General features: G+C 46.4%; 7 protein-coding genes and 2 long non-coding RNA genes across 12 annotated transcripts; 4 read left to right on the top strand and 5 right to left on the bottom strand.

Moving 5' to 3' along the window:
* Nucleotides 1–74,426: 74,426 nt before the first annotated feature.
* LOC129335564 (uncharacterized) lies at nt 74,427–83,162 on the bottom strand. The gene is made up of 2 exons (XM_054988214.1): nt 82,605–83,162; nt 74,427–74,756 (listed from the first exon to the last, which is right to left on the bottom strand). Exon 1 carries the CDS (start codon nt 83,079–83,081, stop codon nt 82,632–82,634), a length of 450 nt encoding a protein of 149 aa, XP_054844189.1. The 5' UTR covers nt 83,082–83,162; the 3' UTR covers nt 74,427–74,756; nt 82,605–82,631.
* Nucleotides 78,778–79,293, bottom strand: LOC129335565 (calmodulin, flagellar-like). Its single transcript, XM_054988216.1, has one exon. It carries the CDS (start codon nt 79,046–79,048, stop codon nt 78,797–78,799), a length of 252 nt encoding a protein of 83 aa, XP_054844191.1. The 5' UTR covers nt 79,049–79,293; the 3' UTR covers nt 78,778–78,796.
* A 21,563-nt stretch (nt 83,163–104,725) lies between the features above and the next one.
* NET1 (neuroepithelial cell transforming 1) lies at nt 104,726–182,317 on the bottom strand. Of its 2 annotated transcripts, XM_054988142.1 has the most exons (12): nt 182,113–182,317; nt 148,470–148,536; nt 142,857–142,916; nt 115,484–115,591; nt 113,886–114,053; nt 112,660–112,722; nt 111,733–111,829; nt 110,976–111,052; nt 110,157–110,414; nt 109,521–109,691; nt 108,137–108,323; nt 104,726–106,766 (listed from the first exon to the last, which is right to left on the bottom strand). In XM_054988142.1, exons 1-12 carry the CDS (start codon nt 182,277–182,279, stop codon nt 106,369–106,371), a joined length of 1,821 nt encoding a protein of 606 aa, XP_054844117.1. In that variant the 5' UTR covers nt 182,280–182,317; the 3' UTR covers nt 104,726–106,368. The 2 variants fall into 2 exon arrangements, with proteins under 2 accessions (XP_054844117.1, XP_054844116.1); XM_054988141.1 differs by lacking the exons at nt 142,857–142,916; nt 148,470–148,536; nt 182,113–182,317 and adding an exon at nt 121,851–122,098.
* LOC129335519 (uncharacterized) lies at nt 156,259–156,654 on the top strand. Its single transcript, XR_008597619.1, has 2 exons — nt 156,259–156,342; nt 156,427–156,654. It is a non-coding gene; the product is annotated as an uncharacterized LOC129335519 (long non-coding RNA).
* Nucleotides 166,006–169,525, top strand: LOC129335520 (uncharacterized). Of its 2 annotated transcripts, XR_008597621.1 has the most exons (3): nt 166,006–166,741; nt 167,409–167,603; nt 168,068–169,525. It is a non-coding gene; the product is annotated as an uncharacterized LOC129335520 (long non-coding RNA). The 2 variants fall into 2 exon arrangements; XR_008597620.1 differs by having other exon boundaries at nt 166,006–167,603.
* A 6,298-nt stretch (nt 182,318–188,615) lies between the features above and the next one.
* LOC129335454 (tubulin alpha-3 chain-like) lies at nt 188,616–195,028 on the bottom strand. Its single transcript, XM_054987990.1, has 3 exons — nt 194,815–195,028; nt 190,226–190,374; nt 188,616–189,614 (listed from the first exon to the last, which is right to left on the bottom strand). The coding sequence occupies exons 1-3, from the start codon at nt 194,990–194,992 to the stop codon at nt 188,637–188,639; spliced, it is 1,305 nt and encodes a 434-aa protein (XP_054843965.1). The 5' UTR covers nt 194,993–195,028; the 3' UTR covers nt 188,616–188,636.
* Nucleotides 195,029–212,611: 17,583 nt separating this feature from the next.
* LOC129335572 (tubulin alpha-3 chain) lies at nt 212,612–224,501 on the top strand. The gene is made up of 4 exons (XM_054988227.1): nt 212,612–212,681; nt 216,452–216,695; nt 218,114–218,262; nt 223,176–224,501. The coding sequence occupies exons 1-4, from the start codon at nt 212,679–212,681 to the stop codon at nt 224,154–224,156; spliced, it is 1,377 nt and encodes a 458-aa protein (XP_054844202.1). The 5' UTR covers nt 212,612–212,678; the 3' UTR covers nt 224,157–224,501.
* Nucleotides 224,502–230,321: 5,820 nt separating this feature from the next.
* On the top strand, nt 230,322–263,623 carry COPG2 (COPI coat complex subunit gamma 2). Its single transcript, XM_054988226.1, has 24 exons — nt 230,322–230,404; nt 235,285–235,337; nt 237,075–237,155; nt 239,271–239,342; nt 240,623–240,702; nt 243,055–243,130; nt 245,140–245,232; nt 246,359–246,445; nt 247,822–247,979; nt 249,179–249,312; nt 249,763–249,830; nt 250,894–251,082; nt 252,035–252,130; nt 254,308–254,551; nt 254,977–255,052; nt 255,850–255,953; nt 256,415–256,540; nt 258,045–258,107; nt 258,243–258,382; nt 259,000–259,171; nt 260,430–260,527; nt 261,296–261,434; nt 262,230–262,328; nt 263,154–263,623. The coding sequence occupies exons 1-24, from the start codon at nt 230,368–230,370 to the stop codon at nt 263,282–263,284; spliced, it is 2,616 nt and encodes an 871-aa protein (XP_054844201.1). The 5' UTR covers nt 230,322–230,367; the 3' UTR covers nt 263,285–263,623.
* Nucleotides 263,624–264,165: 542 nt separating this feature from the next.
* Nucleotides 264,166–283,174, bottom strand: MEST (mesoderm specific transcript). 2 transcript variants are annotated; one of them, XM_054988228.1, is made up of 12 exons: nt 283,117–283,174; nt 278,992–279,146; nt 276,916–276,995; nt 276,742–276,819; nt 276,448–276,584; nt 276,197–276,255; nt 274,675–274,715; nt 271,469–271,539; nt 271,226–271,327; nt 267,124–267,200; nt 266,882–266,945; nt 264,166–265,374 (listed from the first exon to the last, which is right to left on the bottom strand). In XM_054988228.1, the coding sequence occupies exons 2-12, from the start codon at nt 279,143–279,145 to the stop codon at nt 265,257–265,259; spliced, it is 981 nt and encodes a 326-aa protein (XP_054844203.1). In that variant the 5' UTR covers nt 279,146; nt 283,117–283,174; the 3' UTR covers nt 264,166–265,256. The 2 variants fall into 2 exon arrangements, with proteins under 2 accessions (XP_054844203.1, XP_054844204.1); XM_054988229.1 differs by lacking the exon at nt 276,742–276,819.
* Between the last annotated feature and the right edge of the window lie 2,911 nt (nt 283,175–286,085).

Below are 286,085 nucleotides of genomic sequence, written 5' to 3'. Positions count from 1 at the left end.
CTCCCCCTCCCTTACCCAGGGGCTACACAGGACAAGTCTGACTCACCTCTGAGTCTTGCCCAAAGCAGCTGGGCTCTCTTAGGCTTGCTGTCATGTATGCAAGCATCCATGCCATTGTTGTGTTCTGTATTTTATACTGAGAGGGATATAAACATCCATGCCATTATTGTGTTCTGCATCTTATACTGCATCTTGAACTCATACTGATATAATGCCAAAGTTAAATACCGTATCTTATGCATTTTATATAAGTCACCTGAGGGTGTCTAGACTGCTAGTACTAATTTCCAAAGGAGCCAGTGGCCCCTTTGTTATCTCTAAGAAATATGCACTTTCACTTCTGAGTGTCCTTGGACCGGAGCTGCAGCTGTGTACTGAAATGTATCTTTTTCACAGGAGGGAATGATTCCACTCTGTACTTTGTCTAGACTAAACTACTTTGTTCCCATGTAACTTTTTGGCTTTTCGCGCCTGAATGCAAATGGGGGCGGGAGAACGTCCCCTATATCAGTAGTCCTATTGTTTGAATAAACACTTCTGCCAACTTCTACCTATGAGTGCATACCTGAACTGAATAGATCTCTAAATAAAGTTTCTTCAACCAATGCACCTGCCTGCTTGCTGTGAGGGGCTTGAAGATCTAACTGCCAGGGACTGTCACCTTAGGACTGACACTTGCCAACTCCAGATTCCTGGAGAATTTGGGGGTGGATCCTGGAGGGAGGGGTGGAGTTTGGGAAGGGGAGGGACCTCGGCTGGGTATAATGCCATAGAGTCCACCCTCCAAAGCAGCCATTTTCTCCAGGGGAACTAATCTCTGTGTCCTGGAGATCAGTTGTAATTCCAGGAGATTCCTGGAATTCCAGCAACCCTAGCTCTCCTCCACCCCTCCAGACCAGGCTGTGTGCCTCTGTTGTGCAAAGCAGGCCAGCAAGAGGGTTCTGGGTTCTGCCCTTGACTCACCACTTCACCGCTCCTCTGGCTCTTCAGGCCATGCACAGACTTAAGAGTGGCAACAGGTGTGCACAGCTGTCAGGGTGGAGGTCAACAATGTGGGTGGCTGCTGTTGCCATATGTGAATACCTGTCTCCGTGCATCTCCCTGCCTGCTGAGCAGAGGTCAGGATCTCCACTGTAGGGTGGGCCAGAAGATGAATCTCTCATTGCACATGAGTGCCTGTTGGTTTCTAACTGCTGGACGGCCCACTGGAGAGAAACAGGTTGGCAGAACGTCGCCACTGAAGGAAGAAGGAAAGCCAGGCGGAAGACTCTCAAGTTCTGCACCCCAAAATAAGGTTTGGACTACCGCATATCATACACCTCCACCAAGGGCAGATCTACTGTGAAACTAATGAAGCTTACGCTTCAGGGTTCCTAAACTTGGAGGGGTTGTGAAGCAACTTTCTTTAAATGAGTGAATTTTTCAACAAAATTGAGGGAGTTTATGGAAGTGTTATTAAAATGAGGCTATTTTAGTGACAGAACCTTAAGCCAATGGGTTGAAGTACTTAATACTGACCTTAGAATATGCTCTAATACCTGTTTCATATGGCCTCAAAATGTCCCTGTAATTGGTCAAATTTCAAAATTTTCTTGGGGGCTTGCAACACCCAAATCCCCAGCTGTTGCCCTGTTGTTGCTGTTTGAGAAGCCCCCCCCCCCAACAGTTCGAGCTTCAGGGTCCCAAAAATGTAGGTCTGCCACTGCACTCCACATACAGGGGGGGCCTGCCCTCCAAGTAAACCTATGCTGTTTCCTGGTGCAAAGCCCGGTTCTTGTGCTAACTTCTCCAAAGTGGGGTGCCCCCAGGGTAAATGCACATACAGAAACTGGGGGTAGGGGTGGGGAGCTGCACCCAAAACAATCTTTGGACCAACCTAAATCACCTATCCCCAGACTGTGAAGTCTGTCCCCCACAAGATGACATACTTTTGTGCAGGGCTTTTTTTCAGCGGGAACGCGGTGGAACGGAGTTCCAGAATCTCTTGAAAATGGGCACATGGCTGGTGGCCCTGCCCCCTGATCTCCAGACAGAGGAGAGCTTAGATTGCCCTCCGCGCTGCCAAGCAGCGCGGAGGGCCATCTAAACTCCCCTCTGTCTGGAGATCAGGAGGCGGGGCCACCAGCCATGTGACCATTTTCTCTGAGGGCAACCCACTGAGTTCCACCACCTCTTTTCCCAGAAAAAAGCCCTGCTTTTGTGCCTGGTCTAAATATCGGTTCTGAAACCAAGAGCTTCTATTTGGGTTGCCTCCAAGAAACTTGTACAAGGAACAAAATTTGAATAAGGAACTGGAATTGCTCCTTGCCCTCTGCACCCCAAAATAAGATTTGGACTACAGCATATCATACACCCCCGCAATCGGGGAGGGAGGCTCTGCCCTCCAAGTGGAGACAAGGTTTTAACTTTATTTTAAAAGGAAAGGCAGTCAGCATAGTTTCTGATTAAACATTTATTCAATGCCTTCCTTTTAAAAGGCCTCCCAAAAAAGTTCCAGGGACGATAATTGTGTGTCCCCTATCTCCGTCTCTGGGCGTCTGACGGTAGGTTAATTGAAATCTTGAAAATGGCATCAGACTTGAAAATGGCATCAGAGAAAATATCAAATAACATCCCTTCCTGTTATCCCCGTTTGCAACAGCTATTCACACTTTTTAAAAAAGCGGGCGGTTCATTTGTCAAGCGTGGCTTGGCTAATATTTCTTACTTGCGAGGAGAGGGGGGAGCAGTATAAGGGTACAGCAGTGTGTGGAAAAATACAAATGAAAACAGGAGGCGTTGCGACAGAGCAGGCCCGGTGGAAAGAAGCCCCAGGTGTCCACCTTGGGAACAGCCACACAGTCTGGTCTGACTGCCCTTGGGTTCCTTGAGCAGCTCGTTCCTTCGGGGTCTTTCCCCTCTCAAATTCTCCAAAGGATTCCTTGCCGTCTAATCCTCTCGGGCGAGTTTGGCTGGCCGTCCTTGGCCTCCGCATGACCTGCTTTCTCCACATCTGTTGGTATCGGGCCTCTCACTTATCTCTCTTCCAGACCTGCACTTCCCCTCACCTTTTCCATGGGGATCTGGTTTCAGGCCCGGCAGAAAGCGGAGGGCTGCTGGCCTGTGGCCCACATTCCACCTGTGGTCCGTGAGTTTAACACACGTCGAAGCTGCAGGGGGGAAGGCCTGTTTTTCTCATAGTGGGGGACAGAGCAACCAGCCAGGCCGCTTGCTAACATAAGCAAATGTGCTCAGAGAAACAGGGATAGCACCCAGCAGATGGAGAGAAGAACTGAGCTGCTGGGTCAGGTCAAAATTCCACCATCTCTCAGTCTCTCTACACGAGACATTTGACACGTGACGAACACGTGTCGGGAGATACATTGTTAGCCGGGAAAGCTAGTTTACAAAGACAGAGCCAGCGGCAGGGTAAAGGCTTTGCTATACACTAGAGCTGTGTGAAGAGGGTGTGAAATGTCAGAAGAGAAACTTCAATCCATTATAACCTCTCCAGGTCCAAGCCCGGCTCTGGTAGGCAGCTGCAGCCCATTTCCATTCGTTACTGCCCTCTGCTTGTGATCCTACACAGTTTTAGACTGGAGAGGTGAAACTAACAGAGCCTTCAGGAAGCAAAAATGAAATTGACAACCCTCTGAGGAGTGAGCTCCGCTGGCTCTGTCTTTTTAAACTATGCTTCCCAGCTAACATTGCATCTCCTTACACTTGACAAACGCGCTGAAGAGTCTTCTGTAGAGGAGAAAACTTATCCACCACAGCCCTGGATGCATCTTAAAGAATGCATCTCATACACAAAATATTTTAAATACTTTTTTATTTTTAGAAAAGAGCAAGAGTCCAGTAGCACCTATAAAACTAACAAAATTGGTGGTAGGGTGTGAGCTTTTGTGAGTCACAGCTCACTTCTTCAGCTACAGCTAGAATGTGAGTCCATTTGCCCTTATATCTTGGAGAGTAGAGTGATTACAGAAGCTGAATGATAATAGCCAGTGAATGACAATATCAGGAGTAATTGGATAGGGTGGGATATGCAGAGGGGTGGTGGGTGTGGAGAAATCAGCATTGGTAATGAGACAGGAAGCCTTGGTCTTGATTCAGGTGAATGCATTATTTTGAGCTTCATTATCAGTTGCAATGTTAGGGAGGAGCTGTGGCTCAGTGCGAGATCCTCTGCTTTGCATACAGCAAGTCACAGGTTCAAGCCCCCTGACATCTTCAGCTAGAAGAATCAGGCGGCAGGTGATGTGAAACGCCCCTGTCTGAGAGTCTCTCTACACGAGACATCTGACAATGTGTCAGGAGATGCAATGTTAGCTGGGAAGCGTAGTTTAAAAAGACAGAGACAGAAAGGTGAACTTGACAGAGCCTTCGGGGAGGTGAAGATGAAATTAACAAACCCTCTGAGGAGCGATCTCCACCGGCTCTGTCTATTTAAACTGCACTTCCCAGCTAACATTGTGTCTCCCTGCACTTAATGAACATGTGCCGAGGTGTCACATGTAGAGAGACTCTGAGATCCCAGAGAGCCACTGCCAGTCTGAGTAAACAATACTGACCTTGATGGACTGACGGTCTGATGAAGGCAGCTTAATCTGCAAAATGCAAAAATTGGGCTAAAACAGCCAAGGGCCAGGAAACAAGAGACTCTCCTTGAAAAACAAGGACAGTTGAAGACGACTGCGGTAGCCAGAGGGTATACTAGATATGGGTGCTCCATTTTTTGCTACTACAGTGATAGCGGAGGCTGGATCCAGACTAAAATCCCCATTAACAAAGTGGAACTTTCCTGCCTACCCCTTCCCACTGCAGTGTACTGATCTCCAGGAACTCCAAGAACAACAAGAAAGGGGTTTGCAGGAGGAAGGGGGGTTGCTGGAAACGGCCAATTGAGTCTGCATCCACCCCTTGTGTTCTAACCTCATCCCCATGAGCTATGAGCACAAACGGCTTTTAACGTCATTCCATCTTTCCCAGCAATTTCAACTGAGCATTAGTGAGCATAGCCATACAATTGCCCTTTCTGTAGGGTTGCCAGGTGTGGGCTGGGAAATTCTTAGAGATTTAGGGGGTGGAGCCTGGAGAGGGTGGAGTTTGGGGAGGGGAGGGACCTCAGCTGGGTGTAACACCATAGACTCCACCCTCCAAAGCAGCCATGTTCTCCAGGGGAAACTGATCTCTGTAGCGTGGGGATCAGATGTAATTCCAGATCTCCAGGTCCCACCGGGAGGTTGGCAACCTTAGTTTGCAGAGTTGGAAGTACATCTAAGTTTCATTAAGCTGCCTCTGAGCCAAGCTACAAGTGATGCCTGACACTGGTTGGACACTTGTCAGCTTCCCTCAAGTTTTGATGGGAAATGTAGGCAGCTTGGCGGAATGTTGGACAAGCGACAGTTGAAAAGTCCATTGGACAGCAGTCGGGGAGCCAAGCTGCAAGACCAGGATGCCTACATTCCCCATCAAAACTTGAGGGAAGCTGACAGGCTATGGATGACAGGATATGGTAGACAGGTCTCTGGACCATTGCAACAAGAAATCCAAGCTCTTGGTTAAATGGTTTTATTCAGAAATCCAATCATTTCCATATATATGTCCATAGAATTACTCAGCGGCATGAAAGCATCTAAGCAGTACACATTTCCTTGATAGGAATAGAAACTTGAAGAAAGTACAGCTCTAAATACTCAATCTTTCCCACCCTTCCACTTAGACCACTGGTTTGCACGGGAAAGGGTCTGGGAATGCATAAGAGTAAACTGTAACATTTCAGACAGTACAAGGTCACTTCTGTGAGCTTCAAAGAAAAGAGATAAGACAGCTGTGTCCTCAGGTTGCTAGAGAAACGAAAGCGATGGGTAGAGCATTTGCAAAATGAAATCAAGGTACAGCATTAGTGTCACTTGTAGTTTGGCTCTCAGTGGCCTTCCTACTTCTATTCTGCTCCAAATGTGTGTGTGGTGGGGTGGGTGGGTGTGGAATCAAATGGATGTATAAAAGATTTGTTTATTACTTATTTATTTATTCCATTTATGGTTTGCTCTCCCCGCAAGCGGGCTCCGATCGGATAACAGCATATAATAAAACCACAATCAAATCACATTAAAAGACATACAATTCAGTAGACATAAAATTTCATTCTCAGGAAGTCTTAGCAGCAGAGTCTTTACATCTGGCCTATTTTCAACGGAGAGACCTTTTATATATTAGTAAAAGAAAAGATGCAGGAGATAAGAACTTTTGAATCTGATACGCAGCAGAAAAAAACAGTTTATCCTGCCGCCTGCCTCTTGTAGTTTGAGTTCATTACGAAGTCACTGAGTTTGTTCAGAGGTAAGTGAAATCAAGCTTGTAGCTTTAGTCGCTTGCTTCCGCCAACACAGTTTGATGTTTTCCTTCCCGCTCCTCCTAGCATGAAAATGGTGGGGGTTATTTGTTCGTTGTCTGAGGTTGCCAGGTTCAGACCCCGAGAAGGCGGGCGAGTTCCGCTACAAGTGCCAGCGCAAACTTCCGAAACAAGATGCTGGTTTTGTCGTTTAAACTTGTGTGTTTTTTGAAGGACGCTCATGTGACGTGTCCCCAGTTTTGTTTCAAAACAAAACAACAGAGGCTCCCCTACCAAACCAAACACCAATATTAACAGAATAGACTGTATGTAGTGGAGAGATAATAATGACGATAGAAGTATCAATCACCCCACTTAAATCACTGAACTAATGTATATTTAAAGACAATCAAAAGCATAATTAAAGCATACAATCAAAAACATTCAAAAGAACATATTGAAAGCATAACCAGGGCTTTTTTTCAGCTGGAACGTGGTGGAACGGAGTTCCGGAACCTCTTGAAAATGGTCACATGGCCGGTGGCCCCGCCCCCTGATCTCCAGACAGAGGGGAGTTTAGACTGCCCTCCGCACCGGAGCGGCGCGGAGGGCAGTCTAAACTCCCCTCTGTCTGGAGATCAGGGGGCGGGGCCACCGGCCATGTGACCATTTTCCCCAAGGGCGATTTAAACTTTTAAAAACTCCCCCCTTGTTCCAGCTGACCCAAAGTGATGTCATTGGCCCTGGGAGCATGTGTGCACTTTGCGCACGCACATGCGGTACCAGGGGCACCACCTCCCACCAAGAGTTGCCCCCTGTGCTGGCAACCCGCTGAGTTCCACCACCTCTTTTCCCAAAAAAAGCCCTGGGCATAACGAAAGCATGCATTCGCATAAGGCAAGCCACTTATGCCTTATGCGAATGTATGCTTTAGTTATGCTTTCACTATGTTCTTTTGAATGATTTTGATTGTATGCTTTAATTATGCTTTTGGTTGTCTTTAAATATACATTAGTTCGGTGATTTAAGTGGGGTGATTGATACTTCTATCATTATTATTATCTCTCCTCTACATACAGACTATTCTGTTAATATTGGTGCCGAGTTTTGTTTCAGCTCAAACTCTTTCTTTCTAGCCCGTTCAGAGCGTTCCACTGTAGCGCTCCCACTGGGAAATGAGGGCTTTAATTTGCAGAATGAAGCAGGGCCTGTCTTCCCACGCATCATTTTTCCTTTAAAACTTTACACAATTTGTTTTTCATGACTATTCAACACAATGAAATAACTTTTAAAAGAAACGAAATGTACTTTCAGGTTCTGTTCTGATTTCACCCCACTCCCGGTTTCTGGCTATGGGCCAGGCTTCATCAATTGAATTTCTGTTAATTATGTAGATTTTCAAAGAACAGGCATCTTGGTTGTTGTGGGTTTTCCGGGCTGTATTGCCGTGGTCTTGGCATTGTAGTTCCTGACATTTCACCAGCAGCTGTGGCTGGCATCTTCAGAGGTGTAGCACCAAAAGACAGAGATCTCTCAGTGTCACAGTGTGGAAAAGATGTTGGCAGGTAATTTATGTCTACTCAGGAGGGGTGGGGTTGAGCTGAGTCATCCTGTAAGAGTTTCCCAGGGTGTGGAATGCTAATGGCGGGAGGCTTCACTGTATCCTTCGGAGGTTCTTTTGCATATGGATTGGGGCTTGATGTGCTAATCTTCTCTGCAGGGCTATTGTCGGGTGTAGAGTGTTTTGTTAGCCTGGTGTTTTTCAGAACTGGAAACCATGCTCTGTTCATTCTTAAGGTTTCTTCTTTCCTGTTGAAACACATCAAGCACTAATCTATATGCAAAAGAACCTCCTCAGAATACAGTGAAGCCTCCCTCCATTAGCATTCCACACCCTGGGAAACTCTTACAGGGTGACTCAGCCCAAACCCACTTTCCTGAGTAGATATAAATTACCTGCCAACATCTTTTCCACACTGTGACACTGAGAGATCTCTGTCTTTTGGTGCTACACCTCTGAAGATGCCAGCCACAGCTGCTGGCAAAACGTCAGGAACTACAATGCCAAGACCACGGCTATACAGCCCGGAAAACCCACAACAACCATCGTTCTCCGGCCGTGAAAGCCTTTGACAATACAACAGGCATCTTGCAAGAAAAAAAAGAAACCCTGCCCCTTGTTCATATTACACAATCCGTTATGCCTAACCATGACGTTAGCTAAAACAAGACGTCAATATTAAATGGCCAGATTTATGCGTGTGAGTCTGTCCTCTCTGCTTTGGTCGATTTCAATTTGAGATTCATCGAAACCTTCCCTCTCTTCCATGTAGGATTGGCAACCTCAAAGTGGGGCTTGGAGTTCTCCGAAGTCCTCGCATGTTGGGAGAAGAAGGAAGCATGGAAAAGGAGTGTGTGTTGGTTAGAACCAGGGCTTTTTTTCTGGGAAAAGAGGTGGTGGAACTCAGTGGTGGAACTCAGGACCGCGCAATGATGTCACTTTGGATCAGCTGGAACAAGGGGGGAGTTTTTGAAAGTTTAAATCGCCCTCAGCGAAAATGGTCACATGGCCGGTGGCCCTACCTCCTGACCTCCAGATAGAGGGGAGTTTAGATGGAGCGGCGCTGCTGGAGCGGCGCAGAGGGCAATCTAAACTCCCCTCTGTCTGGAGGTCAGGGGGCGGGGCCACCGGCCATGCGACCATTTTCAAGAGGTGCCGGAACTCCGTTCCACCGCGTTCCCGCTGAAAAAAAGCCCTGGTTAGAACAGTTACCAATGGGAGGCCTCCTACCATAACAGAAAGCCCGGCCACCCTCTTTTGAGGGCTGCCATCTCACGGTTAACTAGTCCTGAAACCAAGACCTGTTACCTTCTTAATTAGAAAAGGTTGGCACTTTCTCTTCCCCCCCCCCCCCCGTGTGTTTTTTTTGCTGGGTGCAACTCTTCAGCAGCTGCCCATGCAAGCCGGCTCCAGTGTGTCTCCTTTTTTTTCCAGCTGGGACCTGCCAAGCTTGGGAAGGGCTCCGTGTTTTTTTCTGACCTCCTCACCTGCCCTTTACGCCACGCTGAAAGGTTTTATAGCGGTGGGCCCCACGCCTGCCTCTGAGATATTTTCATCCCATTTATTAGAATTCCCTGGCTTGTGCCTGGGGCATTGTTCTCGACTCCTGGCCAAGAAAAGCAAACCCCTGGCCTGCAGAATAAATCTGTTATCACAACAGCCAGACAGGCAGTGAACTTCTCTGCCAAAGCAGTTGCGGGGGGGGGGGGGGTGTCTGGCTTGGGTCCTGGCCAAAATGGGACACCTCCCCCCTCCATACTTTTATCATCCTATCGATTTAAATCCCAAATGTCCAACCAGTCTTTGACTTCAGAATTAGGGCAATATCAAATAAACTGGGTTGTGTGTTGCCATGGCTTGAATTAAAAATGATGGGTTGTGCTTGCACTATTAAAAAAAAAACCTTTTATTTAGCTGGATTAATGATGTCTCTCTTATGTTTTTATCCTGCCCTTCTTCCAAGGATCTCAGGGCAGAGAACCAGAAGTGTTAGCCATGTTAATCTGTAGTTGCAAAATAGTAAAGAGTCCAGTAGCACCTTTAAGACTAACCAACTTTATTATAGCATAAGGTTTCAAGAACCACAGCTCTCTTGGTCAGATGCATCTGACCAAGAGAGCTGTGGTTCTTGAAAGCTTATGCTACAATAAAGTTGGTTAGTCTTAAAGGTGCTACAAGGTAAAGAATGTCCTTCTTCTCTCAAACAGCCAAGTTACAAGTGATGCCTGACACAGGTTGGACACTTGTCAGCTTTGATGGGAAATGTAGGCATCCCGGTCTTGCAGCTGCAATGGAGAGCCAAGCTGCAAGACCAGGACGCCTACATTTCCCATCAAAACTTGAGGGAAGCTGACAAGTGTCCAACCTGTGTAAGGCGTCACTTGTAGTTTGGCTCTCAGTCTTATCCTTGCAATGAGTTAGCTTGGGCTGAGAGTGACCTTTTTATGGTCTTTCAATGAGTCTGCTACAGAGATGAAAAGCGAGATTTGGTCTTCCCTCAGCCTAGCCTGACACTAGCCACTCTGACTGATAATTCTCCATCTGAAGTGTGCAGAGACTGTATTGAATGTACAATGAAATTTATTTTCAGATTGGTGCATCTATGCCCTTGAAAAAGTTCCTGATGAAACGCGTGGTTTAAATTACCGGTCCACCGTTGGGCAGGGACCTGGGGATCAGCAATTGCACCCCCTAAGGATAAGGTCCTCTTTAGGAGAAAATTATTATATTCGCTCAAGTTTTTCTTCACCAGAGATCTTGTGTGTTTGCTAATTTGTACTAGTTAAAAGGACCTTTTGTGTTCCTCATCAATATAACTGGAAAGAAAATACCCGTGGAAAAAGAAATAACGTTATTCACATGTTTGGACATTTTATCTTTCTGCAGAACGGCTTTTGACTTTCTCTATGATATATTTATGGAATGTTCTATTATATTTATTGACATTGTGCAAGTTTGCATGAAAAGTTTTGATAATCTGTAATATGAATTATTTATTTATATGCACTGTGTCACTTTACGTTCAACTAGATTTATTTTGCAACTATTAGGAGTGAGAAATTGGTTCTTTTTTTATTGTAGTTGCCTTCAGACCAGGCTGTGGTTCATCCACTCTGTTTATTGGTCCTGTGGTGGGGGCAGGGGATCCCCTGCTCCCAGCCTCCACCTCGAGCTCTACTCACTTGGCCAGCAAGGGAGAAAGGCAGGGGAGCAAGCCTCCAGGGGCGCTCCTGGCATGGCACAGCAACATCATTCCCATGAGTGACATCGTCACACAGGCTCCGGGAGCACTTCCGCACTTCACACCGGGCCCATTTGGGCCCCAAATGGACCAATACTTTAAGAATAAGCTAGTGTGAAGCACAGGAGCGTTCCTGGAGCCTGTGCAATGACATCACTCAGGGCCAGCACATACATGAAGGTGGGTCCAGCAGTCGCCTCGAGTGTTGAGGCACCGGAGGGGGTGCCGGGGGCAGGGGCACACCCCAAGGAGCTGGTGGCGGTAGTGCTGGTGGCTGAACAGGAAGGCTGGGAAGCCACCTGTGCACCGCACCACCGCCTGCCACGCCTGGCCCACAGCTGCTGTGCCCGGCCGGGAGTGCGCGCTGGTGGTGGCAACGTGGGGCAGTCTGAGCGGGCAGCCTCCCAGCCTTCCCATTCAGTTGCCCCGTGCTGCCACCACTGCCACCGCCTGCACACAGCTGCGGGCCAGGCGCGGCAGGTGGCCGGGGCAGCGCAGGAGGGCTAGGAGGCCACCCACACGCCATTCCAGCCGCCTGCTGCGCCAATGGGGCTGGCTCACAGTGGTATTCTGCATGATGATGTCACACGTAGTGACATCATCACCTAGTCTGGGCGCGTGCAAATTATTTTTGTAGTCTGGAGAGCAGTTGTAATGGTGCGCGGGGGCGGCCACAGCCCTGAAGCTGCCCCCAGCCTCAGGCTCCAGAAACTCTGGCACCGGCCCTGCTCTCAGAAGTGATGTCATCACACCACACCAGGAGCTCAAGTGTGAGAAGACTCCAAAGGTGAGTGCTGCATCCCCCTCTTCCGACAGGAAGGTAAGGGAATCTGGCAAACGTACCTGACACTAACCACTATACAACCCTGCACCTCTAAAATAACATGTGTGGTGGCTGGACCAGCACTAGCATCAAACAGGGTCAGGAATCTGCCAAGGACTGACAGACATGAAAAGACATGAAAAGCCCAACTCAGCCCTGGATGTGACCTAACTACAGTTGTCAACTGTGAGCCGAAAAATTCCTGAAGATTTGGAGGCAGTGCCTGGGGAGGACAGACTTGGGGGCAGGAAGGGAGCTCAGCAAGGATATGATGTTACTCTAGGACTTTCAAGTCTCCCAGACTCTATGATTTACCATAGAGTTCACCCTCTGAAGCTGTCACTTCCTCCAGGGGAAATTATCCTTGTAGTCTGGAGATCAGTTGTAATGTTGGGAGAACTCCAGGCCCTGCTTCGAGGCTGGCAACGGTAGGTCTAATCCATAATCTGTCCCCCATCTGGGCCATTTCCAGACGGCTGACCTGCACATGGGATGTCGTGCCACGTTTCGGATCGTGCCGGGGAAAACGTGAAAGATCACGTTTTCTCGCGCGAGTTTTGCATGATGTCGCGCAAAACTCGTGCGAGAAAACGTGATATTTCGCGTTTTCCCCAGCACAATCCGAAACGTGGCGCGACGTCCCGGCTGCAGGTCAGCCGTCTGGAAACGGCCCAGTTTCCTGCAATTTAGAGCAGCCGCAAGCATGGTGATTTAAGAATGACGGGTGCTGTGCAATGCATTCCTTGCCCATGATGGGACAGAAACATTTTGCATGAAAACAAGGAGACGGTCTTCCTTGACCACCAAATCCGTGAAGTGCATCCTGGATGGATACATGTCTCTGGTTTCCTTTGTAGGGGTAGGAGGTGTGTTCTTTCCGGCCCTATCCCAATGGCCTGGGCTGAAGGCCAGTGCCGTCCTGTCTCACAGCAACAGGGAAGTTTGACGGATGGGGACTCCCCAAAGGGGATCCAGTGAGATTCGAGAGTAGCCCTGGCCTATATTTCACTTCAAAAAAAATGTCACCCTTGATCACCTGTAGAGCAGGAGCCAGCTTTCTGTTTTTCTTGTTAATTATGCTTAAGCACATCTTGGAAGACGCACGCAACGCCTTGCGTGGCTCAGTGTGGCTGTTTCATCAGAAAAGAGCTGGTAGCCACGCGTTTTATTGTTGTGAGTGCCTACGCTTTTCAAGCTGTGCGTTTTATGTTGCCATTACTAATATCCTTATTTCTACATTCAGGATTACAACATCTTCCTGAACTTGTGGTTTCTAAGAAATGCTGGGCTTTCTAGGAGATATACAAATGGTAATGTTTCAAATGTGCACACCACTGATTGTGTGTATGGGTGTGTTATGTATTGCTTGAGTAAAAAGAAGCCTCCTGAGGCCTACAGAACTATTGGTGTTTGGGTGCCGGCACGGCCAATCAGAACTGTTGCCTTCTAGCCAATCGCTGTGCTGAAAAGTAGATTCTTGTATATAGTCCATGCAAACGAAGGATTCTAGCTGCTTACATTGTATTGGTTGTTGTCCAAGTGGGTGTGGCTTCTACAAGTATAAATTGGTTACCGTTGAACTTGAAGCTTCAGTCTGTCTGCTTCCAGTTTTCAATAAAGATGTTTATCATAATAAAGAGCTGTTAATCTCAACATACAATAACGTGTGTGTGTGTGTGTGTGTTATGATCTCATAGATCTCACCTAAACAAGCATACTGCTTCCAGTACAGGAGCAGAGGGGCTCCTATATGAATGTAGTTCCAGCAATGTCCAGAACACTCAACCAAGAGAAAAGTCTCTGTCCCCAAGGAGTTTATAATTATATTTGACACGGGGAGGGGAGAGACCAAGGTTGAGCAAGGAGAGGGTCAAGCAGGGGAGAATGTGTTCGGTCGAGTTAGGCTTCGTTTCAGCAGGCGATGAGAACCAAGACGTGTGATGCAAGGGGTGAGATCAAAGTCTCTGCAGAAAGGGAATTCAGCACATGGAGCGCAAATAACATAAAATGTGTTCTGGGAAATGCCTGAAGATGGACGTAATAATAATTGTGTTCTTGGAGGTTCTGTGGCTCAGTGGAAACGCCTCTGCTTCTCATGCAGACGAGCCAAGGTTCTGTCTCCGGCATCTCCAGTTAGAGGACCAGGTGGTAGGTGATATGAAAGATCTCCACCTGAGACCCTGGAGAGCAGCTGGAAATACTGACCTTGATGGACCAATGGTCAGATTCAATATAAGGCAGCTTCATAAGTGCCTGGAAATAGGCATTGTCTCCAAGACAGATGCATGAGTTTGGTGATCATAAGTGTTGCCGAAACACACTGGTCTCTTCCCAATCAGTTTCTAATACAACCAAGGAGTTGTTACTACTCTTTGGTTTTGGCAATGGGGGCCGTAGCTGCTGCCTAAATCAAGTCCCGGCATCTCCAGTAAGAAACATCTCAAGAATCACAGCAAACAAAGATCTCTGCTTGTGACCCTTTGGAAAGCCACTGCCCATCAGTGTCAACAATACTGGGCCAGATGCCGCAATCTCCCTTCTTGGCATCTGTCACCAAATCCAGGAACCTCACTTAATAAATTCCATGTTCTCATTGTAGAAAGGGAAACAGGTTCCACATTGAAGTCTCTTGAAAGTCTTGTTGATTATCCCAGAACTCTGCCATCCCCACTGGAGGGCCCCTCAGTGTGCTCCACTATTCCCCATCTCAGCCACGATCCGCTGGGATGTTTTCCATACTCTTCCTTTTAAGCTCATGTCTACACTGGCCTCAGATCTCTCAGGAAAGGGGCTGGCCTTGCTGGAGTCTCTTTCTTAAAAGCCAGTTTGGTGTAGTAGTTAAGAGCAGCAGGACTCTAATCTGGAGAGCCAGGTCTGATTCTTCGCTCCTCCATTTGAAGCCAGCTGGAAGACCTTGTGTCAATCACTGCTTCTAGGAGCTCTCACAGCCCAACCCACCTCACAGAGTGTCTGTTGTGGGGAGAGGAAGGGAAGGTGTTTGTAAGTAGCTCCGAGACTCCTTCGGGTAGTGAAGGGCGGGGCATAAAACGAATTGTTGTTGTTGTTGTTGTTGTTTGTTTGTTTGTTTGTTTGTTTGTTTGTTTGTTTAATTCGATTTATACCCCGCCCTCTCCACAAATGGGCTCAGGGCGGCTACCAACATTAAAAAATACATTAAAATCACAAAAACATAAAATCAACGATAATTTTTTTTAAAAAAATCATTAAAATAGTCCAGGAGCAGGCTATTTAGACAAATATTGGGAGTCCGTATACGGGCAGAGCAGATGGCCGAGGGCAGCCCCAGAAGAAGTGGTGGTCTTAGATGGAAGAAGGGGGACACCTGCTGGCACTCAGCCAAAGGCCTGGCGGAACATCTCCGTTTTACGGGCCCTGCGAAACTGTAACGGGTCCCGCAGGGCCCGGATCTCCAGCAGGAGGCGTTCCACCAGGCCTGGGCCAGGGCAGAAAAAGCCCTGGCCCTGGCTGAGGCCAGACAGATGTCCTTTGGGCCAGGGACCACCAGGAGTTGCTTGTCTGCAGAGCGCAACACCCTGCAGGGGTGTTCTTCTTCTTCTTCTTCTTCTTCTTCTTCTTCGGTTCTAGAGACAAATAATATCAAATTTCAGGGCAGTTTCAAGAAGAGTTCATCACAGGGAAGCATTGATCCATAAAACTGCACCTGCCTGGGCCTGAGGCATATCTACAACACCCCCGATGCTCCTTGAAGTGGTAATTGGAAGCTGTATGAACCAGCCATACATAATAACAAAATGGGTATTATCAGGCTGTCATCAGAGTTTTAGAAAGAGCAAGAACCAGAGCTGGGCTGGGGCAGGAGAGGAAACAATGTTTTGGATATTTGAAATGTTCACATTTCAAAGAAGATGTAAGGAAAGGGTGTGTGAGAAAGACAGATAAGGATGGCTGAAGCCTACGTTCAAATACAAATTAGGGGTGCCAACTTTCTAACTGGCATATTCGCTTATGACTTTACCAGCTGCTCAGTCTGTAAACATCAGCAAATGATTGCTTATTCGCCAGGCCGTGCCAGGCTTTGCCAGCTTCTTTTGGCAAATATTTTGAAAGCACAAGAGCAGGAAACACCATTTTTTATGGTCAGTCTGCAATTCCCAAAAGCGAGTTCCTCTTTTAACAAGAAACTCATTTTCCATGCAATCAGACCAGGAAGTGAAGTACGAACTGGAGAATTTACGCAAGGTGTGATGTTACCTACATCATTTTTTTTTCAGAAGGTAGGCAGGCAGAGTAAGAGCTCTACATGTGAGATACACATCAGAAAAGATTAGAGGTACTGACTTGAGAATGGTTTGGGACGCAAGCAAAACTTTTATACGAGGACGTTTTATACGCTATAACTTTGAACTGAAGAAGAAAAGGCAAAAGAAAATATAAATTATCTTGGAGGAGATAACAAAAAGCGGATGAATTAAAACATTATTTGGGTAATGTTAAGATTTCTCAGCTATCTATGTTATTAATAAGGAAAATGGGGATAAAATTGAGTTATGTTAAACAAAGAAATGTTGAATTTGCAAATAAACCGGGAAGATGGCTAAAAAAGAAAAAGAAAGGGACCCTGTAGCCATTGTGCTCCTCAAATGCCTCTCTCGGCATTCCAAATAAACAGAAATTAGCTGGTGCAGAAAAACACTTAATAGGAAAAACACAACCAGCCCTACATCAGCACTGCGCTCTTGTCATCTTGGCAGAACTTGTAAAGCCAGGCGGAGAAGGCGTGGGAGGGCATTTCCTCCACGTGCCCGCCTGCATTCCTCCAGAACCTAGAAGGGTGATGGAGCATCCTGGAATGTTAAGAGTGTCATAAAACCATGAAAGGACACCTAGCAAACTAATCACCCGGAGCAATTAAAGGGAGAGGAGGCCACGGCAACAGGCCCAAGGTGGCAGACAACTTCCTTGAAGGATGATACCCCGTGATTGTTGTAGGCAGGGACTAGGCCTGTCAATTTTTTTTAATGTAGAAATTGTATTTTAAAAGAAAAGATATAGCAATAGAAAGTAGATGAAAACTTTTACAAGCACTACATTTAAAATTAGATTAAACTAATAGGAAGAAACAATCAGAATATATAATAATAAATCTTAATCGTGTAATAGCTCTCCTTCCCTCTCCTTGGTTACGTATTCATACATGCTTTAATACCAACTATTTCCCTGTGTTTTGTCTTCTTATCTTTGTATCAAGTTACTTGAATTAATCTTTATTTTTGCCTAAGTAGTCACAGAAATCCTTCCATTTCCCCCTATTGGTCTATTATGTACATAAGTAGTTAATTTAGCTATTGATGTATATTCATAGATCTTATTTATGAGAGCCAGTTTGGTGTAGTGGTTAAGAGCGCAGGACTCTAGTCTGAAGAAACGGGTTTGATTCCCGACTCCTCCACTTGAAGCCAGCGGGGTGACCTTGGGTTAGTCACAGCTCTCTCAGAGCTCTCTCAGCCCCACCCACCTCACAGGGTGTTCTGTTGCGAGGATAATAATAAAATACTTTGTAAACCGCTCTGAGTAGGCATTAAGTTGTCCTGAAGGGCAGTATATAAACTGGATGTTGTTGTTGTTGTTGTTGTTATCTATCCACTCTGACACATCAGGGCACATATCTGCTTTCCATTTTGCTGCGTATAGCACTCTTGCTGCTGTCACCATGTAGCGAAAAAGGTCTCCCTGTTTTTTTCTGACATTATTTGGTAAAATGTTTAATAGCATGTTTTTTGGATTTAGCTCAGATCTGAGCTTGAAAATTTTCTGCATCTCTTTATGTATCTTTATCCAATATTTTTGCACTTTTTACATGCCCACCACATATGATAAAATGTTGCATCTGTGCACTGACATTTCCAACGCTGTCCGGTATAATCCTTACTGATTCTCACAATGTCAGGTCTGTCAAATTAAAGGAGTTTGGATCTGTTCAGTTTAGACAACTAATGGGGGTGGATATGAAAGAGGTTTATAAAGTTATGCATAAGGTGGGAAAGTGGGCAGAATGGATTTTTTCCCTTCCTTTCCCATGAAACTCATGAGAATGAAGCTGAGGGGCAGTAAAATCGGGGCAGACAAAAGGAAGTACTTTGTCACACATAGAGCCATTAACCTGTGGAACTCACCACTACATGACATAGCCATCACCACCAGCATGGATGGCTTTAAAAGGGGATTAGGGAATATTACAGAGGACTGTCCCATTAATAGCCATACTGACTAAATGGAACCTCCATGTTCAGAGGCAAAATACCTCCAAGTACTAGTTACGGCAGATTCCATGTCCCGCTTGTAGGCTTTTCAGGGGCATCTATTTGGCCATCAAATGAAAGGGACGTTGGGACACAGTAGATGGGCTGCTCGTCTGCTCCACTAAGGACGTTCTTATGTTATGACCTCTTCCTGTGACCAATGTTTCATTTCCAAAAAGAGAAGTGGGTTGGGGAACGGGGCAGGGTGGGGGGCGAGAGGGCTGCAGTCATTCAGAAATCTTACTTCTTGCCTTGGGAATCTTCAAGAAGGAAAGGTCGCTGGATTTACTTAGCTGTTATCAGATCTCTGGACATCTTTAATTTTTCTTTAAAAGCAGCTACTTGGGGGGTTGTGAGGTTGGGAAGGCTTCTGCACTGTGATGATTTCCAGTAGCTGCTAGCCCTGACGGGGTGGGATGGATGGGTAGGGAAAATTTTTTATGCAGGAAACTGCGTTGGAAAGAAAGGTCTAACTCCCCTGGCCCCAACACCACAGCCCTGGGGGAAAAATTCCCTGCTTTTATTTTGCCCTGTATTTGTTTTTAAAGAAAATTAGAAATGTCGAAAGATCTAAATGTAAATTTCTTAGCTAAGTCCTTACTGGTATCCAGAAAGCCCTTTGCATGTGGGCAAAGGCACTCTCTCCCTGACTGCGATTCCTTCACACACTCTGGGCTTGACCCAAGTGCCAGGAGGTGAACCATGCATCAAATGTAGCCTAAGAGTCTCTCTACACGAGATATCTGACACGTGAAAAACACGTGCTGGAAGATACAATGGTAGCCAGGAAGGGTAGTTTAAAATGACAGAGCAGGCAGCAGGGCAAAGGCTTGCTACACACTGGAGCTGTGTGAAGGGGCTGTGAAATTCAAGAAGGGAAAATTCAGCCCTCTTCAGGTCTAACCTTTCCAGGTCCAAACCCGGCTCTGGAAGGCAGTTCCAGCCCATTTCCATTCCTCGCTACTCTCTGGTTGCGATCCCACACAGTTTTAGACTAGAGAGGTGAAATTGACAAGAGCCTTGGGGGAGGCGAAGATGAAATTGACAAACCCTCTGAAGAGCGATCTCCGCTGGCTCTGTCTTTTTAAACTATGCTTCCCAGCTAACATTGCGTTTCGCTACACTTGACGAACATGCCCCGAGGTGTCTCATGTAGAGAGACTCTCAGCTTCAGAGCCAATTGGTCAAGTGGTCGAACCCTGGATGACCACTCCATCTCTAATGCTTCTTGCATCAGGTTGGGCGCATGGACCAGGTACAAAAGATGGAAGGATTCCTCTACCATTCACAGGTGTGTAGAAGGATTGCCCAGCTTTTTCCACCCTTGTGTAACAAACAGCGAAACTCCTCTCTAATGTAACCATTAAAGGAAGGAGAGCCCTTCCCTTCATTGCAGCGAGTTGTTTTCGAGTCAAGTTCTTTTCAAAGTGGCAGGTGCACATGTGCCTCCACTAAGCACCACATCGCCTCCCTTCAGAAGATTTTCTTAAAAGCCAAGGCTCATCTCTCTAATTTTATTATGCAGTCAGTACGTGCTGTCAGCCACTTTATGGCAGGCATTAATTGCTTACAGACAATCGCAGCCCCCACTAATGGGTTTGGGATGGAGTGGGGGGGAAGCAGAGCTGATGCGGAACAGGCTCTGTTGGCTAGCATGAAGGAAAGAGGACAAGCCACGTGTCCTTAATTCCACCCAAGCAAGATGAAAGGCTCACTGCATCACACTTGTAGTAAGACCTAGTCAGGCAAGGAGAAAAATCCCGTCCTTTGGCGCTCAAGGTCACAAACTGAATCCCAGATACCTGATTGTGTGTGTGTGTGTGTGTGTTTACTTCCTTTATGCCTCTCCCGTGTCTCCAAGTTGCTTAGTGTTGCAAGAGGAGGACTCTTACCCCTTTCACGTTTCAAAGGGGGACAAACCAAAGAGTTAGAAAGATAGAGAGGTCAGGGCACTCTCGTTACTGTTTACTTCTCTGACTGTCCTTTGATATATAGATTGATATTCTTAAGATTTCCTCCTCCTGACTTCCTCCCTCTCCCTCTTCTCTTCCTGGTTTGTTCCAGGCACCATCTCTCTCCTTCTCCTCCCTCCATCTTGCAAGCAGGGATGCAGGGCTTGTCCTAGCATCCATGTCCATCCTTAGACTAGGTAGGTAGTTAAGATCTGTCTCTGCTCCTTTCCTATCAGAGTATGGAGTTCCTACGATAAAGAACTCTTATTTCTTTTCTAAATATAAACAAATGTAAGGTTTGTTATTTTTTCTCTTGCACACACACCAGTCAGCAGAACCAGCTCACAACCACCTATAATCACACTTCCTATGCCAAACGATAGACTCTGCTAATGGCCCAAACATGGAGTCCTTTAATTAGGTTTCTGGGACCAACATATGATTTATTTACCACTTAGATCATTCTCCTTTCCTACTTTTTATCCTCAACAATTCACTTCTTTGGGGAAAAAATTATGCTGGCTCTCTAAGGAATGATGGCTGACAACATTTTAAAAATTTAAAATATATTAATTAAAATCCAGCATTAAAAACCCAGCCCATAAAAACATAGACCACAAGAAGAGACTACGGACAGCTTAAAAATAACCATTTCCAGCTAAAATAGTATTAAAAAATCAACCCCTTAATTAAAAGCATGGGTGAATAGAAACATTTTGGCCTGTCGTCTAAAATAGAGTTTTACCATCGAGTTCCTGCGAGTTCCTAGAGCTACCCACTGTCACGTCCAGGATTTCCCTGGAAGTGACATCATCACACTGGCAACAGTGCCTTCCCCGCATGCTCCCAAGCCTCCCTATTCATCACACCCCTGGCAATAGCCTTTCCACTGCAGTTTGAACCAGTTGAAGTTTCCAAACCATTTTCAAAGGCAGCCCCGCAAAGACCCTGCGAGGTAGATTAGGCTGAGTGCTTGTAACTGGCCCACGGTCACCCTGCAAGCCATAGCAGAATCAGGATTCGAACCTGGGACTCCCAGATCCTAGTCCGACTCTCTACCCACTGGACAACATTGCCTCTTTACCCAATGAACAGAACTACTCTCCCTGTCCACGTGCCAGATGATCGTCTGGTAGCCCCTATCTAAAATTGGTCCAAAAGATGTGTCTCAGTATGGCGCTTCTCTGAGTTGTAGCTGACATTTCGTGGGTCTTTCGGTGCATCCTTAGTAACCAGCACCAGCCTGCAAATCATGCTCGCAGGCTTCCGGGCATCTAATCACATCAATCCAGGCACAGAAAAATAACAAACAAAAGCAGCTGGACTGGGGCTTGAGGGGGATGGGGACTCAGCTAGAAATAAAACTGGGAGGGGCACAAGAATTTAGGGCTCGCCCTTGAGGCTGGAAGCAACTCTAAATCTCTGCCTATGTGTGTGTGATAAATAAATCATTATGTAGGCCCCAGAAACCCAATTAAAAGATTCCATGTTTGAGCCATTAGAAGAGTCTATCGTGTGGCATAAGAAGCGTGATTATAGGTGGTTGGGAGCTGGTTCTGTTGGCTGGTGTGTGTGGAGGAATGAAAATAATAAAAGCATACATTTAGTTTATATTTAGAAAAGAAATAAGAGTTCTTTATTGCAGGAACGCCATACTCTGATAGGAAAGGAGGAGAGAGAGATCCTAACTACCTATCTAGTCTAAGGATGGGCATGGATGGCAGGGCAAGGCCTGCATCCATGCTTCCAAGATGGAGGGAGGAGAAGGAGAGAGGTGTTGCCTGGAACAAAGTCAGGAAGAGAAGAAGGGAGAGGGAGGAAGTCAGGAGAAGGAAATCCTGAGAATAGCAATCTACATATCAGCGAATAGTCAGAGCAGTAAATAGTAACCAGTGTGCCCTGACCTCTCTATCTTTCTAACTCTTTCATTTGTCCCCCTCTGAAACGTGAAGAGAGAGACAGCACTGGATCCTCCTCTTCCAACACTGTGCACGACTGTAAGGTTGCCAATCTCCAGGCAGACAAAAAGCAAAGCACCCTTAAGAATCAAACACGTAAGAGAGAGTGTGAACCACAGCTAAGGGTCAAACAACTATTACTCAATACTTAGCAAAGCATAGAAAATTCACTTATTAACAATCTTAAAGCAGCTTAGTACAAAAGACGATGAATAGATTCTCATATAGTGCATTCAAGAAAACAAGAGCAAACAGTAATGCACAAAGGCAAATGGCCAAATTGTAAGGTACAAACACTCAAAACTGTTTCCACAGTCGAAAGGACTAAGTTCTCAAGTCGGTGTAAGACAAGGAGAATAACGGTAGAATCCAAAGTAATGTCTCTCAAAAATAGCCAAAGAGCTTATGTTGTTTGTGTTGCTTTCATAATTCTAAGGATGGAATGAAGAAGATGGCAACCTTCCAAGGTCTGTAGACCCAACAAGGAACCGGTCATCTACGACGCTTGTTTCCAAAGAAGAGGCTTCATCGGGGTCAAACAGTCCATCAAGTCCGCCCTGATGCGTTGCAGTTCTCAAGCGGCAGCCGGACGCACCCGTTTCATGGCCGTGTTTGTACCTTACTGTTTGGCTGTTCGGCTTTATACATTACCGGTTGCTCTTGTTTTCTTGAATGTACTATATGAGAATCTATTCATTGTCTTTTGTACTAAGCTGCTTTAAGATTGTTAATAACAATTTTCTGTGCTTTGCTAAGTATTGAGTAATTGTTGTTTGACCCTTAGCTGTGGTTCAATCTCCAGGCAGAGCCCGGAGAGCTCCCAGGATTATGACGGCTCTAGAGAGTGGATTCTGTGGCATTATACCCCGCTGAGGTCCCTCCCCTCCCCAAACCCTGCCCTCCCCAGGCTCCACCCCCAAATCTCCAGGAATTTCCCAACCTGGAGGTGGCACCCTTAAGTAATTGAGCACACGGGAAACCTCAAGCTAAGCACCTGTAGCAAGTGAATACAACAGTTGCAGGGGAGCGGTCCTTACTTTTGCTTTTGAAATGCTGAAAGGTGAGGCTTCAGGCCTTCTGCAGCTATGGGAACAGCCAGCAAATCAACAGATGAAGCTCTTCTCATTCTAGTGATGGGGTCAGCGGCAGCAACAGAAGTCCGTAGGTGATCCACAGCAGCCCATGTCTCCATCCATAGAATGGAAAGGGGGTTGCAACCCTCCCTCTGAGCTTCTGCTTCCATTTCCTTCTCGGGAGGAATAGTTTGGTTTTAACCATCTCGGTCCTGTATTTAGTTATATTTTATTTATAGATCCAGAGGAGTTAGCTGTGTTAGTTTGCAGTAGCAAAATAGCAAAGAATCCAGTAGCACCTTTAAGACTAACCAACTTTATTGTAGCATAAGCTTTCGAGAGCCACAGCTCTCTTCGTCAGATGCATCGAATGTTATTCTCGTCAGTAAATCGAATGTTATCATCAATAAATTGAATGTTATTATCGTTAGAAGCATCTGACGAAGAGAAATGTGGTTCTTGAAATTTTATGCTACAATAAAATTGCATCTGATGAAGAGACCTGTGGTTCTCAAAAGCTTATGCTACAATAAAGTTGCAGCTGACAAAGAGAGCTATGGTTCTCAAAACCATATGCTTATGCTACAATAAAGTTGCATCTAATGAAGAGAGCTGTGGTTCTCAAAAGCTTATGCTGCAATAAAGTTGGTTAGTCTTAAAGGTGCTACTGGACTCTGCTATTTTATTTATATTTACTGTTTGTTTTATCTTTTCATTGCAATGCGGATTTGACGTTGTGACTCACCCTGAGCCCGCTTATGGGGAGGGCAGGTTAAAAGTCTAATAAATCAAATCAAATCAACTCTGTAGGTGACTAAACGCCTGCACCAGTTCACACTGGCATTTGTGACTCCTTTCCCCTTCCGCCGTGTGTGTATCTCCTCTTGCCAACTGCAAGCTTGTGGGCAGGGCTGTCTGTATTGGCATTTATATTCAGTGCCTAGTTACCATAGGCCGCCTAGAAAAATAAATGATAAACACTACAAGGCCATTCAGGTAAGGAATTGCAACAAGACACCTTTCTTAATCTCCTTGCATAACAGGCTTGGAAACCATAGTGCCCCGAATTCCTGGCAGTCTGAGTCAGAGGAAGGACCGCTGGGGACATCTCACACACCCCTTGTGACTCATGTCTGGCTGGCTTGTTGGCATCCCCATTTTACCACTGTGGCTAATAGCCATTGATGGATCTCTCCTACATGAATGTATCTAATTCTTAAGGTTGTGGGCCAGTTTGGTGTAATGGTTAAGAATCATAGAATCATAGAGTTGGAAGGGGCCATACAGACCATCTAGTCCAACCCCCTGCCCAGTGCAGGATCAGCCTAAAGCATCTCTGACAAGTATTCATCCAGCCTCTTCTTGAAAACTGCCAGTGAGGGGGAGCTCACTACCTCCCTAGGCAGCTGATTCTACCTTTGAACTACTCTGACCGTGAAAAAGTTTTTCCTAATATCCAGCCGGTACCTTTGCGCATGTAGTTTTAGCCCATTGCTTCACGTCCTACCCTCTGCTGCCAACTGGAACAGCTCTTTGCCTTCCTCCAAATGACAGCCATTCAAATATTTAAAGAGAGCAATCATGTCCCCCCTCAACCTCCTCTTCTCCAAACTAAACATTCCCAAGGCCCTCAGCCTTTCCTCGTAGGACTCAGTCTCCAGACCCCTGATCATCCTCGTCGCTCTCCTCTGCACCCTCTCGATTTTGTCCACATCCTTTTTGAAGTGAGGCCTCCAGAACTGCACACAGTACTCCAGGTGTGGCCTGACCAAGGCAGTATAGAGAGGGCTCTTATCTGGAGAGCCGGGTTTGATTCCCCACTCCTCCGCTTGAAGCCATCTGGGTGACCTTGGGCCAGTCACAGCTCTCTCAGACCTCTCTCAGCTCCACCCACCTCACAGGGTGATTGTTGTGAGGATAACAGCAACACACTTTGTAAACCGCTCTGAGTGGGTGTTTAGATTTGTAAACAATATGGTTTCCTTGGACTGTAATAATTAGTTTGAATGTCATTACTAGTTTGGTCTTTGACCGTATTAAATATATGGATTGATTGAGTGGGCGTTAAGTTGCCCTGAAGGGCAATATATAAATCAAATGTTGTTGTTGTTGTTATGGTCTCCCAAAATTACAACTGACCTCCAGACCTCAGAGATCAGAAATGGCAGCTTTAGAAGGGTTTAGAAAGGTACCGGCTGGATATTAGGAAGAACTTTTTCAGGGTCAGAGTAGTTCAAAGGTGGGATCAGCTGCCTAGTGAGGTGGTGAGCTCCCCTTCACTGGCAGTTTTCAAGAAGAGGCTGGATGAATATTTGTCAGAGATGCTTTAGGCTGATCCTGCACTGGGCAGGGGGTTGGACTAGATGGTCTTTATGGCCCCTTCCAACTCTATGAATCTATGATTCTGTGGCATTATACTCGGCTGAGGTCTCTCTCCTCTCCAAACTCCATGTTGCACAGGGATCAACCCTCCTAAATCTCCAGGAATTTCCCAGCCAGGAGATGGCAACCACACCCTGCAGAAGTGAGGCCCACAATTTAATTCTGTGTTGTAAGAAGGACTTGTTGTCTGATGTGAATATGCTGTCCATCAGTTTCACTGGATGCCCTCCTGAGCTACTATTATGGGACAGCAGTGTTGCTAGGGTGTGCCTGGCAACCGGCAGGAGGGTTGTCGCGGGGGGGGGGCAGCATTGTGGGAGAATTTTTTTTAATGCAGCCTTAAGTACTTACGGGAAGTTCTTACCAGCAATGACGAAGGGTCGCTCTAGGAATTGCCCAAAACTCTATTGCAAAACTAGCAGTTCCTAGAGCTACCCTTTGTCACTTCTGGTATGAATGTCCGGTAATTACGTAAGGCTGTATTTTAAAAAAATTATCCCGCCACTGCTCTGAGCCGTGGCAGGCGGTCGGACCTGTGGGAGATCCCTCACTCCACTGAGGCTTGACAGCCTCTGGGAGAGGGATAAAAAGTTCTCTCTATATACTTCCTCCAGATTTGTACAGACTTTCAATTCCCTCTTGAAAGCTCCAAACTCTTTAGCCCTTTTTCTTAGCAAAAATGCTCCAACCCCTTCCTCCCTTCCTCCCTCCCTTCCTTCTTGTTTGTTTGTTTGTTTGTTTGTTTGTTTGTTTGTTCGTTCGTTCGTTCGTTCGTTCGTTCGTTCGTTCGTTCGTTCGTTCGTTCGTTCGTTCCCTATGGTACCCTTTTGGAAATGCAGTCATCTGAGCAGGCTACAATATTCCTTCCACCTGATCATTTCTTAATTTCTTTTCTTTTTCCACCCGCTATTTCTTCTTCATTCTATGTTGCATCTATTTAAATTTAAACCGTCTTTGCAGGGAACTTTGAACTGCATCGAACAAAACCATTAAACAATCTATCAATAAAATTCCTGGGCAGCAAATGGATCATGAAGAATTGGGGTGCGCAGGTATGCATATGCGCACTGGCCACAGGCTCATAAAAAAGAGCCCTGCTGAACTGGGCAAGAGAACTCATCTCCTCGAGCCACAATGGCCAACCCGATGCTTTCCTCCCAAGCCCACAAACCAGCCAGGATTATGCCTGCATTGCTGGCCTTACCATACTCCTCCATGTGTTGATGGGATCTTTTGACTGGAGAGACTCCATGTACCAAAGCTCTACAGCAATATTCGCCGTTTTCACACGGCTTACTGGCCTCCGAAACATTGTGCAAAGCTCCCGGCAGACAGCGTCTTCTTGCACGATTTTACGCAAAACTCCCGGATAACAGCGTCTTCCTCGCGCGAGAAGACGCTGTCTGCCGGGAGTTTTGTGCAACGTTCTGGAGGCCATGTGAAAACGGCCATTGTCTGCACAGGGGTATGCGTGCAAGGTTTAACGTCCTTTGGCTAAGAGAGTCCTGGAGACTTCGGGAGCCTCTGTAAGAGCTGCTTTATTTATAAATATCTACGTAGAATAGACTTTTATGCAAACAGTCTCAGATAAGCAGACAGCACGAACCCATCTTTGCGGGATTCCCCAGCTGTTGGGATCGGCTCCAAAGCTCACCCCCCTCCACACACACAAACACACATGCTCAATTAACTCCATCGAGAAATCTCTCTCTCTCTCTCTCTCTCTCTCTCTCTCTCTCTCTCTCTCTCTCTCTTTCTCTCTCTCTCTCTCTCTCTCTCTCAGTTCTTTTAGGCAAACTATGCAATATGTACCATCATGTTAAATAGCAGACATAATGATCAGAGCCGTGATGCTAGAGTAGGAGAAGTTCCATCTACTGGCCAGAATCTTTAGCCACTGGCATTGTAACAATGGCTGAGATTGGAGCACTCAGCTTAATTCTGTCAGTGACCTGTCAGGATTTTTCCAGTAAAGGCCAGGCCACCCGCGTAGACCATCCATTCTGGGCCTGTCTTTTTCCCTCTGCTATGCTCTTGGGCATTGTCTGTGTGATTTCTCTTGAGAAAAAGCATGGTGTAAAGAGTTAAATTCCCCATGCCCTGGTACAATGGCCCTGATCCGTATCACACACACCTCATAGCTATCTTTTTTAGATTAAACAGTACAGCCAGTTATAATAATAATAACAGCAACAGCGACTACTGAACACCCACTCAGAGCTGTTTACAAAGTATGCTATTATTATCCCTGCAACAAACACATCCTGCGAGGTAGGTGGGGCTGAGAGAGCTCCTAGAAGCTGTGACTGACCCAAGTGGAGGAGTAGGGAATCAAACCGCATTCTCCAGATTAGAGTCCCGTGCTTTTAACCACTACATCAAACTGGCTCTCAGTTTGAATCCACAGTGATTCATGTATGATTATGAATCCACAGTGATGCGTGTATCTTGCAACTGAGTTATTTTATCCAACCCCCTGCAAAGACCTATTCCTAAACGGCACTTCTTTTGTCCACATAAAAGAACAGATCTCAGCCTTTAGCTCCTGCTGAGGCAGTTTCACTTTTATAAAGCATAATCGCTCAGGGCCAATTCGTGTGATACAAGCTCCATGTGTAGACATCTGGCTGCCATGAAGACTTGGAGTTCCATGCTGGGAACTCAGTTCTCAAGTATGTGAACAGTGGGCACCCAATGTTCTAAACCTGCTTTGAGAACCCAAGGGATAAAAAGCAGGGTATAAATATCTAAAAGTAAAATATACCGAGTTACTGAATGGCAGATATCAAAATGAATGGCTGACATCTATTCGCAAGATCTTGCGGTGGGAATTTTTGTACACGCATACGTGAACACAAAGGCTGCCCTTCACATCGGGTGGCTCCGTCCTCAATGTGCATAGGTGTGTGTGAATGTGTCTCCATTCACAGACCAGCACCACACTCAAACTCTGTCTCTGCAAAGGCCTATCCTATTATAAAAAAGGCAAGTCGTATTGGTGACAACTCACCTTTTATCCTGGTGCACCTCCAGAGGGCGCTGCTGTGGCAGAAAGGCCAGGCAAGGTGGCCCATCCCTCCAGAGGGCACTCCGTTTTCTAGAGCCCGTTTTTTAAAAAATGGGTATGGTTTCTAGTCTTGCCCTAGTGAAGGTTTTCATGATAGCAACCTAGGCTAAATCCACAGACCATCCCAAAGGTGCTCTGGCACAAAAAATTTATTAAATAAAAAAAAAAAAAAAAAAGGTGCTCTGGCACCAGGTTAGGGGCAGGGAGAAACTGCACTTTAAAAAATTCTCATGCTTTACAACCATTTCTCTGACCTGCAGCAGGCCTGAAAAACACAGAGAGCTTCTGTTGGAAAATGATGGTTAGAAGAGGGGAAACAGGGCTTTTGCTTGGCAGGTGCTACTTAGGAAAAGAGGGGCACAGGGCATTTATCACCAGTTGTCTAATCAGTAAGCCAGCACCCTGCAGTTGTCTGGTTGGCTCATAAGGTCACCTCTGGCTGTCACAGCACCTGCAAAGCAGGAGGAGAGGTATCTTCTTCTCCGTTTCCTCCCCAAATCTGTAATTTGCAGATTGACTCCTCAACCACATCAGTCAGACAGGGTGGAAGCCTTAAACTTTAATAAGAGCATAGCTTTTTCTAAAGCCGTAGATTATAGTCCCCCGCAGTTATTGGTGTAAACACTACTTATGTTTGGTGGGTTTTAACTAGGGGCAAAACAAATTTGGTTGGCTAACTTGGAGGGTGCCCTGACCTGGACGGCCCAGGCTAGCCCTGTCTCATCAGATTTTAGAAGCTGAGCAGGATTTCTACTTATCTGGGAGACCATCAAGAAAGTCAAGGGTTGCTAGACAGAGGAAGGCAATGGCAAACCACTACTAGATGTCTCTTGTCTTTAAACCCCCTGAGGAGTCGCTATAGGTCAGCTACAACTTAAAAGTACAAACACACACAACTTTGAGGGTGCAAAGGGGGAACGCAAGCCCCTGGATCTGTGGCTTGCCCTACACACCTGATGGGAATATTTTGCACGTAAGACACTCTCTACACGAGAAATCTGATGAACACGTGTTGGGAGATGCAATGGTAGCTGGGAAGGGTAGTTTAAAAAGACAGAGCCGGCAGCAGGGCAAAGGAGCTGAGTGAAGGGCCTGTGAAATAGCAGAAGGGAAACTTCAGCCCATTAGAACCTCTCCAGGTCCAAGTACGGCTCTGGAAGGCAGCTCCAGCCCATTTCCATTCCTCTCTGCCATCTGGTTGCGATCCCACACAGTTTTAGACTGGACAGGTGAAATTGACAGAGCCTTTGGGGAAGCGGAAATTAACAAACCTTCTGAGGAGTGATCTCTGCCAGCTCTGTCTTTTTAAACTATGATTCCCATTGATGAACATACGCTGAGGCATCTCATGTAGAGAGACTCTAATTCAGTCAATGTTAGGTGAGCTGTTAAAACAGTCTGGGCCAACTGTGCGAAGCAAACCCTAGAGCCTGGCCAGTGGTAAGACTGAGCCCCTGGCCTCTTCTTATTGCCTGTCACTAGCCCACTGCCTCTTCTTGTGGTACCAGGGGAAATGGGTGAACCAGCATCCATTGTCATCCTCTGTTCTGGCCAGGTCTGACCTTCAGATCTGACAAAATGAGGCCATGTCCCTCCAGGAACTCTGCCAGTAAGTTTGGTGTAGTGGTTAAGAACGGCAGGACTCTAATCTGGAGAACCAGGTTTGATTCCCCACTCCTCCACTTGGAGCCAGCTGGGTGACCTTGGGTCAGTCACTTAAGAGCGGCAGGACTCTAATCTGGAGAGCCAGGTTTGATTCCGCACTCCTCCACTTGAAGCCAGCTGGGTGACCTTGGGCTAGTCACAGCTCTCTCAGAGCTCTCTCAGCCCTACCCACCTCACAGGATGTTTGTTGTGGGGATAATAATGACATACTTTGTAAACCACTCTGAGTGGGCATTAAGTTGTCCTGAAGGGCAGTATATAAATCAAATGTTGTTGTTGTTGTTGTTAAGACCCAGTGCTCCCCAATCCAAACACGAATCAGACCACAATTAGTCAGTTATCAGGGGAGTGTGGGTCACATACCGAAGAAGCAAGAATGCTTAATTAGGAGTAGTTCAGATATATCTCTCCTCCTTTCCTATCTGAGATACTGTGAGTCTGCGATACTGTGACTAGCACATGGTTACCCGGCAAACTTCATGGCAGATTGGGGATTTGAACCTGGGACTCACAGATCTAAGTCTGGCGCTCCAATGCCTTCTACACTCTCTACTCCATCATCCGTCCATCTGTCCGTCCATCCATCTGTCTGTCTATCTGTCCGTCCACCCACCTACATGTCTCACAGCACTGATTACATAACTGGTTTCCTACTTTTCCTATCCAAATAGACATTTCCAAGCTTGCAACACTTAGTCACAAAAATTACAAAACAGTTTCAGGAGTTGGTCTGTAGTAGAAAAGCAAGATTCAGGTCCAGTAGCACCTTAAAGACCAAAGAGATTTCCAGGGTATGAGCTTTCGAGAGCCAAAACTCTCTTCATCAGTTGACCAAACGTTGCTCAGCTTCTAAATGTTTGCTCTTAATCTTCATGTCTCATTTCAGTGATTGTCAGGCCAACAATATTGGATATTGCTCAGCTGTGGAGTCAGGAAGTTGTTCTTTAGGTTGCTTAATCTCTGTCCGGACATGAACAAGTTCCATCAAAATCTGTGTTTGGATTGCTCTTGAAACTGGTGGGCGCTAGCAGGCGACCAACCTTCGCCTTGCCCCAAGGGTGTCTCCGGTTGTCTCACCATTCTGGCTAACCCATGACTCATCAGAAATTTCCGGTATCACGGTTCATATACAAGACAATGGTTGGTTCCCCTATTTTGCAGAAAAATGAGAGCGGCATATGGAAGGGGAGGGGGGTCAAACTCACAAGGCACCTGAGTCGTTTTTGGGGTTGCCACAATTCTTTGCAGCCCTGCTTCTGGGCCTTAAAAACAACGGCGCACAGCAATTAAGCAGGAGAATTTTCTCCCCCTTTGGCTGACCGTCCAATGTCAGGAAACAGCTGCTAGGTAAAGCACAAGAGAAAAGTAAAGAGAGAGTGGAACCACAAGTGACAAAAGGCACAGGTTGGACACTTGCCAGCTTCCCTCAAGTTTTGATGGGAAATGTAGGCAGCTTGGCGGAATGTAGGACAAGTGACAGTTGAAAAGTCCATTGGACAGCAGTCGGAGAGCCAAGCGGCAAGACCAGGACGCCTACATTTCCCATCAAAACTTGAGGGAAGCTGACAAGTGTCCAACCTGTGCCTTTTGTCACTTGTGGTTCCGCTCAGAGATGTAATGTTTAAGAAAAGGCACAGCGTCCAGCCCCCAAACCTGAGTTTTGGAATATCCAGAGAAATGCATTTTTTTAAAAAAGCAAGTTGCTTGTCCTTATGTTTGTGGGAATGTGTTCGAGTAAACCCCAGGGCTGGGTTTCATGCTTGCCTCTTGCACCAGGGGAATTATGGTGGGGGAAAGCACCGCTGTTAGCCGAACTGGTCTACAGGATCCAAATCTTTGGATTGCAAACATATCTATGAAATTGTGATTCAGCTAGTGAAGGTAGAAGGTAGAAGATCAAATTGTGATGACAAAATTCGATACAATTCAATTCAATTCTAGAATGAAAGAAAAGGATTCTAAAAATCTTTTTGGTGTAACCTTCTCTACAAATTTAGAGGAGGGTGTTATTTAAAAAAATAATATTAGAAGAAGCAATGTTTTGCTGATAAAATTTCTCAGATATTATCCACTCATTCTTCTTCCAGTATTTCACCCTCAGTTTTGAGTGAGCAGCAATGACCAATCTGAACTCAAAATCTGTGTCCTTATTAGGAACTGTTGCTTCCGGGATTTCTGAAAAACACCGAGTCTGAGGAAATTAGGTTAGCATCTTCCCACAGTGCTGTAAAGAATATTATTTGAGAATCTTTTCCCACAAAATTCTGAAGAAAGCATAGGAAATGTGTGTGTGTGTATTATGTGCCGTCAAGTCGCCTCTGACCTATGGTGACCCTATGAATGAGAGACCTCCAAAATGTCCTATCATCAACAGACTGGCTCAGATCCTGCAAACTGGAGGACGTGGCTTCTTTTATTGAGTCAAGCCGTCTCGTTTGAGGTCTTCCTCTTTTCCTGCTGCCTTCCACTTTTCCGGGCATTATTGACTTTTCCAGAGAATCTTGTCTTCTCATGATGTCACCAAAGTATGATAGCCTCAGTTTTGTCATTTTAGTTTCTGGGGAGAGTTCAGGCTTGATAAGTACCCATTTATTTGTCTTTTTGGCCATCCATGGTATCCACAAAACTCTCCTCCAGCACCACATTTCAAATGAATCAATTTTCTTCCTGTCATCTTTCTTCACTGTCCAGCTTTCACATCCAAACATAGCAATGGGGTCTACCATAGTTTGGGTTATCTTCATCTTGGTTCCCAGAAAGACATCTTTATCTTTAAGGATCTTCTCTAGCTCCCTATGAAATAGACCCCGTAAATTTACATTTTTTTCCTGGTAATTAGCCAAACCTGGCCATATTTTTTCTGGAACACCATCAGAATTAATCATTGGTCTTTGAGGAATTTTCTTTTGACTGTACAGAACAAAACACATCCCCGGTGCCACCTACAAGATTTCGAGGGAGAACCAAAAACCAAAATCTAGGTTCATTTTTGCACGTATGAACGTTCTATTTGCCTTGAATTAACTAAGGATTTGCCACGTTGGCTGTGACTTGATGGCACCTCTCTCTTTCTCTCTCTCTCTCTCTCTCTCTCTCTCTCTCTCTCTCACACACACACACACACACACGGTTTGGTAATGAGTGGCCTGGGTAAAAAGGGGGTTCCAGAAAGAGCTAGCTTAATTCTCTCATGTCCCTCCTGTTTCTTGGATTGTGATTCAGAAATACTCCCAGTTCAGGGGGCAAATTTCCCCCTCAGAACAGACTTTGATGTGGTGGTCAGCCGACCCATTTTCACTCACAGATCTTCAGCCGTGCAGTTGGATCAAACAGACCAAGACGGTCCCTGTGTTAGATTTCCAGATGTTTGCTAATCCTTTTCGACTGCCAGCAAATGCAGTTGGAAAATGCAAGGCTGCTCTGAGGCTGCCCTGGGTGCTTGTATAAATATTAACACTTACAGAACAGGGGAGAGCAGGCGTTGTTTCTTGCCCCTTTGGAAAGGTTTGGAGGTCCGGCATCCAAACCTCACACAGGACAGAGAACATCTGGCGGATCTATATCAAAATGCGGTCAGGGATTGAGTCGGGGTGGCCAGAATGGTAAAGAAAACTCCGGCAGGAAGCGGCGGACTTCAGGCAGGCAGGCAAATCTTTTGGCCTGAGAGACAGATCTGGGTCTCCACCCAATTTTGAGTGCTCTGACTTGGGTACCAGCATCCAGATTTGACCTTCTTTCCTACTCTGTGGCTTGTGACCAGCCTGATATTCCCAAAATGAATAAGGGCAGCAAGATGGCCGTCCTGGCTGCCATTGGCTGAGCTGCTCTGATCTCACAGAAGTCCTGTGCAAGAAGAACACCTTAGGAAAGGAAGAAGAAAAGGTACCTCTGGAAAGAGGGGATACGGGCCTGAGAAGAGGGTAGGCAAAGTGAAGAGGGTTGGCCTAGCATAAAAGGGCTGGAAGTAGTTCCAGGGGATGAAAGGAAGACTGGAAAAAGGAGTATGAGAAGACAATGGAAAGCTTGTCTTTGAGCAATGTCATACCTCAAGTTCTGCCTTCCAGCTGCCAGGACAGCCAGAAATACCATCTGCCTGAAGCTATGTCACAATGGAAATCCACACTCCCAAATAGGCTTGCCAGCCTCCAGGTGATAGCTGGAGATCTCCTGAATTTACAACTGATCTCCAGGCAGCGGAGATCAGTTCCCCTGGAGAAAATGGCTGCTTTGAAGGGTGAACTCTATGGAATTATACCCCACTGAGGCCCTTCCCCTCCCAAACCCCACCCTCTTCAGGCTCTGCCCCCAAAATCTCCAGGAATTTCCCAACCTGGACTTGGCAACCCTCCTCAGTATTGCCTGCGAGAGAGGAGAGCCTCCAGCGGCCTGAATCAGCTCACAGGATAATGAAGGAATAATGGAAAAGGCACAGTAGGTGACGCTTCTAAACTGAAAGCATTTATGGATGTTTTTAGTTGTCCAGCTTTTTGTAGAAAGGCAGCATTCAATATAGTTAATCAGTCTATCAGTCTTCTTCTATTTCCTTCAGTAGAAAAGAACAAGAGTCCAGTAGTATAATAACACTAACAACATTTGTGGTAGGTTGTGAGCTTTCGTGAGTCACAGCTCCCTTCTTCAGATAACTGCGTCTTTGTGAGCTGTGACTCAGGAAAGCTCCTACCACAAATTTTGTTAGTCTTCTAGGTGCTACTGGATTCTTGCTCTTTTCTACTGCTACAGACGGGGTAACACAGCTGCTCGTCTTGATCTATATTTCCTTCAGTTTCCTAACCCTGGCCGTTTTCAGATGGCTTACCTTCTGCCGCACCATACCGCAACGTCGCAGCTTGTGCCGGGGAAAACGTGAAATATCGCGTTTTCTCGCGAGAGTTTTGCACAACGTTGCACAAAACTCGCGCAATATTTCGCGTTCGTCCCAGGACGAGCCGTGACGTTGCGGCATGAAGCGGCAGAAGGTAAGCCATCTGGAAACGGCCCCTAACCTTTTGGAGGCACTTTTTCTACCCTTTTTCTCAGCCATTTTGGGACTCAGACGTCAGTAAAGCCAAGCGTTTCCCCTCATGCCAAGTGGTACAATCCAGAAACGAGACAGACATGGAAAATCTTTGTTTTTTAATTAGAGAAAGTGATGTGCGGAGAGGGCTGTGAGCAATTTGAATCCATTTTTTGAAAAAGCATGCAGACTTGGACAGATTCCTGATGACTTTTCCATGCCCTGCTGCGACTTGTTTTCAGTCTATGAGGAGCCAATCCTCGTTTTTGGCTCGCTCTGGCCTTTGTTCTCTGCTCACAAGAGCACGGCCTGGTTAGTGTTTGAGCTTTGCAAAGGTGTCGCTATAAAAGGTCCCAGACTGGGGAGGCTGAGCTTTCCAACTCTGCAGGGTATCTGCATTTCTGGGGGGGTATGTAATGTTTGTTCAACAGTCAGATATAAGCACGGAGTGGGGAATAAACCAACATGTGTGAAGCGTTCTCTCGTAAATGGTGCATCTGCTTTCACCAGAGGAGTTAGCCGTGTTAGCCTGTAGTCGCAAAATAGTAAAGAGTTCAGTAGCACCTTTAAGACTAACCAACTTTATTGTAGCATAAGCTTTCGAGAACCACAGCTCTCTTTGTCAGATGCATCGGCAGATGCATCTGACGAAGACAGCTGTGGTTCTCAAAAGCTTACACTATAATAAAGTTGCATCTGACGAAGAGATCTGTGGTTCTTGGAAGCTTATAAATAACTAAAGAGCTTACAAGCTTACAATAAATAAAGAGAGCTGTGGTTCTCAATCTCTATAATAAAGGTCCAGTAGCACCTTTAAGACTAACCAACTTTATTGTAGCATAAGCTTTCGAGAACCACAGCTCTCTTTGTCAGATGCATCAGACAAAGAGAGCTGTAGTTCTCAAAAGCTTATGCTATAATAAAGTTGCATTTGACGAAGAGAGCTGTGGTTCTCAAAAGCTTACACTATAATAAAGTTGCATCTGACGAAGAGAGCTGTGGTTCTTGGAAGCTTATGCTACAATAAAGTTGCATCTGATGAAGAGAGCTGTGGTTCTCAAAAGCTTATGCTACAATAAAGTTGCATCTGACGAAGAGAGCTGTGGTTCTTGGAAGCTTATGCTACAATAAAGTTGCATCTGACGAAGAGAGCTGTGGTTCTTGGAAGCTTATGCTACAATAAAGTTGCATCTGACGAAGAGAGCTGTGGTTCTTGGAAGCTTATGCTACAATAAAGTTGCATCTGACGAAGAGAGCTGTGGTTCTTGGAAGCTTATGCTACAATAAAGTTGGTTAGTCTTAAAGGTGCTACTGGACTCTTTACTATTTTGCTTTCACCAGCATCCCAGTGTCTCCGGGATCTTCCTTGGGAACCCGATTTGCTAGGGCAAGGGGTCAGGAGAGTATTTTGAGGAGGCAAGGGTCCAGCCTCTTTCCAGCTCTTCCTTTATCACTTGCAGAGACACGGCAATTTCCTCTTCTCATTGTCTGCATGTCTCGGGCACATTCAGGCAATCGTGGCGGAGATGGGAGGGAAATGAGGAGTCCCTATTAAAGTTACACATTTGATTTTTGTAAGTTGCTTGATGGTAAAGAGGGATTCTGCAAGGTCTGAGTGCAGATTTATAGGGTCGCCAGCTTCTAGGAAGAAGAGCAAGGTTCTGGTCTAGCAGCACCTTAAAGACTAACAAGGTTTCCTGGGTATAAGCTTTCGAGAGTCAAAGCTGATAAATAAATCATATGTTGGCCCCAGAAACCTGATTAAAGGATTCCTTGTTTGGGCCATTAGCAGAGTCTATCGTTTAGCAGAGAAAGCGTGATTATAGGTGATTGTGAGCGGGTTCTGCTGGCTGGGGGGTGTGCAGGAGAGAAAATAACAAAGCATACACTTGCTTATACTTAGAAAGGAAATAAGAGTTCCATGCAAAATGTAGCTGGTTCCATTTTGCAGTGTGCCTTTACATCCTGACTCCCTTCTTTGCCGTGCCCCTTGCACCTTCAGACGGGGATATAAAGCCTCAGGGTCTTCATTTCTCCTTGTATCTGACGAAGGGAGCTTGACTCTCAAACTCCTGGCAATCTGGTTGGTCTTTAAGGTCTTTAAGGTGCTACTAACCGGGATGGTTCCAGGTTTGGGAAGGCCAGGGCAGAGAGTGCTCAGGGACACCACTGCTAAGGCTCCCTTCTTGCCCTCCCACCCACGTACCTCCACCGGCCTGTGTGTCCCTTCTTTGCCCGTGTCTAAGCTGTCCCAACACCTGCGTTCACAGCTGCCCACACTGCCTGCATGCCCTTTCCCAGTGTTGCTTGGTGGTGGGTGCAGCTAGGAACGGCACTGCCATGGCCACCAGGAATGCTGATGCTTTGCGCACCACCCACATTCTCTTCTCCAGCAGTGCTTGGCAGCATATGCAGCTGGGAGCAGAGGTGACAAAGCAGTGGAAAGGTGTGAGTGCAAGCTGCATAGAATCATAGCGCTGGAAGGAACCTCCAGGGTCATCTAGTCCAACCCCCCGCACAATGCAGGAACCTCACAGCCACCCCCCCCACACACACACAACTGCCCCAGCGACCCCTGCTCCATGCCCAGACAGTACATAGTAGTCAAGTCTATAGTCCATATCCCTTTACTTAAGCATCTCTTTGAGACTTATCTCCCTACAGTACAGCCCTCCAATCTGCGTACAATATCATGCACCACTCCCTTTTCCAGAAGCCGTGTGTGCGCATGCATGCACACACAGTGGGTCAGCAAGGTTTGTTCCACAGGGACAATGACAGCAGGAATATAATCACTGTGGCCCGGTATAGGGTTATCAGGCTGAGCCTGGCAACCAGCAGAAGGGCTGGGAGGAATGGGGGTGGGGGAAATCCTGGAAGTGACATAGGGTAACTCTAGGAACCACTGGAAACAAGCCATAGAGTTTCAGGCAATTTCTAGAGCTACCCTATGTCAATTACATTGCACTGTAGCTAAGTCATTTTTTTTTTAAATTTCTCCTGCTGCCTCTTGGAGTGGCAGGAGGCAAGCAGACCCTGTGGCACTGCCAGGAAAGCAGGGGCAAGGGCCACTTAGCGAGGGTTGCCAGCAGTACTTTGGCAAATGCTGGGAGATTTTGACAGTGGAGCCTGGCTGAGAGTTTCTCTACACAAGACATCTAACACATGAAGAACACGTGTCGGGAGATGCAATGTTAGCTGGGAAGGGTAGTTTTAAAAGACAGAGTTGGCAGCAGAGCAAAGGCTTTGCTATACACTGGAGCTGTGTGAAGGGGCTGTGAAATGCCAGGAGGGAAACTTCAGCCCATTAGAACCTCTCCAGGTCCAAGCCCGGCTCTGGAAGGCACCTCCAGCTCATTTCCATTCCTCGCTGCCCTCTGGTTGCCATCCCACATAGTTTTAGACTGGAGAGGTGAAATTGACAGAGCCTTTGGGGAGGCAAAAATGAAATTAACAAGCCCTCTGAGGAGCAATCTCTACCGGCTCTGTCTTTTTAAACTACTCTTCCCAGCTAACATTGCATCTCCCTACACTTGATGAACACGTGCCAAGGCATTTCGTGTAGAGAGACTCCTGAGTCTGGGGAAGATGTGACTACACTTCCTGGCAATACTTTAATCTTAAAGACCATGGGGACATAGGAAATTCCCTGGAATGTTACTATGGAGGCCACATTTTCTCTCAAGGGAAGGTGATTGAGGCCAAGGGCAACGGTATACCCACCACGGGAGGTCCAAGATCCAGCCTACACTTGGCTAAGCTTTCTCGAGGGCCATTTTAACATCCCAATCCACACAGAGCCAAGCTACAAGTGACGAATGACGCTTGAACAGCAAGTGAACAGACTCACGTGTATTCCCCCCTGTTCACTTGCGCTCCACTTGCGATCGTGATCACATAGTGATCAAGTGGAGCGCAAGTGAACAGGGAGGAATACACGTGAGTCTGTTCACTTGCCGTTCAAGTGTCATTCGTCACTTGTAGCTTGGCCCCTAGTAGAAAGACCCACCGACAGGCTGTGATCTTGGCCTTTGTTTTCGGAGCCATTTCCTTGTGGCTTGAGAAGGCAGGAGCGACTGAGCTCAGGATGGAACTCACGGTGCCAAAATGCCTTCTTTGGCTGCGATTGTGGGGGGCGGGAGGCACGGTGATTATTTACTCCCAGCATGTTTTTACCTGTACAGCCTTTGAATGTCACAGCGGAGAGGCCTTTGTTGAGCCCAGCGCCAAAACACACACCCATAGAGGCCTTCCCGCCTCTCTCGTTCCGAGGGAAACTCTTCGGCTTGTTTGCTTTCCTCTCAGGACAAGTGAGAACTTGGTTCCCTGCAAAGACTGTAATTTATAACAGCATTTCACAAGAGGTAGGAGGCACCCCACAAGAAAGAAAGCCAACTGGGTATCGGGAGTCACAGCCTGACCGATACAATTTCTCAGATTTCTCTTTTCTTAGAAGACAGGCGCGCACACACCCTACCAGTTGTTGACTCCAGAGTAACAACCGGCTGGGCTGCTGGGTGCAAAAGTTCAGCCACAAAACCTGCACTGTGGTTGTGTTTTCATCCGGTAGGGTGAGAGGTCAGATGATATTAGGCAGGGGTGGAAGATCCTTTAACTTACCAGAGTGATTCCTGGTAGACTGCAGCTCTGAAGGATTGTTGGCGGCTAGAAAACTAGCCCCCATAGCGGAAACGGCAGATAAAAGCTTCCCCTTGCTTCCTTGTACATCGCTTCTTACAGGTGAAAATAAGCCGGTAGTCGCCACCACTATTTTTATTTATTTATTTATTTATTTATTTATTTATTTATTTATTTATTTATTTATTTATTTATTTATTTATTTGCGTCATTTATAGTCCGCCTTTCTCACCGAGACTCAAGGCGGATTACACAGTATGAGGTTAATACAATCAGTATCAAGTAAGTACATTTCAATACAATACCATAAGGTAAACAGATACAAGTTGAAAGACATAGCATTAGCAAGGATCCAAGACATAGTAGAAAATACTGGAGCAAAACATAATCAATTCTAGAACTAACATTAGACAACCTGGAGTGCTGGTGGTACATAGGAGTACATATTTAAAGCAGCAGATAATATGTAAGGCACTATAGCGATGAAGTCTATGGTCCCTAACTCATTAGCGAAGCATCTTCCCTACAATGCAGCCCTCCCATTTGAGTAAAAAGCCTTTTTGAATAGCTCGGTTTTGCATCGTTTATGAAAAGCCAGGAGAGTGGGGGCTCTCCTGACCTCCTCAGGCAGGTCATTCCACAGGATAGGGGCCACCACAGAGAAAGCCCTTGTACGGGCTGCTGATGACTTCACCTATGTGCAGCCTGGCCCCTGCAGGAGACCCTGTTCAGATGAGCAAAGCTGTCGTGGAGGGACATAGGGAGGGAGGCGGTCCCGTAGGTATGCCGGACTAAAGTCATGAAGAACTTCATATGTAATAACTAATACCTTGAACTGAGCACGGTAACTGATGGGTAGCCAATGGAGCGACTGTAGGATGGGAGTGATGTTCAAGCTCCTGCTCGCTCCTGAGAACAGTCGAGCCGCAGCATTTTGCACTAATTGGAGCCTCCTAGTTAACTTAGATGGGAGACCTATGCATAGAGCATTACAATAGTCAAGCCTTGATGTTACCATAGCACGGATCCAAGTGGCCAGGTCAGCTGTGTCAAGATAAGGAGCCATCTTCCAGGCTAGCATGAGGTTGTAGAAAGCATTTTTTGCCGCTACCTTAACTTGTTTTTCTAGTAATAACGCTGGATCCAGTATAACCCCTAGGCATTAACTGAGGTCAAATCCACATTCACCCATTACCCGCATGTTTATCGGATATCTTCCGTTTGCCTCCAATCCGCGATTTTTTCCTCTTCGTTCACATTCCTGCTTCCAATCCGTCTTTCTCGCGCGTCCCTCTGGTCACACGGCCGCTTGAAAACCGCTTTTTTGGGCGGGACCTTTTTTTCCCACCCATTTTTTAAAATTTCTTTGAGCGCACTTTTCCGTTATTTCGATCTTGCCTTATAAAGAAACATCACTGACAATAATGATGCCTCTCTTTCCCTCACTAACAGCACTGATGGCTCTCTCCCGTTTCTTTTTTGGAAATTTGGAAGCACGTGGGAAGCTTTCGTGGGCATTTCCTATGCAGGACAGTTCAGTGCCTGAATTTTACTGAAGTTTCACTTCCTTGGAGTGTCATTATTTCGATATTTCGTAATTTCAATATTACAGTAATATAAAAAAAAAATAAAAAGTTAAAAAGGAAGTTTCGCGAGTCCGTTCTGAGGATGGATTCACCCCAAAATGATTTTTCAAACTACCAGATTTGATTCAGGAACAGCATAATCAATAAATCCAATGCTATGAAGTCAAAAACAGTCTTTTGCAGACTACGGAGCACTTGCAAGTTGAATCAGCCAATAGGAACTCTCGGAACGGCCAGAGAGACAGGAAGGGGGGTGGTTTTTAAAAAAACCACGTAAATTGCGCATTGGCCCGTTCACGGCCACCGTGAAACTCCCGTTGAAAACCTGTGACCACATATTTGGGAGAAATGCGAATGAAATGCGTCTGTTTAATGAGGTAATGTGACCGGCACTCGGGATTGCATGGGGTATGCGGGGAACATGCGGCTTAGAATGAGTAATGTGGATTTGACCTGAGTCTGCAACGGTCAGACAAACTCCATCAAAACTGGAGAGTACGAAGTCCTTCAAGATCTCTGCCTTCCAAACAAGCATCACTCCATCTTGTCTGGGTTCAGTTTCAATTTGTTGTTTTTCAACCATTTCACCACGGCTGTCAGGCAGCGATCTAAGATTTCCACGACTTTAACTGGGAAGAGCTGCTGTACCATAGTGGTTAAGTGGTTGGGTTCGTGTCTGCCTCTGGTGTTAAGTATCAGACACTGTGGAGAAAACAATGACCATTTCCAAAGTAAGCTGTGCATGAGGGTAAATACGCAGCTGCTGCCAAAAATGGCACCCTTGCGTCTAGCTCACTTCTTTCCTTGTTTCGTAGAATTGACTTCATGTTTAAACACCACAACGTTCTGAATTTCCTCACCTCCCACTCCACATTGTTAACTGCTGATGGCAAGAAAACACAGAAGATCACCCCATTTAGGGTGGCAGCCATGCGTTTACCATCACATCTAGATAAGCCCCTTTTGTCTTGAGGGAGGGGCCTTAGCCGCCTGGCTAGTTTGGATGCCTTAGTAACTAGAGCGCTCGGCCATTCAGATTTTCCATTTGGCAGCTTTGTATCAGGACCTCGAAATTCAAAGTCTCACACATCTCATTTGAAAAATTTCTCCATTCATCTTGTATGGAGTAGCTCAATCCTCCAGGCAAGAATTCTCATATATCTTGCAACACTGGTGCCATTTTGTAGCTGGAGGTGCCTGGCATTGGACCTGAGGCTGTCTTTCTTAGGTGAGCTATGGCTCAAAACACACGCCTTCAATACAGCAGGTCCCAGGTTCTGCCTCTCACAAGCTTTGCCCTTATTGTTTCACCAGGAGATGTGGCCTTAGTGCCACTTTTCCTGACCCCACTCACACATCCTGGAAACGTGCTGCGTGCCACATTCCTTTTCTCTGCAACACCTGTCCCACACTGGCTTCTAAAGCAGGGGGTTCATAACCAGACTGCAGTCATTTCCATTACAGACTGTTTGACAGAACGTTTTTTCACACAATTGAGATGTTTTTCTTATAGACCTTTTGCAACCTAACGTCTGTATCTGGATAGGCAGCTGAGAACATGGACGAAAAAATATCTTTAAAAGCATCTCAAAATTATCCCACAAAGGCCAAAAAAAAAAGAGGATAGTGGTTTATCAGGGACCTAGAAAATAAGCCTTTTCTGGGGTCAGCAGCTCAGAGATAAAGACCACGGTTGTATATAGAAGGTCATAGGTTCACTCCCCTGTTATTGCCAATAAAAGGATTTCATAGCAGGTGATAAGAGTATTTGAGCTGGATCAGACTGTTGGAACATGTAGGACAGCAGGAATTGAGCCCTGTGGCACCTTAGAGGCCAACAACATTTCAGGATGTAAGCTTTTGAGAATCAGAGCTCTCTTCTTTAGATAGCCCGAAAATCATGTTGGTCTCAAAGGTGCCACTGGACTCAAATCCTGTTGTCCTACTGCCAGTAACACCTTTAAGACTAACCAACTTTATCATAGCATAAGCTTTCGAGAACCACAGCTCTCTTCGTCAGATGCATTGCCAGCTTTCGAGAACCACAGCTCTCTTTGTCAGATGCATCGACAGCTTTCGAGAACCACAGCTCTCTTTGTCAGATGCATCGACAGCTTTCGAGAACCATAGCTCTCTTTGTCAGATGCATCTGACAAAGAGAGCTGTGGTTCTTGAAAGCTGATGATGCATCTGATGAAGAGAGCTGTGGTTCTTGAACGCTTATGCTACAATGAAGTTGGCTAGTCTTAAAGGTGTTACTGGACTCTTTACCATTTTGCAACTACAGGCTAACACAGCTAATTCCTCTGGTTATGTTCTGTGGCAGCGCATGCCATAAGTTAATTAATCTTTGAGTGAAGAAATATGTCCTTCCGAATTCATCGTCCATCAACTGCAACTCCAAGTTCTACTCCCAAGTTCTACTGTTAGGGGAGAAGGAGAAAACCTACATTCCGTCCATTTTTTCCACCCCTGGAATAATTTTAGAAACCTCTATCGTGTCCCTCTTGGGTTTTTTTTCCTTCACTGAACCCCACCCCCTCCAGATTCTTTAACCTGTTTTTTCAGGGAAGGTGGCTCCAAACACTTTATCATCTCGGTTGCCTTCTTCTGTACTTTTATATCTTTTTTAAAGGTGCATCAACCAGAATGGCACACGGTTTTCAAAATACACCTGCATCGAAGATCTATACAAGAGCACTATGATACAGACCATTTTATTTTAATTCCGTTCCTAGCAATCACTAGCCTTCGAACTCTGGTATCAAAGACCACCATCTGAGACCACCCCGCCCCCAAACCACTGTCTGTCAGAGCATATGATAGAACAGTGATCTGATTACACAGAAGGCAACTTCATGTGTCTCTGGTATAACTGGACCCCAGGCGTGGCTGCTAGTCTTATCTTCTGCTTCTCTGCCCCATCTCTCTCATGCCCCTAGGGCCAACCTCTGATCGCAGCAATTTTGTCTCAGAAGCCAGCTCAGTGTCTCTTCTGCACTTTTGTATCCTCTTCTGTATTTGACCAGTTTGTACCATGCATCTGACGACGAGAACTTGATTCTCGAAAGCTTATGCTACAATACAATTGGTTAGTCTTAAAGGTGCTACTGGACTCTTTTTGATTTTGCTACTACAGACTAACACGGCTAACTCCTCTGGATCTTTGCCATGGAATAGAATTCATTTTGTACTCTAGCTAGAAAAAAAGGTGCAGAGATGTAAAAAAAAGGACATGGAGGGCTGAACCATTTTTACGTTACAGGCACAAACATCGAACGCTTTTTTAAAAATGAAAACTGCGGGCTGTTGTCTATTTGCTCTTTCTGGTTGCTAGCAGGTTGCTGCAGAGTGTTGCATCTCCTTCCCTTTCACACGTAGCTCCTTTCAGTGCGTAACAAAAATTAATTTGCACCATAACTATTCTAGGGGTCCTATTAATAACAAAGCAGTCCAATAGGTTGCCTACGCTGCGCATCAACCAGAGTTAGGTTGAGGAAAAGGAGAAATTGTATCCGTGCTTTTTTCTTCCATTAGGAGGAAGAGGAGGAGGAGGAGGAGAATAGCAGCAGCAACAACAACAACAACAACAACATTCAAGTTATATACTGCCCTTCAGGGCAACTTAATGCACACTCAGAATGGTTTACAAAGTATGCCATTATTATCCCCACAACAAAACACCCTGTGAGGTGGGTGGGGCTGAGAGCGCTCTGAGAGAGCTGTGACTGACCCAAGGTCACCCGGCTGGCTTCAAGTAGAGGAGCAGGGCATCAAACCCGGCTCTCCAGATTAGAGCCCTGCGCTCTTAACCACGACACCAAACTGATTGCCGTAGGTCAGAGGCAATTTGACAGCACATCACACAAACACACACGCATTCCCCGTTCACAGAATGTGCTATTCATTTTCCTAATTAATAAAAAGGGCATTTATTTACTCATTTACATACTTCATTTATAGTCACCTTTCTCACAGAGTCAGGCAGAGTACAAAAATTAAAAGCCAACACTAAATACAATTAAAGCCAATGACAAGCTCTGAGCACCTGCAATAGAAATACCCTCCTGAACAGTTCTATTCTGCCTATTCTCTGAAACGACATTAGCACAGGCGCCTTCCTGGTGTCCTCTGTCAGGCCATTCTACCAGGTGGGAACCAGGACAGAGAATGCTTGGAGATGGGCAACCACCGATCTTACCCATTTGCAAGAGGGCACCCTCAAAGGGTGTCTCCGGGGAGCATATCGGGAGATGCAGGCATACAGATCCATGGGTCCTAGGCCATGAAAGACTATCAGTTAGCAATACCCTATAGAGTTAACACAACGCTGGCCACATGCTATGGACCAGGGTACAGATTCCTCCTCGTCAGATGAAGAAGACAGAGGAAGAGGGAGTTAGGCACCAAATACCACCATAGAATGAGGCAGCTGGGAAACTGCCTTGACCCTCAAACCTTACCCTTGAGCTGGACACCACAGTTTAAAAGTTTAAATCGCCCTCGAAGAAAATGGTCACATGGCCGGTGGCCCCGCCCCCTGATCTCCAGACAGAGGGGAGTTTAGATTGCCCTCTGCACCGCTCAGCGGTGCGGAGGGCAATCTCAACTCCCCTCTGTCTGGAGATCAGGGGGCGGGGCCACCGGCCATGTGACTATTTTTAAGAGGTGCTGGAACTCCGTTCCACTGCATTCCTGCTGAAAAAAAGCCCTGGCTTTTTGTTCACGAAGCTGCCTTATAACCAGCCATTGGCCCATCGAGCTCAGTAGAGTCAACTTGGGCTGTCTCCAAAGTCCGGGAAGGCTTTCCCCTTCTCATCCACTGAAGATAGCGGGGACAGAACCAGGGACATTCTTGCTGTCACATTTGCTGTCACATTTGTCCCCTCTGCATCATGACCTCATTCCAGATAAGCTCTTTGTTACAGTGCTTGTGGATTGTCGAGTAATCGCTTGTGACAGGTACACCCCAAGACCGGCCACAGCACCCCTAGTTTGGTGCTCCAGGTGGTCGTCTGGGATACCTGCCTTTGCATTTTAGGATTGCCAACCTCCAGGTGGTGGCTGGAGATCTCCAAGAATTACAACTGACCTCCAGGCCACAGAGATCAGTCCCTCTGGAGAAAACGGCTGCTTTGAAGGGTGGACTCTGTAGCATTATGTCCCACTGAGGTCCCTCCCCTTCCCAAACCTTAACCCATCAAGCTCCACTCCCAAAATCTCCAGGAATTTCCCAATCCAGACCCGGCAACTCTAGTTTGAATCCTGCCCGGAATGAGAACATTGTACTGATGGTTGCTTCTTTTATCTTTATGGCCTTCATGTTCATGATGTGATCAAAGTCCTAATCCACCCACCCGCCCCCGCTTGTGAATTTGGGAGTGACTGAGGAAGGATTGTTTTGGCGTGGGGAATGGAAACGGCATGACTCAAAGAGGCTTCGTCTGAGGACTGTGTGTTCCCCACCAAAAACCACCTTCTGTGTCATGTAGATTCCAGTTCTTCCCATTCGAGATTCTGCTCGCAGGGCAGCATGTCTGAAAGGCACGTTTATTTGGGTGTTGCAATGAGGAAGGCCTTGCTGAGACAAGCCTGCTTAGCCCCTGCCGTTGTCTTCTGCACACTCCGATACTGCGGTGACTGGCCCAGGAGAACAGCCAGTGAAGCTCGCTTTGACGGGGATAGCGACAGTGAAAATCTGTTGATAGCTAGCTGGGAGATGGATCTCACTTGTGAAAAGATACCACTGGAAAAGATGCACCACACTACTGAAACGTCCCTCTACACAAGCCTTGTAGATAACCAGTTTGGTGTAGTGGTTAAGACTGGAAATGGTTTTCACTCCTGGTGGAACGCTCTGTCTACTGAGACCAGGGCCCGGCAGGATTTACTATCTTTCCGCTGGGCCTGTAAGACTGAGGGCCAAACTACAAGTGACGTCTTACACAGGTTGGACACTTGTCAGCTTCCCTCAAGTTTTGATGGGAAATGTAGGCGTCCTGGTCTTGCAGCTGTAATGGAGTATTGCTGCCGCCAGGCCAAAGAGTGCTGCTATTTTTATATGATGTTTTAATGTTTTAATATGGAACGTTTTAAAATGATTTTAAGGTTGTTATCCACCCTGAGCCCGCTTGCGGGGAGGGCGGAATACAAATATGATATAAATAAATAAATAAATAAATAAGAGCAGCGGGACTGTAATCTAGAGAGCTCACTTCGGTCGCTTGCTGAATTGGCTACTTTGGTGTAGTGGTTAAGAGTGCTGTGACTCTAATCTGGTGAGCCGGGTTTGATTCCCCATTCCTCTGCTTGAAGCCAGCTGGGTGACCTTGGGTCAGTCACAGCTCTCTCAGAGCTCTCTCAACCCCACCCACCACACAGGGTGATTGTCGTGAGGATAATAATAGCACACTTTGTAAACCGCTCTGAGTTGTCCTGAAGGGCAGCATATAAATCAAATGTTGTTATTGTTATTGTTGTCATTGTTGTTATTTATGAATTAGAGCGGTGCATGAGGAATCTTTGAACATATAATTCAATTTAATTTATTAAATTTCTAACCCACCCTCCCCACAACGGGCTCAAGGCAGGTAACAACATTGTTAAAATACAATAACAGCAAGTACAGTATAAAATGAATAATGCAATACGAAATACAGAATACAGATTTAAACCATAAAGCCATATCTAACAGCGATGGAGATTTTAAAAGGCCGATACACCTCAATACATATCTAGACAGAAGTCTTAAAACTGCTCTAATAGTCATTCTTTCTCCCCCGGGACCTATGGGAATTGCGGCGCTGTGTAGGGAAAAGTACATGTGATGCTGTACGTTTCAGGTGCATAGCCAAAGAGCAAAATCCGAGTCCAGCTGCACCTCCGAAACCAACTAGATTTCCAGAGAATGAGCTTTTCAAGAGTCAAAGTACAACTGCTCTCCTGACTCAACAGCTCATACCTTGGATATCTAGTTGTTCTTTAAGGTGCAACTGGATTCGAATCTTGCTCCTGTAATACAGTTTGGTGCCAGTTTGGTGTAGAGGTTAAGAGTGGTGGGGCTGTAATCTGGAGAACCAGGTTCGATTCCCCACTCCTTCGCTTGAAGCCAGCTGGGTGACCTGGGGTCAGTCACAGCTCTCTCAGAGCTCTCTCAGCCCCACCCACCTCACAGGGTGATTGTCATGAGGATAATAATAACACACTTTGTAAACCACTCTGAGTGTGGCATTAAGTTGTCCTGAAGGGCGGTATATAAATAGAATGTTGTTGTTGTTATAAGTGATATGTCTTTTAGTTTCAAGAAGCAGCCATGGGAGGGAATGATAACAATGGGGGGTGTTGGGAAAGAGGAAGAGTTTAACTGCGAACCATCATAGTGGTTAGAGACTCAGACTAGGTACAGGAAGTCTTGGGTTCAAATCCCGGCTTTCTATGAAACTTACTGGTTGACCCAGTCACTCGGGCCAAGCTACACATGACGAAAGACACTTGCCTGGCAAGTGGATTGAGTGGAGGGCAAGTGAACAGGGAGACATACACTTGCCATTCAAGTGTCATTTGTCACTTGTAGCTTGGCCCTCAGTTTAACCTACTCATAGGTTGTTTTCAGGATAAAATGGGAGGTGGGACGACTGCAAGCGCTGCCCAGAGATCCTTGGAGAAAGGGTGCAATAAAAATGTCCCAGCTGCTATTCCTGTGGTCAGGTCTACCCACCCCCCCAGGGGCTGCTTTCCCCAGAAAACAAAACAGACACGATACAGGTGGATTTTCGATACAGAATTCTCACCTCATCATTAATCTTTTGTCGGTGGGCAAGTTCAGAACCTGACTTTTGCCACAAGCTTTTAGGGAAGTGGAAAAAAACCGGCTGATATTCTTGTTTTCTCTTTCTAGTTAAACGTGGGTGGGTTTTAAATTGTTATCCTGTAATTGTGTCACAATGCTGGTTTTAAGGTCATTTTGACTTTGACCTCAGCTGTGTTGTAGATCATGTGATAGAACTGCAGGATGGAAATATTTCCAATAACATACACAGATATTGCCACGATAGGCCAAATGACGAGGTAGTGAACACGGCGACAAGAATGGGCCGGGAAAGTCTTTTGTGCTGGTCTCCCACCCTGACTCAGATGTTGAAGAATTAGGGTTGCCAGCCTCCAGGTGGTAGCTGGAGATCTCCTGGAATTACAACTGCTCTCCAGGCAACGGAGACCAGTTCCCCTGGAGAAAATGGCTGCTCAGAAGGGTGAATTCTATGGCCTTATATCCCACTGAGGCCCCTCCCCAAACCCCACCTACTCCAGGCTCCACCCCCAAAATCTCCAGGAATTTCCCAACCTTGGACCTGGCAACGCTATGAAGAATTCCTGGTTCTCAAGGAACCACAGTTGTGACATCAGAAAAGGATGGAACAACAATCTGTGGGTTTTTCTTTTGACTTCAAGGCAGAATTCCAAATCAGGATTATCTTGGTTTTAGGTAAGAAACAAACCACAGTTTGTCATTTTGCCAGACTCAGGTGTTGCAACTAACTGCTGTTTTGCAGGGACTAAGGGCGAAGCTACAAGTGACGAATGACACTTGAACGGCAAGTGTATTTCTCCCTGTTCACTTGCACTCCACTCAATCAACTTGCCGTTCAAGTGTCATTCGTCACTTGTAGCTTGGCCCTCAGAAGACTAAGTTTGCCAGCTCCAGGCTAGGAAATTCCTGGAAATTTTAGAGTAGAGCCAGGAAAGGGCAGAGTTTGGGAGGTGTGGGGGGGGGGGACTCAGCAGAAATGTCATGCCATAGAGTCTACCCTCCAAAGCTGCCATTTTCTCCAGGGGAACTGATCTCTGTCACCTGGAGATCTCCAGGCCCCACCTGGGGGTTGGTAACCCTAGCTGGAAGGAGCAAGCTGGGCCAACCTCTTCCTCAGTGAATGAAATCTGAAGCTAGCAGTCTAGCCCCTGCTTGAAGACCCCCAGAAAGGGAAAGTCCACCCCTGCTGTGCAGATGTTTAACAGTGTTCCTTCGGCAGCAGCTGCCACCACATCACACAGATCTTCAGTGTGTGACACAAGGTCAGTTTTATTTATTTATTTATTTATTATGCCATTTATAGTGCACCTTTCTCACTGAGACTCAAGGCGGATTACATAGTGTGAGATCAGTACAATCAGTAGCAAGGGCAAAGGTAGGCATTTCCATACAGTGTCAAGAATATTTCCATAAACAATGCCATAGGGTAGATGAATACAAGTTTACAGAGACTTAGCATTAGCAAGGATCCAATGCAGTGTTGAAGGATTGCTGAAACAGAACATCATGCATTCTAGGATTGACATTAAACATGAAGCACAAGCAGTATATACAAGTACATATTCAAAGCAACAGATAATATGTAAAGCAACTTAATGGTGGAGCCCATGGTTCCCAACTCATTGGCGAAACATCCGAGACCCCCTCCCTACCATACTGCCCTTCTAGCTGAGTAAAAAAGCCTTTTTGAATAATTCAGTTTTGCATTGTTTGCAGAAAGCCAAGAGCGTGGGAGCTCTCCTGACCTCCTCAGGCAGGCTGTTCCATAGGGTAGGGGCCACCACAGAGAAGGCCCGTGTACGGGCTGCAGTTGATTTTGCCCATGTGAAGGCTGGCACCTGCAAGAGGCCCTGTTCCAATGAGCAAAGCTGCTGTGGAGGGACATAGGGAGGGAGGCGGTCCTGTAAGTATGTCGGGCCAAGGCCATGAAGAGCTTTGTATGTAATAACCAGTACCTTGATTTGGGCACGGTAGTGCGTGTGCAAGAAAATATTTTTAAACACTGTTCCTTTAAAAAGCATTCCGTTAAACAGAACTTCTGCCTGAAATGTTGAAGAGTTACTGTTAGGGTTACACATAATTATGCATAATCTCACTCCTGGATATTTTGTGAATGGCTCCGCCTCCTGCTGCAGCCATTTTGTGCATGGCTCCACCCCTTGAGGCAGCCTTTTTGTGACTGCACCCTCCATCCTTTGTTAGGATTCCAAAGATGTTTGCTGACTGAAAAAGGCTGGGACCCCTGTGTTAAGCAAATACTTGCATTTTTGGATTCAGGAATTGCTCTCTTTCCTGATATACCAAAAGAGAGAAGATTGGGAGGGAGGTGTCTCCGTTCTCCACACGATCTGAACGAAGGAGGGCCAGAAAGCCTTCCTCCCCCTCCAAGTCCTTCTCTGTTGTGTTCCCTTCTGCACAGGGAAGAATGTTACAATGAAAATTCATCTCAGCTGTTGTTGGGATTACACAGTGTAGGAGCACTATGACATCTGGCGATTAGTGGCGCTGGGGAGGCGCCAGGGAGATCTCCTTGCTGAGATACAGATCCAGGATTCCCAGACCAAACAACTAGATGTCCTCGGCTTCCTTGAAACAAATGCAAACCAGGAAGAAACTGAACATAAATATATCTACTGAAAGGGCCTCAAAATGTCACACAACACTCCACTGATGCCCTCACCTATCTATCAAAACTACTGACCCAAAAAACCCTCCAGGAAATTTGCATTCTGTTTTTTTTTTATAAAGCAGAAAGAGGCGTGCCAGCAGTGTTGTACAATGGTCAGAGCAGCAGATGAAGTCTGTAGGTCAAATCCTCACTTGGCCCTAAGAATCTCTCAGCACGAGATATCTGTCATGTGAAAAACACATGTGGGGAGATGCAATGGTAGCCAGGAAGGGTAATTTTAAAAGACAGAGCTGACAGCAGGGCAAAGGCTTTGCTATACACTAGAGCATGTGAAGAACAGGCTGTGAAATGCCAGAAAGGAAACTTCAGCCCATTAGAACCTCTCCAGGTCCAAGCCTGGCTCTGGAAGGCAGCTCCAGCCCATTTCCATCCCTTGCTGCCTTCTGATTGCCATCCCACACAGTTTTAGACTGGAGAGGTGAAATTGACAGAGCATTAGGGGAGGAGAAGGTGAAATTATCAAACGCTCTGAGTTCTGTCAGCTCTGTCTTTTTAAACTACACTTCCCAGAGAACATTGCATCTCTTTACGCTTGACAAACATGTGTTGAGGTGTCTCGTGTAGAGAGACTCTAAGCCTCACTGGTCCAGTCAGTCACTCTCTCTCTCTCTCTCAGCATAACCTACCTCACCGGGTGGTTGTAAGGATAAATGGAGGAAGGAAGACCCTGGCATGAATCCTGAACTCTTACAAGCAAGGGCAGGAGGGGGGGGGGGAATACAAAACAGAAATAGATTTCAATTTCAGGCACTTAACAAGTAAGCCATTGAGTTTCTAGGTTTCTGCTTGCCCCTCTTTAGGCTACAGCATGGCCCTAAAAGTTTTAAAAATATGGGACCCAATTGCACTTCACATAATCATAGCAACCAAGCTGTGTACCCGTAGACCGATCAGAGGGGCTCCACTGCCTGCCTTCCTGAAGAGCTGGTCAGCAGGAACGGCAGCCAGCGGGCCACAATGACTCCTTTGCAAGCTCAGAGCCAAGCTACAAGTGACGCCTGACACAGGTTGGACACTTGACAGCTTCCCTCAAGTTTTGATGGGAAATGTAGGCGTCCTGGTTTTACAGCTTGGCTCTCCATTACAGCTGCAAGACCAGGATGCCTACATTTCCCATCAAAACTTGAGGGAAGCTGACGAGTGTCCAACCTGTGTCAGGCGTCACTTGTAGCTTGGCTCTCAGTTGCTGGACTGAGCCGGGATCCGTGACCAAAGCTGCTGCTTGCATGCCCAAAGCTCCATGGAATTAGAGACGCAGAGCTGGAAGCTTCCTTCAGTTCGATGCAATGATGGTTGGTTTGTTTTTTTCGGAATTCTACACCAGTGTTTAGCCAGGCCTTAACACTTTAGCAGCTGCCCCTGCCAAATAATATAGGAAATGGGGTTCATAATTTGCACTCCTTGGAGGGTCGAATGGGGGAGCTCCCAATGGCTGGAACCAAAGGCAGTTTGCTTTTGACTGCTCATTGCTGGGGAGAAACCACAGAGGGAGGCATTGGTCTAGGGCTGCTACACTGCCTTGGCAAATACTGGGAGATTTTGAGGGCAGTGCCTGTGGTGGGAGGCGCTGGGGCAGGGTGTGATATCACTTCCAAGTAACAATCTAGGCATTTCCCCTAATCCAAGTTTGCCAGGTCGCCTGGTGTGGTAAGGGACTGTCTGCCCCCAGTTCCCACCATTTGCCACCCCCTGCCACTGCTCACCTGGCCAGCAAGGGGCGGGGGAACGCATTCAGGAATAGGAGACGCAAGCCAGCAGGCACATGTACAAAGCACACACCTGCACCCATGCCCCCTGGTGATTACATCATTCCTGGCGTAGACCAGAAGCAATGGGTTGGGCCACAGCTAATTTTTTTTAAAAAACGGTGGGCCAGTTTTTAAAGAATCAGCCCCTGGTACATCCCATCATTTCTGGATCTTGCTGGAAATGATGTGATCGGTGGAAGTGGGTACAGGTATGTGTACATGCTTTGCAAGCTCACACTGGTGAGTACCTGTTTCACACACACACAGTTTTCACATTGCTAGCGGTGCCTTGAGGAGTGGGAGACCTGGCAACTCTGCTCTAATCTCTATGGTAAAGACCAGAGAGGCAGGGGAAATTCCTAGAGCATCACTGTGGAAGCCATTTGCCAGGCATTTTTCCTCTCACTCCTCAAGTTCTTGACTGGGGCCAAGGGTAGGTGTTTAACTACCTGCTGCTAGAGAGTGCCCTCAAGTCATAGCTGGTGGGGTTTTCATTATCAATATACAAACCAGGGGAGAAATACAGTATGAAGGTTTCAGGAAATAATTTTTATCAGTTTTTCTAAATGTGCAAAGTACAAAGTGCAAGGAGCAAAGTGCAAAGCAATTATTATACAATTAAATACACTGCAGAATACAATTTTCTACAGTGTATTCAATTGTCTAATAATTGCTTTGCACTTTGCTCCTTGCCCTTTGCCCTTTGCACATTTAGAAAAACGGATAAAAATTATTTCCTGAAACCTTGATACCGTATTTCTCCCCTGGTTTGTATATTGATAGTGTTTAACTAGTCCGGGAGAAACCCCACCCCCTTGTTGTTGTTTGGGTGGGCTTTTCATGGCAAGAGACTAACAGAGGTGGTTTGCCATTGCCTGCCTCTGCAACCTTAGTCTTCGTTGGAGGTCTCCCATTCAGTTACTAACCAAGGCTGACTCTGTTTAGCTTCTGAGATCTGATGAGATCAGGCTCACCTGGGCTATCCAGTTCAGGGCATTTACCTACCAGAGGGAGGCAAATAGCAAGCCTACGTTGGCCTCCATGCCTGACATGCAGGTATTCTGGGACATTTGCTTGGCCATTTTGGGAAACAGGATGCTGACAGGCCAATTGGTCAGTCCATCGGGGCTTCTTATCTCATGAATTGCCCTGATAACGTTTGCTAAAAGAAACGCATAGGGGGTGATGTTCTCCTGGCCAGTGTTTCCTGCCCCTTACAAGCCACAGCCCAGGAATAGGAGCTGGCTGGCGAAATGCTTCACCCAGTGATGTTACAGGTTTCTTTTGCTAAATGTTAATGGGGAGATATGGACTGACAGCAGCCACACGTCCCCCATAACCTTTCGTTAAGCCCTAAGAATGCTCTGCAGCGCTCATCGGCCGGCCTAACAGGACAGCTTTGTGATGTCTTTTTGTGTGGCCCACAATCTTCTTCTCTTTTCCTTTACCGACAGCATTAATCTTCCCAGCAGAGCCTTGCAAACAAACCATCTCATGTGGTCCCGTGCCACCGAAAATAAAGCACCAAATTCCTTGGACTGGCTCTGTCATTTCTGGATGTGTTCCACGATTTATTTTTTTAAAAATCCCTTTTGCAGGCAGTGGATGTTTGCTGGGAACCATTCATGGTGATGCGTACAAAGGAATCCAGCTTGGCTAATAAAACATCCTAGAATTAGAAAGCCAGGGATGGGAAAAAATGAGGTCTAAAAATAAAGGGCGGCTTTTCTTTTTCTTTGCTCCTTAATTCCCGATAATTAATTTTTCCAGACATTTTATATTTATGGAATCTCTAAATTTGTCACTCCTGAAAACAAGTTTATTTTAAACATGAGAATTTGTATGAAAGAGTATGAGAAACATGGCCTGTAGAGCTGTTACCACATCTGGCCTTACTGGAGAAAACACAATGATTGCATATGTAATCACCTGCACCACTCCCTCTCTTCTTTTCTGATGCACGGCTGGAAAATTAATTCTCCCTAAGTACTATAGCTGTGGTCAGGGCTTTTTTTCTGGGAAAAGAGGTGGTGGAACTCAGTGGTGGAACTCAGGACTGCACAATGACGTCACTTTGGGTCAGCTGGAACAAGGGGGAAGATTTTTAAAGTTTAAATCGCCCTTGGCGGAAATGATCACATGGCCAGTGGCCCCGCCTCCTGATCTCCAGACGGGGAGGAGTTTAGATTGCCCTCCACGCAGCACGGAGGACAATCTAAGCTCCCCTCTGTCTGGAGATCAGGGGGCGGGGCCACTGGCCATGTGACAATTTTCAAGAGGTGCCGGAACTCCGTTCCACCGCATTCCTGCTGAAAAAAAGCCCTGGCTGTGGTAGAACATGCAGAAGGACCCAGATTCAATACCCAACCTCTCCCGTTAACAGGACCAGGGCGCCTGGGATGTGAAAGATTTCCAACCTGAGACTCTGGAGAGCAGCTGCCAGAGTTGATAATACTGACATTGGTGGCCCAATAGCCTGACTCGGTAGGAGTCTCTCTACATGAGACATCTGACACATGAAGAACGCATGTCGAGAGATGTAATGGAGCTGGGAAGGGTTGTTTAAAAAGACAGAGCCGGCATCAGGGCAAAGGCTTTGCCATAAACTGGTGCTGTGTGAAGGGACTGTGAAGTGCCAGAAGGGAAACCTCAGCCTATTAGAACCTCTCCAGGTCCAAGCCCGGCTCTGGAAGGCAGCTGCAGCCCGTTTCCATTCCTGGCTGCCCTCTGGTTGCCATCCCACACAGTTTTAGACTGGAGAGGTGAAATTGACAGAGTCTTCAGTGAGGCAAAGATGAAATTAACAAACCCTCTGAGGAGCAATTTCCGCCCGCTCTTTCGTTTTAAACTATGTTTCCGAGGTAACATTGCATCTCCCTACACTTGACGAACACATGCCTCAGCATCTTGTGTAGAGACACTCTACAGGGCAGCTTTATGGGCTCATCTGTAACCACAGTTTGGCATGTTGAGGTTCATTTCCTCGCATACAAACCAAGAGTCTAATCCAGGCAAGAGGGGAAAAATCAGATGTCTTGACAAACTGCGGTTAGGTAGTACCAGGAGGGTTTCAAGTGCTAAATGGGGACAGTTGTGACATATGTATGAGTGCGCTCATAAACGTGAGTACGTGAAGCTCCCTTAGCGTGGCTTAGGTCAGTGGTCTGGCTAGATTAGCCAAGCCTCGGGTCACTAGCCAGTGGCCGGCAACTAGTAGGTGTCTGGGTGGTGAAGGGGGACGTAACATCATTGCAGCAACTAAGAATTTTTACTTTATTTTTCTTCCGCTGGCTGCCAGAGCAGCCGCAAGCGACAGGAGCTGGGGACAGGAGATCTTGCTGCTGGAGACACATGTGGAAAGGGCAGTAAGGGTAACAGCGCATCTTCCACAGCTCTTTTCTAATCTGCAAAAGGGCACTGGGTGGAAAGCAGGGACTGATGAAGCATCTCCTACCTCCATGCATGTGCTCTGGGGCACATTCCCCAGTACCACCATTTTGAAGGTGAATGTGGTCACACGTTAAAACACTCACATTTAGACTTGAGTCTTGCATTTTGTCTGTTTCTACATGTCCTTAAAGGGGTGGCCCACTCACCAAATGCTGCCAGCTTTTCCCCTTCACTCCACACATCTCTGATTTCTGAACGGTAGCAGGCTGCTTGGTTTCCGTTTTGTCGGGACCTTTTCGGGGACTCTCAGAAAAGGCGCCGAAAAAAACAGGAACCGAACAGCCTGCTCCCGTTTTGAAATCGGAGATGTGTGGAATGAAGGGGGGAAGCCGGTAGCATTCAGTGAGTGGGCCACCCCTTTAAGGACGTGTGGAAACAGCCTTAAACTTGAGAAGGGGGCAGGGCTTGGTGGCGATGTGGTAAGGTGGCTGGCAAATTTGCCCGTCCAATATTTGTGGACCTCTTTGTGGGGCTTAATCTGGTGGCTGAGCTTTAAATAGAGAATCGTTTCATAAACATACATACCAAGATTCCAAAGGAGACCTCACGTTATGAGATGTTTTCCAGATTTCCTGGTTCTCTCGAAAACAAGCTGGTGTTTGAGGTTGAGCAGCTGTCAGGCGGGGTAGATAATGGTCTGACTCAGTATAAAGTGGTACGAAATGTATTTGTATTGGGGAATTTGATTCTGGAAAGATGTGCCTGTCAAGCATTTTTGAATAAAGTTCTGCCATTTGGTTTCTGCGTTGGTTGTGAACTGCTTTGGACACTTTTTAATATAAAACAGCACGGAAATATTGTGAATGAATGAATGAAACCTTGCATTACAATCCAGCTTTAATTCCAGTATCTCAGTCTCCGAGGGAGAAGTTGAATTACTGTATATTTTCCATGTCCCCTTGTGTGTGGTGGCCAAGCGGGCATATAAACTTCGGATGGAGTATTATGTTGTAAGCCCCGTCCCCATTGCCAAGCTCTGTGTTGGTGGTTCAATGCGCCCAAGGAGATATTGCATTACGGTTTGTGTTACATTCCTTCCTTGAAAACAGGTGCCAGGGTCAATATGACCTCAAGAACGAAAACCGGGTCCGAAACATGTATACTAAATTTCATTCCGATGTCTCACTGTTCAAGGAGGCATTGGTGGCTTTCAGATGTCATGACAAACCAGGATTTGTCATTATGGGGAAATGTGCCTTGGAAGTCTCCGGGCTCGTGCACTCCCACCTCCCCTCATGGGATATTCTCATATTCTAATATTGAACAGCAGGATTTGAGTCTAGTGGGACCTTCCAGCGGAGTGAGCCGTGTTAGTCTAGTAGCAAAATCGAAAAGAGTCCAGTAGCACCTTTAAGACTAACCAACTTTACTGTAGCATAAGCTTTCGAGAATCACAGTTCTCTTCGTCAGATGCGTGGAGGGATTCTCGAAAGCTTATGCTATAGTAAAGTTGGTTAGTCTTAAAGGTGCTACTGGACTCTTTTCAATAGTGGCACCTTAGATTTTTAGAGTATAAGCTTTTGAGAGTCAAAGCTCCCTTTTTCAGTCTGAAGAACTCAATGGTATGGGGGGTCTTCCCCCCCCCTTGTTCCCATAGTCTGCCCGGCATCTATTTCTCATGCCACACAAAACCTAAGCAAACCAGCAATGGCTGTTTGAATTCTTACTGTCTGGTCAGCCAAGACCCGCTTCTCAATCTCCTGGCAGAAGAGGAGGACACTGCAGATCTGGGAACATTTAGAGTCCACCTGAAAGAACCAGAGAAGTTAGCCATATTAGTCTGTAGTTGCGAAATAGTAAACAGTAGCACCAGTTGCATCTGACGAAGAGAGCTGTGGTTCTCGAAAGCTTATGCTACAATAAAGTTGGTTAGTTTTAAAGGTGCTATGGGACTCTTTACCAATGAAGGTGGATTCTTAGATTACTTTTGGCATTCTTCACTCTTGTACTATTAGATAGGTCCAGACCTAGAGTCTGTTGAAAGAAGTTGTTATGATATCAATGTTTTTGCTCCGAGGGGTTCCAGGTGTCAGACTGTGGCTAGATAAGGTACTCTCTGCAAGATTCCCTTTAGAAGCAAGAATAAGTCCAATGTCTAGCAAAGGAAGTTTTATTGCAGAAAAGGTCCATTATAGTCCACTGTCCTGAATAGGAGACTCAGGATGGTACATGATCATTGTTACCAATGAAGAGCAAGCATAGGATACAGAGTAACAATACCCATCTGGAACAGCCTCCCCCCACAGTTCTCAAAACAACATCTTTCAGTCCTGGGAAGCTGCTCTCCTCCAAGGCCAATGCTTGGTGGAACCGGGTTAGACACAACAATCTCCTCTGGTGGGAATGCTGCCTGGGAACTGGTGCACCTGGGGAGAAAGCACTTAAACACTAGAAGCATTAGAAAATGGAGTCAGTACAGTTTAGAAATATACTGGACCTGACATTCTGCCCCCCTTAAAATAGATCCCCCCCTGGCTTATATGGATAGCGAGTATGAAAAGCTTTGGTTAATCTAGGAGCATGAACATGTGCAGAGTTCACCCATTCATCGTAACCAGAATCAAAGTCCTTCCAGCGAATGAGGTAAAAAAGCTGGTTTCGTTTGAGCTTAGAGTCCAAGATTTGTTGTACCTCATAGTGTATTTGGTCGTCAATCAAAGTTGGAATGGGTGGAGCTTTGACGTGCCATTTGTTGTCGGTGGGAGCTCTCTTCAGAAGACTGACATGGAACGTATCATGCACATGGCGCAAGTTCTTGGGCAAAGTTACAGCAACAGTTACCTTATTTATTATCTTGCGCACAGGAAAAGGTCCTAGGAATTTTAGAGCGAGTTTGCGGCTTGTTTGAGCTAGTTTCAGATTTTTTGTGGAAATATACACATGATCTCCGGGTTGTAATTCCCATTCGGCCACACGATGGCGGTCTGCGTATTTTTTGTAATCCAGTTTGGCTTTTTCGAGGTGTTTTTTAATGAGAGTCCATTGCTGTGCCGCCTCCCCCCACCATGAAGATACATCTGGCAATTTTGAGGAATGGAGAGGGGGTGCGTCCAACGGGAAGGGGTTGAAGTGGGCTCCGTAGACAATTTTGAAGGGGGCCTCCCCCGTCGAAGCGTGTACACTGTTGTTATATGAGAACTCGGCCAAAGGGAGGAGGTCCACCCAATTATCTTGCTGAAAATTGATGTAACAACGAAGGAATTGTTCTAATATTTGATTTGTTTTTTCGGATTGCCCGTCGGTTTGTGGGTGGTGGCTTGAACTGATGCCTTGCTCAATATTCAACATTTTCAAAAGCTCCCGCCAGAAGTTGGCAACGAACTGTCCGCCGCGATCCGAAATCACCTTGGACGGAAAGGAATGTAATTTTACAATGTGTTTTAGAAACAAATCCGCTAGTTTTCGAGCGGAGGGTATAGCAGTGCAAGGGATAAAATGAGCTTGCTTGGAGAACAGATCTACCACAACTAAGATACTATTATGTCCTTTAGAGATAGGTAGATCAGTGATAAAGTCCATAGATATTACTTCCCAGGGTCTGTTTGGTGTCTCCAAGGGGTGTAAGAGACCCGGAGGCTTCCCTTTCCTGGTTTTGGCGCTGAGGCAAATAGGGCAGGAACTAACGTATTGGGAAATGTCTTTGCGCATGCCCGGCCACCAAAATTGTCTCTGGATCAGGTGTAAAGTTTTCAAATACCCATAATGTCCAGCAGTGGGAGCGTCATGACAGCGCTGTAAGATCTCCAGCCTGAGGCTGTTTGGGACATAAAATTTGCTCCCAGCTAGCCAATCCCCGTGTGGGGATTGGGTTAATTTGTTTCGTGGAGCCCTATCCCCCTCCTTCTCTACTTCAGTTTTGAGTTTCGATTTCCATTCTTGGTTAGCCGGGAGGGGCAGTTTGGCCCGACTGCGAGTGGTCACCACGCCTCCAAGTTGCGTAGGTGAGAATACAGTGTCGACAGTCTCCTCCCTCTTGCTCTTGTGTTGGGGCATGCGCGATAGGGCGTCCGCTAAAAAGTTAGTTTTGCCCGGGAGATAGTTTAGAGTGAAGTTGAATTTGGAAAAGAATTCCGCCCATCGCAATTGCTTAGCATTCAGTCTGCGCGGGCTTCGGAGGGCCTCCAAATTCTTGTGGTCCGTCCAGACCTCGAAAGGGTACCGCGCCCCCTCCAGCCAATGTCTCCAGTTAGTGAGGGCTGCCTTTACTGCAAAGGCCTCCTTCTCCCACACATTCCAATTTCTCTCCGCCTCCGAAAACTTTTTAGACAAGAAAGCACAAGGCCGCAGCCTCCCATCCTCCCCCTTCTGCAGCAGAACTCCCCCAATCGCTGTATCGCTGGCGTCGACCTGCACTATGAAAGGGGTTTGTTCGTTGGGGTGGGAGAGGACGGGTTCCGTTACAAATTGCTTTTTTAAATATTCAAAGGCTGCCTGGCAATCGGGGGTCCATAGCAGTTTGGAAGATGGTTTCTTAGCTTGGTCCCCTTTATTTTTGGTTTTTAGCAAGTCTGTTAAAGGGAGCGTGATTTGGGCGAAGTTTGCTATGAAATCCCTATAGAAGTTGGCAAAACCCAGGAAGGATTGCAGTTCTTTACGGGTGGTGGGTGTTTGCCAGTCTTGGATCGCTTGTATTTTGGCTGGATCCATTTTCAGACCCTCTTGGGAGATACAATACCCGAGGTAAGTAAGTTCGGTTTTATGGAATTCACATTTGGACAACTTGATGGGCAGATTATTTTCCATCAGGGTGGCTAATACTTTCTGTACGGTTTGGATATGTTCCTCTTCGTTGTCTGAGTAAATTAACACATCATCAAGGTACACCACCACCCCTTTGTACAGAAATTCGTGTAGAATTTCGTTTATCATGGACATGAATACGGATGGGGCTCCCGTCAAACCAAAAGGCATAACTAAGTATTCATATTGTCCGAGGGGCGTATTAAAAGCTGTTTTCCACTCATCCCCTGCCTTAATACGAACGTGGAAGTAAGCATCTTTTAGATCTAATTTTGTAAAGATCTTACCTTGGGCCACGACGTTGAGAAGGTCTCGGATGAGCGGTATAGGATAGGCGTTGTTTGTGGATACCGCATTTAACCCTCGGAAATCAGTACACAGTCGGAGTCCGCCATCCTTCTTTTTCACGAAGAGGACTGGAGCGGCGTGGGGGCTGGTGGCCGGGCGTATGAATCCGCGTTGGAGGTTGGTGTCAATGAATTTTCGAAGCTCTTCACGTTCATGGAGACTCATGGGATAGAGCCGTCCTTTGGGCAGTGAGGCTCCGGGTAAAATTTCTACCGCACAATCCGTACGTCTGTGCGGGGGTAGAGTATCCGCTTCCTCCTCCGAGAAAGCCTTTAGAAAGGGCCAGTACGGTTCGGGTATTTGGTTGACTTCTTCTTGGGTGAGAAGGGCCTTTTCTTTATGCGTTGGATCGTCGCCCCAGTTCTGATTCCAACGGTGATTTTTACAGTTGGTGTGACTGAAGGTAATACATCCTTGTGCCCAATCTATATAGGGGTTGTGATCACATAGCCATCTGCTGCCTAGAATTAACGGGTACTTGGCAGTAGAGCTGATGACAAAGGACCTCTTCTCCCAATGTTGCCCCATGCCCGTGATTACTGGGATGGTCTCCGTTGTTACAGGATTCATATTGGTACCATCCATTTGTTCAAAAATTACTGGATTTTGTAAATCCCGGGTTGGTAGGACTAGTCCATTGACTAACGCAGGGGCGATAATGTCTCTTGAGCAGCCCGAGTCAATAAGGGCTTGCACCCGAATGTGCATCTTCCTCTCAGGGTTGAGTAGAGTCACTGGCATGAATAAAATGGACCCAGGTGGCCGGTCCCGTGCAGGGACGGGCTTCTGGTGGATCTGTCGTTTGGGTCCTTTTACGACAGATCCATTTCGTTTCCCGACTGGGGACTTTCTGGATTGGCTTCTGCGGTTGGGGAAGCGGGATCATATTCCATGACTTCTTCCGCTTCCAACCCTCTCTCTGAGGCTGGCCTTTGGGAAGTGCCGCGACCTCTATTCGCCCGGGGTGCTGGAGTCGGGCGTTGGGGCGCAGAAAACTGAGCCGGAGTTGGACGGCGTAGTTGGAGCGGAGGTCTTTGCACAGGCCGGTAAGGGCATTGTGCTGCAAAGTGACCAGCCTGTCCGCAATGCAGGCACAGCCCTTGTTGCCATCTAGCATCTCTCGCTCCACGGGTGGCATAGCTAGTTCCCCGTGCCGCCCTCTGTAAGGTTAATGGTCTTCTTTGTCCCGTTTGTTGTTGTTGTTCAACCAAACGGACTTCCAAAATGCGATTCTCCACTTCGCAAACAAGTTGTATCCAACCTAACAGCGTGGGGGGATTGTCTTGCATGAGGGCTCTGTCCAAAAGTCTCGGGTTAAGGCCTTGTTTGAACAGGATAATTTTGGTGGACTCCTCACACCTGGGGCACTTGGCTGCTAATTGTCGGAATTTTGTAACATAGTCTCTCGCTGACATGCTGCCCTGTTTAATGGCTTGCAGTTCTGTTCGGGCCCTAGTTTCCTCTAAGGGGTCTTCATATTGGGCTCGAATAGCATCCACCAACCCCTGGAGAGTATCAAGTTCTGGGGCCCCGACATTGTATAGTCCTACATACCAGTCTGCTGCCTTGCCCTGTAGACGAGATCCGAGATGTTCGATTTGACTGGCCTCGCTGCCGAATAGATGCCCCCAACGGTTGAAAAACTGTACCACTTGTACTAAGAAAAATCCCAGTTTGGAGGGGTCCCCATCAAAGGTGGCTTCCAGCTTTACCCAGCCCATCGGGAGGTCTTGTCTCGGAGCAGGCACTGGGTAAAAGTCCATCGGCATTTCTAGTTGTCCCTGAGGCACAGGCGGAGGTAACTGGGGCCTCGGTAGGGGCAACGGTGCCGGCTGTGCTGGCGGCGGTCGAGCCGGCGGTGCCGGCTGGGGTTGACCTGGTGGTGCGGGCGGAGGTTGTCGTGGTTGCGCTGGCGGGGTTGGCCTTGGCTGGGCCGGCGGCTGCAATGGCGGGCGAGCAGGTGGCGGTATCCTCGGTCTAGCGGGTAACACCGGAGGCGTTGGCGGTGGCTGTCGAGGTGGAGTAGGTTGGTGTGGTTGATTTGGGATCGGCCGCTGCGGAGGCGGTCGGAGGGGTTGTAGTGGTGCAGGCCGTCCCGGTTGGTTCGGGGGTGGCAAGACGGGCTGGTCCTGAGGCTGCTGCACCGGTGTGAGCTGCGGTCGAGGTAAGAGGGGCCGCAGCGGCGAGGGTTGAGTGGGTGGAAGGCCGCGCGGGCTTGCCCCTCCGGGCGTTGTCAATCTAGGAAGCAGCGGCTGGCCTCTGGGCGCTATTGGACCTTCTCCCGTAGGTTGGCCGACGGGGACAGTGTTTGGCGGTTGACGCGGGGCTCCCTCTTGGTCCGGCCGGACTGCTCTAGGAGAAGTAAGAGGGGGTATTACCGGGGTATCACTTGGCTTTTCGTCGCCTTCCGTAGGCCTCTCCACGGGAGTCTCATCTGGGGGCGCATCCCCTTCCTGGTTAGGTTGTTCGGTGGGGGTCTCTCCGGGTGGCTCACCCGAGTCATCCCTTCTCGGTGGGATTTCTTGCTGCTTGGGGCGTTCCTCGGTTTGCTCTCCCGATTCGCCCAGATAGGTGCCCCCTTCGCCGGTAGGTGACGGCTGCTGTTGGGCATCCTCCACCGGATAGGATATGACACTTTGAAGGGTAGCTATCTGTATCGCCATCTCTTCAGGGGATAATCTTTCCCCTGCTCCCATTGCCGAAATTAAATGGATGGCACGAGCTAAACTTTCTTCCATATCCATCAGTTTAGCTTCTAACTGTTGCATACGACTCGCCCCCGGTTGTTCGCTCGTGGAAGCTTCGTTCGTTGCACTCACCGGGGACAAGGGGCCCCAAGGAGGAGGGTCCCCTTGGACGACTCTCGATCTCGCGGCTAGGATCCCCTTGGCCATGCCCGTTACGGCCGAGATGCTGGTATCCACCGCGTAGGTGCGACCTTGTATCTGCTCCCAACTTTGTTCAGGGACTTCCGTTGGCTCTTTCCACGGAGCAAGTTCGGAGTAATCCCAACTCAGGGCGCCGCGGCGAGACGTGTCCTCTTCCGTCTGCTCGAGCGTCCTGTTCCAATAATTCCATGATTGGCTGCTGTCTAGCTCCAGGACGGTTCCTAGGCTTCGGCGCCTTTCCATAGAAACTCGAGGATGGAGCCCACCTACACGACGCTCTCTAGTTTCTCTGGGTCTGGCACCCCACTCCGACGGGGTGGGTACCGAAATCAAGGGGAGAGCGGTCGCTTTCGGCCTTGCCCCGAGGTCGGCTTCGGTCTCGACCCGAGCACTGAGGTCGATGAGAGGCGGGGTGGAAGTGGAGACTTCGGTTCCATTCCCGGCTGCTCCCAGCTCCTGGGAGTCTTGGGCTCGTACGGGTTGTTTGTCGGGAGACACATACGGCTCGAACAAAGGATCCCTGTCCGGGACAACCTTGGATTCCGCTGGGCCCGACTCAGACATGATTGGTAACAAAATGTCAGACTGTGGCTAGATAAGGTACTCTCTGCAAGATTCCCTTTAGAAGCAAGAATAAGTCCAATGTCTAGCAAAGGAAGTTTTATTGCAGAAAAGGTCCATTATAGTCCACTGTCCTGAATAGGAGACTCAGGATGGTACATGATCATTGTTACCAATGAAGAGCAAGCATAGGATACAGAGTAACAATACCCATCTGGAACAGCCTCCCCCCACAGTTCTCAAAACAACATCTTTCAGTCCTGGGAAGCTGCTCTCCTCCAAGGCCAATGCTTGGTGGAACCGGGTTAGACACAACAATCTCCTCTGGTGGGAATGCTGCCTGGGAACTGGTGCACCTGGGGAGAAAGCACTTAAACACTAGAAGCATTAGAAAATGGAGTCAGTACAGTTTAGAAATATACTGGACCTGACACCAGGAAAACTGGCTGCCTTCACAGCACTGGCTCTAATTTTCCTGCCCCTTCTCAGCATCTGGTTCTGCTTTGCTTTTTTTCCAGTCCTGGGGCAAAAGGAGTGCTTTGGAGCCTTGTGTTTGGGCACAGGCATTCCGATCGAAAACAGGAGAGAGATGTGTTTGTTGCGCTCTGAAAATAGCGATGTGGGAGAAGGAGCAGGCACTCCTGGGAGATCTCAGAGGGTTTCATAAAAAAAAAACCCAAAGCCGTGCAATCTTGTGTAAGTTTCCCTGCCAGCACAGTGTGCAACTATGCTGGAGGTGGGGGCGTCCTAATGTCAGAACATTTTTTTGGTTTTCTGTAGCGCAGGGGATTTACCTGGTTATCTCTCCAGAGCCCACAAATTATAGCTCAGACAAGGTATTGCAAACAATGAGGCACACTCAATCATGCCCTGCCTTGATGCGCTCTCAGAACCATCCAGTTGCACTGAGGAACCATCAGGCGTTGCCTCCCGACAGGCTCCAAGCAGGGTGCATCTGGAGCACACAGTGATTAGCTCTGGAAGAAAGGGATGCGGCTTCCCAAGGAATATCACTGCCCTGGCCTGGATAGCCCAGGTGAGCCTGATCTCATCAGATCTCAGAAGCTAAGCAGGGTTGGCCTTGGTTAGTAATTGGATGGGAGACCTCCAACGAAGACCAGAGTTGCAGAGCCAGGCAATGGCAAAAGGACCTCTGATAGTCTCTTGCCATGAAAACCCCACCTGGGGTCGCCATAAGCCAGCTATGACTTAAGACGCTCTCCACCACCACAGGAATATCACCGTATACGGAGCACACCCTCAGTGCACATGGTGAAACTGATGTCTCTGCTGGAAGTATGGTCCTCTCTTGACCTCCTTACCCATCTGGTACGTTTTTATCCCAACCCGCTTAGGAGCAGTGTACATGGATCCCCTTCCTAATTTTATCCTCTCCACAATCCAGCGAGCTCAGTCCAGCCAAGAAAGAGCAACTGGCCCAAGGTCGGGAGGGAGATTGAATTCAGATCCTAGCCTGACACTCTAAATGGCATGCGGGTTCCCTGTGGAGGTTGTCGATACGGGCCTTTTACGTGTGATCCCACACCAGGCCCAGTCAAGGATGCCAGGCTGAATTATAATATCACATTGCAGGTTTGTTCGGCTTCTCTTTCACGGGGAAATACAGCGGGGAGATGAGATTGGCACCAGATGTATATCCCTAGCAATTCTTCATTAACCTTGAGCATCAGTACCACTTTGCACAGCTAACAGACTTCATATTGTGATGTTTCCTAGTCACAATGTTCCTTGGCACTCATCAGCTGGCCAAACGCCACATTTTCAGGATAAAGTCTGTTCATGGGATCAACGATCTGCTTCTCCTTTCCTCCATGCAAACATGGAAGTACTTTTCAGGTACTTTTCAGGTACCACTTAGTTCTTTGGATCAACTCTGTCATTTGTGGATGGAGTCTGTCTCCAGGTTTGGCAGGCACATGCACGTGCCATGTACTCTCCCTCCCTCCTAGAAGAGGAGCAGAGCCAAATGGGTGATTCCACCTATGCGCTCGGTGCAGCCCCTTTAAGGAAAGCAAGAGAGACACAAGTTATGGTCTGCTCTTTCCCCAGGTTCTCCTTCCTGCTGGAAAAGGCAGATCTGCCCACCGGGTGCTGTGATATCACAGGGATTCTGGAGCTTGCCACCTGTTTCCAGGTGGAAGGGTACCTGTGGTAAGCAGTGGAACACGGGATCCTTCAGGCCTCACCCAATCCCACCCATCAGGAATCAGCCGTGAGCCCTGAGCTGACCAGCGATGGTGACTCTGACACCAGCCATGCTTGAGCATGTGAGCTCTTCTTTAGTCTCCAGTTCTGAGTGTTTTTAATCTACATTGGTGCACATTTATAATGTTGCCAGTAGTGTGCATGCAAGAAATGCATGCACATGAACGCAGAGTTTATACTGCAAACTATAAACATTCTGTAGGACTGTGCCTCCCATTTACCAACCTGCTGTCAGTCCCAATAGCTTGTTCCCAAAGAACTGAGGAGCAGGAGAAAAAAACAGTCTCTACATAGTGATACTCTAGGAATTTCCCCTACCTCTATGGTAAACATGATAAAGAGTAGGGAAAACAGCCTAGACCATCACCTGGTGGTGACGTTAATACCCTTCCCAAACTCTTGCTTCCTCAGGTGCCACCCCACAAATCTCAAGGCATTTGCTGACAGGGGTGGCCTTAGCCAATGGGCAGCTGCCCCGGTCCCCAAGTTGGAGGGGTTCCTTGGCCACCCACAGCCTTGCGCTGCAAAGGAGGGAGGGGAAAAAGAGCAGGCTTCCTCTCAAAACCAGCCCCATCTGGGGCTTGGGTAGCTGGCTTCCACTGGCAACTTCCACCCACGTCACAAAGAGCAAAAGTCACCTCTTGATCTAGGGTTGCCAGCCTCCAGGTGGTAGCTGGAGATCTCCCGGAATTGTAACTGATCTCCAGGCAACAGAGATGAGTTCCCCTGGAGAACATGGCTGCTATGACTGGTGAACTCCATGGAATTATACACCGTTGAGACCCCTCCCCTCCCCAAGCCCTGCCCTCTTCAAGCTCCACCCCCAAAATCTACAGGAATGTCCCAACCTAAACCTGGCAAACCTGACCCCTGCAGGGGACCGGTGGGGGTTGGCGCTGATTCTGGACCCCCATCCTGGACTTTTGCCAGGATCCTGGCATCACTACAAACCCCCCCCCCCCCCATTTGCCAAGGCTGTCTTGGGAACCCTCCAAATTTTCTTTAAAGAAAGAAAGACTCTGTATCCAGTGCTCAAGATCATTGGATCAAAGGAGCTCAAACGGAAAGGAGAGGAACCCTGTGTAGGACAATACTGCTTTTCGAATATATCTGTAGCAAAAGAACAATCGCCCCCTTTAAGTCTTTCAGTATGACAAAGGGAGCTCAGACGCTCAAAAACTCATACCCTGGAAATCTAGTTGGTCTTTCAGGTGCTGCCGGACCCAAATTTTGCTCCTCTTTCAATCTGTGGAAGGCAGACTATTGCCAACTCAGCGAATGTAACAGGCAAGAGAAAAGCTTTTCATAGAGTCTCCAATTCCAGTTTTGAGAATCTCCTGGAAAACTGGAGGAGGAGCCTAGGGAGGGCGGAGTTTGCGTGAGAAGGCGCACAACGTGGATGTGGTGCCATAACTTCCGCCCTCTAAAGCTGCCATTCCCTCCAGGAGAACTGATCTCTCAAGTCTAAAGATCGGAGCTCATTTCGAGGGGGAACGCACAGGAACGCAGTTCCGGCAGTTTCCCAAAGAGGTCATGTCAGGTTGCCCCGCCCACCTGACTCTCAGCCATTTTGGGCCCATTTCAGCCTGGATTGGGGCTGAAACAGCCCAGATCGGGCCTCTGACGGGTGGTGGATTACTCTCCCGCTCATCAGCGGCCCAATCCTGACCATTTTGGGCCCCTTTTCAGCCATTTTCAGCCCTCTTTTGCCATTTTGGGCCCAATTTCAGCCCTGAATGGCCAGGATTGGGTCCAAAACAGCTGGAATAGGTGATGTCAGGGGGTGTGGCATATGCAAATCAGTTATACTAATGATGCACTTCCAGTGATGGCAAGAGGTGTGGCATATGCGAATGAGTTATGCTAATGAGTTATGCTAATGAGTTCCTCCAGCTCTTTTTCTACGAAATGACCCCTGCTAAAGATGAGTTGTAATTCCAAGAGAATGCCAGGCCCCAGGTTGGCAACGAGAGCAGGAGTGGTTCCTGTGCATGCTTATTGTTGCCTGTGAAATGCTGCAGTGGGTACCCCCAGCTGCTTCCCCACACAAACGGGGACCACTCTCTAAAACAGGGGCAGGCAATCTTTGCAACCTGAAGGCCACAGTTGGTTCTCCTGCTGCTTTTGAGAATTCCAAGCCGGTGTCCAACGCAGAGCGCTCACAAGTGGGTGGAGACCCAGGTATGGCCCTTTCGGCCCCCTCCGGCACTCTCTCTCAACGGCCTTCAAAGTGGTCAACAGGTTTTCAGGTGCCTCAGCCTGTCCGCAGGGTAACCTGTAGGGTAACCAGTAGAGAAACAAATGTCCTGTCCTTTTAAAAGAGGCTTAATGGGTGGAAATTAGCAGCTGAAGCTTTTTGGGGTAGGGAGGGATATAACATCACCTGGTTAATGACATGCCCTTGAGCTGGCATTAAAGTGGCAGGAGGTTTTTTTTCTGGACATCTGTACCTGTGCTGTGGTGGGCCAAAGCTCCCGCAGGACAGATGTGGAGCCCAACCCATTCTCTGCCCACCTTTGCCGTCAAACAATACTCTACTCAGACTGGACCTGTGATAAAACTCGTGCCCATCCATCCATGGGATGAGAGACGCATGACTGCATGAAGCACAGAGCAATAATAATAATAACAACAATAACATTTGATTTATATACTGCCCTTCAGGACAACTTAACACTCTGAACAGTTTACAAAGTGTGTTCTTATTGTCCTCACGACTATCACCCTGTGAGGTGGGTGGGGCTGAAAGAGCTCTGAGAGAGCTGTGACTGAGCCAAATGGAGGAGTAGGAAATCAAACCCGGCTCTCCAGATTAGAGTCCTGCCGCTCTTAACCACTACACCAAACTGGCTAATGGGAAAACACATGTAAGTTTGTTCACTTGCACTAACTGAGGTAACTCGTCTCATGCAGTTCCTCTCCAAGTGTTGCCAAGGAACAGCCTTCATGGCAGATTTTATGGCCTGCTTATTGAGTGGTTCCTGAGAAGTTTCCAGAGAATACAGTTTGAAAACCTCTGTCCTAAAGGAGTCAACTGTATTTTTTTTTCTAGTTTACTCACCCTGCCCTCCAGTAATTTGTGGGTTCAGGAACCCGTATCTGCCACCTTCGTCATCAAAAATGTTTAATATATACGAATGACTGATGCGTGACACATTTATTTTCCCCTCTAGCAAGCCATCGAGTGTTTATATTTTATTTTATCCAAGGTCAGAATAGGCCTCAAAAGAAAAACCACCAGTGGTGCTGAGTGGGTCTATAAATACCACAACTGTTTCATTGTATTTCATCTAAGTCTGACGCTGCTCTTTTTTATGGCCACTCTGACGGATTTGGTTTGCTGACAAAGAAGCACAACGGACTGGGACTGTGTTGGCAGCTACAAAAACCCTTCATTGGTCCTCTGTCGCCTTCTGGATTAGTCCCAGTATCTTCAGCACTGCAGCGTAGTTGGTTTGAGGATGAAACTCTAAGTAAACCTTTGCAAGGGGGGCACTGTTGGTGAAAGCCTGATGTCACTTCCAGGGAAAACCCAGAAGTGATGTCATGGGTATCCTTGGAATCAGCGGAAACTCTATGGTTACCATAGAGTTTCCAGTGATTCCTAGAACAGATTGGCATCACTTCCAGGGTTTCCCCAGATGTGGAGTCACGGCAAAATTTCAGACGTACTTCTTAAACAAACCCTCACTTGGCACATTGCTACAGTTATCAAAATGCAATTATTAAACACGTGCCAGCCAGAAATTCTCTTCTGCCAGATACGTTAGCCGGTCTGGAGAATAAATGGACACAAATCAGACACGGGAAGCATTCAGAAAGCAGAATGTGAATGTCATTGACTAACACGCTTCAAAGTTGCCGTGCTTCAGAAAAAACATTCCAAAAGGAGACCTCCCCCAACAGGACGTTGCTGAGTTGGAATTCACGTGCAAAATTTGCACTATTAATCTCAGGCTCAATAGAGACTGGAGGGGGTTAGTTCACTGTGGGATGCACACTACTTCTGCACCCCAGACTTGAATAGGGCCTTGAGATTTCTTATTCATCGGTGTTAATTTTCTTAGCAAAATCTGTAACTCCCTACATTTGAGCATATTGCTGTTGTTGGTTGGATCTGAATTGTGCATTGTAACCTTTTACCCTGGGTACTGTGCTCTTCCACACCCTCTGACCCTGCCGTTTGTTTGTTTAAACCTTCTGCATAAAGTGACTGCATCGTGAGAATCCACTCATAGTATCTGGAAAAGTGGACTCTAGTCCACAAAAAACTGATACTGGATGGTATAAAATTGCACCAATCTATAAGGTGGCACAAGAATCCTGTTTATTTTTGCAGCAACAGAAAACAGAGCGGTGGCCCTGCTGGAATTCTAGAAAGGACTCGTCCCTCTGGATAGCTCTAGTTCAGACAATGTGCTTGCAGTATGAATGAATCAGTATCTGGGAGTGGACCACACACACCCCAAAATTCTTCCCACTCCTGCTCCTCCCCCAACTTACTTCCTATGACTCTGGGTTTCAAGTGCCATTTGGGGTTTCTTTAGCCAAAGCTGTATCCCCACCCCCACTGCCCCCACCCCATGATGTTCACCCAACTGTTTGGGGAATTTTTAGCGTATCAAATTTCTTTTTAAATTCAGCAAAGCTGAATTTCGTTCGGGTTTGCAGAAATTTATACTCTTGTCCTAGATAGTCATGTTACATGCATTTATTGATCCACATGGGCACCCATAATCATACGTAGATTCCCACCCACCGCCCTTCGTGACATTGCTTGCATGTGGTGAAAAGGAGGAGGGGGCTCCTAAGGGGTTGAGCCTGGGACCTTGTATACACAAGGGCACAAAAGCATTGAGTGAGCAGGGCCGCCCCCCCCCCCCCGGTGCCGAGTTTTTAAAGATTGTCCCTTTCCTTCTCCTCAGTCCAAACTAGGGAACTTTTGCATACAAAATAAGAACCAGCACTCTAATGGGGCATGTAGCACTTTGTAGTATTTACTGTATCTAAAGAAAAAAGTTGAATTGGCATTCATAGAGAACTGGACTAAATTCTCCCTAGAAGTATTGTCGAAGGCTTTCATGGCCGGAGAACGATGGTTGTTGTGGGTTTTCTGGGCTGTATTGCCATGTTCTTGACATTGTAGTTCCTGACGTTTCGCCAGCAGCTGTGGCTGGCATCTTCAGAGGTGTAGCACCAAAAGACAGAGATCTCTCAGTGTCATAGTGTGGAAAAGATGTTGGCAGGTCCTTTGTATCTACTCAGGAGGGGTGGGGTTGAGCTGAGTCATCCTGTAAGAGTTTCCCAGGGTGTGGAATGCTAATGGCGGGAAGCTTCACTGTATCCTGAGGAGGTACTTTTGCATATGGATTGGTGCTTGATGTGCTAATCTTCTCTGCAGGGCTATTGTCTCCCTAGAAGCTAAAATGACAAAACTGAGGCAATTGTACTTTAGTCACATCATGAGAAGACAAGATTTTCTGGGAAAGTCAATAATGCTAGGAAAAGCAGAAGGCAGTAGGAAAAGAGGAAGACCTAAAACGAGATGGCTTGACTCAATAAAAGAAGCCACGTCCTCCAGTTTGCAGGATCTGAGCAAGTCTGTTAATGAGAGGATGTTTGAAGGGGGGCGGTCTTTCATTCATAGGGTCACCGTAGATCAGAGGCAACTTGATGGCCCATAATACACAGAGTAAGAATTGGACTAGGATGGAATTAATCCATAAATCAAAGTCATGGACTACTCCATAATCCTTGACAAAGGGTACCATGTACCATTACTGGGGCACATCAGTACAAACCTAACTAGGAATTTAGTATTCTTAGTGCTCCCTTTGTTTATAAGGTTGTGCCTCTTTCTACCAATTCCCTCTCCCTCTGCAGATCACGACTAGGCTGTTCCTAAGGATCTGCTTTCTCTTCCACTGGCTGAGCAGGGCAGGTGGCACATGAGAGGCCCCTGAAAAAAAGGTGCCCGCAGTCAATACTGGTGAATACCATCACAAAAAAGCTCAGAGTATTCTTCTCTCCCCCTTTTCTGCAAACAGTTCTTGAATTCTGGATTGGCCCTTACAGCATGTAAGTACCCCAAATAAGTATTTTTCAACTTTCCCGCCATTCGCTAATGAAGGGCAGAACCCACCCTCTGACAAAGGGCACATCCTGTGCACTGACAAAGGGCACATCCTGTGAACTGACAAAGGGCCATCCCGTGCACTGACAAAGGGCACATCCCACCCACTGACAAAGGGCACATCCCACCCACTGACAAAGGGCACATCCCACCCACTGACAAAGGGCACAAGGCAACAAGTTCTCCCAATGGGACTTGAGCAGAAGATCATCCCGATGGATTATGCTCAAAGGCAGAACCCGATTCCCAGTTTCCCAAAGAAAGGAGTTACAACAAAAAGAGTAGGCATTCATTTATTTTTTTTTCTCCGAAAGCCCAACACATCATCCATAATGGCTGCACATATTTCTCTTGGGCGTGTTTCCAGTTTTTCTGGGAAGAGCTGAATAGAGAATGTTCCTTCGCAAGCTGTGCCAGTTCTGGTGCAATGCAAGTCTTTTCGCCAAGGGCCGGATCTCCAGATATTACACAAGGTAAAAAAAAAAAAACAGAATGAAGGGGCTGATCTTGCCTTGCGCCTGGCCGTTCTTGGTTTCTGATATTCACATTCCAATCAGGTTTGGGTTGCAGCTAAATGAATCTTCAAGTCCCTGGAGATTCTCGCGGATGCTGCAGGAAAACCAAGAGAGATGATACACCAGATTAAGCGAGAAGCTTTCATGGCTCCACAGTGCAGTCATGGACTTCAAGGGACTTAGAAGGGCGTGACATTGCTTAGCATTGCACTTCTGGCTTTTGCAGTTTAACTGCATTGTACTTGGGCAACCCAATTACAGAGCAAGAGGGAATTCCAATATAGTCCAGTCTAGTCCCTGGGCCACTCAATTGTGCAAGAAGCCTTTGCTGATATTTATTAGAAGGATGTCACCAAAGCAGGTGGCTCTCTATCTATTTTGCTCCCACCCGTCCTCCAAGGAACTCATAGTAGTATACATGGTTCCTGCTCCACTTTATTTATAGTTATTTACAAAATTTATACCCCGCCTTTCTGTCCTCACAAGGGGCACCAAGGCAGCTAACTATAGAATAAACATTATAAAAATACATCTTAAAAACCATTAAAACCAACAAAAAGCACATCATTAAAACAACTAAAACCAGAGCTAAAATATGCATACAAAAACATAAAAACAACAATTAAAACATTGAGATGGAAGGGGGAATCACTGAGGGAACATCAAATGAAACATAAGAGTCTTCATTCGCTGGTGGAAGATGGGGACAGAATGGGACACATGAGTCTCCCTGGGAAAGAATTCCAGTGTCTGGGTGCCACAACCGAGAAGGCCCTCTCCCGAGCTGCCACCCGCCTAATCTCAAAAGAAAAGGGCACACTAAACGGCCCTGGAATACATTCAGTGGTCAGGTACATTCATATTTTGTCTTCATATTTCGTGATCACAATAACACTGCAAAGCAGATTAGGTTGAGAGGGAAGTCACTGGACCAGGGTGACACAACAAGCTTCCATGGCAGTGTGGGAATTTGAACCTGGCTCTCCCAGGTCCTCGACTGACACTAACTATTAGGCTACCATGACTGTCAAGTCAAAATGACTCAGGCTGATTATAAACAATGTACCCTGTGATCCCATGTGCTGATTTTATCTTGTTAATTGACTGTTGTGTTGTTTTTGTGTCCTTGCCACTGGTTGTTGCACTGTTAGTCACCTGAAGTCTAAGGAGATAAAGCCGAGGAACAGTATAAGTAAGTATAGAAAACTCCGGGCCTGCCTTCTCAGTTGCACTTTGAAGTGCTTTGAATGCTCAGAAGAAGCAATGTCTCCCAGCTAAGTGTTTGTTAGTTGTTTCATTTCTTGCCACCACTTGCAATTTCAGCATTACTTCCAACAGATCCTCTTTGGTGTTATCAAGGATTGTGGAGTGCAGCTCTCAGAGATAAACTACACGAGACGCCCGACACGTGTTAGGTTCCCACAAGTTTACCTGGGAAGTGTAGTCTGGCCAGTAGCAACAGCAGGGCCAAAAGGACGGGAGGGAAAGAGTCAGCAAGGGCAGCTCGAAGCTGACAGGTGGCTAAGCAGTGGCAGGAGCTGTGGAGGCTGCCACCACCACCGCAGCTGCTGGACTCAACCATTCCTTCTCACAGAGAGGGGAAGGAGACTCCTTCCCCTCTCTGTGAAAAGAATTGGTTGAGTCTTTGGGCTACCCTCACTGACTCTTTCCCTCCCGTCCTTTTGGCTCTGCTATTGCTGCTGGCCAGACTACGCTTCCCAGGTAAACTTGCAGGAACACGACACATGTCGGGCATCTCACGTAGTTTAGCTCTCAGACAACGTGGCCTGGTGCTGCTGCTTGGGGCAGCCGAATATCTTGGCCTGGCCCTCCCTAGCCCCTTGAGGGCAGGCAGGGTCAGTTGCACATTCACTCCCTTCCAATTCACCACTAAGGGTCCAAATCTGCTGGCTGAGCAGACGTTTCAAGCCAAATAGTACAGGCTTGAGTCCAAGTCTTTTGCTGCGGGTTTTGCTTTTTAAAGAAACAAGCAGCTCACTTGGATATTGCCCTCCTGTTTCTGCTACCCATTGACCTGGTGCCCAAGTGGCCAGCAGCACACCTGGCATAGAGCCTTGGCAGGGAATTCTGCACAACAGAGCTCCCCAGCACACTCAGTGGGGCTGAGAGAGCTCCGAGAGAGCTGTGAATGACGCAGGGTCTCCCAGCCGGCTTCAAGCGGAGGAGTGGGGAACCGAACCTGGCTCTCCAGATTAGAGTCCTGCTGCTCTTAAGTGACTGACGCAAGGTCACCCAGCTGGCTTCAAGCGGAGGAGTGGGGAACCGAACCTGGCTCTCCAGATTAGAGTCCTGCTGCTCTTAAGTGACTGACGCAAGGTCACCCAGCTGGCTTCAAGCGGAGGAGTGGGGAACCGAACCTGGCTCTCCAGATTAGAGTCCTGCTGCTCTTAAGTGACTGACGCAAGGTCCCCAGCTGGCTTCAAGCGGAGGAGTAGGGAATCAAACCTGGCTCTCCAGATTAGAGTCCTGCTGCTCTTAAGTGACTGATGCAAGGTCACCCAGCTGGCTTCAAGCGGAGGAGTGGGGAACCGAACCTGGCTCTCCAGATTAGAGTCCTGCTGCTCTTAAGTGACTGACCCAAGGCCACCCAGCTGGCTTCAAGCGGAGAAGTGGGGAACCAAACCTGGCTCTCCAGATTAGAGTCCTGCCGCTCTTAACCACTACACCAAGCTGGCTCACTACACCGAACTAGTGTCAGGGTGGTGTGAGGTGGAGACTTTTTCTGATGTCTGGCCGCCTCACAGATGTTCCAATCCCCCTTGCCCAAGTTTTCAGCTTTTCTTTTAAAACAAGCAAGCGTCTAGTCATTTAGCATGTGGAAATAAAAGGGGAAACAGGCAGGCAATATTGTACCCAAATCCTTGACAAAGTCAACCTGGTACAATTTTAGATAACTTAAAGCAATAAATACTCAAGAGGTCAAGAAAATTTCAATATTGCTCTCTGATACAGATATAGAACTGTCTTATAAAGTCTCTCTATTCACAGTTTCGGCAAGAAAGTTAAGAGCATCTGTGGCAACTAGCGGGGAATCTGGATAGATATTTCTTTATCTCATGGTCCTAGGGTATTATTTGCTCTAATTGTATTGATATTTTGTAGTCCTTGGAGTTTATGAAGTCAATCTCAACTGTAAATTTTGTTAATTGTAAATTTGCTACGGTCAGTGGCTAATTGCAATAAAAGTACTGCTACTACTCTCTGGTGCCGACACTAACATTCTGGCCGCTGAGTGCAAGGTTGATCGGCAAGCATTTGTCGTATTTTAAAATGCGCTGACATTTTCTAGAAAACCATTAATGAGTTCAACAACATTAAGAATGTTAGACAAACCTGCATGTAGACGTTTGCTGTTTTGGAAGGACTGAGAAAACTCTCTTTGTACTCATAATGCCCACCTCCCACCCGTTAAAAACAGAAAAGTCCTCCAGCACACATGGAGCACACATCTTTTAGGGGACTGGCTCGATTTAATTTCCCCAGAACTGTAAACTAAAGCATAAGCCATCTGTCTGACTCAAAATTCAAATAGACATTTGCGCCTCTGTATACACTGCTTTTATAATAAAACGTTTCTGAGGAGAGGCCGAGTTGGATCTAGCAGAACTTTTCTGGCATGGAGTTTTTCTCCTTTTTGAAAAGTTCTGTAGGATCATTTCCCACATTCAATGGATAAAGTGGCGCACAGTTTAGAAAATTTCCTGCATCGTTTTAACCCATTCTGTGCCCTCCCCCTATCTAGAAATCTAGATATAAGAAATAAAAAGATGTTTGGCAGGAGAGAGCAAAAAAGAGCACTAAGGAAAGGAATGTGTGAATGCATATGGTGGCAGAAGTGGGATAAGGCCTGTTTCACCACAGCAGGTTTAGAACCCCTCTGACGCCATTGCAAAGCACAACAAATTATACATAAGTGTCCTTTCTGGTATTTGTCTGGGTGTTCCCATTCTTCTGATGCCTTTTTTCTCTTCTTCACTGTCTGGATTTGAATCTCCTTGGGGCAGAGACCTGTTTGCTTCTGCTGTAAGGAGCCAGTTACCTTACCGTGAGGGTGAAGTATCAGCCATGAAAACAATATTAGACTGTACCTAGAACAGAATGTGTCTTGGGCCTTCATAGCTCCATCATCAGTCTCAGAAACTCTTCGTAGTTCACTTTCCCATTTCCATCCACGTCTGCTTCTTTGACCATCGCATCCATTCTCTCATCTGTGAACTTCTCCCCGAGGTGACTCAAAACATGCTCAAGGGAGCGCATGACTGTCCCCAGCTCGTCAGGGCTGACGCTCCCGTTGCCATCTTGGTCAAAGTGTGAGAAGGCCTCTTTGAATATGGCGAGTTGTTCTTCGGAGAGCCAGTGAGCCATGTTACCTTCTCCGTTCCCTCACTGCTTTGTTCTTCTTCGGAAAACCACAGTCTCGTCCGTGGCAAAACAGGAAGAGCTGGCATGAGAAGGGGAAGGGACAAACAAGCAGTCCACACCCTCTGCAGCCCTAGGCCTGGATTACGCTCCTTTGAGGAGAAAATGCTGGAAGAAGAGAAGCCATAATGCAGACTGGTTTCCTGTATGCTTGCCAGAAGTAATGGTGTTCTAGAATCTGTTTTCTTGACAACCTCAGAAGCATGTGACAGATGGAGCCGTCCTAGCCTGCAGCTTCCACCACTGTCTGGTTTTGTGACATTGGGACCTCACTACGTGTGCATGCTTCTTGCACTGTATGATAAATTTGGTGTTTGTTTTGCAGCAGACACTAGCACTCAACCCTCAGTTACAAACAAATGACACTTCCACAACTCTCAAAAGGTAGGATTTGGTTGCTGCAAAAATGCAGTTCTCCTCCGACTACCATGCGCATTCCTGCTGCTGCTTCTTCACATGATGTGCAATTAACATTTCTTTTACACGATGCGCCAAGAATCTATGGAATGTTCAACCCACAAGATGTGGTGACGGTTGCTGGATTAGGCCGCTTTGGGAAGGCTACGTTAATAGAGATGACTCTAACAATGGATATTGGCTACAATGGCTAAATTATACCTTTGTCTTTTGGCAGGAAACCTCTAAGTATCAGGTGCTGTTGGAGGGGAGGGTTGCGCTACAGCAGGATGCTGAGCAAGGTTTATTGATTGAGTTTATCTACAACATTTTTCTCTCCCCTCTCCAAAACTCTCTTTTAGGGAAGAGCCAGTCTCACTCCAAGCTAAAAGGCAAGATGGAGCACTGATTTTTAACCTGCCTTCCCGTCCACTTACCATACAAGAGGGAGTGATACTCAATAAAGGTTTGATCTTGGTTCCCACGCCCATGTATAAGTCTTTTCAAACCCGTGTGGACCTTTTCAAACTGATCAGATTAATTAAACTTAAAAAAATTCTTTTCAGGGTCCCAAGTTGTAGCACCACCTGTTGGGTCTTTACCCATTAAGCTCAAGCCAAAATCGACCTTTGTGCCACCTGTGGATGACCACAGGATCGCAACCTTCGAGCACATGGTCATGAGAGAAGTAGTCAAACTTGAAACTGCAGGGAGAAGAGGTTGGAACAACTTATCTAATAGTGAGAGGAGAGCTCTAGAAGCTCTTGATAAAGACCAAACCATAATAATTAAACCAGCAGACAAGGGGGGAGGCATTGTGATTTTGGATAGAACTGTATATATAAGTGAGGTGGAAAGACAACTCCACGATGAATTGGGTTGCGCTAATGCAGGATGCTGAGCAAGATTTATTGATTGATTTTATCTACAACATTTTTCTCTCCCCGCTCCCAAACTCTCGTCCTGCAGGACTTTGCTTGCGGGGTTGCTCCCATGCCAAGCACCAGATGGAATGTCGTTTGGCAAGTGGCACTGAACCGATTGGAAAGGGACATACCGGGCGACATGGTTCCTGCCCTTGCCTGAGCCATCGGTGACCTTTTGAAGTTTTAATGGATTGAATCGTTCGACTCCTTTCGAAGTGGAATGCATCACGTCAGGACGCATCAACCTTGACTGTATTTGATTTTAAAAAATTAAGTGGAGTATAACGATCCCTCTAAATGCTTGACAGAAGTTCCACAGGTGTAGGTTCACTCGTTGCAGGGTAGCAGAGAAGGCGGGGGGGGGGGTGTTTCTGTTTTTCTTACTTTTCCTCCCAAAGAAGAACAAGCAGAATGGAAAGATCACGAGGAAGAGCCAAGGAAGGAAGGCAATGAATACTGAACAAAAGAACATTTGTCAAGAAGCAGCATGACGCAAAGTTAGAGTGCTGGACTTGAACCGGTGGGATCCAAGTTCAAATCCCCCATCACAAAGTTTACCAGATGACCTTGGGCTGCTTGCTCTCTCTCAGCCTACTCCTACCTCACAAGAATGTTGTGAAGCTAAAAGTAGGAAGGGAGAAGCACGTATTCGCCCTTTGGAGAAAGCTAGGGTAAAAACATAGAATCATAGAACTGGAAGGGACTTCTAGGGTCATCTAGTCCAACCCCCTGCACAGTGCAGAAAATGCACAACCCTCCCCCCCCCCCTTAGCAGAACTGGCATGTGGAAAATTGCTACCTGACCCCAAGGTGGCAATCGGCCTTACCCTGGGCATGTAAGAAGGGGCCACGAGAACTAAGCACTGATATAACCCTTCCTGCCCTCCCTCTCATGATCTGCCCAGGTTCACAGAATAAGCATTGCTGTCAGATGGCCATCTAGTCTCTGCTTAAAAACCTCCAAAGAAGCTCACTTTATGCCAGTAAGTAAGTTGAGAGCTTTGATCTGGGCAGCCGTCATTTCAGATCTTAGCCACAATCGCACCAGTTGGCCTTAGCAAGCCGTCCCTTCAAAACCTAATTATTCTACCCCATCTGATACGTCAGGAGAACACCAGCCTACACTGTAGGGCTGCTGTGAAAATTTCCTTGATACTGTGTTTGATGCACATTGAACAATGAAAGTGCTACATGAATGCCAAGATTTATTAAGTATATAAATGACTCGCAGGGCTCTTATTTAACACAGCTTGTCTTTGTCTCCAAAATGAGCAACCAGTTCTGTGTAGGTGTAGCTGCGGTTACTCATCAGTTGTCTCTTATTGCCTCATAATCTCCAATTGCTCCTTTCTCTTTGTCCCTACAAGCTAAAATGACAAAACTGAGGCTATTGTACTTTGGTCACAACATGAGAAGACAAGACTCTCTGGGAAAGTCAATAATGCTAGGAAAAGTTGAAGGCAGTAGGAAAAGAGGGAGACCTAAAATGAGATGGCTGGATGCAATAAAAAGAAGCCACGTCCTCCAGTTTGCAGGATGTGAGCAAGTCTGTTAATGAGAGGACGTTTTGGAGGTATTTCCTTCGGAGGGTCACCATAAATCAGAAGCATCTTGATGGCACGTAACACACACACTTTAAAAAAAACTTATTTTGCAGCTCAACACGAACTTTAATAGCACAGTACACGTTATGAATAATAATTAAAGTTGCAATATTTAATCAGTTACTCAGATCCATCTCTTCTGGCCTGCTAAAAACTTGTCTACCTTCCTATGGGCATAGAGCAATGGCCACTGGGGGAGTGAGGGGGGAGGTACCTGTGAATTTCTTGCTTTGCACAAGAGGTTGGACTAGATGACCCTTGAGGTTCCTCCAGCTCTATGTTTCTAAGTTTGTAATCTGGATTTTTTACATTATTTTTAATATACATTTGATGGGTGGCAATCATCTTCTTTGAAGAGGTCTTCTTTCCCAAAAGAATGAGGTAGGATTGCCTCTTCCAAGAGGATGCCAACTCTGACACATGCACAAAAAAGCCTGCCCAGTTTTCCAACAAGTTTTTTTCTTAAATGCAAGTTTATGCAGATATAATTGATGAACGAATCAATAGAATAATGGAAACTGGTTCAATTACGTTTCTTGAATTGCAGGAAAGCCAAGTAATGTTTAAAACCTGTACCTGTGATGTGATGCCTTAGAGGGTCTTCTATTTCTCCATCATCACCCGTACAAACTCTTCGTAGTTCAGTTTCCCATCCACGTCCACGTCAGCCTCCCTGATCATCTCGTCCACCTCTTCATCCGTGAGCTTCTCCCCAAGGTTGATCATGACATGCCGCAGCTCCGCCGCGCTGATATAACCGCTCTCGTCCTTGTCGAACACCCGGAAGGCATCACGGATTTCCTCTTCGCCATCCGAATCTCTCGTTCTCTTCGCCATCAGGGACAGAAATTCTGCGAAGTCCACGGTGCCACTGCGATTGGCATCGATATCGCTGATCATGGCCTGCAGTTCGGCCTCGGTTGGGTTGTGGCCCAGAGACCTCATGACCGTTCCCAGCTCCTTGGTGGTGATGGCCCCATCGCCGTCCTTGTCGAAGAGCGAGAAGGCCTCTTTGAACTCCGCAAGCTGTTCCTCGGTGAGCTGGCGAGCCATGTTTCCGCCTCTGATCTCTTGCACAGCCTCGTTCGTCTCAAGAATACCACAGGCTCACTATCCCTGCTGAAACAGGAAAAACTGGCACGGGGAGAGAAAGAGTTGAAGGGCAAAGGAACGCCAACCCACACCCTCTTCATGGCCTAAGGCCTGGAGATGGCTCCTACTCTTTTGTGATGAAACAGGTGAGAAGATTAGACTTGCCGTTGTAGGCTGGGCTCTTGTAGGGTTCCCAGAGGCTCCTTAAATAAGTTGTAGCAGTTTCCCAGCCAAAGAAACACATAGAAATATTGCAAAATAGTAGAGTCCAGTAGCATCAGTTTTCGAGAACCACAGGTCTTTTCATCAGATGCATCATCAGCTTTTGAGAGCCACAGCTCTCTTCGTCAGATGCATTGTCAGTTTTCAAGAACCATAGCTCTCTTTGTCAGATGCATCATCAACTTTTGAGAACTACAGCTCTCTTCGTCAGATGCATCGTCAGCTTTCAAGAACTACAGCTCTCTTCGTCAGATGCATCGTCAGCTTTCGAGAACTACAGCCCTCTTCGTCAGATGCATTGTCAGCTTTTGAAAACCACAGCTCTCTTCCTCAGATGCATTGTCAGTTTTCAAGAACCATAGCTCTCTTTGTCAGATGCATCATCAGCTTTCAAGAACTACAGCTCTCCTCATCAGATGCATTGTCAGCTTTCGAGAACTACAGCTCTCTTCGTCAGATGCATCGTCAGCTTTCGAGAACTACAGCTCTCTTCGTCAGATGCATCGTCATCTTTCGAGAACTACAGCTCTCTTCGTCAGATGCATTGTCAGCTTTTGAAAACCACAGCTCTCTTCGTCAGATGCATCTCATGATGCATCTGACGAAGAGAGCTGTGATTCTCGGAAGCTGATGCTACAATAAAGTTGGCTAGTCTTAAAGGTGCTACTGGACTCTTTACTATTTTGCAACTACAAACTAACACAGCTAACTCCCCTGGATCTATAGAAATATTGTTAATTTTATCATGCTCTCCGTGGGTGAGTTTAGTGACATGAGGGCATGGACGTACACAATGAGCAATTTCTTCAACCAAACAAATATACATTTGATGTTTGTTCATTGCATGTGATCTAGACATTAGAGCTCTCGTGCTTCTGCAGAATGTTTTCTCGGCACTTATTTTGGCATTTGGATTTTGCCAATGAGGGGAAAACCATTCTTTCCAGTAGCCACTGCATGCGTCACGGAGAGCGCTTATCAGTGGGTGGCCGTCCCCAAACCCAGACCCTAAGACCCTTCAGCCTAAGATACTTGAGGTCACTTCCTGGAACTGAAGGCTTGAGAGCAGATAGATTTGGAAGCCTGTAGGGTTGCCAACTCCAGGCTGGGAAATTCCTGGAGATTTTGGGATGGAGAAGGGTTGGGCAAGGTTTCAGAAAGGGGGGGGGACCTCAGTGGAGTATATTGCCATAGAGTCCACCCTCCAAAGCAGCCATTTTCTCCAGGGGAATTGATCTCTGTATATAATTCCAGGAGAACTCCAGCCACCCTCTGGAGGTTGGCAAGACTAAATGACGGCAGAAGGCCAGAATCCTAGTATTTAAGCTAGGCCTGGCCAATCTTGGAGGCTTTGGACTCCTTGCCAGTCAGGGTGGCCAGCTCTGCATTCTTCTGTTCCCACCTGCATCTGAGGCTTGTTGCCAGGTTAGCAGTAATCCACATCAAGGGAAAGACAGGAGGTTAAGAGAAATGAGTGAAATTTTACAGTTTCAAATAAATAAGAACCCAGAACTCCTGCTGCTAAACTTGGGAATGGAGGGAATTCCAGCCCATCATAGGACGTTGATTTTTTATATGACGGCAGCAGCTAGACTTTTGTATGCGCAGAAATGGAAAGTACAAGAAGTACCAACTATTGAAGATTGGATCTACAAATTGCTGTATATGGCTGAAATGGACAAGATGACAAGAAAACTGAGAGATCTGGACTCAGGGCAGTTCAACACAGACTGGGAGAAGCTGAAACAATACCTGGAGAAGAAATGGGAGGTGGGAGGAAAACTGTGGCAGTTTGAGAACTACTGAAATATAATAAAAGTATAAAAGAGAGGGGTGACTTTACCGGGGGAGGAAGAGAAATGTGAATTTATAAGCAGTTAGATTAATTGATTGAGATATATATAGATATGTATAGGTCAACTGATAGAGAATAATTAATGATAAGGTTTAAACATGAGGATTGACTAACTAACAATATTTTCTTTCTTTGACAAGATTTATATGCACCAAACTGAATGTATAGAAGAGTTAAATTGATTGAGTATCTGAGGAGTTATATAGAATTACCATAAAAAGTTGAAATGAGTAATATATAGAGAATAAATCAAATTGTTTGATTTAAATGTGGGAAATTTTTATGGTTTATATATTTTTATAGGTTTATATAGAATTATTCAAAACTGGAAAATGGGATAAATTGTTTATCTAAAGACGTATAGTTTGGGTGTATAATAATTAAAGGAGTTAATGATGCACTGCTTAATATAATGGAGAATGTATATCTGTTTTAGACAGAGGAATTTAATAGAAGTAAGGGAAAAGGGACAGAGGGTGGGAAAGCTGTTGGAAGTCAACAAAAGGGGGGGAAAGGGAGGGGGTTAGAAACGAAAAATTAGGGGAAAATTGATTGTAATGTAAAAATAAAAATGTTCTAACCCAATAAAAAAATTTTCAAAAAAAAAAAAAAGGGAAAGACAGGAGAGTGTTTGCATCCTCGTATTCAAAAGATCAGGAGAATGCAGGGCTGTTTGGTGCCTCAGAGACTTCTTTTAACTGGGGATGCTGAGGCCTGAACCTGGGATGCCCTGCATGCCAACCAGATGGTCTACCACGCAGCTACCATACCCCACGCCCTCCTCATTCTGTGTGTTTCTTTGGGATTCTCCACATTCACCTTCAGTCATGTGGGTCCAAGCATGCAGAAAAAGAGCGGTGGTGGCGAAACGCCTCTTTTGAAATTTCTCGACAGCCCTAGTTGGGGATCCAAGAGGTTGGTAAGGAAGGTAATTTACCTGCTTTGTGGTGTGTGCTTTCCCACACTGTTATTGTTTCCTCTTGCAGCCTCCAGAGTGGAAATGTTCAAGGGGACAACCTGCATTTCCTTTTTTGGCTGGCACGCCCTCGTCCCAGATTTTAGCATTCTGACCAAGAGATCATCTAAGGCGACTTACTGGACATCACTCAAAAATGAAACAAAGAGCCAAATGTGAAACTGAATGCACAGCGGTACTGGCAAGAATAACATCCTGTTTAGAAGCGAGTCTCATTGGCTCAGAGTGCCACGCAACAGCAGGAACCCAGCAGAAGTGAAACCAAATTGCCTCCTTCCAACATGTGTTTTGTCGTGAGGTCATGAATGAATTTCTTGCTGTCTTCTTGGGACAACAAAGACTGATTCCGTTTTATGAGCATAAAACACACAGAACCTTGGTTTTCTTTTCAAAGAGCACCCCGAGGATTCCAAGCATGGACCAGTGAACAAAAGCACTGAGTATTTTGGAGCATCTTTCATCTAAATGAATCCTCCCTGTGCCCAGATATTCTCTCGAGGTCTTAAAAAAACTTATATTGATGCCAAGGCTCATTCTTGGAACATGTGAAGCAGCAAGCAAGAAGAGAGTGTCTTTGAACATGTGCTAAGTGCTGTTGCACTCAGCTCAGTGATGGAGCTGATGCTAAGATTGCCAGCTGTGGCTTAGGAAATTCCTGGTGATTTGTGGGGTGGAATGGGGAAGGCAGGGTTTGGGGAGGGACCTCAGTGTGGTATAATGCCATAGAGTCCACTCTACAAAGATGCCATTTTCTCCAGGGGAACTGGAGACTCAGTTGTAATTCAGTTGTAATTCCAAATCACCTGGCCCCACCTGGAGGATGGCAACCCTAGCTTATGCTGATCATAAGGCCCAAGATTGAGATCCTGCCTCCTCTGTTTAAAGGATTTCAGACTGGAGAAGCAGTGCTAGTCACAAAATTGGGGATTGAACCATTTCCTGACCTACATGGAACATTAAAAAAAATTCAGACAAAACCTATGCTCACTTAGGCACGTGGCTGTTTCCATTTAAATCATGTTTTTGGAATGCCAACATTTCTAGTTAAAAGCAATTAGTGGCAGCTCATTCCCACACCTATGTGTCAGTGCTCCAAATGCCATGCATCTGACCGGATCTGCCTACCCAACACCCCCCTGGCCCTGACCCAGGCTAGGTTTTTTATGACCATTCTTAAATTATGGTGTGGGAGAAGGTCTCCTTTAAGTAACATTAACAGGGGTAAAATAGTGAACAGTCCAGTAGCACCTTAAAGACTAACCAACTTTATTGTAGCATAAGCTTTCGAGAACCACAGTTGGTTAGTTTTAAAGGTGCTACTGAACTCCTTACTATTTTGCAACTACAGACTAACACGGCTCACTCCTCTGGATCTTTAACAAGAATGGATCTAGCCAGTTTTTCTGCTGATGAAAAAACGAAGAAGGGTGTCCTTTGATCACTTTGTCCAAAGATTTTGCCAGAAATCATAAGACCTGCCTGGAAACCCCATGAGACAGGGGCTGTAGTAAGAGAGAAACCGTGTAAGACTGAGTAGAAAAAACTACTTGGGTCCACCCCAACGTGAACTTAGCAGTCTCTTTCAAATGGCAAAGAGAAATTCAGGAAAGTTATTCGCACAGATATGATTAGGTTTGGCCAGAGGATTATAGAAGTTCGTGTTGGTTTAGAGAAAATCTCTGACATTTCATCATATTCTTTGAAGCTGTAGCCACCCCCGCCACTAGGGTTGCCAGCCTCCAGGTAGTGGCTGGAGATCTCCTGGAATTACAACTGGTCTCCAGGCCACAGAGATCAGTTCACCTGGAGAAAACGGCTACTTAGGGTGATGGAATTTATGGAATTATGCCATGCCAAGGTCCTTTCCCTCCCCAAACCCCACTTTCTCCAGGTTTCTCCAGGTTTCACACCCCAGATCTCCAGGAATTTTCCAACGGAGCGGGCAACCCTACCCCCCCCCCACACCCGCCAGCAAAGTGTCGATGAAGCTGGGCTTAGAAGAGGCAGGCATTTGGAGAAACAACTGAAGTCCTGCCCGCAACCATTTTTCCACCTGCTTGCCCAACTCTCCCCCAACTCCACAAATACCTCTGGCCCAGGTAAGGCTAGAAGTTGGAAACTAACATTTCTCTGCTTGCCAAGCAGGAATAGTTTTATCTTCACATGCTTTAGCTTTCATGTTGTTTTGCTTTTTGACTTCATTAAGAGTTAGCTCTGTTCTTGGTCATGACGGGTAGCTGCGATGATTTCAATGAATACTTAATTCAAGCTTGCAGAGAAGTTAGCCGTGTTAGTCTGTGGTAGCAAAATCAAAAAGAGTCCAGGAGCACCTTTAAGACTAACCAATTTTATTGTAGCATAAGCTTTCGAGAATCATGTTCTCTTCGTCAGTATCTGTATCAGGCATCTGACGAAGAGAACTTGATTCTCGAAAGCTTATGCTACAATAAAGTTGGTTAGTCTTAAAGGTGCTACTGGACTCTTTACTATTTTGCTACTACAGACTAACACGGCTAACTCCTCCACATCTTTGTAGAAATTCTTGACTGGACCTAAGTAGCGACCCGCCTGAAAAACTGAGCTTAGATTTGTCTCTTCTGACTGCTCTCAGGAACCCTTAATAATATCCAAGATGATCAGAAAAAAGCCTTGAAATACAAATACCGCGTACCTTGGGAAGGTGGATTCTCTCCTGCAATGCAGAGGCCTAAGCTGAGTGGCCAACCCTGGGCTAGGAAATTCCTGATGATTTGCGGATAGAGCTTGGTGGGGGGGCAGGTTTTGGAGACAGAGGGGAGCATAGCAAGGTAGAATGCCGTAGAGTCCACCCTCCAAAGCAGCCGTTTTCTCCAGGGGAACCAATCTTCGTAGTCTGCAGATTACTTGTAATTCCAGAAGATCTCCAGGCACCAGTTGAAGGTTAGAAATATTTATTATAAGGTGTATAAAGAGAGGAGGAGGAGGAGCTTTGAGATATATTTTTATTTCAGTGACCATTTAAAAACGAATGAGCCCTTGAAGAAGTTGGATGCGAAATGGGATATAAATTATGCTGGCAAAACCCCGTTGGCTCGTGGTGTTGATGAATCTCAGTTCAGCTTCACAGTGCATGGCTGAGTTCTCTCCGGGGAAATTCCTCTCGTCTAGAGGAGATAAAAACACAAGAATTACACAACTCAGCTCGACATTTATAACAACGCTTTGCATATTTACTTCTTCGTTTCATCTCCGAAGAAAATTCTCTGCATATACTGAACGACTTCCCACCAGTTGGATATATTATATAGGACCTTTTAGAACTGCTTGTGATATTTATTGAATTTGAATTATATTTATTGATTGTTATTTATGGCATGAAATTTATTAAGATGTAATTATTGATAAAAGAGCCCCATGGCGCAGAGTGGTATGCTGCAGTACTGCAGCCCAAGCTCTGCCCACGACCTGAGTTCAGTCCTGGTGGAAGCCGGGTTCAGGTAGCCAGCTCAAGGTTGACTCAGCCTTCCATCCTTCCGAGGTCGGTAAAATGAGTACCCAGTTTCCTGGGGGTAAAGTATAGATGACTGGGGAAGGCAATGGCAAACCACCCCATAACAAAAGTCTGCCAAGAAAACATTGTGATGCGACGTCCCCCCATGGGTCAGTAAGGACTCGGTGCTTGCACAGGGGACTACCTTTACCTTTTTAATTACTGATAACTCCTTATGGATTGAGGATTGTATTATCCAGAGGATATTGGAACTGTCTCTATGGTATTTACCAAAGCATATGAATTGGGTACTTTAAGCACACTTGCACTTTATATAAAAGTCTTATTGACTGGACAGTAATTTTGGGGTAATTTTTTCTCTTTGCCCTTGGGTGGTTTGTTCCTGTTGGATTAGTAACCACCTGAAGGTGGGCCAACCTAGGCCTGAGGCTTCGGTTTTCTTTTGTGAGACTGAAGAACGCGCCTGTGGACCTTTGCACTTGTATGGCATCCTGTGTAAATTGGGCTACCAACCACCCATGCAAAGCATCCCCACATCTCACATAGCTCCTTTGCACAGGTGGCAACTGAGTTTATACGAGACACCTTAAAAGTACAAAGTCCCACAGGGGAGTGCTTTTGTGTGGCCAGCCTCACACATTTCACAGATGAAAATGAGAACAGGCTAGCTATGCCTCCGTTCACAACCTGAGGACCGCTGTCCAAATCCCCCTGTTTAGTATGGCAAATTGCTCAGGTCCCTACCCTACCAGCTGTCCACAATATTCATTTCTGCCTTCTGGTGATGTAAAAGTGAGCCATGTGAAAGGCATTCTAAAAGCCACAGCTGTCCTAAAATAGCAGGAGTTCAAACTATACTCTGGGAGCTGCAGTGTGAGAAATAAAAGGCTGAGCATAGCCTAGCGCTTTAGTGTTCATGTGTGTGCATCACCCTGGATGTTCACGCAAGACAAGATTCATCCATTCCCCACTCAAAGATGTCCTGGAGTTGGAAGAAGGCCTTCTAGTCAATGCTTAGTGTTGGGATGTAATTTGAGGAGGGGGGTCTGGACCATAAAGGATGCCATCTTCAGAAATGCATACAAACCAGATTTCAACAAGGCAACCACAAGAGACAAAAAGCAGGGACATTGATTTACCAGGATCAAGAACATGCACACAGAACACTAGATATCATGAAGTATGGTCCCAGTCAAACCTTATCCTTGATGTGCTAGCTTTCTAGAAGCAGGGAATTGTTTTGCATGCAAGAACCTTCAGTCCCGCAAGAACTTCCTTGTAGTATCAAGTGGTGCACTTCAGTGACAAAGAGACAAAGAGTCACTGCCACCCACCCCTGGCTGAATATTGTGAATAGAAAGCTGCTGTAGCACAGTGGTTAAGTGGTTTGGCTGTGAATCAGCACTCTATTGGTTCGAATCTCACTACTGCCATGAGATCAGTAAGTGGCCTTGGGTAAGCCACTCCTCTCAGGCCCAGCTCCCCAGCTGTATTGTGGGGATAATAATAACTAGAGATGTGCATGGACCGAAAAATGGACCAAAATTTGACATAGACCGTCCCAGTTCGTTTGTGAACCAGCGGGCCATGGGACGCATGTTTTTCATGGACACGACAACTTTGGGGCTGGTCCGTTGGTCTGTTGATCCATGAAACCAGACATCCCACCGCTGAGCAACTAATTCCCTAGGCAACGTAGAGGAGTTGCCTGCAGAGCTTCTGCTGCCTTTGGAACACACCAATCTTAGCCCAGAAAATCTTGATAGGCAGCTCTGGCTGCCAACCAGAGAGCTCCCATTATTCTCTATGAGTGCAAGCAGTATATATAACACCCAGTGCTGAGCCACGGTTTCACTTTCCAGCTGGTTACCGAAGGAGGAACTGCTTGTTGTGGGAGTTTTTTGGATTGCGCCAGAGGGAGGCTTGGGGCTTGTGCTGCGCCAAGGCTCTGGGAGCAAGCTTATTGAGTTTCCTCAGCTGAGGGCTCACTCGTCTGTTTAATATTTTTAAATTTCAATTCTTATTTGCTTGTGGAGTGGTGGGCTAGCCTAGGGCTCAGGCCCAACCCAGTCTCAGAGCTGCAGTCAGGCTCTGGGTGCAAGTTTATTGGGTTCCTTCAGGGCTCACTCTTCTGTCTCATTCCCCCCCACCCTTTCAATTCTTATTTGATTGTGGCGGGTTGAACTAGCCTAGGGCTCTGCCAATTGCGTCAAGCCAATGCAAGCCAATTGGCATTTGCGGCTCCTATTCTATCTACTGGAAGTTTCCTGGGGGCGGCCACTTTGGGGCCTGTAACTCGGACCTTTGAATTGCAATCTTGGCCAATCTTGGAGGGTGGCTGGAGGAGAGCCTGTTGAAGACTTGTTGCGAGTTTGACATCTCTGAGTGCGAAGGGGGCCATCCTAGAGCCCTGGAAGTGACGGACCACAGACCGATGAAGTAGTCTGCGAACTGGGGCAGATCTGTGAAAAGTTCATGGTCCGTGGTCCATGAAACGCAACCGACCACAGGCCGACGGTCCGTGGTTTTTTCCCGGTCGGTGCCCACCTCTAATAACAACACTAACTTGTTCACTGCTCTGGGTGAGGCACTAATCTGTCTGGAAGAGCAGTATACAAGCACAGTTGTTGTTGTTGTTGTTGTTGTTGTTGTTGTTGTTGTTGTTGTTGTTGTATTGAGGCAAAGGCTTCTGAGCAGGTTTGTGGGTTTTATGAGATCTTGGGTCAGGTTTCCAAGGTGACCAGCAACCACTGGTCAGTATGAGGTTGCTAGCTTTTGAGCCGACTTCTGTGGCTGCTCCCTTAGCAGGCTGCAGCAAATTTTAAGCAACAGATAACTCCACATCATGAATCATGGTTGCCACCTGCCTGGAGAAAAACGATCTCATTGCTAGAGAGACTTTATGGGATGTTATTTTCCTCCATGCCACAAAAAACGTTACCTGCCAGTTTCCATACAATAGTCCTCTGTTATAGGGACAGAACCTTCCCCCACCCCACTGGGTGTGTTGGCAACCCTACCGTGAAGTGCTTCAACTGCTAGTCCTTTCTGATTAAGCAGCTGTTTAAGGGCTGCTATAGAAACTGGGTTCAAAGGGTGGCAACTTGGTAATTCCTGGCAAGAACTAACCAGAGTCCTGCTGTGATGTAGAATAGTCCATTGTTCCACAGCTGCTCAAAAGAGAAACCAACTTGCTCCAGAGGAACTGAGTTGTAGCAGTTAAGAGAATGAGCTCAGCTCTGGGCAGTCCCCAGTTCAAGTCTCGCTTCTGACTTGAGCTTGCTAAGCCCTAGACAAGCCACTCTCAACACCGCTGCCCCCTCCCTGATCCTGCAATATGGAAATAATATGGAAATAATAATACTGAGTAGGGTAAGGTGTAATAGATAGCAGGGCTTTTTTTCTGGGAAAAGAGGTGATGGAACTCAGGACCGCACAATGATGTCACTTTGGGTCAGCTGGAACAAGAGGAGTTTTTTAAAGTTTAAATCACCCTTGGCGAAAATGGTCACATGGCTAGTGGCCCCGCCCCCTGATCTCCAGACAGAGGGGAGCTTAGACTGCCCTCTGCGCCCCATGGCATGGAGGGCAATCTAAACTCTCCTCTGTCTGGAGATCAGGGGGCGGAGCCATGGGCCATGTGACCATTTTCAAGAGGTGCTGGAACTCCGTTCCACCATGTTCCAGCTGAAAACAAGCCCTGATAGACAGCATCCAGGCATAACATGAAAACAAGTTTAATTAAACTAACTGCACTTGGTGCGATTGTCTGAATACAGGCAACTCCACTAATTATGGTACAGAGTCATGCAAAATCGTACCAGGATCTGAAGGTGCTTTTATTAACCGCTGTTTTAAATTGTATTTTTGTGTGATATCACAGCCATCCTGGCTTAATCCTGGTTTATTCCTGGATTGTTTTCTAGCCATGCCCTCCCAGGCAATAGAAATGAAACCAGTATTTGTTGAGGCAAATCAGGAATTGAATGATTGTCTGTGAACTGGATCCTGGTTTCATAAATGTTGGTTTTTCCTCCTTCTTGCCCATCTGGGACTAATAGGATCAATGTCCTCTAGGGTTGCCAACTTCCAGGAGATCTCCCGGAATTACAACTGATCTCCAGGCAAGAGAGATCAGTTCCCCTAGAAAAAAATAGCTGCTTTGGAGGGTAGACTCTATGGCATTATACTGAGCTCCCTCACCTCCCTAAACCCCACCCTCTCCAGGCTCCACCCCCAAATCTTCAGGAATTTCTATATCAGAGTTGGCAACCCAATCTGCCAGTCTCTGGGCCTCTGTGGTCTCATTGTTGTGAGGGCTCAATTGAGCCTCGGCAGAAACGAACTCTATTGCAGGAATTCGGCTACGAGACAAGACTTTGAACAGCTTGTTTTCTGTTTTGTCAAACACAACGAGGGACATTTCTCTAAGAGCCATTTGTGGTTGGAAAGGACTCACTTGGTGGAGTCCGGTGACAATCAACTGCATGAAAAGGCTTCTTGAAAAATCAACAAGCCGAGTTCTTTTCCTTCTTTGTTGTGTGTGAAACCCGCAGCTTTGGCAGAGATCCCATTAGAGGATCCCCACATACTGAGGGGATAGTCTAACACGCTCGGTCCGGGTGTCTGTCATTCAGGAGCAGCCACAAGGGCGCCAGGTGCTTTTTGTAATCCTCCGATAGAGATCAGACACGTCCTCCATCGTGAGCGTTTGCTCATGAGGTACCACATCTGGAATGTGCATCCCCTCGGAAGCGGCCGAAACGGGATCTTTGAAAATGGCAACGCTAGTCTGTGTTTTAACTCTGGGGGCCTCAGAGGCATGAAGTACATATGCTGAATGTTGCTTGATTTATTTAGCACCTTTAAGATTAACCAATTTTATTGTAGCATAAGCTTTTGAGAACCACAGCTCTCTTCGTCCAATGCATCAGATGCATCAGATGAAGAGAGCTGTGGTTCTCGAAAGCTGACGATGCATCAGACGAAGAGAACTGTGGTTCTCGAAAGCTGGCAATGCATCTGACGAAGAGAGCTCTGGTTCTTGAAAGCTGGCAATGCATCTGACGAAGAGAGCTGCGGTTCTCGAAAGCTGGTGATGCATCTGACGAAGAGAGCTGTGGTTCTCGAAAGCTGGAGATGCATCTGACAAAGAGAGCTGTGGTTCTCGAAAGCTGGTGATGCATCTGACAAAGAGAGCTGTGGTTCTCGAAAGCTGGCGATGCATCTAACAAAAAGACCTGTGGTTCTCGAAAGCTTATGCCACAAAAAAGTTGGTTAGTCTTAAAGGTGCTACTGGACTCTTTCCTATTTTGCAACTACAGACTAACACGGCTAACTCCTCTGGATCTATTGATTTATTTAATGAATGTTTTAGCAAACAAACTCGTGAGCAAACAATTTCCAAGTCCCTAGCCCTCGCGGTAGCTAGGAAGATTAGAGCATCAAATAAAGTGGAAATGCCTTTGGCCATGCTTGAGTACGTTAACCCTCACTATGGCTCACAGAAGCAGAATAATTTGCACAAATACATGCAATTTTAACTCCTTTCAGGTCAAAAGTTGGCTTTTCATTGTGCAAAATGTGGGTCGGCTCATAATGTCAGGATACCCACCTTTCTGCTTTGGAAGGGCGCTCAATGCAACTTGCAGTGAAACTGCTAAAAAGTTCTGGCCCTGCTCCTGATATAGTTCATGTAGTCAAATATAATAGCTATGAAACCTGGTATACTGGCTGGGAGACCGCTGGAGATCACAGGCTCCCTCATTCAGATATTTTTTCTTTCCTGTACTCTCTGAGTCGACTTCAGAAAACTGTTATCCGTCTCAGCCCCCCTCCGATCACCAACATGCAGATAGTAATACTGATCTACCTTACAGGGTTGTTGTAAAGATTACATCAAAATAATCTATGGGGATGGCTTTGAAAATTCTCCAAAGCTACATGAATGGATCGAAGCGCCCGAGAGGGATGTACATCTCAAGGAACATCCAGGCAGACCTCAGGACGCTTTTCTGCAAGCCTCAGACCCTTGAGATGAGGATGGAGAAATGAATCTGGGCACAGAGAAAGTGTCAGCTACACACGGACAAGGCAACTGGTGTGCATAACCCCCTTTGTTGGATCAGGGTGATGAGTAGCAAAACCTGCCTGGGGCTGAGTGAAGAAGCTGCCTTGGGCCTGAGTCATTTCGCCCTCATCGGAATCCATCCCAGATAATTTTAGGTAGGTAGACATGTTGGTCTGTAGTAGAAGAGCAAGATTCAAGTCTAGCAGCATTTTCAAGATGACTTAGATTTCCAGATCTGCCTAAGGGAGCTTTGATGGTCGAAAACTTATACCCTGGGAATCTTGTTGGGTCTTTAAGGGGCCAAGATCCCCGTGGCACAGAGTGGTAAGCTGTAGTACTGCAGCTCAAGCTCTGCCCGCAACCTGAGTTTGATCCTGGCGGAAGGCGGGTTGACTCAGCCTTCTGAGGTCGGTAAAATGAGTGCCCAGTTTCCTGGGGATAAAGTGTAGATGACAGGGGAAGGCACTGGCAAAGCACCCCGTAACAAAAAGTCTGCCAAGAAAACGTCGTGATGCAACCATCCCGTCTTGAACAAACTTAAGGAGAAAACGTCCAGCAGTGGTTATCAGCCATGATTGTTGGAATGAACCTCCATATTCCAAGGCAGTACAGCTCTGTTTTCCAGATGCTAGGGACAGGGAAAGGCCACTGATTTTCTTCCCTGGTGTCCAAAGCGATCTGGCAGGCTGTAGCTGGAGACAAACGCGGTGGCTTCTGTTTGATCCAACGAAACCACTTTTACGTTGCAGCTCAGACCATGTTCTGACCAAAGTAGTAAACCTGGATCTTATTTGTTTATCTATGATCTTTTAAACCTGCTTTTCTACCTCTGAGGGACCCAAAGCAGCTTACAAAATTGTCAGATAATAACCCACAACAGAACAACAAGCAAATATGTCCACCGACGCTTAAAGAAAAACACACGGGCCAAATAAAATAATAATTTTATGCTTATGTACTGCTCTTCTAGACAGATCAGTGCCCCACTCGGAGCAGTGAACAAAATCAGTATTTTTATTATCCCCGCAATACAGCCAGGGAGTGAGAGTCTTTCTACACAAGACATCTTACACGGGGATGCTCAAGTGTAGGGAGATGCAATGTTAGCCAGTAAGCCAGTAAGAGATCGCTCTGGTAAGCATTGTTTAAAAAGATAGAGCCGGCAGAGATCGCTCCTCAGAGGGTTTGTTAATTTCATCTTCACCTCCACAAACGCTCTGCCAATTTAACCTCCCCTCCGCTCCTCAAACCTCTGAGGAGCGATCTCTGCCGGCTCTGTCTTTTTGAACTACACTTTCCAACTAACATTGCGTCTTCCTACACTTAAGCATCCCCGTGTAAAATGTCTTGTGTAGAGAGACTCTGAGAGGAGTGGCTTACCCAAGGACACTTGCAGACTTCACGGCAGTAGTGGGATTTTCACTAGCAGAGTAGTGATTCGCAGTCCAGCCACTTAATCGCTCTGCTACGGCAGTTCTCTCTGCTTTGTTTCTTTTCCAGAGGGACAAGAAGGTAGGAGCTGTCCTTGGAAGTCCAGAGAGGTTGTTCCATAAAACTGGGGCTCCTCATGAGAAAGCCCAACAAGATCACAGAAGATTTCATCTATCAAGGGCAGCCGCTGGGGGATTACAGAATGGGATTAATGTGCACCGAATGACCTCCTCCAAACCCAAAACCCCTTGTACATAGACAGCTAGCAGGCCAGGGAGAAGTCGAATGTAGAATGCTACTCCCTGACATCAGATTGCAGTCCAGACTTTAGCTGGTGCAATCTGGGTATGACTTGAAGTGGTACGGCCTGGATCACGCTGGTCAACCATCTCCCTGAGGACAAGACCATTGAAGGACCCATTTCCCACCATTCCTAGCAACGTGATTCCTTCTCCAGCAACAACCTGTTGCCACACCTTGATGTAAAGATCAGACAAGAAGCCAGCTTTGGCAACAACCTGCAGTTGTGCAAGATGTCCCCTTGACAAAGGGCATGTCTAATCAGTTCCCCACCTTCTCCTTTTTCTTCCTGGCTTTGTATTGACCGATGTTTGTTTGGAATTGTTATGAAATTACTCCTTGGCAGCTCCCCAGGGAGAGGAGGAGGGCGAGGTGGAGAGAAAGAACTTGGCGTGCGAATAAATGCCGTCAGATAGCCGTGAACGTTCTCCAGACCTGATAGTGAAGAATGGGGGAGCGAATTACTAATGCCAAGCCCAGGCCCGAAAGAAAAAGGCTGAACGCTTAAAATAGACTCCAGATTTTCCCTTTTGTAAGATTGATTTGCTAAATTAAAATGTGGCAATCTGCTTAATGGAGTAGGTCCCATTGATATGTCAGTGTACCCCAATTTATTTTGACCATTTGGGTCTTCTTTTGGACTGCAAGAGGCTTTCTCTCCCCCCCCTTTACAAAGCTGCTGCTTGATTTCAGTCGGTGAAATTGTGAGGACTGGAAGGACTCATCTTGCTGCAAAATGCAGACAAAGACTGAACCAGGGCTTTAATGAGAGCCAGTTTGGTGTAGTGGTTAAGAGCACGGGACTCTAATCTGGAGAGCCGGGTTTGTTTCCCCATTCCTCCACAAAAGCCAGCTGGGTGACCTTGGGCCAGTCACAGTTCTCTTGAGCTCTCTTAGCCCCACCCACCTCACAGGGTGATTGTTGTGGGGTAATAATAACACTTTGTAAACCGCTCTGAGTGGGCATTAAGTTGTCCTGAAGGGCGGTATATAAATCGAATGTTATTATTATTATTATTATTATTATTATTATATTTGATTCTATTGCTGCTGTCAGTTGTACTTCTTCTTTAGTGTGTTTTATGACCCAGGTATATTTTATGCCTTGGAAACCTCCTCAAGAGCTCCGTTGAGAGACTTGCCATCTACAACATTAAAGAAAAGAAAAGAACTCAGATCTACAACAGAAGCACTGAGAAAAGCCCAAATAAAATATAAACGGACTAATTATACACATCTTCAAGTCAAAATACAAGATACCATCTACCAAGTTTTAGATCAGGAAGCTGGAAGGACATTACTGCACAATCTTGGCATTGAGACCTTTTCAATCAGAGATAGAATATCACAGAAAAGAAAAATGCTCCGTTCGTTATCACCCTTTAAGGAAAACAAGACCCAAGCAAGACACATTTAACAAGAAAGAAAAAACAGTCTGAAATGTTAAAATCCAAGTTGATCGCAAACTAAAATATCCTGTAAAATGTTATGACTGTAAAATACATGTAATATCAGATTAGAGGCATGGTGGGGAGGGATGAAGCTCACAGATAGGGCCTTCAGTTATTTCTCCAAGTCGGTAGTAGTAGGCCAAATAGTCTATAGGGGGTTACTCTTGGGCTATAGAGAACCGTTACTAAGAAACTTAATTAATCCCATTTAAATAGCATTATTTAGTAAAGTAAGAGGGGACAGAGGGAGAGGGGAGGGGAAAGGGGGTTAATTTAGCAAGGTTTATTATATATATTATTATAATTTTTTTTAACTTTTATCCCTTTTATGCCTCTGGTTCTTCTGTAATGATATTATTGATTTATTACTTGTAACCGTGTTGTCTTATATTGCTGGCTTTTGCTGTAATAAATTGGATTTGGATTTGGCAAGGTTTATAAGGGTTACAATAATGAGTATATAATATCGTTGTTGGTTCTTCTATTAATATCTGTAATCGATGGGTAAAAGGTTTGACTTATTTAATCATTATTCTATATATTGAAAATATCTTCCTTAAACAGTATTTTTATTAATAATCTAATCATTATCAAAGTAGTTCAATCGTCTATGTTTATGATACAAAACCTCTACAATAAGGTTAAGATTTGTTATCATTTAGTATACCAACCTTTAATGGAAATCCAAGTTGAAATACTCATTTGTAAGAAAATTCATGGTTACAAGGGCATGTAAATTATTATTAATATGTAACAGAAGATTTCTTAGTTATCAATGTTTAATGACTTTCTCTCAATATTGTAACAATGTGCATAATTAAATAAAAACTTTTTTTAAAAAAAGAGCTCTGTTGAGGCTGCGCTATTGAAACAGATTAAATAAATGTTAACAACTAACAAATGTGACCCACCAACAGAACTCAGGGCACAAGAATTTGTTCTTAATATTTGGGACCAAAAGGAGTAGAGAACCTTCTTTCTCCCATAGAAGTGAATGGTGGTTACTGATTTCAGTGGGATAGGGTAAAAGGGTAGGAGTCTGGCCCTAACTAACAAAGACCCGGAGGTCTCACCTCCCCAGGGCTTTTTTTGAGAAAAGAGGTGGTGGAACTCAGTGGTGGAACTCAGGACTGCGCAATGATGTCACTTTGGGTCAGCTGGAACAAGGGGGGAGTTTGGCGTGGAGGGCAATCTAATCTCCCCTCTGTCTGGAGATCAGGGGGCGGGGCCACCGGCCATGTGACCATTTTCGAGAGGTGCTGGAACTCCGTTCCACTGCGTTCCAGCTGAAAAAAAGCCCTGCACCTCCCAAAGATCCTCATTTGCAATGTACAATTTCTCCCTCCCTCTGTACCCCCATGCACCATAATGGCATTTTGTGAGTTGTGCACAGTTAATTCACATCTATGCTTTCAGTCATGCATACAGTGGCCTTGTAAGGAAGATCTATCGGACCACTGGCACCATCTTTGAGTATCAGATAACTGCCCTCGTACTATCTTGTGGCTTTACGATTCAAGTCAAGTTAGATCTTGAGGCTTCCGTGGTTAAGTGGTTGGGCTGCAATTCAGCACTTTGCTGGTTCGAATCCCACTACTGCCATGAGCTCAGCAGATGGCCTTGGGTCAGCCACTACTTTCAGTCCCAGCTTCCCAATTGTACGATGGGGATAATAATAACACTGACATTATTCACTGCTCTGAGCAGGGCACTCGTCTATCTAGAAAAGCGGTATATAAGCACAGATTGACTGGTAAAAGAAAGAGAGCAAGATGCATGAATTAATAGCTGAGGAAGAGCAGCCGAGATTCCAGTTCTGGAGATCTCTGGCCCAGGAACAGAAGTTGGAGATGGTTCTGCTCCCCTTCAAGGATTGCATCTTTGACTGTTTTTCCTGGGGCAGGGAGGGAATCATGAATTTGTTTCACATTTATCCTTCTTACGCCGTTTGAGGTTATTGTTTTAAAACGGCTGCAAGCTGTCTCAAGTAGTTTTCTTGAGAGGCGGCTAAGAAACGGTGTAAAAAGAAAGAAATGCAAATCACTTGCATACCCGCCTGGCCTGTTCTGGAGGATGGGGGAAGGAAATATCTTTAAGGTTACCTACCAAAGGCAGGAGTTTCTCCTTGTCCGTTTCTTGGCTGAGGGGGACAGAGCCAGAAAGCAGAATCTGTCAGTCGCTCATGACTGCCAAGGGAGCGCATGCCTCCAGTATCTTGATCTGGGGGTTGTTGCCAGTTAAACTGGGCCAGTGGGATGGTGGCCAGTGCTAGGTAAAGCGGGCTTGTCAAATGGGAACAGGAACCGAGGTCCGTATCATTCTCATTTCTCCTTCCGGCTCTGCGGAGATTTCTGCTCCCAAGAAGAGCCGGAGATCCCTAGCCGCTAAACTGGGGGGCACGCTTGCCTGGCAGCTAGCCACAAAGCACAGCCAGTTTGGAGATACGTTCCTTTTCTCTCGAGGAAACTGGTCAAAAACATGGAGGTGATCCTGCCACACAAAAGCCACAGGGCTTTGGGGGGAGGGGGCAGATATTTTGTAAACGGGGCACAGCCATCTATGTGAGCGATTCAGTGCATCATAGTCCTTCTGCCCCATGACCGTGCGGTGTGAGAAATGAACCCCGGAGTCAGTTCTGCAATGTCAGCTGCGTAGCTGCCAGAAGTTTTTGCAGACATCAGGAGGCGGAAAATAACAATTAAATTGCTCTCCTTAATGAGTAGGCCTGGCTTTTGGCAGCTGGAGTATATGAGGAAACTCAGCTTTCCTCAAGAGCAAATTTGCTTTAGATTTCCCCCTTTCCCAAACTTTGGCAAGCTCTTTATGCATAGAGAGAGTGCTCAAATCCTAAACAGACAAAATGCTGGCGGACCTAGGAATAAACCAGCAGTGTAGTGGTTGGATTAGGAATTTAGAGAACGTGGGTTCAAATCCCCACTCGAGCCATGAAATTTACTAGGTAACCTTGGGTCATTAAATGCTCGACCTGACCTACCTCACAGGATTGTTGTGAGAATAAAACCAAGACAGAAGGGTTATATATGAGCTCTTTGAAGGAAGGTTGGGTAGGGTACACACTTGCTAGATGGATCCATGACCAAACCTCACTGTCTTTTAAAGTTGTATTAGAGAAGAGTGGGGGCCCAATTCATATTGGGCCTACGTGCAGACTTTGATTTGCAGTTTTGAACAATCAGAACCATCCACCAGCCTCCCCTTTGGAAAAAGACCTGTACTAGTAAGCCCAATTTCAGTCGGTGAAATTGTGAGGACTGGAAGGACTCATCTTGCTGCAAAATGCAGACAAAGAATGAACCAGGGCTTTAATGAGAGCCACTTTGGTGTAGTGGTTAAGAGCACGGGACTCTAATCTTGAGAGCTGGGTTTGATTCCCCACTCCTCCACTTGAAGCCTACTGGGTGACCTTGGGTCAGACACAGCTCTCTCGGAGCTCTCTCAGCCCCACCCACCTCACAGGGTGTTTTGTTGTGGGGATGATAATGACATACTTTGTAAACCGCTCTGAGTGGGTGTTAAGTCATCCTGAAGGGCAGTGTATAAATCAAATATTATTATGTTATTATTTTAAAAGTGCTGGGAAAACTCGTGATCTTGGTCATGTGCAGTTAGACCCTGTATCGCTTGGTGGAAGTTATCATCGAGCAAATATGTTTTTAGAAAGCTTGGTGTGTTCATTCATATTCAACAGAGAGCTTTGAGATTAGAGCCCAAAGAGAGCCTGTGGTTAGATTTTGCTGAACGTTGGAGATGAATACAATTCACTGTCCTGCAAAATCCAAAGCTGCTAATGATTAGCAAGAATTGGGGGAAAATCCTCTTTATGGGATCCATTAGCTTGTTACATGCAGTCTAAGCATCTGACATGGAGTCGTTCATCAGATGAAAATAATGAGGCTTCCATTAGCCACCCCCTTTCATTACTGTTTTTCCTTGCCAGATGTTTGCGGAGACACAACGTACACAGCAAGACTCAAAACCCAGACATTGCTTTGAAGCTGGCACGCTGGTTACAATTTATGCAGATTGGATTGCAACGTCTGTGCACCAAGGACGGTTGAAAGCATTGAAGAGATTCTGGGTTCTTGTGTTTCAGTCCCGGCGCAGAAAAGTTTTGAGATCGTCGTCCCAGAATTCTACACATCTCAAGGGTGCTCTCAAGAGCCACTTGAACAATTCAAATAGGCTTTAGTTGAGAGGTTCAGTTAAATTAGGAGCTGCCCTCGGGAACACAGCTCAAAGTGAAAACCAAAGTGAAACGAAGGATTCCAAGGAACGTACGAGCCGCTGTGCTGGATGAGACTAACAAGGCTCGGCAGCCAGTATCTCAATTTGCAGAGGGGCCAACCAGCTGCCCCCGGCAGGCCTACAAGTGCACCCCAACTCAGCCATGAAGACCCGTGGGTGACTTTGGGTCAGTCGCTCTGCTCTTTGTCTCTGACAACGCAGGGATGCTAGGAAGATAAACCAGAGGGGAGAGGCACTGAAGTCTGCCTAGATTTATGATGGGCTCCCCCGCATTGATAAGTCTTCAAGAAACAGCTGGAAGAACACTTGTCAGGGATGCTTTAGGCTGTTCCTGCACTGGGCAGGGGGTTGGACTAGATGGTCTGTAAGGCCCCTTCCAACTCTATGAAGTCTCCCCAAGATCCCTGAAAGAAGGGTGTGATTAAATCACATTCAGTGGTTCCTCAGGTGAAATAATAAATGTTGAAGGTCAAGAATAACTCTTGACAAAAGCTAGGAGATTCAAAGGACGGTCTCGCATCCATAAGAAGCTGTGCCCAAATTCCCATATTCCCATCATTTATACCCCCCTTTGTCCCCAAAGTGACTGAACGTGTGCTTTTATTTTGTTCTGACCCCCACAGAGACCCTAAATCAATTCCAATGAAATGGCAGAAATACTTTGCTATTATTGGTCAGGAGATCAGAGGAGCTTATTGCAAACTCGTCCAAGATTTTCTATTCCTTTGCTCAATCATCAACCGACAAGGAGACTGAAACAAGGAAATCATGTGAGGGAACTAGAGATCCTTAAAGATGAAAACCTCTCTCTGGGGACCAAGATCAAGATAATTCAGACTATGGTATTCCCCATTACGACGTATGGATGTGGAAGTTGGACAATGAAGAAAGCTAACAGGAAGAAAATTGATTCTTTTGAAATGTGGTGCTGGAGGAGAGTTTTACGGATACCATGGATGGCCAAAAAGACAAATAAGTGGGTACTAGATCAAATCAAGCCTGAGTTCTCTCTAGAAGCTAAAATGACAAAACTGAGGCTACCGTACTTTGGTCACATCATGAGAAGACCAGATTCTCTGGAAAAATCAATAATGTTAGGAAAAGTGGAAGGCAGTAGGAAAAGAGGAAGACCTAAAGCGAGACGGCTTGACTCAATGAAAGAAGCCACGTCCTCCCGTTTGCAGGATCTGAGCCAGTCTGTTAATGATAGGACGTTTTGGAGGTCTTTCATTCATAGGGTCACTGTCGGTCGGAGGTGACTTGACGGCACATAACACACACACTGCAAACTTCCCACTTCCAAGTCAAGCCATCAGCCAGTTGAACCTCAGTGAGTGTGCAACCAACAGGCTCATTCTCTTAAGGAGCCTCCTTCCAACCAAAACCCATGAAAAGAACCGCCAATCGGGCTAAACTAAGACGAAGCTAGAGGTGCCCTGGGCTTGGGCCGTGGTGTCGTTATATCGTGAATATCTTCCCTTGGGGAGCTAAATACTGACGCTGGTCAGATTCCCATTTGCTGCATTAAAAAACAACAACAAAAGAACATTTGCAGAAAGTTTAATTGTACGCTGATATTGACACTGTACAAACATTTACAGAGAATGACTTTGCTTTGGTTATTGTCTATTTACATTTGCTTCCAGAACCGCACCAACCAGCATCTCGCTTGCAGTCTTCCCCTTGGGCCAATTTTTGGTTGCGCTTGAGGGTTATTAGGACAGCTCAGAGCCGCTTGCTGCTCTTTTGCAATACAAGGAGGGAACTGGCCCTTACCTGAACACTGGGCCCCTCACAAAAACTGCAAGTAAACAGACTGTACCGTTCTTCTTCTCCCCCTGCTCTCCCCCCCGCCTCTTCCCAAACCTTCTTTACAACATACACTGTGCTTTTCTTTTGCTCCCCGCAGCATAGGCCATTTTATGACCTTACCAACAACATCATCCCTTTGTACTCTCCAAGGCCTAATTTCTTTCTGCCTACCTTGTCTGTGACATTCCTAAAACCTCCTGCGCTGTCCACTGCAGTTCCTTTTCAGTAGTCCAGAGCGCACAAGCCACTCTAGCGGACTTGCTGTGGTCATCCCCATATGCTACAAATAGTTAAGAGACTGTTATCCGCCCACCTGTTAAAACTGCCACTTGCTAACCAGCAGGCTTTTCCTGTGCCTTTAACAGGAGGGAGAGGTCATAACTGGACTCCCTAGACTAGCCCTTTTTTAAAGGTACAGGCTCTCAACACCAGGTGTGCAGTGGGAACTCAGCTCCACCATTTTCGACTGGCTCGTGAGTTTATGGCTTTGTTTCACCTGGTAAAGTTTGGAATTGGCTTTTAAATACACATGACAAAATTTGCATACACACACCATTGAGTACTTAAAAGGAAAAAAAAACATCCCAAATTGAGAAATAAACTGACATCAAAGTACAAAAACAAATCTCCACAAACTTATTCAAATAATAATAATAAAAAAAAGATTAAATACCAGGCAGGTAGTGTCAATTCACACAGGAATGTACAAACAAACAATAAAAAAAGGAGATACAGAATTCCAGTCAGTAAAACAGAAAAACTGTTGAACGTGGGAGTCTTTTCTTAAGAAATACAGGCCGCTTGCTCTAGAGTAATCTCACTGGCTTTCATTAGACTGCTCCGGATCAATTGGATTGTTGTATTAGAGTCGCACTACCTCATACTGGAAGCTAAAGAATACTCAGTTTTAAATATCCGTCATTTTGCAAGGTTGATTCGGTGAGGGAAAATATAAGATTTTTAAGATGCTGTAATTTCTTTGGAAAGCAAACCTCAAAAATGTGGAACTTTCTCAGTGTCGAGTCCAGTGATTACCAAAGCCTTCTCCAAAATGCCCCCCCCCCCCAGATAATGTCCTAACACTTTCAAGAACTCTGGAGTCTTCAACTGTGATGTGACCCCCCCTCCCCTCCCCCAATCACAATCCTTAATTTTTTTAAACCAGAATCAGACTCCAGTTCAACAATGGTTACTGAGAACCAGTAGCTGCCATAAAAGAAAAAAACATATATACCCACACACACAAAAAACCCACAACAAAAACGAACGTTCAGAAGAGTAATCCCTGCCACTCTCACGTTACAGGAAAGAAAATGTACACTTTCTTATTTATAAATAAACAGGAGAGAAAAGGCTTCGGGGGGCTGCTGCTCCTTCACACCAGAGTCTCTTTCCGCTTGCCGCTCATCTGGGCCTTCTCCCTTGTCCTCCGGAGCCCAGAATGGATCCGGGAGGGTTTGGCGCTCTTGGGTTCCTCATTTGTGTCCATCCCGGAGCTGCATTCCAAACCGTTCTCATCCAGCTCCATGTGAGAAAGCGTGGACTGCCGCCTCTGGATTTTGGCACTGGACACCGATGGATTGTTCTCTTCCACCTCCTCGCTGAGCTCCGGCAGCTCCTTGAGCTCTGAAGGCGTGACAGGTGGCTGGTAGGGCGCGATAGCTGAGCGGATGCAGTTGAACCACTGCTGCTTGTGGAAGATGTCGTTGGCCTGAAGCGTGTGGGACTGGCCAGGCGAGGGGTCTCTGAAGCGCACTCGGAAGATGTTCTTAGCTAGAAGCGGGAAACAAAATGCCAGCATGAGGAGGGGCTGCTCTAAAAAGAGGGGTGTTTTGTCTTCTAAAGAAATATGCTGGATGAGAGACTTCATCTCCCAGGCTGAGCCCCTAATTTCACTGCCCAAGCTGTGCCAGACAGCCCCGTCACACCAATCAACAACTGGTCAGAGATGTGCTCAAGAAACAAGAATTGGAAGGGATACCTGAAAAGGCTAGAAGAGGGCCTATGACAGCTGCCAAAAACTGCGGAGGAGGGATTCTACCAGATACAGAGAGCTCAGTGCCACACAGAAGAACGTATTAATAAGAAAATGAAGTCTAACTCCAGTTATCTCTCTGGCTCTCCCCACATAATAGTCACCCAGCAGCTAGAAACTGAGTCATAGCCCATCCATGAATGAATTCAGAGTACAAAGGCATTCAAGAATAGGCACTGAGTCGATTGTTGACAGAAGTATTGAATTTGCAGCCCTGAAGGAGAAATACAACTAGAGAGGAAAGTCTTTCTTTTCTTGTTACGATGACATGCAGTTTTGAGTACAGCTTTATGTATATTCTTTATACTCAATATAGCACCCACTTTTTGAAGCTGGCATAGGGCTCCCTTGCCTTTTCAGGAACCCCCAACTTAATGAAAGGAGACAGGTAATCATTTGCAACAGCCAGCAGTAATTTTAACTACAGCTGCTTGTAAGAAGCAGTTTTCTGATTCTCTGTCTTGCAAGATCAGCTATTATTAATGACTCTTGGGAGGGGGGGCACATTTCCAAGCAAGGCTTAATCGAAATAGACTGTAGCCAAGGAGGAGGACCCCAAAATGGATTTAGACAGGCAGAAACCTCATTCCAGAGTATGAGATCCCTGGCTGTCCACTCAGTCCACTACTATTAGCAATGTTATGAAGAACAAGAGAGCTCCATTGTCAACTGTGTGAGAGTACCAGCTTCGTCCTGGAATTTTGTCTTAGGGACAGGAATGGGGTGTTCAGAAGTATGAGTGAAAGTGATTTAGGGTGACAGCTTATGGAAGACAAAGATCAGAAGGGGACAGGTTGCACAACAACTTGTATGTGGTTCTCAAATCAATTTCTGATTCCCACCCCCCATTTTGCTTGGTTGAAATTATCTGGGGAATATTACCACCTGTATCTAGATCATAATTCACGATGTCTGGGATGAGCCCACTTTTAAAAGATTTTGTGACTTGCCCTGAATAATCAAAAGAGATGTTGAAGTATTTACAACAAGATCAACCTGACACACTGAAATCAGGGGAAAGAGGAGCCTCATCTTGGTATGAGGGAAGAGATGTGTACAGTCTTTGAGAACTGAAATTGGGGGGGGGGGAGACTGATTTGCTTCTTACCTTTATCAGAATTGCCAAATGCACCACGGAACGATCCCCCCATTTTCACATCGCCATCCTGCAAGTCCTCCAACACCAGGTCCTGAACGGGAATCGGCTGGCGGTACACTTGGTAAGAATGGCGCTCATTACGTGTGACAGGCCGAGTTAGAACCAAGATGTCTTGGAAGAGGAAGACGTAGAGTTTCTATAGGAGAGCGAGAAAGATTTGGATGATCACCTGACTCAACACCTTTGGCCAGTGAACAGATAGGCCGCCATTGTTAGCGGCCTTCCAAACAACAGGACTTGCAACACAGCAACAGAGTGGCTGCTCTGCACTGAGTAGGCCCTGCATCCCAGATAGAAAAATCTCACATAGCAGGGCTGGGGAGACTCCCACCCAAGTGTTGTTACTAGTGAGAGCAGAGCAAAACATACGGAAACAACTGCTATCAAGACATCGCTCCTGAGAGCAATTCCCATATTTAGGTAACAATGGAAAAAATATGGTGCTGAGGACAGACCGTGCTTCCTTCCAGTGCCCTCTACACTCTTAAAAGCTTGGAGCATGCAGTGCCAGCGGCAACCAAACCCCAAGCTTCATACATGACAATCTTGCCTCCTGATGCTACTAAAATAAGGCTGAAAACGAATACCGCCTGAGGCGAGCTGCTACAGGCAGCCAGGCAGAACTGCTACCATTTCTATGGGAAGTTTCTAGCATAACTGTGAAGGGTCAGTTCTGACGCCAAAGAGGAGTTTATGCTGACACCATGCCTCGTCATTTTGCTCACTGCTAGGAGAAACGGCCAAGAAATCCTCTCGAGCGCTTGCTTCTATTTTTTGAGCAGCGGCACCAGCCAAGCCTTAACAGGGCTGTGTCAGACTTAAAACTGTCAACGGTTTGCTTCAACTCAAGAGTGTGTGCGTCTGGGAGACTTAAGGGCTGCATTACATCACTGGGAACGCTCAGGAAATACTTTTTGACCGACTGTAAAATGTACGTCATGCTTCCCGTGGTAATTTTATGCTAGTTGTTTCACAGCCATCTGAAACCTGGACAGATGCCAGCCCTGCTTTTAGTCTCAACAGGCTGTCTGGTCTGGCGCTTCTTAATGGGTTCCTTAAAATCTTAGCCCCAAACTTGGAGCCAAACGGCTGCAAAGAAAGAGGAACTCATTCAGGCCCTTCTCTCTCTTTTTTTTTTTAATGGGAGAGAGAGGTGGATGGGCACTAGATCTTCGTATCTAGTAGCCACTCTTCACCAAGAAGTTGAGACCAAAGGCATTCTTGAACATTTGAGCCTTCACCTGCTCCCGCTGTCCTACCCCTTTGGCAATTCTTGGCTTCAACAGGGTAGAATTTGTGCCACTGGTTCTGTCGCTTAATAAGAGTGACTTACATGGCCGTTCTTGTTTTTCAGCTCTCCGTGGCAAAGTAGCACCTTGCTGGCTTCGATCCGTGGGTCTTTCTGTTTGTCATCGAGGTATTCCAGTTTGTCGATATAGTACTGGCATTCAGACTCCCCTTTCTTCAAGTTGATGTCAGAGAGGACCCCTTGGATTATAGAGACCTACAAGCAATGGATCAACCGGTGAGAGCTGTCGTGAGGTTTACCTGCCTCTCATTTTTTAGCTGCTAAATTCAACATGCAAGCTCAGATCTCTGTACAAGGAGGGAAAAGAGCACCGCTCAGCTGAACGGAACACTTCAATATTGCTTTCAAACATCTCATCACCCTAAATCAAGCAGGACATTTTGGGACCCAGCCTCTCCCACTATCACTGGTGTGCAAGTTCTCCTGCACAGGAGCACTGCCATGTGCTTGCACCGCTCCAACTGATTTAAAGGAGGCTGTGCAAGAGACCTTCTCAACTGCAAATCAAATGCACCCACCTCCCGCTCTGACACCGTTATCGTGACAGCTGAAATCAGCTGCCTCACTGGTGACTGTAGTCAACAATGCTGTGTAATAGCCCTGCTGGGAAAAAAGGCACTTCCTATTACTGTCTGGCCATTTCAATGACAGATCACTTACTGCTTCTTCCAGAATCTGGACATCTGGGTGGTCGTTCGGTGTGTGCCTCAGGATTTCTTTCAAGAGCAGGGGGTACTTCACCAGACGGCTCCGAGGGATGTCCAGAAAGCTCCAGAGATCCAGCTTGCGGCTGAAGGGGGACTCAAGGCAACGCTGCAGAAAATCCTGGACTCTCCGATCCTGTTTCTTCTGGTCTAGGAGGGCCTTCGCTGCCAGCTGATTACTGCAGTAGGCTTTGTATGCATGCAGTCCTGGTAGCTAGAAAGACAGCGATACGGCGTTTGTCCACGACTCCTTTGGAAGCACTTAATGAATTGGGCAGTTTCCTCTTTCCTAAATGTGGTGCTTTACAGTAGTATGGGTGAGTTTTTGAGGAAGTGCGCTGAGGAACTGAGGTTCAGCCTCCTTTATGTTCATATAAACAACAGTAACAGGGGAAGAATCCGACGCTCCGGTCCTCTGCCTACTAGTCAAAATGGAGCCTTAGAGAAACATGACATGAAGCCAGTAGTGCCTCAAGACCAACAAGGTTTCCAAGGTGTAAGCTTTCGAAAGTCAAAGCTCTGATCTGACTCTCGACTGCTCATGCCCTGGAAATCTTGCTGGCCTTTAAGGTGCTACTGGACTCACATCTTGCCCCACTACAGACCAATATGACCACCCGCTTTAAACGACCTTACAGGAAAAGAAGTGGTTTAGGACGCCCAACTATCAGCTTGCAACACAAACCCAACTTGTGCAACTGGCGCCAAGCTTTCAGGTCACCTTCTCACAAACATGCCATCCTAAGGCAGAGAAAAGGGGCCAGGAGTTACTCACCCACTTCACCAGAATGGGTCCAATTTGCTCCACTGTCCCATCTGGTCTTGTTGCTTCAGCCAGTCTTGTCAAAAAATCTGGAAGATAAGAACAGGTGGGCATTGGCACCAGGAGCTTGCCTCAAGATCCAGTTCAGGAATTCTACAAAAAGGCAACCCCTGACGATTCAAGGCACAGAGTGGGGCTTTTAAAGCTCTACCCACAGGGCCCAGGGGCTACGTACTTTAAGGAACACCTTCCCACATGTATTCCTGGGCCCACATAACTGCAACAGGGGAGGGCCTTGCTCTACAGCCACCCAAGAGGGCTGACAGGAGTCAAGCTCTCTCCACAGTAGCAACCTAGGCTTAGTAAACACCCTTCCTGGTGGGCAGCTGTATCAGAGCTCTCCAGGTATGATTTCCCCCCCAAGCTGATTGATCCATGCTGTTTAAAGCAACACCTTGCAGCTTTTCAACTGGAACGTTTTAACTGCCTGCTTGACTGTAGATGTATTATTCCTGAGAGCTAGTGCAGCACAGTGGTTTGTGTGTTGGGCTAAGATTGCTGAAAGGGGTTCAGATTCATGCTCTCCCATCTAATCTACCTCACAGGGCTGTTGCGAGGATAGAACAAGGAAGAAACATATACATCACCCTGGGAGAAGGCCGCCATATAAAGGTCCAAGATTAATAATAGTAAGATCTATTCAGAGTGGTTTGTAATTCACTTCTGCTCTAAATGTTCAGATTAATAGAATGAAAACCCTAAGACTTGCCTTCGTGCAACGGGATATAGGAATCCAAGTCCCCGAAGATGTGGTTGAGCTCTTCCTCGGACATAATGGACAGTTTCAGCATGGGGTCGTGGTAGGCCTGTGAACAAATAGCAATGAAATGTCAAGAATGCACAGTTAGGGAGCGATTTTACATGCCACAGGACTTCAGTCTCCAAGGGACAGTTGATACCTCTAAAGGAATCAAGCGGTAAGGCTTTTCCCTGGACTGTATCAGGAATGCAGGTGAAGGGAGTTGCCTGCCGGAGTGAGTCTCCCTGCTAAAACTCCCAGCACATGGGAAAAACACAGCACGCTTAGAATGTGGTGGGTCTGAACTTTTCACCCCATTATACTGGATCTGTTCATTCAAGCAAGTTTTAAGATGGGGAGCACGGGGGGGGGGGGACTTTAACCTACAGCCTTAACTGGTACCCTTCAGAAAAGCTTTACCGCTTAGTTCTGCTGAAATAGCCACCCAGATCCCATTCAGTTCGTTACAAAGGAGACAACGCTGCTTCCAGTGCCCTGTGCTAGAGCCACGTTCTTAACCCGCACCGGGGCTCACTGCACATTCCTCGCTTCAACAGGAACCTCCCCACTCGCAGTTGCCAAGGCAACTAAATAAGTGGTTCTCTTTTCTCCTCTCCCTAAAAGCCCACTGAAACTACTTATTAGCTTTTATTAGTAGTAGCTGCTTCCCTGCCGGATGCAGCGCCTGGAATGTCCTGCAGAGAAGTAATGGTCACAAGGGAATGACCAGAACAGCTTCTCCCTCCAGGAATACACTTCCCCATAACCAGCGTCTTGAACAGAGAAAAGATAGTGGAACCCTCCCATTTAGAACATCGGAGGATGCATCTGGACAGCTGCACCGTTTCAGGAGGACACCCACAATGTGGTGAACAAAACCGGGGGAAAGAGACCAACCTTTCTGGCAAGCTTCAGGTCCTCGATCAAATCCTGCTCACCCCGGGACATTTCATATATCGCCTACCGAGACAAAAAAGGGAAGAGAGAATTTCTTAGAATGCCATTTCATCAAAAATTCCGAACGGCCAAGCTCTGCCATTCCTAAGCTGCAATGCTTTCGGTGTCAGGCAGACTGTTCCACGTTCTAGTTGTGCTGAGACAGTAGCACGCAAGCCTATCTGGTCCAACTCCTATCAGCACAGATGTTTCGGATCAGGAAAAGCTGCAGAGGAGGGAGGTCCAACTACTGACTTGTAACAACACCCCACCTGGACGTAACTACCAAATGGAAGGGAAAGGCTCTAGTTATTGCTGAGAAAAGTACACACTTATTACGCAGGAAGGCTCTGAAGCCAAGACTTCGGGCCAAGTTAAATATCAGGGCCTTTGTACTGCAACTCGCATTATACATCCACGTGAAATGTAGTGCTAATTTCAAGGGACGAACATTGCCTCTTTTCATTCCCGCTTAAGTCACTGAGACGTTTACCCAAATGCTTCAATGACAACTGACCACAAGCCTTTTGTGTTGTTAATGTCACATTTTCTGCCCTGCTTAATGAGGGGCTCAGTCACCTCGATACAGGCCTTGATACACAGAATTTGAGATCTGCATGGCTGTGAACTTGGGAAGTTGCATTTTCCAATTCACTTAAGAGGCCTGAATTAGAGGCCTCTACATTCAGGGCTCTCCCATGTGTTGAAAAACATGTGGCAGCCCTTCTCTGAATTCTGTATCACAGATATTCAGAACGTACGTTTAAAATATACAACATTTATGCAATAGCTGTATTAAGGCTGCTGCCACAACAAACAGGCATCTTAAAGACTAACAGGTTTATGCAATTTCCTTGTTCAGCAAAAACTCGCTCAACTTGTATGTTTTCTAAGCACCAGATTATTCTTGTTGCATATCTGGGAATATTTTACCAAGGAGCAGGGAGGGAGAGCAGCTACATCACGTGTGGAGTGTCTGAGGTAAGTACAGGACTGGAGGGACACACAGCAATACAGAATTTCCATCTCCTGAACGCTGATGCCTCCTCCAGACATCACCTTCCTCCAAACACACCCGCAAAACCATGAGGGCTAGAAACTTGGATTTTCCCCCAAAGGCCAAGATGCTCAGAAGTCCCAACTCAGCACTGCGTCAGGGGTTATCGAAGAAACTGCCCCACACCCACCTCCTGGCGCTTGATCTCTTTGGCGCTGAGTGTCTCTTTCATGTTAACATCCAGTGTCTCGGACCACAGCACGCTGTTCCGTCTTTTGGGAGGCGTTGGGGCAGCAGACCGACTGCAGGACTTCTGGGTGCTACCTGGAGACTTGCTGTCGCCGCGAAGGGAGAAGGACTGTTGGATACAAGAGGGAAAAAAGTCATGAAACAGCAATGACTTTAAAGTGCTTTCTCAGATGCTTTGCAGCTGTTCTTCAGAACGGCGCCTCACATTAACCCACGTGACACCACCATGGGCACGACAGCGGAGCGAGGACATGCCTTTACATACACAGCAACAAGCTGCAGCCGTGGCCAATGTAACCTAAAATGAAGCAACTTCTTGAAGAAGGCCTACAAAATCTACATAATTTGGGACCTCCCCACCCCAAACAAGCTTAATGCAAACGGCCAGAGACGAGATCAACCCACAGTTTCTGGTGCCTGCTAGCAACTGCCACGGAAAAAAAGAACCAAAGTTCTGAAACACCCAACAGGCCACAATCCACTGTGAGTGAATTGCATGCAGTGCAGGCCTGCCTGGGGGGCTTCACCCTTCGCTCCTCCTCTCGCCTCTCCTCTTTTGGTGCTCCCTGGCAGCCCTCCATCCGAAAGGCGCCTGACCTGCAACTGCCCTCCCTCCTGTTTTCACTCCACCCCTCCTTTTGCCAAGGGTTCGGGTTAATTTTAAGAGGACTGACTGCGAATCTGGTTTCAAGGACATAAATAGCGTAATTCTACCTCTCATCTCTAGTGACATTAACAAGCCATGTGAGCTCCATTCTTTTGTGGCCTGTAACGGCGCTACCAGCCAGCCAGAACTCCAGCAGTATTTACACAGTTGGAAGAGGGTCTCTTCCATAACAGGCTTTTCTGATGTCAGATTCTTATTATGAACAGCAGGGCAGCCTCAGACTGAAGCACGTGCTGCAGCATCTCAACCCAAGTCTCCAAAATGCTGCCAGGGAAAGCAGACATCTGCCCCATACAGAGCGGGCTTGGCTTACGGGCTGCTTCCGAGGAAGATGCAATAGGCCTGGGGCTCAGCCAACTCCATGCGCGCGCACAGCCCGCACAGTGTCCAAGAGAAATGAAATTCTGCATTCAGAATCTAGATTATCCCAATGACCACTTTTAGATTTGTGGGGAAGGGTTGTTCAGATGAGGGACTCCAGGAGACACACCAAGGGCCAGAAATTCTGGGGCAGACAAGAAATCCAATCTCTGCACCTGGAACATAATTCCATATATGTATTCAAGCACGAGTGCTTTCTCGCTTCTCAAACCTGACGGTGGTACCTGTGAGTTTGGAAAAGGCTACCTAGCAAGAATATGGCGAGCAACTAAGGAAGACTCAGAAGCTCTCCACCATCTTTCAATTTTTAAATGATATTCTTTCCATTTTTTTCCTCCTCCGGACTCACAGACCCCCTATCCACCTGGTTAAAGGACTAAACGTGGAGGCTTGCAGTTCTGCGGGAAAACCCAGATGCTGTTTTAGCCGTCCCTAGTTCCCAGTCCCTGCTGTCAATTCCAAACCTCCAGGCTGATCCTCTCTTTAGTTACCTGTATTGTCTGCCCAAATCGACGCACTGCACCATTTCTTACAGGAGAAATCAGGTTTGCCAAGGAGGTGACCCGAGCCAGAGGTCGAACACGCTTATTGCTGGGCTCCTGCAAAGAGATAAGGAACAGAGTAAGTTGTGCGGATTGGTTTATTCAAGGCTTAGCATGCGGACAAGAGTCCAGACTGCCTGGAGATGGTGGAGAGCGCAGGTAGGGCTGGGGATTACAATGAGGCACCCGGCTCCAAAGCTCTCAGGCTTCTATGAGGCAACTATCAGGTTTGTGTCCTCAATAACCAAGTTACAAACAGGCTGCTCAGGAGAGCCAAAGGGAGGGATAGCAAAGTCCACTGCAGACAGGACAAACAAGGCTGTTGTTCGGCCACAAGAGCTTGTCAAGAATGTTTTCTTCTCCTCTAGAAGCAAGCCCCCCCGCCCCCATCTTCACCATATATGGGAAAATAGATACGAGGGCGGGGATCGGATGCCTCTTTAGGAACTTCTGAAAGGCCACCCATTTAAGAACTTGTCTTATGTGCACAGGTTTGTGTGACAAAGAAACCCCTGATGTGTTGCTCCTCTCAGGGACTGTAGAGGAAACCAAGAGGAGGAAGGAAGCCTTCCCCGGCATCTCCTACTCTCCCCCTGCCCCCCCCCCGCCTTTCTGAGAATGGAGGCACTCCACAGGGGGACCCACTGCAGCCAGAGAGGAAGTATTACAAGACACCCTAGAAGTACCGCTGTCTGAATGTCTGGAGTACACAACACCCTCAGAAGGCATCTGACGAAAACAAAGCCAACAAGCACTGATCGCTTACTGTATGAGATGGGCAAAAAGGGATTTCAAGGCCAAGCCACAACAAAAGAGAGAGAGGATGCTAAAAATACCTTGATGTTGCATAGTTAAGGGCTGTGTCATCTGCCGCTATTGCGCTGACTTGCAAGAGTGAGCCTGCTTGACAACTCTGGCCCAAACCCCATTCACTTCAGAGTTGCAAAGGGAAGATTTCCCCCTCTACTTTCTCAAGAACGTACTCTGTTATTACTTCAGTTCCTTCCTTTCTCTTCTCTCCAGAAGAACCTCCTCTCCAATATTTTGATTCCCTTCTCAATTCCAGTCCAAGTTCCTTACTTCTCTTCCCCTCTTTCCCTTTCATTCTGAGCTCATTTAAACTATGAACCCTCCGCTGGGGTATTGTTACTACTTTCATTTGGTGCGGGCACCAGATACACCACAAATGCTAAACGGAGGGCCGTGGCTTTTGTATACTACTAAAACACAAGGAACAGATAACACCCTTCTTATTTAAGTAGCCAGTCCTATTTCATGTCCATTAAAGGAACAGAAAAGCTACCAGTTACAAGTTTTTGAATAGTGTGCTATGCTCAACTGCCTACAAGAAATCAGCTCCATTAGATATTTTGGTATCAGTAGATTTCTCACTAGAGAACCCAGAACGGCGAAGGAGAAAAAGAACTTGTGGAGATCAGACATTAGAGATGTTACTACCTTCTCTCATTAGAGGAGAGAGCACTGTTAAAATTGGAAAGGGGGAGGATGTTTCCAGGTAGTAAAAAGGAAGTGGGAGAATTCAAAAAAGAGAAATGGTCAGAATCTGCTGTCGTGTCCAGGAATGCGACTCAGAAACAGCTCTGCTGGAGTCACTTTGTAAAGCCCCTAAGAGCCATTATGCTTTGCAGTCCCATTAAGATACCAAAGACCCTTAAGCGATGAAGTCACGGATTTCACAGAAGGGGAGGGGGACAGGGGAAGCAGAGGGCAGGCTTATTTCTAGTGTGGACAAACTGAATCAACACCTCAAAAAGCAACTTCAGCTTAGCAAACCCCCTCATCACACTGTCATGTTTTCTACCAGCTACTTCTACCTAACTTAGGTAGGCCTGGTGAGTAACAAGCTGGTTAGCAGGTCTGAGAAGTCTAGCTTTGAATCCCAATTCTGCCACTGTGCAGCAGCCTCAGACCTGTCCCACTCTTTCTGTCACGACCCAACAAACTACGTGCAGCCATGACCTTTTAGGCAGGGCGACTGCAAGGATAAAGCCCTTTGCAAATTCCAACAGCTGGACCAACGACAAAGATGGATTCTAGGAGTTTAAAAGAGTGGTTGGGCTGGGTGAGAATACACCATCTGGCTCCAGTTTGCTTAATGTGGGAGGTTTTCAATTTTTGTTGTGTTTTAGCAGTTATTTCATTTTGTGGCTTTGCGTGGGCCTGGTACTGGTAGAATCTGCGCCTCATAAATTAAACCGACTGAGGGATGAGCAGACGAGACCCAAGGGCCATAAGATGAGTAACTGAAAGTGAATCTTGGGCTCTCAGCAGAAGAGGGGCTCTTGGTTGACAGACACTGGGACCTGCCCCACAGCTGGGCTGCAGCAAGCCTGGAAGAGATGTACAGCTTGTGTTGATCCGTTGTGGCAAAAGAGGGCGGAACAGAAACAGAGGAAGAAGCTGCAGCTCTTCAGCAGGCAGTTCTGCAGGCTAGCCTGTGTGGCAGCCCATACACGACTGGAGGTCCACACACATGCCTATGCAGCACAGATGCTCTCTGCTAATGGAGCGCATGCATATGCAATAACACACCAGGCTTGGCAGAGAACATCACTTTTCCACCCAGGACAGGTAGCACAAAGGGGCTGCCTCCCCCTCAACGGGCTTATAAATTGCCATTCGCCACACAGCAGCTAGGCTAATTTGAGGCAGACACAGAGAGATGCAAAACAGGCTCAGTCAGGCTTTCTTCGGGGCCCAGAGGAGGGGGGGATCCTTTCCCCAACTTTCCTCAGCCCTTGGAAAGGCTTATGGACAAGCCTCTTCATTGGCTTCAAGATATTTGGATGTTGCACCAGAAAATATCCGACTGTAGGGAAAGGGGTTACTTCTTGTAGAAACTATGCTTTGTAAAAGTAGGTTGAAAAAAATCCATGCTTGCTCTTCAAAATATAACCAACACCCCAGTGTTGATTACAGATCCTATTTAAACCAGTAACTGCATTTATCCACAATGTTTTTAGGACACTGCTAGACCTGCTTGCTCCATTGTGTGCGTGGATTACTGGCTCTTCCTCCAGTCTGGCCCCACATCCATCCATTGGCTTATGCAGGAACACATTTTGGCCCTAATGCGCTTAGGCTCAAATAGTTCAAGAGGTACTGGGCAGAAGGCTTTTCCTCCTCTTTGGACCCCTTATTAATTTTCTTGCTAGGAGGGAGAATGCAAGCTTTTGGGTTTGGTGTTGCATGTCTGCCTTCACTTGAACTCATTTTTCAAGGTGTGCATTTTAAAGAGAGCAGCAGCTATCCAAAATCCTTGCCTGCTCTCAGGTGGAAAATAGTTTTCACACCCCAGCAAATCGAAACTTTGCTGAGGCTTTATAAAACAGAACAGTCCCATTCAAAACTGGTCTGCGACCTAGCCTGAAGCAATTTCCTGGGCAAACAAGTCCAAAGACTAAAGACCTGGTCTCAAGAGCCACAATGCAGATTAATGCAATTAGAATCAAGAGATAGCAGAAGAGCACAGGGCCATGCCTCCAGTCTGCTGAAACTAGAGCCCACCAGCCAGCCCGCTCCCTGTGCACATGACAAAGGTTTGGGGATTATTATTATTATACTTTATATGTATTATTAATTTCCCTTCCGAACAAACCAAAAACTTGAGCCAACAGTTGCTTCTGTCCATGGAGAGAGACTTCTTGGAACAAAACATAAAAGTTGACTTGGGGCATCTTAGAGACAAACAGATTTACTGAAGCTTCAGCTCTTGTGGGCTAGAACCTGCTTACCCAAAACAGCTCCTCTGTGCTTTTCGTCGTTTAAAAAAAAAGTACTAATATCCATGATGTTCGCTACTTTGGGGAACCGTGGCAGGCCGATGGTACTGTGTACCGGCATGTGCCCCCAGAAAAAAGCCCCGAAGCTCCTATTACTGAAGGCAATAGTCCTTCTCCCTCTATTCCACAGCTACAAATTAACTCCCAGAAGGCTTGAAGGGGTTCATTCGATGGATGGAAGTTTCACAACAAGAGTGAATACAACAGAAAAGCTACCAGGTCTCCCTAGAAGCAGAAGCAACATCCAAGTCAACCCCTGCAAGAGATCACAATGATACTGAACAGCTACCGGATCCAACTGCATTCCTACCCCTCAAGAGGCACTACCCTGTACTCTTGCTTCTGGAGTCCCTTTCACAAAGTCGCGGCACAAATTGCAGGAGGGGGAAGCCCATCTGATGCCATACCTCTTCCTCTAGCAATTCAGTACATTAACCATTTTAAGAAAGTCATGACAATACCACAAAGTCTATCAAGTGCCAGAGACCACTTGATGCGCCCGACACATGCGTTAATCCAGTCTTCGATTGCCCTAGCAAGCGATCATAACACAGCACATCTGGGGAACAGTCTCCTTCTTTGTCCCGCCTTGAGAACTGGACCAAAGATCCACAGGCTGGCAATACGGAGCCTCTGGGTTCAGCGATACCATAAAAGAGCCTCCTGGTACGTCCCCTCCTCAGCCAAGGACTGAGCTTCCCATACACAGCAGAGCACTCAAAACATGAGAACTATAAAGAAGGCTTACTTCAAATTGGCTTTCGTCTGATTTGTTTCGTCTTCTCGGCTTCTAGCCCGCCTTGTGTGGAACACTTAAGCCAAAGTTTATATACTAGTTAAAGCAGAACTATTGAATCATAAAGAAACCCACACTGGCAGCGCTTCCTGACAGGATGTCTTATGTCACAAGTCATTGCTTATGGGAGATTTGACTTTTGAGTTCTCGTGACTCCGCCGTCCTACAGGAAGATACCTGGAGGCAGTGCATTTCAAAAGAACTGATGTGCTTTCATCACGTGTCACATCACACACACACACATAATTACCCTGAAACAAGACTAATTTCTCAGCAATCTCCCAGACGTTATTAATGCGAAGCATGAACCGCCCCCCCCCCCCGAAGCTTGAACCCATACATATGCACTTCGTGTTTCCTTAACCGGGTATGCTTATTGGTAGTCAGTGAGGCAGCTCACATACATAAGCTTCCTCTACTGCAGGATCACACCCTCCTGTATTTATGATACAGGAATGTTCATGACTAGACTATTTTTGGGTCCTCATCAAAACAAAACTGATTTAGATGCTACAGAGCAGAGACAGAAAAAAAGAAGGCAGTTCAAGGGAAAATGTGTGTGTGGGGGGGGGGGGGCTGACAGACATGTCAAATTCGCTGACTGATTCTTTCTCGAGGCTCCTTAAATGGAAAACAGATGAGTAAGGACAGACCTCTCAGGGTCTGAAACATTCCCCACAAGGGTAGTTTCAAGGTGGGTTGCCATGTTGGTCTGCAGCATGTGAGCGATGCTCTGCAGTTGTGTGTGTCATTGTGGAAAACAGCAGGATTTGAGTCCAGGGGCATCTTAGGGACCAACAAGCTTTGGAGAGTCAAGATCCTTCTCTGGAAAGCTTACACCCTGAAAATCTTGTCGGTCTCTTAAGATGCCGCTGGACTCAAATCCTGCTGCTTTCCACAATCACGCACATATACGGTACACACACACACACACATGTGCAGGGGCGCATAAGTAATCCACAGCTCTCAGATCATCAGCGTAACTACTCACTCCCTAAGCCCAAAGGTCGACCACTGAGAAGCCTTGGATACCCTCCGAACAGCTTCATTTCACAGGAAAAGCAGGAGGCAAACCTGGCACAGGGTTAAAGCCTTCAGACCTGCCTGCTGCAATTACTGGTTTCCGCAGCCGAGCCCAGCGACTGAAAGCAGCGCCCCCCCCCACCCCCGCCGCGTTAAGCCGCACCTAGCAAACCGTTCCCAACGAACGAGCCTAGCGCAAGACACTCGAGGACGAGAAATGAATAATGCGGACAAACCCTAACGATTGCAGCGCAGCAGACCTGAAGACACCCGATCTCGGCTTCTCATTTCTCCGGCAAGCAGTTTAATTTTGCGTGGAACTACGCGGCGAGTGGTCTCTACAGCGCTTCCTCCCCTGGATCAAAAGCCCGGAGTCGGAATCGGCCCCGGGGACACGCACTTTCACGGGTTCCACCCGCAGCCCGATCCTCTCTACCAGTTTACCCAGCAGCAAATTCCGACGTATTCAACAGAAACGCTACGGAGGGAGCCTACAATTTTATTTTAGACGTCCGCCTTTCGAACCGAGGCTCAAGGCGGATCACACAGCGTCCGCACTGCCAATTCCAACGGCATTTCGATACACGCGCAACAGGCAAATTTGTAACGCGTAAAGGCAGATTTGCAAGGCTTTAACGCCAGCAGAAACCCAACACAGGGGACCCCGGCGCCGCAGCGTCCTCCCCGCGCTCACCTCCTGCTCCCTGAACGACTGGTTCTGCGCGTCGATCACCCGGATCGTCCTCTTGATGGGGAGCAGGCCCCCCGGGTCGTCGTGAGCCACCATAGCCCCTCTGCCTCCCCGAGGCGTCCCAGTTGCGGCGCCGCGCGTCTTAGTCCACTCGCCGCGCTCGGGCTACGCGGGGGAGCCCTGGCCGCGCTCAGCGTCTTTGCGAGGCGGGAGCGGCCCCATGGCGCGCCAGAGCGATACACCGCCGCGACTCTCTGCGCCCGGCCCCTTCCCGGCCCGCCGGCCAAGAGCGGAGGGGCGTGGCAGCGAGCGGGGAGGGGGCGGCCCTTCCCCGCCTCGCCAGCCATTGGCGCGCCGGGCCCGCCGGCTCGCGTTCCCCCGGGGCTCGCCGACTGCGGCGCCTCGCCAGCCCCTCCTGCGCGGATCCGAAGGAACCAGGAGCCGGCCCCTGCCTCCTGCAGCGCTCGAAAAAGGGCACGGCTTGCTCGGGGCTTGGCTTAGCAAAAAGGCGTGGGGGCAACCCCGCTTGCAGCCGCACAACCGGGTCGGCGAGCTTTGATTCGAGGGAGCAAAACTCGAGTCCAGGTGCAGCCTAAGGCAACCACTGGACAATGCGACTGGGTACGAACTATCAAAGGCAAGGTAAGCCTTTGGCACAGTAAGCAACACAAGGTATAGGGGAGCAGGATTTGAGTCTAGTGGCAAGAGTTTTTTCAAGGCTGTGAGCTTTGGAGAGTCAGAGGTCCCTTCATCAGATAGAGAGAGGGATCTTCACTTCTCCCTGTATCTGGAGAAGGGAGCTTTGACTCTCGAAAGCTTACACCGTAAAAATCTTGTTGGTCTCCAACGTGCCGCTGGACCCAAATCCTGCAGTCCTTGATCCAAACGAAGGAGATTGCGCAGTCCTGCAACTGAGGAGCACATTCTTCCGGAGTTGGGGGGACCTACTTTCAAGTAACCGCGCTTGTAAGAAAAAGAACTACCAGCTCTAAGCTGCGCTTTCTGGTTGGAAAATAAATAGTACCAAGGTCAGTGTTGACAGGCACACCCCAAGACTGCAGTTAGTGACTCGTTTTATTTGGGAGTAAATACCACCAAACACAGTATAAATTACTTCAAAGTACACACACAGCTTAGTCTGCACTGCTTAATCTTACAGGCTGCTTGGATGCAAGTTCCGCTCCATTCAATGGCACTTCTGAGTAAATGCACAAGATCAGATTGCAAATGGGGGTGGGTGGGTGGCTCTGTAGCTTTAACTGTAGAAGACGACACATACCTAAGGTGCTATTTATCAGCCAGTGGTGAGAAGATCCACACCTGCTGAAATGCCCTCTACCAGACCCTGATTAAAAAGATCCCCTTCCCATAAAAATCTCCAGATTACAAGCTGATTACAATGAATGGGGCTGCTGTGCTGATTCAGTGAAAAAAGTCTGCAGAGGTCTCTAGGAGCTGTACACAAATCCACTGCAACCTTCCAAATGTGCAGCTATTATAAAAATATAGCAGGAAGCCTGGCAACGAGTGCTCATTCCACAGCACCAAAAGCAGCTTAAAATAAATCTAAGGGTGCAACAATGTTACTTGGAGGCAAGCCCTGTTAAACTCTGTTGAACTTACTTCCGAGAAAACAGGCACGTGCTTGAGCTGTAAGGTGCTAAAGAAGACAACCAGCCTATGTCTTTAACAGGTATGTAGCAAAAAGTTCAGCATCTGGATCTTTTTTCCTTCCTGCCTGACCGGCCTCCTTTACACTCCAGTTGACACAGGATTCCTCTCCTCTGATAGCCCTACAGGCAACAGCCCTCCCCAATTAGAGGCAATCTCCTCTGAACCTGGAGGCTGCATGCCGTGGCTATGGCTAATAGTCCAGTGAAACGCTGAAGATTCACTGAATTCAGGGGCGCTTGCTCCGGCAAAGTCTCCTCCACTGGCTTCTTAGTTTGATTTTGTACAAAAACCACCCCACCCTCATTTGAAGGCCCACCTCAAATGTGCCAGAGTCCTTTTCCATATAGATGTCATGGAAGAAAACAGAGCAAAGGCCAGGAGAATGGACAAGGAATCATTCGGTGACCTTCAGCAGCCCCTCTCTTGGAGGATAAAACTTGCCTACCTCACAAGGTTGCTGGAAGGCTTACCTTATTGAATGGGACAAGCATTGGGCAACTCTTTGAATATTAGATATAACTATTTCAATCTAGACCAGCTTCTTACTAAGTTGGAGTACACACATCTTCAGGATTTGCAAAACCCAAATAGAACAAGAGTGAGGAACCAAAAAAAAATTTAGATTTGCAGCATCGCTGTTATCTGTTAGGTGATTCTGAACAGCTCAACAGAAACCAGAACCCCTCATTAACATATCCTGCCTATAGTTTTTTTGTTCTTGCTTAAGCTCCTGCTGAAGAAAGCTGCACAGTTCAAAAAGCTAGCACATTCTTAAGCTTCTGTTGGTCTTGTGAGAAACAATTATATTTATTCTGTAAAACAGAAATCAAGTAGCACCATTCTTATTCTGTGAGCTAGACAACTCTAGGAGACTGGATAGACTATTTCAGCATGTTTGTTCTGATGCACTCAGTCTAGCAGAGTGGGGAACTTTATATCCAGTGGTGCTCCTGTGGCCAGACCCATTTAGCCAAGCAAGACATTTGAGACCTGCAGTCTAGAACAGCACTCCAGGACATCATGCATGATTATGGAGACCAGGGCTCATTTCGAGGGGGAACGCGTAGGAACGCAGTTCTGGCAGTTCCCCCAAGAGGTCACATGTCAGGTGGCCTCGGCCACCTGATATTTTGGGCCCGTTTCAGCCTGGATAGGGGCCGAAAAGGCCCAGATCAGGCCTCTAATGGGTGGTGGATCACTCTCCGACTCAGCAGCGGCCCGATCCTGACCATTTTGGGCCCAATTTCAGCCCTGAATGGCCAGGATTGGGTCCAAAACAGCCAGGATAGGTGATGTCAGGGGTGTGGCATATGCAAATCAGTTATGCTAATAACACTTCCAGCGATGTCAAGGGGCGTGAAGAGTTATGCTAATAAGTTCCTCCAGCTTTTTCTACAAAATGACCCCTGAGGGAGACCACTGATACACAGCTCTCACCCTTGCAGAATCCAAGGGTGAGGCCCAGCATCCTTTCTGTCACCCTTGTAACACCCAAAAGAAACCAACTGGGGAGGAGGGGAATACCTTGCGTACTGCAGGCCACTTCATAGGCAGCTAAAAATACCACCACCCAAAGCAACTGCTCGGTTTGCTTGTGCAGCTGCGCCTGCCCTGAGCTGAAGGGACCCATTCACAGTATCCTGACTGCACAGTTTGGCTTCCTTCGGTGATTATAGAAGGGGAGGGCGTTTATTTGCAAAGAATACTTCCTGTACTTCCAGTTGGGAACCGCACCACCCAAACAAGGAACTACTAAGTGCCCCACGACTGTTTACAGGACGAACAAATCTGAGTTTTGTTAGGCTCAAATGTAGCGACGGCAAAACCCCTGGTCTCAGCTGAGACCCAGATGAATACAAATCAAACTTATGAATAAATTCCAGTTCAGCAACATTCTAGTAGTGTCTGCCTTTGAAGCTGTCCTGGGGAAATTGGCAGTGTTCCCCCACTAACTGAGACATGGAGCTAGGGACTATGCAGTTATCCCAAATACCAATTCTATCTCTACATCCTCCGAGACAACCCTGTACAGGAACTAACAACATCAGCCACAGCACGGGGGGCTCTTCACCTTCTCAAACTCCAGTACATGTACATATGTATTGGCCAGTAGTGCCTTTTTGCCACCTGTATGAAAGAATTAAAGGACACAAATCTAACAACAAGAACAGCAATACTTGGGAAGACCAACAGGAGAACGCTGCAGCCATTAGGACACTAGGCTGCTAACCTAACAAAGAACTAACAAAGAAACTGCTGATCTAGGTATCTATCAGGAAGCTTGAGTCTATTTATCTAGATCTTAATTGAGACCATGGTTTTCTCATACACTTCAGGTGTTAGGTTAGCTTAACAAAGTTGGGGAAATTGTTATGACCAGAGACTGCTGTTTCAAATAACCAGTGTGTTTCTCTTACATGCATTTGAGCTTTGCCTAAAAGTGTCACAGCTGTTGTGTTCATCAGAACCTTCTTTTCACTACAGCCGTATCTGCCAACACAGAATAGCCTTGATGAATTGACCAAAGGGGACAGTAATCCATGAAACCCTTTCAGCCTTCAAAGTGCCACAAAAATACAAGCAGTCTCCTCTAGCTTTTGAGTCCAACAGAACTCTTCATTCTACCTGATACGGTGATTGGTGAAAGGATGACGGCATTTACTTCTACCTGCCACCAGAAGTTGGCCATCTAACTGGGCGATCCTATTCAGAGTTACTCCAGAGTTGCTCTGCAGAGGGTTGCAACTGTTAAATATGCATTAACCTATCCACTTTGAATCTTAAGCACTGTACAAACTGAGCTATGTCCAGTCATCTGTTTTCTGATACAGTATCTATCTCCTTAGAGGAAGGCAATAGCAAACTACTCGTGCCTTGAAAACTCCTTGATGGGGTTGCCATTAGTTGGTTGTGATTTGGCAGCGCGCGCGCACGCGCACGCGCACACACACACGTTTATCTCCTCCCCTTCCCCATATTCATCTCCCAATGAAATGCACGTCAAGAGGGCTGAGCAGCATGTCCTATATGCAGAGATTTCAAATGTGATTAAAGATCCTCTCCACAGAAACAGAGAGGGGTGGGGCAGAGGAAACGCCCTGGACGTTTAACTCAGCTCTTTTAATTAAGAAAAGGCTCTCAAACCTTTGCCTTCCCCAAAAGTGTGAGAGAAAAACACCTCCAACTCTCCCACATTGAAAACAAAGGCCCATTACAGTCAAATTAAAAGGAAGGTTGAACAACAACCCAAGATACCCACGTGTGAGTCAAGTAAAAGCGGGTCTGTTTCTCAGAAACATCCCTGCCAGCACCACATCCGACTGAGGCAAAGACCCACTAGAGTGGTTTTTAACATGGGTCTTCCTCTTCTGCATGTCGGCGCACAGCCAAACCAGGTTTCGCTCCTGCAATACTTTCCCATTCAGGTCTTCTGCAAGAGCCCCTTTCTTTTCTTCCTGCATTTAGTAACCCTTTGCAGTCTGCTTCACACGAGTCTGCCGCTTTAGCAGAGAGAAGGAACATAGCTGGAAGTGGTGGGCCCCATGAAACCACCTCATTCTTGCAGACTTCAAAGTGATGTACACAATTTCCCTTAAGGCATCCAGTGGATAATCTATTACGACTTTTGACCAGGGGAACCTTGGTAAGACTAAAGAGTTCGGCCGAATGGAAGAAAGGCCCTCATTCAGTGTCTTGAGTTTACTGTATTTATTTCAGCTTTCATCCCTGCCTATCCAACACAGAGCAGGCAGCAACTCTTTGGGAAGCCCTAAAAAAATAAGGGTTGTTTAGTGCTTTCAAGAAAAGTTTTGAGCGTCAGACTCATTTGACCAGGAAAGAAATATGTAATGCTAGGGGTGGTATTAACCTACCTTACAGGGCTGTTCTAAAGATGGGGCAGTATTGCAGAGTGCTCTAACTGCTCAAGAAGTGCTATGTAAACAGGATAAGGTCACCATACTAGAGGACAGTTAACTAGTTCATTATTACAACATCTAATAGGACAGCAGACAAGGAAGGTCACAGAAAAAATATGGCATTTATAAAGTAACCAGAACAACAAAAATTTCCCAAATCTGCCTGATAGAACAGTGTATTGGGGAGTCACAGCATGTTGAAAGCAGTTGAGTCCATTAAAGGAGAGGGGGTAATTTCCTCAACCCCTTGAATTTATAGAATCTTGGAAAGAGGGGGAATAGATTACCAAACCACTCCACTCCCTTTCTAATTCTTTGCAGGCTTCCAGCTTGTAAAGTATTAAAGGGGAAATGGTTTTGGAAGTATACAGAAAATGTCCTTTCATCTCCTACCAACTTAGAAAGAAACAAAGATGAAATTTGGGTCCTAGATTCGAAACACAACTGTTGTTCTAACATCCATTTCACTATCCACTCTCACTTTATTAGTTTTCCCACACCCCAGAGAAATCCCCAGTTTAGCTAAATCCACTTCCTTCTGGAGGGCAGCCATTTTCTTCCATCGCCGGATTCCACCCCCAGGTTTGATTGTGCAGGATCCCAAGAGAGGGACTTCACACTTCAACACCATCTAGCTTCTTTTTCTAAGAATATACAAATATCTTATTTTCTTTTCCCCCTTCTCAAACACCAGCTATTAGCAGCCACCAACTCATTCAGCATTATTTGAAGAGTAAAAATAAAAGACTCACTTCAAAACAGCCATTAGACATTTCTAAAGAATTGTTCCAATTCCACTGGTTCCTCTGACCCCAAGAAGGTATCAGTTTCCCTCTTGAACCTAATCATCCTCTGATAGACTTGTTAGTACATCAAGACTTGCCTAGCCGTGGCTGTGAACACAGCTAAGTACTCACACAAATCTGAAACAACTCTCAGAGACGTCTACCCAATAGGATGGCAGGCTTAATAATGTAAATGTGCTTAACAAAAAGACACAGCTACTACCAGGAGAGCAGGGAACCTGTCATTAAGTAATTAACACTTAAGTAATTAGCACGAGGTTCTGATGTTCTCCATCTTAAGTATGCCTGACAAAGGATTATGTAAGCTAGTCTAAATTTTGTAAGTAAAAATTGAAGATCAGCTGCCACCTTTGCCATTTGGGGACTAATTTGCTTTCCTCTACCAAAATGCTTCATTGTGTGTTTGTATGTATGATAAAGTTAACCCACGCTGAATTCTGGCTGAACATACAAAGGAACCTTAAAGTGCAATCCTATACAAAGTTACATCTTTCTAAGCCTACTGACTTCAACATACTTAGGATGGTGGAACTCTGCTTAGGACCGCACTGTTAACTATTCTGACATAGCCATTTTTCCTACATGATGCATAAGCTAATGAGAAGTACATGAGGCCCTGGAGGATCACTGGTAACCACGTCAAGTGCCTGGGCAGTGGCGGCAGGTGATGCTTTTCTGCTCCAGGGCACACACAGGCAGGCGTAATAAGTCCCTGCAAACCTATTCATTAGAATTACTCCCACGGGGAAGCATCCAGTTCTGGTCCACATACGCATTTAGGAAAATGATGCCAAAAGGCAAGTTTATTCTTCCAAGGTTTTTTTTTTAAAATCCAGAAGTGATAACAAGTGATACAGTGGAAAATGAGCAAGCCAGGAAGTGCCTAAGTTAGGATGTTATGTTTGTTTAGATGTTGGACTTCTCATGGTCTCTCACCACTACTAATGTTCATTTTATTTTATTAATTTTCATTTGGGCCCCATTTCTCTCCCCAATGGAGACTCAAAGTGGCTCACAACAAAGGTTGGGGAAAGCAGGACCATGGTTCATTCCAAGAGTGGATTCACAACCTCATGCTGAACAGGAGCTATGCACAAATGGATCACATGAGGATCTAGAGAGTGTTGAGATCACAGGCTAGCCAGTGTTTGCCATAGCTCAGTTCAGTTGCTTGCTGAATTGGCTCGTTTGGTGTAGTGGTTAAGAGCGCGGGATTCTAATCTGGAGAACCAGGTTTGATTCCCCACTTCTCCGCTTGAAGCCAGCTGGGTGACCTTGGATCAGTCACAGTTCTCTCAGAGCTCTCTCAGCCCCACCCACCTCACAGGGTGATTGTTGTGGGGATAATAATGACATACTTTGTGAACCGCTCTGAGTGGGTTTTAAGTTGTCCTGAAGGGCGGTATATAAATTGAATGTTGTTGTTATGGTACACTGGGTCTTCCCCATAAGCTAACTTTTATGAGGATTTGTCTAGAAGGTGTGGGGTACATTTTGGAAGTGAGAGAAAAGCATGACTCTACTCCAGAATGAAAGTCAAGGGCCTGATCTGCACGTGTAGTGGAACGAAGTGCAAGGATGAACGCAATCCTTCAAAGAGATCTCTCAGTGACACAGTGTGGAGAAGATGTTGGCAGGTAAAATTCTTTTCCACACTGTGACACTGAGAGATCTCTGTCTTTTGGTGCTACACCTCTGAAGATGCCAGCCACAGCTGCTGGCGAAACGTCAGGAACTACAATGCCAAGACCACGGCAATACAGCCCGGAAAACCCACAACAACCAGAGTAAATTTTGCTTTTTAAAAAACATGGGAGGCATTCACTTGCAGTCTGAACTGAAAAAATTCACTCCACTACCTCAGAATTCTGCCATCTTGTTCCACTACATGCAGAGACCAGACCAGAGTTCAATATCACGTGTGGATGGATGCTGTAAACATTTGCGCTTCTTTATACTGGGGGTTTGTGAAACTGCGATTAGCTGAGACTGCAACTTCACCTTGTGCAAAGGTGTCGCTGTCAAAATGTCGTGACCGGACCGCACAGGTTTGGGGGAAATTACAACTTGCAGTAGCGCTTGGGAAAATGCAGGGCTTTGTTAGGAGTTTTAGCTCCTAGGAAATCAGCCGACGTGACCCGTTTGACCACATTACTTACTGACTAGAATTTGTTTTTAACATTCCAGTAAGAGATATTTATGTCCCTGTCAAAAACGCAAAGCCACGTTCTTGTAAACTGACAAAGGGGCTCCTTGGCTGCTCCAGTGCACACAGGCAGTCTGAAATACTCTTTATTAGACTGATGGGATGTCTCCGCAGACAAAATGGGCTATATAAACAGAAAGCTCAACAACTCCCATGGAGTGGCACAGACATGTTCTTTCTACCATTTACCACCCCCTCAACTCCCCTGAAACTCTGAGCTCGAGGCCTCTGCTATCATAACTCAAACATCAACATTCAAGATGGATGAAAACACGGGAATCAGAACGAGGCCTTTTTCATTCCATGTGTTAATGCAAGAACTTTATAATAACTCTTTACTATGAAAACAAAGTTTACCAGGAAGAACGGGGGGGGGGACCCATTAGGGCAAATGTATAGCTATTAAACATTCTTGATTTAAACTTCTAGGCTAACCATACGTTCACGGGTGTTTTCTCCGAGTTCTGGGTGGTCCAGTTGGCAGCTCATCTGCAATGTGCTCATTTTTTCCATGTTCGAAATGCATTTGTCTTTCATGGCTGTCCAAGATAATCAGTCAGTTAACGTGGTTGTGCCTGATCAGGATTATTACAGTTATGGCTCCAGAGAAAGCAGTATTCAACATACCATCTTTGAGAGGGCCAGCAGAATCTGTCTGGTGTAAGAATGACAGGATCCAAGTTCTTTTTACCGACCAAATTCTATACCTATTATTTTACGGATAAAAGTTATGTGATACTCTTATTAGGACCTCCCAAAATTTCACAAAACAATGTGCAAGTTTCCGAGTCCTCCAGCGTGCTTAATCAGGCTGGATACTGGAAAATCAAAACCTGGGGGAGGGGGAATTTTAGGCTATGATGGAAAGGCCTCTGGTCCACAGCTTGTACAGGGTGGGGTGTAGAATTAATTACATTAGGTGAATTCAAAAAGAGTCCAGTAGCACCTTTAAGACTAACTAACTTTATTCTAGCATAAGCTTTCGAGAATCACAGTTCTCTTCGTCAGATGCATTAAGTGATTACATTACATTCGGTGATGCTGTGTGTTACTTGTCGCATTAAATGTCTTCCGGGATAAAGAAGGAAAAAATGTCAGGTCTCCATTTGGGAATATAAAAGTCAGCAGTTGACCAAAATGTCTTCCCAGTAGCACGGGTCCTTAAAAGGCCAGAGCTCCAGGCAGTGGGGTGTGTGTATGTAGTCCTGATATTAACAAAACTTGAGGTTGATTTAGATGCCGCAAGCCAAGGGAAGTCAAACCAGGTAGTAAGCTGAGCTGTTGAAGGGCAAGAAGCTATCGTAAGTCGTCCCACCCCAAATCTCCTGAAGAATCCCCTTCTGATGACTGTATATGTATAGCTTTTCCCCAAAGAGACAAACCTTGCAATAACTGCAACTGCCCTCAGATTGTTCTGGCGTATGTTACTTTACTGCCATGCAGTCATTTATAGAGTGACACTTAAGCATTACGCTATTGGAGCCTAGCTAGGATTGTCTTCATTAAGAGCAGTCCATGTATTTCAACATCCAAATTGCGGCTATTCAGATGTTTCTGGGAAACACCCTAAAGGAAGCATGAAAGTAACAGTCCTCTTCTTTAGTTTCCTCTCCAGAGACTGGAGGTGAAATAGGGCAAACATCCTAGTTTGTCTCCAGCACCCAGCATTCACAAGTATACTGCTTTTGGACATCGAGAATCCGTTTAGCTATCCTCCTGAGTAATATCCTCCTGTTGCTAGATCTATCCTTTACAAATTTGCCTAATCCCCCTTTAAATCCATCTGAGCCAGAGGCTCTCACCATATCCTGTGGCAGCCAAGTCCATAAGTTAATTAATGCATTGTGCAAAAGAACTTTGTCCCAGACCCAAATCTACTTCCAACTCAATGTCATTGAGTGACCCCAGGTTCTAGTGTCAAGATAATGAGAAAGACTTCTGCCTATTTACTTTTTCCATACCCTGTTATTTGACAAGTCTCTCCCTATGCCCTCCCACCCACCCCCTCATTATTCCTAAACTGAAAAGGCCCAAACCCTTTAGCCAGTCCTTATAAGGAAGGTGTTCCATTGTTTTGTAAGCGTTTTGGTTGCTTCTTACGGCACGTTCCAGATGCTGTGATTTGAGAACAAACCTCCCAGTTCATTATGAAAGAACTCATATTACAGCATTAGTGATAAATTTTGCCGTCCAGGTGTGGCTTCTCTGCCTTTTTCATTCCCCAGTTCCTTCTTCAACAAGCACTTTAGAAGACGCCTCACATGTGCTTTTGTTAAAGCCCAATTTGCCCCTTCCTTTTAGAAAACTAGGGCTAAAAGCTTCAGAACTTTAAAATCATGGATGTCAAAACAGCCCTCGCTACCTTAAATACTGGAAGGGGGACAATCAGTCCCCATGTGTGCATAGTTACTCAATAACTAATTACCTACTTGGACATTCTGCCAGCTTACATTACTCAAGATCTTCCCCCTTCCTCAAAGTTCTGCCTTTACGTGTCCACCAAATTATTCCATGAAAGCAGAATTCTTCTAGAGTTCAAGTACTTGCTGCCACACCTACAAGTTGTTTGCAATTCTGAGTAAATCAAAGGCAGTTGCTGAATTTGCTGTTGGGAGTGGAACTCAACAGCTGAAGGATTTCAGCTTTCTTTGCTTTGTTCTAGCCCACCTGGCTGCAAAAAGGATGGTGGTGATGATTAGTATTTATACAATAGTTATACGACTTTCAAAGCATTTCCTGTATGTCATCTTGCGGAAATCTTTACAACAACCCTCTTGAAAGGTAGGCCCCTGTATTATTATTTATACAGATGGGGGCAGAGGCTAAGAGGGAATAGCTAGCATAATGCATTTGTGACAAAGAAGGGATTTAAACCAAGGCCTTCCCAGTTCAAGGTCTTCAGTCTCTTAGTGACTTCAACACACCAGACAGGCTTCAAAGTATACAGATAATGACTTGTGAATTCTCAGGAGTTTCGAGTGGAGCGGCATAACATGGTGATCCAGTGTCCGTATAGTTCCTTGCAGAAAATAACACAATATAAAAAATGGCAAACTTACGACATTGGAATAATGTTCCAGTAAAAAAGTAAAGGTTTTTCCTATTACCAAGTGTCAGTATTTTTTTTTTTTAAGCATAGGCTATGCAGAGTTTTGCTCATAGCATCCAAGGAAATGGAGCCCTATCAAGACTGGGTCACTGAAGATTACTCACGATGGCTTCATCATGCCCTTTCAAAGATACGGCGTTCTCTCCCATTGGCTAGAGAGGCCATCACAGTCTTGTAGCTAACAAACATTCGAATCCACGCCTTCCGAACACACAAGTTCAGGATCTCCTGAGATGAGTCACTTGGCAAGATGTAAGAGCAGCACTGGCACTGCAGCGAGGGAAACTTTATCTCATTTCAGGTCACAGGGTTACTAAACGAAATGCAAACCTGTTTAAACTCTCATGACTCGAAGCAAGGGAACTGCAGTTTTCAGATAGTGCTTGAAATTCTCCTCAGGGACTGTGTTACTTCAGAGGATGTTTTATTGTGGGTAGGAAGAACCGCAAGGGATCCCCACTTCTGTCAACAGATATGCACACACACAGCTAAGGCCCGGTAGAAGATAAAGAGAAAAATTCTCAGAAATTCCCACCAGCTGGAAAAAACCTGTTTCTCCCAGGATTCTCCACATGGAACTAGACAATGAGTTGAATCCAACCACCTTTTCCTCTGATGAAAAATGGAGCGGGGGGGGGGGGGGAGGTCCTTTCAACTGCCCCAAAGGCTATGCTGGGGATCATGGGAGCTTCTTGGACAAAAAGCATGTGGGGTGGTGATAGTGGAGATACTAAGGAGGGAGATCGGGTTAAGTGGAGTGAAAAAGGTGGCAAGCATCCAATCTGTGCATTTAGTCCATTTTTCTAGTACACCTAGAAAAACGTGGCACGCAACTGGAATGTCTTAAACACCATAGACTTGAGTCTCCAAATGTTGGAGAAGCGCTGTTCCAAAGTGTTTGGTCTTGAAAGAGCGGGGGTTAAAAAGGCAAATTACCTGTGCATTTCCAATTTCAGTAAAATGTTGAAGGCCTTGAGTGGAATCCCACAGCCCAAGCCTTTACACTCTCAAGACTATGGTTAGCCTCTGAATACGATGCGGTACTTGATCAACACGTGTACACAGAATATACATTTCCAGTGGAAGTTCAAAATCCAAACAAAACTGAAGTTTAGAACATATACTGGTGGTGTAGTAACAATGCCTGGACTATTTTAACGACTGTTAAGATTCCTACAGATTTTAATAGTTTTTATGATTAACTTACTGTATTTTATGGATGTTGTGAGCCGCCCTGAGCCCATTCATGGGGAGGGCAGGGTATAAATCAAATCAAATAAATAAAATAATAAACAAACTAGGCTCTGGGAGACCCAGGTTCAAACTCCTCTCTGCCGCAGAAGTTTGCTGGTGGCCTTGGGCCAGTTTCACACACTCAGCCTGATCTCCTGTGAGAAGAGAGATCTGCTAGAAGACATGCACGAGGGGGGAGGAAGTCAGTTCATTCCAAGCGTTGCTCAAGTACCAACCATCAAAACTTTGGAAATGCTAATGGCTACCTTGGCCGGAGACAATGAAAGGCCCTTCACTGGACTCTTGACACCTAGAAAAGGACACAGAGACTTGGGGAGGCAAGAGGCTAGATTATATCTTCCTGCAGATTTTAGGAAAGTAGCATTTGATTCATAAGGGGGTGAGAAAACAGAAGAGATAAAATCCCTTGGCACAGAGGGAGAGTGGCGCATTTTGTAGGCCCATTGTGGCCGATTCCACCTGGAGGAAGGAGCTCTCCCACCTGAGCTCTATCTTGAGGGCCGCCATTGCCATGCAGAACAGTCAAATGGCTGGCTGCCTGCACAAGACTCCAAGATAATGGAGAAGCTTTTAGAATGCTGTCAACGTCTAAGTTAAAGACCCTGCCTGCCTTATAACAAGATCAGGTAGGGTATGCATAGAGTGAGGGACAAGGGAACTGTACCGTTGCATCTTTCTTTCGTGCTCCTTGTTCAATCTATTGCTGTGCAAACAGTCTGTTTATTTGGTGATTTATTATATGTGTGTGAGCTTCTTACTTTTAATTGCTTTACTATTTTAAATGCTGGTAGTTGCTCTTCATGCCACATAGACCTCTGCCATTCAAACAAGCAGTTAAAAATGGGCAGTAGGAAATGACAGGCTGAACTGCTGTTTCCCAGGGAATGCACAAGTGCAGCAAGCCATCCTTATAGTAACTGGACTTTCAGTAGTGGGAGACGCAGGCACTCAGGGTAGCCTTAGAATGACAACATGGGAAGGGAAGCTGCTTGTACTGATCCTCAGCAGGTATTTCCTAAAATGACCAAAAAGAGCAAGAAAGAGGGTCCCGCAGACTAGGAGAGCAGAGCATCAGAGTCTCGGGATAGTCGCTGGGCATCTAGACACCTCAGAGGGCCGAACAGAGCAGCTCTCATGGGCCAGGGGGGCTGTTCCACCACAAACCTGTTTTGGTTGGTTTTCCAGCTAGTTTCCTTCCAAGAGAAATGAGGGCTGTTCAGAGAAATCTATTTTCGGATCTTATCCAGATAGGTTACTCTAATGTGCTCAGCTTGGGGCTTCAGCTGAAGACTGTTTGAACAATTATGGCAGAATGCTGCTGTCTGTTGACCATTCTGCTTCCTTAGAAATGCATGCTGACAGTTTTGAAAGAGCTACACTAGCTGATCAATTTCTCAGCACAATTGAGAGTGCCGGTGCTCGCATTTCAAATCCTGATCAGGCTGGAACCAGGGTCCCCTAATTACTGCTTCCTCCTGTACAAATCTGACCAAATGTCAACCTTTGCATTAAAGGACCTGTCGTATTTATTTATTTATTCGGCTTTTATACTGTTTCTCTTTCGTTAAGATCTTGAAGCAGTCTACAACAATTACAACGGTTAAAAACCAACACAAAAATATAACATATTCAATAAAATCACAATAAAACAACAGCCTAATGCAAATTGAAAACCACTCTATGTTCTTAGAGGAAAAACTGCGGGGCCCTGAGGGACAGGGGCTTTGGGAGAAGGCCTCCCCCCCCCCGCTATTCCCTGGCACCTCCTCTTCGGAATGTCAAGCAACAGGTGACTGCCCTCCCAGGCATCTGACGATTTATTTCTGTTCTCTTCAAACTCTGCTGTGAGACATTTTAGGGCTATGGTATTTTGATGTTTTTACTCTGGCTTCATTGCTGTTGCATTTTATTGCTGTTTATGATAGTTAGCTATGTGATCAACTGTAGAAATACTTTGAAACTATCAAAATAAATCTGGCAATACATAGAATAGTTCCTACACCACTAGCTAGATCTGTGGCAAGAGCAGGGCTCATTTCGAGGGGGAACGCACAGGAACGCAGTTCCGGCAGTTCCCCCAAGAGGTCACATGTCAGCTGGCCCCACCCACCTGACTCTCGAATGTTTTGGGCCTGTTTCGGCCCGGATTGGGGCCAAAAAGGCCCGGATCAGGCCTCTGACCGTTGGTGGATCACTCTCCCACTCATCAGTGGCCCAATCCTGACCATTTGGGGCCCCTTTTCAGCCCTGAATGGCCAGAGAACAAAACGGATCGAGATTGCGGATAAGCACTCCCCTCCACTCCCATCTGGTACCCCATCAGTTAACCTGCATCTGTGGCAACTGCCCCTTATTCGCAAATCCACTTGCATCCACCCAGACAGCCGTCTTTTATCTATAAACCCAGCAGTCCCCTGAACTCTGGTTATATATCCGATCTGGAAAAATGGAAAGCCACCTGTCCAGCAGAAGCTGCAGAGATCAACGTGGGCCTAACAGAACCGAGGACCAAACTCCTCTTATTAACTGTAAAGGGGGGGGGGAATCAAACCCTGGCTAAAACGTGGGACAAACTAGACATTATGGCATCCATGGATCAGACCTGTGGACGCTATCACTATTTTAGAACTGATCTCAGGCCATTTAAAAATGCAGTCAAGAAGACTGCCTGATTCCACTGCGCTGCAGGTCTGATAAGGATTGGGCCCTTGTGGCATTTCTAAATAGTCTGAGTTTAGCTCTAAGTTGGCGGTGGCATCCTTGGGCCTGATTCATGGATGCCGTAATGTCTAGTTCGGCCCACAGTCTCTTGAAAGACACTGCCATCATGTATACAATACATCAGTTGGCAGAGACGAGCAGCAAGAAAAAAACCCAGCTCCAATAAAAGAATACAACCTACCTTGTTTGTTTCCCCTTTTTCCTGGGGCAAACATGATAATGAATGAGTCAGCCTGAATGTCAGAGTCAAGTGGCAAGCATTTTTACAACTCTGCAAGGATGACGTCAGAGAGAAAAAACAAGCAATTGCAGAACCCCAGCTTTTGAACATCAAAGACCCGATTTCCCACCTTACTGGCTTCAAAAGTCAGGATGGCTGAACAGGTTTGCAATTGTATTCTGTTTACACAGAGCCTTTGCAGCACCAAGTCAGCTATAAATGAGATCAGAATGAGGAGCACTTTAAGGGTGTGAGCCTTGAGCTATCATGTGGCTACAGACAAAATGCCACTTGTTTGTTTTTCAACAAAATATCCAGTTAAAACAAACTATGCAATACTAACTAGTTAGACACACCTTTTCAAGACAAGCCACAGCTAAAACCAATTAAAATGCAGCAGATTTGACTCCTCCTCAGTAGTATCATGCTTGACATTTCGTTATCACACAGAAAGCCAATTCAACTGGCTTCTAACCACAGTACTGAGTAGGATACGTTGGTTTTTATATTAATACTGCTGTCTTTACACACTAGGTCCTGTGACAGAACAAAAAAGCAGCACTATTCATTGGACAAGGAAGGAGTAAGTGAAAAGCCTGCGGCTGGCCAGGAAGGACTGGGGTAAGGTGGGGGGGGGTCTAGTGACAATGAAGAAGTGAACAAGGAGAGAATCCGCTGGTTCAGGGAAGACTCTGGGGGGGGGGGGCGGAAATCAGTCTCGAAAGGAAAGAGAAGGCGAAAGGGCTTGATGGAGACCTCCTGGAAGGTCTTGAAGTGCTGGGCAGCAGACACAGGGGCAGCAGTGGCGGAAGAAGCAACGTCTGCTGGTAACTGAAGGGAAGCGTTTTCAAAAGGTGCACTTAACCAACGGTAACTCCAAATGGCGACTCTTGCAAAGTCTGGGAGGCCTGCGAGAGTATCTGAGCAATATTTTTGAAACTCCGATTCCACCCGGGTTATCTGCCCCAGGTTCAAAGCTGTTGGAAAGAGGGGGTGCTTTCCCTGCTGCCCTGCGGCATACTTACTGACGCATTCCTACACCTCCCAGGGTTTTCTGGGAAAGATTGCAGTCAGGTCTGGGTTGCTGCTGTGTGAGTGGGACCCTACACATTTCCCCACCCACGTGGCAGCTATTTTCCCTGACTCTGTCCCTGTTGCAGCTGTTCCCCAGACCACCACTTTAAAAAAAAAATCAGTGCCAGAATATCATTATACTGATACCATTGTAACAAGGTGTAACAGGTTCTCTGAATTCTTGGCTTTTTAAAAAAAATGTTGAGACTCTGGCTCCTTCCCTCACAAAGATCTAAGGGGAAAGTCATACCTGCCCAACAAAAGGGACTAGAGGCGTACTTTTTTTTTTTAATAATGAAAGCTGGGATCCAGAGGACCTGTTAGACATATTATTATAATGCTGTACTGATATAAGGATACTCTAGTGCTCATTTTTTAAAAAAATCACAATAGCCCTGGTGGTTGGGGTGTGTGGGGGGGGTGATGGAGGCTGCTGCTAAGAGACTGGGGCAGGGAAACCTCCTACGTGGAAGCCCCATTGCTATTGCGTTTTATTAGCAGCCACACCAGCAATGGCAAAACCACACAAGTGCCTCCACAACTGTGCTATGCTAGCCCCTCTGATCCTCTTTCTTGTCCTGACCTGAAGGACACATGAACCCTCAATTAAAAAACAAAACAAAAACTGAAGGCTTTTCCCAAATCAAGGAAAGCAGGAAGCTGCGCCAGTCCATAGCAAAACCCAGACACGAAAGCTAAGTAACATCTGTTCTTAAAGTCCAACCGAAACAACAGTGCAGTGCACAAGCTTTAGGCAAATCATACAGAAAGGAGACTGATAAAAAGGCCAAACATTGAATCGTTCTTGCTAAAGAATAAATAAATCAATAAATCCAGAATTGTAAAGAAGTGAACACAGTTCTTGGGCTTCGGACACTAAAGTTACCACTTCCCAGAAGAGAGGCTTCTTCCTCCCACTCCTGCTCATTCCTGAGGCACTAAATATCCTCAGAGAAACAGCTGTAAAAGGACATCCTATTCTAGTTCACAAAGGTCAGCCTGAAATTTTGTCCCTGAGCAGAGTATCTCTTAAGTAGCCCAGTACTCCACAAACCCCAGTCGTATGATATTCACTTTGCCCAGGAAAAGGTCAAGCAATGTTCAGGAAAAATACTGCATGCAAGAGGAAGGCCAGCTTGCCTTGCCGTGCACACACACCCACACCCACAAGGAGCAGTGCGCCACAGGGTCCTTTGTAGCTTTTGTTTCCACAAAGCCTTGATTGGGCAGGAAGATTATCAGAGTCCAAATGCTACATTTTTGTAAAGACAGTGCCTGACTTCTACGATTCTTCAGAGAACATACGATAAACACGGAGTACGCTGAAGAGTATGCCTCAGTGCACACCTTCAGGTACAGGTCTACCAAAGCCACAGATGCCACCAGGGCCAGGAATTAGCTTTCTGCAGCACTACACATGTAGAATGATGTCATGAAACATCTGGCATTCACGGCAAATTCTGAAGCTACCTCTGCAACACATTTATTTTGCACTTTCCGCAAATGCACTAAACTTTATATGGACTTTTAAATTTTCCCATCTATAGCATATTGCAGTCAACTTTCTGTTTAGTGCCCAGGATAACATGCAATAAGCAAATTAAATAATATTCTGGACTGTGCCCTCTACCATGTCAGCACAGAAGGCAGCTTTCTAACCTTCCCTACAGTGACCTGGGCCATTTTCACACTGCTTACTGGCCATGGAACATCACGCCGAGCTCCTGGAACGACAGTGTCTTCCTGGCGCAATTTCATGCGAGAACAGCCATTCTCACACGAAATCGTGCCAGAAAGCCGTTGTCGTTCCAGGAGCTCGGCATGATGTTCCGTGGCCGGTAAGCAGTGTGAAAACAGCCCTATTATACCTCCCCGAATCCTTTCCCAGTGCTTGATCAAACCTCAAGACAAGGTATGAAGAGCAGGTCTACAGTGGAAGGGGCAAGCTGGAAAAATTACCCCCCCACACACACAGAAGTCCACTTTTTTTAAAAAAAAAATCACCCAGTACACATTAAAATCACAAAGCTATTAAAAACCAGCAACATTCAGCAGCACAATCTTTAAAAGCTTCCTAACACAAAGAGTTTCAGGTAACAGGCATGCTGGTCTGCAGTAGAATGGCAAGAGACGAGTCCAGTGACACCATAAAGAGCAACACGATTTTCCAGGTATAAGCTGAAGTGGTATCTGAAGAAGGGAGCTTATACTCTGAAAATCTTGTTGGTCTTTATGGTGTCAATGGACTCGTATCCTGCCGTACACAAGCATGTTTTTTGTCATCTGTCAGAACATAAACAATGAAGGAGCCTGGTGACTCTCCAGGAAGGGAAAGGTCCTTCCATATCATGGATTGTTCCACCAAGAACTCTCTGGGACACAGGGAGGTTTCTGTGGGAGGAGGCGCTTCCTAACAGGCACTCCCAAAGGAACAAAGACAAGCTCAGTCCCTGCCTAGAGAGCCTAGATATAATCTTCATCAGTGTATTGTCGCAGGCTTTCACGGCCAGAGAACGATGGTTGTTGTGGGTTTTCCGGGCTGTATTGCCGTGGTCTTGGCATTGTAGTTCCTGACGTTTCGCCAGCAGCTGTAGCTGTGCTGCACCTCTGAAGATGCCAGCCACAGCTGCTGGCGAAACGTCAGGAACTACAATGCCAAGACCATGGCTATACAGCCCGGAAAATCCACAACAACCAATCTTCATCAGCTTAATTTAGGCACTACTCTTTTATGGGATTGATGCCTTTCAACATTATAAGCTACCTTAAGGGTTCCTTGAATAGAAAGGTGGATATAAGTTTCCTAAATAAATAAAATGTTGGAAAATATTAATGAAGAATAGTAAAGAATTGAAAAACAACTACTGCCAGTGGAGTACAGACAGACTGGTGTTTAAAATAGTTGGAAAATTGTGCCTCCTGCACACCTACGCTGACAAACGTTAACGTTTCAGAAAATAACGAAAGATTCATTCTCATTCAGAAAAATTGCACACAAGAATTTGCAAGATCAGATACACAGAACCTGTTTTCTTTGTCGTTGTTATGGGCGTCCTAAGTACATGGTTTTTGCCTGTCCTTAATGTGTGCGTGTAAAATGCTGCCAAGTCACAGCCTGATTTATGGCGCCCCCCCCCCTCGTTGGGTTTTCAAGGCAACAGATGAACAGAGGTGGTTTGCCATTGCCTCTGCGTAGCAACCCTGGACTCCCTTGGCACTCTGCCAGCCAAGTACTACCCAGGACAGATAAAAGGGAACAAAAGGAGCAAGGGGAAGGAGGCAGAAGCCACGTGGCTAAGCTTGCAGAAGGGCAGGAGACCATCTCAACACGGTGAACTTAACAAATGGATCCATGGACTTTTGATTAGTGTTTTGTATTATGTATCTTCAAGGAAAACCATGCAGATAGGACTGCTCTTCTCTTTCGTAATCTTCCAAAAAAAGTTGTTGAAGTTTTTTTTTAAAAAATGCAGCACCAAGTTTCTAGCCCTCATGGTTTTAGAAGCAGGCTTGGAAATGCACAAAAGGTTTCAGACAGTGGAACCTTTGTGCCCTGAGCAGCCAAGTTCCACTCCTAGCTAGCTGTGTGGATGCTAAGGCTGTACCTGGCCCTCCACACAAACAAAAGCTCCACGTCTACCAGCATTCAGGGAGCACTTCTATCCACATTACCGTTCTCAACATTGCTGTAAATAATTCTAGATTCTTTCAGGAGATACCAAGTTGTTTTGCCAGCACTGACCAGCGGGTGGAGGAAGGCTGGGCTTGAGCCTGGGAAATGCAAGGTCAGTTCCCTGCTTTGCCACAGACTCAATGGGTGGACCTTGAGAAAGTTGCAGACTCTTAGCCTTCATTTCCCACCTATTAAATGGGATGGCGACATGCTCTCAGCTACTGTGGAAAGCTGCTCAGCTGTGTAAGGGGAACAATGTGGTCCATCCTGAACCTCCAGGCTAGGGTGGACGATGAACCTTGAGGAACACAACAGCTTTACTTGCAGATATAATCATGCCAAACAGTTTAATTACCTTAAGATCCAGGCTGCAAAGGCTAACAACATCGTCATCTTTCTCTCTTCGCTTCCTCTTCTGCAGGGAAAGAAACACACAAGTTATACAAGGTATGCTCTTGACTCTGAGATCCCTGGCAGGGAACCTGCTTTCCCACGTACAATGGGCCATTAACGTTACATGAATGCATGAAGGTGAATCAGACCCTGGGTCCATCGAGGTCAGCACTGTCTACTCAGACTGGCAGCAGCTCTCCAGGGTCTCAGGTGGAGGCCTTTCACATCACCTGTTACCAGCTCCTTTCTAACTGGAGATGCTGGGGATTGAACCCAGGGCCTTCTACATGCCAAGTGGATGCTCTGCCACTGAGCCACAGCTCCTCCCCAAGACTGAGTCCAACCCCTTGTTTTCACAACCGTAGACGTCAACAAACTGGAAGGATTTCGTTCTGGCAGTATTATTTGACTTGACGCACAAGCAATATGCCTCTTTTACATTCCAAGATGTTACCAGAGATGGGCAAAGGGAGAAACTGAGTTAAAACTAGAAGAGAATGGTATGCATTAATGTCGCCATTAACACCTGGAATTCTTTCAAGAATGTACTTAAGGAAATGAGATACCTCTTCTAACTCCCAGATCCTCTTTTCTGTTTCGGTTATAAAAATGTGCTTTATGGGCTTTATGTCACTGACTTCAGCCCAACAGCCTTGAGATTAGCAGCTCACGTCTCACATGTAAGCACTGCCTGCAGATGACCAGGTGAGCCCCTCCGGTAGTTACAGGGACAAGGCCACATATTGGCAGCATTGTGGTGAGTGGCATGTGACGTTCAGATCGTCAGGCACAGGTCTGTGTGATCTCCTAGCCTTACTGGCACAGCTTCAAGCTATGCCATTTTTCTCTCTGGCAGAATGATGCTCTGGAAACTCTCTCTCTCTGTGATGTCATAGTTCTCTGCAAATTAATGTAGTGGCGGAGAGTGCCTTCAAGTCATAGCTGACTTACGGTGACCCCTGGTGGGGTTTCCAAGGCTAGAGACTAACAGAGGGAGTTTGCCATTGCCTGCCTCTGAATATCAACCCTGGTTGTCTTTGGAGGTCTCCTATCCAATTCTTAACCAAGGCTTACTCTGCATAGCTCCAGAGAACTGGCGAGATCAGGCTTGCCTGGTCTACCGAGGTCAGGGCCTGCAAATTATTACTCCTGTAATAATACAAGAACTGCCGGCCACCATGTACTTCTTGACCGGAAAAATAAGGTTTCTGAAATTCAGTTGTATTCCCCATCTACAGCCACTACAGCCTATGCGAGTTCCAACTCTAGACTACAAAGGAAGTCTGAGGGTTTGTTTTGAAGACTGGCTAGACTGGTTTAATAGGTCTTGCCATGGCTGGGGCCAACATTTTTCTCAGCCCAGCTGAGATTCATACAAAGATCAAGCCCATGACAACGAAGCCAGCTGTTTCGTGTCTATTAAATCTGTTGCAGACTCCCAGAAAGCTGGCTGCATTTGAACAGCTTAACGTAACCCTACCAAGGGGCTGCCTGGATAGCGTGCTTGTCTCATACCGGATGACACTTTGCATTTGGCTGGCTTTTAAGTCTTAGTTATTTCAACCCTCCTGAGATCAGCTCATGTGGAAAACATATTTCTGTGAGAGGCAATAGGCTGAAAAGGTAGGATGTCTTATTTAGACCTGGCAGAAGTTGTCCCCCCACCACCACCCCGCTTGAGGAAGAAAAAAGACATCTTTCAAAAACGGGCATCTGAGACTTTTGTTGCTTAACAAGATGTGGGAGATACGTGACTTACTGTGCAGTCCTAATAGTGTGATCCTATGCAAGAGCGAGTCCAGTAGCACCTTACAGACCAACTAGATTTCCAGATTCTTGGCTCTCAAAAGCTCATACCTTGGAAATCTAGTTGGTCTCTGAGATGCTACTGGACCCAAATCTTGCTCTTCTGCTACAGACCGACATGGCTACCCACCCGAAACTATCCTACGCAAGGTTACTCCAGTCTAAGCCCATTGAAATCAATGGGTTTAAACTGGAGTCACTCTGCATAGGATTGTAATCCAAAATGAGTCACAACTTGCGCCTTTCTGAATTCATTCACTGTGTTTAGGACTGCACTGCAGATTTCCTGACATGTCTTTTAAAATTAAAAATCCATAGCAGGAGATGGCATTTGGATCGGGCCCATGGTACGGGGCAGCAGCGTTTAACCTCTACACTCTTTCCACCCACAGAAACCCCACTCAGGCTGCTAATAGCTCCAGTAGAGAAAAACAGACATTACTAGTCCCAGTACCCATATTTTCCCCTACCAAGGCTAACAACAGCTGGGGCGGGGCGGGGGGGAGCAGTATGAGATTTTCAAAATCCCTGTACCATGGCCCCAATCCAAATCTGAGAGCTCTACAACTTTTTTTTTACCTTTACAAAGCACACAGGAGATCTGGTAATGGATATGGCCTCTCATCTATTTGCTCCCTCTGCTCTAGAGATCTTGTGGGTATAGGGCGTGCGGGAGTGAATTGAATTTCTCCGTAAAAATAAAGACTGCTACTACTGCAGAGCCAGAATGCGTAGACCATTTATTTATTTTGTACATTTCTATCCAACCCTTCCTCCACAGAACACAGGACAGCTTACATGGTTCTCTCCCATCTTCCTTTTATCCTCACAACAACCCAGCAAGGTAGGTCAGGCTGAGAAAGACAGAGTCACCCAGTGGATTTCATGGCAAATATCATGGCTATCCCAAGTCCTAACCTTTATCCCAAGTTCTCTAACCTCTATGCTGCACTGGCTCTCCTGTACCCTTCCAGTGGACTGGTACCAGGAGCTTTGAGTTCAAATCCCCATTCAGACAAGAAGCTCGTTTGGTAGCCTCGCACCCCTCATGAACGTCACAGGATTATCAAGAGGATAAAATGAAGGAGAGGAGAATCATGCCCACCGCTCTGAGCGCCTTGTAAGAAAGGCAGGATTAAAAAGCAACAGATGTATGGCAACTTTGTATTCATTTAGCTCAGACTTTTCTATGTAGCCTTACCTCCCAATACAGGGTCTCCAAGGAGGTGAGCATTAAAATATTGCAAATACTAACATGACTTTAAAATACACAGTGCATTTAAAATGCATAAATATAATTAAATAAAACAGATAAACACAAATGCGTAACAACAACACCACAAACAGAAGTGCTAAGTATTTATTTTTTATGGAAGGGATTCCCCTCCCCTTTATGGGGACTCCAGCAAAACAGATGTTTTGGTTTTAGGGATGGGGAGGTAGCTTCGTTTCCCTGTTTGCAGTCACTTCTCTAAGCCCAAGCAAGTAAACAGAGTGATGCCATGATGGCCCAGGGGTCCAGTTTATCGCCCAAATCAATGCTTTGGCTCCCCTGTCCAACTTCTGCATTGCACAAAGGCACAGAAACGGCAAGGAGGGGCACAGGATTCCAAGGGCACAGCTAAGCAGTAGGCACCAGAAGGTATCTGGCTTGTAACCACATTTTCTCCTTCTTCTGAAACCTGATTAGCATCACTGCTTCGCTTTGGAGGAGTGACCAGTCCGAGCTAGCCACCACAGGATGATCATATGGTTCTTCAGTTAGTTTGTTTTTTAACACCGTTATCGGTATCGGCCACTCTTGGGGAAGGAACATATTGATTTTGAAAGACTGGCTTCCTTCAGAAAACTGAAGGAACTAAGAAACGGAGGGTGAAACTGAAGAGCGTGGGATAAAATAACATCTTATGGCACTGTAGGAAGAGCTATTTATGGGACCAACAAGGTGTGGCCTTAATTTAAATTGTATTTATTGATTTAAAACATTTCTATGCCACCTTGCCACCCAACTCAGAGTGCAATCCTATGCAACTTTAAACCAATGTAAGCCCATTGCAATTAATGGGCTTAGACTGGAGTAACTCTGCATAGGATTGCACTGTCAGGGTCCCAAAGGCAGCCAATGTTAAAACATTGCAAATATTAAAAACCATAAAACATCTAAACATGTATAAACACGCAAATAGGAAGGGACAGTGTGGTGTAGAGGCCTGAGTGTCAGAGCAGCGTATGAGAGAACCAGGTTCAAATCCTCTCTCTGCCACGGAAGCTCACTGGGTGACCTTGGACCAGTCACCCACTCTTAGCCTAACCTACCTTACAAGGTTGTTGTGATGAAAAAATGGAGGAAAAGAGAATGGTGTAGACCACCTTGGGTCCCCATTGGAGAGAAAGGTGGGGTATAAATGAAGTAAAATGAATCAATACTAATAAATTAATAAATACATGCAGACATACATATGAGTAAGGGAGGGAACGCCAAAAAAACCTCCGGGCAGAAGACAATAGAAGAAGGCAGACTAATCTCTCTGGGGAGAGAGCGCCACATTTTTTGGTGCCATGACTGAGAAGGCCCTGTCTCAGGTTGCCACTCATCCAGCCTCAGCTGGTGGGAGCACCTGAAGCAGGGCCTCCGACGATGACTGGAGTGGATGGGCAGGTTCGTAGGGGAGCAGGCAGTGAGTGGCCTCCAGGCAGGCAGGGCTGTAAGCCACAGGCTTTAGCAGGCTTCCCCAGCTGTGCCCAGCTCCTACTGGCAAAACTCCAGAAGTTCTTTGACCAGCATGAAATGTTCTTTTCTGCGGGAGTTAACTGACGTCCGACTGGTCATAACTCCTCTACAAATCATAGAATGTAGCTTCCAAGTGAGTTCATATCACTGAGACTCCCAGCTTCTGTCTTTTTCCAAAAAGCCCTCCTTTTGCTTTACGGAACATCTCTGAAGTGATGCCGGTCCTGGTGAAAACTCAAGGGAGGGGCTTGAGGCACGTCTGGTGGTTCCCCACCCTCCTGTGTCCCTCACCTTCTCCTCCTGGATCCCAGCCGATCCCCTTTTGCCTTACTTATTCCGAACCCCATCTAGGGAAGAACCGCCAGATTCCTGAAGCGACGGTTGGCAGAGAATGAGTTGCAGGAAAGGAAAGGGCAAGTCTGTTCAAGGTCTGCTAGCCAAGAAAGATCCTAGGCCACCACTCTAACCACTATACACACACAGTAACTTTTTTATTGTCAACAATCTTGGGAGCTGTTATGGCTGAAAAGCAATCCACAAATACAGCAAATTAAATTAATAAGTTGCGTGCCCAGGAGGAGGTCGGAGAGGGCAACTACTAAGCATGCGCCCTGTGTGCAAAGAAATAAGGCAATAGTGTGCACGCACATTCAAGGGCAGGAGTTCTTTCCTTTTCACTAATTTCTGAGGATGCCAACATCTTTCTAGTCCTGTCATTCTTCTGTATCAACTTCCAGAGATCTGGTTTAAATCACAACTGACCCTGTTGCTGCATATGTTATTCTTAAAACAGTCTGCAGAATGAAGGCATTAATAGAAGGCCGTACCCCAATACAAGGGAAGCTACTACCATAAAACGCGCAGGGCTGGTGAGGCACAGCAGGTATGCTGACTATCATTTACCTGGCCCCTCCAGGGAAAAGACTGCATTTGTCCACTTAAGCAAAGAACAAACAGTCAGTTGAGAAACTGAGAACACTGCCTTCTTGTTTGTTTAAGATTTTAATTGTTAAGGAATATGTGGTTTACTTTACTCACCAAAGTAAAATCCCACTGTGGTCCAGGAGTTAGAAATGTGAACGAACTTCCTCGTCTCAGAGGGTACCTGTGGAAAAAAAGAGTTTTCCTATTTATGACATTAGTAACAAGGAATACAAACAAGAGCCATGATTCGCACGTTACTGAATATAAACAGAGGTTGGGTCTGAGACCCCCTCCCTGTGTAACAGTTGCAGGTTCTCCTTAATTCCCATGAGCACGATGGCCAATGTAGAGCAGGCCCGTAACACACATAAGGAAGGAGCTTCAGTTTTCCCCTGCACCACTTTCCAAACTTGAAATGTTCCCAGAAGGATGCTATCTTGCCCACTGGAGAAATCTAGGATATCTGTGGGTTTCCCCAGCAGGATAACATGTGTACTCCACAATGTGTGAACCAGCCCCCAGGATACTCCTACTGGAATTCTGGTTTCTCTTCCTTTGCAAGAACATCTGCTAACACAAAGAATCTAGAGAAAGAGCAGGTCATCATGTTGTGATAAAGAAATGTAGGTTGCCCTGATTAACACACAAGAGGTCCTGGCCCCTTGTCACATACCCTTCTGCTAGTGCCACCTTTCACAAGGGCAAAATCAACAACCACCTGTACACATGCATTTTCCCTGGTGACCCCCCGTTTATGGAATGGTGTATCTGAGGAGGTTAGGAAAGCTCCCATTCGCCTGGCTTTCCGCAAACAATGCAAAACTGAATTATTTAAGAGGACTTTTGACTGATAGGAGGGTTGTACTGTAAAGAAGTGGCCTTAGAGAGCTCCATCAGTAAAAGGATAGGACGGACTTACTATTACTATTGCTGTAAATATTGATGGATCATAGACCCACTCTTACTGCTATAAGTATGATCCTACTGGGTAATTCCTATGTTATTTGCTATGTCAGTGGTAGAATTGCTTATGCTCTGTTTCACCGTTTCTTCAGCTCCATATTGGATTTCTGCTGGTTTTTAAAATCTTTGCAAATTTGTATGCATATACCCATTACACGTTTTATTAAAATGTCTTTGATATTGACGGCACAAACTCACACTGTGCGATCTGCCTTGAGACTCGGTAAGAAAGGCGGACTATAAATAATGTAAAAAAAAATTAAATAAATAAAACTCCTCATGTTACTGGCAGGGAAGAGACGTTCCCTGTTTATGGAGATCAATGGGTAGGATACCATTCACCATTTGCCCATCTGCCAAGAAGAGGCAAGACAGACCCCCTTTTGATATCCTGAATTAGGGCCATAGAGACCAAGAAAACACAACTTTGTATGACTGAATAAGGGCAGAATGGTGGGAAACATGGGGACTCAGGTCCCATTTCAGGACAGGTAAAACAGAACTCCTCCCAACAGGGAGGCAAATAGCTAAATGGCTTAGCCTGTTCTATGCAAAGCACGCTAGCCAGGAATCAGGGCACAGAGAGGGAAAGAGTGAAATCTGCACTGACCAGCCACCAGCCTGTTTCAGAGTTCCCCCTTTTCTCGTGCCCACTCCTCTGAAAGGTAAAACTGGAGAGTTATAGAACTTAGCTAGCCGCATGGTTTTGATTCTTAAGTTTTCTGTAATGCTTGCACTGTTGTTCTGGTCAGATCTCAAACTGTGACTAAAGTTCTTACCCAAGCACTTGGCTGTCCATCCAGGCCTAGGCAAATCTCTTGACTGGGCTACAGAGTTAGTAGGGCCAGGGAGAGGGGAGCGTAAATCCTCTCGTGCACATAGGAAGCCCCCAACAGTGGCTCTGCTGACAGGAAGGGAAGGGCAAATAAGTTGGAGGGGTGGCAGAATTGTTCTCAAACGAGAGGAAGGAGGGGGTTAGTGGGTTCAAGCCCCCCCTCTCTCTCACACACACACACACACACACACACACAGATTCCCACTTCCTCTCAAGTATTCGTAGACAAGGACATCAGGTAGGGGGTTGGATCGGGACACATGCAATGGTGTCTCTCCTGTGATAACTGTAATTCTCAAGCAGCAGGGCCTTTGCGTTCAGCGGTGCCACTGAAACGGGATTTTTATGAAACTGTGAATTTATGGATTTTATTTATTACGGTAATCTGTTTGTTGTAATCCACCCTGAGCCCACTTGCGGGAAGGGCTGACTAGAAATTCAATAATAATAATAATAATAATAATAATAATAATAATAATAATAATAATAATAATAATAATAATTTTGCTCTTGGCACAACTCTAGTGCTAGACTCAGTCTGGTAGACGGCACAATGATCCGTGCTTACATAATGCAAGGATGGGTCGCCTTAGTGCAAATGGGATGATCTTTCTACTGCTTTGTTGTTTTTAAAAATGGGGAGTGCCTTCTCCTGAGCTGACTCGAAAGAACAGGTAAGCAATACAACAATGCACTGAATTGCTCAAAAGATATTCTCCAAATGCTTTATAAACGAGCAATATAAATTCATTCAAAAAGCAATAAACAATCAATTGCTACAATGTAACTACAACTGTAAAGCAAGCTCAATGCCAGAAATACAGCAAGGTGTTACAAAACCGAATAGCGTATATGCCCTCAAGCTAGGAAACAATCTTATGAGTTCTCTTGTAAGTGTGTTCCAAACTTCGATGCTGAGGACTCCCGCTGTTGATGCGGGAACAGATGAAAAGTCCCCCGGGAGGAGGTGGAGAGGAGCTGTGACTCTGGGAGGAGATGATGTTGTAATCTTCAGGTGGGACAACAAGCAACGTATGGGAGACCCCCTGTGGGGGGCTCCCCCGCCCAACAAGCTTCCGGCTATCTTAAGCTCGTTTCATAAGCACTTCTTCATGGGGCGATATTCCTCCCACCAAGATGTAATCTCTCTATACCACAAAAAATCAGGCCTGAATTCGATGCCTGTTCTCACTTCCCGTAGTAAGCAATCCCCCCATCATCCCCCCTGAGCTGAAGCAGGAAAGGTCTCCAGAGAAGCAAACAGAAACGATAGTTAACAACGCGGCAGGGTGCTACGGATGGGGGAGGGGGGGTCACTCTGCACATTTGATACATTTAAAAAATGCTTCGTAAGGTGCTTCTGACACAGCAGAGCAACACCCTGCTTCTAACAAAGTCAACGTATTATGTGTAATGGAAAAGATCACAAACGGGCTCAAGCAAAGCAAGGCAGTTGTGTGGTTTATCGCAACTGGCATTCGTTGCAGAAACTAACAGTGCCTCAGCGCAGTTGCCCAGGGTTAGGGGGCTGTGGTACCCCCACAAGTGCTACTGGCGGGGGAAATGGCCACGCCTCAGCAGCAGAGCATCCGTTTGGCGTGCAGAAGGTCCCGAGTTCAATCCCTTCAAAATCTCCCTTCAAAAAGGATTGGGTGGGAGGTGATGGACCTCAGCCTGAGGCCCTGGACAGCTTCTTCAAGTCAGAATAGACGAGACTGGCTGTGATAGATCTAGGGTCTGGCTCAGTTTCAGGTGTCCATTCGTATGTGCGCGTTTGGCAATAAGCCACCTGGATTCAATGCAACCACCTCAAACGTCATGACTGCTTATCCCTATAAAAGGCGCAAGTGGGAGATTGCCTGACTGCTGCTTCAGTTTGTAAAAGTGGGAACAAGTTCAATGCCTAGTTTTTGCAGGTGCACAAGAAGTAAAGAATAATGCTGTGCAGAAACCAATGTCAGTATTTTGGAGGTTCTCCAGATCAATCATTGCAAAGTTCTGTTACGCGTATGTAATGCATTTTTAATACTACATTTTTAACATGGCGGAGTGTTGGATGCCTGCTATTTATAAGGCTCTGTCGCAAGTCTACTAAAGTCCAGTCAGAAGCATTCATGGTAAGAGATTCCAGATCAAAGCAGTTTCTGTTCGATTCCTAAACCCTTCCATCACTGAGCTAGTGCTCAGTCTCCATGGAGGCTGCCTGGGAGAGAGACCATCGGATTTGGAAGGCCTTTCTCCTAATCCCGGTACTGTGAGGACTGCTGTTTATGACTATCTGATTTGGGTACCTGAAAAACAAACCTCTTCTTCATATTTCTCTGCAGGTACCAAGGATAAGAAGTGACAATGATAGCAAGTTCTAGGGCTTGTCCCTGTATACCCAGTTCCATGTACCTGAATTTCCTCAGGGAATATTGGAAGAAAAATGCTTTCTCTTCCCGTACGTCAGAACACCTACATGTGGTGATGGCATGCAAGGGAATGGTGGGTTTTAAGGAAGTCATACACTTCTGCCAATTACCATGTTAACTTGCCCCTTTAAGACTAACCAACTTTATTGTAGCATAAGTTTTCGAGAGCCACAGCTCTCTTCTTCAGAGGCATCATCAGCTTTCAAGAACCACATCGCTCTTCATCTCTGACAAAGAGAGTTGACAAAGAGAGCTGTGGTTCTTGAAAGCTGACGATGCATCTGATGAGAGCTGTGGCTCTCAAAAGCTTATGCTACAATGAAGTTGGTTAGTCTTAAAGGTGCTACTGGACACTTTACTATTTTGCTACTACAGACTAACATGGCTAACTCCTCTGGATCAGTGGTAACTTGCCATTTCAATAGTCAATTCATCCTTACCCAGGATGAAGGATTGTCCAAAGTATATCGTATGGATACCACAGCTGTGTGACAAACACCTTTTAATGGTATGAAATAAACCACCTCAAGTTGCTCTCCAGGGCTTAAGCAAATACATTCACTTCCAAGATCCACTGTCTGGTGATTTCACTTCTGGAAACGTTTTTCATTTATTTTGGACACAAGAGACTCTACCCATATTCCACTTATTTGCCTCTCAAAACAGCAGTATTATATAGCAATTGGCTCCTGCCTTCCTGTAGGCAGCCAACACCAACTAATTTGACCATAGTTGCTTTTATACATGAAGGACTGTAATCTTCTCAACCTAGACTTCAGTTTACATCATAACATAGAAGGGGGGAAAACCCTTACAAATCCTGTTGTTGGTTGGCTGAAGGATACTGATAACTGTGCATCGCTGCTATTTTGAGGCATCTTTGACATGCATCTGAACTATTCACAGGTGGAATTACATTTGGAAAACTGTGTGGGTGTGATGTGCAAAGGGAACCAAGTGGGTTTGCGTGTGTATGAGCTTCTGACGGAGGCTGGAGGTACATGGGACTCAGCATTTTAGAAGTCTGCAGTATTTTGGCAGAAGAACCAGGAAGAGCTGGCTCATATATCGAATCAGACCGCTGGTCCATCAAGGTCAGTATTGTCTACACAGACTAGCACTGGCTCTCCTACCACCTGACCCTTATAGCTGAAGATACCAAGGAGTGGAATTGGGACCTTCTGCGTGCCAAGCAGATGTTCTGCCACTGAGCCACAGCCTGCCCTCCAGTGATCGATATCACTTTATGTCCTCCACCATGAAAGATGGAGAACCGCTGTGTCATAGTAGTGACAACACTGGGGTAGGGCTAGGGAGACCATGGTTCAAATCTCCTCTCGATCACAAAAGTGATTGGAAGACTTTGGGGCGGTCACTCTCTCTCTCAGCCGGCTACCTCACAGGGTTGCCCTCAGGATGAAACACAAGGGATAATCCTAAACTCCTTGGAGGGATGCCATCAAAAGACAAAGCAAGAAACCCTCCTCTCTAGCACCTTTATTCAGAAAAACAGTGTCCTCTATATGTTCAGCTTTCTGCTATTTTTTCAAATTTGCGGCTACCGTACCCTATTGTTTCTGTTTCTGCTGGTCCTGTTGTATTTTTGCTCTGTGAATGTCCTAGTTATTGATTATATTGTATTCACTTGCAGTATATAATCTGCCCTTGGATCTCAGTAAGAAAGGCGGGCTATAAACAAACAACAACAATATGGCTTTAGAGGAGAACAGCAGCTTTGAAATTTTATTTTGGAAAAAGCTGGGGATTCCTAGAAGCTTTTTCAGGCATTCCTCCCTGAGCAGGTCAATTATGACAGATAAGCTCCTCCAAAAGGCATCCTGGCCACTGCCAAGAGAGTGCTGGACACGTGTGGATCGGCCACCATTCTGCAGGATTGGGTAAGCGGGCCATCAAATGCGCCCTGCCTTGGGCATGCCCCAGATCGTATATACAGATGCTGCAACTGAGGCTACAGGGAAAGGCTTCCTGAAAGCAGAAAGTCTGACAAGCATGGCACGTCAAATGCTTCTGCTGTTTGGTCGGCACTCCACCAAGACAAGTCTCCGGCCTAGGTCACTCCTCTTGCCGTCTCTGCGGAGAATTTGTAGGGGCAAGCTTTTGTTTTGCCCTCTTTTGTTTGTGTTGCTCAGAGCTCTGTACCACAGGGAAAGTCGTTTGTGAGCACTGGAAACTCGGAACTGTTTAGTCCAGGACGACTGAACAATGGAATAGCTTCCTCCGCTGGCTGTTGCAATCAGTTCAGGTTTCGGCAGGAAGCATCCGAGCCCCCTCATTAGAGCTTTATCAGTATCATAATTAGTCAAGGGTGCTCTTTCGACAGAGAGGGTACAGGAGCCTCCTCTCTCTACCTTGCTGTCATTTCAAAGTGAGTTTTTTCCCCCTTCCTGAAAGGGGGATTGTGTAACCTTTTAATTTCTCAATTGCATGTTTTTTTTCCACAAGCCAGCTGTTTTTAAGGTACAATTATGGGATACATTCAGAGGCGCATACCTTTTTGACTCACCTTGCTCGGCAGTCAATTATTGTGGTTGCTGTCAGCTGTGCCCCTGCTAACTTGGGGAAGGGCCAGTGTCACATTCCTGATGATACGGAAAGCGGTACAGCTTGCAACTTTCTGAGGGCTTCTAAAACCCAGCACAGAAAGAAGCCTCCGCAGTGTTCCGCCAAACTAACAGTTCAGTCCTAAAGAGAGTTACTCCAATCTAAGCCCATTAACTTCAGTGGGTTAATATATGCTTTATATGGTTTATATACTGGAGTAACTCTGCTTAGGCCTGCAATGTTAAGGAACCTCTAGGGAGCTGATACAAATGCATTTTAGGGCCCCCGAGTGTTCTCCTCCCCACACCCTGGGACAGCACCATAGATAAGTAGGAAAGTGCCGTGGACCACCTTCTACTGTTGAAAGCATGTATATTTTTTGAGCTAGGGAATACGGGGCTGAATGATACACACTCTCTTTCGGTTGTAAGCATGCATGTCCTTTCTGCTTAACTAAAAAACTGGCTACCCATCTGAAATACATTTATGCCACGTTAGCCTATTATTGGGGAAGAGAATACTATAACGCTGTATGTACGTGACAGTTTGGTCCTACAACACGGCTGCTCTAAAAGCCTGCTGCCCCAGCAGTGCAAGCTAATCAACAGCCTTTGGGTTTTTTTCCCATTTCACAGGCACAATCCTGGATAAAGACTAAAGTTCTCCCCACCCCACCCCGCACCGCCCCAGACTCTTCTCATTCTTCTTTTAAATCACAGAAGGCCTTGCATGCTACTGCCCCACTAGTGCAAGGCCCTAAATGTTCACCACCACCACAACGGGCAGCGCTGATTCTCTCCGCCTTTTGCTGCATAGAACATGCCACAGGTTGAAAGGGTAAACTCTGTTCCTCCTGTCATAAGCAAATTCATCATGGGGAATGGAATCAGTGCATACCATCTGTTTTAGTAGTACAGAACAGGATATTCTCTTGTTAGGCTTGGACGGTGCCTTCGCTTTGCAAGCAACCAGAAGTCTGGCCGGAGAGTCTTGATGTTTGTGCCATCTCCCCCCGCCCCCCCCCCCGTTTCTGCTCTGCCTCTCCAAAGGTGCTTTGACAGCAAGTTCCTTTTAGCTGCCTGGCTGGAAGCTCAGCTTGTTTGTTTAACCTTCCCCGCCCTCTCCCTTTCCAGAATTAATCTGCACCAAGGGAGGAAAGCTGAAGCAGGAAAAACAGGCGTTTGCCTTTGGCCGAATACACGGGACCCGTGGGGTAGGTTTCCTGTCCTCTCTGCTTAACTAAAAAGCTGGCTACCGATCCTAATTGTATTTATATCTTGTCAATCTATTATTATAGAGGAAGCAAGCTAAGAACATCAAAGGATAACAACAGCTTAGATTCTGCCCAATGCAGACTTTGAAGGCCGAGCTCCTGCAGCTTGCAACCCAAGGAAGCCACCAGGAGGCAATTCACCAAAGACCTTGATGAATATGATGTAAAATTCTAGAGTTCTTGGGTGTTAGTTTAACGAGTAAAAGAACATTGTACGTTCAAGTTGAAATGGAACATAAAAAAACTAATCGAGTTTGTCTGCATGTGATCATGTTTAGGATATTTGGAGATGCAAAACCATTAAGTGTTGGAAATTTCTTTTCATATTGTGTACTGGATCGTTATAGTCAACTATCTTATTTATTTACTTCATTTATACCCTGTGTGGCCCCACCTAGTATTGGACCGTACCCAATGTACTTTGGGGTGGGGGCAATGCTAGTGCCTCCAACAGGCTGGAAAGGGGACACCCGTCCATTTCTCATTATCTGCCCCCCACCAAAAGACTCCAGACGCATGAGTCAATCCAGTGAGTTTATTCACTTATTCAGTGCTAAAACCGTGGCCAACGCTTGGGGTGGGGGGAAGTTAGATGTCACTCCACTCTCTCATCTCTTGACAATGCTGCCTTTTCTTCCGTCTCTGTCAGCCACCCATAGCTCGTCCACAGCGCAGCCCTTAAGGCCCGGCCCCGCAATCGGACCTGCCCGCTCCCTTGCTCTGGACTGCTGACCTGCCTCCAACCCAATGGGGCCCTCCGCTGGGACAGGACAGCACCCACAAAGTTGAGCCACCACCGCCTCGAAATAGGTGTGCCTGGGCTGACCTGCCCCATGGAACATTTCTTGATGCGCCTCACTCCTCAGACTGAGCTGGTTTCCAAGGTGGGACAAACCCCTTCCGCCAGCCAGGGCACCCTGGTATCAGGTCAGCCGCTCTAAGGGCTGACCCAGTCACACCGTGCCTTTTGGGGGGGACCAAACTGGCTTACACCATTCTCCTCTCCTCCATTTTATCCTCGCAACAACCCTGTGAGGTAGGTTAGGCTGAGACTGTATGACTGGCCACAAGGTCGCCCAGCAAGCTTCCAGGGTAGAGTAGGGATTTGAAGCTCGGTCTCCCAGACACTCGCTCAACACTCTAACCACTACACTGTGGTGGCTCTAACCTTATCTCCTCTTATATTGCTCTGTTTTGAAATTTGTGAATCATAAAAAGCCCTGCCGTATATGGAATCTTAAAAGGAGGGAATACTAGAGCTGTAGACCCATTAATGCATTTTAGTTCATCAGCCTTTTAACAGATTAATCGATTACACTGAAATAACTTTGCCTGTTATCAAAACTTCAATATAATCTTTTAATTTATGAAAGAAAAGTTGTTCACTCATTGATCAAAGGAAAGATCCCCTTTAATGTTGGTGACAACACACCAAAAAGCAAAACACCTTTTTAAAAAATTGCACAATTGCACAAAACAAAATCTAGACCGGGGCTACAAGTTGGTTTTCCAGTTGTTTATGTAAAATTTTATTTGCTTCATCAGCACATTTACTTGTGCATAATATACCTCTCCTTTCCCCAGTATCTTCAAACATTGACTTAAGAGGTGCTCTTACAAACAGCAGGTGAAGAGATAATCCTGTTTTTACTTGGTATTACTTCAGACTGCAAGCTCACACAAAGAGATGCTCCGCCATCCAAAATGCAGAAAGCAGGTGGGGGGAGAGGCTAGGCTGCATTGCTTCACCCGTGGCATGTCAGTTTCTCCACCCAAGTATGGGAATTTCACCTTCTGATCTGTTTGTTTTGTATGGGGGGGGATCCTGCACCCGCTATGCAAAATACTGCAGTTCAGAAGCAGGTTTTGTTCTGCATTTGCTGCCAGTGGGAACGGAACTTGAGTGGCTTCTCCTATATCCCAGAACACCGTACAGTTACATCACTTAAAAATGGAATTAAATTCAATTCAAACACCTTTAACGACATACAAAAATGGAATTAAAAATAAAGCAACAGCAACTACTAAAGAGACAAAGAACACTGGCAGCTGCATTGGTCCCTAGCAAAAACCAGAAACAAAGGCCACGTAACACCTTTTGTTAAGATCAACCAAAGTAACACAAGATAGTTGGGGGACTCAAAAGCTTGCACCCCATGTCGTATTTTTGTGGTTGGTCTTAATAAAAAGTGTTACAGAGCTTTTGTTTCTGGGTTTTATAAAAAATTAAGCAGGTGCCTGAAGTTATATCAGGTAGCCAGTAGAAGTAACTTTACAACGCTGTTAGGTCCACCTGGACTTCTAGCAGAGCTAAGGGCAACCAGGCTTCATTCCTGCCTTGCCAACAAATAACACCATAATAAAATAAATAGCGAGCTGGCATCTACACAGTGTCTTGCTTGACTTCAGCACTGTAGCACCCAAATAATCGAGAATATTTTGACTGGTCAACTGACTCGTGTGCTGTGCCAACCATAATAGCCCAGTGTGGGAAGCTCAGGATTGGTGACTGCACTGGGAAGGGAGGGCAGAGAGCTGGCCAACAGGTCAAGGCTAGTAGCACTTAACCGCTGCACTATTCACTACATGGCTCACATTGCCACCTGAACAGCCAGCCCAACTGGACCAGGGAAATATCTGCTCCTCTTACTTAAGTGACACATCTTCCACTCCAACTTTTCCTCCAGGCTACATAAATTTCTACAACAGCTTCTATCAGCATTTTCCACCATCTTTGGTAGCTGTTCTGTTTGACTATTTGTCCAGAAGGCAGCAGAAAGCTCGATCTGGCAGCCCCATTAACCTTAAACACCCTTCAACATCCAAAATAAATTCTTCAGACTGGGCAGCAATTCTTCATTTCCTTCCTCTCTGGCTTCCAACTGGTTTTGTTTTTTTCTAATTGTAAGTGCCACAGTATACCTCTGTTCATTTACATCAAAGGCGCTTGGGGAAAAATGAAAATTTCAGGCGACTAGATCATGCTGGTGACGGTTGTCAAAACCAAGCAAGGAAACAAGAGACATTGGACCTCAACTAATAAAAGTACAGAAACAGGACAGAACTTGAGCAGTCCTAGTCCAACATTCCAATGACCATAATGCCTCTCCAGCGTGATTTATATAGCTAGCTGGTCATAAAGTCTATCCCTCCAAGCCTGGCTAACTTGGTGGGGGGGGGGCTCACGAGGACTTGCAGGGGGCCTCTCATGTTCCCCTCCCTCATCATGCCCCCTTTCCCTTCTCTGCATCCCACAGCCACTCCCCCTTTTCCTCTCTCTTTCCCACCCACATTTGTCTGCCCCCATCTTCACCCCCCCCCCCACGCAGCAGTCTCTCCCCTATGGCCCAGTTGCATGGTGGGGAACCTGCAAGGACTTGGGGGGAGTACTTCACTTTTCTCTGTATCCCCTTCCCCATACTATATTCTCTTGGCAGCTTCCATATGCTCACCTTTCCCTATCTCCTCCTCTCCTTCAAACTCATTAACTTACTTATCTTTTCCCTGTCCTCCAGGTAAAATCTATATTTATTAATTTGCTTTATTTACATACTGCCTTTCTCCACAGTGGGGACCCAAAGCAGCTTACATCATTCTCTTTGCCTCCCTATTATCTTTTTTTTAAAAAAAGAATTGAAGGCATTTCTTCCATTCAATGAACTTACATTGTTAGAGGTCTCATTAAAGCCCCATTTAACACTGGTAAAAAGTAGACCCAGATTCATTTGTTTGTTGAGGTTTAGAAAAAACTGCATCAAGTTCTATTTTAAACATGGCTAGTGACAAAAGATCCATATTTGATGTGTCCATACATCTAGTATTGTCCATGCAAGTAATGTTACATATTAAAGACTTCTCTGGTGCCACAGCTGTCTTGATTGCTTCCAGGCTTCCCAATATCCACCCAACATTCTCTTCCCCCGCCACCTTGATCCGGTATCCTAGTTCTACTCTCCTTTTCCTGAGTGCTTCTCGGGGCAAGTTTTCCAAAGCGGAGGCGGATATCGGAGGAGTCAAAGCGTCTGCCTAGCTCCATTTTCTTCCAAAAACTACAGACGTTTCCACTGCCCTCAAAGAAAACATTAAATGTAATTTAAGAAAAAGCAGCAGGTTTTGCAAGCAACTGGGAAAGTCCTGCCTCCCTATTATCTTCACAAGACCCCCAAGAGGTAGGTTGGGCTGGGAGTGTGTGGCTTGATCAAAGACACCCGGTTACCTCCCACAGCAGAATGGTGATTCAAACCTGGGACTCCAGCGTTCTACTCTGAAGCTCTGACCTCTACACTACACTGGCTCTTTTTTTAAGGGGGGGGGGGTTCTGTTGAACAGTAGCAAGCAGCCAGGCCGAGGTGAGTCATGCAAGTCACTTGGCGTCAAGTCCTCTGGTGGTTGCTTCTGGGCCTGGCCCCAATGAGTCCTCCCTCAATGGTCCAAACAGCCCCGGAAAGGGCCTGCCCCCTCCCCCTGCCTTTCACTGACAGAAACCACGCCTGGAATACTGTTGCAGCTGCCTAGCAATAGCCACTGAGGGCATCTGGTTATTGAATCTGCAGAGGCTCCTTTTTATCATCTTGGGTTTTTTTTATAAAAACTCCATAATAGGTTTTTTTTTAGATTTCAGATTTTTCTGCAAACCTGGGGCATTTTTCAGGTGTGCGGGAAGATGCGTCTTGTCCATCCGTGGCTCGTCTCCAGATTTAAACACAGGTCAGGGCCACTTGGCTATTAATACATAAGATGCCACGGCTTCTCCTGTCCTGTTCCTTCTCGGATTCTGTTACCCACTCTCCCTTCTATTTCCTGAAAAATGTGCCGGAGAGGCACATGAGACTCGCTTGCTCCAGTGGGCAGAGGCAGGAGAGGAGTATCTGGGACTGCAGAGCTTTCCTCTCTGGTTTGTAACACACAGCGGCCTTAACTGTGTAGACCTGAGCATGCTGGTGTCGCTAAAATGGCCAGTATCAGGTCAGCTTCTTTCTGCCCACTGCATTTGGGTCCGTTTAATATTTTTCAGGTCTCCCTTTAAAGTTCATGAACCACTGAGAGAGGGAAGGGCAGCAATCTAAACCTCGCCCCAGATCCCAAAAGAAGAGTGCTGCACTCGGGCAGTTTCACAGAAGCGACTCCCACGGGTTCTGGCAGAGCTGCTGTTGGCCAATTTGCCGCTCTCGGGTAATTAGCGATTCTAGCTGCCGCCTCCAGTTTCCAAACAGCAAAGACGCAGAAAAGCGCACACGTTGGTTGGGGAAAGTTAAGTCACCATCAGTGGGGGCAGGGGTGAGAAAAGAAACCCAACTGCTGGAACCAAGCCGATGTGGATGGGACGCAGGGGGCTGCGACTGTGGGTTTCTGGAGTTCTTGTCCTTTGCAGGCAGCCTGAAACAATCCTTCCTTCGGTCTGTTTATATCCTAGGCTGTTTCTGAAGGGAGCTACATCAGACACCTGTCCCAGCCTGTTGACTGCATTGACTTACACTGCGTGATCCACCTGAAGACTCAGTGAAAAAGACGGTACATAAATAATGAAAAGGAAAAGATCTATAGATGTGAAGTGCTGGAGGGGAAAAGCCCCCCCTCCCCCAGGCCTCACTCACATTTTTCCAACAGGAAAAAAAATGAGGAAGTTGAGGGGGCTGGAAAAAACTATGACATATTTTATCTTTTTGAATGAGTGAAGTGCTTTTTAAAGTAGGATTTTCCTTTTAAAGGCAAGGTTTTTCTCATGCAAAATACATAACATTTTGGCAACAATTAATATACCATAATGTGTTTAATTATATTAATAAAAAGTGTTTTCAATTTTAAGGTTTAATTTTATGTCCAAATATGAATGGTAGTCCTTCCTAGGGTTGCCAGACTGCAGGCATCAACACCTGGGACCAACAGGGGGCGGGGCTTGGCGCACTGGACTTCACTGATGTCACTTCCAGTAAAAACTGGACGAGGCAGCACTGAACGCTCTAGGATTTTCAAAAAGTTTATGGCAAAGCCGTAAGCACAATGCCAGCATGCTCCCCAATCCCCCTCCCTCCATTTCTTCCCACCAGCATTTCAAGTGCTGGCAACCCCAGGTCTACCAACTGTGACTGTATGACATGGCAAAAATTAAGATACACGTGGTAACGTACAGTGCAGCAGTTTGGAACTCTCTCAAGTTCTGGGTAGATATGTCATTGTTCCTATAAAAAACTAAGACATTTATACTTTCAAATCCCATAAATATGCCAAATAGTACATTTGTATATGCTACCAAGCTTATAGATGATGCATTTTTGTTATTAAATCAGTAAACAAAATTTAGGTTTGGTAAGAAAATTAATATTACATATATTTCCACCATCCCGCCACCACACACATGCACAGTGGGAGCATTTTATTCCTGGAGCTAAATAATATCACCTGATCAATTGCTGCAGATCAAACTAATATCGAAGGGACAGCTAGAGGGGCCAGTTCAAAAGTTGGCAATCTTAGGAAGCATGCTTTTCATTTCACTGTGGCAGTTCCTTTGCAGCCCCAAATTCACCACTTAAAAAACTTCTTCTATCTCTCAGCGTCAGACTTCCTATAATGACAAACGGGTTTTCCTTTCAGTTTGTCTCCAGGCTTCCCTTCCAGCACTTCTGGCCCAAGTCAGACTTGTCTAGCAAGGCCCAGTGTGTATGAATTTAGTTGTCTGCAAAGGAAATTAATTTCTGACTATAGGTCAGACATGCAAAGACCATTTACCAAGCTAGTCATATAGGATAACTATCAACTCCACATGAACTGGCAGGAAACCCTTCATATTACATATAAATAAACGTACAGACAATGTGTGTATGGGCAGGCTAGTATCTTACTTGCAAGGCTAAAATATTATGTTCCTTTACCTATTCTTCATGGTTTTACTAAAGCTGCAGGTAACCCTTACAGGAACATATAATGCCTCTTTCATTGGCTTAGATCTGAAACACTTCGGACTGCACCAAGCCACTGCAATGATTATTGTAGGTATAACATGCTTTTAATGCACACCTTGTAAGCCACTTTCTGAATCGCTTAGAGAATATCTGCATTGCTCTCTCATTTTGTAATCCAAGTCCTATTGCCCTGGCTTCCTTATGTTGTTTGATTGCACTGTTTTATATCCTGTGAACTATAAACAAAGTAAATAAATAGTTTTTAGAAATATGTTTTAGAAAAAATGTTGCTATGAGAATGGGGTTTGATAGATTCACACTGTAGAATTCTGATTGTGTGCTACTTTATTTATTTATTAAAACATTTATACCCCCACTTATCTACATAGTTCAAGGCAGCTTACAAAATGATTTATAAATTCCAAATTAAAAGCCAAGTCTCTCCCTCCCCTTCTTAAAAGATGCCAGCCGTTTACACCCCCTGAAAAGCCCTGGTAACCAAGCCTCGTCTTTAATTGATGCCGGATGGACCATCCTATGTGATGGGATAGCCCACAAATGGCAGCTTGGGGATCGTAGTTGGCACACCGGGATGCAGCCCTTTAAATACCAGACCCAAAGCATCCATAAAAATCTGGGGAAATCCAGGGTATAAGTCACTGAAATATATCTAGAGGCATCCTGAAACATCAAGTGCACTTTTTGCTTGCCTGAAGTGTCGGGAAGAGAATAATCATTTTTACTACAGAGAACATTTTTCTCTTTATTTGCATAATACAGTACAGCAGCTGCCACCACAGAGATCCATTTCATAAATACCTGTGGGGCAGACGTCAACCCAAAAGGCAATGCAGTGTACTGGTAGCAAACATCTCCGCACTTAAAGAGGAGATACTTCCTATGTGCAGGGTGAATAGAGATGTGAAAATAGGCGTCTTTGAGGTCGGAAGCTGCAGCTGGTGCAGAATGTGGCAGCCAGATTCATAACTGGGACCCAGAGGTCCAAACACATATGACCAATTTTGGCCCACCTGTATTGGCTGTCAGTACGTTTCCGGTCCCAATTCAAGGTGCTGGTTTTAACCTACAAAGCCCTATACAGCTTGGGACCACAATACCTGTCGGAGCGCCTCTCCCAGCTGCAATCTACCCAGACCGCACACTCAGCCTCTGAGGCCTTCCTTCAGGTGCCAACTCCTCAAGAGGCTTGGAGGGTGGCAACCGGGAGAAAGCCTTTTCGGTGGTGGCCCACTGTCTTTGGAACACCCTCCTTGCTGCGGCCTGCCAGGCGTCTAATATGCTATCTTTTCGGTGCCAGGTTAAGCTAGCCCTCTTTACAGAGGCCTTTAAGATATCCTTGGTTATGATTACTTTGGTGCCTCTGTAAATTGTTCTTTACTGCTTTTACTGTTTCAATGTTTTTATCTTATATTACTTTTAATGTCTATTTATTGTATTTATTGTTGGAAATGTGGAAATTCAAGGCTGCAGATGAATACATTTTTCTGCCCAACGTGCCCAGCTTTCAGCCCTCTCCATCCGCCAGGGATGACTGTGAACCACATCAGTAGTGAGCCTGAACTTCCTCCACCACTAGTGATGATGGGGGCAGGTGTGTAAATAGAAATCCGCAGTCTTGCTGCTTTCGTTTGTATAGATTTTCATGCTTCTTTGAAGTAGCTGGCACCGAGGCAGGTTTTTCCCAGATGTTGTACGCTATATCCAGCAGGTCCTCTACAGCAGGGAAGGCTATTGAAGCAGGAGAATTTGAATAAAGGGTCTGCAGGACCTTGCTTTTAGGCCTTGTCGAATTCAGACGCTTTAGTCATTCATATCATCTGTTCTGAAAAAACAGAAATCATTGTTGGGAGACAAGGAGGCTGTATCCCCTACAGTTCCTTCAGGTGATGAATCCAACGCTAATTCCAATGTTATATCCAAGCGTGAGGCAGTCTCCTCATCTTTGGATTTAGAGAACATTGCTGGAGGCCCTGGGAACTGAGAACTCAGAACCACTGGGGTCGGAAGCATAGACAAATGACCATGAGAAGGAAAGGCAGCCATTCGCTGCAAAAGATGGAGGCGTTCCTGCCAGTTTATGGCAGGCAGGGACAGGGGGAAGGGTGCACCATCTGGAATGCTGAAATCCATGTTGATATGGAGACGTATTTTATCAGTTTTATTTATTGTAATTTATTTATGATTGTAACCCGCCCTGAGCCTGCTTGCGGGGAGGGCGGGGAAAAATCTAATCTAATCAATCAATCAGTTTCCCCGTTGGGCTGACTGAGGAGTTGGATGAGACAGCCATGGAACCAATGAGGGCAGAATCGGTTGCATCAGCCAGGGTGGTGGTGTATGTACTACCTGTAGTACAGCGGCAGTCTTGAGAAGGGATCCGACATCGGAACCACTGACAGATCCAAGATTAGGTCCCCAATGGTGAATGCCTCTTCTACATCCACGTTTGGTAAATGAGTGCCGATGGTGCTGCTGTTCCAGAGTCAAGGGCCTCAGGGCCAGTGAATGAACAGCGGTCAGATCCAAAGTCGGAACCAATAAGGTGGGTAATTGGCATTGGGATGGAGTTTTTGAAACCAAAGGTGAACAACTGGATTCAGGTACTGGCTTTCACGCAGCAGATGTGTTTCAGACATTTGAAGCCTAAACTAGCAATATTCCTAGCCCTTTACTTATTACCTCTCGGTTACACACAGAGAAGCAAAACTGAGAGATTGCAACATATCCACCTAGTGAGTCCACAGCCGAGCTGGACACAACACCCTACAGGTCTAAGTCCAACACACTCTTCACTAGTGCTGACTTATCAGTCAGGACACTTTATCTCAACCTTACTTCTCTAAAGCCTGTGCACACAACTGAAAAATGAACGTGGACAGCTAGTCCCAACCAAATCGAGACTGAGCTACGAGCAACTGTTATGGCCTCAGCAATAAAGAGGCTTAGAATGTGGCCAGTGTTCAAGGGAAAAAGAGAGATCTGACTCCAATGCGGAACAGTAAGGACAACCGCTCTGATGGGAAAGTGCAACTTGTGCTGTGCTCATTTCAACAGCGAGATGAACGCCAGGCAGTTTCCATGTGGTATGCAGCACAGACTCCTGTTCTTTGCTGCCATCCACAAAGCCTTTGGGATTTACTTTCCCTCCTTTTAAAGTAAGCTCTTCAGTACACCAAGTGAATTCCAGACTAATAGCAGGTTTCCGGCTGGCCAGGCAAGAGGCCCGTTCTGAGGCAAGCTGTGCATTTGTTTCCCATTGAAGACTCTACCTATTTCAAGAGCTCTCATAGGACAACAGAGAAGATCAAAAGACAACAACGTGCCAAATCCATAAGCCAGAATCCTCGGAGACCATACCCAACTTACAGTGACTGCCAACGGTGGTAGAGGGAGGGGATAACGCCTGAGATTTCAAGGTTAGAGAGCTGTTTGGAGGATAGGATTCATGACTAACAAAGATCAACAAAACTCAGGACCTGAGATTTGTGATTTTTAAAAAACTTCCCCATGATTAAGTGCGTATTTCCCTCCTTTGCGGGATATCATACTTATAAAACAAGGTTTGCTTTGTTCTGAAGAAATATTAGCACTAACTAGCCTAACTAACTAGATGTTGGCTCTCTCTCTGTAGTTGCTGGAGTAGGGGGGCAGGATCGGTACCATCTTAAGGGCCACACATAGCACTGAAATTCTGTGCAAGCAGTAAATCGTTAGAATCTGTATATATCACAGTTCCGAAAGTGCCTTATTTCTCCATCTCTCCTCCATGTTCACAAATATGTCATCTGAAGAAATGCAAACAATCTTAAAAAGACAGAGAGAATATTCACAACAACTATGGCATATTAGAGATGGAAAGTCATGGAAGTAGACTGGAACCCATCCACCCCCGCAACCTTTTTTAAACCCATAACTTTAGTAGGGGGGTGAAAGATTATTACAATTATGATCCAGGGAATTTTATATCTACTTGACACATTTTAAATTTTTTTTGCTTGATTTATATCCCACCTTTTCTCCCCAATGCATCTTACATCATTCTCCTCTCCTCGGTTTTATCCTCACGACAACCCTGTGAGGTAGGTTAAGCAGAGAGAGCATCACCCAGAAAGCTGCCATGAAAAGAGAAAAGCAATAGCATAAAAATGCCGGGCGCTTCAGAGAAACAATGAACAAAGAAACGAAGCACTGCCGAAAGAGAAGTTTCTAGGAAAGAGCGGAGGCTACAGACGAGGCAGACGGCTCGGAGGAGAATGGAAAGGAACATCGCTGGGTTGGGTGAGTTAGGAGTAATGCTTGTGTCACTGAAGCAAAGGTTATTAAAAGAAGGCAGGCTTCTAGAGCGTGGGTGGCACAGGCCCTTTCATTTTAAACATGACGGTTATGTTGAATTAAAGGCCTGCACTGCCCTTCAAAGAAAGGAACAGTCATATCAATGTTTACTTGGTAGCTGCCTTTCTAGGTCTCTCTTCCTCCACCCTCTCTCACACCTAAGCCTAGGCAGTTTGCAAGCAGCTAAGACTTAAGGAGGCAGCCCAGAGAGCAGCAGGAAGCCTGTTGGAAACCTGATTCATTGAATGGTTTCCTGTCAATAAACCAATGTGCAAACTGGCAATTAAAATAAAAAATTAAAGTTTGTGGCCACTTGCCCAGGAGCTTTATATTCTCTTACGTGAGTTTTTCCTCGTACCTGGCATTTAGCCACTAACCTTTACACAGAGGCTGTTTTCTGCCATTCCCAGGTTGTGACACAATTTAACAAGACTACAAAACAAACATAATGAAGATATGGATTGCTGAACTGCCGTTTATGGTCCAAGAGGTGGCAGGAAATTCAAATGCCTGGAGTAACACAGCAATAGGATGGAAGTCCAGCTGTTGGTGTGGAATGAGAGGCTTTGTTCAGCACTGGAAGATAGAAGTGGAAGACCCACACCATCAGCCACCGTCAACGCAGAAGGAAGGTTGTTTGAATACCCTCGTTTTCGGCCACCTGCCACAGAACAGTGTGAGGTGCTGGTACAGGCCGTCTTTCATCCAGTTCCCAACGCTGGTTATTGATTTATTTAAAACAGTATAATGCTGCCTTTCCACTCAACTTATGGCCCCCAAGGCAGCATAAGAACGTAAGAAGAGCCCTGAAGGATCAGACCATCTAGTCCAGCATCCCATCTCACACAGTCGCCAACGAGTTACTCTGGAGGGCCAACAACATGGCATGGAGGCCGAGGCCTTCCCCTGATGTTACCTGCTGGCACTGGTATTCTGAGGTTCACTGCCCCTGAATGGGGAGGCTCCCTTTAGTCACTGTGACTAGTAACCACTGATAGACCTCTCCCTCCATGATTCTGTCTAATCCTCTTTTAAAGCTATCTATGCCTTGTAGCCACCACTGCATCCTCTGGCAGTGAATTCCACATCATCATCATCGATTAATATACAGCCCTTCAGTACAACTTAATGCCCACTCAGAGCGATTTACAAAGTGTGTTGTTATTATCTTCATGACAATCAGCCTGTGAGGTGGGGGGGGGTGTTGAGTGAGCTCTGGAAGAGCTGTGACTGCTCCAAGGTCACCCAGCTGGTTTCAAGCGGAGGAGTGGGGAATCAAACCTGGCTCTCCAGAGTCCTGCCACTCTTAACCACTTCACCAAACTGGCTTTCATCTTAATGTATACATCTCATTCATTCATGTATGCAGAAATATATTCGTCTGCCCTGAATCTATTGCCCATTAACTTCACTGGGCGGTCTCAAGTTCAAATATTTTGGGAGGAGGAAAACGTTCTCTCTGCTCTCTACACCCGGTGGATAATTTTATAAACCTCTATCACACCCCAGCCCTGTCATCTCTTTTCTAAAATGAAAAGTCCCAGACTCTTCAATCTTTCCTCATAGGAGAGATGCTCCAGTCCCCCAATCATCTTGGTTGCCCTCTTTCAAAGCCTTTCAAAAGTCTAAGTAAATAATGACTTCCAGGTCGCTATTACCTACATACTTCTTTACGTTCTTAAAGAACTCCAAAAGGTTGGTGAAGGACTTCCCTTTGCAAAAGCCGTGCTGATTTCCCCTCAGCAGGCTTTGTTCTTCTACGTGTCTGATAAATTCTACCTTTGATTACAGTTTCTACTAATTTGCCTGGGACAGAATTTAATCTAATTGATCTTTAATTTCCTGGTTCCCTTCTGAACTCTTTTTTTTTTTAAAAATTGCTGTAATATATGCTAGTCTCCAGTCTTCTGGTACCGTGGCTGATTTAGTGACAAGTTACATGTATGAGTTAGTAGACCAATGATCGCACGTTTGAGCTCCCTAAAGTGTATGCATCAGGACCTGGAGACTGGCTGGCTTTTAATTTCCCCAGCAGGTCTAAAACTTCGTCTCTCGTCACCTCACTTCGACTCACTTCTTCAGCCTCCCTTCCTGAAGGCTGTGCTGCGGAGACATTGCCCCACACTTCGCACAGTTAACACGGATGCAAAGAATTCATTGAGTTTCTCTGCCATCCCCCCCCCCCATCTTTCTTCAGCAGTTCCTTTCATTCCTTAGTCATCCAAAGGCCCAACTGCTTCTCTGGCTAGTTTCCTGCTCTGGATTTATTTAAAGAAACGTTTATCGTTTGTCTTTATGCTTTTAGCAATCCTCTCCTAAAATTCTCTTTTTTGCATGCCCGATGATTAGCTTACAAAAGGGGACTTAAGAATCTTCCTGGAGGGGGGGGAGAATTCCACTGTTCGGGTGCCAGGACTGACAGACAAGCGATTAGTGCTCCATCCAAGTGAAAGTGAATAAAAGTACTTGTCAAATAGGTGCTAATGTCCAACAATTAGTTTGGGCAAATGTCTTGCAAAAGTCCCCCATGCTAGCCATGGATGCTGGCTTTGCAACCTGCACATCACTACACGTCATCCGCTGTAGGAAGCCTGCCAAGGATCAGGTTTATCTCCATGCAGTGCAAACTTCTAATTGCCAGCAATTCCTGCATCTCAAGCTACTTCTTAAAAAGTAGCAGCAGGAGATGGCTTAAAATTTCAAGTTTTGCTCCTCATCACCCAGGCAGTTTTCCACATCATTTTATATATATGGGCTTTCTTCCCACAAGCTGTTTATTACCGCCCTCCGACCACTCTGCTGTTTATGCTCATAATGCTTGTACAGACATACGGCCACTAACATCTCTGATATGGTGAGAAGGGGGGGGGGGGCGTTACATAAAGTGAAAAGGTACATTTGCAGAAACAATTCTTAAACGTAAAGTAACGACGCAAGAGATTGGGGCAGCTGGTGGGGATGCCAACTATAGTCTCCTGCAGCTACTTAGCGCTCCATCCAAGTGAAAGTGAATAAAGTACTTGTCAAATAGGTGTTAATGTCTCACAATTAGTTTGGGCGTATGTCTTGCAAAGTCACCCATTCCAGCCACGGAGGCCGGCTTTGCAACCTGCACATCACTACACTTAAACCACTGTAGGATTAAGAGTACATTAAGGGTAGGATTAAGTGCAATCCTAAACATAGTTACTCCAGTCTAAATCCATGTAAATCAATGGATCAATGCCCATTTCTTATTAAATGTGCGGGGGATGCTTCTCAGCTATTTAAGAGGGGAAATAGTTTGTAGCCAGGGAAGAAAAAGTGTTTTATCCTCAAGCTCAAAAAAAGGATGTTTAGAAAAATTCACTTCGTTCTAGATACTTAAGATCAAAAGATTTTCCATGCAGAACAAAAGGAAAGGAGGCAAAGGAAAGCTCAAGTCAAAATCTACAAACGCCTTCACTTGCGCCACCTTGTGCTCATGCTTGTACCCTGCAGCGCAGAAGCATAAAAAATACTGTTTTCTGTGCTATAATAATTTTTGTGGTGTTCACTTCGAGGATTTCAGAATAAAAGAAATGCCATGTAAGTTGGATGCATAAGCAGTGAATTCTAAAATCCACATCTAAGGCCTTTCCAGGTATGGAGAAGGGCAGAAACAAAACCAAAAGAACATTAAAAACCGCGCACAAGTATCCCCAGAAAGCTTCAGAAACCCCCCAGTACTCTGGGCAAAATCAGATAGGCTGTAGTCTTGTTTGAGAAAAAGTTTCTCTCTGTGTACAAGCAAGCAACAGATTTGCCCTCGTTTTCTTACCTGCACTACTGGTCATACTGAAAGCCCTTCACAGCTTGGCGACCGTGTATCTGGAGGGAATCTGCCTCCCCCTTTACAGGCCCACCTGCCAGCTTGGATCACAATGAGACCATCTGCTCTAGGCTCTCTCCTTTCAGAGAGGAATACCGGGCTACTACACGACCTACGGCCTTCTCTCCTTCCCAGATCAGGTCCAGGGCAGCTTCATCAGCCGGGCTCAGAAAGTTTTGTGTGGCTGCTCTTTTCCAGTTAACCTTTGGGACTCGGCTAGACTTGAATTCATGTTCTGGAAGTTACACTGGGGCAGAATTTTTATTATCGGGCCCTGGTGGCTGCGGCTTTGGGTAGAAAAGCTTGCTGTTCTTCAGGCTTTTCAGGTGGTTGTCTGGAGCACGCTTTGATTCATGCATTGATGGGAATGCTGGAAAGCTGCAGTTGTACCACATTAGAAAAAATCCATGCAGATCCACCCTCAGGAGACTTTTCTGTGATCACAACTAGAGGCGGATAGCAGGCCTACCACTTTGAAGGGCGAAACATGAAGCAAACACATACACAAGCAGGCATCACAGTGGTAAGCCCGCCCTTATTAAAATACAAGAAAATGAAAGCTGTTGTATGTTTTTGTTAACCGAGTTCTTCTTCTTTGGAGTTCAGCATTTTTCCTTCCACTCAATTCCACATAATATGAGTGGGTCTTATCTGATTTGCAATGAAAGCTGAAGGCCGAGGATGTCTACATTACTGCTGCCTGGTAGACAGTTTAGTTCCTTAGGCACCTCCTAATTAAATATTTCCAACAGTATCACTATCTTCTACTGCCATCTACTGGATACGAGCTGACATGCAGCTCATGCTTCACAGCTTGGCTAAAGGAGATCCACCTCTGTTAGTCTTTAGCCTTGAAAACCCCAGCAGAGGCCCCCATAAGTCAGCTATAACTTGACAGCACTCTCCACCACCAAAGGAAGTATACTCTGACCTGGACAGCCCACCCTAGCCTTATCTTGTCAGATCTCAGAAGCTAAACTGGGTCAGCCCTGGAAAAGAGACCACTGAGGAAGTCTAGGACTGCTACACTGAGGTCTTCTCCTGGCCTTTGTTAAGTTAATCAAGCCAATCAAGTCTTCGTCCAAGGCTTGAGTTGGCCACCTGTCAAGTAAAGTAGCCATGTCCATATTTGGAATTCCGTCCACTCCTCTAAAATTCAAACCTTCCAATTAGATTCAAAGTGTGTAGCCTGGACCCAATCCAGTCACAGCAGAAAATCTGCCCTCTTCAATACAACTAGAGGTGCATAAAAGCCATGTCTCAGCCCCAGAACTTTGGTAGCAGCTTTCTGGATCCTACCTGCTACCCCAACCCCACAGTTGATCAACTCTTGCTGAAATCACTCTGGGCTTCTCACAGACCACAACAAGCTTCCAACACCTTGGATCCTTCCTTCTTCCTCCTGATTTCTACACAGAACAGGAAAGCTGTATCTTTGCTCCCCATCTCTAATCTATCTCCCCTTATTTTTCATTCACGCTGCACTAAACAGAGCTAGCATTTTATCCCTCTCTGCTAGCCTCATAGTTGGAAATACTGTGCACTTGCTTCGCTTCTCTTCAGTTCCCCATTTCCCCATATTTACAGCCTTTAGCATAGAGGTAACTCCTGCTCCAAAGTGGAATCGCTCTGGCTGATGTTTTCTGGGTGATGTTCAGAAATGTGCTATTTGCTTGGTTTTTGTTTTAATATCTGCTAATATTTATTCAGGACAAGTCCCTTCTCCAAACCCCTCAATAAAATCCATATTTCTCTTTAAACTTCTAAAGACTGTTTCTGTTGTCTTTTTCCAGCTGAGTCGCACTCCTCACATTTACTCTCAGCCACCTCACTAGGTAAAGATCCCTGTTCCCACTTCCTGAACAAACAAGCAAGCTAATTTTCAGTCTGAACACGCATGTTCACACATGTGCAGGGATGTGATAACAATCCGCCAATACCTTTTCTTCCAGTTTTGGGGACCACTGAAAAACAAACCCCTATAATATGTCCTCATTTAGGTGAAATATTTAAGACAAGTTTTACTCACTCAAAATATGCAGCGTGCAGACTTCTATGCAAAATAATCTACAGCATTAGATAATGAAAATTCTTGTGTATACCGTAGATATACATAATTTATTTCCAAAGATGTTTATTGTCTAAATTTAAATAATTAAACAACAATCAAAACACTCTGTGTTTGATAACAGTCTTAAAGAATTCAGTGCTTTCAATATGATAAAGTTTAGTTCAATATCCAAATATGCTGGTAGTCCTACTTTGACTATATCTACCTAAATACTGCACTTTCTTCTGTTAACTACAAAATTTGTTTAATTTCAACTTTTATTTTTTCCTACCTCTCAGATGGAAAAATTAAGCTAGCATAGGATGGTGCAGTTTCCAGTATTCGGCATACTTGTAATTTTGCTTGTAGAAAATTAAGGATTTTATAGTTTTAAATTTCATAAATATATGATACAGTTTTATGTGCCAAATTATAAATGATGCATTTTATGTTGTTAAAGCATTAAAATGAGTTTGGGTTTGATAGAAAAATAAGTACTGCACATATTTCAGTTTTCTCTGTATTTTTCAGGAAAGAAAAAAAGAACCTGAGGGAAATGATTTCAAAATTTATGGAAATTTTACATCTCTATCCCTTGTACACATTCTTGTCAGTATACATAATTGGCCGACTCAAGAATAAACTAAACTAAGAGCCTAGGGGTTAACTAGACCCAGCACTGCTGGAGAAGCAAGTAAATACAGCTGCAAATGCGGCCTTCTCACAAGTCAACTAGCCTGGAAGGTGGCCCCTTACCTTGATACAGCCGATCTGGCCACCTGAATTCATTCCACAGTAACATCGAGACTAGACTGCTGTAATGCACTCTACATTGTCAAAAAGGCGACTCTGAAATCCCTGGGAAAATTGGGTCTTTCCCCTCAAAGTCTGCTAGTCATGGGGTTAGACCGGGCAAAATCACTCATTAAGCAGAGTGACAGACATTGAAAGACAAACAGATTTACTTAGAGCACCAGGTTTTATTTCTTCAGATACTACTTAATATATTGCCGCTCCTGCAGCCTATTTTTACTTTCTTGAATCCAGTAACTCCAGAAGGGCATTTACCTTAGCTAGAAGTTCAACTCTACCCTCTGCTGTTCTGGAAGGGAAGTTTAAAGCTGTCCCTTACTCTCTTAGGCTTTGCTCCTGTCCCCTAAGAGAAATTGATTCAATGGAGCCCATCTTCTTTAACTGTCCAAATCACAGTAAATTTAGAGTGGAAACCATTAGTCCATTAGTAGAAAGATTCCCTGGAAGTTCAAATAAAATCAAACTTGATTATCTTTTGTCTGAGCGGAATCACCAGACAACACGTCAAGTAGCAAGATTCTGTGCCCAGGTCTACAAGCAACATAAATCACATAAGGCAGACTGAATGTATTTTAACCTTTTAAACAACTAATTTATGATGATTTTATTTTCTACTCTTATATTTATTCACTGTTCTTCTCCTGTATCCAGTCTCAACTGTTTTTAAACTGATTTGCAAATGGTTTTATATGTGCTGGTCGCAGACTGTAATAATAAACTTGACTTGACTCTCTACATTGGTCTCCCCTCAAAGTCAACTTGGAGACATAAACTGGTGCAGAACACAGCAGCTTGTTTACTCTGAGGAGTTAGATGGAGCATGCATATCACTCCCATTCTGCACTCTACTGACTTATCAGTTACCCGGCACAATTCAAGGTCATGACTACCACATTCAAAGCCCTTCACGGCCTCGGCCTCACATATCTGTGCAGCCACCTCTTCCACCATGGCAGCTTTGCTCATCTGGACAGGACTTTCTGCAGATACCGCCCTGGAGTTGGGTAAAATCAACAGCTTTCTCTGTGGTGCCCCCCCCCCCTTATGGAATGCCCTGCCTGAGGTGGTCAGGAAAGCCTCTTCTCTCCTGGCTTTCCACAAACTATGCAAAGCTAAATTATTCAGGAGGGGTTTCTACCCGGATTACAGGACTACATCATAAGAAATAGCTCAGAGAGATGCCTGGGTAGGGACAAGGACTGAATGCTTTGCCACTGGGTACCATTTGCTGATGTAGATAAGCGCCTACCAGTGAGTTTCAACACTGCAACATGCAATGGACATTAGTTGTGCTTTTTTCCAGATAGATTTCATCCCTGTGCTCAGCTTTATGCTTGTTTGAAAAACCAGGGTCGTTTCATGTGCTGTCCCCCCTCCCCAGTATGTAGGCCTTTGCTGACAGTTTAAGCATTTTGTCCTCTGCCAATTCCATTTGCTTTCTCTGTATTTTTTACTATCATCATGTAACCCTGAGCACTTCAGTCCTGACTTCTTTGGTTCAGGCTGTATGCATAATATTTAGCTACTGGCTTAGCATATGGCTGTTATCTGCATTTGTTTTTTTTTCACTTTTTTGCGCTTTATCTTGCATGGGGGCCACCTCAGAAGAGTAGTGCCGGGTACAAGCATTTTAAATAAAATTGAAAGAAAATGCACAGTGGATGTGGAATTTCTGCAAAAGAGATTGTAAAACCTATTTTTAAACATTGTTTTCAATGAAACTCACACTTCTAAACACAATGAGCATTCTGCATAAAACCGGTTTTGTTACTTTACTCAAAACTTGTAATAGTTTGCTACGAAATGGATGACCAATTTTAATGTTCTCTTAGATCCATACAAAAAATATACATAACCAATGAAACCCATAAAAACATTCTTGTAAAATAACTTTACTAAAAAGCTAAAGCTAGTATTAACAACAGAAGCGATGCTGTGTCTCAGCACTCTCAATTACTAGAGAGACACTAGGGGGGTAAGGCTGAGACGCTGGTCTACTGATCGATACTGGTAAAAGAACAGGTCATCATTCCACAGGCAAGAACACCTCTGTACGAGTGACGGCCTACCTCTTCTATTGAATGACATGACAGATGGGAGCAGCAAGGGTGAGGGGCTCTTCTTCCCCCTTGCATCCATCTATCTGTGTGTCTTGCTCACACACCCACAACTGAGTAGCAAGCACTTCCTTCACTCCAGCTCATTCTTGGAAACTTGTGGAATAAACTCTGCACATGTGCAAAGGCTCTAAGCCCTAGGTGCCAGAATTTCTGTAAATAAAAGGTTGCTGCTCTACACAAGTTAGAAGTGTTTAGGAGTCTACTGCATCACAGTGGGAAGACAAAGCTTGTCTGTGAGCTGGGCCCATGGTGCTGTGCAAAACTGGGCCGGGGGGGGGGGGGGGGAGTGAAGTCTCCCAGAAGCCAGTTGTGAAATGTGCACACTTCCTCTCTTGTTATTACTGCAGTAAAATGCATTCACTATTTCAGGAACGTTTGATGGTCAATTGACCAGCTGTTTTTGTTTGCTTGCTTGACCAGTCAAATAACTCATTCACGTGGAGGTAAGCTGGAAAAAGTTTTCATCACTTATGCTCCAGAGGAAGCGTACGAAAGGAAAGAAATTACCAAATGGGATGCATCAGAACTACCCGGGAAAGGCAACTGATTTTTACTTCAGTGAATTAGCTCACAAACTAGTTGTCAAAAGGAAGAGTCTACTCATTAAAAAAAATCCAGATTTTATTGTTGATGACAGCATCTGCTTCAAGACTAGGTGAAAAGAACGGATAGCATTGGAAGAAGAGAGGTGGAAAGCCTTAAGAGTGATGTCAAGGAATGTAAAGGAGATTCAGAAAGCAACAAGAATACACTGTAGAATTTCCAGAATAAGATCAGTGACTTTTTAAGAGCTAAATTATACTCTCTTCCAGTAAAACAAAATGACCAGTTAATACTATACAGAACTTAAACTATCTAACTGTCTTAAACTTTGCGGTTACGTGCAGTGATGTGGGTTTTGAATAAAAAATTTTCCGATTCAAATTTAAATAATTTTAATAATGTTAACAGAATGTAAATAATGTTAGCAAAAGAAGGCAAACAAACTATGCATAGGCTTGGACCTGGAAGCAGCACAGAGGTTTGCCCATGCTTCATATTCCACATTTAGCCCATCCAACATGACTGATCTGCAACATAATAGATCTGAGAGCAGATAAACACTCACAGTGCAATCCTAAACAGAGTGGGCTTAGACTGAACTAACTTTGCTCAGGATTGCACTGTACATTTATGTATGTGGGGCACAAATTTTTCCACAGAAGAATTTCCACCGCACAGCACGGGTTATGCGCGAGCTCAAACAGAAAAGCTCTGCAGTGTTTTCAGAAGGAATTAACGCTCAGACTCTGAACGACTGAAGGAACAGCCCACTTCAGCAGAAGTATTAATGAAAGAGTTTATGCTACAGGACCACTCGCCAAGACAGAACTATGGGGATGAGCTATGGGGACACATTCAAAAATCCAAGTCCTTCATCTACAGTCTAAAGTAGTACAGTTTGCTCTAGAACACATATACAGACCAGGCCTAAATTTAAGAGCCGCACCAGTCCATATAACATTCCAGAGGCAAAGCAAGGGGTTCCTCGGAAAACTGCACTAGATCAGGAAAAAGGGGACACCCTATCAGAGGAAAAAACTCTAATTGTCAAGAAAATTTTTATCAGTTTTAGAAATCTTTTTAAGAAAGTGCAAAAGTGCTTAAAGTGTCATATACATGCAATAAATACAGTATCAAACAGTAAATTCAAATGGGTCCTATCACAAATTCTTTACAAACACCACCGGATGTTGGTTGTTGTGGGTTTTCCGGGCTGTATTGCCGTGGTCTTGGCATTGTAGTTCCTGACGTTTCGCCAGCAGCTGTGGCTGGCATCTTCAGAGGTGTGGCTGGCATCTTCAGAGACACCTCTGAAGATGCCAGCCACAGCTGCTGGCGAAACGTCAGGAACTACAATGCCAAGACCACGGCAATACAGCCCGGAAAACCCACAACAACCATCGTTCTCCGGCCGTGAAAGCCTTCGACAATACACCACCGGATGTATTACTAGCTGCAGAGTCTCCCGACTCGCTTCAAAAGTGTTCTTAAAGTACTTGCGAAAGTTTTAGCTGGCATTTTGCCTTATCAGCAGGAATTGCAAAATCGCCCCCTTTTTCTTCATATAACATTCCACACAGCTGACTTTCCATGTCTATTACACATGTAACATTAACCGTCATCATATATAAAGCAGGCCTAAAATACAGCTATGGAAGGGAGGGCAAATCACCACCACCACCCCTTCCAACCAACAGTGATAGACTTGCCCTGTCAGTGAAGTAAATCCATAGATCAGGGGTTGACAAACCCCAGGCGCTATGGTGCCTAGTACTTTCAGCAATTACTTTATTGTAGCATTTCCTGGCGATCCTCAGAAGAAATACAAAGCTTATTTATAATTTAATATGTTTTGTTGTATGACATAAAAACGAACATGAAAATACCCGACTCAACCACTCCGGTCATCTTCTGAGGCCCAACTTCAGGTGCCCCTGCCGTCTGAAGCTAAATGGGGGGGGGGGGGGGCAACGTGAGAAAGCGCTTGTCATGGTGCCCAAACTCTAGAACTCCTTCCCCTGGGAGATTCACCTGTCTTGCTCTCTCATTTTCTTCCATCACGGGGTAAAGATTTTGTTTTGTTTAGCATTCTCTCTCTAACTCTCATTGGCCCTCCACCCTGTCTGTGTATCTGTGTGTTTATAAGTTTTCTTTAATTAAAATATTTTCTATCTATATTTTAACACTGCTTTCATTGTTTACTGCCTTGGGTATCCTAAGTTGGGAGGAAAGGTAGCATACAAATGTTTTCAATAAACAAAATGAGCATGAAATTTTTGTCATTTCTTGTCTTATTTTTTTAACTTTACACCATTCAGTGGTGGCCGATGAATTTATTTATTAAACAATTGTTTTCTATACTGGCACTAATATTCAATTAAATGGAGCTTTTTAAAGTAATAATGAAAATTATCAAAAGCTGGAGAGATGTTAGGCTAGGGTTAGAGGTTAGCTTTTTGTTGTAGTGATGATAAGAGCACATTTTTGTCATAGCTTTAATAAAATTATGATAAATTGTGAAGCATTTTGGACTAGGTTTTGCAGCATCAATAGGTAGAAAATATGTTCATGAAAATACCTGAAATGTCTGAGGCTAAATTTTTAGGATGGTTCCTAGAGCTAAAGAAAATAGGCCTGCCTTAGATGCAGTATAGAGATGGAGGGAAGGAGGAATGTGGCCACCTTGCAAGGATGATTTCTAAATTCAAATTAAATAGCAAACTTGAGGAAGTCCAGTAGCGGGTTGGGAAGAAGTAACATCACAATCCAATGGCTCTTCAGCTATCAAGCAAGGGGCCTTAAATAGAAGCAGGTGGCGAACGAAGTTGGGGTCCTGGCCATGCAAAGCACAGCTAATATCTAAGGAACTACAAAAGGTTTTGGGATAAACAGACAGAAGAAACCCACCCCCAACAAGCCACTTTTGAACCAAAGAAACTTTCAAAAGTAAGTTGTGATAGGGCATGAAGGCCTGCAGGTCAAAAAAAGTAATTAATAATTTTTGCTGGACGCACCCAAATCTTTGAGTGTGTTTAAACTGGAACAAGGCAAACATAATATGCCGCAACATGACGAGCCTGTAGCGTAGTGATCTGTGTACTGGACAAGACTGGGGAGACCCATGTTGTAATCTGCACTCAAGCATAAATGCTCACAGGGTGACCTTGAACCAAAACACAATCCACACAAAACGTTTTATTAGAAATAGCCCAATGACACATAACAGCATGCAAGCTTTCCACTTCCGCAGAACTCTTCTTCAGGCAGAATGTTACAAAAGCATTTTTAAAACAGAACAAGATGCAAAGACTTGGTGTAGTCCGCGGCACACATAAGTGTATTAGAGGCAGGGCTGATGTTGGTAGCCAGTGCCAGCCAACTTTTTTGTAAGCAAGAGGCCATAAAGGGGTTACATTCCACAGGAAACACATCAGCAAATGGGCCTTACGGCTCGCTGCTTTGAGCCAGCCACTGTCTCTCAGCCTCCCCTACCTCACAAGGTCATTGTGAGGATAAATGGGAGTGAGAAGTGCCATGCATACTGCCCAGAGTTCCTTTGAGGAATGGATATGAGCAAGCCAGAGGGACTCTAATCATTAAATGGCAGATCATAGTCAAGCCTTGCAGGCTACCTTCACTCCTCACATCCTGCAGCCAAGCCACATGGTTGGCAGGTTTTATTTCTACCCAACTATAAAGGATTTTGCTATAAAAACTGTTTCATAATTGTATTGTAGGGAGGGGGTCTCAAATGCTCTGCTAATGAGTTAGGAACCATAGACCTCACCACTATAGGCTTCACCACTGTGTTTTATTGGATTCCTACTAATGCGCTATGTCTTTGTGAACTTGTGTTTATCTACCCTATGGCATTGTTTTAAGGAAATATCCTTGAAATTGACGGAACTAATCTCACACTGTGTAATCCACCTTGAATCTCAGTGAAAAAGACAGACTATAAACGACATAAAATAAAATAAATAAAACCAGGCCTCTGAGGAAACTAGAAAGAACAACTAGTAACTAGAAAGAAACAATACGCCGTGAAAAGCTAACTATAAATACATGTATAAGCTTTCGAGAATCAAGTTCTCTTCGTCAGATGCCTGATACAGAGACTGGTCAAATACAGAAGATTTGACCAGTCTCTGTATCAGGCATCTGACGAAGAGAACTTGATTCTCGAAAGCTTATGCTACAATAAAATTGGTTAGTCTTAAAGGTGCTACTGGACTCTTTTTGATTTTGCTACCACAGACTAACACGGCTAACTCCTCTGCATCTATAAATACATGGGCATGTCTCAAATTACAAAACAGTTTTTATAGCATAATACTCGATATCAAAATTCATTCTATAAAGCACATAATTAATCATCTTCTAGATTGTAGCAGATCATTGATGTTCTGGATACCAATATTTATTTATTTATGTCATTTATAGTTCACCTTTCTCGCTGAGACTCAAGGCGGATTACAGAGTGTGAGATTAGTACAGTCGATTTCAAGGACATTTCCATAAACCATGCCGTAGGGTAAGTAAATACAAGTTTACAAAGACAGAGTAGTAGTAAGAATCCAATACAGAGTTGAAGAATTGCTGAGACAGAAGATAAGCAATTCTGACATTAGACAGCATGAAGCACAAGTAGCTCAGAGGAGCACGGACGGAGCACTTTCAAAATGGTTAATTATGCACTTTATAGAATGAATTTTGATATAACGGATATTGCTATAAAAAAGGTTTGATCATTTGGGACATGCAATGGATCCAGAGTGAGTTTTTTTCACGGCTTACTGCTTCTTTCAAACCTCCAGCGTGTGGCTGGGCGTCTCCAGAAATGACACCTGAACTCAAGGCCGCAGAGATCTTTTGACCCTGGAGAAAATGGCTTCCTTGGGACCGGTGTGGGGGGAGGCGCTCTGTGGCATTATACCCCAACGAGGCCCCGCCTCTCCCCAAACCCCTCCCCCAGCCTCCGCACCCCCAAACCTCCCGGAATTTCCCGGCCCAGAGTTGGCAACCCCACTATTAAAGGCCTCTCCCTGCGCTGAGGGTTCTCGCCCCTCCCCCACTCACCGCCCGCAGGAGGCAACAGCAGCCGCGGCCTGCTCGGTCCCGCCGGGGGTCTCGGTGAGCGACGCGCCGCCGCTGCGCCTCTCGGGAGCGGCCCCGGCAGCGCTGGGCCGCCGCCGCCTCCCCTGCCTCCTCAGAGGGGGCTTGCCGGGCAGCGGGCCGCTCTCCATGCCGGGCCGGGCCGGACTCGTCTCCTCTTCCGCCACCGCTGCCGAGCACGGGCGGAGAATAGTTAATGGCCGAGGAGGCCTCGCGCCCTCCCTCAGAGGTTTGAAAATGGCGGCGGGAGCGCCCTGGCCAATCAGCGTGGCCGGCCGGTTGCTAGGAGACCGCGGAGGCCTAGGCCGCTGCACCTCGGCTGAGGCGCCTTTGGGGAAGCAAAGGAGGGCTGAGTTGCTAAGCAGGCTTTTAAGACTAACCAATTTTATTGTAGCATAAGCTTTCGAGAATCAAGTTCTCTTTGTCAGATGCATGATCCAAACTGCATCTGACGAAGAGAACTTGATTCTCGAAAGCTTATGCTACAATAAAATTGGTTATTCTTAAAGGTGCTACTGGACTCTTTTTGATTTTGCTACTACAGACTAACACGGCTAACTCCTCTGGATCTAAGCAGGCTTTGAGTCCCGTGTGGCGCTATAGAGACTAACAAGATTTTTTCCAATACGAAAGAGCAAGAGTCCAGGGGGTTGCCAGCCTCCAGGTGGTGGCTGGAGATCTCCCAGAATTACAACCGATCTCCATAGATCCAGAGGAGTTAGCCGTGTTAGTCTGTAGTAGCAAAATGGCAGAGTCCAGTAGCACCTTTAAGACTAACCAACTTTACTGTAGCATAAGCTTTCAAGAACCACAGTTCTCTTTGTCAGATGCAAGAAGAAAATTGCTGCTTTGGAGGGTGGACTCTATGGCATTATAGTACCTATAAGACTAAAAGTTGTGGTAGGGTATGAGATTTCCTGAATCACAGTTCACTTCTTCAGATACTATACTGAAGATACAGATACTGAAGAAGTGAGCTGTAACTCACAAAAGCCTTCCACAAATTTTGTTAGTCTTATAGGTGCTACTGGACTCTCTCTTTTCTACTGCTACAGACTGACTAACATGGCTAGTCATCTTGATCTATCGAGATTTTTTTCAAGTGTACAAGCTTTCGAGACAGCTCCCTTCTTCAGATAGAAAGGAGTGGCCTCAGGGATCTCCACTCCTCCCAGAATCTGAAGAAGGGAGCTATGACTTTCAAAAGCTTATACACTTGAAAAAAAATCTTGTTGGTCTCCAAAGTGCCACACTGGACTCAAATCCTGCCTTTCTACTGCTGACCAACGTGGCTGTTCACCTGAAACTGAGATTCTCTCTAGATAATACTTTTGACACATATTCTTCACATGTTGGGAGATGCAACATTACCCGAGAATCATAGTTTTAAATGACAGAGCTGGCGGAGATCGCTCCAGAGGAGATGGATTCTCTCACAGCTCTCTGCCACCTCCGGTGTCTCCCCTTCCAGAGCCTTTGCCATGCCAAGGCTCAGTTAATTCAAAGTTTTAAGCAGCAAGAGACTCAGGGCAAAGGATCGGAGACAATCCAGCACACCAGAGGAGAGATGTGAGAGAATCTGTCCCCTCTGGAGCAATCTCCACTGGCTTTTTCTTTCAAAAATACGCTTCCCGGCTAACATAGAGTCTCCCAACACTTGACAGACATGCATCCCAGCATCACATGTAGAGAGACTAAGTTAATAATACTCTTTTGTTGCAAAATGTAACAAAAATTCAGAGGCGCTTGAAAGAGAAAACATTTCTTTCAATAGGAGCTTTTGTGGGTTAAAACCTGCTTCATCAGACAGATAATGTAATGGAAAACCATGCTCAAGGATTTTCATGGGGCAGGTTGGGGAAGGAGTTAAACAGGGTTGCCAGCTTCCAGGTGTAGCCTGGTGATCTGTTGGGATTACAACTGATCTCCAGACTGCAGAGATCAGCTGAAATGTCAGCTTTGGAGGGTGAACTCTGTCATGTATGCCTACCTGCACTACATGCCATGTGTATGTTATATGCAACCAATTAGTCCTCTGACACTATGCAGAGTTCTGAGTACCAGTCAATGCCTGTTATTTGGAAGTTCAGTGTGTTATCTCTGCTTTGAAACACTTTCACTTCTGCAGCTAACAGCCTTGAGACCTGATGCAGCCAGTCTGAAATGTATCTTGCCAGGGATGATTTCATTCCCAATTTGCTATTGTTGCTTATCGTAGTCTAAACTCTGATACTTTTTGTTTCTGGCGTTCGCACCAGAATTCCAATGGGCTACTAACCTGGGGGCGGGACATTAACCTATAACTAGTCATGCTTTCCCTCAATATGTCACTGCTGCCAATTCCACTGTCTGAGCACCTTGAACCTGATAGACCTCTAATAAAAGTTACCTCAACCAATTCACCTGTGTGATTGCTGTGGAGAACTTAGGGATTTACTTGCCAAGGACTGACAAACTCTGTGGAATCAAATCTTCACTCAGTTCCCTTCTCCCCCTAGTCCTCCTCAAATTTCCAGGAATTTCCCAACATGGACTGGGCAATGTATTGTCGAAGGCTTTCACAGCCGGAGAACGATGGTTGTTGTGGGTTTTCCGGGCTGTATTGCCGTGGTCTTGGCATTGTAGTTCCTGACGTTTCGCCAGCAGCTGTGGCTGGCATCTTCAGAGGTGTAACACCAAAAGACAGAGATCTCTCAGACACTGAGACACTGAGAGATCTCTGTCTTTTGGTGCTACACCTCTGAAGATGCCAGCCACAGCTGCTGGCGAAACGTCAGGAACTACAATGCCAAGATCACAAATACAGCCCGGAAAACCCACAACAACCATGGACTGGGCAACCTTAGCTAGTATCTAATTTGGAGTGAATTAACCGACTCTCTCTACACAAGACATCTGTCACATGAAGAACACGTGTCGGGACATACAATGTTAGACCAGAAGGATAGTTTTAAAAACAGAGCCGACGGCAGGGCAAAGGCTTCGCTATACACTGGAGCTGTGGGAAGGGGGTGTGAAATGCCAGAAGGGAAACTTCAGCCCATTAGAACCTCTCCAGGTCCAAGCCCGGCTCTGGAAAGCAGCTCCAACCCATTTTCATTCCTTGCTGCCCTCTGGTTGCCATCCCACACAGTTTTAGACTGGGGAGGTGAAACTGACAAAGCCTTTGGGGAGTTAAAGATAAAATTAACAAGCCCTCTGAGGAGCGATCTCCACCAGCTCCGTCTTTTTAAACTACGCTTCCCAGCTTAACATATCTCCCTACACTTGACAAACACATGCTGAGGCATCTCGTGTAGAGAGACTCGTATTCAGCTTTTCAAGCTGGAATCTCCCTCTAAGGGGGAAAGGAGAAGTTGATGTAGAAAGGGTAGATACCAGACCCTTCTAAATCAACAGAATTAGCCATTGCACATTCTGGATCGTGGGGGCGGGGGGGGGAGCCAGCAAAAGGGATCCCATGACACTTCATAAAGAAGCTTGTGATGCATTAAATCTAGGGGAGTTTTTCAGATAACATTTTATTCAAGGCCTAGATGCAAGGAGGGAAACCTACTAAAGGCTGGACCTGATATCTGGGTGGCCCATGCTACCTCCATCTCATCAGATCTCAGAAGCTAAATAGGGTCAGTGCTGGTTAGTGCCTGGATGGGAAACCACCAAGGAAGACCAGGGTTTCTATGCAAAGGCAGGCAATGTCAAATCACCTCTATTAGTCTCTTGCCCTGAAAACCCCATTGTGGGGGGTCACATGACTCACATGGCTACTCATCTTGATCTATCCAGATTTTTTTTCAACCTGATGGTGCTTTACAGACACACACCCTTAAGGCTGAAATGCTACTACCCAGTGGTCTTCTTGTTTGCATTCCTCAGTATCAGACATGGGAGTATTAACATTTGTTATAGGCTGAGCTTATTAGTGACATGCTTCTATCAAAGCAATACTTGCAAAAAGTAAAGTGAGATGCAGGAGAAAGACCCCAGATCACCTGCGGCTTTTTTGCAAGTCTGTTAAAATGCTGACTAGTAACAACATTTTCAACACACACAATGCCCAGTTCACATCCACTACAATACCTTGAATACAGGCATTGTGGGGAAGGCCATGTATGTAAGAGTTGTAAGTCCATCTACAGGGGGGGAAAGATAATGGAGGCTGTACTTTAAGTACTCCCACTGGAAAATCTCTAAGCTTTAAACAAGGCCCTTGCTTTAGGCTTCACTGGCCAGACTTAAGACGATTCCCTAAAATGGACTGACAAATTAGGTATCGCACCCTTCCTGAATCTCATACCCTATTTGCCTGAATAATGTTTTAAGTTTTCTTCCAGATACTCTAGCGAATCCACTGCACTGGAATGAGCAGTTCTGGCAAAAAAAACCAGAAACTGTCAAAAAAAAATCTCAAATTTCCTTTCTGTGCTGAAGGGAAATGAGGAGGGAAGCTCTGGTTTTAGAAGCAGAAAACAGAATATCAGCCAGTACAAAGCAGTTTTGACTGGTTTTGTTATTTTAACGGTGCTTTCAAGCTGCAGTGTAACAGTTTGTACCAGACAAGACTTAATGAATTTTATGTTTATTACTACTTGGCATGCATGTCAGATCAAAGACTGCTAGCAGTGGTCTTCTAGCTCTCCTCAGAGCGCATGTGCACAGTAAGGCCACGTTACAATGCCATACAGAGTATTTATTCCAGTTTACCACAAGGATGATTTAACAAGACTTGAATCACACAGCTTCATTTGAGATAGGGGGCCATCAACCAGGGTCTACAGCTAATATTTGCATCTAATGTAGAGGGCAGAATTTCTTGGCAGAAAGATAGAAGGCTCAGGTTCACAAAAGCAGGCCAGGGATACATAGATATAGGATTGCCTCTTGCTTTCCCCATCTCCATGTTTAATCTTTAACTCGGGTGCTAATTTAAAAAAAAACAAACTATAGTCTGTTTTTAGCCTGAGAAAGGTTTCAGAGGCATTTTTTGCTGCTCTGTGTTTTGTGCTCTGTTGTGGTTTTGAATGCTGGGCTTTAATAATTTTTATGTTTTCAATTTACAACAGAAAAAGAACTGTTTTAATCTGTTAATCCCTTATGGAGGTGGTGGAGAGTGCCCTCAAGTCCTAGCTGATTTATGGCGACCCCTGGTGGGGTTTTCATGGCAAGAGACTAACAGAGATGGTTTGCCATTGTCTGCCTCTACAAATCTGGTCTTCATTGGAGGTCTCACTTCCAATTACTAACCAAGACTGACCCTGCTTAGCTTCTGAATTCTAACGAGATCAGGCTCACCTGGGCTACCCAGGTCAGGGCAATTCCTTATATATTATTTATTTAAAACATTTAAATATATTATTTATTTAAAATATTTTTATGCTGCCTACCAGGGCTTTTTTCTGGGAAAAGAGGTGGTGGAACTCAGTGGGTTGCCCTCAGAGAAAATTGTCACATGGCTGGTGGCCCTGCCCCCTGATCTCCAGACAGAGGGGAGTTTAGATTGTCCTCCGCACCTTGGCAGCACGGAGGGCCATCTAAACTCCCCTCTGGCTGGAGATCAGGGGGCGGGGCCACCAGCCATGTGACCATTTTCAAGAGGTTCCGGAACTCCGTTCCACTGTGTTCCAGCTGAAAAAAAGCCCTGCTGCCTACAACTCAAATTGGGTCCCCAGGGTGGCAAACATCATGAGGGCTAGCACCTAAGAGGAAAAAAATCTTTAAGACAAAAGCCCTGTTCTATAAGCTGCCTTGCCCCGGTTCCCTGGAGAGATGGTAGAGCAATTTTCCAAATAAATATTCCCCAACCTGGAAGCTAAAGCGGGGTTGGCTCTGGTTAGTACTTGGATGGGAGACCACCAAAGAAGACCAGGGTGTCTACACTGAAGCAAGCAATGGCAAACCACCTCTTTTAGTCTCTTGCCTTGAAAATCCCAGCAGGGGTCACATAAATTGGCTGCAACTTGATGCCACATTACACACACACACACACACAAGTGTAATGTACCAGTCAAAGGACAGCAAGGTAGCTTTCTACACAGCTCCTTTGACTCTACAATTTCCAGCTTCCTGTTAGAAGTCGAAAAACAATACATTTAATACTTCCAGGCCTGCATGGCAACAGTTACCAACTTTGAGAAAGCTTACTGAATTCAATTGGCCTTACTTGAATGAAGCAGAGCATTTAGAGACCAGACCCGATATTTCTAGCCCAGTAGTTTTACATGGGTGTGACGAGCATTTGCGATAATCCTTTGTTAAAAATACTATGATAGTATCATAATATGGTATGACAGGACAGATTTAGGTAAGCCCTTTAGAATCTACCTCGACAAAAAAAAACAACCCTAGGATTTGGAGTTCAGCATTATTTCACTGTTGTAGAAAAGAGCACAACTTTAATATCTCAGCTTATTTATTTTTATTTGTGACATTCATTTTAAACAGGTACTTTCCCCCTGCTGGGCTCTCAGGGCATATCTTTTTTGAAGGGATCAGTAATCTTCATACTCATCTTCCTCCTCATCAGCAGAATCCCTCCCGACTTCTTCATAATCCTTCTCCAGAGCGGCCATATCTTCCCGAGCTTCAGAGAACTCCCCTTCCTCCATGCCCTCCCCAACATACCAGTGCACAAAGGCCCGCTTGGCATACATCAGGTCAAACTTGTGATCCAGGCGGGCCCAAGCCTCCGCAATGGCCGTCGTGTTGCTCAGCATGCAGACGGCTCGCTGCACCTTTGCTAGGTCTCCACTGGGCACCACCGTAGGAGGCTGGTAGTTGATGCCCACCTTGAAACCTGTTGGGCACCAGTCCACAAACTGGATGGACCTCCTGCTTTTAATGGCCGCTATAGCAGCATTGACGTCTTTGGGCACCACGTCGCCTCGGTAGAGCAAGCAGCATGCCATGTACTTGCCTCGGCGAGGGTCACATTTCACCATCTGGTTGGAGAACTCGAAGCAGGCGTTGGTGATTTCCGGCACCGAGAGCTGCTCGTGGTAGGCCTTTTCAGCGGAGATGATGGGGGCGTAAGTGGTCAGCGGGAAGTGGATCCTGGGATAGGGCACCAAGTTGGTCTGGAACTCAGTGAGGTCGACATTCAAGGCACCGTCAAATCTCAGGGAAGCGGTGATGGACGACACAATCTGCCCAATCAACCTGTTGAGGTTGATGTACGTTGGACGCTCAACATTGAGATTCCGGTTGCAGATGTCGTAGATGGCCTCGTTGTCCACCATGAAGGAGCAATCCGAGTGCTCCAGTGTAGTGTGGGTGGTCAGGATGGAGTTGTAGGGCTCTACCACTGCTGTAGAGATCCGTGGGGCAGGGTATACAGAGAACTCCAGCTTGGCTTTCTTCCCAAATTCGACCGAGAGCTGTCCCATCAAGAGGGACGTAAAACCTGAACCTGTGCCTCCGCCGAAGCTGTGGAAGACGAGGAAGCCCTGTAGGCCATCGCACTGGTCAGCCTGAAGACAGACAAAGGCACTCAGTATATCGATTTGGACTTGCAGTGAAATTCTGCTTATTGAAAACACCATGTTCATTTCAGTACAAGCCCCCAAGAACCTCCTGTTTGTGAAATGTGTCTTTTTGTATATTTCTTTGTAAGGTAGGCAGCGGGCAATAGATTTAGGGAACATACACAGAAGTACACACTTCACAGAAATTGCCACAAGAAGATGTGGCTCAGTGAGGGCATCCGCTTGGCATGCAGAAGGCCCCAGGTTCAATCCCCGGCATTACCACCAAAAAAGGTCAAGTAGTAAGTAATGATGGAAAAGACCTCTGCCTGAGACACTGGAGAGCCACTAATGCTGACCCTTATGGACCAGTGGTATTATTCAGGGCTTTTTTTCAGCTGGAACGCGGTGGAACGGAGTTCCGGCACCTCTTGAAAATGTTCACATGGCCAGAGAGTGAAATATACATTGAATGAAATAAATAAGTAAATACAATTTTGACAGCAAGACTCTATCCATTTTGCCTCTGGCACTAACAGACTTGCTTCCCTGTCTTCCCCCGAAAGCTGCTATTCCGCTTTCCAAACCAACTTCCGCAAAAGTCTGCCCCTGCTTACCATCTTACGGGCTCTGTCAATCACTGGCTGGATGACCTCTTTCCCGATGGTGTAGTGGCCTCGAGCGTAGTTGTTTGCTGCATCTTCATTGCCGTTGATGAGTTGCTCAGGATGAAACAAGGTGCGGAAAGTTCCGGTGCGGATCTCGTCTGCCAAATTTACACACACACAGTCACAGAGTTGCACGGCATACAAAACAGCCATCGGCAGCTGGGCTGACTGGAGAGGCCAGTCAGCCTGTGGGAGGCTACTGAACGTCCCTGTAAAGTCCCCCTGCTGATTTAGCTGCTACCCACCACCCACACACCCCCTCTCAGCTGCCCATACATCTCCAGCCTACCTGAGCTCAATCGACTTTTAAACTTGATGTATTGTCGAAGGCTTTCACGGCCGGAGAATGATGGTTGTTGTGGGTTTTCCGGGCTGTATCGCCGTGGTCTTGGCATTGTAGTTCCTGACGTTTCGCCAGCAGCTGTGGCTGGCATCTTCAGAGGTGTAGCACCAAAAGACAGAGATCTCTCAGTGTCACTGTGTACACTGTGTGGCTGGCGAAACATCAGGAACTACAATGCCAAGACCACGGCAACACAGCCTGGAAAACCCTCAACAACCATCGACTTTTAAACTTGTTAAAAAACTATGAAACTTGGCAAGTATTAGACCTTGTGTCTTCACAAACATGTGATTTCAGCCTTGTCCAAAGTGGAGGCTTTAATTCCGTATGTTTGCAGAAAGATGCACGTTATAAAGGGCATAAATGTCTTTTGAAGTAAGATCCAGTGGAGTTTGCCATGTTAGTCTGTAGTTGCAAAATAGTAAAGAGTCCAGTAGCACCTTTAAGACTAACCAACTTTATTGTAGCATAAGCTTTCGAGAACCACAGCTCTCTTCGTCAGATGCTACCTTAAATAGGGAGGAGAAGCTCGCATTTCACCTACAGGATCCAGGATCTTAGAGGTGTTTTAGACAAGGTGGACCTCCTTGTGGAGCTTGAGAATATCCCAGTTTTACAACTGTTCTTCATACCTCAGAGATCAATTCCCTTGGAGATGATGGCTGTGTTGGAGGGTGGACTCTATGGCAGGGGTGGCTAAACTTGCTTAATGTAAGAGCCACATAGAATAAACCTCAGATGTTTGAGAGCCAGAAGACATGACGCATTGAAGTGACTTCAGATGAGGAGGTGGGTTTGGAGGAGTGTCCTGAAAGTGACATCACAGAAAGGGGTGGGGTTTTGGTGCAGTATGCTTGAAGTGACGTCACAAACGTGACGTCACATCCTTGCTAGGCTTCACCCCCAGGTATTTTCTGAGTCAGACTTGGCAACCCCAATATTTTTATTGAAAATATGAAAGACATGAGAAGAAAGAAGGAAGGAGAAAAGGAAAAAGGAGGGAAAGACATGGAAAGAAAGGAAGGGAGGGAAATAAACTAGACTAAAATAAAATGTATGGCCACAGCAATACTCGGAGACCTCTGGGAGCCGCACAATATGTCTAGAAGAGCCACATGTGGCTCCCACGCCGCAGTTTGGCCACCCCTGCTCTATGGCATTATGCCACACTGAGCCCCCCCATCTCCAAAACATACCTTCCCCAGGCTTCACATGAAAACCTTCAGGAATTTCCAGACTGAATTGGCAACCCTGCCCAGACATGAAAAAGAAAGGGCACGGAGACTGAGCACACCTGGTGCCTTGAGCCTTCTTTGGTGCTCTGTGCAGGGAAGGAACCATGGGGCAAATGGGCTCAGTGGTTCTGGACTTGGTACTCAGGACCCCCCCCCACTTAAGAACAGGCCCCAAACCTTGCCCATCTCGCTTTCTCCCAGCTCCTCCCGCCCCATCAAAACTGGCTCCCAATCTCCAGAAACAATCTTACTTGGTCTCTGGGTAGACCCCGCCATAACACTGGTTCGGAAAAAAATAATATTTATGTTACTCGCTGCAGCAAAAATGCTTCTAGCTTCTTGCTGGAAACTAAATAGACTTCCAACACTGCATCAGTGGTATTGAAAGGTGTGGGGTGTTTTCACCATGGAAAACATTGCGGACCATCTTCGTTCTAGCGATAAGCCTCAATACCAGTCGTCATTCTTTACACGATGGGTGCCTTTTTTGAATTTTTTATATGACACTAACTAAATTCCTAACGATGATATATCTACCTTTACTTTCTTAGCTATAGTATGAGTCTACTTTCTTGTCACGCCCCTTGCACTGAACTTGTAACCTATTACATAGTCTGAATTGTTGTTTCTGTACATTCCAAGGTTTGTTTCTCATTTCACTGTTATCTGTATTCAAGAAAAAATGAAAAACTGAAAAAATAAAAAGTTTAAAAAAAACTGGCTCCCAATAAACAAATGTCCCCTACAATAAATCATTGGCTTTCCAGAGTGTGGGATCCATTTATGATTTAAAAAAATAACACGCTCTACACCAGCATTCTACTCCTACATCTCTAAAACATTTTTACGAAAAAGGGTGGCCTTTCTTTGATTACATAGACAGGACACCGAACTACATCCTCCAAATCACTTGTACCATAACATTCTTAATCTATAGGACTTGTAAAAAGGAACAAAACTCACCTTTATTTCTGCTTTCTTGACTGATAGTATACTAAATTATGATATTTACCTGCTTATATATATATCTGTAAACATAACTGTTATTTGTTTTATCATTACCTGTGTAACTAATTCTTATTGTATGTTAGTATTCAGGGCTTTTTTTCTGGGAAAAGAGGTGGTGGAACTCAGTGGTGGAACTCAGGACCGCACAATGACATCACTTTGGGTCAGCTGGAACAAGGGGGGAGTTTTTTTCAGTTTAAATCGCCCACAGCGAAAATGGTCACACGGCTGGTGGCCCTGCCCTCTGATCTCCAGACAGAGGGGAGTTTAGATTGCCCTCCGCGCCAGTGGCCAGTGGCGTGGAGGGCAATCTAAACTCCTCTCTGGCCGTTTCCCCACGGCTTACTTTATTCTGCAAAATAGCGAAATCTCATGGGAAATCTCACACGAAGACGCTGTTATCACATGAGAAGATGCTGTTATCGCGCAAGAAGACATGATAACAGCGTCTTCTCGCGAGATTTCGCACGAGATTTCGCTATTTTGCAGAATAAGGTAAGCCATGTGGAAACAGCCTCTGTCTGGAGATCAGGGGGCGGGGCCACCGGCCATGTGACCATTTTCAAGAGGCGCCGGAACTCTGTTCCACTGCATTCCAGCTGAAAAAAAGCCCTGTTAGTATTTATAAAGCTTCAATTTAAAAAAAACTTGGCTCCCCATTTCCGAACATCCTACAACCTAAGCCTTGAAGCACACGATTGGATTTTCTATGGATTTGGCCAGAGAAGAACTCAAGGGTCTCTTCTTCTCGCAAAGGCACCAATGTTGCATAGCAGCAGCTCAGACTGGTGGCCCAATCTTGACTGCACCTGTGAAGTGGCCTTGTACAGAGTCCGATCTCTGCTCTATCAAGACCAGCCTTGTCTACTCAGACCGGCAGCAGCTCTCCAGGGTCTCAGGCAGGGGTCTTTCACATTACCTACTGCCTGGTCCTTTTAACTGGAGATGCTGGGGGTTGAACCCAGGACCTTCTGCAAGCAAAGCAGAAGCTTTTCCACTGAGCCACAGGGTCAGGCACTAGTCCCATTGAACTTTCTATTACAAACAAGTACAATCAGCTGCACAGCCAACCACTATTTCTGTTATAGCCAATGCCTCCATCCTGCACATAAGATAACCACTTAAGCTGGAGTTGCACCAGAAATGTTTCTTCTGTATTGCAGCTCAAGGAGTGGGGAGCAAGCTGCATTGGTAGCCACTTGGCACCTGCCCCATTGGGGTCTGGGCAGTGTCTGGCCAGCTTGATCACCACCAGTCACATATACCCACCACCTCTAGGGCTTGCGTGAGCCTGGGGTCCCATCCTGAACCTTTGCCCAGGGCCGCAGAATCACTTAAGACCACCCCTGGCATACAGCCTCTCTACACAAGACATCTGACACATGAAGAACACATGCATCGGGAGATGCAATGGTAGCCAGGAAGGGTAGTTTAAGAAGACAGAGCTGGCGGCAGGGCAAAGATTTTGCTGTACACTGGAGCTGTGTGACAGGGCTGTGAAATGCCAGAAGGGAAACTTCAGCCCATTAGAACATCTCCATGTCCAAGCCTGGCTCTGGAAAGCAGCTGCAGCCCCTTTCCATTCCTCGCTGCCCTCTGGTTGCCATCCCACACAGTTTTAGACTGGGGAGGTGAAATTGACAAATCCTCTGAGGAGCAATCTCCCCCTGGTCTGTCTTTTTAAACTATGCTTCCCAGCGAACATTGCATCTTCCTACACTTGACAAACACGTGCCAAGGCAGCTCGTGTAGAAAGACTCAGAGAGAGAAGTACTCGAGTAATATACTCAGTTTCCATTTTGATTTATGAATTCTAGTACCTGCCTGTTGTGTAGAGAAGACCCTACTCCCAAGCAGCAAGGGAAAAAAAGAGAATTCAATATGGCGGACACATGCTCTACTAATGTTATCTGCCTATGGACATAATGGACATCTGCCCCACCCCATCTTACCTATGACGGATGGTTCAAGGTCAACAAACAAAGCTCTGGGGACATGCTTTCCCGATCCTGTTTCGCTGAAGAATGTTCCAAATGAAGAATCGCCGTCAAAGGCCCGATTCTTAGGAATTCGCCCATCTGGCTCGATCCCATGTTCCAAGCAGTAGAGCTCCCAGCATGCATTTCCCATCTGAACTCCAGCCTGGCCAATGTGGATAGAGATGCATTCCCTCTAGAAAGGAAAGAAAGAGACAGAACCGGAAGCCGTCTGTATACATCTTTTTAAAAAACAGCAGCGAAACACCTTTTTATTTGGACCAACCAAAACAACAAACAACATGTAAGTATCTTGTAGCTGCATTGCTGTTGAAAGGCAGCTTTAATTCCTATGGAATGAACAAGAGGGAAAGGGCTGGGGCTATAGCTCAGTGGCAGAGAAGCTGCTTGGTGCAGGGCAGGGGTTCCCAACCCCCGGGCTGCAGAGCAATACCGGTCTGTGGCCTGTTAGCAACCGGGCCGCACAGGAGGTGAGTGGCGGGCGAGTGCAGAGCCGGCTCCAGGGAGCAGGCGAGGTGGGCAGTAACCATCTTGGGAGGGGTGGCTACACCTCGCCTGGCCGGCCCTGCACTTTTCATTAGAAGTATCATCTCGCCTGGCCGGCTGACTCCCATCATGCCTCTGGGCCTCTCCTCCTGCTCTCAGCCAGCACACACGCGCAGTGGCTGCCTCGTGCTGTGGTCGGTGTGGCTGCGCTTGCTGGAGCTGCTGCCGCCGCCCTGCCTTGCCCTTGCGCCTTTGTGTGCTGGGTCACTGGGCAGCCAGCCGCGCTGAGCGCCGCCTGCCACCTGCCCCAGTCTGCCTCTGCCTGCCTCTTCCTCTCCTCCAGTGGCATGGCCGCTGCGGGAGAGTGAAGCGCCACTGGCCCCCTGCCCGCACAGTTGTATAGTTATTTCATTATATATCACCACCAGCCTGCTGGGCAGCCAGCCGCCCTGAGCGCCGCCTGCCACCTGCCCCAGTCTGCCTCTGCCTCCTCCGGTCACCACCAGCCTGCTGGGCAGCCAGCCCCCCTGAGCGCCGCCTGCCACCTGCCCCAGTCTGCCTCTGCCTCCTCCGGTCACCACCAGGCCTGCTGGGCAGCCAGCCCCCCTGAGCGCCGCCTGCCACCTGCCCCAGTCTGCCTCTGCCTCCTCTGGTCACCACCAGGCCTGCTGGGCAGCCAGCCGCCCTGAGCGCCGCCTGCCACCTGCCCCGGTCTGCCTCTGCCTGCCTCTTCCTCTCCTCCAGTGGCATGGCCGCTGCGGGAGAGTGAAGCGCCACTGGCCCCCTGCCCGCACAGTTGTATAATTATTTCATTATATAATGTAATAATTGAAAAAAGTGCACAATTGTATCACCCTGAAACGATCTCCCCACGCCACCCCACCCCCGGTCTGTGGAAAAATTGTCTTCCGTGAAACTGGTCCCTGGTGCCAAAAAGGTTGGGGACCGCTGGTGTAGAGAAGCCCCCTGGTTCAGTCCCTAGCATCTCCAGGTTAAAAAAGCAGGACTCGAGTTCAGTGGCACCTTAGAGACCAGTAAGTTTTTTAGAATATGAGCTTCGAAAAGACAAAAGGCTCTACCCTGATCATCTTGTTGGTCTCTAAGGTGTCCCTTAAATCCTGCCGTTCTACTGCAGACCAGCACAGCTGCCCACCTAAATCTATCCAGTTTCAAAGGATCAAGTGGTTGGGCTGGCAAAGGCTTTCCTTTACTGGAAAGCTTCTTCCAATCCCAACTAGACAATACTGGTCTCAATGTCTGGCATTTTTATTATTATTTATTTTTTATTTCTTATTTCGATTTATAAAATGCCCATCCTCAGGGGCTCTGGGCGGTGAACAACAGCTAAAATCAACAAAAACAAGAAAACAATTCTAAAATCAACATACAATAAGCAATAATAAAATAAATTAACCAAGTACATTAAAGTGCAATGGTGGGGAGAACCCCCCACCCCAAAGGTGGGAGGCCGACGTGTCACCGCCCCCTTCAACCACCGAACACCTGGCAGAACAGCTCTGTCTTACAGGCCCGGCGGAACGATAATATATCCCGCTGGGCCCGGGTCTCCATTGACAGAGCGTTCCACCAGGCTGGGGCCAGGACTGAAAAGGCCCTGGTTGAAGCGAGGCGGGCTTCCTTAGGGCCGGGGACCACCAGTAAACATTTATCCGCTGATCGAAGCGGTCTCTGGGGAACATACAGGGAGAGGCGGTCCCAAAGATATGCCGGTCCCAACCCGCTCAGGGCTTTAAAGGTAAGAATCTGAAGAAGTGAGCTGTGGCTCACGAAAGCTCATACCCGACCACAAATTTTGTTAGTCTTACAGGTGCTACTGGACTCTTGCTCTTTTCTACGGGTCTCAGATTAGACTCTGTATAAAGCAGCTTCATCTCCCAGGCCACCCCAAGTTCAATCTAGCCGCTATCTCAGAACACACCACCATCTACAACATTCAATGTCAGCAAATGACTGCCAAAAAGCTACTTTAAAGTGTCTGGCCAGTGAAGTGGCTTTGCGCACCTCCTCTGTTAGGTCATCCCACAGGCTTGGAATGAAAAATTCCTCAATGACAGAAATCAATATTATACTACAGTTGTAATTTCTTCAAAGTTTTAAAGATATTTCTAAGTACAGTGCAAAGCGATAGATAAAAATTAGTGTTAAAATATCATATCCATAAAATCCATACAAAAGTCAGTTCATTCCAGATATATATATCAATCCAACAAATACCATACTGGTATCAAAAACACTGGTCATCAATGGAAAGGTAAATGTTCAATAAAGCATTAATTGTTGTTCTTTTTTATTTAGTTGCACCGTGGAGGAACCAAGGAGTATACGTCCCACGGACCTAGTGAGTAGAAGGCTGATGTCCGAAGAGTAAATCTATAATGACAAAAATGTTTCTTCTCTTTACAGGTAGAACCCCATTCCTGGGGGGGGGGGCACGGACCACCATCCATGCACCCCCTGCCCAACGGGGGCCCAGTCTGGTGAGAGAGTTCTTCTGCAATGAGAACTCAGAGCTAAGCTACAAGAGACGAATTACACGAGGAGGAGCACAGGAAAGGAGATGCAAAGTTAACTGGGAAGCTGAGTTTTAAAAGAGATGGGAAGGCTTTGTCAATTTCCCCTCTCTACAGAGCCAGGGAGATGGCTGCTCAGAGGGTTTGTTAATTTCCTCTTTGCCTCTTAGAACAGGAAGTGAAACTGACAGAGCCTTCAGGCGGCAAAGAGGAAATTAACAAACCCTCTGAGCAGCATCTCCATGGCTCTGTAGAGAGGGGAAATTGACAAAGCCTTCCCGCTAACATTGCGACTCCCTTCACATGCTCCTCCTCGTGTAATTCGTCTCTTGTAGCTTGGCTCCCAGTGTCCAGAAGGGCTTTACTGGTCAAACTCTGCACTCCGGATCCATGCACAATGAGACCACTTAAGCCAATGGGCTGCCCTAAACATAATGCAGATTGCACAGGCAGCCAACATAACACAAGAATAAAAACAGTAAAGTAATAGTCCTCATTAAATGACCAAAGTAAAGGAACTTGTTCTTTATGTTGTTCTGGGCAGGGGGGAAGAAAAGGCATCAATGGAAAGGCAACAGGACAGGACTGGGGATGGCCTTATTATCTTTAAAAGCTACCAAGAATTGGAGAAGGGTTTTGAGGACACGCTCCAGATAGGCTCTTTCAACAACTTTCCTGTTACCACTCACTCAATGCTAGCTGTTTCTACTCAGTGTCCCCTTCCTTGAGTCGCAATGTTAGCCAGGAAGCTGAGTTTTAAAAGAGATCAGAAGGCTCTGTCAATTTCCCCTCTCTACAGAGCCAGCAAAGATCCCTCCTCAGAGGGTTTGTTAATTTCCTCTTTGCCTCCTAGAAGGGGAGGTGAAACTGACAGCCTTCTGGAGGCAAAGAGGAAATTAATTTCCTCCCAGGAGCTCTTCCCTGGCTCTGTAGAGAGGGGAAATTGACGAAGCCTTCCGATCACTTTCTTTTTTTTTTTTGAAAATTTTTTTATTGGGTTAGAATCCATTATTTTTACATTACATTCAATTTTCCCCAAATTTTTCATTCCTAACCCCCTCCCTTTCCCCCCCTTTTGTTGACTTCCAACAGCTTTCCCACCCTTTGTCCCTTTTCCCTTACTTCTGTTAAATTCCTCTATCTAAAACAGATATACATTCTCTATTATATTAAGCAGTACATCCTTAACTACCTTTCTCGTTATATACCCAAACTGTAAGTCTTTGTTTCCATCTTAGATAAACAATTTATCCCATTTTCCAGTTTCAAATATTTCTATATATCACGAACCATAAAAATCTTACATTCAAATCAAACAATTTGACTTATTCTCTATATATTCCTCATTCTATCTTTTCATGGTAGTTCTATATAGCACATCACATAGTCAATCAATTTGACTCTTCTGTACATTCAGTTTGGTGCATATAAATCTTAGCAAAGAAAGAAAATATTGTTAGTTATTCACTCCTTATATTTAAACCTTATCATTAATTATTTTCTATCAATACTCTATCTATTAACCTATATATATCTATTTATATATCAATCTGTTAACTGCTTATTAATTCACATTTATCTCTTCCTCCCTCGGTAAAGTCACCCCCCTCTATTATACTTTTGTTATACTTCAGTAGTTCTCAAACTGCCACAGTTTTCCTCCCACCTCCCACTTCTTCTCCAGATATTGTTTCAGCTTCTCCCAGTCTGTGTTAAACTGCCCTGAGTCCAGATTTCTCAGTTTTCTTGTCATCTTATCCATTTCTGCCATGTACAGCAATTTGTAGATCCAATCTTCAATAGTTGGCACTTCTTGTACTTTCCATTTTTGCGCATACAAAAGTCTGGCTGCTGCTGTCATATAAAATATCAACGTCCTATGCTGGGCTGGAATTCCCTCCATTCCCAAGTTTAGTAGCAGGAGTTCTGGGTTCTTATTTATTTGAAATTGTAAAATTTCACTCATTTCTCTTATTACTTCCCCCCAGTACTGCCTAGCTACCTCACACGACCACCACATGTGATAGAGGGAGCCCTCATGCTTCTTACATTTCCAGCATTTATTAGAAGTATTCAAGTTCCCTAGCGCAATCTTCTTTGGTGTCATGTACCAACGATAAATCATTTTGTAAATGTTCTCTTTAATATTAGTACGTCGTTATCTTCATTGTAGTTTTCCACAAGTATTCCCATGCCTCCATTGTTATTTCTTTATTAAAATTTATAGCCCATTTCACCATTTGTGTTTTAACTATCTCATCCTCGGTATACCATTTCAACAGTACTTGGTATACCTTGGATATTCTTTTCTTGTCCTCTTTAAGAAGGGTCTGCTCTAGTTCCGAATTCTCTATTCGCACACCTCCCTTTACAGAGTCCGAGTTATATAAGTCTCTAATCTGTCTGTACTGGAACCAGTCGTAGTTAGGTGATAGTTCCTCTTGCGTCTTTATTCTAAGTTTAGATGCTTCAGTTTTAGTTATTTCTTTGTATGTTAAACATTGTTGTTCATTATCAACAGCTCTCGGGTCTATCACCTCATACGGAACCACCCACAAGGGAGTTCCTTCTTGTAGATAAATTCTGTACTTCTTCCAGATTGTATATAAACTTCTCCGTACAAAATGATGCAGGAACATCGAGTTGACCTTTACTTTGTCATGCAATAGATATGCGTGCCATCCAAATATTTTTTTATATCCCTCTAGGGCTAATAGTTTCTTGTTCTTTAATGTCATCCATTCTTTCAACCAAACTAGGCAGATTGCATCATGATAAAGTCTCAGATTGGGCAGTTGCATTCCGCCTCTTTCCTTTGCATCTTGTAGAACTTTCACTTTCACTCGAGGCTTCTTGCCTGCCCAAACAAAATCTGATATTTTCCTCTGCCATTTTTCAAATTGTTTAGAGTCTCTGATGATTGGTATTGTCTGTAGCAAAAACATTACTCTTGGTAACACATTCATCTTAACTGCTGCAATCCTACCCAACCATGACAAATTCAATCTGTTCCATTTAATCAAGTCTCTCTCTATCTGAGTCCATAATTTTTCGTAATTGTTTTTGAACAAATCTATATTCTTTGCAGTTAATTCGACTCCCAAATATTTCACTTTGCTTGTTACTTCACAGTCCGTTGTTTCCATTAATAGTTGTTGTTTCTGCTTGGTCATGTTTTTGCATAGTATCTTTGACTTCTTTTTGTTAATATAAAAACCTGCCAAGTCTCCAAACTCCTTAATCTTATCTATCACTCTTGGCATATTCTCCAGTGGGTCCTCTACAATTAACATTATATCGTCCGCAAATGCTCTGACCTTATATGAATAGTCCTTTATTTTAATTCCCCGAATTTCCTCATCTTGACGTATTTGTATCATCAGAACCTCCAACACTAAAATGAACAACAATGGAGATAACGGGCAACCTTGTCTTGTTCCTTTGCTTATCGTCAATTTCTTAGTCAATTCATCATTCACCACAATTGCTGCAGTCTGGTCTCTGTAGATTTCCTTAATTGCTCTGATGAATCTTTCTCCCAGTTGTAGCTTTTCCATAGTGGCAAACATAAAGTCCCAGTTTAAATTGTCAAACGCTTTTTCAGCATCTACAAAGAAGAAACCAACCTCTTTGTCACAACGCTTATCGTAGTATTCAATAGCATTGATCACTGTTCTTAGATTGTCTCTTATTTGTCTGTCTGGCAAAAAGCCTGCTTGTTCCTCCTCTATAACTTCCGAGAGCCACCCCTTCAATCTCTCCGCCAATATCTTCGCAAAAATTTTATAGTCATTGTTAAGTAGCGATATGGGTCTGTAGTTTTTCACGTTAGTCAGGTCTTGGCCCTCTTTTGGGATCAATGATATGTTCGCTTCACTCCAAGTAGCTGGAATCCTTTGATCCCTTAAAATTCCATTTATCACCTCTTTTAGGAATGGTGCCAGTTCATTAGCCATTACCTTATAAAATTTAGCCGTAAGTCCATCTGGCCCTGGCGCCTTTCCTAGATTTGCAGATTGTATTGCCTTACTTATTTCCTCGTCAGTTACTTCACTGTTCAGCTTGTTTCTCCAAGCTTCCGAGATTTCTGGAAGTTTGATCTTCTCCAAATATGACGCTATTGATTCTTTATTCACTTCTTTCTTATTATACAACTTAGCGTAAAATTTATAAAAGGCTCTACTAATGGTAGTCTGCTCCAAATACGTTTTGTTATCTTCACAAATTTTATTTATTATTTTCTTTTCCCTTTTCTTCTTCAATTGCCATGCCAGGTACTTCCCAGGTTTATTAGCGCCCTCAAACGCTTTTTGATTCAGTCTTTTAAGATTCCATTCCAATTCTTTATTACTCATTGCTGTTAGCTGTTCTTGAAGTATTTTAATTTCCTGGTATATTTTCTTTTTCCCTGGTCTCTTTTTTAACTGTGTTTCTTTGGCTTTTATTTTCTCCTCAATCTCTTGTCTTTTCTCCTCTTTCTTCTTTCTTGCTCTACCATTTAAATCCATTAGTATGCCCCTTACAACCGCCTTCCGATCACTTTCAAAGCTCATCTTCCTGGCTAACATTGCGACTCCCTTCATGTGCATGTCCTCCTATAATTCGTCTATTGTAGCTTGGCTCTGAGGAGCAATCTCTGCCAGCTCTGTGCAGAGAGGTGAAATTGACAGGGCTCTGTCTTTTTAAACTACACTTCCCGGCTAACATTGCATCTCCCTACCCTTGAGCGTTCTTGTGTTTATAAGAACAAAAGGTGTTGCAGGTTCATCCGTCACTCGCTTTTTCTTTTGCCGTCAGTTGCACGTGCCCCTCTGCCTCTTCATATGTCATCAAGGTTCAGAGAGGGCCCCGAGGCTCTGTGGATGCTGGGAAATTTGTAGTGTCATAAAATGTGCAGGTGTTTTATAACTGTTTGGAGAAGCTAACTTCACTATTTAGCACTGCACAAGCCTCCCAGGTCCCTTCAGAGTAAGCTGAAGTCTTCCAGGAGAAAATCAGCAAACGCAAACTCGGTTTTCAAAGCAAGTGGTCGACAAGGGGAAAGCTCCCCCCCATCCCCAAGTCTTTAATTGGACAGTTTTACACATCTTCACACCAAAAAAATAATTTCAGGTGGGTGACCATGTTGGCCTGTTGTAGAAGAGCAAGATGCAGGTCCCATACTGCCTTAAAGACCTACTAGATTTCCAGAGTATGAGCTTTCAAGAGTCGTCTGACAAAGGGAGTTCTGACTCTTGAAAGCTCATACCTTGCAAGTCTAGTTGGTCTTTCAGGTGTTGCGGGGACCCAGATCTTGGACAACAAAAACAGTTTTTCTGCCTCTGATGCAGAGGCTCTGAGATAACGGAAAGGACTAGACACTTATTTGTCTGAAGTGATTTCATTGCAGTTAGTTTCAGGCTAGTTCTATTTACGTTTCTGGGGTTGCAGCACAAAACAGGATGTCTGTCTTAATCTCAATTGCCACCAGCATCAAATAGGTATTTAAAGCGCAAGGCACAAATAAAAGGTATTTTAAGCCGCTGCTGGCCAAGACGGTCAGCCTTCATTTTTAAAGGGATAAAAGTCCAAACAATGAGCAAGAAAAGATGAACTCAGTACAAGGCCAATTTTTGTGCTTAGTTTTGTGCGAAGGGCCATGGTAGAAGGGGGAGCATCGACTTAGGACACAGCCTCAGCATCTCCAGTTTCAAAATAAAAATTCAAGTAGTCGCTGATGTAAGCGTAAAGAAATCCAGTGCACAGAGACAACGCCTTCATCACTATAACAGGAAAGGAAGCCAACACAATGATCATTTGCAAGAGAATGAAGGGGTTGAGGGCATCTATGAGATTGATAGAGGATAGATGGATAGATATGGGATGGCAAAAATTGTAATTCATGTGTACAGTATGCATAATGTAATTTTTATTACATTATTTATGGTCCATGTTTTTCACTGAGTATATGTCAAACCAATCAACGCCTGAGACATACAATAAACAATACAACAGGGTAAGGATTGCAGAAATCTTATACAGAGATGAAAAACAATGCTGAAACAAACATAAGCAAATTGATGTAACCTATTACACGATGCAGAACTATCCAATAGGAGCATGCTTACAACAACAGACAGTATGCAGCAATATAGTCTACAGTCCATATCACATTTCTAAAGTATCTCGCTGAACCGTTTCCTTACATCATGGTCCTATTATCTGTGTAAAAAAGCCTATTTGGAAATTATTCAAATAGTTTGCAGAAAGCCAAGAGAGTGGATGCTTTCCTGACATCGTCAGGCAGGACATCCCATAAGGTTGGGGCCTATGTGTGCATAGGCAGCTGCGGTTTTTGTCCATTTGCAAAACCAATCTACAGAATGCACATTTTGGTGTCTGGCTGTTCAACAGAAAACTCAATGGTGGTTGTGGGTTTTCCAGGCTGTATTGCCGTGGTCTTGGCATTATAGTTCCTGACGTTTCGCCAGCAGCTGTGGCTGGCATCTTCAGAGGTGTAGCACCAAAAGACAGAGATCTTACAGGATGACTCAGCCCAAACCCACCTTCCTGAGTAGATATAAATGACCTGCCAACATCTTCTCCACAGTGTGACACTGAGAGATCTCCGTCTTTTGGTGCCACACCTATGAAGATGCCAGCCACAGCTGCTGGCGAAACGTCAGGAACTATAATGCCAAGACCACGGCAATACAGCCCGGAAAACCCACAACAACCATCGTTCTCCGGCCGTGAAAGCCTTCAACAATACAGAAAACTCAATGTCTATTCCTTTATTCACTTAGCCCATCATGGCTGGCTATTGTGATACCAAAAAACATTCATGATTTGGGGTTAATTTGGATGTGTCTCCCCCTCCCCCCGTAAACCAATTCCTGTTGCACAGATTCACCCATATGCACTTTAGATATTTTAAAAGGATTTTTGCTCCCTTTGGGCAAGACTAGCATCAGGGAGGAAGAAAGATTTGTAAGTTATGAACAATGGAAGTCTATGGCAAACATTCAGAAGTAGTCATCTTTCAGTTTTTAAACAACCATCTTCAATGGTAGAACCAAGGATTACAAGTATTTTTACGGTCGCCAACTCTGCATTGGAAAATTCCTAGAGATTTGGGTGTAGAGTCTGTGGAAGGGGAGATCTGGGGAGGTGAGGAACCTGAGCAGGGCACAAAGCCATAGACTCTACACCCCAAAGCAACCATCTCTCCAGGAGGATTGATCTCTGTAGCTTGGAGATCAGTTGTAATTCCAGGAGATCTCCAGGTCCCAGCTGGAGGCTGGCGACCTTAATATCGGTCCCTCTTCCCATCTCCCTCCTCTCCAAATTATCCATTCTGAAAAGAGTTGTATGCTGACTTTTGAAACCAGGACAGGTCTGTTAAAGGTTGCTGAATTACAGCTATATCTACAAGCTATAAAACTCTTCAACTTTTTAAGGAGAGGAAACTTATGTCTGTTTAATGTCTGGACAGGCTGTGGAGTGAACTTTTATTCATGCATGCAAGAGTCACACTTCTTTTCCCCTACTCAGATTTATTCCCAGCATCTTAGAAGGGACACTAACTGTTGCAAACATGCACAACTATTTTATTTTATTTTTTAAAAGCATCCAAAACTACCCCTAAAGGCAAGACGGAAAAGAGGAACAAACATCAGATTGTTTTGGTCAAACAGGAATTGTTGAAACATAAACACAATACAGTGGAAATACAACTGAGAAGAGGGAACTGAAGGGCCACCGAGAGACAGAAGGAAGCGCCAGCCACTAATTGACGGAGCCTTTCATAATCACAGCCTTGAGTTTAGCACTATTTCAACCATGAGGACTAGTAACTTATTTGCTTTCTTAAGGATTCTACGGGCCTAGTCTGGCTATATCCTGGCCCAAAATCAATGCAGACAGGGACTAGAACAGTCAGTCAGTTTCTAATTTTCAACATTCACAGTTGCCTCAGATAACACTGCCAACCTCCAGATGGTGGCTGGAGATCGCCTGGAATTACATCTGACCTCCAGGCCACAGGGATCAGTCTCCCTGAGGAAAGTGGCAGCTTTGGACATTGGACTCTATGGCATTGTACCCCACTGAGATTTCTCACTTTCCCAAACCTTGCCTCTCCAGACTCCACCCCCAAATCTCCAGGAATTCCCAAACCTGGAGTTGGCAACTCTAGCCTCAAGAGAAGCACTGGATACTGCTGTTCTCTCTCAGCCATACAGGCTCATTATTCAGCTGTCCCTTTAAGCTTTATCCAACACTTCCTTCAACCTTGCATTAAAGAACACTGCAAAGGAAAAGCCGCAAGCACAAAAGTCTTTATAACAATCCTGTAAGGCAGTCCAGTATTACCCTTACGGTGTTGATAAGTGGCTGAAAGCAACAGGCTCGCCCCAGGCCATGTTGTGAATTTTTGCAAGAACAAAAATTTAAACAGGGAGGGAGGGATATCTTTGACTCACTGTTACACTCATGCTTTGCCTCCAGAAAGAGTTTCCAGAGCTTCCCAAGGATTAAGTTACAGTTTTCTCGGGTCAAGAGTTTACTAATCTGTTCCAACCCATGAAACAATTTGCACAAAACTCTTTGATACAGAAAGGACGTTCCTTTGCTCATTGACTCAGGAGGAAGAGTTTGTTCCAGGCAAGAGTGCCTATGACTGCAGCCTTATATTACGAGAGCATCCATTCTGCAATCCTAACTTGTATCTAGGGTTGCCAATCTCCAGGTGGCGCCTGGAGATCTCCCAGGATTAAAATTGACCTTCAGATTACAGAAATTGGCTCCCCTGGAGGAAAAGGTAGCTTTGAAGAGTAGACTCTGTAGCATTACATCTCTGCTGAATTCAATCCCTTCCCCAGGTTCTGACCTCAAATCTCCAGGAATTTTCCAACCTGGAATTAGCAACCCTATGACATGCTTATGGATAGAGTTTCAAGAGACCCCCTATATTGCAACAGTTTTAAACACCCCTTGCACAAGTCCATTGTCAAGCTCAGCACTCAACTACTGCAAGAGGAAAAACGTTATCTGTGTTCCTTAGATAGTGTTGAACAGTTTGCATTCACCTTCTCAAGCCACATCCCCGGCTCCTGATCACCTACAATGTACGAGGAAGAGTCTCAAGTGTGAACGGAACACACATTACAGATTTAGTTCAATCAGTTCAAAGCACACACACCCCCAGCACACCTCTGATCTAACACAACAGCCATAAAAGCATATATCGTTAAACCCTCCAAGGAAAGGAAGAAGCTAAAACCAGGAAATATCAATAACAAGCACAGAGGCCGTACCATGGTTTGGAATTCAGTTCCTCTCCTTTCCAAGGAAAAACAAATTACATGGTAGCCCTCCTTGACTAGCTTATGTAGCAAGCAGGGGAAAGGGGGGGAGCACAGCTGTCCGTAGACCAATAAGTTGTTTCTTAAAGAGACAACGCTTTTTCACAGACTGAGTCTAGAAAGAAACTTACCCGCTTTCTGTTTTTATTGCAAGTCAGTATCAATTTGAAGCAAGCATAGTATACATTGGAAATGCAAGGGACACAGTGGGAAATTCATTTTCTTACAGTTCTATGGCAGTTAATCAGTTAACAACCATGTGTGAACCTGTGGAAATTTATCTGCCAGGCAACAAGATTTTCACTTTTATTTTATTATTTATTTATCTCATTTATCATCTACCTTTCTCACCGAGACTCAAGGTGAATTACACAGTGTGAGAGTAATACAGACAGTATCAAGGACAACTTCATAAACCATGCCATAGGGTAAATAAATACAAGTTTACAAGACATGGCATTAGCAAGACTCCAATACAGAGTTGAAGAGATGCTGAAACGGAGCATAAGCAATTCTAGGGCTGACATTAGACAACGTGCAGCACAGGTAGCTTGTAGGAGCACATATTTAAAGCAACAGGTAGTATGAAAGGTAATGGCAAACCACCCTGTAACAAAAAGTCTGCCAAGAAAACATCGTGATGCAATGTCCCCCCATGAGTCAGTAATGACTCGGTGCTTGCACAGGGGACTACCTCTACCTTTACCTAGTATGTAAGGCAACATACTGGTGAAGTCTATGGTCCCTAACTCATTAATGAAGCATCTGAGACCCCCCTCCCTATAATTCAGCCCTTGATCTGAGTAAAAAGCCTTTTTGAATAATTCGGTTTTGCATCGTTTGCAGAAAGCCAGGAGAGTGGGGGCTCTCCTGGCCTCCTCAGGCAGGCCGTTCCACAGGGTGGGAGCCACCACAGAGAAAGCCCATGTACGGGCTGCTGTTGATTTTGCACATGTGCAGCCTGGCCCCTGCAGGAGACCCTGTTCAGATGAACGAAGCTGCCATGGAGGGACATAGGGAGGGAGGCGGTCCCGTAGGTATGCCAGACCAAGGCCGTGAAGAGCTTTGTATGTAATAACCAATACCTTGAATGTAGCAAGTAGCTGATAGGTAGCCAATGCAGTTACTGCACAATTGGAGTGGTGCTCCTGCTCGCTCCTGATAACAGTGAGCCACAGCGTTTCGTACCAACTGGAATCTCCTACTTAACATCTGGATGGAGCCGCAGTGGTGCGCAGTAACAAAGAAGAAAGCTGACAGAAAGAAAATTGACTCATTTGAAATGCGGTGCTGGGGGAGATTTTTGCAGATACCACGGACAGCCAAAAAGGCACATAAGTAAGTTCAAGATCAAACCAAGCCTGGACTCTCCCCAGAAGCTAAAATGACAAAAACTGAGGCTGTCTCTTTAAAAGTCAAAACTGCTAGGAAAAGTGGAAAGCAGTAGGAAAAGAGAATGACCTACAACAAGATGGCAGTACTCAATAAAAGAGGCTGAGCAAGTCGGTGGCCATTTCTGCATGTCGTAAGAGAAGCAGTTCATCCTCGGAACTGTGGTGGCTTATTTCCAACCTTACCAGGGCTTTTTTTCTGGGGAAAGAGGTGGTGGAACAGAACTCAGTGGGTTGCCAGCACAGGGGGCAACTCTTGGCGGGAGGTGGTGCCCCTGGTACCACATGTGCACGCGCAAAGTGCACGCATGCTCCAAGAGCCAATGACATCACTTTGGGTCAGCTGGAACAAGGGAGGAGTTTTTAAAAGTTTAAATCGCCCTTGTTGAAAATGGTCACATGGCCGGTGGCCCTGCCCCCTGATCTCCAGACAGAGGGAAGTTGAGATTGCCCTCTGTGCCGCTGGCACAGAGGGCACTCGAAACTCCCCTCTGTCTGGAGATCAGGAGGCGGGGCCACCAGCCATGTGACCATTTTCAAGCGGTTCCGGAATTCCATTCCACCGTGTTCCAGCTGAAAAAAAACCCTGAACCTTACACACATGATCATTTGCCAGACATGTCCATGTTGCACTTTTTACAACTTTTTTGTGCATTTTCCAAGACTGCACTTGCTCCGTGGATTTCTTTGCTGCTGATTTTCAGTGCATTTTTCAGCAGCGTTGCCATGCATATAAACCGTATGACGCGCTTCAGAAGAGACCTCCCACGAATCCCCACCCACTTCTTTCTGTGGCTCTTGCCCCTCCTCCTTTATGGCACTGCTCATTTCCTGAAGCCTGCCTGCAACTGTTGCCACACGCGTAGAAAGCTGATCGGAAGAAAATTGACTCTGGCTAATAGCGACTTCATGGCAAAACCCTTCCATTAGTAGTGAAAACCTTCGGTGTTGCATTCATGGCAAGCATCTCAGTCAACTTAATGGCTTGCCTCTCCCCCCCCCCACCTTTTTATTATTTCACTAGAAAATCCTAAGACATAAAAGGCAAACCGTGTTGCCGATGACTTTCGTCTTATCCCTGCGCATGCACAGTACATGGGGATAAGAAGTGAGTGGGGGGGGGGGGAAATGGTTTAATAACAATGACAACATTATATTTATATACTGCCCTTCAGGACGACTTAATGCCCACTCAGAGTGGTATACAAAGTATGCCATTATTATCCCCACAACAACAATCACCCTGTGAGGTGAGTGGGGCTGAGAGAGCTCTGAGAGAGCTGAGACTGATCCAAGGTCACCCAGTTGGCTTCTAGCAGAGGAGTGGGGAATCAAACCCGGCTCTCCAGATTAGAGTCCTGCCACTCTTAACCACTACACTGCTATATACTCCAGAGGCCTGGAAAGTCCCAGTGCAGCTGCAGGAAGGCCCAGCGCTGTGCCTCGGGACTTCTGGGGGCCTGGGAAGGACCTGCAGCAGCAGAAACACATGGCACTGCAGCCCCAGGCCTTCCCACTGCCTCGGGGCCTGGTGCGGCCCGGCCCAGCGGCCTGCTGCAGTATGGGGCTGCCTGGCCCAGCACTGGCAAGGGCAGTGGCAAAGCCCGCCACTCAGCTGGACAGGGAGAAGGCAGACAAACCACCACCTTCTCCCTGCCCAGCTGATCAGTTGGCAAGGAGGGAGGTGGCACAGCCCGCCTGCCCACCATTCAGCTGAGCGGGGAGAAGGCAGGCGAACCCACTTTCTCTCTACCCAGCTGATCTGCGGGCAAGAGAGGGGCCTGGCCAGCACGGCCAGCTGCCTCGCGGCCAGCTGCTGGGCAGCTCAGCCCAGTAGCCCTCTGCATTGCAGACCAGCTGGCTGGCACCCACTGCTAGAGCCCGTTGTATTAAATCACAATGGGCTCTAGCGCTAGTTGCATTATAACGCTAATCTTGTGTTATGAACACACAGCCATAGCCTCAATGGTCTAAGCAGACATAATAGTCGTTTGTGAGTGACAACGTAATGGCCCAGTATCTGCAACGGCACAGGTGCCGTTCATGTTCCAAAGGCTCCATCAAAGACTTCGATATTAATTTGGCAGGTACATGCACAGCCAACCATTGCCTTTTTATGGGAGGGGAAATAGAATTCGAGGCACCATGAACTTCTGACCAGCATTCTAGCACAACAGGGCATGCACAAAAGAGAAAAAAGTAGAGGGAGGCGCTTTATGTCAATGGTGACAAATGCGCCAGAAAACCTCTTTTAAAAAGCGCTTTTGGGGGTGTGTGAGTATACATTTCAGTGCGAACTAAAAAACACAAAAAAGTACGTAGTGCTGCAAGCGGAAGATGAGTTGCCATTGAGAATTGTTAAAGCGCAGCTTGAAAGAGAGGAAAAGGCGGTTACAAGGGGCAATGCAGAAACGGCCTGTTAAAGATAGGACGTTTGGGAGGTCTTTCATTTATAGGGTCGCCATACGTCGGAGGCAACTTGACGGCACACAACACACACAAATAACGGTTGCTTTTAGCTTCTGTGTGCTTTGTGAAAATTTTGTATTCATTCGGATTGTTTCACTGTATCGTGAACTGCTTTGTGCACATTGCTGCGGAGAGGTGATATATAAACATTTGAAAATAAATACAATAAATAACAATAATAGGCAAATTCAGCAGAGGAAGCTTTTCCCAATCACCCCATTAGCTTGACCAACAAACCTTTGTATCTTGCATTTCTGCCTGCCACAAAGTTGTTCAAGACTCAAGAGTCCTTTGGGGGGGGGAGGGAAGGGGATCCCCCCCCCATTCCACTGGGATGCGTGGAACTGTGTGTGGATTTCTGAACAGTTATTTAATGCCACAGTGTATAGCTTGTACTGCCTGTCACCGTAAGTAGGATCCTACTATACAGGGCTTTTTTTCAGCTGGAGCGCGGTGGAACAGAGTTCCGGCAGCTCTTAAAAATGGTCACATGGCCGGAGGCCCCGCTCCCTGATCTCCAGACAGAGGGGAGTTGAGATTGCCCTCCGCAGTGCAATCTGGAGATCAGGGGGTGGGGCCACCACAGCACTATCTGGAGATCAGGGGGTGGGGCCACCGGCCATGTGACCATTTTTGCCAAGGGTGATATAAACTTTAAAAAACTCCCCCTTTGTTCCAGCTGACCCAAAGTGACATCACTGTGTGGTCCTGGGAGCGTGCGCGTACTTTGCGTGTGCGCATGTGGTACCAGGGGCACCACCTCCCCCTGTGCTGGCAATCCACTGAGTTCCACCACCTCTTTTCTCAGAAAAAAAGCCCTGCTACTATATACTTTTTGCAGTCTTTAACGCACCATGTTAATACTTATGCTTGGCTTCAGTTCTGTTCTCAGATTTCTGGTTGGCTCCACATCTCTACTATCCAGGTGCTGTGCGTGCGTGTTATGTGCCATCAAGTCACTTCCAACCTATGGCCTTATGAATGAAAGACCTCCGAAACGTCCTATCATTAACAGACTCGCTCAGATCTTGGAAACTGGAGGGCGTGGCTTCCTTTATTGAGTCCAGCCATCTCATTTTGGGTTTTCCTCTTTTCCTACTGCCTCCCACTTTTCCTAGCATTACTGATTTTCCAGAGACTCTGGTCTTATGATGCGACCAAAGTACGGTAGCCTCAGTTTTGTCATTTTAGCTTCTAGAGAGAACTCAGGCTTGATTTGATCCAAAACTCGCTATTGCATTGTTTATCGGATGTTCTAATCCTGTAGATTGTCTTGACTTACTCTGTGTAATCCACCTTGGGTCCTACTGGAAAAGGCGATCTGTACATCATATAAATAAAAAGAAATAAAACAGCCAAAGTGTATCTCCTATAGCAACACAGGCTTTCCCCCATAGTAGTTCCAGAGGTAAACCAGCAGTAAACTGTTATAGTAAATGTCAAAATTTCCCAGGCAATTTTCAAAAAGCGTCTCTGTTGCTTTAAATGAGCCCAGTACTTCGTCTTCAGGTGGAGTCAGTTCTTTCTGGGTTATAAATCTGCTGGGAGCAGCCAAAGCAGCTGTTTTACTGGAATCTCAGAAAGGCAAGAGACTCAGAATGGTAAGCGGACGCATTGTCCAGACTCTCTTATCGAGCATTTGTGTCCCACAGTTGCTGTTGAAATCGGGTGCTTGAGGGGATGTTTTTAGTCATTTTGAGCTAACTTTCTTTGCAAAAGTTGTCGAGGAGTGTGTAGTCTTTGGGTTGGTCTTTGCTCCTTATAAGGTAAAAAGTAGACTGTAGCTAAAAAAGCAGTTTGAGGGTCTTTCTCTCCCCCTCCCTTGTTCCCTTCTTCAGTGAGGGAGCTGATTTGCTTGCAAAGTTATGGGTCTGGTTTCTGACAGCTGAGACTTCCCCCGTTCTCTTCTCCATGACTCTAGAGATGAAAAGTGTAATAGTTTGAAGTTTAAAGTCCAGATCTCTTTCTCTCTTCTGCCCTTTAGCCTGCATTAGTTCACACTTCAGTTATGAAAGTTGTTAGGTGGGAAGGCAATCTGTTTCTGCGGACCTTCTCTCCCTTTCTCTTCCTTTGTAGAAGAGGAAACTGCCATATTGCCTTTGTCTACAGTAATTCCAAGAGTTGATATTCTAAAAGAACAGAACCGTGTTTGTTCCCCTTTTTAAATTTTTTTTTTTCTGCATGCAAATGTTTAAGATTTTTGACAAGCTGCAAGTTGCTTAACTGTAAATTCTGGGAAACTCTCCAGATGTCTATAAACCTTGCAGTTATGTTGAGAGATTTAATTAAGTCAAATGCTGGTGGATAAGGGGGGGAAGAAAAAAAGAAAAGAAAATATCCCAAATACAGCAAGTCTTATCCTGACGCAGGTATGTTGTTGTTGGGTTCTTCAGGCAAGTTGATGGGGCTGCTCTGGTAGTAGTGTAGCTCAGACCAGGTTTGAAAACAGTGACTTCGGTTCTTCCCAAGCAAAATTTGGGATTCAAAGCCCCATTGTTCTGGGTTGTCAAGACCGACAGTTGGATGTTTGCATGGAAGTTTAAATATGAAAAGCAGCCAAAGGGTGTTTTGACCGTCCTCCAGCAAACGATGAAATGACTCTCTATGGTCATACAGCACATTTTTTTCCCTGCGCTTGGAAAACTCCACGTGCGAGGAGGCGGTTTGCCTCTTGCCACTCTGGGTTGGCCTTCCCGTTTTTACCCCAAGCTTTGTTTTTTAACAAATACCACGCGGTGCTTGTGGGTAGCAGGTGGTGCCATTTGGCAAACTGTTGAAAGAGAACAGGGAGTCAATGAGCAGCTTTCTTTGCTCCCAGGGAAGGAATGTCCTCGCAGTGACTCCAGCAAATGGAGAGCCACGGCCTTGTGAATGGCATGGCATGCTGCAGAGGAGGAGGCGTGGTGGCCGGCCACCAGATCCAAGAGGCAGATGCTACAGGGGGTGGCTCATCCTGCTGGCTTGTCCAGGAATATCTCTGTGGTCAGGGAGCCAGCTGGAGTGGCTAGGCCCACGTCCTCCTGACCCAGCCCTGGCTCTTCACCTCTTAAGCTCAAATTCACAATTGGAAGACGCAGAGAAATCCGAAGCTTAAGAAGCCAAAAGGCCTTCCAACTAGGGGCAAAGTGAAAGAGCCGTTTTCCAAAAGCACATGTCAGAGTTGAGGAATCTCAAATATGTCAGGCAATTTAAGGTGTTTATGCCTGTTGCTGATGGGGTCTGTCTCTTGGGGCCAGATCTGGGCTCCAAGTCAAGGTCTTATGACAACGCAGCGGCCCCCTCCCACATTAGGAGGGCGGGCTTAACTTAAATCACGCTGGAGTTAATAAAAAATATCAAAGCAGCCCCTGGAAGGTAGGGTTGCCAACTCTGGGTTGGGAAATTCCTGGGCAGGGCAGGGTTTGGGGAGGGACCTCAGCAGGGTATAATGCCACAGAGTCCACCCTCCAAAGCTGCCATATTCTCCAGGGGAACTGATCTCTGTCTTATGGGGATCAGTTGCAGTTTAAAGAGCTCTTAGGCCCCACCTGGAGGCTGGCAACCCTAGAAAAGGATCTATGAGTTAGAGAAATTGAAATTGTCCAAGGTTTTCTATTCCTTGGCTCAATCGTCAACAAACAGGGAGATTTGAGACTTGGAAGAGCAGCGGTGAGGGAGCTTGAAAAGATCCTTAAAGACGTCTCTCTGGGGACCGAGATCAAGATAATCCAAACTATAGTATTCCCCATTGCTATGCATGGATGTGAAAGCTGGACAGTGAAGAAAGCTGACAGGAATGAAATTGATTCATTTGAAATGTGGTGCTGGAGGATACCTTGGATGGCCAAAAAGACAAATAAGTGGGTGCTCGATCAAATCAAGCCTGAATTCCCCCCAGAAGCTAAAATGACAAAACTGAGGCTACCGTACTTTGGTCACTTTATAAGAAGACAAGACAACAAATTGAAATTGAACCCAGACAAGACCAAAGGGATGCTTGTTGGGAAAGCAGAGATCTTGAAAGACATTGTACTCCCCACTTCGATGGAGTTCATCTGACCCTTGCAGACTCCGTTAAGTGCATAGGGGTTATACTGGATCCAGCGTTATTACTAGAAAAACAAGTTAAGGTAGCGGCAAAAAATGCTGTCTACAACCTCACTCTAGCCTGGAAGACGGCTCCTTATCTTGACACGGCTGACCTGGCCACTTGGATCCCTGCTATGGTAACATCAAGGCTTGACTACTGTAATGCTCTATACATAGGTCTCCCATCTAAGTTAACTAGGAGGCTCCAATTAGTGCAAAATGCTGCAGCTCGACTGTTATCAGGAGCGAGCAGGAGCTTGAACATCACTCCCATCCTACAGTCACTCCATTGGCGACTCATCATTTACCGTGCTCAGTTCAAGGTATTAGTTATTACACACAAAGCTCTTCATGGCTTTGGTCCAGCATACCTATGTGACCGCGTCCCTCCCTGTGTTCCTCCATGGCAGCTTCGCTCATCTGAACAGGGTCTCCCACAGGGGCCAGGCTGCACACAGGTGAAGTCAGCAGCAGCCCGTACACGGGCTTTCTCTGTGGTGGCCCCTATCCTGTGGAATAACCTGCCTGAGGAAGTCAGAAGAGCCCCCACTCTCCTGGCTTTTCATAAACGATGCAAAACTGAACTATTCAAAAAGGCTTTTTACTCAAATAGGAGGTCTGTATTGTAGGGAAGATGCTTCGCTAATGAGTTAGGGACTTCATCGCTATAGTGCCTTGCATATTATCTGCTGCTTTAAATATGTACTCCTATGTACCACCAGTGCTCCATGTTGTCTAATGTTAGTCCTAGAATTGATTATGTTCTGCTTCAGTATTTTTTCTGCTCTGTATTGGATTCTTGCTAATACTATGTCTTTTAAACTTGTATCTATTTACCCTATGGCACTGTTTATGGAAATGTACTTGATGCTGATTGTACTAAGCACATACTGTGTAATCCGCCTTGAGTCTCAGTGAGAAAGGCATACTATAAATGACAATAATAATAATAATAATAATAATCTGGAAAAGTCAATAATGCTACGAAAAGTAGAAGGCACCAGGAAAAGACGAAGACCCAAAACAAGATGGTTGACTCAATCAAAGAAGCCACGTCCTCCAGTTTGCAGGATCTGAGCAAGTCTGTTAATGCTATGAAACTTTGGAGGTCTTTCCTTCATATAGGGTTGCCATAGGTCGGAGGCGACTTGACGGCACATAACACACACACATACCTACTGGGAGAAGCATAAGTGTCAAACATTTTTAAATAGCCTGTTGCTAATAGCCTTGGCCTCGAAAGCCAGTAGGCTTGTTTGTCTAGTTTCCTGAAATCTCCAGACTTCTTGTCCTTTTTCCCCAGAGGGAGTGTTTGTCAATCCACATTGGCCAAGCCGGAGTCCAGATGGGCAATGCATGCTGGGAGCTGTATTGCCTGGAGCATGGCATCCAGTCAGATGGCACCATCCCAGGCAACCAAGCCTCTCAAAAAATCCTACCCGAGGCCGAGCAAGTGGATTCCTCATTTGAGACGTTCTTCTGTGAGACGGCATCAGGGAAGCATGTGCCCAGGGCAGTGTTCATCGACCTGGAGCCAACAGTTATCGGTAACGTAACTTGCTGAGAGAGGGGGAGGTTGGGAAATTCCTGGAGATTTGGGGGTGGAGCCTGGGAGGGTGGGGTTTGGTGAGGGGCCTCAGCAGCGATGTCATGCCCCAGAGTCCACCCTCTGAAGCAGCCGTTTTCTCCAGGGTAATGGATCTCTGTAGTCTGGAAATCAGTTGTAATTCTGGGAGGTCTCTGGGCACCATTTGGAGGCTGTCAACCCATTGCATACCCTAACCTGGATAGCCCAAGTTAGGGCTATCTTGTCAGATCTCAGAAGCTAAGCAGGGGCAGCCTTGGTTAGTAATTGGATGGGAGGCCTCCGACAAAGACCAGGGTTGCAGAGGTAGCCAATGGCAAACCACCTCTGTTAGTCTCTTGCCATGAAAACCCCACCAGAGGTTGCCATAAGCCAACTATGACTTGAGGGCAGGATTTCATTTCAACCCATTGCATAGTAGCCAATGGCAAACATTGGCTACAGTGCCCAGAGACCTCCCAAAATGTTTTTATAATGTTTTTACTGTTTTTAATTTGTTGTCAAACCGCCCTGAGCCCGTCTGACGGGGAGGGCAGTCTAAAAATGTAATTAAATAAATAAATAAAATAAATAGTGGTGCTGCATGTGGCAGTGAGGTGGGGGCTCTTCTACTAGGATTGCCTCCTGGCAAGACTCTGTGCCTCTCAAAGCTGCATCAGCACAAACGCATCAGGGGCTGCTTTCCCATTTCTGCATGCAAACTATCTAGCAGCTCAGGTTTAGCAGCACCTCTAGCTCAGGTTTAGCGGCATCTCTGGCTCAGGTTTAGCAGCATCTCTGGGCTCTCCTTATTTTCCCAAAAAGTCAAGCAGGATGTAAACCTACAGGTTGGACTTTGTCAATGCTGTTCTTTAATAACTCTGATCCCTTAATGGGTCTGTGCTGTTGGTTGTTTTCTGGTTGGTTACTGTTGTATTTGTACAACTTGTTTTTAAAACTCTTTTGAAGGCCAGCAGTGAAGAGGCAGGGCAAAGATTTTTTTATATATATATATCTTATAAAATAGGAAGCACCTTAACATTCTTGCTTTTTACGTGCCTTTGGGAATAGAATCTGAATGCCATTTCTTCTCTGAGCTGTACTTGCACACATCACATCCTGGAAAGAGAGAGAGTGCGCAGGTGAATATTCAACCGTCATAGGGATACAGGCTAAATGCCTTATTTGGATTGTTGTGTAGGCATTCAATGGCAAAGCAGTTTTACATTTTTAGATGTGTATTATACCAAATTTGTTTCCTAGGCTATGGCAAGCTACTTCACAGGCACCTCTGAGCCAGAAAGTGGCTCCCCAAAGATCTGAAGCTAATGAATAAAAACAAAATTCTGGGAGAACGAAAGGTTCCCTGGCTGTTCAGATGTTCCTCTTCTATCCCTACAGATGAGATCCGCACTGGTTCCTATCACTCCCTCTTTCACCCTGAGCAACTCATCAGTGGCAAAGAAGATGCTGCCAACAATTATGCCCGGGGTCATTACACCATCGGGAAGGAAATCATTGATACCGTCCTAGGCAGGATTCGCAAAATGGCAAGTGGCAATTCCTTTTTCTTCTGAGACTAAATTTTCTTTACTTTGCTTATAGTCTTTCTTGCTGATTACGTAATTTAAAACAGTGCAATAAGAACAGTAGAAAGCATGCAACCAACAGTGAATAAAGCTGGGTTAAAAAAACCATGAGAACAGTACACTAAAAGACCATTTAATACATGCAATATAACAGTACCTACAAGTCCTATAACACAAGTGAACAGAAAATTTAATTTAATTTATTAGAAAAGCTGGCAAACAACGCCAAATTAGAATTCTGGGGCAATGACCATTTCCTGGGCTTTTGCAAGTTATCTTATATAGAAGGACTAGCTTGATACCCATGCTCTGCTACGGTATTTAAGTGGGAGGTGCATTTTACCTTAGGACACATTCAATGACTCCCAGTAGCAACTGCATACTGTTTAGAATGTGGGGGATGAGGACCAATCAGGCCGCATATGCAAATGACCTTTGTGTTCCAACTGTCTTGGGGGCAGGGGGCGGGGATGAGGTGTGGAATGTTGTGAGCCCCAATCAGCCCTCATATGCAAATGACCTTGAAAGGCTGGCCCAATCAGGGAAGAGTGGCCGAGCTGGCAGTGGACGGGGGCGCAAGCAGCAGCAGCCTGCTAGCCACACAGGGAAGCTGTATCCCTTTGGGAAAATACATTTTACCCCTTTTTACCCCCTTAGGGGGTGAATTTCTTAAAATCCCTTCTTAGTGGGTGTTTCCATCATGAAAGGAATGTTCTCCCCAAATTTCATGTTTCTAGGTCTAGGGGTTTGGGCTGGGAGTAGATGAGTCAGTCAGGACACTTGTGTTTTTATATATCTATATCTATATATAATATCCTTATTCTTTTATATTGCTGTATTCTATATATATAGAGAGAGAGACAAGATATATATATATCTTGTCTCTCTCTCTATATATATAGAATACAGCAATATAAAAGAATAAGGAACACAGCTACAAAAATGGACTCAATTTCAGATGTTAAACATGTTGTCCTCCCAAGCAATTTGCTTATACACATTTTGTCGGCAGTTTTACATTATTATTATTATTTGATTTGATTTTTATCCCGCCCTCCCCACAAGTGGGCTGAGGGTGGGTTACATCAAAAACAAGATACAAGTTAAAATCCAGCTAAAAATATAGAATCATAAAATACAGATTTCAACCCCCAAAATAACATTCTTCATTAACGCCATAGTCCCTTCGCCTACACAGGCTGGAGGGAAGGGAATGGCTGGGGGGGGGGGGACAACATTCCAACAGGAGACTGGAAGGGAGGCTCAACAGATAGCATAGAAATGGCCTCAACCCTATGCCTGGCGGAACATCTTCGTCTTACAGGCCTGCTAAAAAGATTGATGTTCTTGGCAGGCCCGCGTGTCGACAGAGAGAGTTTCAGCAGGTGGAAGCCAGGACTGAGAAAGCCCTGGCTCTAGTCGAGGCCAGTCCAGGGCCATAGCGAGGCTCGCTGGCACCTCGGGGTGGCTCTGGAGCTGTTGCCACCCCTGTGACCACTATGGCATAAACTCTCATGCAGAGAAGACCTTGTGCGCGCACACCCGGACTGCGCAATGACGTCACTGTGTGTGATGTCATCACGCAGGGCACACCACTCCCGGGAGTGCACCCACAATTCCGTGCGCTCCCTGGCCAGCAGCTGTGAGCCAGCCACCCCATCGGCGCAGCAGGCAGCCGGGGTGGTGCGTGCACGGCTTCCCGACCCTCCTTCTCAATTGCCCCATGTGCCGCCCCGGCCACCTGCCATGCCGACAGCTGCGTCTGGCCCTCAGCTGCTGCGCCCGGCAGCTGGTGGCAGCATCAGGCAACTGAGCAGGAGGGTGGGGAGGCCGCCCGCTCAGTTGCCCCATGCTGCTGCCAGCGCGTACTCATCATGCAGGTCGAAATAGGTCCAAATAAGTCATTCCAAATGACCCATTTGGAATTCCATGGGGAGCCAGTATAGCTGCTGCAAGATGGGAGTAATGTGTGCCCTATATGGAGTCCCAGTTAGGACACATGCAGTAGCATTCTGGACCCGCCGCAATTTCTGGGTCAGACCCAAAGGAAGCCCAGGTGAGAGCGAGTTACAGTAGTCCAACCTGGAGGTGACCGTTGCATGGATCACTGTCGTTAGGTCGTGCGTCGAAAGGTAGGGGGAAAGCTTCCTAACCTGCTGGAGATGGGAAAAGGCAGACTGGGCAACTGCCATGACCTGGGACTACGTGGAAAGAGAGGCAACCAGCATCACTCCAAGGCCCCTGACTGCTGGTATGGGCACAAGTGGCGCCCCATCAAAAGCCAGATCCCTGAATCTAACGACCCCTGGCTGGCGTGATGATGTCACTTCCAGGAAGTGACATCATCACACAAGTAAAAGGGCGGCCCAAGCGCACTCCCGTGCTCGCCAAAGGGCTGAATCGCTCCCCCGCGGGGCCTGATTTGGCCCGAAAGAGGCCTGTTGGGGGCGCGGGGGGGCGCCACTGCAGGGCGCAGGGGTGAGCCACACAGCCAGGGGTTGCCTCCCACTGGCCAGGTAAGTGGGGGCGGGGGGGAGGCGGTGAGAGCAGACGATCCCCCGCCCGGGTAAGCCTACATTCATAAGACCATCTAGAATTCCTCCAAGCTAATTTGTGACGGTCACCAACTGCAGCCGAGCTGCAGAATAAATCTTTGCTGGCTGGGCGTGAGGAGGAAGGGCCAGTTGGTGACTGTGCCAGGCTGACATTCGCCTGGTAAAAATGTTTTTGAACAGGGAGGCTTCAAAAGGAACTATGTAATTGTACTATGACGCGTGGCCTCGCTGGGAAGACCTGGGCTATCAGCCATGCAGAGGAACAAAGATTTCAGCCAGGAAACACCAACTATAGGGATAATCTACAGATCAATGTGTTATGTGGAAACCTAAGCTCAAAGTACTGGTTTGCAGAGGAGACTGCCTGCTGAATCTCTCAGTGAGTCACTGCTCTGGGTTCACCTCCTCCTAGCTGGGAGGCATGCCAGAGGTGCGTTCTTTTCAGGTTAACAACCCTCTGGGTATATGAATGATGGGCGCCACCGGGTTTTCTTTGTGCCTTAACAAATGGATGTTTGAAACACTGCTAGAGCAAAGCAAGGCATTTTAAAGAGACCTATTATGGCATAAAGACGTATGGACCAAAATGCACAGGGGCTTCGCTGCATGAGAGTTTATGCCATAATGCATTTGTCAATCATTAAGGTGCCACAACACTTATCTGGCTTTGGCTGCTGCAGGCTAACATGGCTACCCCTCTGGATTTGTTTCCCCAGCAGTGTTTCTCAGGTTTCCTGCAAGATCAAATGCACCTGGACCATTGTAAAGTGGGCTGACACTTGTTGACAAATAGGGTTAGGGAATGTGCTGAACATTGCTGCCATCTCACCTGTGGGAAACTCTCCTCTACTTCCTGGTTTTTCTCTGTCCACCGTTGGCATGATGTCCCAAATTATGCAAACTTTGGTTATCACCTAGTCCCCAAATATGATCTGAAATCAGGGGTCTGAAAGGGGTTTGCAAAACATATTGTGCTCAGGTTTTGAATGTTGGAGCAAACCATGGTTAGCAAACCAGGAAGTAGAAGAGGGAATGGGTGGAGATCAGGGTTCACAGTATGTTCCTGTGCCTCCAAACAAAAGTTTAGAAGACGAAGCTAATGATTTCAGAAATGAGAATGGCTGAAAGCAGGGGTCATTTCATAGAAAAGAGCTGGAGGAACTCATTAGCATAACTCATTAGCATATGCCACACCCCTTGCCATCGGCAGAAGTGTGTCATTTGCATATGTCACACCCCCTGGCATCACCTATCCTGGCTTTGTACCCAATCCTGGCCATTCAGGGCCAAAATTGGGCCTAAAATGGCAAAAAGGGGTTGAAAATGGACCAAAAGGGGCCTAAAATGGTCCGGATCAGGCCGCTGCTGAGTGGGAGAGTGATCCACTACTCGTCAGAGGCCTGATCTGGGCCATTTTGGCCCCAATCCAGACTGAAATGGGCCCAAAATGGCCGAGAGGCAGGTGGGCAGGGCCACCTGACATGTGACCTCTTTGGGGAACTGCCAGAACTGCGTTCCTGCACGTTCCCCCTCAAAATGAGCCCTGGTTGAAAGGAGATGAAGCAATATATATATATATATATATATGGCTAACGTAACTTGGATCCAATTATTACTTTCAATAAAAGGTAGCATTTTTGTTCTGTTGATTTGTTCTGTGCATTTGATTCCCACAAATACCTTCAGTGTACAGACTGGTATCTTGCAGTTCTTACCCATTAGCACAACTGTCGGCATGCCTGTCATAGTGGGTAGTGGCAACTAGGGGTATGCACCCCAAAAAGATTGGGGTTTTCCACTTCAGGATTTTCATATTTAAGCCACTTCAGGAAGCTTCGGTAGAGCAGCCGCCGCCACAGCACTTTTGTTGCTGTTTGTAAACAGCAAGAAAAGTGCTGTGGCGGCTGCTGCTGCTCTACCTGAAGCTTTCTGAAATGCTTCAAAGCTTTCGGAAAGCTTTGCTTCGGTATTTCCGAATTGGCTCAGCAATGCTGGGGCCAATTCGGAAATACTGTATCAGTTGTAATTGGGCCTGATTTGGGTTAAAAACCCGAATCGGAGCACGCACCCCTAGTGGCAACTAGTACCCAGGAGATCTGGATGTGAATCCTCACTGTACCATGAAGCTTGGTGGATGACCATGGGTTGGCTGTTCTCTCTCAGCCTAGCCTACCTCACAAGGTTGTGGTATAGATAAAAAGGAGATGGTCAGTGTGTGTGCTACCCCCTAAGTTATTTAAAAGACGGGCAGAATAAAAAAGTGTCATGGGTAGATTAAAGTGGGTGATGCCAATAACCAAGTTTCTCTTGCCCATGTAGGCTGATCAGTGCAGTGGCCTCCAAGGTTTCTTGGTCTTCCATAGCTTTGGTGGAGGCACGGGTTCAGGTTTCACTTCTCTTCTGATGGAGCGGCTCTCTGTAGAGTACAGCAAAAAGTCGAAACTGGAGTTCTCAGTCTACCCAGCTCCACAGGTCTCCACTGCAGTGGTGGAACCCTACAACTCCATCCTGACCACCCACACCACGCTGGAGCACTCGGACTGCTCCTTCATGGTGGACAATGAGGCCATCTACGACATCTGCAACCGGAACCTTGACATTGAGCGCCCAACCTACACCAACCTCAACAGGTTGATCGGGCAGATCGTGTCCTCTGTGACAGCCTCCCTGAGGTTTAATGGTGCCTTGAATGTTGACCTGATAGAATTCCAGACCAACTTGGTGCCCTATCCCAGGATCCACTTCCCGCTGACCACTTACGCCCCCATCATCTCCGCTGAAAAGGCCTACCACGAGCAGCTCTCGGTGCCGGAAATCACCAACGCCTGCTTCGAGTTCTCCAACCAGATGGTGAAATGCGACCCTCGCCGAGGCAAGTACATGGCTTGCTGCTTGCTCTACCGAGGCGACGTGGTGCCCAAAGACGTCAATGCCGCTATAGCGGCCATTAAAACCAGGAGGTCCATCCAGTTTGTGGACTGGTGCCCGACGGGCTTCAAGGTGGGCATCAACTACCAGCCCCCCACGGTGGTGCCCGGCGGAGACCTAGCAAAGGTGCAGCGAGCCGTCTGCATGCTGAGCAACACGACGGCCATTGCGGAGGCTTGGGCCCGCCTGGATCACAAGTTTGACCTGATGTATGCCAAGCGGGCCTTTGTGCACTGGTATGTTGGGGAGGGCATGGAGGAAGGGGAGTTCTCTGAAGCTCGGGAAGATATGGCCGCTCTGGAGAAGGATTATGAAGAAGTCGGGAGGGATTCTGCTGACGGGGAGGAGGAGGATGGCGAGGAAGAATATTAAGACCTTGAGAGTGTTCCAGATACGCATGTAAGCAGACTTACGAGGAGACTAACCATGCAATTCTGTTTGACGTTTAACATAACTGTTTTTTTAACTTTAACACATTGTACTTTTTTTAGAATGCACTTGCTATAGCCTTTTTGCTTACTGTTCTTAGAACTACACAATGTAACTCTTGAGTGTGAATTGTGAGGGTGATGGGAGAGGGGAAGGTGCAGGACGATGCACTTGGGTGTTGTGTAATACTTCTCAGCACTGCTTGGCCAAAGAAATTGCCTTTTTCCTTACGTGTTATTGGAGGATGTGATGATATACCTCTTTGTATTTCAATAAAAGGTATTTGACTCAAGAATTATAGACATTTAACTATAACATTCTTATTTTGAAAAACAGAATAACAGCAAAATGAGATACAGGAAAAAAAGGGATTATATAACATAATTGTACAAATTAGAGATAAGTGATATATAAAACACAAAGTATTTTATCCCACTGTCCCCTTCATTAAATTTTTAAGATACTGTCTATGAGATACAATGATACTTATGTTAAGATACATTTATAGTCAACATTTTAAATTACAAATTTCATAAATAATTTATTTTACTAATAGTTGTTCTTGTTTTTAGTTTTCAGCTACATAATCAAAAAAGCTTTCCATTTTTCCTGAAAGTCTAAGATTTTAATTTTGCCGTTGAGGCATATTCGTATAGCTTATTCTTCCATTCTGTCAAAACTGGACAGCATTCGGCCTTCCATTTTGCTCTTACTGCTGTCACCAAATATTTAAATAGTTCACGATGTATTTTTAAAATATTACTTGGTAAGATATTTAATAACATACTTTTAGGGTTCAGCACAGAGTGAACCTTTACTATCTTTTGCATTTCTTCGTGTATTTCTATCCAGTATTTCCTGACTTTCTTGTATGTCCACTACACGTGAAAGAAAACTGCATCCGTATCCTGACATTTCCAGCACTTTCCACTGTCATCCTTACTAGTTTTTGCAATGTCCTTAGCAGGGCTTTTTTTCTGGGAAAAGAGGTGGTGGAACTCAGTGGGTTGCCCTCGGAGAAAATGGTCACATGGCTGGTGGCCCCGCCCCCTGATCTCCAGACAGAGGGGGGTTTAGATTGCCCTCCGCGCCGCTCAGCGGCGCGGAGGGCGATCTAAACTCCCCTCTGTCTGGAGATCAGGGAGCGGGGCCACCAGCCATGTGACCATTTGAAGAGGTTCCGGAACTCCGTTCCCCCACGTTCCCCCAGAAAAAAAGCCCTGGTCCTTAGGAGTAATATACCATCTACAGAACATTTTATGCCAATTCTCCCTTAAAGAGGAAGAATTATACAGACATTTAACTGGCAGGGATTGAACCTGGTTCCTTCAGTATGCAAAGCCCATGCTCTACCACTGGGCCGTGGAACAGTGTGTAACTTCAGCTCTTGCTCCTCCTTAGTTTGATAGCTGCTTTGTCACAAGAGGCAGAGTGTTATGGGCTAGGATGGCCCAAGCAGAGTTGTCCAAGTTCAGTCTGAGGTCAGAGCACAGGTCCAAAGTCAGGAGTGAGTACCGAGTTCAAAGTCCAGAATCCGAGAACCAAGTCCAGAGGTCCGTAGGTCAGTTACCAATCAGAGCAAGGACGATCCAGAAACAAGGTCAAGGCGCAGTCCAGAGGTCACACGGCAAGGCAAGAACAAGGCATGGTTCAGCACAGCAGTCGCGGTCAGAGCAGGATTCTGACGTGTTGCTTCCCCGCCTCCTGGTCTTCTGGGGCTGGGTTTTATAGACAGGCTGGGCTTGCAGCCAGCTGCTTGGGAGCTGTTCTGTGCTCACTCCTCATTGCTCTCAACAAGCAGCTGGCGTCTGGCCAGGAGGCTTGCACTTTGCCGCCTTTCCTGCAGCTCCACACGCTGCTTTTGTCTGCGGTGCTCTCTGGGCGAGGCTGGAGGTTTTGGCATCCTTGGCTGTGCTTCACCAGGGGTGTTGGCGCCGGAGGGCATTGGTGCCTCTGACTCAGCTGCTGACTAAGGACTTTGGGCAACTGGTGGCTGGGCTTCACTGGTGGTGTTGGAGCTGGCTCAGCTGCTGGCTGTGGACTCTGATTAGCCAGCAGCTGTTCTTCCTGATCGCCAGCTTCTGCTGAGTCAGGGCTGGCTACACAGAGCTCCTCTTCTGCTGAGTCAGGGCTGGCTACACAGAGCTCCTCTTCTCCTGAGGAGTCAGGACTGGCTACACGAGGCTCCTCTCCTTCTGAGGAGTCCTCACTCCTCACTCTCAGTGAGCCCAGACTGGCCCATGACACACAGCAGTGCCCCATACCCCTTGGGCATAACTGCATCAGGACCTCGACATTCCATTCCCTTCGAAACAAGGGAATCGAAACAGCTTCTTCTAAGCCTGTTTGTGCACGTAGCATTGTTCTGCATATACTGTGCCAGAAGTTCATCTGAACACAGGAAGAGCCCTGCTGTGTCAGACCAAAAGCCCACCTAGTCGGGCATCCTGTTTCTCACAGTGCCCAGGCAGGGATATGAAGGCAGCCGTGCACCCCGCCCCTTCCCAGCAACTGGTATACTGCCTCTTCCAGTAGAGGCTCCTTTAATTTGGCTGGTTCCTTTGTTTAGAACCGTCTAATCCTTGACCTGGAGGGCCCAGGCTAGCCTGATCTCTTCAGCTCTTGGAAGCTGAGCGGGATGAGTTCTGGTTAGTAGGGTGGGAGACCTCCAAGCAAGCCCAGGGTTGCTAATGCAGAAGCAGGCAATGGCAAACCATCTGCTTCTTGCCTTGAACATTCTAGGGGGTCACCATAAGTCAGCTGTGAACTGATGGCACTTTACATACACACAAAACTGTGGCAGAAATTCCCTAAACTGTAATAATAATAACTACAGTTATATAGAATCATAGGGTTGAAAGGGACCTCTAGGTCATCTAGTCCAACCCCTTGCACAATACAGGAAATTCACAACTACCTCCCCGCCTACATCTCCAGTGACCCCCTGCTCCATGCCCAGAAGATGGAAAAACTCCATCAGGATCCCTAGCCAAACTGGCCTGGGGAAAATTGCTTCCTGACCCCAAAGTCAGTCTGCCCTTTTAGACAGGTTAATGGTTCAGAGTGTTGGACAAAGTTAATGTTATTTTTACCCCCCCCCCATCCAGCTGGGAAGCTGGGACTGAGAGGACTAGCTTACCCAAGGCTACCTGCTGAGCTCATGGCAGGAGTGGAATTCGAACCGGCAGAGGGCTGATTGGCAACCTAACCACTTAACCACTATGCTACAGCAACTCCTAATAATAATAGTGTGCTTATATACTGCTCTTATAGACAGATTAGTGTCCACTCAACGCAGTGAGTAAAATCAGTGTTACCATTATCCCCACAGTCCAGCTGGGAAGCTGGGGCTGACAGGAAAGGCTTACCCAAGGCCACCTGCTGAGTTCCTGGCAGCAGTGGGATCCGAACCAATCGACTGCTCATTTGTAAATGAACCACTTAACTGCTATGCTACAACAGTTGTGTTGCATGAAGAACTATATTCTCGTCTGTCTAGAGTAGACATGGGCAGGAATGGGGAAAAAAACCCGAACACCCTGTTCATCGTTCAGTGCCATCCACGAACAACGAACACTGACAAACATGAACTTTTCCTGGACATCTTTGTTGTTTGTGGGGGCCAGAACCCCCCCAACCCCCCCACTTAGCCCCCCTTCCCCTCAAACCCATTTACCTGGCCCTTTAAAGATCCCTTTAAACTATCAGCTGGCAGGGGGGGATTCCCCCCTGCCGCCTGCCAGTTGATAGTTTAAAGGTCCCTGTCCTGGCAAAAGCTCTCTTTCCTGGATCAATCATTGCCAATTCAGACCATCTACTTAAGTCAGGATTTCCACCCATTTCCCCCAACTTGCATCATTTTGCATTGAACCTCATTTACCAGGCTGTTGCCCACTCACCCCATTTAGAGAAATCCTCTTGAAGTTCTTCCGTTTTCTTCGTCTTGAATAACTGAATAATAATTTTCAGGTCCAGTAGCCCCGTACAGACCAAGTAGATTTCCAGGATATAAGCTTTTGAGAGTCAGAGCTCCCTTCATCAGGTACCAAGGAGTGGGAAAAGGTGGTAGTCTTTATAATCTAGGCAGAGGGTGGGAGGCGTATTGCAAATAAAAGTGTCAGGAAGCTAGCTATAATATATGTTGTAATTACCTTGATAGAGCATGGGGGCATTGTGCAGAAAATCAGCATCTGTAGGATGAGAAAAATCCAGTCTGAATTCAATTCAATTCAATTCAAATACCTTTAATGGCATACATCCAATCTGAATAATAATTTATCATCTCGGCCTCTTTACTCGTGATATCAGATCATTTATAAACCTGTTGAAAGATTCTTCATTGCCTTGGGGATCCTATTTGGGTAGAAAGGCACCATGGGAGTGTTTTAAAAAATTAACCCTTCCTTGGTGTATCTCTTTATCATGCAGAGAAAACTGTTTTCAGGTCAATTAGATCATGGTATTGTGAGAAATAGAGGCCAACTGCAGACTGGGAAGGAACAGTTGGGGAATGTGTGCATATATAATGGCCAGTCCAAGTGGTACTACTCCCAAAGAGTAACAACTGGCTGCCTGATCTATTTATTTTCTTTTAAATGTTTAAAAAATAATTTAAATCCTGCCTTCTTCACCAGTTGGGACCTAAAGCGACTTACATTCTTCTCCTTTCCTACATCCTATCCCCACAACAACCCTGTGAGGTAGGTTAGGCTGAGAGTGTGTGACTGGCCTAAGCTTCCATGGCAGAGTGCATATTCGAACCTGGGTCTCCCAAATCCTAGTCCAACACTCTCATGAGAAGCAGCATGCTCTGAGCTCCATCCTGGCAAAGAACTGGTTGCAATCAATTTTTTCCACCCTAAGGAAAACTGCTCAACTGCCTCTTCAGATCTGTTGTCGAAATTCAAAGTTCTCTTCCCGTAGAGATCTAGTTCCTGCTTTATAGCTCTTGTGCAACAGATCTCCCAGCTGCATCTGCTGTTGTGTGCATTTTTCCCTCCCCCACCAGTGGCTGAACAAGCTTTACAGTGGTAAGGTAACGGCACAGGTAAAAAGCTGCAGGAGCATCACTGAGCCTGGCATGCTGCTCACCCTAAGCCTCTGAGAAAGCTGACTTTTCATGTACCATCTGCAATGATTTTTTAAAAATGTGTGTGTTATGTGCTGTCAAGTTGCCTCTGACCTATGGCAACCCTATGAATGAAAGAGCTCCAAAATGACCTATCATTAACAAGCCTTGCTCAGATCCTGCAAACTAGAGGACGTGGCTTTTATTGAGTCCAGCCATCTCATTTTAGGTCTTCCTCTTTTCCTAATGCCTCTCTTTTCCTAGCATTATTGACTTTTCCAGATAATCTTCTCATGACGTGACCAAAGTGTGATACCCTCAGTTTTGTCATTTTAGCTTTTTGGGAGAATTCAGGCTTGATTTGATCTATTTGATATTTTAAAATATATGCTGTATGCAAGATACTGAGTTTCACGATAGAAGAGATGCCATAAAGATAAGATAGAGTTTGCCACATTGGTCCACTACAATTTCCCCAAACAAGACAGTTAATAATTTTTGTTTTGGACCAACTATATATATTTTCTCAGCGTTCAGCCCGATGAAAGGGTTCTAGGGGACTGCGAAGCTTGCAGAGTTTCGTGTTATCCTGGTTGGTCCTTGAAAAATGGCATTGCGTAGCTTTTGAGCTTCAGCAACCCCTAGTGCGGACCTTCCTCCTCGCTCCTGGACATGCAGTCCTTGCATTGCACGTTTGAAAGCGAAACAAGAAACGTAAAAAATGCAGCAGGCGGGTCTGGTCTGATCGTCTGGGGCCGAAAGGAATCACGCGGCGCTCCGAATTGGTGCGACTGTCTCTTTAAACAGCCGACGGCGCTCGCTTTGCTTCTCCCGCCCCTTTTGGGACAGGAGGCAGGATGGGCGTGGATCATGCAAATCGCCGCATTAGCCACGCCCATCCTTTCGTTCCAGTCTCGTGCAGGGAGGCGGAAGAGTGCGCCCGGCCCCTCTTTGGAGAGGCGGCGTTCTCAGCCAATGGAGGCGCGGGATATGGACGGGCCGAGGAGAAAGGGGCGGGACTTCCTGCGCGGCTCGCGAGCGTGGCGGCTGAGGCGAGCGGCCCGAGACTCCCCAGCTGACGCCGCCATGATCAAGAAGTTCGACAAGAAGGACGAGGAGTCGGGTAGGGCGGTTGGGCCGGGCGCGGTGAGGGGAAGTCGGGGGGAGGAGAAGACGCCGGGCCTTGGGTGAGGCCTTGTTGCTAGGCGGGAGGAGCGAGGAGGCCCCTGCGCTTTCGGGCCGGAAACCCTTCAGGACTGCCGAAGGCGGGTCCACCTAAAGGCCCGCCCTTTGCCACGTTGGGTGCCAACCTCCAGGTGAGGCCTGGCGATCTCCCGGAATTGTTTGTTCGTTTGTTGTTGTAGATTTTCCAGAAAATATACAGCAACTAACGTTCCCTGGCCGTGAAAAGCCTTCGACAATATATTTGTTTTTCTGCTCTTTATCGTCCGCCTTTCTCACTGAGACTCAAGGCGGATTATCCAGGGAGTCAGTGCAGTCAGTTTCAGGGACATTCATAAACCGTGTAATAAGAGGCATAAATACAAATGTCCAATGATTCAAAACTAGCAGAAATGCAATACAGAGTTGAAGAGATGCTGAAACATAAGCATAAGCAATTCTAAACCCGACTTAGTAAACAACACAAACTACCCAGAAGGATCATACTTACAGCAACAGAGAGTACATAATAGTAAAGTCTGTGGTCCCTCCCTAACCCTTTATTGATGCGTATCTTTGAGGCCCCTTCCTTGCATTTCAGCCCTCTTGAATAATTCAGTTTTGCATCGTTTTTGGAAAGCCAGGAAAGTGGGGGCTTTCAGTAGGAGAGTAGTCACAAATGTCACCCAATCTTGAATGAAGCTCCCCGTAGGGAGAAACCTAGCAGAGCAGGTAGTTCACTGTTTGGGTCAGAGGACTGCCTCACACACACAGCTTCATGCTTTCTCTTAACTTTCTATTCCTTTCAACATATTTATGTTACTTAGTCTACCTTCCTCACTGAGACTCAAAGAGTATTATTATTATCATCATCAACAGCAACAACAACAGGATGCTTATATACCACCCTTCTGGACTGATTAGTGTCACACAAAAAGTGGTGAACGATGTCAGTGTTGTTATTATCCCCACAATACTGCTAGGGAGCTGGGGCTGAGAGGAGCGGCTTACCCAAGGCCACCTGCAGAGTTCATGGCAGTGGTGAGAGTTGAACTAGCAGAGTGCTGATTCACAACCCAGCCCCTTAACCACTGTGCTGCAGCAGCTCCCTATATTCTTTTTCACTTGCACTATGTAATCTTTCTTGGATCTCGGTGAGAAAGGCGGACTAAGAAGAAAAAGAAGAAGAATACACAGTGTAAATCAGTATGATCAACAGCTTAGCCATTCAGTAAAACAATAAGGTATACAAATGCAAACTTGCAGAAGTTTGAAAACGTGAGACCATCACAAGTTACTGTTGAAAGTGCACTGTGCTTTATGGTCAATAAATACAGCCAGTAAACACTAAATTCAGAGAAGTATCTGCTTAATACTGTAACCATTGAACGATGGCCCATTCTTAGACATTTTTGGGAGCTGTATTGTCGAAGGCTTTCACGGCCGGAGAACGATGGTTGTCGTGGGTTTTCCGGGCTGTATTGCCGTGGTCTTGGCATTGTAGTTCCTGACGTTTCGCCAGCAGCTGTGGCTGGCATCTTCAGAGGTGTAGCACCAAAAGACAGAGTTCTCTCAGGTACAGCCAAGACCACAGCTATACAGCCCGGAAAAACCACAATAACCATTTTTGGGAGAGATTCACACGCATCTGAAAGAAAAGTAAACAAGATATAAATCAGGAAAGTATTTACACAAGACCTGCCTTTATAGTCTTACCTTGATTTGGGGCCACCCTTCGTTACTGTATGCATTGTCAGCTGGACTCTCACAAGCGTGTGAGTGGGAAGCAGAGGAGCTTCACAGCAGGACATGGTCTTCAGATCCTTTGCAGATAGTAGAATGATGTTATAAAACTGGATGTGAGAAATTTATTTCAATGGGAACATGGTTTAACATTGATTATGTATGACTTGATTGGTCAGTGGTTAGAGTATTAGGCAGGTACTTCTGAATTTAGTATTTATTGTTTATTTTATTTATTAATGTCATTATAGTCCGCCTTTCTCACTGAGACTCAAGGCAGATTACACAGTGTGAGATTAGTACAGTCAATTTCAAGGACATTTCCATAAATTATGCCATAGGATAAATAAACACAATTTTACAAAGGCATAGCATTAGTAAGAATCAAATACAGGGTTGAAGAAATGTTGAAACAGAACATAAGCAATTCTAGGGCTGACATTAAACCACGTGAAGCACAAGTAGCTCATAGGAGCACATATTTAAGACAACCGGGAGTACGTAAGGCAACATAGTGGGTGAAGTCTATGGTCCAACCCCTTTTGTTGTAAAGATAAGCCTTTCCTTTAAATATTTACAACAGAAGGGAATAGAGATTTGCTTTTTGCTGGGAATTCAGATAACCTAATACACAGATTGTTATAACAGTCTCTCTACACGAGACATCCCACGCCAGGTCACCCAAGTGTAGGGAGACGCAACGCCAGCCAGGAAGTGTAGTCCAAAAAGACAGAGCCTCAACTTCACCTCTCCACTCCAGGGCAGTTCAAAAAGACAGAGCCAGTAGCCTGCCCAGAGGGTTTGCCAACTTCATCCTCGCCTGGGGGAGGTGCTGGCAGTTTCACCTCCCCTTTGGGGAGGTGAAGATTAAATCAAACCCTCAGAGGAGTGACCTCTGTGGGCTCTGTAGAGAGGTGAAATCACGCCTCCTGGCTAACACTGCATCTCCCCGCACCCAAGCGCCCCCCTGCACCAGATGTCTCGTGTAGAGAGACAGAATGTTTGGTTACCTTTTTTAAAAAGCCCCCTGGTTGAAGGGGGAATAGCTGCTGTGGAGACAGGAGCAGGAAAATGGCTGCAGTGTTCCTACTCACATGGCAGTCTTCCAGGCTTTGCTGTGGTCCTCCCCAAAACTACACTGAAAAGCTGGTTTGGGAAAGATCAGAGGAAAATTGAAGAACTTCCAGGAAGTACATTCATGAACCATGATGCTGTGGGGGGCAGGAAGAAACTGCACCAAACCTAGGGCAAATAACCAGTGTGGAAATGGTCAAAGGAAATAAGCTGAAAGGAGAAGGAATGGCAAAGATACAGTGGTCCTTGGAAGTCTCAAGAATATTTTCATTGTACACACAAAGCAGTCTGGCACTGAACATTGGCTTCATTTTTCAAAAATCTCAAAGAAATCAGATCTGGGGAAAAAAACCCAAGGAAAAATACAGAAAACAGTGGGATGCTCATGGTTGACTCTTGATTTATTAAAGAATTGTGGACTAATTCGGGCAATTCCAGCATAAGCCACTAATGTGGATGCAAGAGCCTGCCAGAGCTTGGTCAGGATAGCATGCACGTTTGTGAAATGTTACATTAAAAAAAAAAAAGTCTTGCTCTTGATTATTGGTTATGAAGTTGTGCGGAGGAGGTGACCCGAGTTCAAATCCACTAGTTATTAAATGCATGCACACGAGCTCATTTATTGACCTTGCTGTATTTATTGACCTTAAAGCACACTGTACTTTCAACATTGTGATGTTATGTTTATAGAGTAAAAGTTTTGCAGCACGGTGCAGTTTAATCATAAAACAGTTAAAGATCAGCAACCCTCTCCACGAGAGATCTTGTATCTTTCCACTGCTGCAGTATTCCCTGGTGCCCATCAGTTTTTGTGAGGTTTGAAAACATGCAGAAGTCTGATACACAGCCCAAACAGAGCATAAGCAATTGAACATGACTTAATAAACAATGCCAAAATCACTAGGAACGTACTTACAGCAGCATACAATAGTATAGTCTACAGCCCCTGTCCCTTTACCAGTCCATCTCTTTGAACCATTTCCTCCTCCTATCTGTGTGAAAAAGTTCTCCAGAATAATTCAGTTTTGTGTAGTTTATGGAAAGCCAGGAAAGTGGGAATCTTCCAAACCTCATCAGGCAGGTCGTTCCATAAGGTGGGGGCCACAACTGAGGGGAGAACAGGGGAATAGTCAGAAATATCATAGTCTTAAAAGAAGCTTCCTGCAGGCAGAAAGCTAGCTGAGCAGGGGGCTACCTGTCTTATCTATGGGAGTCATATCTGAGAAGAAGTTCCCTGCAATTACAAAGTTATAGAAGGAGCTGCTTGAGCTGGAACCTTTCCTGTTGATCTGGTAGCTGTTTTGCTTTCAGCAAATAATAACAACAATAATTATGATAACATTCGATTTATATACTGCCCTTCAGGACAACTTAATGCCACACTCAGAGCGATTTACAAAGTGTATTATTATTATCCCCACAACAAAACACCCTGTGAGGTGGGTGGTGCTGAGAGAGCTCTGAGAGAGCTGTGACTGATCCAAGGTCCCCCAGCTGGCTTCAAGGGGAGGAGTGGGGAATCAAACTCAGCTCTCCAGACTAGAGCCCTGCCGCTCTTAACCACTACACCAAAGAATTCTGATTCTTTACTGTTCTCTGTTACTGCCAACCTCTTTATTTTTACTTGCAGGAACTTCAAATATGGCATCCCCCCTCCCCATTTGCACTCTGAAGTGGTACAGTCCACGCTGTCTTTTCAGGACTCTACCACTTTGTTGTTATTACTGTTCTGTTTTCTGTCAATAATCAGCTCCCATGGGCAGTGATTGAGAACCTACTGATGCTTTTAAATGTTCAGTACAGAGTGTTGTACGTTGTGGGGAAGGAAGAACCTCAATGATGGCCCAGCTGCCTTGGAGGAGAGCTTGTCTGCTGTTACTAGCCTCCTCACCTGAGATCCCCGGGCAGACTCTCCGGGTTCCTCCGTTTCCAAGCTCCTGGTTTATGACAGTATTGCCGGAAGATCTGTTGGGCCATCTCTGCTTGTGCTTGGATGTTGACCAGTGTTGTGTTTTTATTTTTCAGGCAGCGGCTCCAACCCTTTCCAGCATTTGGAAAAGAGCGCCATTCTCCAGGAGGTACAGACGGAACTTTCATAACGTTGCCTGCCCTAGCAGAGATGAGAAGGGTTTATATTTCTGAAAACAAGCCTGAAATGGACCACGCTGCCTGGCTGCCTAGAGCTTTGTTCCAAACAGGCCTCTGGAGACCCACCAAGTGCCAGCCCCTTCTTTCCTGGGGCTCCAGCCTTAAAGCTCTGCATTGGATGCCAAAGAGATGCCGTGTTCTCCTAGAATTGGTTGGAGGGCATCAGGCTCTGAGGCTGGGCCCAGGGAGCTGCCCTGGGTCTGGCTGTGGCTCGCCCTCCAGATGTTCTTTGGGCACGGGAGGGGATCAGGGAGGCACAGCATCTGTCCTTGTGGTTGATGGGCAGTATGAACGCCTCCAAATTGGCCAGGCCTGGTGTAAATATGAGGTGTTCAGCCCTCTGCCCTTGCCTAGCCCACAAAGCGGTGCCTTCGCTAGCTGCACTCTGTGCTCTAGCAAGTGTGTCTGACCTGGAGAACGTTCTTCTAGCCCTGCAGGACCTAAGAAATGACCACCTGTGGCTCAGCCTAGCACTACAGACTTTTAAAAAGGAATGGGAGCGTGATGCTGGAATTGAGCACAATGTTTCAGGGGCACATTTCCTGGGGGCTTAGTTCCTCCGATGAGCAAGGTTCATGCATGAAACCAAGGCTTTTTTTCTGGGAAAAGAGGTAGTGGAATTCAGTGGTGGAACTCAGGACCGCACAATGACATCGCTTTGGGTCAGCTGGAACAAGGAGGGAGTTTTTTAAAGTTTAAATCTCCCTTGGAGAAAATGGTCACATGGCCGGTGGCCCCGCCCCCTGACTTCCATACAGAGGGGAGTTTAGATTGCCCTCAGCACCATGTGACCATTTTCAATTGGTGCTGGAACTCTCTTTCACTGCGTTCCAGCTGAAAAAAAGCCCTGCGTGAAACAGCACAAGACTCCTGCTGGTTTCCCTTTTAGATTATGGGGCAGGTCCAGGCCTGCTTGACTTCAGTAAAGCTTCAGGATATGAAGTTTCTGAGACCATTCACAGGGCTCCATCTAGGGTTGACAGCCCTTGGCTGGCAGCCCCTGGGAGACTCGTGAGTATCTGTGTGTGGAGACTTACTGAAATGGTGCCCCACTGAGTCATTTGTGGTAAAAACCGTAAGGGTTTTGAGGGACTCCTAGAGTGTTCTGCAACCCAGTGAGTCCAACATTATGAGTCCAACAGTTTCTGAAACAGTAATGTAAATCTGTAAAGTTGCTTGAAGGAGGACAAAGTTGCAAAAGTGCCATGCCTACAAGTTTTGTCGACATACGTTATCCCATCCTGTTTCGTGATACCACTTCTTCACAGGCATATCTTTCATATCATTTTCGGTATCTTGCTGGCGAGCTGGGCACAGCACTGGCGGGTTTCTCTCGGACTGCAGGCAGAGCGGGCACCTCTCATTAGCAGGACCCGGAGCGTGACTGGGCGGCTGCGGCAGCCCCCCCAATGTGGGCAGTCTGGGAAGCATAATTCTTTGCCACCCCCTTCTTTGCCTAGGGTATTCCAGGATGAATTAAAGGCAAAGATCCGCAGTTAGTACTGAGGATTCAGCCGTCTCCCTTTTTGCTTCATATAGGACTACTCAAAGTAATGATGAACACATGGGGAGTTGATCTTTGAGGCTGGGTTTCTGTAAACAGGAGGGTCAAAAATCCCTTAATTTCTGCCTCCATTTCCCTCAATATTTCTATTCTTTCCATGCAGGCCCGTATCTTTAATGAGACCCCAATAAATCCGAGAAGATGTCTACATATCCTTACCAAGATGCTGTATTTATTGAACCAGGTAAATGTTCTCCAATACAAATTACAGCCCAAAGCTGACAGAGAAGGGCTGAATTAGAGGCAGCGTGGGGTAGTGGTGAGAATGATGGCCTAGGAGCTGTTGTTGTTAGCATAAAAACAAGGTGGGGGAACTGTGTACGCTGCAGCCAGGATGCAGACTGGAGTGGGTCGTGGGTTCCATCTCGCCCCAGTCTTGGCCCATCTACATTGGCTCCCAATCTGTTTCCAGGCCCAACTCAATGTCGGGTGCTGACCTTTAAAACCCTACATGGTTTGGCACCAGCGTTCCTTTAGGACCGTCTACTCCGATATGAACCTATCCAGCCTTCTGAGGCTCTGCATCGTGTGCTCCCTCTTTCTGAGATTGGGCAGGCGGCAATCCAAGAAGGTCCTTTCAGTCTTAGCACCAAATTCTGGAATTCTCTCCCCTGAGATACTCATCTGCCCCCTTCCATCACTGTTTTCCACTGGCAGGTGAAGACTTTTTTTCATTTGATGTTCTCTTGACAACCTTTCTGCCCTTTAATCATTGCTGTTTTTAATTTGTGTTTTATTCATGGTTTTAACTGATTTTAGGATGGGTTTTATAATAGTCTGCTTGTAATTGTGGCCCTCTTGGTTAGTAACTGGATGGGAGACCTCCAACAAAGACCAGGGTTGCAGAGGCAGGCAATGGCAACCCACCTCTGCTAGTCTCTTGCCATGAAAACCCCACCAGGGGTTGCTGTAAGTCAGCCATGACTTGAGGGCACTCTCCACCAGTTGTGGCTCTGCCTGAGTGGAAATGCAGGATATAAATTTTGTTAGTGAATAAAATAAATAAATGTATGTCCCCTCTAAGCTCCTTGTAGGAAGATGAGGTGTGATAGATCAGCAATGCCAGTGGCAATTCCATGTGTTTGAAATTGGAATGGCCCTAATTATGTAAGAAAAGGGGTGGATGGGGGATCCAGTTAGGCCAAAAAGTGTGAGGGAATGGGGGGGGGGCTTCCTCTCTCATGGCTGGGTTTCCTGCTGCTTGGCCCCCAGAGCCCCTCCGTCTTGGCTAGGGTCACTGTCTGTATTGGAGGTGGCAAAAAACGTATCCGGAAGGACGGGCTGCACATCCCCTGCCCCTCATTTGTTTTTAGCATCAGCTGCCTCTCCATCCAGTCCTCCAATGTGATTAAGCACATGCAACTGCCAGTCCTAAGAACAGCAAAATCGGCTGATACTTTCTCTTCTTATCGGCCCTCTATGTGTCTGGAGAATGGCTGCACTCCTCGTTTCACTAAGGAGATAACGTAGAGTTGAAGAGTAGCTGGCTGCCCTGCTGGAAAGCCTGCCACTGATTCAGAATCCACATCTCCTCCTCCGTTCTCAGGCCTTCCCTGTCCTGGGAGTGAGTCCCTTCAGAAATAGCTCTGAGCCGGTGCAGGGAAGAAATGGGAGATGCAGGTTCCAGAGACCACAGCCAAGGTGATGTTGAAGGCACAGGTGGACTCACCCAGGATAAGGCTGAGATTCCTGCTCGGCCTCTGTATTTCATCAGTACAGGAGGTGTTGTCAGGATATAATTATTTTAGCACCTTCAAGAACTGCAGGAAGAATGGTGTCCCCTGAGCCGCTCCAGGCCCCATTACTTGCCCTTCTGATGCTGTCGCCACTCTGCCCTCGTTCTCCTCTGCCTAGCAAGCCATCCTTCGGAGGGGCCTCCTGATGCCTGCTTTCCTCCTCTGTCTCCAGGAAGGGGATATCCTCCCCCACCCCATCACAATGTATCTTAAGGACTGTTAATGTTGTTACTAGAATTCCAGGGATGTAATGCTAGCGATTTACACCGGGGCCGTTTGAAGGCAGGAAATGTTTAGAAGATGGACGTGCTTTCAAATTGCTTAAGATGAACGCCTGCCTCATTTTTGTGGATGCATGTGTGCATTCTTGCTCTCAGACTCTGACTGTCACTTCCCTTTCAGAGCCTTTGAGTGGGCATAAGGGTGGTGTGGCAGAGGTCTGCTACCCAGACATTGCAGACCCTGTGGTCAGAATCAGGTCTTCGAATAGCAATGAGATAGATTTTTGGAGTTAAAAATGGACCGTGTTGAATTGCTGACTTTAATGGCATCGTTTTCTTCAGGGTGAACATTTTGGAACTACGGAAGCCACAGAAGCCTTCTTTGCAATGACCAGGCTATTTCAGTCAAATGACGTAAGTTTCTAGTGCTCAAGGACGGCTGTTTTCCTCTTCCTGCCACTCGAGATGTGTGAAGATCCCTAGGGGGCCAGGGGATTTCCTGTTAGAGCTGTGTAAAAGGGTCTCCTTCAGGTCAACAGTTTAAAATGTAGAAGAGACTGCAGTGGAACTGGGCTGTTTGTTTCTTTTTGTAACGAAGGATGCCAGCCGTGTTTCTTTGCAAGAGCATTTGCCTTGCAAAGTAGGATTGTTAGAACAGCAGCACAGGGGTCCTGAGACCTTGGCAGAGTGGGTTTTTCTCGGGCCCCTCATTTGGATTTAACAGGCATTTCTTCTCCCTGGGGAATCCTGGGATTTGGAGTTCAGGGCATGTGAACTCTCTAACACAAAAACCTTAGCACCTCTAGCAAACCCAGTCTGGGAGGGAGAAAGATCCCATGTACAACATTTAAGCTACTGTAGAATTGGTAAAGAGTCCTGTAGCACCTTTAAGACTAACCGACTTTATTGTAGCGTAAGCTTTCAAGAGCCACAGCTCTCTTCATCAGATGCATGACCTCCACGCATCCGATGAAGAGAGCTGTGGCTCTCAAAAGCTTATGCTACAATAAAGTTTTTTAGTCTTAAAGGTGCTAAGAACATAAGAGAAGCCATGTTGGATCAGGCCAACGGCCCATCCAGTCCAAGACTCTGTCACACAGTGACCAAAAAAACAGGTGTCATCAGGGGGTCTGCCAGTGGGGAAGGGACACTAGAAGCCCTCCCAGTGATTGCCCCCCCCCCCAAAACACCAAGAATACAGAGCATCACTGCCCTAGACAGGGAGTTCCATTTATACCTTATGGCTAATAGTACTTCCTTTTGCTACTGGACTCTTTACTATTTTGCTACTACAGACTAGCACGGCTGACTCCTCTGGATCTATGATACAGAACTGGTGTCAGCATGATTGGTTTCTCTCTCCCTCACCTGTAAGAGTTAATTAGTAAGGCAGGGTAGCCAGCTCCCTCAATAAAATAAATAAATGTGAGCATGTCAGGTTCCAGTCTCAGAATGGAAAATGTTCACTCCCTTTTCCTTTCTTTGACGTGTGTGTGATGTGCCGTCAAGTTGCCTCCAACCTATGGCGACCCTATGAATGAGAGACCTCCAGAATGCCTTATCATTAACAGACTTGCTCACATCCTGCGAACTGGAGGACTTGGCTTCTTTTATTGAGTACTTTCAATAAATTAGGTCTTCATTTAATTTTGGAGAGCAGCGTTTTAGTGTAATGCCTTCTGTAAATTCCGCAGCAAACCTTAAGGAGAATGTGTTACCTTACGATCAAAGAGATGGCCAACATATCGGAGGATGTTATCATCGTCACCAGCAGGTACTGATAATTTTTCTTAATATTTCCCCTTTATTTGAAATATAGATAGGTGACCTCACCAGTTGTTTCTTATGGCTTTTGTTTGGATTTGGAGGATCTGGCTTTGGTCAGAATGCCCTTTGCATTCTTCTGTGGCTCTTCCACGTTGCACGTTTGGATGTCTTAACTCAGGGCCGTTTCAGACATGATGCAGAGTCAGTTTTTCACAGAGCTGCAGCTGATTCTAGCTCCCTAATGAGTCAGCTTGCATGAGACACTTGCTTGTAAATATAACTCTTGTCATGTGCGCACAAAAAACTATTCAGTGTTCATTCAAAACATCTGAGATGTACATCTAAAAATGCATGATTCAGGTCCAGTAGCACTTTAAAAACTTGCCCGATTTCCACAATATGAGCTTTCAAGAGTCAGAGCTCCCTTTATCAGATAGGGAAAAGTCCAGTGGCACCTTTAAGACTAACCAACTATTGAGGCATAAGCTTTCGAGAATTACAGCTCTCTTGGTCAAATGCATCGACAGCTTTCGAGAACCACAGCTCTCTTGGTCAGATGCATCAACAGCTTTCGAGAACCACAGCTCTCTTCGTCAGATGCATCTGATGATGCATCTGATGAGGAGAGCTGTGGTTCTCAAAAGCTTATGCCTCAGTAAAAGTTGGTTAGTCTTAAAGGTGCTATTGGACTCTTTACTATTTGGAACTACAGACTAACACGGCTAACTCCTCTGGGTCTTCATCAGATACGAACTTAGCTTTGTTGATCTGTTTTTTTACTACATCCATTGGGTATTATAATTCCTCATATCTGACAAAGGGAGCGCTGACTCTCGAAAGCTCATACCTCGGAAATCTAGTTGGTCTTTAAGGTGCTATTGGAGCAGAAACTTGCTCTTCTGCTACAGACCAACAAGGCTTCCCACCTGAAACATCTAAAAATGTAATGTGTGAAATGGCCTCAGGGGAAACAGTGAAGATTACATTCTACTCCCTGTGGTACCATCTTTTGGCTGTTCCTTGTTTTGAAAAGTAGCCCACAGCCTTTCTGATAACTGTAATTGCCCTTCTTTGTAGCTCTTCCAGATCCCTGATAAGTTTTTTAAAAAGCAAATAATGCACTGGATTCTGTGCAGAGACCTTGTGTGTGTGTTATGTGCTGTCAAGTCACCTCCGACCTATGGCGATCCTATGAAAGAGAGACCTCCAAAATGTTCTATCATCAACAGCCTTGGTCAGATCCTGCAAACTGGAGGACGTGGCTTCTTTTATTGAGTCAAGCCATCTCGTTTTAGGTCTTCCTCTTTTCCTACTGCCTTCCGCTTTTCCTAGCATTATTGACTTTTCCAGAGAATCTGGTCTTCTCATGATGTGACCAAAGTACGATAGCCTCAGTTTTGTCATTTTAGTTTCTAGGGAGAATTCAAGATTGATTTGATCTAGTCTTTACCTCAGTCAAAACACTCAATCAGTCCTGCATTCAGGCCCCCTCCCCTACCGCTGTTGGACGCAGCTGTGCAGCATCAGCCAGCTGCAGAGTTCGTTCTCCCATTGTGGAGTTCATTCTCCCATTGTGGAGTTCATTCTCCCATTGTGGAGTTCGTTCTCCCATTGTGGAGTTCATTCTCCCATTGTGGAGTTCGTTCTCCCATTGTGGAGTTCGTTCTTTCATTGTGGAGTTCGTTCTCCCATTGTGGAGTTCATTCTCCCATTGTGGAGTTCATTCTCCCATTGTGGAGTTCGTTCTCCCATTGTGGAGTTCATTCTCCCATTGTGGAGTTCATTCTCCCATTGTGGAGTTCGTTCTCCCATTGTGGAGTTCGTTCTCTCATTGTGGAGTTCGTTCTCTCATTGTGGAGTTCGTTCTCCCATTGTGGAGTTCATTCTCCCATTGTGGAGTTCGTTCTCCCATTTTTAAAATAAATTTTGGATTTTTAAAAACAAACCAAAAATAGAGATCAGTAGAGAGAGTAAGAAGCCCCCAAAGTTGTTTCCAAATGGTTTCACTGTGACATTGGGGGCTAGAAGGTTTTTTAAGTGAAAGACAACAATGATTTTTCAAGTTTGTAAGTTCCACCAATTCATGATAAATCCATGTACGTCTGGAAAATGCCTCATGAGTCACCCTTGATTAAAATATTTTCCATGTTTTGTGGCTTTTGAGCTGCTGCAGTTCAAACCAAATCAGACGCCGATCTGAACAAAAACCAGCTCCTGATTTGTATGGGGAAGATGTTGCGAGGGACATGTGTGTTCCAAAGTGACTTGTGGAAGCTACTGCCAGATTTTGCCCGTTGTGACTCACTACATGTCCTGCAGAAGATTTGGCATTTATCAGCGCTTGCCTTAACTCTTCTAGCTTGACCAAAGACATGACGGGGAAAGAAGATGTGTACCGAGGCCCTGCCATTCGAGCCCTCTGCAGGATCACGGATGTAAGTAGAGAATCTTCTTGATGTATTGTCGAAGGCTTTCACGGCTGGAGAACGATGGCTGTTGTGGGTTTTCCGGGCTGCATCGCCGTGGTCGTGGCATTGTAGTTCCTGACGTTTCGCCAGCAGCTGTGGCTGGCATCTTCAGAGGTGTAGCACCGAAAGACCGAGATCTCTTGTCGCAAAATAAACTGCCCTTGGAACATTTACCTGAAAAGCAGGGCTGCCATCTGTTCCAGCTTGAACGCCAGGTGTCCGCTGTTTAGTGGGCCAATAGAACGACTTCTCTTTTTTCTCCTGCCATCTGGAGCATTTTTTCTTTCATGATCTGATTGCTGAATCTCAATGTTAGCACAGTTCACTTCCAAGTCTCCGTTGTTAGCTGTAAGGCCGAAGGGGTCCCACGGAAGAGCTTTCTCGGTTGCTGCCCCCAGTTTGGGGAACTCCTTCCGCAGGAGGAGTGGTTGATGCTGTCTTTCCTGGCTTTCTCTCACCATTTGGGGACCTGCTTGTTTAGCCTTAGAAACTAACCAACGAAAGGGAACCACTTCCTAAGATACACATAACCAAGAGAGCACGCAGGCTCAAGGAAGTCACAACCACGCACAGTTATTACAGTGTAGTTCCGATAATTACATCTCATACAGTCCCAAACTTACAGAACCATAACGCCCAAATTACAGACCAATAGAATACAAAATCACCATCCAGTATAATTCCAGTTCGAATTAACTTTCATTGAAACGGAACAAGTTCAATATATATCGCTAATGCGGGATGTATTTACAAACGAAAGGTCCATAAATAATCGACGGTAGCAGCAATGCCACAATGGGCCAGTGGTGGCTATTAAGTTCACTGAAACCAGTGCGTGGTTGTGACTTCCTTGAGCCTGCGTGCTCTCTTGGTTTTGTGTAGCCTTAGAAACTGACGGATCATCGTATGGATTCCCCTGAGCTCTTGTACAGACCTAGGACCTTGCTTGGCTCATGGGGGTTTTTTTGTCCACCTCCCAAGCTGCTTAATAATTTGGAGCATTGGCCTACCAGCCTGCAGTGGCACCTTATAAGCTGATGCTGCAGAAAAATGGGTAAAACAGCTCTGGGGGCTTGAAGAGCAGCAGCGTGGGCCACGTCGGGTTCTAGAGGGCTTAGAGTTGGACACTGGCGCTCCCTGTTTCCAGTTCCAGAACCCAAAAGTACGGGTCTCCTGCTTGGAGCCCTCCAGAGGTCCAGATGGAAGTTCAGGCTGCCAGATTTGCCCACCCTGACATCAGTGCTGCGGCTTTAGTTCTGTGTAATGTTGCTCTGTATTTGATTGAACAATAGTTTTTTGTTTTAACTATTTAGGCATGTCTATTTTAAAAAACAGTTTTAATGTCCCCTTGTGTACACTTTGAGTAGAAAGGCAGGGTCCAGATTCAATGAATGGAAATAAATATTTAGTCATTTGCCTCCCGATTTGCATGTAAAGCAGGAGAGGTGGGAGGTAACTGAAAAAGGAGCTTGTGTGTTTGTTTGTGTGTGTGAGTGAGAGAGAAAATGCCCACAAATTATGCCTGAGTAAAAGGCTGTAAACTGCATTAGTTGATGCAAAATACACTCTTCATTTCTGAGCTGCCCTAGTATATCTTCCCACGCTGTAAGTAACAAACAAACGGTCTTGTGAAGGTTATCAGTACTAATCAAATTACATCAAAATGTTTCCAGTATCTCTTTCCTCTGTGTCATCACATACAGTGAACAAAGTAGTTAATATTAGGGAACAGAACCCCACAAGGACGCTGTCTTTGGTGCCATGGTGTTTGATAGGGAGGGCGTCATTGGAAAAGCGCTGTGCACCAAAGCAGATTCTGCAGGCATATTCATTTGTGGGCATTTGTGAGAACTAGAGTGGGAGCCCCTTGGGGAGGCCCATGCCAGGTTACCGTGTGCTAATGGAAGACAAAGTCCTTCTCTGGCAGATCCGTTAGTTGGAAGAACCTCACCCTTGTTTTTCTGTTTGGTTTCCAGGGCACGATGCTGCAAGCCATTGAGAGGTACATGAAACAAGCCATTGTCGACAAAGTCCCCAGTGTGTCCAGTTCTGCACTGGTGTCTTCTTTAGTAAGTGGAAGCCCCTTGCTGTCATCTGGTGGGATTGCACTCAAGGGCGGGGTTGGATACACCGCATGAACAACTTGGCCTCATCGATGTCTTCGCTGCTTCTGCTCCTTTTCCCGCTGACCCAGCCCCGTTACCTCATTCTTGTGCCTTCTGCCTCCCTTGGCATTGCAGGTCCACCTGATGAAATGCTTTCTTGGAAATGTATCCATGTCTCATGACCGGTGCCTTCACTGGTTGTTCCTTGGGCAACACAAATGCTTCTTGGTGCAGAACCCAAAATTCAGGGAAGCAAAATCTTAAAAAGAAATGGGTGCTGATTGATTCCATCCTGTTTAGGATGGCCTGGCATTCCCTTATGTCTACCCTCCCCAATCTCTTTCACCTCTTAGAATCCTTGACTGTCCCGTAGTGCACTCAAACAAATTAAAAGCTTTGGCTGTCAGTGGAACTGAAAATGTGAGGTGCAGACACGCGGCCTCGAGCTGGGATAACGAAGCAGCTAGATTCAGGGATAGAGGACGTAGCTTCTTTTAGCATCTGGTGTAAGAAATTAGCAAAGCGTCTCTGGCCTGCAGCTGCAAATTCACCATATGAAAGAAAAACGGAGCCAATAACAGAGGGGAGAGGAAGAGCTGGACCATGGGGTGGGGCGGACAGCACAAGACCTTGGCCCAAGCCAAATGCAGGGAGTCTCTCTTAACAAGACTCAGGTGCAAAAAAGTCTTGGTGACGGAATACAGAAGGGTCAGCTGCTTAATTGCAGTGCAGATTTCCCTGCCATTTGTGTGATCATCAGGAGCAGATCGTGATTGGATGAATTCCCTGCATTGTGCAGGAGGTTGGACTAGGTGGCCCTGGAGGTACCTTCCAACTCTATGATTCTAAGTATGCAGATGAATTCCTCCTGTAGCGCAGTCCGTTGTGCTGTGATAGCCCCAGGCGAATGCCCCGTTTTGAATGGGTCTACCCTTGAGTCAGATCGCCTCTCAAAGCTGGTCATACCTTCTGCTCTATCTGCCCCAGTAGCCTTCTTTGACATTTAAAGTTCTTAAGTTAGCATGCTAGTCGGAGCCAGATGTGGCCGGGGCCAGGGCCGCTGTTACTGATTCTTGGCCATTGTTTCCAGCACATGATGAAGATCAACTACGATGTGGTCAAGCGGTGGATCAACGAAGCCCAAGAAGCTGCTTCCAGCGACAACATCATGGTGCAGGTATGTGTCTGAGGAGCACGGGAGCATCACACTTCATTGCCACAAAAGTATGCAGTTGAGCTGGGAAGATGATGCATAGCCTTAGGCAGGAGTTAAATAAGTTGTCTTCGGTGTACTGAGTATGGAATGGATTGGGCAGTGGAGAAGCATGCCCCCCGCCCTCGTCATAATGTGACTCTTCTGGATCACTGCCATCATCTGGGCCACCAGATGAGGGAGACGGGGCGGGGGGCACGCTTCTCCACTGCCCAATCCAAAAGATGTAGAGTTGCCAATCTACGAAAGATGTAGAGTTGCCAATCTACGAAAGATGTAGAGTTGCCAATCTACGAAAGATGTAGAGTTGCACAGCTCTGCATCACAGTGAAGCCCTTCTGGAGAGGCCAGCCATCAAGGGGGTCGGTGTGCCTAGAGGCACTCTGTCAAAAAGTGTGACAGACTTCCCTGTGCGGGCAGCTGCCATATGGCAAAAGTGGCCAGATGATGGTGCACGGGCTCTACCTCTGACACACGGGAGCTTTACATCCTGCCCTCACATTGCTGCCCAGTTGCTTGGGAGCGTCGGCCTCAAGGACTGTTAGCTGCTAGCCCTAAGAGCACCTTGGGCACCTTGAGGAACAGAAAGGGTCTCCTTTTGAAAGCACCCAAATTGGTCACCTGCCCTGCTGCAGCTGGAAATAGGAAGAGCTTGTAACTCAAACATAGACCCAGATATGGCCTGCAGGCTGAAAAATGTGCCCACCTCTCTCATCAGACAAGATTCCAGCCCATCTCTTACCCCCCCCCCCGTTGTTTAATTGAAGGTGCCAGCTCACCCCTGCCCCCCCCCACACACATGCACACACCAATGTCTAATTGTCTTGAAGGAGCAAGAAAGCATGGCAAAGAGAACAGCCGCTCTGCATTGTGGGTAATGCAGCAGTGCCCTTGACACCAGTGGCAGCACCAAGGACCGGCATGGCAACTCCTCCCTGGTGCTTCCCTGCTGCGCTTCCTCTCCCTCTCCACCTGTTCACAGCATTTTGCAAGCTTAAGTGGCACTTGCAAGCTTAAGCGCCTGGTTTTCGGCCATTATGTGACACAGAGTGTTGGACTGGATGGGCCACTGGCCTGATCCAACATGGCTTCTCTTACGTTCTTATGTGATCCTTGTATTGACACAGTTAGAGATTAATCGTTGGATAATATTGCTTCGTGGCTGAAAGGCACAGAACTGATGTGGTAAAAATGGCAGTGGGTTTTCGAGAAATGGACTTGCAGAAAAACATTTAGGAGTAATGCTTTTAAAAAGCGTTTAGACTGGGGGGGACTGCAAATCGTCCTGTTCAGGATCCCTTTGTGAGTGCTTGTTTCCCCTTTCCCCTTTGATGTGATAGTACCATGCCTTGGGGCTGCTCTACCATCTCAGGAAGAACGACCGCCTTGCCGTTTCCAAGATGCTGAATAAGTTCACCAAGTCCGGACTGAAGTCCCAGTTCGCCTACTGCATGCTGATTCGGATCGCCAGCCGGCTCCTGAAAGAGTCTGAAGAGGGGTAAGGGGCTCAGTGTTGGATAAAGATTCCCGGAGAGCCGCCTGTGAGCCCCTGAAATGCCCTCTGATTTATTAGTGGCCTCTGTGGAGTTCCACAGTTGTGGGATTGAGGGGCTGTGGATTCAGCTTGAGGAAGATGCAGAGCGAGCAGCCTGGTAACTGGGCCATGCAGCAGGCTCAATGAGAACTTTTTATTTGCTCAAGTGTTGAAGCTGCACCCCGTAAGCTGGAAAGCTGCAGGGGAATTGCAGCCCGCTTTCCAGCACAGAATCAGGACAGAAGAAAGTAGAATGAATGGCCACGAAGCCCCTCCCTACCGAAGGGCTGCTTTGCTTCTTGTACTCCGTGGCTGGGAATAGGCAGCAAATGTCCCCTCTTTAGCTTAGGCCAAAGTTGATGACCTGCAACATCCATCGCAGCCCAGCACCTCTCCATACAGCGGCCTGCCCTGTGTGTTTGTGGGTCCAGGCGAGTGAGTCGTGTGCCGCGCAAGTTCCCCCAGGCAGCAAAGGGGCCAGGATCACCTCCCTGCCAGGGGAGTTCTTTATCAGGCAGTTGAATACAATAGCATTAGTCAACAGGTCCCTCGGATCAGAACAAAACGGTACTCAAACTGTTATCTTCACTTTGGTGTTTGCTCAATGTGTGTTCAAAGAGGTGTTCAATACTTCCCTAATCCGCAGGGATGTTTTCAAAAGCAGGGGAAATTGAATGTAATAATTAGAGAGGAAAAAAGTGGAATGGGTAAAGTCTGGGAAGGAATTGGCTGTGTCTACACCAGTTTGATGTAGTGGTTAAGAGCACAGGACTCTAATCTGGAGAGCAGGGTTTGATTCCCCACTCCTCCACTTGAAGCCAGCTGGGTGACCTTGGGCTAGTCACAGCTCTCTCGGAGCTCTCTCAGCCCCACCCACCTCACAGGGTGTTTTGTTGTGGGGATAATAATGGCATACTTTGTAAACTGCTCTGAGTGGGCATTAAGTTGTCCTGAAGGGCGGTATACAAATCGAATGTTGTTGTAGTTATAGGCCTTTCCCTTTATGGCTAGGCCTTTTCCGAGCCCTGAAGTCTCCAGTGGACTAATTGAGGTTGTGGGGCAGTGATATGCCCCCAGCCACCTTCTGAGCCCGCAGGTACTCTGCATTATGAACAGCTCCCAGTTTGGCAATCCGTAATGCCAGGTTTCTCTCTCGGTGGCAGGCACGACAACCCGCTGTTTGATTTCATTGAAAGCTGTCTGCGAAGCAAGCACGAGATGGTGATCTATGAGGCAGCTTCGGCGATCATCCATCTCCCAAACTGCACGGCCAGGGAACTGGCACCAGCTGTCTCGGGTGAGCTGGGGAAGTGGCTGAGGAGCAGGGCGGATTCCGTCCTGGGGAAATAGGCAATGGTGGGTCTTCCAAGTGTGGCAGGGAGAAGTCTCTGAATGAACCTGTGTCCCTAAGGGGGGTGTGCCTATGATGCTGCCTTGAGCAGAGTTAGCCCATGAGTTGTCTTACCCAAATGTTGTTATTACTATTATTATACCAAGGATTTGCACCTGGGACCTTCTGCATGCAAAGCGTATGCTCTGCCCTTGAGCTGTTACTTTATTAATTTTAAAATATTTCTGTCCTGCTTCTCCATCACACACTTTGAAGCAGTTTCTGCATGTACATGCAGTCTCCTCAAAGCCAGCAGTGGTGACAGTTCACCAGGCAATCATGACCACAGCAGGTCGAAGCCTTTGACCTCCTCGTGCGCTCGCTGAGATGTCTCCTTTCCTGCTTGCTTCTTTCCAGTGCTTCAGCTCTTCTGTAGTTCCCCCAAGCCTGTGTTGAGGTATGCAGCAGTGCGGACCCTTAACAAGGTGAGTGTGTCTGGGGCCCAGCATGCCTCTTAGGAGGCCCCGTTCCCAAACAGTCGGCTTGCCAAGGCTCTCCAGTCGGGCCTTGGCCTCTCTCCCATCCGGCATCCCCCATCTGGCCTGCTTCTTGCAGTGGCTGCATGCCTCCTCTTGCAATCTTGAGTGCCTCCGTGGTGCAGTAGGGAAGTATGCCTGCCAGAACTAGATCAGCGCCCCCACCCACCAGCTACAAATACACACCGGGGAGAGAAAGGCCCTGGAGACACATGCCAGGCAGTGGGTTGTTGCTCCCACTTACCGTAATTACTGGTTCCTCATTGTTTTTATTATTTATGGGTTGATACATCTGAAGGCTGAGGTGGTTGGGGAACAGAATCAACTCTGTTGTTTAGGGGCGTTCCAAGCGGTCTCCCCTTTACATGGAAGAGAAGTGTGTAAAACGGAGAATTCTCTAATTTTCCATGGCTTTGGGTGCTCTGCGGAAACAGACAATGGGTGTGGTGTCGGGGCAGCCAGCCTTTGGGGACTCAGTAGAAAAGAGCAAGAGTCCAGTAGCACCTATAAGACTAACAAAATTGGTGGTAGGGGATGAGCTATCGTGAGCCCCAGCTCACTTCTTCAGATGCAGCTAGAATGTGAGTCCATCTATCCTTATATCTTGGAGAGTGTAGTGACTGCAGAAGCCGAATGACGATGGCCGGTGAATGACAATTGGTAATGAGACAGGAAGCCTAGGTCTCGATTCAGTCCAGGTGGATGCATTGTTATTGGTTGCAGTTCAGCAAGTCTCTTTCTGATCTCCCTTTGAAATTCCTCCGCAGGATAACTGCAGAGGACCTAGCAAGTCCCCAGTGACACCCCTCCACACACACTTGAGCTCCTCCCTGGTCATTTAATAATAATAAGAAGAACAACATTCAGTTTATATACCGCTCTTCAGGACAAATTAATGCCTGCTCAGAGCAGTTTACAGTCACTGTCCCTGGGACTGTGCTTGATGCTGCCTGTCAGGATTCGTCCTTTCCGTGAGCTCCTCCTGATCGCCCTCCTTGATGGTTTCTTCCAGGTGGCGATGAAGCACCCCTCTGCAGTCACCGCCTGCAATCTGGACCTGGAAAACCTGATCACCGACTCAAACCGCAGCATCGCCACCTTGGCCATCACCACCCTCCTGAAGACCGGCAGCGAGAGCAGCGTGGACAGGCTCATGAAGCAGATCTCGTCCTTTGTGTCCGAGATATCCGACGAGTTCAAGGTGAGCCTTCCAGCTTGTCAGGATTCCCCCCCCCACTTCCTTACTTTCAAGCAAGAGGACAGTCTGCGCTGTGTCTCCTAAAAGGGGGAGCAGAGATTAATCTGAACCCCGAGAACAACAACATTCGATTTATATATCACCCTTCAAGACAACTTAACACCCACTCAGAGTGGTTTACAAAGTATGTTATTATTATTCCCACAACAACAAACACCCTGTGAGGTGGGTGGGGCTGAGAGAGCTCTGAGAGAGCTGTGGCTGACCCAAGGTCACCCAGCTGGCTTCAAGTGGAGGAGCGGGGAATCAAACCCGGCTCTCCAGATTAGAGTCCTGCCGCTCTTCACCACTACACCAAACGGGCTCCCAGTTGGATGTCCCAGAAGCACATCCTTTCTGTGTAATCAGCCTTGAGTCTCAATGAGAAACGCAGACTATAAAATTAAAAAACATAATTAAAGATCTTACAAAGGCCCATTGTGAGATAAGAAGTTGCCAGCGTTGGGATAGAGAAACTGACATGCTGGCTTTTTATGTAACAGTATTCCGTCACATGTGCCCTCCCCTTTTGTCTGAAGTGGTACAGTCCCGACTCAAATTCCTCCCCCCTTGGCTGGAGAGGTGGAACAGGTTGACGAGCTCATTACTTAAAGGATCTGTTACATTTCACAGGAACATCCTTCAGTTGACGCATGGCGGGGCCATGTTGGGTGGTGTGTCTGGGGGGGGTGCACACCTTGTGGGTTTTCTCCCTCCTGTGTTGTCCATTCCACCCTGAGCTACGTGGAAGGAGGGCAGGATAGAGACGTCGTTCGTGGATCCTCCCTCAGTCCCACGTTGATCTGTATCAAGGCTGCACCTGGGGACGTCTCTCCTGTGAAGCTTTTCTCCAGGTCTCCTTGGAGAGAGGTGACCAGTCCACACTCACGGAATGCACATTGCTCTGGCCTTGCAGGTGGTGGTGGTCCAGGCCATCAGCGCCTTGTGCCAGAAGTACCCGCGCAAACACATCGTGATGATGACCTTCCTCTCCAACATGCTCAGGGACGACGTAAGTTTGGCCACCGGCTACGAGTTTGTGTATCAGCTGACGGGTGACTTTTGGGGTGTGTCTTTGCAGAGCTCAGTAACTTGTCAAGCTCAGAAAGCCGAAGGGGAAGCCGTGGCTCAATGGGAGAGCACCTGCTTAGCCTGCAGAAGGTCTCTGGCATCTCCGGCTAATAGGGTCTTGGCAGCTGGGATAGGGGAAGGCCTCTGCCTGTCTGTGCCTGAGACCCTGGAGAGCTGCCGGCAGTCAGAGAAGAGAAAACTGGGCTGGAGAGACCAAGGGCCTGACTTGCTCAAAGGCAGCTTTGCATGTCTCCCGAAATTGTAAGGGCTAATGCTCACCTAATGGTGAAGTGCAGATAATACAGTTAGAACACGTTTTCACACAAGCCAGTTTAAACGACGTGCTGTTGCACTCGGAAGGCCCATGGCTCAGTGGCTCGTCTGCTTTGCATGCAGAAAGTCCCAGGTTCGATCCCTGGCACCTCCAGTTAAAATGGGAATTGGGTAGCAGGTTAATGTGAAGGACCACGAGTTGAAACCCTGAAGAGCCACCTGCTCGTCAGAGTAGGCAGCGCTGACTTTGATCGACCCATTGTTTGATTCAGTATAATGCAGCTAGTCAACATTTGTTTGGACTTCCAAAAGGCTTTTGACAAGATACTTCCGAGCGAGCTTAGCAGTTGTGGGATAACAGGACTGGTCCTCTTACGGATTAAAAATAATTTAAACTATGGGAAGCAGAGAGTGGGACTGAATGGACAGTTTTCGCAATGGAGGGAAGTGAGCTGCACAATTCCACAAGGGTCAGTCTTGCAACTGGTGTTATTTAATTTGTTCATAAATGATTTGGAATTGGGGGTGACCGGGGAGGTAGCCAAGTGTGCAGTGGCACCAGATTATTCCGGACGGTCAAAATCAAGATTGTGAAGAGCTACAGGAGGGTCTCTCGGAACGGGGCGAGGGGGCAACAGCATGGCAAATGAAATTCAGCGTGGGTGATGCACATGCGAACAAAAAAAAAATCCAATCTTTAAATATATGCTGATAGTAAAGAGTCCAGTAGCACCTTTAAGACTAACTAACTTTATTGTAGCATAAGCTTTCGAGTGCCACAGCTCTCTTTGTCAGATGCATGACGAAAAGAGCTGTGGCTCTCGAAAGCTTATGCTACGATAAACTTGGTTAGTCTTAAAGGTGCTACTGGACTCTTTACTATTTTGCTACTACAGAGTAACACGGCTGACTCCTCTGGATATATGCTGATAGGCTCTGAGCTGGCTGAAACTGAGCGGGAAAGAGATCTTGGGGTTATCGTCAACTTGGTGTGCAGCAGTAAAAAACAAAAGGTGAACTCCATGCTGGGGAATATTAGGAAAGGAATTGAAAATAAAACAGGCAATATGTTAATGCCTCTATATAGCTCTTGGTGGGGCCTCGTTTGGAATGATGTGTATGGTTCTAGTCTCTGTATCTCGAAAACGATACAGCAGAGCTGGGAAAGATGCAAAATAGGGCAACTAAGGTGATTAGGAGGTTGAACAGTCGGGGGCTTTTCAGCTTAGAAAAGAGATGGCTAAGGGGGGGGGCATAATCGAGGTTTATAAATTGTTCATGGAGAAAAAGTGGATAGAGGTAATTTTTTTCTCTCATAGAACTTGGGATCACCTAATGAAGTTGATACACAGTAAATTCAGGACGGACAAAGGGAAATACTTCTTTAAAGCTATGCAGTGTTAACGTAATCGGCATGTCAATTTTGTGGATCTGTAAGACCCGGAGACGTGCTGCATCTCAAATTATTCTACTCAAATGTGAAAAATACTTCGCATCCCTTCAAAACAATTCAAATAGTAGTGAAGCAGAAAAATCAACTAATTTGGATTTGCCTTGTTGCTTCTCATCTGATTTTTTTTTTACTCTCGTGCTTTTCAAAGTTTCCCACCCCCACATCCACGAGGACTAGAAGTTTCCTTTTCCTTTTCCTTTTTTCCATCCTGTTCAGTGATGACGGCATTGCAGAAGAGCCTCTTGGCTGTGAGATGTCCCTGGGGAGTGTCCACTAGGTCCAATCTTGATTTTTTTGTGTATAGAAACAGTAAACTAGTGTGGCAGTGTACCTGGCCGTGAAAGAACGTGTGGGTCAGGCTGTAACCTGAGTGTCCTGTGCCCCTCTCCCAGGGTGGCTTTGAGTACAAACGAGCCATCGTGGACTGCATCATCGGCATCATCGAGGAAAACCCCGAGAGCAAGGAGTCCGGCCTGGCTCACCTCTGCGAGTTCATCGAGGACTGCGAGCACACGGTGCTGGCCACCAAGATCCTTCACCTGCTCGGCAAGGAGGGGCCCAGGACCCCCGCCCCGTCCAAGTACATCCGCTTCATCTTCAACAGGGTGGTGCTGGAGAATGAAGCTGTGAGGGCCGGTGAGTTGGCCCAGCTCGGCCCCCACCCTCGTGGGCAGTGCCTGGCTTGGACCCCACCGGTGGGGCCTGTACTGGCCCAGGAGCTGGTGGGTGGACTTTGCCGGGAGTTAGTCTTTAAGGCGCCACTAGATGTCAGTTTATTTTTACCGCATCAGGCAAACACGGCTATCCCTTGTGAATTATCTCAAACGTGCCATCTTTCCCTGGATTTCATTCAAAGAAGGTTCTGACCACATGATTCTGGAACTGAATGGACACGAGATGTTTGTGGGGTGGCGGTGGTGCAGATTTCCTTTCTTAGTTGAGTCCCCAAGACTTTGAACAGAACCGTTTGGTTTGAGTGAAGAAAAAAGCTGTCTGGGGTAGGGCAGCTGCGGAAGCAGCTCCCCATTGCCTCTGGCTACCGACTCCCTTTCCTCTTCTAGCGGCTGTGAGCGCGCTGGCAAAGTTTGGGGCCCAGAACGAGAACCTCCTCCCGAGTGTCCTGGTGCTCTTGCAGAGGTGAGAAGGATCCCAGCCCCAGGCCCTTCTTGTCCTTTGGGTTTGGGATTGATTGGAGGTGCTGGGAATAATTGGAAATCATGCACGGGAATGCTTTCTCTTCTGGGTGTTCAGGGGCTCGGCTGACAATAGTAGAAAGCAGCAGCGAAAGCAACACAGTGGGCTGGGGGCTGGCTTTGACTTGCTTTGTCTTTAAAGTTGCTGGTTTGGTTAAAATTATACCACGTCTCCTTCCAGCATCCAATTTTTTAGCATCACCCCACATCCCCAATCTTTGACCATTCTCTAAAGGTAATGACTACGTAATCTAGAGTAATGGTTGGAGTGTCAGACTAGGATCTGGGAAGCCCGGGTTCAAATGCCCGCTCTGCCATGGAAGCCCACTGGGTGACTTTGGGCCAGTCACTCCCTCTTACAGGGCTGTCGTGGGGATAAAATGGAGGGGAGGAGAACGGTGTAAGCTGCTTTGCGTCCTCATTGGGGAGAAAGGCAGAGTATAAACGAAGTGAATAAATAAATAAATAGCACCTCTGTGCCTCACCCCTGAGCAACCATAGCTGTGTCCACACACATCTAGCATTCCTGAGGCAGAGTTGCTTCCCCGAACCAATGGCAGGCGTCACTTCTCTCTTTTTGGAAGTGGAGCCCCTTCCTGTCTCTCCCTTGGCACCATTGTGAAAACTTAGAAACGTGTTAGGCACGTAGCACCTTATCTCTGCCCTGATACTTTGAGCGTGACCACAGACCCTCCTCGCCTTCTCCGCTTGCTGACAGCGGCACTTTCCTTTCCTGGGCAGGTGCATGATGGACAGCGACGACGAGGTCCGTGACCGAGCCACCTTCTACCTGAACGTGCTGCAGCAGAGGCAGCTGGCTTTGAACGCTGCATACATCTTCAACGGTTGGTGTGCGCTGCAGCGAGGCCGTGCCAGTCGATCGCTTCTCGGCCCCAATCCTTGCAGTTCTGCAAAGTGGCTTGCAGTGTTTTCAGATACAATTTGAACTTCTTCTGTCGTGCACGCATACTCCCGTCCCAATACCTTCGTCCTCCCTGTGGGGTTGGGTTGTGCTGCAGCCCATCTCTCCCCAGTGCCTTATGACCAGTCCTTCGTCCTTTGAGATCGTGAGGTCTTTGGGATGTTGCGACACCTCCAGATTACACTGTATAAGAGAGAACATTTTGACGTGCACTCAGCTGCCCCCCCACACACACACACTAGCAGGCACAAGTTTCTCCCAGGAACCCCCTTCCATGTTCCCTTCTGTCTTGACAGGCACTCCAGAGCCAGTGGCCAGTTGAATCTCACTGTACAGCCCAGTGCTATTCTCTACCATATACACTTCACCTCTCTCCATTTACAGGCCTGACGGTCTCTGTTCCTGGGCTGGAAAAGGCCTTGCACCAGTACACCCTGGAGCCTTCAGACAAGCCTTTCGACACAAAATCTGTGCCGCTGGCCACTGCCCCCATCTCTGAGCAGAAAACAGGTAAATGGTCAGGTTTCCTTTGGTAAAGCGTGCCGTCGGGCCCCATGGCCGTCTGCTCCAAACAAGTGCTTGTGTGTACCGTACCATCCAGGTTGGAAACCTACACGATGTTGTTTGTGGGAAACGGGCAGCTGCCTTATACCGAGTCAAGTCTGTCAAGGCCATTCTTGTCTCCTCTGATCGGCAGCGGCTCTCCAGCATCTCTGGGTAGAAGCGTTCCACATTGCTACTGCCTAAGCCCCCCCCCCCTTCATCCTTCCCCACTCGGCCTTTGCCTGCAACCTCTGCACGAGACTGTTGCTTTGAGCTAAGCTTCAGTGGTCACAGATAATTGTGCACGTCGTGTTTAATGGTGTGGCTCCTTGATAATAAGCGTTGCATGGGAGCAAAAGATCACATTGCAGAAATCAAGCTGGTGAAGCTTCCCCTGTCAGTGCAGGGAAGAGCTGTGGTGAGTCCACAGCAGAATGCCTGCGTTGCATACTTCGGATCTTAGGTTCCATCTCTGGCATCTCCTGTTATTAGGCCACAGACAGCAGGGGCTGGGGAAAAGGTCCTGTTTTTATTTACTTCGTTCATTCTTATCTGGCCCTTTCTGCAAAGACTGCAGAGCAGAGTACATGGATCTCGGGGCCTCCATTTTGTCCACACAACAAGCTTGTGAAGCAGGTTAAGCTGACATAGAAGAATAACTGGCCCAGACTCACCAGGTGAACTTCTGGCAAGAACTACCAGAGACTAGTACTATCCCCAAGAGCTGCGATGCAGAGTAGACAGTAAGCTAAAGATCAGGCTCTGAATGAGGCAGCTGTTGTGTGCCTGCTAACTTACATCAGATGGGATGGGGCAAGTTGAAGCTCTTCAGTCCACTCTCTTAGTTCATGTAAGCTGGAGCCTGGGGTGGGTGACGGAGGGACTGGTGGGACAGCCAGATACGGTGACTTCTAGACTCTCCTGGCGCCAGGCTTTTGGGGGCCCTTGGGCAAGATTCCCTCAGTGGTTCCCTATAAAGACACTCACCCTACCAGCCCCCTCGGAGTTGGGGCAAGTGAGCAGACACTGCTGGCAGCTGCTTTCCCTTCCCACAGCCCTTGCCTTCAGTTCCATTTGGGGGGGGGAGTGTGAGGAACAGCGTTAACACGTGCCCCCTCCTCCTGGACTCAGTCTTCTCCATGGCCCGGAAAGGAAGGGGGAGCGAGCAAGTACCAAAAGGGAAGGGGAACAGCAGTGGGCTCAGGTTGGCAGCGCCTCCCCTAACACTCCTTATCCCAGTGGAGACCAAGGTTCAAATCCCCCACTCTGCCATGGAAACTTTGCTGGCTGATCTTCGGTCAGTTACACCCTCTCTCGGCCAAGTCTACCTCACAGGGTTGTTGTGATGATAAAATAGAGGCGGGAAGAATGATCTGTGCAGCCCTGGAGGAAAAACAGGATCTCAATGCGTTGGATACACGGGTCTCGGACAGTGTGATCAGCAGCTCAACATCCACTTGTTTCTTTCCAGAAATTGCCCTGGTGGCCAGCAAGCCTGAGAAAGTGGCTCCTTCACGGCAGGACATATTCCAAGGTACGTGGCCCCAGCGCCACGTTCGGATTGCTTAGAGAACAGCAGGAAGTTCAGTCTTGATCGTAACAGAGGGGTGGGGCAGGACTTGCTGGGCCTGCCTGTGAGGTGACTTGAAGTCCACCTCTTCCCCTCTAGAGCAACTGGCTGCCATTCCGGAGTTCAAGAACTTGGGTCCGCTCTTCAAGTCATCTGAGCCGGTGCAACTGACCGAGGCGGAGACGGAGTATTTTGTTCGCTGCATCAAGCACGTCTTCTCGAATCATATTGTCTTCCAGGTAAAATGAGCACTGGGTTATTGCCAGAATGAGAGAGATGCCAGCCACGAGGCACAAGCGAGTCAAAACCGGTCTGTGCAACATACCCAGCCAGGGAAACTTTTGTCTAAAGCTCTGTCTCTCTCTCTCTCTCTGATCTAAAAAGCAGGCCGTGGTGTTTGACAGTGCGTTGTTCCTCCAGCCCTTCTGTTAAGGCCCCTGTCAGAATTGAGGCATTCCCTCTCAGCCCTGTTTTAGGTGTGGTTGTGCAATGGTGCAAAAACTAGACAGCTGTTCAGAAGCAGGTGTGCAAACGCCAGTGTGTTCCCCACACAGCTTGCCGCGTGTCCATCTTCATGTAGCCTGACAAAAACAAGAGGGTCCCATCTCCCTGCAGTGGCCAGCCTTCCTTCCTGTACAGGGCTGGGGGTCAGCTCGTTCTTAGGGGGCGCGCGATGAGGATTTATACGGGCTCGGCATCTGCATTATCTAGAATGTCTCTACAGTGTGTGTGTGTTCTGTCCCCCTTTGTTTTGCATATGATGTAAACCGAGCCCTAGACGAAAGGCAGCACAGACCTAGTCTGAAGGCTTGATGGCAGCCGTTGCTGTTTCTTCCTCCTTTCCCCTCCTTTCCAGTTCGATTGCACAAACACACTCAATGACCAGCTTCTGGAAAGAGTGACGGTGCAGATGGAGCCCTCGGAAGCGTACGACGTGCTGCGCTACATCCCAGCCTCCAGCCTTTCCTACAACCAGCCAGGCATGTGCTACACGCTGGTCCGGCTACCCCTGGATGACCCCACTGCAGGTGAGGCGGAGCTCTCTTCCATAACTCCCATGAGGTACATGCAGCACAGGCCCTGCGAGATCCTTGGGCCCAGTGGGGCTGTGCGTGTCTGTCTTTCAAGTCGTGCCCCCCCTCCCCTGCCCCTTCTCCATTTCTACTATGCAGCGTTTTAGAGGATCTACAAAAAACTCATCATAGGGATTTTGAATCGAGTCTGAATTCTCCCTAGAAGCTAAAATGACAAAGCTGAGGCTATCGTAATTTGGTCACATGATGAGAAGACGATATTCTCTGGAAAAGTCAATGTTAGGAAAAGTAGAAGGCAGTAAGAAGAGAAAAACGAGATGGCTGGACTCAGTGAAAGAAGCCACGTCCTCCAGTTTGCACGATCTGAGCAAGTCTGTTAATGAGAGAACGCTTTGGACATCTTTCCTTCATAGCATCACCCTAGTTCGGAAGCGACTTGATGGCACATCACACGCACAAAAGTCAGAAAGCAGCCTGCCTGCCAGAAACTTCTCCTGCCCTGGTTGTTGTGGATTTTCCGGGCTGTATTGCCGTGGTCTTGGCATTGTAGTTCCTGACGTTTCGCCAGCAGCTGTGACTGGCATCTTCAGAGGTGACACTGAGAAACCTCTGTCTTTTGGTGCTACACCTCTGAAGATGCCAGCCACAGCTGCTGGCGAAACGTCAGAAACTACAATGCCAAGACCACGGCAATACAGCCCGGAAAACCCACAACAGCCATCGTTCTCCGCCCGTGAAAGCCTTCGACAATACTTCTCCTGCCCTGTTTTTTGCATGGCAGTTGCCCTCCTCCACCCTTCGGCACTGCTGTGGTGGCTTTCAGTACCCTGACGGAAGGAAGTCTGTACTCACTAGGCGCTTTATCCCAGTGCGAACTAATCATCCAGTGCCACTCTTTCCCATGGCCTGAGAAGCAGGTGGCATCTGTGGCTTGGCTGTCAGCATAAAGCAGCTTCCTTGGAGCCAGTGGGGGGCTTGGGGCTGCCCCTCACAGATCCCATTCTGCTAGCAGAGATGCTTCCCAGGCACCTTGCAGCAGGGGAAGATGCCTTCCGCTGGAGCAAAAGGGCCTTTGCTAGCAAACGGATCTGGTTGGGGGAGGGGGATTGTCTGACCCACTGAAATATTTTTCTCTCTCCAGCTCCAAATGAATTGGATTTTTAGCTATTTGCTGCCTCTGCTATTGGAAAGCAAGAGCAGTGGGTTTCTTTGGCCAGAGGGCAAACTCTCTCTCATCCCTTGTCTCCCCTAGTTGCCTGCACTTTTAGCTGCACAATGAAGTTCACCGTCCGAGACTGTGACCCCAACACCGGCATGCCAGATGATGACGGATATGAAGACGAGTATGTGGTAAGCTGGGCCTCGTTGTTCTGCACGGAACTGGCAGGGCAGAGTAGGATGGGGCGAGCTTAGGCTGAAGAGCTGCCTGAACACAGTGCAAAAATACACTGTAATATAGATGGCAGTTAGAGCCCAACTATTTACTCAAGAAGTGCATCAGCAAATCTTCTAGGTAAATCTAAACTCTACCTGTGTCTTGCCCCTCTGAACAGGCAAGTTCCATAGAACCTGGAGATGAAAATCTTATCATTTTGCTTCTTATAATACTTAGTTTAGTTGTGGTCTCCACTTTTTAAACAAATAGGAAACATATCCCTTGCTGAAAAGCACCATAGCTGAAAATGAATGAGGATTTGGTATCTTTAGGAAAGAAAGAGATGTCTCTGTCCTGGGCCTTACCTTTCCAGTTTCTTTTCTGTACAGTATTAGAAACCCCTTCTACAGCCAGTAAGCCGACCATTGGGGGAGAGAGCAGTGCCCTGGGCACGCCTATGCACACACACAAGCTTCCATCCTCCTGGTCCCCCTTGAAACAAGTCTGCTCTCAGCATCTGAAGCAGGGGTGGGATCTTCCTTCCTCGGTCAGGGGGGAGTATTCTTTGGGCCAGGCTTCATCTGAGGGCGATCAGTTGCTAACGAGACCAATTTCTCACACTTTAAGAGTACAAACAATGCGATGGTGTCCCCTGAGCTTGGGCAGGCCATCTTCCTTTGCATTTCGCCTTTGTGAGGAGTGTCTTTGTGCAGCCTGAGCGTTAACCTCCCTTTTCCTGCCAGCTGGAAGATCTGGAGGTCACTCTGTGTGATCACATCCAGAAGGCCCTCAAGCCCAACTTTGCTGCTGCCTGGGAGGAAGTGGGAGGAGACCACGAGAAAGAGGAGACCTTTGCCCTCAGCTCCATTAAGACCCTGGATGGTAAGAGGGTGGCGCTTCTTCATTTGGCAGCCTACACGGCTGAAGAGCGTTTCGGGAACTCAAGAATCACAGCTGCTTTTTCAGCCACTTTAGAAAAGCTACGGCTCACCAATTGACTGGCGGGGCTGCGGGGCGAGAGCTGGTAGCAGAGGCTCCGGGCCATGGCTCGGCCTGGGCATCCTGAGCAGCTCCCAAGTGACCAGACAGGAGCCTATCACAGGGCAGGGCCCGGCTGGCCAATTGGGGGCGGCTGGGCAGATGGGGCGTGCCCTGGTGCTTTTGGTGCACAGCCACCCAGGCCCCCTTCCTCAGTCACCGCATGCCCGGATACATCGTTTTTAACCAGATACATAATTTTTAAAGGCTTCGCTTAGGCTTGTCTGATCGTTTTAATATCTTGCCTTTCCTCCCTGGAGCTTAGGGCAGCACCCACCCCCTTTCCCTCATCCATGTTGTTATCCTCATAACAATCTTATGAGGTGGGTTAGGCTCAGGAGTGCCTGGGTCCCGGTCACTGAACCAGTTTCATGGCTGAGGGGGGATTTGAAACCAGTGCGGCTCACTCAGCACTGCAACCACTATGCAACACTGTCAGCTGAATACAAGTCAGAACAGGGAAGGGGCCATTGTAGCTCTTCAGCTTCCAAAGCAAGTGAATACTTCTTCCGCTTACAAAGGCAACTGACTCATCAATCCTTTGCTGACCCCCCCCCCAAACCCTGCTTTGGATCTCACCATCAGCTGAGATAGCGCAACACTCACCCCAGCTTCCCCCCCCCCTCTCCCTAAATGCAGGGGCTGTCAGCAACATTGTGAAGTACTTAGGCATGCAGCCATGTGAGAGATCGGATAAAGTGCCAGAGAACAAGAATTCCCACACACTTTACCTGGCTGGTAAGAATGGGTCAACTGATGTCGGAGCCCCTGTAGCAGAAATTGAGCCATCCTACAATCATCGTAGGGTTGGACCCCTGCAATGCCAAGAATCTTGCCTGGAGTTCTTTCCTGGAGTGGGGGCAGTGGGTGTTGATGGGGCATCCTTGGCTGGCTGGCTGGCTGGCGGCAAGAGTGCCCAGCCTCCCTCCCCCTCGTTCCCTCTGCTCTCTAAGCTTCTGCTAATGAACCTTCCCCCCCCCCCCAAGGGTTTTATTTAGAAAGCTTGTAGTCTCTAGCTTCAGTAGTTCTGGATGCCTGAGTCACTAGTTTATTGTCTGGCTTACTGCAGGCAGGCTGAGTAACTAATCCTTGTCCTCTCAAGCTGTAAAGAAAATTGACCCCTACCCCCAAAAGCTAATGCGGAATACAATCCCCATCTATCCAGAGGAGTTAGCCATGTTATTCTGCAGTAGCAAAATAGCAGAGTCCAGTAGCACCTCTAAGACTAACCAACTTTATTGTGGCGTAAGCTTTCGAGATCCACAGCTCTCTTTGTCAGATACAGGAGGAAGGACATGCATCTGACGAAGAGAGCTGTGGCTCTCGAAAGCTTAATCCACATCTAGCACACCAGCCACAGTTGCACGGCGGGGGACCGTGCACCTGCAGCCAGGTTCAGGGTCGGTGTGGTCTTGTGCTCAAAGTGTCAAGCCTGCTTGTGCTATGCAGCTTGGACACACTATTTTAATTTTGCCCATCACCTGACGAGTTCTCATAATTCTCATCTGGATGAGTGTGAATGGATTTCAAGCGGCAAGGTTGACTTTCCTTGCTTCCCTCCAGGCGTGTACAGAGGCGGCTTAGATGTACTGGTGAGGTCCAGGCTTGCTCTCGGCGATGGCGTGACGATGCAGGTGACCGTCCGGAGCAGAGAAGAAACCCCGGTGGACGTCATCTTGGCTTCTGTCGGTTAAATCCTTGCTGCTGCACCTGGGAGCATGTCGGGATCTCCCCTTGTCTTTTCTTGTGGGCCACTCCAAGGATCTGTCTGCCCTGTCGTGTTCCCCCCCCCCCTTCTCTAGGTCAAATATTTTTTTGTCAGTGGGATTGGCTGCTGCCCTGCCTTCTCTTCCACGTAACTGTAGCGGGGCCGCACTGCAAGACACCTACATTCCTGTATAAGTTACTGTCTCTGTCCTAGCAGTGGTCACATTCGGGAAAGCTGGAAAAGATACTTTTTTTTTTTAAACTGAAGCTCACTCTCTCTGAAATGGACTTTTATTAACAGAAAATAAATGTGGATTATTCTAGTGTCTATGCTGCAGCAATACATCCTGTTAGTAGCTGCCAGTTCAATACTGCAGTATTCCGTGTGCTTGAGGCAGCAAGGGGAGGTATTCCTAGTTCAGACCTCTTCCTTTGAGCAAGGGGAGAGATGATGGGAAATGCTGTTGCCCTTATGTTTTGATGCTCTCCTGCCCCAGGGAGCTCAGAGAAGCATTTAAGCCTCACAGCAACCCTGTGAGGTAGGTCAGGTTGAATACAGATCATAGCCTGAGAACTTTCTCCAAGTGGTTGTATGTACACAGGGGAAAAGCTACCTCCGTTTATGTTGGGGGCTTGCCTGGCGCCCCTCAGAGAGGTTTAGGGTAGAACAGAAATTAAACCACAGCTACAAACAGGAGGCTGTGGAATCCTACAAGTTCTGCAGGCCAGAAGGAGCCTGGCTGGGCATGGAGACTTCTGCCTTTGGCTCCCTGTCCCTGCATTGCTACTGGTAGCTCATTGGGGCAGGGGACTTGCAGTGGCCCAGGAAGTACCTAAGAGCAGAGGGTGGGTTTTGTAGGCCCTCCTTCCTCCACTGAAAACTCGCAGCCTTAAGTCTCTCCTTTGCTCCCTCCCTCCACATGGTGAAGTAAAGAGGCGTCATTAGGCAGACTCTTAACTTGCGAAAGAACCGCTCTCTTCGCCATCCTTCTCCTGCCCTCTAAGCAGTCTGGATGTGGCACAATGCCGTGCCTGCAGGAGCTGACAGTTGGGCGCACGGTTCAGCCAGACAGCTCCACGTTGTGGATAGGGAGGGTCTGTTTTGCCACCGGCTCTGAGCCAGGATCCTGCACCCCGCTTTCCAGGAAACCTATGCAGCAGGACGGCAAACCCGCCCGTGTCCATGCAGGAGGGCCTTGGCGCAGATGCTCAGGGGAATGGCAAGCAGGTTGGGCTCATCAGGCTGTGCCTTTGGCCCCCACAGCTGGCCCCCTCTCCAAGCCTGAGTGCACCAGAGCATGTTTTACCCTAGTTCCGGACCCCCATTTGGGGGCAAAAGAACATTTTTTTCCTCTTGCCACCAAAAGGAGATGGCGCACCTCCCGTTCAGCACAGTCTCAAGTCAAGGAGCCAAGGGAGTAACTTTCCTTACTCCCCTCTCAGCTGCTAATCCTGTCCCCCCCCCCACACACACACTTTAAAATAACACAGGAGAAGAAACAGAGAAGTAAGCCTCCCGAAAAAGCGGACTCTTTCTTCAGGGGTGGTCCAGATCCCTTCCCCCTCCCCTGAGAGAAGAGGCTCCACCCTGGCTGTAGGGAGGGAGTTGGGCAATCCAGCCTTAGAAACGGGCGCGCACGTTCTCTTGCCAAAGGTGGAATGTGCTCTAGGCCCTTTAAAGGAAGGGAGGCAGGTGAATCAGAAAAGTACCTTGGCAGGGCAGGGGAGGAGAAGAGGTTTCCTTCTCCTGTTTCTGCTAGCATGGAGGAGGGGGCGGGAGAAGAGCAGCTGGGCCGGCCAGCAGGCCACATCTGGTCCTCCCCTAAAGAGATTTGATCGCCCCCCCTTGCAAAATGCAGGAGCTTCAACCGTTTTCGAGTGTTGGTTGCAAGGCGGAATCCTCAGGAATTCAGTCTGCTTCCTAGCCCTCTTGAGTGAAAAGAGAAACGAGTCCGTGGTTCAGAACGAGTTGATGAAGTTCAAGTACGCGTTCAAGAAACCCATGGGGTCCTCCAGCTGGGGGTAGTGGCTGATGTGGTCGTCCAGCACAGACACGGTGGACATGGGAAGCTCCTGCCTGTGGAAAGACAGAGGCAGCTCTGGGAAGAGGCCTGGGAAACGAGGCGGGGAGCTGGCGTCCCTGCAGCCTTCAGCCTCAGCAGCCGCGTAGGACGCTTCGTGGTGCAGAACTGCTCCTTCAGTGACACTCACTCTTAAGTTCCCTACAGATGCTAGATGTCATTAAATGCGATCGCTTCAGACTGCAGATATTAGGGGTAGCATTAAAAATATGCAATCCCTCTTCTACAACTTATTGGGATGGTGCAGGACCAAACTAGCTGCTTCTTTGGGAGCAGTTCGGAGGAGGCTTGCCCGGAGACCGCCAGAAGGAAGAGGTGCATGGAAAGACACGCCTTATTCGGCCTCCCAGGGCACTGTCCTAGCAAATGGGTATGGCTAGAGAAAGAGTCCCTGTTCACCACCCAGAGCTGGCACAGCTACAGGAAAGGGTGCTTTCAGCCTTGGCTATGATTCTAGTAAAGACGTGCCACTTTTTGTGAGGCCAGTTATAGCTTCATGTGCACCCCACAGCCAGATCCTGCAGCCCCCTCTTGTTCCTCAGCAGCATTGAGCCTTTGAGCTAAACTACACGAGACACCCGACACGTGGCGGGTTCCTGCAAGTTTACCTGGGAAGTGTAGTCGGGCCAGCAGCAGCAACAGCAGCCGGTCCAGAAGGACGGGACGGAAAGAGTCAGCAAGGGGAGTCCCCTCTCTGTCAGCTTTGGGCTTCCCTCGCTGATTCTTTCCCTCCCGTCCTTCTGGCCCTGCTGTTGCTGCTGGCCAGACTACACTTCCCAGGTAAACTTGCAGGAACCCGCCAGGTGTCAGGCATCTTGTGTAGTTTAGCTCTCTGGCTTACTTCTGAACCACTTGGAGGACGAGCGCAGCTCAGCTTGACAGGAGGGGATTTACTTTTATTTCCTTTCAGCCCAAGGTTAGTGGGAGAAATCTTCAATATAGCCTAATCCTGCCGCCGGAGGGAGCAGAGCCAAGCTTCCAGACACCCTCCATTTTGCCTGGGCCCAGCTCCACAGACGGCCCACCCCTTCTAAGAAAATGTAAGCTTCTCCGGTGGGAAATGATACCCATGCTTTTTCTTACTCCCTTTGTGGTCACAGCCCTGATCTGATTTCCTTAAGAAAAATAGCATTCCAAAAGCAGACCTCTCAGCCCCCACCCCCAATTCCATAACAGGTGGTGCTTTTCTTGAAAGTAGCAACGGATGCTGCTTTCCCCAGCAGAAAAATGCTGTGAAGGTACAAACGGCACCTGCTGAATTTCTGCCTCCGGCAGCTGTTATAAGAGAAGCCATCTCAGGAAACAAAACAGCACCCTTTAGCAGGCAGCCTTATTTGGAGCCACACCCGTCTAAGGCCAATGACATCAGCAGACTCTGAATCTAAAATTCCTCAGCTAGTGCTCAGAAATACTCTGTTTGTTGGGATTTTTTTTAAAAAAATGCATCACTTGCAGGGAATTGTCTTTGCACGGTCAAGCCACTTACGGCCACAACCAGCTTACTTGTAGAGCTGAAGAAATTCAGGATGCGGGTTAACAGGGTCCAGCGGCCCATAAATCAGATGTACTGCAAGAGAAAAGGGGGACATTGGTAAGAGCAGAGGAGAGCTGAAGAAACATCACAGCTTTTCTCCCCTGCCTCACATTCTCTCCCCTGCCCCACAGAGAGAAAAACGCAGTTACAACCCCACCCCAGCCTGCCAGCCGTGGAGTATCTCATGGCAAGGGAGCCATTTCCTACTCACAGGGAACAGAAGTGGATTTCAAAGCCCCGACCCAACGATCTCGGTGTTGCTTCCGTTGGTTGATGAACTGTAAAATACTGAGGGGCAGAGAAAAACACATTTAGTATTTATTTGAAAGATTTCGATGCCACTTTTCTACCCAATCCAGGATTCCCAAGGTGGCAGACGTTACATTTCTACTTCTATAATGCCATTTTTTGCATTATTTAAAATGTTGTGTTTAATACTTAGGCCTCGTTTCAGATTTCTGCAAGCCTAGTCCAATTACATAATTTTAGACGTCTCCTCATCCTGACTGCGCTGACTTCTCTTTTGTAATCCGCATTGGGTTTCAGTGCGAAGGGTGGACTATGAACAACTAAAATAAAAAAATTTAAAACCACAAAGACAACTGGATAGGGAACTGGTTGGAGGACCGCACCCAAAGAGTGGTGGTCGATGGTGTTTCATCAGATGGGAGGGAGGTGTCTAGTGGGGTGCCGCAGGGCTCGGTTTTGGGTCCGGTACTTTTCAATATTTTTTTATCAATGATCTGGATGAAGGAGTGGAAGGGATGCTCATTAAATTTGCTGATGATACCTAATTGGGAGGACTGGCAAACACCCAAGAAGATAGAATTAAAATTCAACAAGACCTGAATACTCTGGAGAAGTGGGAGGATGCAGTTCAACACAGATAAGTGCACAGTATTACATCTGGGCCACAAAAATGGGAAGCACAAATACAGGGTGGGGGATACACTTCTGGGCAGTGGTGTATGTGAAAGGGATCTTGGGGTAAGAGTGGACTGTAAACTAAATACGAACAGTCAGTGTGATGCGGTGACAAAAAAGGCAAACAGTCTTGGGTTGTATCAAAAGGGCCATTGCATCGAAATCGCAGGAGGTCATAGTCCCCCTCTATACTGCCTTGGTCAGGCCACACCTGGAGTATTGTGTGCAGTTCTGGAGGCCTCACTTCTAAAAGGATGTGGACAAAATCGAGAGGGTGCAGAGGAGAGCGACGAGGATGATCAGGGGTCTGGAGACAGCCCTACGAGGAAAGGCTGAGGGCCTTGGGAATGTTTAGTTTGGAGGAGATTGAGGGGGGACATGATTGCTCTCTTTAACTATCTGAAAGGCTGTCATTTGGAGGAGGGCAAGGAGCTGTTCCAGTTAGCAGCAGAGGGTAAGACCTGAAGCAACGGGCTTAAATTGCATGCACAAAGGTACTGGCTGGATATTAGGAAGAACTTTTTCACGGTCAAAGGTGGAATCAGCTGCCTAGGGAGGTGGTGAGCTCCCCTTCACTGGCAGTTTTCAAGAAGAGGCAGGATGAATATTTGTCAGAGATGCTTTAGGCTGATCCTGCGCTGGGCAGGGGGTTGGACTAGATGGTCTCTATAGACCCTTCCAACTCTGTGATTCTGTGATCTGTGAACTAGCACACCCAGGTGACCCTGAGCCTGTACACCATGTTCTTTGCTGGCTTGCAGATGTCTTGTGTCTCCCCTTCCCCTATAAGGCAGGTAGGTTCATCAATTGCAATGATAGTTCAGTAGAGCTGCCATATTCCGAGGCAGTCTACCTCTCGAGGCCAGTTGTTGGAGGGGTGGCTACAAGAGGAAGAGCCTTTAGCCTCCATCTGCTGCTTATGGACTCCCTGTTGAGCACTGTAGGATACACAATGGTGGCCTAAATGGACCATTGGTTTGATCCAGCAGGGCTCTTCCTGTGTCATGTTTAGCATAAACGCAAAGCAACCTATTGACCTTGCCTTATTCTGGGACAAGCTCTACAATGTAGGGCAGAGCACCCTGAAGCAGCATGTTCGGAGGGCTGGAGGAAGGATGCCCCCCGTGGCAGAGCCACTCCCTGTCGTCCAAAGAGTGATGCACGGCTTCTTTCGTTTCTCTCCCGTGCTGGAGGAGGGGGTCTCTAACGTCTCACCAGAACCTGCTCCTTGCCTGGGACTTTAATTGAACTCAGACACACACACACCACACCCTTTGAGGTTACTCCAGGTAACTGTAATAAGACCCAGCAGAAAAGCTCATTTGTAGCCACTAACACAAAGCAAAGACTCTGTCACTGAAACAGGATAATCGGCGGGCTAGATACTCCTGCTCAGTTCTGAAAGGAGGCCTTTAACTTGGAGAAAGCAGAGCCACAGGCCGGTACCCAGGAGATTTGCAATGCTTAAATGGCACACAGAACATTCAATTCTGTGTTCCTCAAAGAAGGCTGTGCTGTGGGGGGGAGGCGTGTGTTTACTATAACAAAAGATTCAATATCGAGACATTCGCAGAAGGAAGGGCATCGAACTTGCACGTTGCTCCCAGTTCCTTGATTTGCCGAAGAACCTGGCATTGTCTGACAAAAGATAAAACTGGCGATCGCAACAAAAACAAGTAAGACAAACCTATTCATGTTCATTCAGAAGTAAGTCCCAGCACGTTCAATAGGACTTACACCTAGGTTAGCATGCAGAGAACTGCAGACTAAGTTGCACAGCAAATGGGATTAATGAATGTATGCCCCTTTAAGGAACACTGGAACTTACTGCCTCATGAAGCGACAACAGGTGGATAGGTGAGTAGCCATGCAGGAGGTCTGCAGTAGAACAGCAGGATTTGAGACCTTAGAAACCAACAAGATTTTCAGAGTGTAAGCTTTCGAGAGAAACAGCTCCCTTCTTCAGACACAGGTGACTCTCAAAAGCTTGCACACACAGAATCTTGTTGGTCTCTAAGGTGCCATTGGACTAAAATCTTGGGATTGTAAATTGTCAACTCAACTAGCTTTGACTTTACCTTTTTGGTTGTTGGGTTGGTTTTTCACTTTCAGGTTCTACTATTAAGAGATTATAGCCTAATTGGTAAAGATAAAGGGTCTGTTTTTCTAATGCTGGTGCTCTCCTCTGGTGCACAGAGCCTTTCACTGTCACAAGAGACTCCTGTGTCAGTGTACAGCTCTTTGTGCCAGAGGAAAGGGAAGAGATCTGTGGGACTCCAACCAATTGTAAGATTTGTGGGTCATCGGTGGCATTTTAATCAGAAAATGAACCTCTGCTAAAGCGTTGCCCTGCGCCACCAGGTTACCTTCCAACCAAAGACCTTTTTGTTTATCCGTCACCTGCCTTTTACACAATCCATTAAAATGTTATTACATTTTAACTTCACCAAAATCTCAATACAAGTCCTTTTTACACTAAAGAAGGGCAAGATGGCAGCTTTATTACATGGTTAGCTTTTCCATGTTCAATGAAAAAAAACGTCTCTTAAATATTAACTTTTTCAGTAAACATCTGAACCAAAAGAGGCTTTTTTAAAAAAAAGGCAGTGCACCCTTAACCCACACATACACCCCCGCCAAAAAATCAGGGCTACCATCAGAGGATATCAAAGCCAGGCGTTCGTTGAGATCTCCAAGACTGGCAAAGATTGCAAGACCCCCCTCTCCACAACAACGAGGGTCTCACTTGGCAGCACCAAAGCCAAAGGGAATGAGAATAATTGATTAGCAAGCCCTGACCCTGTCAAGTTAAGAGGACCACCGAGTAAGCTTTGCTTGAGTGCCCCAAATCCCGGGAACTGGCAATGCCGCCTGCTAACCCTATTCAAATGAGCAACCCTCATACTTGAGGAAGCCATCCAGTTGTTTAAAACAGGTAAGTTTTCAGACCATCCAGGGTTCTACAGACCTGCAAGAGCACATCTTGAAGTGGCCACAACTGCAGAGGTGGTGGTGAAGGGCAAAATAAGAGCCCACAGAGCCTTAAGCCATGCTGCATATCCATAAGCAGCTCCCACTTTGCAGCATCACTCCCCTCCATTCTGTAGGCCTGCTTGAACTGTTCTGTTCTTGACGTGGAGATGCTCAATACAAAACCTACTTTGAAACACCTCTATTGAAAGGCGGGGGGGGGGATCCAAGGTGCATACAGCCCAAATGGCAACAACCCACACTGTATAATTAGAAGTTGCACGATATTCCTTATTTAAAGGAAACATCTCTTTTTCCTAAAAAGGTACCTAAATAGAATGGTTGATCCTTGCTTAGCTCCGATACAGTGATCTTCGGAGCAGACCGTTATCTTTGCACTGTTGATCTAGCAGCCTTACCTATCGAACACAAGGTTCCCATCGTTTGTTCGGACTGCTGTCCACATGTCCCAATATTCCGCTTCTGAAGGCTGGGTGTAAGGGCCAAAAACGGCCCCGATCCTGCAAGAGATGAGAAGACCACTGCAGAAAGGGAGGAGACTTGGACTCAAACCGTAACAGGCCTTGAGGTTTGTTCTTTATTTTTTTCTCTGATGAGATTCTTAACAATAAACTTGGAGACTTCCTAATCTGAAAACTTACCCTCTCGCAAAGAAGTAGTAGTTTGCTAACCGGGTAATGATGGGCGATAGAAGGCCACCATCTTTGAGAATCTTTTGAGGAAGACAAAAAAGAGAGAAGATAACCCTTGAATAGACAGTAGGCTTTGTCTTTCACACTCTTCCTCTCTAAATGCCCTACTGAAAAAAGTCACAATAAGGTTATATTACCATGTTATCTAGAATACAAAATGTATTTTCAACACGTTATCGGAGTGCAGTCTGGCCTTAGAAGTATGGATGACCTTCAGATGATACGGCCTGAGTGGAAAAGTGCTTCGAAGTGTGTGGCCCACCATGTCCGGTCTTACCCCTTGTCCCACACAGCTAATAGCACCATGCTCGGTTGGGTGGGTTAACCGCGTCTAGGAGGTAATAAATGCCTCTCTGTGAGAGGGTGTAGTTCCAACCACTTTGAAGGAGGTGGTTGTTGTGAGCTCCTGAAGAAGGCATCTCTGGACCCAGATGACCTAAACGACGACTCCCCAGTGGTTAATATTCCATTCTTCGAAAAGGTGCTCAAGTGGTTGGTGGCTATCCAGCTTCAGGCAGTCTCGGAAGGGATAGATTACCTAGACCCATTTCAATACTCATTCAGGCCTGGCTGCGGGATGGAAACTGCCTTGGTTGCACTGACCAATGACCTGCTCTGGGACAGCGATGCGGGAGGGCATCGCTGTTGATTCTCCTGGACCTCTCACAGTCTCTCTACATGAGACGAATTACACGAGGATGCTCAAGTGAAGAGAGACGCAATGTTAGCCGGGAAGGGTAGTTAAAAAGACAGATTGAAAGGCTCTGTCAGTTTCACCTCTCTAGAGCAGGCAAAGATCAGAGGGTTTGTTTCTTTCATCTTTGCCTCCCTGAAGGCTCTGTCGATTTCATCTCCCCTTCCAGGGAAGCTAAGAAGAAATAAACAAACCCTCTGAGGAACAATCTTTGCCTGCTCTAGAGAAGTGAAACTGACAGAGCCGTCTGATCTGTCTTTTAAAACTTGGCTTCCCGGCTAACATTGCATCACCCTTCACTTAAGCTTCTTCATCTCGTGTAGAGAGACTCTCAGTGGCTTTCAATATCAATGACCGTGGTGTCCTTCTAGAGAGGCTGGCTGGGTTGGGAGCCAGTTTGGTCTAGTGGTTGAGAGCGCAGGACTCTAATCAGGAGAGCCGGGTTTGATTCCCCACTCCTCCACTTGAAGCCAGCTGGGTGACCTTGGGCCAGTCACAGCTCTCTCAGAGCTCTCTCAGCCCCACCCACCTCACAGGGTGTTTGTTGCGGGGATAATAATAACACACTTTGTAAACAGCTCTGAGTGGGTGTTAAGTCATCCTGAAGCGTAGTATATAAATTGAATGTTGTTGTTGTTATTTACGGTTTTGCTCTTGACAAACAGGTTCCAGAAGATGGTGGTGGGAAACTGCTGCTCATCTCCATTTAGGCTATGGAGTCCTACAGAGTTCCATCTTATTCCTCATATTATTTAACATCTACATGAAACTGCTGGGAAAGGTCATCCCGGGATTTGGAGTGAGGTGCCGCCGATATACAGATGCCCCCTATTTCTATCTATTTCTCCTTAACAGGTAAGACAGGTGGGTCTGTGGAAGTCCTGAAGAGATGCCTAGAAACATCTTACTTTTCTATTAGGAGTCAGGCTAAAACTCATTTTTTACCCCGTCTTTTAATTAAGGGTTTTATCTTATTAGCTTTTTAATGATCTGTTTCTGTTTTATGGATAAGTTTTTATGCTGCTTGTGTCTAGTAGTTTTTTTTTTTATACTGTGATTTTTTAAAAATTGTAAGCCGCCTCGAGGAGGACTCTAAAAAGGTGGCATAGAAAATGACCTAAACAAACATACATGCATACATCTTGGGATTGAGTCTGAGAAGCATAAATAGTTCTATCATTTCCCCCTGGACCGAGCTTAAAGCCAAGAAGATGGCTGAGTTTGAAGCAAGGTTATAATATCCCAAACAAGTGAAGCTGTTTTATACTGAATCAAAGCACTGGTCCATATGACCCAGTCTTGTTTATATCATCGGGCAGTTGCCTAATGCCTTGTAAAACACAAGGCCCTTCCACTGGGACCTTCTTCAGACAGGAGGTGTTAGGAGGTGTGCTACCTCCTAACTACAGCCCCTCCCTGAGAGTTTGAGAACTCCTTTCCCCCCCGACAAGTTACAGCTGCAACGCAAAATTCCTCCTTCTTGTCCTTTGTAACCTGGGCTGGGGTTTTTAGAGCCTCTACCTCTCCAGGGCAATTCTGGGCCTCCGAGGTTTGAATACAGAACTGAGAAGGAAATGCTTCTCTAAAACAGAGAGGCTGGACACAGAGAAAACAGATATGAACTCACACAGAAGCGGGTCTTTTCAGCTTCATCCCTCACTCTTCATACCCCCTTGCTTCTCAAGACTGCCTCCTTTTCTTTCTCTGGATTGGGGATCTTAGGTCAAGAGTTCCCTTAAGAAGTATATTAATGTATATTGACTGGCTCACTTACTAGAGCTGCCTGGGTAGTTTTACTGAACCACCTTTCCAGGTACCTCTAATACAGCTGGGTGTCTGTGATTGCCACTTTTTGTTCTGCCAGGGATTCTGTACCTTTAAATTGTTACATAACAGACAGACATTCAATAGGTGAAATTTTCCATAACAGCATCTCAAAACTGGAGAAAGTTTAATCCTTCCTGTCGGGCAGCAGTTTGGAAAGTTTCCTATTAAAACTTTACTGGGAACGGGGCAACTAGAATTGTAAGCAACACTTTGACAGTACATAAAAAACAGAACACAGTCAACATTAAAAGACAGATCTTAAAGCTCCATACTTGGGTGTCAACCTTATTATAGCCAACATAACTTCTGTTTGAGAATGGAGCACTGTGAAATAGACATTTGTTTTCTGGAAATGTGGAAATGAGATCTCGTGGCCACAGCAACACCACTACCCCCTATTTTATTTTCTTGGTACTTCCTGAATTTGTTCCCTTTAAAATAAAAGACAAGTTTCACAGCAACAGGAATTATGTGACATAGTTAACAAACATACAGGCAGATGTAGGTTTATTTTACATTTTCGATTTTAAAAATTCCCAGCGGATTAAAAAAAAAGAACCTTAAACCACCTCCATTCTCATCATAAAAGTATAAATAAAGTAAAATAAATAAATATTTCAGCAAGCCCACTCACCTTCTGGATGAACCTGGGATAATGTGTTTCTGGGAAAATTCCTGGAATTGATTAAAAAAGAAACAGGGAGATGTAAAGGGGTTTTGTTGTGATGTTTCTCCACGCCACAAAAACAACTTTTAGTCAAAGGGGTTGTGGTCAGCAGCAGACGCGTTCCAAGCGAAGACTTGGTCTGTGCCGCCCTAAAATCCTGTACCAAAGTAACCCGAACTAAGGAATTAGCCTTCAAAAAGTGGAGGTGGAAGGGGAAGATTTGGAAATCCTAGTTCACCCCCCCCCCGAATTCTCCCCCTCCCAGATTCTCTAAGCTTCCAAGGCTAATTCCCCTCTCTACACACTTTCCCACTTTAACAGACTCTCAGCTGTTCTCAAACTTGTGTACCTTCCAGAGTTTACTCAGGCCTCATCAAACCATGTGTAGGGTGGGGGTTATTTCTTTTGGCTAATTTACGAAGTCCTATTTTCCGTATGGCATGGGGTGTCTATCAGTTAGTGCAGAGGTCTCAGCCTAGTCTGTGGGCAGCCCCAGTATGCAACTTTCATCATTTTTTAGGCATAGCTGCATGAAACCTCCATCTTCAGAGGCAGTATACCTCTAAGTACTAATTCACAGAGACGGGAGCGTTGCCTTCACGCCCTCCTTGCAAGCTTTTCTGCAGCATAGGGCTGGCTACAAGCTGGGAAAAGGAAGCTGAACCTCATGGGCCTCTAGTCTGATCTTGCAAGGACATTCTTAGGTGCCAGTTTTTACAATCAAAGCTCTCACAACCTAAGATGCACACATTTCAAGAACCACACAGCTCTGAGCTACACCTGCTAGAGGGACGTTCTTTGAAAGAGTAAAGAGTCCAGTGGCACCTTTAAGATGAACCAACTTTTATTGTAGCATAAGCTTTCGAGAGCCACAGCTCTCTGTCAGATGCATCTTTAAGACAAACCAACTTTATTGTAACATAAGCTTTCGAGAATCACAGCTCTCTTCTTCAGATGCAACTTTATTGTAGCATAAGCTTCTGAGAACCACAGCTCTCTTCGTCAGATGGTTCTCGAAAGCTTATGCTACAATAAAGTTGGTTCATCTTAAAGGTGCTACTGGACTCTACTATTTTGCAACTACAGACTAACGCGGCTAACTTGTCTGGATCTTTGAAAGAGGAATGTTTAACTGCTACCAGGTCCACGGGCTTCTAGAAATGACCCATTTCTGTGGCACAGTCTGCCAAATAAGTACAGGAGACAACCATGCAGGAAAGGTGTGCTGGGCAGCTCTCCCTCCATGACTCTCCGGAACCTCGCTTTTTCCAAAGGGCATTTTCTGGATAGCTTCCCTGTGATGGCATTTTTGGCTCTTGGGCTTGGATGATTATGAACATATCATTCATTATCTTTGGTTTTATATTTTCACTGGGGATGTTGTTAATGCCGTGTTTCAAGTGTTGCAGAATGCACAACGTACGTTTCTAAAATAATCTTTAAAAAAGAATTTTTAAAAAAGGAGGATTCTTTGCCATAAACACTTTACCTCCATTCGACAGGCACAGACTGTTGATAAGAACCCGCCCCGTTTTGTTGTGCTCATATCTAGGTGGAGGAAAGGGAAAGAACGGCGTAAGACAGAGATGAATTCGCACCAAAGTTTATTGTATTTTGGAATAATACGATAAGCGATGGATTTTACCCACTTAGTATACATTGTGTTTTCTTTTCATCTTGTGTGTTTTAAATTTCGTTTTTTAAAAAAATAAAATTCGGAGATTTCGCATCTCCAGTCACCTGTGGAGCAGCTCCTGGGCCACCGTGTCCCCGTAGTCGTGAGACAGAAGATTGACCCGCTGGTTCTGGAGACCCAAATGACTCAGTAGCCCTTCCACAATGCTGGCCTGCTCAAAGATGGAATAGCGATGTGGCCTCTGTTTAGAAAGGGAGGACACAGCAGCAGTGAGAACACCGGCACGCACACGAGCACACAACATACGCATGCTCAGTGGCTTATTCCTCAAGATGCGCAGCCTGGGTTCTTTCTGGAGAAGTTGCTACGTAAAGGAGCATCTTTCAAGACTTACTTACAGGTTTGTCGCTGAAGCCAAACCCAATGAAATCGAGTGCGACCACTCTATGAAATCGCTCGGTCAGCCCTTCCCAGATCTGTAGGGGGGGGGGGAGGAAGCAAGAAGGGAAGCCAGCCCTCAGACAAGAAGCCAGCCTTCCCCGAAACAGCAACACCCCTTTGGATTCCCTCACCTTGCACCAGTCATAACTGGAGGTAGGAAAGCCATGCAAGAGAACCACAACGTCCGAGCTGCCGATGGCACCGGAGGAATCTAAGGAGAGAACAGAACGCCAGTTAAGGCACAGGGGCCGCCATGAAAACACAGTGGGGGAAATGCCTAAAACAAGAAGAGGCTCCCAATATCCAGGGTGGATTTAAAAAAATCAATTAAAAAATGGATTATTTTTTTAATTTAAATTGGATTTTTTTGATAAAATGTTTTTTCAGGAAAAATCTATCTAAAGATCATGTTACATTTAAGATACATTCTAGTCCAAAGGTTATCATCATAAAATAAGGATCCGTTTTTAATTATGTCGCATGAGGCTGTATATTCATGCAATGTTTAATTTTTTTGATAAACGGATTCCGTAAATCTGTTCACAATGTCTTGCTCTTCCAGCGGTTTCGGTAAGATTATTTAGCAATTTTTCTATCTAGAAGATATTAGCACCGATGCTTGGTTTTACAGTTCTCAAAACTGTGAATTTGTGTCTGCAGAGATCGTGCCTCTTCTTCACAGCAAAAAGGTTATAAAATAAACATACACAGCTGAGAAAAAGTCCTTAATCCCATTGTTCCTTTGCAAATCTTTGTACACAGAACCAACCCCTTGCCTCTTAAGTGCTAAGTTTTAAAAAATGCAATGAACACAAGATTGTTGGGAGTAGAATAGATCTGCACAAGGAGCTACGTGTGAGGAGTCTTTATGTAGAAAAGAATGACTGAAATCTAGTCTTACTGATTAGTGATTTAAATGGTGATTTAATTCATGATTTAAATCAATTTGATTTAAATCAAATCCACCCTGCCAATGTCGATGTTGGACCAACACAGCTACTTACAACCCGGGTCTATTTTGGAAAGACTCAAATTTAGCTGACAAAAAGAGAGACTTCAGTTGTGAATCTCCAATCTCCAGTTTTGCTAACACAGCATTTGTCAAGTTTTCCCAACCATGTCGATAAACCCCCATGCTTTAATGTCTCTTTTACAACTGTACAAAGCCACACAGTTCTACAAAATATAGGAAAGCACTTTTCCAATAAACGGACAAGCCAAATACAAAGAGAAAGCCACTGGCCCACTGGTAGGTTGCAGGGGGTAGAGCAGAGATCTTAGGGCAAATGCCTTTAGGCTCTAAGATCACGTGTACAGAGTGCTTTAACAGACTTAGCTGCAAACTAGAGAGTCCAACACATTCATTGTACTGAGGGCAACAATGTTGGGGCAGGTTTCAGCCTCTATGCCCTGCTTGTGATCCTTTCCAGGGGCATCTTTTTGGGCACTATGTAAAACAAGATGCTGAATTAGATGGATTCTTAGTCTGAACCTGCACAGCTACTCTTATAGTCTGGAGAGCCAGTTTGGTGTAGTGATTAAGAGCGGCAGGACTCTAATCTGGAGAGCCGGGTTTGATTCCCCACTCCTCCACTTGAAGCCAGCCAGGTGACCTTGGGCCAGTCACAGCTCTCTCAGAGCTCTCTCAGCCCCACCCACCTCACAGGGTGTTTTGTTGTGGGGATAATAATGACATACTTTGTAAACCGCTCTGAGTGGGTGTTAAGTTGCCCTGAAGGGCAGTATATAAATCGAATGTTGTTGTTGTTGTTATTAGACATGTGGAAAACCACTTTGCATATCCAAACTGCCACATGTGATGTTCAGCCCCGTCATAATCTTTCTGATACTTCTGTTTCATAATTTTAGGATTAAATCAATTATAGTTTGGGATCAGCAGAAAAGAGCAAGAGTCCGGTAGCACTTATAAGACTAACTGTGGTAGGGTACGAGCTTTCGTGACTCACAGCTCGCTTCTTCAGATACCCATCTGAAGAAGTGAGCTGTGACTTATGAAAGCTCGTACCCTACCACACATTTTGGGATCAGATCCATCTCGTTGTTAAGCACCCATGCACACACCGAACCTGGCGATTCAACCATCAGCTTCAGACTTGGGGAAAATCCCCCCCAGTTCTTCTGTGTGAGCCCTCCCCGCCCCACCCTTTCCAGTACTACAGCAAAACTTTTGGAAAGAGAGTTCCTACCTCTGTAAAAGATGTTCTGTTTTTTGTAAGTGAAATACTTTCCTGATGTCCTCCATGAGTGCAGAGCCGGAGATAACTTAGGGGGCGGAATGTGCAAGTACACAGCAATAAGGGGCACGGTCAGCAGGCCCACCTGAATCCACCACTCTCGCATGCTAGGAGGGCGACAGAGAGAGAAAGAGAGAGAAACACACGTCCATCATCAGCAATCACCCACGTGGCAGGAGCTAAATCTAAAGGCGAAAACTCGCCATTTCACTGGTTGCTGTTGAAAACCTTCACGGTGATCATCTAAGCATACAGGTAAAGATAAAGGTAGTCCCCTGTGCAAGCACCGAGTCATTACTGACCCATGGGAGGATGTCGCATCACGTTTTCCAGGCAGACTTTTGTTATGGGGTGGTTTGCCATTGCCTTCCCCAGTCATCTACACTTTACCCCCAGGAAACTGGGTAGTCATTTTACCGACCTCGGAAGGATGGAAGGCTGAGTCTACCTTGAGCCGGCTACCTGAACCTGGCTTCTGCCAGGATCGAACTCAGGTCATGAGCAGAGCTTGGACTGCAGTACTGCAGCTTACCACTCTGCACCACGGGGCTCTTTACAAGCATACAGAGGCCCCGAGGTTTTCAGAATTTACAGGTTATTAAATCTACAGGTTATTTACAGGTTATTAAAGCATATAGAGGTCATGAGGATTTCACAATTTACAGATTATTAAACGTTGGATGAAACTTTTCGGCTGAAGATGGATTTGCTCTCCATACAGGATTGTACTTGTATTTATTCATTTACTGAAGAAAAATAATATGAAAGGGGAGCATATCTGGGTTCCTACATCTGCTCTGCATGCAAGACGTACTGATGAACTTCTCTTCTACATGCAAGGTTTTCTGAATTTCTGTTATGTGGTTTTTGGCTTTGTAAAAAAATATACAGTGATTTTTTCCCCCAGTTACAGTGTGTGCTTTGACATTTTTTGGTTTGGGACTCCACAACAACAGAAAAACAAGCCAAGATTCGCACCTCTGATCATCAACAGGGGGAGTGCATGTTTTGTGGACAGCATCATAAGCAAGGAGCTAATTAAATATTCTGCCAGGGGAAATAAAACCTATTCCGGCTGAAGACAGGGAATTATCCTCACTACTCAATCAAGGTGACCTGCTTATCCTATTAGTAGCCTGGGAGGGATCTTGCCAATAAGGAAAGATAATTATTACAAACAAGAGAGAGAGAGGTCAATGGGGGGGCGGTGGGGGGGCATTAAAGCAGGAAATCCAGTTGGGGCTCAAACAGTGTTGCACAGTGGTTGAAGCATCAAGCGACGGCTGCGGCAAGCCAGTACCAAATCCTTAATCACCCATGAACTTCAGTGGATGACCTGCAGTCAGTCGCTTCCTCTCAACCTCAAAGGTCCTTGCAAGAGTGAACTGAAGGGAGGGAAGATCCCTCCTGCATGCTACCAGTTTGGTGTAATGGTTAAGAACAGCAGGACTCTAATCTGGAGAGCCAGGTTTGATTCCCCACTCCACTGCTTGAAGCCAGCTGGGAGATCTTGGGTCAGTCACAGCTCTCTCAGAGCTCTCTCAGCCCCACCCACCTCACAGGGTGATTGTCATAAGAATAATAACATACTTTGTCAACTGCTCTGATGTTTTGAATGTTATTCAAAAATACCAGTTTGGTGTGGTGGTTAAGAGCGGCAGGACTCTAATCGGGAGAGCCAGGTTTGAATCCCCCCCTCCTCGACTTGAAGCCGGCTGGGTCAGTCACAGCTCTCTCAGAGCTCTCTCAGCCCCAACCACCTCGCAGAGTGATTGCCAGGAGGAGAATAATAGCATGCTTTGTAAACCGCTGTAAGTGTGGCATCAAGTTGTCCTAAAGGGCGGTATATAAGTAGAATCTTATTATCATTACTCTGAGCTCCTTGGAGGGAGGATATCAAATTGTAATAAGCAGGCACTTGCTCCTTAAACCATCAGGCCTTCGGTGGGAAGATTAAGCAGGGATGAATAGCAGGTGGACCTGAGAATCAGTTATCCCAAAGAAACCCACCACAGCCCGGAAAACCCACAACAACCATCAAACCCACCACTCTGGATCTCATGATCTGAATATAAGAAGTGCCTTGCTGGATTAGACAAGTGGTCCATCTTGTCCAGCATGCCGTCTCACGTGGTTGCCCTGGAGGGCCAAAACAAGGCACAGAGGCCGAGCTCTTCCTCAGACGTCGCTTCCCAGTGCCTGACTGCCTCTCCACGTGGAGGGCACCGTGGTCATAGCCACCAACTGACCTCTTCTCCAAAAAGCTGTCTAATCCCCTTTGAAATGTGTCTGTGCTTAATACCCCTCACTACATCCTCTGTCAGCAAATTCCACATTTTCACCCCTCGTTGAACCTACGATCCATCAACTTTATTGGCTGTCTTTGAGTCCCAGTATTGTGGGAGAGGGGGAACAAAATTTCCCTAAATCCACTCTCTCTGCCCTGCGTATAATTTTATAGAGCTTTTTATATATATGCGACCCTCCCAGTCCTTTTTTAAAAGACCGAAGTCGCCAATCTTTACCCTTTCCTCACTGGAAACGTACTCCAGCCTCTGGATCATGCTGTAACAAGGACTGGATTTGTTATGAGTGCCTGGAAGGTTATTAGTGGGGAAACAGTCCAAGATTTTGCATAATCCACCCCCCCCCTCCCACAACTAAATATTGCAGGGCATGAGATTGACCGAACCACAGCCAATTCTACTCCTCCATCGCTTAGGAAAAATAACTGTTGTGGTTTGCCAGCTGATGCATTTTAGTGCGGAATAAAGGGGGCAGAAAAGTCATTTTGTTGTGAAAACCTAGAAAACTTACTCTGCTAGATTGGCGTTGTGTAAAGCCCCCCCCCCTGCCCACCACCAAGCCTATGCAGTGATGGGGTTGTAGCATCATTGCTCTGTGCAAATCATGCCACACACCCCCAAACGCCTCAGAGGGGCAAGCCACAGCAGGGACAGCTAAGCCTGGCAACTAAAGAGTTGCGTCCCAGGCAAGGACACCAGGTCCAATTGGCTGAACCAAACTGCTGTCTGAGCTGGTGAGTGTTTAACCCCGATTAGCAAAGCTGAAAGTCGCACAGCTTTCTATTCTTGGACTGTGACCTGCGAGATCGAGAGTCTGGTGCAATTTTCTAAAATCAAAGGAGAACGGAGACACACACCCACACAGACTCTAAACCTTGGAGAGGGCCCAAACCTATCCTGTAATAACAGATTAGTGCCCTGCTCAAAGTGGGGAACAAGTTTGCCTGGGACTCCCCCCCCCCCCACATAGATGCACCACAGAAAAAAAGAGCAGCAGTTTTTTAAACTGGAAATGCTGCCTATAATGTCCAGAAACCCATATGGGGATAAAACATTCCCCCCCCTTAAAGTTCCCCCTCTCACCTGCTCCATCAGCATCGCCTACCAAGTCCCCCTTGGGAACCCCCCAATGCACAAAGCTTCACATCTACAACAGGGCTGAATCTAAGCCCCCCCCCACACGAAGACACTCCATGCCAGTCTCCCCAGCAATGAGGAAACACCCCCTTTCCTCCCCACCTAGGATTGCCAGCCTCCAGGTAGTGGCTGGAGATCTCCCGAAATTACAACTGGTCTCCAGGCCACAGAGATCAGTTCACCTGGAGAAAATGGCTACTTTATGGAATTATGCCATGCCAAGGTCCTTTCCCTCCCCAAACCCCACATTCTCCAGGTTTCTCCTGGTTTCACCCCCCAGATCTCCAGGAATTTCCCAACTTGAAGCTGGCAACCCTATCTCCACGCCAACATTATCATTCCACACGTTCGGATTAAGAGGAAAAGCCCCCCTTCCTATTCTAAGAAAAAACCTCTCCCCCCTCCACAGGCTTCTCTTCCAGGACTGGGAAGTCCCCCCCCTCCCCAATTCCTCCCTCTTCAAGTGAATGCACCCCAACCCTTTATGTAGCCCCAGGGCTGCACAATTTACAGTACTGCTCCCCCCAAAAAAGGGATATCGAGACCCCCCCCCCAAATGCAGCCTGAAGGAAAGGGGGGTGCTGCCCTCCCCTCCTCCAGGGGCTGGGGAAGGCGCGCATGCGCGCACACCCACCTGGGTTCCGGGACGGGGCTACAGTCAGGCGCACCCCATGCTGCTCCCGGGGAAGAGGCTGGCGCGAAGGAGGTGCGCATGCGCGTCCTCGGAGCCGCGCACCCGCCCCGCCCTCTCTGCACAAGCCTGGAAGCGGGATGAGGGGTGGGGCGAGCGCCTCCTAGCGAGGAGAGGCGATACTACAGCCACAGGCATTGTGTTGGGTTGTGCATCTGTTGGATTTTCGCACATCCGCGTGTGCTGGGAAGGTTGGGTCGGGCACGCTGGTGGTGGTTGCGTATTATGTAGGATTCGCTATGAACTATATCATCTAGCCAGAGGAGTTAGCCGTGTTAGTCTGTAGTTGCAAAATAGTAAAGAGTCCAGTAGCACCTTTAAAACTAACCAACTTTATTAGAGCATAAGCTTTCGAGAACCACAGCTCTCTTCGTCAGATGCATCTGACAAAGAGAGCTGTGGGTGTCGAAAGCTTGTGCTACAGTAAAGTTGGTTAGTTTTAAAGGTGCTACTGGACTCTACTATTCTATAAACTGTATCTAGGCATTTTTTTAAAATGTTCTCTGTGTTTGAAATCTGCCTACTTGCTGCCCTCCGGTGCTGCTGTGAATGGCTTTACTTATTTATAGTATTTATATTCTACTTTTTCTTCTTGCCAGGATTCAAAGCAGATTGCAAAACATTAAAAGGCTTTCTAGGGCTATTTCTCGAGAGAGAGATGTAGAGTTTCCTTTCTCCCCTAGCAGTAGAAAAGAGCAAGAGTCCAGCAGCACCTATAAGACTAGCAAAAATTGTGGTAAGGTATGAGCTTTCCTGAGTCACTGCTCACTTGTATCTGAAGAAGTGAGCAGTGACTCACGAAAGCTCATAACCTACTACAAATTTTGTTAGTCTTATAGATACTACTGGACTCTTACTCTTTTCTACTGCTACAGACAAACATGGCTACCCGTCCTGATCCTTCTCCCCTAGATACTTCTTGTTGAATCACGTGGACTGGAGTAACAACAACTACGTGTGCTTCTATACTGCTCCTCTAGACAGATTAGTGCCCTACTCAGAGCAGTGAACAAAGTCCCTGTTATTATCATCCCCACCAGGGCTCATTTCCAGGGGGAACGTGCCGGAACACCATTCCGGCAGTTCCCCCAACAGTCAGGTGGTCCCGCCCACCTGACTTTTGGCTACTTGGGGTCGTTTGGGGCTGAAATGGCCCGGATCGGGTCAGTGCCGGGTGGGGGAACCCTCCCTCGCCCGGCACCAACCCAATCCCAGCCGTTTTGGCCCCAATCCTGGGCCCAAAAGGGCCCAAAATGGCAACTTTCGGCCATTTGGGGCTATTTTCTGCCAGGATCTGGGCCGAAACGGCCAGGATCGGGTCAGTGCCGGGTGGGGGAACCCTCCCCCGCCCAGCACCTACCCAGTCCCGGCCGTTTTGGCCCTGATCCGGGCCCAAAATGGCCATTTTGGGACCATTTTGGCCTGGATTGGGGCCAAAACAGCCCTGATCGGGCCACTGCCCGGTGGGGAACACTCCCCCATCTGGCAGCAGCTGAATCCTGGCCATTTCGGCCCGATCAAGGGGCATGGCATATGTTAATGATTTATGCTAATTAGTTCCTGCAGCTCTTTTTCTACGAAATGACCCGATCCCCACCATATAGTTGGGGAGCTGAGCTGAGAGGAGTGGCTCACCCAAGGCCGCCTGCTGAGCTTATAGCTGTGGGAATCAAACTAGCAGAATGCTGATTTGCAGCCCAACCACTTAACCACTATGACTCTCGAAAACTCATATGCCTTGGTAGAGAAAGGGACTATAGACTATGGGTTACTGTCTGCTGTTGTAGATATGCTCCTACTGGGGAATTTCCATGTTGGAAAGCATGCCATGTAAACTAGTTACACTTTGTTTCAGAAAGATTGCATCTCTGCACTCGACTTTATGCTCATTTTTCAAATTTTCTGCTACCGTACCCTATTGTATCTGCTCACTGAATGGTCCAACTGTTGATCAGTATTGTACTTTGCAGAACGTCCTCGTTGTTTACTATATTGTATTTCACTTGGGTCTCAGTGAAAGGGCAGATGATAAATAAATAAAAAAGTCCCCGAAAATCCAGTTGGTCTTTAGAGTGCTACTGGACACAGATCTTGCTCTTCTAAGACCAACACAGCTACCCACCTGAAACAATCTTCCTTTCCAAAGGTACTCGAGGATTTGTTTTAAATGCCATAACCTCTGCAAGATTTGTCTTTGGGCGATACTGGAAAAGGGACATAAAACAAAGATGAGTGGTTGGAGAAACGACAGGAATGCATACAGTAAAGCAAACTAACCTCTAAATGGCATGGTAAAAAGTTGAGTAAGTTTGATTAATGGAATGTTAATCCGACTGGCGTGGTGAACTGAACTTAATAACGCCTATACGATTTGTTAATAGAACTGAAGATGCATTTGTAAAACTTTGGCCGTTTCCACACGTCTTACTGGCCTCTGGAACGTTGCACAAAACACCTGGAAGACAGCGTTTTCTCGCACGAAATCGCTCCAGGAAGACGCTATCACCTGGGAGTTTTGCACGACATCATGTCTTCCTGGTGCGATTTTGTGCGAGAAGACGCTATCTTCCGGGTGTTTTGCGCAACATTCCGGAGGCCGGTAAGACGTGTGGAAACGGCCTTTGTGTTGAACTTCCTTTTTACTGAACAATTTTTTAATTAGAAACATTAAAAGCCCCACTGAAATTATGTAATATGAAACAATCTGCACCAATTTGATGCTTGACAACTCTCTGTTGATCCAGTTCCAGGTTTTTGCCGCAGCTTCATATATAAATAAATGTCTGCCTAGTGAGTCAGGGCCCACTTCCCGTATCTGATACAGTCCATGACAGCAACAGCTGGAGTGTTGACAGCTGGAGTGTTGTTAATCTCAAAGAGGCCCAAAAGTTTGTTTTTGTGGCAACAATCCC

This window comes from Eublepharis macularius, chromosome 9 (genome assembly GCF_028583425.1).
Source record: "Eublepharis macularius isolate TG4126 chromosome 9, MPM_Emac_v1.0, whole genome shotgun sequence".
Lineage (NCBI taxonomy): Eukaryota > Metazoa > Chordata > Lepidosauria > Squamata > Eublepharidae > Eublepharis > Eublepharis macularius.
This window is presented reverse-complemented; position numbering and strand designations above follow the sequence as displayed.

What these genes read in the sequence shown, in the direction of transcription:
- LOC129335565 (XM_054988216.1), bottom strand. Translation starts at nt 79,048, where the DNA reads ATGGCTCACTGGCTCTCCGAAGAACAACTCGCCATATTCAAAGAGGCC.
- MEST (XM_054988228.1), bottom strand. Translation starts at nt 279,145, where the DNA reads ATGCGAGAGTGGTGGATTCAGGTGGGCCTGCTGACCGTGCCCCTTATT. An exon ending in GCCCAGGAGCTGCTCCACAG is followed by an intron (nt 276,256 to 276,447) that starts GTGACTGGAGAT and finishes TCCTCCACCTAG; the next exon opens with ATATGAGCACAACAAAACGG. An exon ending in TCTGTGCCTGTCGAATGGAG is followed by an intron (nt 274,716 to 276,196) that starts GTAAAGTGTTTA and finishes AATCAATTCCAG; the next exon opens with GAATTTTCCCAGAAACACAT.
- LOC129335454 (XM_054987990.1), bottom strand. Translation starts at nt 194,992, where the DNA reads ATGGGAAATGCATGCTGGGAGCTCTACTGCTTGGAACATGGGATCGAG. An exon ending in CCTTGAACCATCCGTCATAG is followed by an intron (nt 190,375 to 194,814) that starts GTAAGATGGGGT and finishes TAAATTTGGCAG; the next exon opens with ACGAGATCCGCACCGGAACT. An exon ending in TTGACAGAGCCCGTAAGATG is followed by an intron (nt 189,615 to 190,225) that starts GTAAGCAGGGGC and finishes GTCTGTCTTCAG; the next exon opens with GCTGACCAGTGCGATGGCCT.
- NET1 (XM_054988142.1), bottom strand. Translation starts at nt 182,279, where the DNA reads ATGGAGAGCGGCCCGCTGCCCGGCAAGCCCCCTCTGAGGAGGCAGGGG. An exon ending in GCTGTTGCCTCCTGCGGGCG is followed by an intron (nt 148,537 to 182,112) that starts GTGAGTGGGGGA and finishes TTTTTTCCACAG; the next exon opens with GTACCCTCTGAGACGAGGAA. An exon ending in TCCAGATTCTGGAAGAAGCA is followed by an intron (nt 109,692 to 110,156) that starts GTAAGTGATCTG and finishes CATTGCTTGTAG; the next exon opens with GTCTCTATAATCCAAGGGGT.
- LOC129335564 (XM_054988214.1), bottom strand. Translation starts at nt 83,081, where the DNA reads ATGGCTCGCCAGCTCACCGAGGAACAGCTTGCGGAGTTCAAAGAGGCC.
- LOC129335572 (XM_054988227.1), top strand. An exon ending in CCTGGAGCCAACAGTTATCG is followed by an intron (nt 216,696 to 218,113) that starts GTAACGTAACTT and finishes CTATCCCTACAG; the next exon opens with ATGAGATCCGCACTGGTTCC. An exon ending in TAGGCAGGATTCGCAAAATG is followed by an intron (nt 218,263 to 223,175) that starts GCAAGTGGCAAT and finishes TTGCCCATGTAG; the next exon opens with GCTGATCAGTGCAGTGGCCT.
- COPG2 (XM_054988226.1), top strand. Translation starts at nt 230,368, where the DNA reads ATGATCAAGAAGTTCGACAAGAAGGACGAGGAGTCGG. An exon ending in CAAGAAGGACGAGGAGTCGG is followed by an intron (nt 230,405 to 235,284) that starts GTAGGGCGGTTG and finishes TTTATTTTTCAG; the next exon opens with GCAGCGGCTCCAACCCTTTC. An exon ending in GATATGAAGACGAGTATGTG is followed by an intron (nt 260,528 to 261,295) that starts GTAAGCTGGGCC and finishes TTTTCCTGCCAG; the next exon opens with CTGGAAGATCTGGAGGTCAC.